At 37.6% G+C, this 242976-nt stretch overlaps 9 protein-coding genes across 21 annotated transcripts; 3 read left to right on the top strand and 6 right to left on the bottom strand.

Annotated features, from left to right (window-relative positions):
• Window positions 1-3309: 3309 nt before the first annotated feature.
• LOC134309864 (zinc finger protein 707-like) lies at window positions 3310-11367 on the bottom strand. Its single transcript, XM_062991259.1, has 6 exons — window positions 10824-11367; window positions 8753-8797; window positions 8125-8166; window positions 5493-5551; window positions 5041-5089; window positions 3310-4420 (listed from the first exon to the last, which is right to left on the bottom strand). Exons 1-6 carry the CDS (start codon window positions 11248-11250, stop codon window positions 3618-3620), a joined length of 1425 nt encoding a protein of 474 aa, XP_062847329.1. The 5' UTR covers window positions 11251-11367; the 3' UTR covers window positions 3310-3617.
• A 5297-nt stretch (window positions 11368-16664) lies between these two features.
• Window positions 16665-25081, top strand: ssr1 (signal sequence receptor, alpha). The gene is made up of 8 exons (XM_062991260.1): window positions 16665-16786; window positions 17422-17549; window positions 17633-17732; window positions 19658-19920; window positions 20121-20197; window positions 20332-20410; window positions 21996-22089; window positions 23824-25081. Exons 1-8 carry the CDS (start codon window positions 16717-16719, stop codon window positions 23889-23891), a joined length of 879 nt encoding a protein of 292 aa, XP_062847330.1. The 5' UTR covers window positions 16665-16716; the 3' UTR covers window positions 23892-25081.
• Window positions 25082-29314: 4233 nt separating this feature from the next.
• LOC134310481 (twisted gastrulation protein homolog 1-A-like) lies at window positions 29315-40501 on the top strand. The gene is made up of 5 exons (XM_062992081.1): window positions 29315-29376; window positions 32527-32678; window positions 33994-34093; window positions 34431-34694; window positions 38829-40501. Exons 2-5 carry the CDS (start codon window positions 32532-32534, stop codon window positions 39008-39010), a joined length of 693 nt encoding a protein of 230 aa, XP_062848151.1. The 5' UTR covers window positions 29315-29376; window positions 32527-32531; the 3' UTR covers window positions 39011-40501.
• Window positions 40502-44050: 3549 nt separating this feature from the next.
• On the bottom strand, window positions 44051-63474 carry ppp4r1 (protein phosphatase 4, regulatory subunit 1). Of its 2 annotated transcripts, none has more exons than XM_062991257.1 (20): window positions 63367-63474; window positions 63096-63140; window positions 61175-61310; window positions 60791-60897; window positions 60098-60240; window positions 58965-59111; window positions 58750-58857; window positions 58542-58607; window positions 58277-58435; window positions 57214-57344; window positions 56415-57121; window positions 51081-51223; window positions 50822-50914; window positions 50204-50389; window positions 49839-50000; window positions 48663-48763; window positions 48052-48172; window positions 47770-47898; window positions 47322-47463; window positions 44051-45143 (listed from the first exon to the last, which is right to left on the bottom strand). In XM_062991257.1, the coding sequence occupies exons 1-20, from the start codon at window positions 63371-63373 to the stop codon at window positions 44980-44982; spliced, it is 2997 nt and encodes a 998-aa protein (XP_062847327.1). In that variant the 5' UTR covers window positions 63374-63474; the 3' UTR covers window positions 44051-44979. The 2 variants fall into 2 exon arrangements, with proteins under 2 accessions (XP_062847327.1, XP_062847328.1); XM_062991258.1 differs by having other exon boundaries at window positions 61175-61259.
• Window positions 63475-72529: 9055 nt separating this feature from the next.
• On the top strand, window positions 72530-86088 carry vapa (VAMP (vesicle-associated membrane protein)-associated protein A). Of its 2 annotated transcripts, XM_062991255.1 has the most exons (7): window positions 72530-72720; window positions 77163-77315; window positions 78860-78963; window positions 79481-79561; window positions 81678-81869; window positions 85161-85340; window positions 85507-86088. In XM_062991255.1, the coding sequence occupies exons 1-7, from the start codon at window positions 72663-72665 to the stop codon at window positions 85666-85668; spliced, it is 930 nt and encodes a 309-aa protein (XP_062847325.1). In that variant the 5' UTR covers window positions 72530-72662; the 3' UTR covers window positions 85669-86088. The 2 variants fall into 2 exon arrangements, with proteins under 2 accessions (XP_062847325.1, XP_062847326.1); XM_062991256.1 differs by lacking the exon at window positions 81678-81869 and having other exon boundaries at window positions 72537-72720.
• A 776-nt stretch (window positions 86089-86864) lies between these two features.
• LOC134310668 (protein APCDD1-like) lies at window positions 86865-104650 on the bottom strand. The gene is made up of 5 exons (XM_062992296.1): window positions 104596-104650; window positions 101019-101175; window positions 95207-95726; window positions 88998-89319; window positions 86865-87304 (listed from the first exon to the last, which is right to left on the bottom strand). Exons 1-5 carry the CDS (start codon window positions 104648-104650, stop codon window positions 86865-86867), a joined length of 1494 nt encoding a protein of 497 aa, XP_062848366.1.
• A 16430-nt stretch (window positions 104651-121080) lies between these two features.
• Window positions 121081-140927, bottom strand: top1mt (DNA topoisomerase I mitochondrial). Its single transcript, XM_062992080.1, has 14 exons — window positions 140743-140927; window positions 139025-139140; window positions 138825-138946; window positions 138460-138582; window positions 137740-137927; window positions 137388-137532; window positions 135706-135849; window positions 135422-135604; window positions 133974-134042; window positions 133768-133882; window positions 132415-132542; window positions 128648-128742; window positions 124370-124519; window positions 121081-121291 (listed from the first exon to the last, which is right to left on the bottom strand). Exons 1-14 carry the CDS (start codon window positions 140865-140867, stop codon window positions 121189-121191), a joined length of 1806 nt encoding a protein of 601 aa, XP_062848150.1. The 5' UTR covers window positions 140868-140927; the 3' UTR covers window positions 121081-121188.
• Window positions 140928-150822: 9895 nt separating this feature from the next.
• Window positions 150823-157434, bottom strand: zbtb14 (zinc finger and BTB domain containing 14). Of its 2 annotated transcripts, none has more exons than XM_062992078.1 (2): window positions 157400-157434; window positions 150823-154333 (listed from the first exon to the last, which is right to left on the bottom strand). In XM_062992078.1, exon 2 carries the CDS (start codon window positions 154317-154319, stop codon window positions 153003-153005), a length of 1317 nt encoding a protein of 438 aa, XP_062848148.1. In that variant the 5' UTR covers window positions 154320-154333; window positions 157400-157434; the 3' UTR covers window positions 150823-153002. The 2 variants fall into 2 exon arrangements, with proteins under 2 accessions (XP_062848148.1, XP_062848149.1); XM_062992079.1 differs by lacking the exon at window positions 157400-157434 and adding an exon at window positions 155226-155366.
• Window positions 157435-161262: 3828 nt separating this feature from the next.
• On the bottom strand, window positions 161263-242605 carry epb41l3a (erythrocyte membrane protein band 4.1-like 3a). 10 transcript variants are annotated; one of them, XM_062991245.1, is made up of 26 exons: window positions 242519-242605; window positions 226725-226876; window positions 222692-222883; window positions 211300-211404; window positions 211162-211204; window positions 209204-209279; window positions 207048-207266; window positions 205304-205391; window positions 198385-198429; window positions 193902-194054; window positions 193724-193821; window positions 193037-193212; window positions 186961-187172; window positions 185390-185437; window positions 182356-182391; window positions 182035-182100; window positions 179934-180122; window positions 179209-179301; window positions 176500-177177; window positions 174917-175045; window positions 172910-173044; window positions 171396-171518; window positions 168247-168345; window positions 166236-166316; window positions 165191-165303; window positions 161263-162319 (listed from the first exon to the last, which is right to left on the bottom strand). In XM_062991245.1, exons 2-25 carry the CDS (start codon window positions 226863-226865, stop codon window positions 165196-165198), a joined length of 3333 nt encoding a protein of 1110 aa, XP_062847315.1. In that variant the 5' UTR covers window positions 226866-226876; window positions 242519-242605; the 3' UTR covers window positions 161263-162319; window positions 165191-165195. The 10 variants fall into 10 exon arrangements, with proteins under 10 accessions (XP_062847315.1, XP_062847314.1, XP_062847323.1 ...); XM_062991244.1 differs by lacking the exon at window positions 198385-198429 and adding an exon at window positions 188957-189040; XM_062991253.1 differs by lacking the exon at window positions 176500-177177.
• Between the last annotated feature and the right edge of the window lie 371 nt (window positions 242606-242976).

Genomic DNA, 242976 nt, shown 5'->3' with positions numbered 1-242976 from the left:
ACTGTTATTAATTACACATTTTGATTATGTTTCAGTGCATGATTATATTTATATAACATATATGTGATATACATCTTTATTTACTGGTACAGGAATTCTTATTCCAGACGTAGCGCCTAACTTATCATACCAAATCTGGCTTTTTTTCTTATGACTGTGGCTCACTTTTAACCAGGCTACATTACCAAGATAACTTACACTGCATGGCTCAGGATCACAAATCATAAACATCATGTTGAACCATTCGTTTATTGTTCGTTTTGCTACCTCTTTATCCTGGTCAGGGTCGCTGTGGGTCTGATTTATTGGACAAAAGGCAAGAAACACCCAGACAGGTCACCAGTTAATCATAGAGCAGACTGCAAACATATTCTCTCTGTCTCTCTTTGGACCTGTCTGGGAGGAAACCAGAGCACCCAGAATAAACCCATGAGGACACTGGGATAACATGCAAACTCCACACAATAAGAACCCTGGCCGCTGGTCAGGGAATCAAACCCAGGTCCTTCTTGCTGTGATACTTGCTGTGTTACTTCAAATTGCTGTGGATTTTGGGAGCACAAAACTTGAAATGAGCACTTCACAAGAAGAGATCATTTAGCAACCTTAGTGGATTTTCACACACTGGTACAGTACCTTACCCACTAAGCCACCACTGAGCCTTATTTTGCATATTCCAGTTTGTTTTTTATATAATACAATGCCCCAGTAGCAGAGAAGGTCATGCTCAAGGGCCCATTAGTGTCAACCTTTTTGACTGATAGCCCAGAGCCCTAATCACTGTGTTATAACTTTTTTGGTCATATAGTGTATATTTGCCAGATACTTTGGTGGTTTTGTTTTTTAAATTACATTAAGATGCTTGGCTTACTTTGTCTCACACGATTGTTATAACAAATTTACTTTGTACTCACTGAAAATCTAAACCACTAACTATGATTTGAAGTTTTCATGTTATATAGCCATCAGATGGTCAGTGCTTTTGATCCTGGTCTCCAGTTACTGTCTGGTTGACAGAACTTTTCTGCATGGGTTTAATTTTGGGTATTCGGGTTAGTTTACATCTTCCAAAGACCTGGTAGGTGAATTGAGTACTCTAACTTGACCCCAGGTGTGTGGTACTGTGTAATAATCTATGGTAAATTAGCGTCCTGTCCTGGGTGTATTTGTCTGGCACCAAATAAAAAATAAATCAATTAACCTTTACTTCAGAAAGCTGTAACAGACCTATATGTAATTGGGCAGACTTTGGTTGAGTAATTATTTTAGTAATAAACTATGCATTAAAAGTTGAGGATTCTACAATAGTTTTTAAGGCCTTCAAAGTGTTACCCACATTTCTTTTGCACTTTGCCTCTGTTCATTTATATTTTACTTATCTTCTAAGCATTATGCAAGCTTTTTTGATAAGTCACTGTAGAATTACCTGCATGCAAACATACGCTTAAGAGATTTTATCAGAATACACCAGAGTATGAATACAAACTTCAGCCTGCGACAGAATCACAGATGGGCATGTACTAACATGAACTACTACATAGCTTAATAATATGCATTTTGTTTATTTATATCATTAATTTTAGTATTATATATTTGCTACATTATGCAGGAATCATAGATTTATTGTTGTTATTGTGGATTTCCTTGTACCAGTTGGGAGTAAAGTATTAAATGTGTTTTAATTACCTGAATAATTTAAGTATTAATAGCATGATTAAAAAGTATTTATTGTGATGTAATTACCTCAAGACATTAGACACCAACCCTGTTAATTCCGAAGAGTATTTTGTACTGGCAGCTCATAGAAAAACATAATTGTGATTTTTATTTAATTTAACATTATTTATATGTCATGATTAGCTTTTGATAGCATAAAAACATTGTAGTGTTCTGTATCATGCAGTAAGACTAAAACATGTTGACGTTGGTTAGATTTTTGTTTTCATTGTTGTTAAAAGTACAATGCTGTAAAAAATCCTCTGGTACGTCTCTAAAAATTGAATTGAAAATTGAATTGAAAATTGATCAGTAATAATAAAGGTAATATTAAAGTAGTATTTGTTGTAAGAAATCTTGTATTTAAAATCTGATTTTTACATTTTATTTTGTTTCATGTATTTAATTGAAAACATCATTGGCTTAATTTTTTTGTAAATACACACACATCTCAAAAACAATGGGGAGTCTGTTTACCCTCATCTGTTTTGCATTACCTCTTTTTAAATAACACAATTAATTGAGGACCCAACTGACCCAAATAAGAGTGCAAGAGCCCAAGTAAGTCATCAGCTTTTCTGAATGTTACTGACAAGGTTTTTTTAAAAATCCATGTAAAAGACGATTCACAAATCACTGTTTTCTGTTTTTATTTGTATTTTATCTCCTGTCCCTACTTTTGGTGATTGGGTTATAACAAATGCCAAAATAATCAGTTCTTTTCTTTATATACAAATTAATGAAACTACATTATTAAGTTTATTTTTGTCTTTTTTGTACTGTCTTTATGATAAATATAAAATGGACTACACAATTTATGACCAGAATACACAAGATGAGTGATTTATATGAAATGCAGAACAATTAAACGCACATTCTTATGTTCTCCTGCATCTGTGTAATGTAATTGTTCTCAATAAATAGTGTTTATAAACATGAAGTGGTGTAAAATAATTATTACAATGGCTATTACGTTTATTGGAAAAAAAAGTTTCTAGAATTATGCTACAGAAAAAAATTCTGTGTAGATTTTTTTTTTTTTGCATTTTCTGTTTTTATGTCTTTTGCCAGCTTTTTTTTTTTTTTTTTTTTATATATAAAGATGTGGGGTAGTGTGGGTGTCGCACAGCTCCATGGTCATTGGTTCAACACTTACCTTTATTCACCTTCTGTGATGAGCTTCGTTTTTCCCGGCATGCAAATGGGTTTCCTCATGTGTTCCATCAAAATGTGTCCTTAATCCCCCAAAAATATGCTGGGAGGTAGATTGTATATAGCCTCACATAATTACATGATTCATTTAATTACATTTAACTAAAATAGTTGGACAAAAACAGTGTATGGTTTTAATGTATCAATAACTTGCAATAAAGTACCTTTATTCTAGTGTGAGACTCCCCTAAATATTTAGCACAAGGTGACGACATAATTGTTTTTTTGTTTTTTGCTTAGAAACAACTTCCTTTTAACATTAAAATGATATTATAGTGGTTAATAAATTTCAAAAAAGAGAACAGTGCTCAGTATGTAGTATTGCTTGTAATACAATGTTACTTGCAGGCAGTTATTCTATAACTTGTTTAAGTGCAGAAAAATGAGTTTTAATGCGTTAATGCAAGGGGGAAATTAATATAGAATAAAACAGTCTACAAAATAATTAAAAACAAGAAATACATGTGTAAGAAGATACAGTATGTTGACAATAGTAATGTTTGAGTACTGCTTTAAAATACTATTCAGTAAATCATGTTGTATTCAAGACAAAGCTGCTCTGCTTTCTGTGTGCTTCGACAATCCAGTGAGTTGTGAATATTACACCATTACCTGCCTAAGTGTTGTCGACTGGAAAAACAGGTCTGAAATTACCCAAGTGAATAATAAGGCACCATGCCACCATCAGGTTAACTCTTGAGGGTACTGTAGTGTAGCTTTCTAAACAAAACCTTTTGAGCACCGAGTCGCTTTTCAGCAGTGTGCATCTGAACATGTGCAGCAAGTAAGGATTTAGACAGAAAACATTTACCACATATGTAACAACTCAATCTGGTTTTAGTGTTACTGGTGCTTTGTTGTGATTTCTGTTTGTGTATCCATTTGTGTCTTCTAAAAGCACTTGGATCAGCAAAAGACTTGGGGCAGAGAGGGCAGATGTATGGTTTGGCTCCAGTGTGAATATTGTAGTGAATGTCGAGGTTAAATTTCTTGGCGAATGTCTTTCCACAGTGAGTGCATGAGAAAGGCTTTTCTCCTGTGTGCAGTCTGTAGTGAGAGGTAAGTGAATTTTTTGTTGAAAGATTTTTCCCACAAATATGACAAATAAATGTACACTCTCTCTGTGTTTCTGACGTTTCTGACATATCAAAATGGTTCACATTTGGTGCAACTGCTGATGGATTCAAATCTTTGCTCAAACTTAAAGATGTTTCACAGTCTGGGGTTGTGAATGCTGAATGATTCTCTCTGAGCAAATGTTTAGATCTGTTCTGTAGATCAGGTGTCAGTAAAAAGACGTCAAACTGCTCCTCTTCTGTTTTGTGTTTTAGGCCCTCAGTCCCGCAGCCTTCATCCAGCACTGTACAATCGTCGTTCTCAGTCATATAATCTGCACTGACCTCTTTGCTGCGTTCTAAACTATGTAGAGCAGGTAGAGTTTTCTCTGATCCTTTCTTGAGTTTAGGACTGCCATAAAGTCGACTGTGCATTCCTGTATATAGACAAACAAACCATAAACTAAATCAACAAACATTGCTAAGCATTTTTAATTACCCAGAAATACATGTTTATGACCTTTCTTAACCCTCTATACTTGAGTGTCAATAAATCTGACTGTACTCCAACTTACAGTAAAAGGGTGTCCATCATTAATATTGTGGTATGGATAAATCATTAGAGCTAAACTGTAAACTATTAAACAGTGCTGTTTATCTAAATCTGACTGTGTAAAACTTTTCATCATACTCAAATGAAAGAGACATGGAAGCATGACAGATGAGAGACTTCATACAGCACTCTGAGAACAGTTGAAGTTTGGAATTAAAAGGCACAGCAAATCAGTCAGATGGTTCTTTTTTTAATGTGACATTAAGCAAGAAACAAATAAACCTACAGGTAGCATTACATTCTGATAAAACTATGGGTATTTATAGACAGAATCATTCTACAGTGTCTCTAAACAAACACCCTTCAACACTAAACCCTGGCAGATTATTATCTGCATTATGATATACACTGTTACTGTTATAAATAAACTATATATACAGGATTTGGGCCATATTTATTGGTAATGCCATTTAATAAATGATAATTTTACTGCTGTTCACTTACCATCTAGTCCTTTGTCTGCTTTTGCTTCTACTTGTATGTGGTTCCATCTCTGCAGCATGACAAAGTAGGGAAATATAAAGAAGAGTGAAAAACATCAAAATCAGCTCCAGAGTCCAAATGCCTGTTTGAAATCTTTTAAATGTAGTCTATTCCTATGTCGAAAAGTTCAGTAGTGAAGCTACTGACTTTTAACAGACTTCTCGTTTTTATCATTTGATTTGTAAACAGATGATTTTCCACTTATTATTAGTGTAGTTACAAACTACACTAATAGAAAAAAAATCTAACCAATATAACAGAGAAAATAAGGAAAACTGCCAAAACAATCTGTTTAGCGTCTTAATATATTACATTTTAACTTAAGATTATAATGTTTTAATATGTGATAGGTATATTTTATTACTGTAATATATAGTATATCTGTTTTCCACCCAGGTACCTAAATTGCTTACCGTGTGCCCTCTTTTGGATGTTGCAGATTCGGTCTCCGAATGGATTCTTTTCTTAGCGACTGCGGAACAGACACACAGTTAAATAATGAATATATTTAACTATTGATTTGTGGAGGGGAAACAAAACACTTTTCAAAAAGAGCTTAACACATTTTAATGGAATTTATAACGTGTTGTGTTGTGGTAGTGTTGACTAACTTGTTCTTTCTCTGACACAAAAACCCTGCCCAGCATTTTTACAATGTTACTCTAAAATCTGTCTTGGTGTTTTGACAACAAAGACATTTTAACAATAACTGATCTGGATTTATTAAACTAATTTATTTTGTGTGTCATGTATTTCTGTGGTATATTTACATAGATGGCAATATGTTCAAAAACTAAAGCAAACAGTATGCTATGAGGAATGCCCCCTTTTAAATTGAAATAAGTATGTACATATGTTTTTATGTACCATATATGTATGTGCCAAAAACTGGATTTAGTAAAAGCACTTTTTAAATGACTTCCATTTCATTTATAGGGATTTGGATTTGAGACCAAAGTTCTCATGTTCCCTGTCCTAGAAAGATTTTCATACATTTCTACTGAGGCACCACAATTCATTTTTATTCACTGTTACCTTTTGTTGTAAATGAACGTATGAACATGTTGCAATTCACCAACACCTAATGCAAACATTTCTTATTTAACCTGGGTTCAATATAGTCGGTCAATCTCTGCAAATGTTTGTACACCCCTAGCCAAATTACATAGATTTTTGATGTCAAAATACTCCTAAAACATTTTTTTTTTTAATTAAAATACCACATGTGGCGACTTGTTTGGGTGTTTCATGAACATGTGTTGCTAACAACCTGTTAAAAGTAATTATATAATTACAATTATATTCTTACAGCAACTTACATCATTTCATAAATTTGGTGTGAAGAAACTCCAGTGACCTGCACAGCCCTGACTCAATCCTAGTGAGCATCTTTGGGATAAATTGACAGGAAAGCCTGGCTTGTGACTGACACTTCGAACATTAGTGCCTAACCTCAAAATAGCTCTTTTAAATAAATAGGCACAAATTCCCCACAGACACTCCAGAATCATGTGGGAAGAGAGTAGAAGCTGCAATCTTATCAGAAAAGTATGCAAAAGAACAACCAAATAGTGCTATGAGGTGATAAGATAACAATAAAGCTCCAGACACAATCACCAAATGTGTGTTTTGAGAAAAAAATAGCAGTTTACTTTTAAAGTGAATTTATTATGTTTGGTGGAATATTTAATAAAATTCATTAATACATTTAATCCACACAGTCAAATTTTGGAAGCAAATGTGACATATTTAGTCAAAAAACTGAAGCAAAAAAGAGCTGAACTATATGGCCCTAACAATCCTAACAGTACATTAATAAAAGGGCCTAAACTTTCTGTGCACATAAATACAGCTTATCTTAAAAACTAAATCTTTTTGATTGAAAGAGTGAGTAAAAATCTCTAAAATAAAAACCCAGCTAGTTGCAAAAAAAATTTTGTCTAACCTTTCCCAATAAATTATCGAAAATCCCAATAAATTATCGAAAAGCAGTCTATAAATAGATACAAGGAGGACACACTTCCTAATAATTATAAGTATGGGCCAGCAGTGTAGGGAGTTCCCCCTACGGCCAGCCGTGCTGGTCGAAAGATTGAAACAACATTCTGGCTGTAAGAATGAATTTTCCAAATTCATTTAATGTAGGACATTCTACTGTGCATTCACATTTGCAAAACAGTTTGATGCAGATATTTGTTACTTCATTCACTTTAAAATTCAATAGTATAAACTGGCCAGGGTGTCCAAAATGATCTAATATTGTAATTAAGCTTTAGCATGGAACACACACTGTTATGTCATGCTTTCCTAAAACAGAGTCTTTTGTGGCCAATAATAGAAGAAGAACAACAAAACAGTTTTGGGTCAAAAGATCATTTGAATGGCATTATGAAGCGTTATCATGGCACTAATGTTAATAGGATTATATCAAAAAATGTAAACAATAATTAGTTATTTATCTGTCTGTCTATTAAAGGGGGAAAAAAATCACAGCCAGCGATAGCATCATAGAATAAATATGAAAAGATTTCTTCATATGCTCATATCAAGACTGAACAGCTCTGTGTGTCTGCAGGTGCTTCTTAAGATTGCTGTTGCAGGAGAAGGTAAGATGGCAAAAAAAACACTTTTTTGGCACTGCATGTGCCTTTTCCCTGTGTGAATACATTGTCCTCTTGGTAGGAAACTCCTGCCCACAGTCCTTGCACTTCTCCCAGTCTCTACTGTGGTGACTTTTGTGTTTGAGCAGACCACTTTTGCTTCCAAAAGTCTTCCTGCACACATCACAAACATGCTTAGTGCCAGTGTGCATGCTGAGATGCCTTGTGAAGTCAACACTGTTATAAAACATCTTGTGACACACATGGCACTTGAATTTTTGATTATGCCTTTCCATATGGCTTTTGATGCATTCCACTTCTTTAGCACATATGTGACAAAATGAGGTCTTCTCTCTCTGTTCTGAAAAAAGCAGGACAAATTAACTGCTCTGCGTAATTTCACTGTAGAACTAAAACTTAAAATTCCAAAAGAGAATTAGTTTACCTTCAGGAGCAGAAGGCCATTTTTGAGAGTTGGTTGCAAAATCTAGAAAAGGAAAAAAAAACACACACGTGAGTTCAAAGAGGACAACAATTTTTCACAGGTATATATATCTATAAATAACAAAGTGTACTTATATTATTACACATGTGACAGTTTCTGAGCAGAATACACTGTAAATGTCCCTGACAAGACTTAAGAGGGTTCTTCAAAAGGTTTCCGCACTTTTTAAACTCTATTTATTAAGAATTTCAAAAACAAATTACATCACTTTTCTACATAGTCACCTCCCTTTGCGATAAATTTTTCCCAGCATTGTACCTTTTTTATGCCATCAGCAAAAATGTTTTTGACTGAGCATGTAGACACTGATACACCGCTGCTTTTACATCATTATCATATGAAAATATTCTTCCCCCTTAAAGCTTCTTTGTGCAGTCCAAAATAGTGGAAATCAGATAGCGCTAAATCCAGACTATAAGCTCTCTCTCAGTCTCACAGACATGACCAATTACTACTCCTCCCACCCTCACCGTTTCCAACCAAAATATGAAAATGCGGAAACATTTTAAAGACCCCTTGTAATATAAAAAGTTGTGTCAGTAAAATTATTTTTCACTGTCCTGATTACCTTCTGTTGGGGATCCCACAAACAATGTGCAGCCAGCATTAGCATCTAGAAGTCAAAAGCACATAATTAGTTGGTACCACGATATACTGTTGTAACATGCACATGTAAGGTTCAGTTTTTCACATGCAAGCAAGTAACAGAAGATAACTGAAGTAACTGGATGTCATTAGCAAGTCACATAACCTGATATACTGTATTTCTTATCACACCACTGTAACAAATTACCTATAATAACCACTACATATTTTGGTTGTATTACTAGTACTGCTAATGATTAACTGATTAACCAATAACATGACTTCCACATTCATTATATTTCATTAAATAAAACATAAAGACTTGTTAATATGAAAGTTGATGAAGTTTTATATTTGAAGGGGAGCTTGTCAGTTAACTGTTGACTAATGATAGTTGCTGTTGGCTATAAGAAACTGGCATCCCTAATTATTACTATAAAAACATAATATTTGTTTATTTATTAGTATTTTAATGGCATGTTTTATACTTTGGTTACATTCATGACAGGTTACAGGTTACACATATTTCATCAGTTCAATTCAATGACAAACACCGTCAAGGGCAACTGAACATTTCCAATTCACCTAACTTACATGTTTTTGGACTGTGGAAGGAAACCGGAGCTCCCAGAAGAAATGCACGCAGACAAGAAAAGAACATGCAAACTTCACACAGAAGGACCCAGACTGCTCCACCAGGGAATGACACCTAGGACCTTCTCGCTGTGAGGCAACAGTGCTACCCACCGAGCCAAAACATAAAGATAAGCAACAAGACACATATCTATACAAATTATTTCTCTCCAATTTTTTATGACTTGAGGACTTTTAAATACAGAAATAGGCCAGTCACAACAAAATCCTACAATTTAACTAGGAATATGACAAACCAACTTTTACATTTTAAAAAACCTTTTAAATGCTATTTATTCGAGCTTGGGATCTGCACTAATGGTGCACTGATATGTGTCCCCCCCAACGACTAACTTCCCGTAACACCATGCACCTTTTGTATTTTGGAGCCCAGCCCAGGATTCAAACCCCCAGAACTCGGGCACTGCTGTTACCAACTGTGTGGCTCCTACCATTGCACCACACAAGCTCACAAATGGTCTGGACGATGCAATGGTTAATATGTATCAATGGTAAAGCTTATATTTGTACTACAGGGAGTCCTCGCCTTGAAAAATAGAGTATTCGTTGATTCGGTTTTCCTTAACAGTTTTAAAATCAACAGTAAATCTAGGAATTACACATTCTGGGAAGTAGACATTCACCTTCCACCAGTCATGATCTCTGAATTTAGGCCCCATACACCAAAGCTGTTTGTATGCATCTGATTGGTCATAAATTCTAGGTGAAGAAACTGTGTATTTTGTCTCCCCTATCAATCCTGCAACAGCAGTTAGTACTACTACAACAGTAATCCTAGGTTACTGTGAGCCTGAGCCATGGCTAGTCGTCAAGAAGCAATTTTGTCCATGCTAACTGCCAAATGACTGTGCTGAGCCCCCACCCTGCCAGACCTGTCCTCATACTTAAAGCTATGTAAGCAAGTGAGAATTCGCAATGTTTGAATGAGGCGAACATACACAAAACGTATACTAATTCTATATTGTATAGGTAATTTAATTGTATTCAGACAGTAAACAGTCGAGAGCGACTTGGGATTTGGCCTTCCTTGGGAGACGCATGCGCTGTCGCCAAAACATCCTCAAATGCTTCAAAGTATTTTTGTAATTCGGAGCCAAACTGTTGATATAAATGTAGAAGGCTACATTTTAAATGCATTAAAATGTTAGTTTACAGTCATGTTGTTATAGGTCTTTTCCCATTACTGTAAAAAAAAATGGTCTAAGCGTAAATTATCTCCCTAATGTGATAGCTAGTTGAATCTGATTTTTTTCCTATTACCACAATTATTGTGAATAAATTTTATAACCAAGTACAACACTTAAGTAAAGCAGTAAGTTTTTTTATATATTCGGTCACCCACGTGTACTTTTGTTTAAAGAAATTAAACAAAGCACAAGCTCACAAGTGTAAGCACTCACCTTCTGTAACTTTCAATTCACTGTCAACTTCTTCAACCTTAGTGATTTTAATATCAGTTTCAGGTGCAGCTTGCTGTGGTAGGTTGTTGTTGTTGTTGTTGTGATGAGGCTGTTGGTGGTTGTGCTGTTGTTTTTGTTGTAGCTGCTGGTGGTCCTGTAGCTTTTGTTGTTGGTGTTGTAGTCGTTGCTGCTGGTGATGTAGTAATTGTTTTTGTTGTTGTAGTTGCTGTAGTTGTTCCTCCTGTTGTTGCTGCATGGTGTGCAGCTTTTGTTTTAAATCTTCGTTCTCCTTTTTGTTTCTGGTTATTTCCATGTGAAGAGATTTAAACCAGCTTTCAGCGAGCGAACATATATCTGTTACTGCGCTTTTCATTAATACATCCAGAACAACTGTGAGCTGAACCTGAAAATGAGATTCCTCCATCATTGTTTATTCCACTGTTCTGTAAACTACACGTTCGTTAACATGAACACAAGCATCAGTTAAAGAGAACTGTAAGGTTAGCTTTCCGAATCCGCTTCAGTCAGAAACACTAGAAGAGGAAACCACCTTCTCGGGCTGTGTCCCAAACCAGGTACTCCAGTACTAGATAGTCTGACAGAACTGTTCTAAGCCGTGTGAAAAATGCTACGAAAGTTTATTATGTTGTTACAGGTAGCCCAATACTAAATTCAGCACAGCCATTTATTAAGTATATAATGACTGACTGCACTATACAAAGCCCGAAAGTTAGTTTTCATGTCATACGTAGTGCACATATATAGGTCGAATAAAGCCATTTCGGATTCGTCCTTAGTGCTTGTCGAATTTTCTTCGAGCTGTATTTCTCTTTGACTCAGTGTATAAAGACTACCGCCGTCTGCTGGACATCAGGAAAATATTTAATGTCTTTGTAGGTCAAGAATTCTAAAATTTCTGTTTGTTGTTTAAGCACTTTTATACATTTTGTCTTTTTTTATTTTTTATTGCGATGACATAAACGCGCCTCTGATATATATACATGCAGGCACGTGCACAGACATTTTTGGGGGCAGGTGCTCAAGCCAAAAAAAGGGCACCCATCGCCAAAATTATTAATAAAATAAAATAAAAAAAATCTCCTCAGGCAACACTGTTTCTGTTGCTGCCCCTGAACATGACTCAGTCCTACACTCTGCCTGTCCATCCTCATCTGTAATAGGCTCATCTGGATCATGTAGTGATACTGATACATCTCCCTCATTTGCTTTACTGGTAGATGGCCTAATCCAGGATAAAAGAGAGCTGCTACCCTGAGCTGTAGTTCCTTTTCTTCCTGCTTTTGTAACCTTTCTTTTCTTGGCATTATGCTGCAAAATTTGTATATGAGATAAATCAATGTTGTGCATAATAATCAAGAGTGACTCACTGAATCTCCATAAAGGGGAGAACACAGTATACATAATTTTACTGTTTTCTGACAGAGTTGAAGCATTACACTAATAATATACCATTACTAGTATCAATTTACCTCACCACACTTGTCATGTAGCTCAACTTAAGAACTACCTTTGATTTCAAATCAGAAACCCACTTTGGGTAGTTAATGTTAACAATGGGTCTATTATTATGCCAATAAAATCAAATAAACAGCTAAATAACATTTTCCTATTTATTCATCATTTTTTGTATGCTGTTCGATATCATAGAGCATTATATTTAGCCTTCCGCATATATTAGTTTGTAATGTTAATTACCTAGCAAAATTATTCCTCATTTGTAAACCTCAACTGTTGAAGTATAAATGCTTGCATGAAAATAACTCCTTGACTAAAGGTGACTTTTCCTACACAGCGTTTTGGCCAGGATGCTGTAATTATAAAATAGTGTATGTTTGTATCTACTTTCAACACTTTACTGTGCTACTTGATATTTTCCTGGAAATTGTTTGTGCTCATGCTTTTTTTCTTATATCAAACAAGTAAGATTTTAAATGAAACAAAACTAGTGAACTTGTCTAATTTGTATAACAGTAAAACCTTCTTTAAATTCTCTATCTGTCTGTCTATCTCTGTCTGTCTGTCTGTCTGTCTGCTGCAGTTTGTCCCCCTCCCCCTTCATTAAACATGACAAACGTCAGTAAACAGCTGGACAAGGCTTTAAAATCACATATTTCATGACTTATGAGTACAGAACATGTAGGCTATGTGTTATACATGGATGCTCTTTGTATGAAACACTGTCATTACCTGTCTGTCTGATGCTGCGAGTCAGAGGAGAAGTGTGTAGCAGCGGTTTGGCCTGGCGCTCAGCACTGCATGAGTGCTAACCGGTGGAGGAGGAGGGAGGGGCAGGGTGGGGATCAGATTGGGGCAGAATTCTCACAAGAACTCAAAAAAATGCCCGTCAGATATCAAAACACTTTTGGGGGGAATTGATGACAGAGAGGGTAATTTTTATTTTTAAATATTGATAATTGTAGAAAAAATTGGGCTCCAGCAGATAGGGCACTTTCCTCATCCAGGGCAAAAGGGCAGGTGCTTGAGCACCACTAGGGGTCTATCTGTGCACGTGCCTGTATACATGTGTAGTGTATATGACAATTAAGCATTCCTAATACCCTGCTTTGTGGCATATATTACAATGCTAAACCAGTCAAATGAACTTAAATTACGCTTCAAGATGAATTAAAATTAAGCGACCCTTAAGGAAGTTCACCATCGGGGCATTAGTCACAAAGACTGCTCAACTGGTTAGTGAATGAGTAAGAATGGTAAGAATTAAGTTATAATACAAAAAACAATGGTAAATAAACAGGGTTGGATATTATGGTAAAATGGAAATAGTATGGATAGCAATTATAGTTTATAATGGACTTTCTTTTACTGACTTTATGAGTTACAAGTAATCAAATGGTAATATTTATTTTAGATAATTGGTTGGGTGTCAAAGAGTTTTCCAGGTAATGATGGGCATAACACATTTTCAACAAAGGATTAGACCTGTTTTGTCTTTTGTTTTTAGATCAAATGTTGCAATATCTGCTGTACCAAAACACTGATAACTAGCGGGATTATTAAAAAAATAGAAAAGACAGCAAATTATATTTGGATTTTCGCAGAAGTTTGTTTGAACATGTTTAACATTATTACAGTCCTGAAACATGCTGCGCTCGAGTGGCACAGCAAGCCCACAATTTCTGAGACCCCTGGATCATGGATTTGAATCTCACTGATCGGTTGGCGGTCTGGATAAAAACAGGAGGGTTGCAACAGGAAGGGCATCTAATGTAAAAACAAGAGCTCCCTAAATACGGGAGCAACCAAAAGAAATACTTAATTTGCAATAATTTGCAAGCATGTCTAAATATAAATCGCGGATTTTTCGCTGGTTCGCGGATTTCTGCAGACAATGGGTGTGTTCGAAAAGCACGTCATCCTGTGCGCGCTTTCGATAAGGAGGCTGTTCCAAATCCTAGATGCCTTAATATCCTCACTTCTTAACATTTCAACGTTATTTTCACTCAAAAACGAGGGAGCATCCGACGCTGCCTTAGTGATCAAAGCAATCCCAGAATTCATTGCGTGTCGGGCGCTCTTCTCTCACAGAAAAATAAACATGGCTGACGGTGCGGACAAACGAATGAAGTTCTTTTCAAACGTAAATAAAATATTACTGATTTTTAACCTGTATAAACTTGTACCGAGTGTTTTTATTTGCAAGTTCGGGCTTGTCAGGAAATGTAACCGTTATCATTACATGAAGGGAAATGTTATATTGACGTTAGCGTTTTTTGTTTTTTTTTACCCCTTTTTCTCCCCTTTTTAGCACATCCAATTGTTCAATTAGCATCGTGCTTCCTCTCTGTCTATGCCGAACCCTGCCCTGACGGAGGTGATTGAAGCTAACCCGTATCCCTCCGAAACACGAGCAGCAGCCAGATGCATCTTTGCCACCCACACATTGACGAGTTTTGGCGCCACCCAGCGTTGCATGCGGAGAGACACACCCTAAGGGCACCCCCTCCCATCTCTGTGTAAGCGCCTCCAATCAGCCGGCAGAGAACGCAATCGCATTCTGACAGAGAGAGACCCACATCCGGTTCTTTGTCCCACCCCCCACATGAGCAACCGGCCAATCGTTGCTCATATAGCCACTCAGCTTCGAACCGGTAAAGCAAGGCTGGATTCGATACCACGCTTCTCAGAATCCAGCCCTGGTTGCAGCGCGTTTCTTTTTACCGCTGCGCCACCTGAGCGGCGTCAATCCATTGGTTTTAATGACAAGATGCTAAATGCTAAAGCCAATGGAATCGGGTTATAAAAATAACCATATAAACACATGGTTTTTACTTCGCGGATTTTTACCTTTCGCAGAGGGTTCTGGAACGCAACCCCCGCGATCGAGGAGGGATTACTGTAGTAATTATTATTCCCTGCTCAATCAGCTAAAAACAAGAGTTGAAAATGTCAACCAGAGAAACTGGGAAGATCGTTTGGTTGCATCATACAACTGTCCCACCTCTAAATTTACCATACTCAAATTGTGTTTTAAGTAAATTAAATCTATTTACTTTTTACTAAGATGTTTAAAATGTGAAGAAATTTATTTTAAAAGCAAAAAATCAAATTGAGTAGTTTTCAATTATTTTATAATTTTAGCAGCTAATAAAACCGGTCCTGGTGACTTTCCCTTTTGTAAATTCTTAAAAGATTATAAAAATGTCAAACACTATAAAGTCTTTTTAACAGCGCTTGTTAAGTTGTTATGTTGTTTTTGGTGCAATGTTTTTGGTTGCAATGTGGAACAGTAGATGTAACAATGGATAAAATACATGGATCAAACACTCTTTCTTGGATTATAATAGCAATCTAAAGCATTTTCTTAATTTAAGGCCACCTACTGGGTGTGTGTTTTTTATCCCTTGACCCCCCCCCACCCCCACCCCCACCCCCACCCGTTTGCACAGTACTCTAAAAAACATCCCCACCTCCTTACATTTGCAACACTGCTTCTTTCAAAACAAAGCCTGAAATAGAAGGTTAAGAAATGTATACCCATAGTGCCACAAAGACAGCTTCAGTCTAATAAAATAAAATATATAAAATAGTATTTAAAAAAAAAAATGTATTAAGTACAGTATAAAATAGCTTTAAAAAACATACATGTGATATGTCCCTAAGTGAAGGTAAGTTATTTTAGACAGATTTTGCCATGCTATAACCAGCTGTAAGTGGTGGGGCATCAACCTGCATCCTTCTGATCAGTAATCCAGGACTTTAACCACTAAGCTACCACTGGGCACAAGCTGGCTGATGGGTACCAAAAGCAAATGGTGTAAATATAGCTAATTTATTTTTTTATTGTTTAATTTTAGACTGAAAGGCAAAACTTGACTATTGCAAATGGATATCATAAATTTCTTAAAACACTATATACACACAATACAGCACTTAGCAGATGCTTTTATCCAAAGCAACTAACAGAACTGTGACAGTATAACCAATTGAGGGTTAAGGGCCTTGCTCAAGAGCCCAACAGTGGCAACCTGACAGTGGCTTGGTTTGAGCCAGCAACCTTTTAATTACTAGTCCAGTACCTTAACCACTAGGCTACAACTTCCACAACTCTAACATATATAATACTATAAATATTACCTGATTTTACCTGACATTTGTAATGTTTGGTTAGTTTGGGATTACTATTCCGCGTGGTATGACTCTCATTTTACACATTTTGTATTTGCAGTAACAGCTTTAATTTCACAACTTCAACTGCATCGAGGACTGATATTTACGTCATTATCGTCAAGCCCCCGTTTTTATCACACTGCGCATGCGCGTTTAGCTGAACTCTAAGGCAGTATCAGGTATAGAGATTTAGCTACGTACGTTTTAGCTGTTAGTGTCGGCTTTACAGCGTACACTGGATACAATGTTCAAGTTTCTCTCCAAATTACTACTGCTGGTTTTACTAGCTTTTCCTGCAACAGTTTTCATCAAGGGTAAGTTTATCGTCTTTATCGCGTGGTATTAAATTGAAAGCGTGCCTACCTATGTCTTTTAGCCTGAAGCTAACAGCACAGACTGCTCGTGCTTATTGAATCTTATACAAATTCAGTGTTGTGAATTCAGAGTGACTTTAATGATCATTTCTGTAAAGGTACATGGACACGCGTTTCTATAGTACACTTTATTTTAGAGTAAATATGATTAGTTGGTCATTTTAATCTCGAATGTGTTTTAACTGACGTGTCCTTAACTGCTAATGCAGCTAGTGCTAACATGAGAGCTGCTATCAATGGCCAAAAAGACAACGTTCCTTAATTTATCAGGAGCAGCGTTAACACACTATTTACTCCCTGTATCTATAGTGTATGCGCGATTACTCTGCATAATTATTCCTTAATATTTCCCCTTTATTCCTTTATATTTTCCTCTGTTATAAAATAAACTAAAAATAAGCATATACCCACAAAACCGATTTTAAACGAATCCAAAATAATCTTGATGGTTATGTTGAATAGGCATTTCTACAGGAGTATCTAAGTGGCAGTGGTCTCGTTAGTTACCTTTGATAACGCAGTCACTTGTGTAAAGGTTTGTAATGTCACTGAGCTTTATATGCTTTCCTTTTAAGACCCACTAGTGGCTGCACAAGATGCTACTGAAGATGAGGAGGTAACTGATGAAGACACTACTGAAGATCTGATTGCTGAAGATGAGGATGATGAAGCAGAGGTGGAAGATGATGACAACACAGAATTAGTAAGAGCATGTTATTATCTTAGTTGTATGCTTGATAATGAAATTATTTAGAATGTAAATATAATTGTATTGCTTTTGATTAGACTGAAGAAAAAGAGGAGCAGGAAGAAGAGGAATCTTCAGCTGGGGAGATAAAGCCTTCACCCAATGCTGATACAACAATTCTGTTTGTCAAAGGAGAGGGTAAGCTGTTTCCTTATTCACAGGTATAAGTTGTAGAATCTTTATTTTTTGTTACATTTGAACACAAATAATATGGCTTTAGTTTTAAATATTCACCCTTGTTTTTCTTAACTCCCAGCAACATTCCAATATGTTAGTTATTTTAAAATGTTCCTAGTATTGAGTAAATAGGTGAGTATATGTGATGACCTGTGATGCATTAGCACTCTGTCTAGGGTCTTGCTTAGTAGGGGTGGACGATATGGCCTTTAAATAATATCACGTTATTTTGGGAGATTTTTGCGATAACGGTTTTCACTAGCGATATTTAAGAGCACTTCTTTAAAAAGTTTATTTTAAAAACACTTTTGTTTTGCAGACAGTCAGGAAATCTATGGTACAAATGTTACTAAATGTACATTAAATTAAGCATCACTTCCAGTACAGTAACCTTCAAATAAAATAGAATATTCCCTGATAAACAAAGCCTTATAACATCAATGCCAAAACTAAATACTATGTGTACATTGAGTGCAAATGAAAATGTAGCCTTTAAATGTGGAGTGGAAACGAAATTGAGTCAATATTTATACAAGTAAACACTTTATTTCTTTGTCTAATCAACAAATCTTCAATAACAGTCAACAGGAAAATATTTTTACCTTCAAAACTGTAACTTAAAATTAAATAGAATATTCACTTATCTGTCAATTATACAGCAACCAATAAAGTGAGAGAGAGATTCCACCCAAAATCTGAATTTGAAGCTGTGATTGGTTTATACATCTGAATCTCTTGAACCGGAGTTGTTTTGCCCACAGAGAGAGCAAAACGAATAAATCTTTACCATGGATAAGAGCACAGTTTACTGATTCGATTCAAATGAATAATTCTTCTGAAAAGAGTCGTTTCTGACTCATTGACTCAGTGATTCAGTTTCCATGCTCATACGCGAAGGAAAGCGTTCCGCTTAGCGCTTTAGTGTTTTAAATGTTCTTAGATGGTAACCTGTGTGGTAACCTGAATAATTCTATGTTCGTTTACTGACACAGTTTTTAGCCTCACATCATTCTCGGACTCACGCAGTGACTGACCCTCCTCGTACTCACGCGGGTGCTTTTGCTTTAGGTGGTGAAATAAATTTGGTGTTGCCACTTTTTGTTTGTCATCACAGTATTTTTGCACGTTTTGCAAATTACAGTCATTTGTTTGGAGTCTGACTTTCTGTATCCGAAAAACTTCCACGCTAGTGATGTAGCTCCGCTTTTAGGGACTAGTTCGTCCTCAGCGCTAACTCTGGTACTACTCTCTCTATTGGTCACCATTATTTCACTGTTACTGAGTGACGTGCGTTTGCTAACAATATCGCGATATGGCAAAAATCATATAGAATTTACAACTATACCGATATTATATCGCCCACCCCTATTGCTTAGTACTTAGTATTTCTGGGTAGGATTGAGTGGTCACTTGAATTGAATAAATTATTTATTACAAATCCCTACTAGGTAACCCAAAATTAATGTTTATTGTTTAACCAGCTGTAATAGTAATATTACAGTTTCTATTTAACAGCCATCTGCATAATACGTAACTTGAACATTTACAAAACGAATAAAAAAATATTGGTTGCATTTTCATTACATTTTCTGAATATTTCTTATTGCAACTGTACACTCTACAGGCTTTTGCTATATCCTTTTATTTAAGGTCAGTGCCCTGCATTAGTTTTTAGTGTTCTCTTACTGAGAACACCAACCTCTGTCAAGTGTGGTGGTGACATGCTGTGGGAATGTTAGCACTGGGAAACATTTATGTGAGGAACTCTAAACATTGTAAAGCACTAGGGTTTAATAAAATGTCAGAAACAGTGCAGATTGCTTATATTCGACTATCCTCACTCTTTCCTATTTTCTTTCTAATCTTAAACCTATTTTTGATTCCAGACTTTCCAGCCAACAACATTGTGAAATTCCTCCTGGGCTTTACTAACAAAGGCAGTGAAGATTTTGTGGTCGACTCTTTGGATGCTTCCTTTCGCTACCCCCAGGACTTTCAGTTTTATATCCAGAATTTCACTGCACTGCAGCTGAACACAGTGGTGCCCCCTCAGCGCCAGGCCACATTTGAGTACTCCTTCATCCCTGCTGAACCCATGGGTGGTCGTCCCTTTGGCCTGGTCATCAATCTCAACTACAAAGACGGCAATGTGAGTGTGACTGAGATTATTGGGAGTGGTTGATTCAAACATTGTGATTATTTATAAGAATTTGTGTAACGTAAGCATACAAGCTATTTAAGAAAGCTAACTGACATTTAAAATAGGAAAAAATTGCTATAGTTTTTTTGGGATGCTGTAAAATTATGTCTCCAGTAGATACTCATGTTTGTTTTCCTTTTGATTTGCAGGGCAATGTCTTCCAGGATGCAGTGTTTAATCAGACAGTCACCATCACTGAGATAGAGGATGGATTAGATGGAGAGACGTATGTGAACTTTTTAAAATAATTTTTGTTTGGTTGTTTCCCTTATATAAATATAACTATATAATCTATAATAGTTTGCTCAAACTATTTTAATAGCTTGTTCAGTAAGTACTGCTTTTATCCACTGGTTACAGGATCTTTTTGTACGTGTTTCTCTCTGGGCTTGGATTGCTTGTGATTATTGGCTTGCATCAACTTCTAGAATCGAGAAAGGTAAAATTCTAGGAATTAAGTATGTAAAATTTTTCTGTATAACCAAACAAACACCAAACAAGCAAGGTCCTGGAAATATTAAAAAGTCATGCTGGTTACAATCTGGAGGGTGTATATTTGGTGCTTTAGGCAACATTTACATAGGTGACCGCCAGCACTCCATCTGCCAAGGTATGACTGACTGACAGTTACTTTTAATTGTTTTATCCTGTTCATGTATATACTTCAACAATGGGCTCTAAATCCATTGCAACATGATAACACTTGTTGAAAGTGTTAACAGTGCTGTTAAAGTAATGTTACTAGAAAAATCTTGGGGGCCATCTAGGTGTTTTTGGCAAGTGTGAAATGAGTCTTCGTGTTCTTTTTGGTCAGGAGTGGTTTGCATCTTGCAACTTTCCCATGGGTGCCATTTTTGCTCAGTGTTCTTATTGTGGAATTGGGTTCATTAACTTGAACTGAGGCAAGTGAGGTTTTGGTAGACCAGCCTCTCCTGAAAGGGTTTACCACTGTTCCAAGTTTTCGTCATTTGTGGATAATGGCTCTTATTGTGATTTGCTATAGTCTTAAAGCCTTAACGATGGCTTATTAATCATTTCTAGACTGGTAGATCTCAATGGCATTTTATTCCACATTTATATTTGAATTTCTTTATATTACCAGACAGGTTCTATTTAAATGATGTATAGATTTAACAGGTCTGGCAGTAATTATGTTGTGGGCATGGTTAGTGCAATTGAACCCAACTGTCAGTTAAATTTGTTTAAATAGTTGATTTAGTAGTAAGGTGAGCAATTACTTTTCTCATGTAGAGCTAAACAGCATTTTCCTTTAATTCATAAAAATCATTTTGTGTTCACCTGGGTTATCAAATATGCAAAAATAGAAATGAGGGGGGTTTTAATTAAATGTGGTTCCTTACAATACATTTTCAACCTTTTTGAAATTAGTCCTACGTTTTGTGCAGTTGATATCTTGACTAGGGATGCTAATTATTTAACTGATAACTAGCAAACATAGCATCCCATCAAAATCCAAATGCGAAACACATCACTGAGCTTCATATCAACAAGTCACACACATGCTTTATGGATTTGTAAAAAATATTAAGCATGTATGTGAAAAACTCAAAGCAGTAGCGAACATGGCAGTAATGTAGAACAGAAAGATAAACACTGATTGCTACTGACACTACATTTCAATCTGCTCACTGTGTTTATTACAAGCTCTAACTAAACAATCTAATCAACAAATGGAGGTGCAGGCAGTATATTAAAGCTTTTCTTGACAACATTTGTAGATATAAGTTCATGAACGAGTTTTACCTTTATACTGGAGCATGGTGCAAAATATTTACATCATTTTAGTTTTAAAAAAATGTTACACATGGATCAGTGTGTGCAGAGTTTAACATGTAGACTTCATAGTTCCACCAATTTATTATTAAAATGATATAAATGCATGAAAACATGGTTTTCCTTGAGTGTTTGAATGTAAGATGGAATGTACAGAGTAGGTGATTTGAAAAAGTATAAATGCTCAGTATAAATGTGTAATTTGTTTTTTGCTGTTTGAATTTCTGTAGAGGAGGAGACCTGTGGCTAAGGTAGAAATGGGAACCTCCAACCACAATGATGTGGATATGAGTTGGATTCCTCAGGAGACACTTAATCAGATCAGTAAGTTACACTCAACTTGTTTTTTGGAGCCTCCTAGACTACACATTTAGGCGTGTACCCTAGGAGCATAGTTTTAAGTATTGTGAAATAATGGATGTGTGGTACATAGTATGCCAGTCCTGTGCACAAAAGGCTGCATTCACTGCTGCTGAAACCTACCAGCCAGAAGTACGACTAACAAATAGTGGTTTTATAAGTAAAAGTAAATGTAGCTAGGTTGCACTGCGGCCACTGTGGTGCTTTGTGGTTTACCCTGTATTATTGCTGTCACTGTATGTTTTACATTTGTCAGGCTTAAACATGAGCTGAACTACTGTCTCCTCTGTTTCTTAAAAAACGTTTCACCTTTATATTATACATAACTACTGGCTTTGCTGTATTTTTCCTTCTTTGTGTTGTATTATCTTGGTGGTGCTTTTGTTTGCTCTCTGGATCGTTCAATTTCCATCTTTTTCTTTTCTTGCATCCTCAGTGCAGAGTCGAAGAGGTGAGACATCCTTTTATCTATCAATAAACTTGATAGACAAGCAATGTAGATAGACATATTTTATTACAGATACGCCTTTAAAAAACATTAGTAGTTTTCCACAATGAATAGACCAGTGGTGTACTCAAGATTATATATACATGTATGTGAAGTATACTCATGTACACTAGTTTGCACCCCTGGCTGAGACATGCACATTGTAAGCATTTTAAAGCCTTGGGAGCTAAGACATTCAAATCTTTTCTGTTTGGACCAGTGCATCATAAAATTCTATTATTCTAAGGCAGGGTTTTTCAACCTTTTTGGACATGCGCCCCCCCTTCGTGTGCCAACCGCGAACTTGCCCCCCGGACTTGCGCCTCAACCACCCCACCTTCGTCCATTGCGAAACCATTGCGAAAGCTCTTGACATAATAAAATATCATAATTAACGTTGTTTCACATCATGCATATGATGCAATTTTGCTGATTGAAAATATTACTTCAAAAGATACTACAACCCGATCCCATCTGAGCCTATTCTATGAGCACATTATATAAATTCGTGGTTCACTTTTGTAAATCGTAAGTGGTTCTTGCTTTTGATGTAGATGAGAGCAAAAAACGTTACTTAATAACAGTAAAAATGGAGAGACGTCTGAGAAAAGAAACTAATGCTTTGCTTTATATGAATCGACTCCTGAATCACTTATTTTGATACCGTGAACAGAGCATCTCTCTTAAAGACACACACGCATGTCCTAACGGCAGCCGTTGCTTTTGTCACCGATTTATCTTCGCTGTTCGCCCTATTTTTAAAGGGTTTATTTCAGATTGAGCTTGGATAACATTAAACGTGCATGTGTGCGTGGTCAGCAAGACTAATCAAATGTGTCTCCTGTGCGTGAAGAAAAATGAATTGCTTTAGTTTTAGAAGTAAAAAATAATCTCGTAATGCCACGCCCCCGGTCAGGCACTCGCACCCCCCTCGAACAGGTAGGGCGTGCCCCACAGGTTGAAAACCCCTGTTCTAAGGTATGATGCGCTCTTTTGTAAGATAAGTGGTTTGTGTCTGATTTAGATTTTATGTCATTTTAAAAAGTAACTTTTAAAGGTCTTCATTTAATCAATTAAAAATTTAGCTAAAATTGTATTTGCTGCTGATCAGGTGATTAAAAAAGAAATAAGTCAATTTAATATAAGTAAATCAGTAAGTAGATTTGATAAGTAAGTGATAGTAATGGCTTCTGATTTCTTCCTTCCACCAGATAAGGCTTCCCCCAGGAGATCGCCTCGTAAGAGGACACAGAAACGTTCAGCTGGATCGGATGAGTGAAGCGGCAGTGTGACACTGAGGCTCTTGGCTGTTCAAAGCATGCTGTACAGAGCTTTGTCTGAGTTCAGCAGCCCCGCCCACCACACAACACTCTTAGAGACTGGTCCAAATACACATACATCCTAGCTACTTATCAATATGGTCATATTTTTATAGTTAACAAATGAGCAAAAATCGTCACTTGGCAATGAAAAAAAGCTACTCCAGTCACTGTAATAGTGTGTTGTGGGTTTTTTGTTGTCATTTGTTTTTTTTTTGGGTTTTTTTTGTTGTTTTTTTTTACTTTGGAGGATATTTTGACACCTTTTTAGCCTGTGCTTTGACACGGGTTTTTTTGGGGTTTTTTTTTTGGTTTGTTTGGGTTTTTTTTTTTTTTTTGCATTGATTGACTTTATGTACACGTTTGTGTATACTTCAGAGTGTTGTGTCTTGCTAGACTGATTGTCACTTGATTGTCACTCATGACTGTGAGTCTGCCATATTTGGAATTGCACTGCATTTTAAGGCTATTACATTCTTAGAATGGGCTTGATTCTCCTCTGCATATTATTTCTATTTTATTTCACCTCTCGGAATTTTCAGGCTTTGTTTTTTCATTTTGCATTTAGGATTTTAAAGTCTTATTATTTGCAAAGGCATCACTAGTACATGCTGGGTAGTACTTGGGATAGGGAATCTGCAAACTAATTTATTTCTTGTTTTTGCCACTTCTGATTTTTTATACTGTATCATATGACAAATTTGGATGCTCATGTTTTCAGTGTACTTTGAGTGTAGTACACTACAGCATCCAAATAAGCCTTTATAGCTAAAATATTGTGGACTTTGTCAACCTATGATAAATCAAAAATTTGTAGGTTTTTAGTAGGTGTTTGTTTTTTGACAATTTTCCTACTGATTTTTTTTAAAAGATTGACTGCTATGTGAGAAGCCTTGACTGGGACAGTAGTCAACATAAATTAACTTGATTTGATGCTTGATGTAATGTGTGATTTAAAACAAAACTGTTCAGAATGTTTGCTTTATAATGGTTTCTTTATTAATAGACTTTTTTCCTTCAAAAAAGTTACTGTTGCTCCCATTTTTATCAAAAGCAATGACATGTTTGAATTAAGATTTCACTCTAAGGTATTAAGAATTACATTGTGGGTTTCTCTTGGGAAAAGTACAAAATAAAGATACATAAATAATGTTTTCATTCATTTACTATTTATTGTGTTGTGGGTTTGATTTTAAATTGCCATTTTACCCATCATTTTTCACTTAGTCACCCATATAGACAGTGGGAGTTTTTTGACAATTTAAAATAAAATCCTGAAATATTTTATGTATAGAACTATTCGGACCCTTTGTTGTGGCACCCAAAATTACGATCAGGTCAATTATGTTTCCTGTATTTATCCTTGATATGTGTCTAGAACTCAGCTGCAGTCTAACTGTTGCCATAATTTAATTCATTGGACTTAGTTTAAAAATGCACCAACCTGGATCTGAAAGGGCCCACAATTTACACTATATCAATTCACACAATCCATGAAGGAACTGTGAGGATCGGTGGAACTGTTGGTGCAAGGCATAAAGCAGGGCAAGGATATAAAACCAAATCTTGGGCTTTGGTTGTTCCCAGGACCACAGTGGTCCCAATAATTTGGAAATTAAGGAATTTTGAGACAACCTTAACTCTTGGTAGAGTTGGCTGTCTGGCCAAATTAGATATGAAACAATAAGGGCCATGGGCATGAAGGTAAAAAAAAAAACACTGATCACTATAAAGGAGCTCATCTCTTTTACCATTTCTGCAGCAATTCATATATGTTGCAATATGATAGTCTGTTAAGTAAAAGGTATATGACCCACTTGCACTTGGCCGAATGGTGTGTAAAGGACTGTGACGAGGGAAAAGATTCTCTGGTGTGATAAGACAACAATGTAACCCTTTGGACAAAACAGCAAGCGTTTTGCAGAAAAATGGACACCGCGTATAATCTAATACCATCCCTACATTAAAGTCTGGTAAGAAATAAAGGACATCTTTTGAGGAAAATCTCCTCCAGAGTGCCTGCAATCTAATGACCCTGAATGGCAGTTTATAATTGATATACTTTAGGAAATAGAGGGTCTGAATACATTTGTAAATAAAAAAAATAATAAATAAAAAAAGAGTCTGACTAAGTTTTGTTGAATTTACCTCTGGCAAAATGCATGTCCCAGCACTAAAATTCTGTTTTTATTACCACACTGCTTTTGTGTCACTATGTAGTACAGTGTACTGTGTTTGGGGTATTTTTTGTGTGTCTTTTGAATACTGCATGTTGTGGCTACAAGTCTTTCATTTTAACAAACCCCATAGGTGCTCAGTTGGATTCAGTTCTGGTGACTGATGCAATTTAAGTAAACTCATTACTGACTGGTTGGATCTAACAGGTTACTTGAGTGCAAAAAACATTTTGAGTGTTTTTACTGACAAACTTAAGAGTCTTACGTATAGAAAGTATAGTACGTATAGAAAACAATAGGATGTGATGCATGCAACACTTTATGAAAGTTAATAAAAGACAGTGGCAACAAAAAAAGATTGTACAAGAAACATTGTTCTGGAATGTTCCACAGTTAGCAATTTGACTGGTAACAGGTGAGGTCATCAAGACTGAGTATAAGAAGAGCATCCACCAAAGACTTAATATTTGCAAGTAAGGATGGGTCGTGGTTTACCACTTTGTGCAAATGTTATGTGACCGTGTGGTAAACATGTCTCTGTCCCAGCTAAATTTTTAGCAAATAGATAATAATGTTACATTTAGCAAATAGAATTGCAGGTTTGTCACTGAAAACACTAAAACTCAAAGTTTTAAGTAGGTTAACAAATAAGTTAGTTCAGTTTTATTGCATTTTCAGAAAGTGCAATGAAACAAATGAGGTTTGTATCTAAGGTGTATGACTAACTGTAAATGCAGCAATAAACTTTGTTAACTAACAGTAATGTGGGTTTTTTTTTTTATTACAGACTCATGTTTTAAGCAGTTCTATCTAAGGAATCAAATGTCACAAGGATTCAATTTGGATCTTTGGCCTTGCCATTTATGCACAGTTTTTTTTTACTTAATTTTTTTTAAATAATGAAATTTAGATGGTTCACTCATGCAGGTTTTGCATAGTGTCAAACCTCGACCTATCCTTGCTTGTGACAATATTTTGCACTTAGAGTAGATCTGCTACTTGCAGGCTGGGCATCTGTAAAGACAATGGTTGACTTTTCAGAGGGAGGGAATGCCGGAGGGGATACCTCATAACCGCTGCATTTACAATTATAACCTTTGCTGGCTGATTGATGGCACCCACACAAAGACAGGGAATTCGTGCATGACTCTCCATACTTGATACAGAACTCCATATAAACCCACCTTGTGAAGGTGAAAAGAAGCTGTAGGCTAAAGCACACGTTACGAAGTTGGCATGTGTTAGTCATGGCGCTCTTCGGTCAGGAGTGGAGGTGAGCGGCAGTAGGGGAAGCGAAATACTATCAGATTACTGAGTACTACTACAGTAGATTGGGTGGAAAATTAGCAAAAAAATTTATTTTGATTTGATGAGTGGTGAACTAGCCACTTTATTGTTGCTTTGGCTGTATGTTACATTTTTATGCTGAAGGGTGAACATTTGTCTCAGTCTAAGTTTGCATGCACTCTGGAGTAGGTTTACTTTAAGACTGTTGCTGTATTTGGGTGCATTCATTTATTAGTGAATTCTTACCAGCAGGCACGTGCACAGACATTTTTGGGGGCACGTGCTCAAGCCAAAAAAAAGGGCACCCATCGTCAAAATTATTAATAAAATTAAAAAAAAAACACAGTAGGATAAACTTATATGTTTATTTTTGTTAACACAATCAATACACATCTAATCAAATAACTCAAATTATCAAATTGAATAAATAAAAAAACAGGCAAAAACAAGGCCATATTGTGTGCTTTTTAATTACCAAACAATATATTAAATAATCATAAAAAATTAGCTCAACTTCAGAACTACCTTTGAAACCCACTTTGGGTATTTATTGTTAACAATGGGCCTATTATTATGCCAATAAAATCAAATAGACAGCTAAATAACATATTCCTATTTATTCATCATTTTTTGTATGTTGTTCTATATCATAGAGCATTATAATTAGCCTTCTACATATATTAGTTTGTAATGTTAATTATTCCTCATTTGTAAACCTCAACTGTTGAAGTATAAATGCTTGCATGAAAATAAAAGGTGACTTTTCCTACACAGCGTTTTGACCATGATGCTTTAATTAAAAAACATTGTATGTTTGTATCTATTTTCAACAAATTACTGTGAGAGCTACTTGACATTTTCCTGCAGAATGTTTGTGCTCATGTTTTTTTTTTTTTCAGGCTTTCACATCAAAATAAGTAAGATTTTAAATAAAACAAAACTAGTGAAACACTTTTGGGGGAATTGATGACAGAGAGGGTAATATTTATTTTTAAATATTAATGAATGTAGACAAAAATTGGGCTTCAGCAGAAAGGGCACTTTTCTCATCCAGGGCAAAAGGGCAGGTGCTTGAGCACCACTAGGGGTCTATCTGTGCACGTGCCTGCTTACCAGTTTTCCTGTCCCAGAAAAGCAGCCCCATTGCATGATGCTGCCACCATTATGTAGGAACTGAATTTGCTAAATTATGTAGTGGGTTTGAATGCTTTTGTGAATGAGAAATTTTTATTAATGACTTTTAATTCATTTTTGAAAATCTTAAAAATACACTTTTAACATTATGAATTAGTGTAGATTGTTGGGTAAATATAACAATTATATGAATTCAAAATGCAAATTCACAACTTAAAGTGTGCAAAAAGTTAAGGGGTCTAAATCCATTGTGGTTTTACCTTTTTTGGAATGTGTTGTAGGTATTATATTTACAAAAAGGAACACTTTAGAACATTTTTGCACCTTGACTTATTGATAACTATTAATTTCCATACAGTCATGTATACACTACATTGTATGTAACTATAGGGGGCAGTGATAGCTCAGTGGTTAAGGTACTGGACTAGTAAGCAAAAGGTTGCTGGTTCAAGCCCCACCACCACCAAGTTGCCACTGTTGGGTCCCTGAGCAAGACCCTTAACCCTCAATAGCTCATTGTGACAGTCACTTTGGATAAAAGCGTCTGGTAAATGTAAATATCAAAATATATAGTTTTAATTGTTCTGAACAGAGTGTGTGTGTGTGTGCAGAGTGGGGTGAGTGAGTGGGTGAGGGTAGCAGGACAGCAGGTCAGGGTCTCTCACCTGCAGTTCAGTTGACTGTCTCTTTAAGGCGCTGTGTCTTACTTCTCCTGCTTTGTGTGGAGAGGAGAGAGAGACGCCGTCGACACAGAACATGTCTTAATTCTATTTCTAAAAAGTGAAGTAAACAAAAGGGGAACACTTTATAACATTTCTGTATCCGAACGGAACTTAATTTTAAGACGGTAAGTTATTTGTTGTTGTTTTTTCTTGGCCGAGCTGTTCTGAAACTGTAGCGACCATGGCAGTATTCTTTTCTTAACTTTAGACAAATGAAGATGGACTTGTGTTGTTTTTTTCTATAATCGAGGTACAAAGCCGGAAAATGAGTAATATGCTATACAATAAAACCGCTATAATCTAAATGTTACACACTGTTGCTCTTTTGTGAGCTTGTAGGAACAGTTCTGCTGTGGATAAGCATAATAACCTACTTTTGGTAGACTAAGTTTAACTCGAGGGTGTTCCTCAGACATAAGGAATGGATTACTGGGATTTAATTAGTTTACATCATGCCTTTGAAAGTTTGCATAAGTTTCTCAAAAGTAAGAAAAACTAAGCAACTGTTACTTTTATTGTTACATTTTGTAACCACAGCGGGTTAGAGCGCGTTTTTCTTCTGGTGTGAGCATTTCTCGCTTATACAAGGGTCATTCCTAAATGGCTTCTCCTATCCTATCCTGTCCTATCCTATCCAATTACCTCTGTGGAATAATGGCTTCCACACCCCATGTTGTGCATTGCATTTACAGTTGGAAGCTATTTAGTATACCGTTTATAGCCGTTTTATCACCTGGCTTTGCGCAGTTAAGGCTGCTTTGATGTTACCGCCCATTTTATCATAACAATAGGTAGTGAGGAAAGTGCAGCCTGTTGTCTGTGTGCGCATGTGTGTATTGTTTTCTGATGGGTTTGTCAGCTCTGCTGTACTGCAACACTCCTGCAGTTGATTTAAGGCTCCTTAGAGAAAACAACATGGAAATAAGGTAATAGAAAAATAAAGTTTACCTACTTTACCTGTGTGGCAGTTTTATCAAAATGAATAATAATAATATTAATAATAATATTAACATAATAATATAAGCTGCATAATAATAATAACGGTAATGATGATAATTAAAGCTAATAATAATTATAAAGCTGCAAAACATTTTGTGAGGTATATTAAAGAATTATAAGAATGAGCTACATAACATTATATACCATCTGATGATAGCAACGTGTATCGCTTTTGCTCCTCCCTTTATACCACAAAAGGATATATCAATAAATCTGTATGATTGATTGGCAAAGTACATTAACATTTACGTTTTTGGCATTTAGCAGACGCTTTTAATCCAAACCAACTTACAGTACTGTGACAGTATATTGTCTATGCAATTGATGGTTGAGGGCCTTGCTTAAGGGCCCAACAGTGGCAACCTGGCAGTGGTGGGACTTGAACAAGTGACCTTTTGATACTAGTCCAGTCCCCTAACCACTAGGCTACAACTGCCCTTTAACCCAAAGTAGTGCTGCTAATCCTAAACTGACTGTCCATAACTGTTCATTGAAATAAAAGAAAGAAGAAAGAGAGATAATTCATACAGGACCCAAACTAAACATGAAGTTTCTATTAAAAAGGCACATTAGATTTGCAGTGTATATGCTTTTTTAAATCTAACATTAAAGAAGAATATTGTACTATATTATTCGAAATGTACAGTCTTACACAAAAGTCTGGATATCCTGGGTTAAATGACGACCAAGTGAAGCCAAGTTAACATCCACTACAGGCATAGCAATACTTCTTCACTCTTTAAAACACAATTACTGGGTTTGTCCTTTCTTAATTTCACGTTTGTATGAAATAATAGCAAAATGTGTTGTGTAAAAGTTATGAAATATTTTAAATATGATACATTTTACCAAGTATTTATGTAAATACGAAAATGCACTAATATTTGCAGAAAATACCACATTTAAGTTTGTTGTCTGTAGAGGACATGCTCATTTTGTTTTACTTAGAAAATTAACAAAATATGGAATTTGAAGCTAAGGTGTTAACCTGGGGTGATAAAAGTTTTGGAAAACACTGTAAAGTTAGTTATAGAAATCCATTGTTTACATTTTTTCACATTCTGCCAAAGTATTTTCTCCATGTCTAAAATTGCAAGATGCAATTTAAAAATATATAAAAATGTAAAATATTATGTATGTATTATTTGCACTCTCTGATCATATTGATCTCTTTCTTTTATTTTCATCAACCACTTTATACTGGTCAGGGTCATGACAAGTCTGGTTTTAGCTGGAAACACTGGGTGCAAGGCAGGAATACCATGGACAGGGTGCCAATCCACTGGCCATCACCCCAGACCTAACCAGTAATGTCTGTGTAGATGCCTGGTTGGCACAGCTGAGATTCATATAACGATCTCAGAGGCAGTGTGGTAGCTTAATACAGAGTTTCTCAAACTTTTTTCAGTCATGGCACCCTTTAAAAGTATTCAAAATCTCAAGTCACCCCAGTCTAAAATGTGTTAAAAAACGTACACTCTGCATCCCTCGGACTGCTAACACACAAAAACACTACAGGGAAGAGACGTGCTGTGGTTGCATTGCATTAAGTTTCAGAAAAATCCTCTCTTGTGCAGAGATGTGCCTGTGCTTGTTTCTGCTTTAAAACATGCACCATGAACCAATCAGATTTAATATCATTAAACAAGTTTATAGTTTATTTCTCAATTATTTGTCATTATAGCACTAGCACTGCTCATTGTCTGCATGGTTTCTCTGAAGCGGAATGGTTGAATTACAGCCGATAAGAACTGCACAGAAATATAAATATGTATTATAACGGCTCCCAGTGGCGCGACTCGGTTCCTTTTGTTCATTTTAAAGAGCCATTCAATAGAATCGGATCGTTCGCGAACGAGCCATCACTATAGGCAACGCATGCAACCCGCGTTGACGTTGTAGCATGGGGAAAGGGGCATGTGAGACCATTTTTGATGTTTGAGGCGGCTAATGGTCTACATTTTCAAGATAAGTTGACTTTTTTGTATTTTGAATTTATTTCATTTTCAATATCAGTAACGTCAGAATATTTTTGACGGCACCCCTGACGAAGCCAGACGGCACCCCGGTTGAGAAAGGCTGGCTTAATAGACCACTGTGGCAATATTGTATAAGTAAATTTCTAAAAATAACAAAATGTAGAAATTAAAGGAAATCTGAAGGTTAAAAACTAATTACAACTTTCAGAACTACAATTTAAACTAAATTTCAAAAGAAAAAGATAATTTGAAACTGCATTTAGTAAGTCAGAATTTAATAATAATCTGTAAATGCAGGTTGGATGAAATTTGATGACGGCGAGATGCAGTCGGCTTGGGGGCGAACATCCCTGTTGGCAGTTTTTCTTGTCTTTTTGTCAGCACTCTCCCTTTCCAGTGCTTGCAATAAAGCCCTGTGTGCCAGTGATGTCAGCAAGTGTCTAATACAGGTAAAATAGCTTGTTATAACATTTTCTCATGTCTTATATAACATGATTGTGTGTTCCCATTGACTGTCGTCAGAAAAAATCGAAATAATTAACACACTGCATAAATCACATTTTGGTTATTGCTACAAGTTTTCTGACTTTTAACAAGGAAACTCATTCTTTCACCAAATTCATTCCATTAGGTTTGGCTAACAAGTAGAAAAATTTTGAGGTTAGGAATCTGAACACAAACCATTCAGTTAAAGTCACTAAAAGCCTAATTGTGTTGTAAGAAGAGACAGACCATCCATGTTTTACATTGGGACTGGTGGAGGTTAGCCTGTTTTTTCCATGTCATTATGCACATCTGGAATGTGCCCTCCACTTTTTAGCTCCTCCTGCTCCTTCACAGACAGCTTGAGGTTGCACAGAGCACTTGAAGAGAACAACACTCACACTTAATTACTATCAACCACATGCACTGCACTACAAAATACGATTTGCAAAATGCTTAATCTGTCAGCCATGTGCTTTTTTACTAATAAAGCTAACATGCACTTACATTCATTAAATAACAAACAGTGCAGAAAAACAGCATTTGCCATTTGGACAACTATAAAAAAAATATTAAAAGAAATAAATCAATTAACTAGATTTGATTAATTACTGGCATTAGTTAGACATGCCACACCAAGGCCAATGGTCTGAGCAATGCAGTTTGTGCAGTATGCAGCAATCACAGGAAAAGTTCTTTAGTCTGGAATAGGGGATAATTACTTGCTCAGGCTCAGTTACTCCACTGAATCACAGTAAGAACAAATGTCTCCAAATGAAGAAAACTTGTAACAGTAGTGTCATATCAGATCTGATCAACCTTTCAGTATTTCTCCAAGAGTGCGCTGACAATTTACCCAGGAAGGCGATAAAACAACAAGACAGTCCAGATTTAATGGTTCAAACTAAACAGAATTAAGGTTTTGGAGTGGCCTAGTCACTGGCCTATGTCCTGGCTTTAACCCCACTGAGTTGATGTGGCAGGGCCTAAAATGTACATATCATGCTGGAAAGCACTTTAATCGAAATAGATTAAAGCAACTCTGGTGGGCCAAAATTTCTCCACAGTGATGAGAATGTCTGATCTCCTTGGCTGAATTTATTTGAAAGCCAGTTAAATAAGATTAAGGTAAGATATTTTAGAATGTGCGGATATTTAACATACATATTTGGAACTTTTGACACAGTTTTTTCTTTTCTTTTACTGTTTTAAAGTAAACTAGTCTTGTTTAGTCCTGATAAAACTTCAGTCTAATGATCTGTGTTTATGCTACGTTTTTAGGAGCTGTGTCAGTGCAGGCCATCGGATGGCAACTGCTCATGTTGTAAGGAGTGCATGTTATGCCTGGGCACACTGTGGGAGGAGTGCTGTGACTGCGTGGGTAAGTTAGAATCAGACGGTTAAAAAAATAAATTCCATTCTCTAGTCCGTTCAGCTGCCTTTGGATGTAATGTACAATTTTTCTTTTTGTTTTTCTACTGTGTGTTTATGGGACTTGGTCAGAGCATAGTCATTTAGAACTAGTAATTTTCGAAAGAATGTCTTTTCTCTAAAAGCTCAATGTTTACCAGAAGTATACTGCAGTATGGGATAACTTTTTGTGGGTGTCTCAGATTTTTTCACTTGTCTTCCCTTTTGTGAGTAGAGGGAGCTGAACTCCTCTGCCTTCCTGTGAGTTCTGATCACAGCTCTGTTGATTTTGTCCAACTCTCTTTTAGGCATGTGCAACCCAAGAAACTACAGTGACACACCAGCCACCTCTAAGAGCACAGTGGAGGACCTGTACAGGCCTATCCCTTCACTGTTCAGAGCACTCACAGAGGGAGAAGCTCCCATTAACATGATGGTGGTCTCCTTTCCTGTGGCTGAGGAACTCTCTTACCATGAAAGTCTGGTGTCTTTTCTAGAGACAGTAGAGGACCAACATCAGAATGTTTCACTGCCTGGAAACAGCATCCATTCCAGCTACGATAACACACAAGGTTTGAAATCTTAACACATTTTTAACAATAAGCTGTGATGATGCAGTCGTAATGAAAACAGGATTGTTTTCCTGTGTGTATGCATGTTGTTTGTGTAAACTGAAAAATAAAAACGGTATCCTATAAGCAGTAATTCAGGACCAAAACCATATTACTGAGTTAATTTGCTCTGCCCTAAAATGAAAACTGCCATGCTCTACTGTAAGCCAAATAGTGCATCACCAAAAATATAATTATTTTGACACCCTATTTAGTGCAGTTTAGGGTGTCCCCTATATGTATTAAATGGATTGTAACAGCATGAAAATGCATCTGTTTTAAAAATATTTTTTTCTAAATAAGTACATAAAACAATACGTTTTTAGATTATTTAAAATAAACATTAACCTACATTTGTTGCAGAGATCAAACACTCAAAATGCATTTACCGTAACACAGAAGTGTTCAGTGATTTGAGACACCTGGGTTTAGTTTACACTTACGCCATGTTATACTGCTTTTACTGTTGTGTGGGTTGCAGTACACAGATATGTAATGTTTATAAATGCCTGTATGAGTAGTACTTGTATAACCTTTACCAGTTACTCAAAGTTTTAAAAACAGCTTATGCTGCAGCAATATGCTATTACACTTTTTGTGAGACAACAATGCATAATTTATATTTTGTTGTCTGTTTTGAATTATTGCAAAACAGGACTGGTCCTGCTGCTATAGTAGTTGAGCCCTTGTCAATTTTTGGAATTCATTTATGTTTGTTTTTTTTGTGCTGAAAAACCTTTATAAACACCATTTTAGTTACTGATGGTTTTTTAATGTTAAACCCATGTCTGTTGGGCTACATGAAATTAAGACAATTATTATATTATATATATTCTATTCATATACACCGATCAGCCATAACATTAAAACCACCTTGTTTCTACACTTACTACACTTACATTTTATTGGCTTCACTTACCATATAGAAGCACTTTGTAGTTCCACAATTACTGACTGTAGTCCATCTGTTTCTCTGCATGTTTTGTTAGCCCCCTTTCATGCTCTTCTTCATTGGTCAGGACTCTCCCAGGACCACTACAGAGCAGGTATTATTTGGGTGGTGGGTCATTCTCAGCACTGCAGTGACACTGACATGGTGGTGGTGTGTTAGTGTGTGTTGTGCTGGTATGAGTGGATAAGACCCAGCAGTGCTGATGGAGTTTTTAAACACCTTACTGTCACTGCTGGACTGAGAATAGTCCACCAACCAAAAATATATCAGCCAACAGCGCCCCGTAGGCAGTGTCCTGTGACCACTGATGAAGGTCTAGAAAATGATCAACTCAAACAGCAGCAATAGATGAGTGATCGTCTCTGACTTTACATTTACAAGGTGGACCAACAAGGTAGGAGTGTCTAATAGAGTGGACAGTGAGTGGACACAGTAATTAAAAACTCCAGCAGCGCTGCTGTGTCTGATCCACTCATACCAGCACAACACACACTAAGAGAATGATCCACCACCTAAATAATACCTACTCTGTGGTGGTCCTTTCGGGGTCCTGACCATTGAAGAACTGGGTGAAAGCGGGCTAAAAAATTATGTAGAGAAATGGATGGACTACAGTCAGTAATTGCAGAACTACAAAGTGCTTCTATATGGTAAGTGGGGCTGATAAAATGGACAGTTAGTGTAGAAACAAAGAGGGGGTTTTAATGGTATGGTTGATTAGTGTATACAGTATATCATTATATGAATTGCTCGATACTAATGAGAAGCTTAAATTTACCTCAAACATAGTACTGCCTATCAGAACAGTGCTGTAAAAATAAATCAACACTTCTTGACCAGTCAAATAAAAAAAAAAACTTAATTAAGATTTTCCTAATGTGGCACTACTTGTTTTGCCGTTTACCTTTAATTTATAACAACGTTTCAATGGATTTTCCTTTTACCCATCATGAAACAGTTCAGAATGGACTTACAGTGGTGTTCAAAATAATAGCAGTCCAACACCATTAACCTGATAAATCACTGTTTTTAGTAGAAATGCTATTTCTACATAGCAAATAATTTACTTGAAAGTGTAGTAGAGTAATGAAAACAAAACAAACCCAACAATTAGGACATGCATGCCACTCATTCTGAGTAATTGAAGCATTGATTGAAAGGGGGTTGTTCAAAATAATAGCAGTGAGGAGTTCAATTGGTGAAATCATTCATTCTGCAGAAGAACGGGTGTCAGTTTTGGCCCTTATTTAAGGTAGGAGGGTGGCAAATGTTGCACAGGTTGGTCATAGCACATTTCCTTCTGAAATACTGGGGAAAATGGGTTGTTCCAGACATTGTTCTGATGAACAGCATACTTTGATTAAAAAGTTGATAGTAGAGGGAAAAACATACAGAGAAGTGCAGCATATTATTGGGTGCTCAGCTAAAATGATCTCAAATGCCTTGAAGTGACAACCAACACCTGAAAGACGCAGAAGGAAGTGTGGAACTACTGTTCAAATGGATCGAAGAATAGCCAAAATGGCAAATACTCAGCCAATGATCACCTCCAGAAAGATCAAGGAACATCTGAAGTTCCCAGTGAGTACAGAAGATGATTAAGTGAAGCCAATTTACCAGCAAGAACTCCTTGCAAAGTCCCGTTGTTAAGAAAAAGACAAGTCCTGAATTGGTTAACATTTGCCAAGAACACATTGACTGGTCCAAAGAGAAATGGCTCAACATTTTGTGGACTGGTGAAAGCAAAATTGTTCTTTTTGGGTCTAGTGGCTGTAGACAGTATGTCAGACGACCATCGAGCACTGAATTCAAGCCAAAGTACACTGTGAAGACAGTAAAGCATGGTGGTACAAAATGATGATATGGGGATGTTTCTCATACCATGGTGTTACGCCTATTTATCACATACGCGGGATCATGGATCAATTTAAATATATCAGAATACTTGAGGAGATCATGTTGCCCTATGTCGAAGAAGAAATGTCCTTAAAACGGGTGTTTCAACATGACAATGACCCAAAACATCTTGGTTACAGACAAACAACATTGAGGTAATAGAGTGACCAGCCCAATCCCCTGACCTCAATCCCATAGAGAACTTGTGGGCTGAAATCTGAAACACGTTTTTTGAGGCAAAACCCAAAATTGCAGAAGAACTGTGGAATGTAGTCTAATCATCCTGGACTGGAATACCTGTTCAGAGGTGCCAGAAGTTGATCGACTCCATGCAACACAGATCTCGGAAACAATTGTTTTGCCACTAAATATTAGTTCAGTAATTTGAAGTAAAGTGAAACCTCAAACATTTTTTCATGTTATAGATACATTTTTTTGAGTTTTTAATGAAAAATGCTGGCACTGCTATTTTTTTGAACAGCCTAATATTCATTTTTCTCAACTTTCTGTAAAGGATGAACACAAACTGGCAAAATTTTGTTAATGTTTTGATTTAGAATTGAAAGTGTAGTATTTTCAGTGCATTTTCATTTATGGAAATAAAAGTTATTATAATGATTTTGTGCTTTATTCACTTTTTTAAAATCACTGCTTTTTTTTTAACACTACTGTACATGGTTCACTAGCTCAGTCATGCTGCTTTATTGATCCTTACTTAATCAGATGTAAATCTCTTGGCAGTAAGAGAGCTTTATCCTGGTAATCATTAAGACTGGGAAACCCTGGGCACAAGGCAGGTATATCCTAGACAGGGTGTCAGTCTGTTGCAGGGCTTCAGCTGTCACAGCCCCAGACAAAGCCAGTTATTTCTGTGTGGAACTCCAGCTGGCCAGTATCATTAGATCTTAGCAGTGGTGGGCTATTATAATAGATTGCTGTACCACTCCAGCAGCAACATGTGTTTTATGCTTTCAAATGTATATAATGTTGACTGACAACAGGGAACATGCGAACATATAATGCTTACAGTCATTAAGCAAGCAAGTTATGGAAGAACTTGTCTGGTTACTGATAGAATGACTGTTTTCAAACTTAATATCATGTTAATATCATAAACAATAGAAAATACATTTCTCTGTTTAGTTTATAGATAGATTAAACAAAAATGGTGTTTATTTGAAAATTATTTTAAATTTACAATTGTAACAAATGTGAATGAATTTTTATGATCTGTTTATTTTTTCTAGACAACATGTGCACAGTGGTGTATTTTGACGACTGCGTGTCCATTCGTCAGTGCAAGCAGTACTGTGAGTCGATGGGAGGCTCAAAATATCGTTGGTTTCACAATGCCTGCTGTGAATGCATTGGACCTGAGTGTATCGACTACGGGAGCAAAGCAGTCAAGTGTATGAACTGCCTCTTCTAAGCCTCATATGGCTTTAAGAGTGCTGTGGGTGGTGCCACTCCTTCCACTAGGGGGCACAACAACAGGACAGCTGGCTGAACTGATAGTGGGGACAACGGTGACAATCATGTAAACTACAAGCCCTTCATTTATTTCTTCCTTTGTGTTAGTCTTTTATGCTTTGTTTTATAAATCTCTAGCAAAGATATATGTATATATGAACTGTCATTTTAATCTTCAGTTTAGGTAATTCAATAGCAAGTTACTCTGAGGTACAGTCTCTTCTGAAATGTAATCATTTTAATAGGAAAGAGGGAACCATGTAATGTAAAACTTGTTTACAACATTAGTACTACATTCATGTTTACTAATATTACCTAATTATCAACTTTTTCACATTAAACATAATAGGAAAATAGGAGCAGGTGAAATTAGTAGAAATTTCAGTTAGCAAAGTAGCTTTCATCTTTCAAGTAATAATTTTATTTCCCAGTATAGGTAAAAAATATTGCAGATTGTCCTTCAGTACAAGTTGGTGGACATCCACACAGCATCTACATTGTAGGGCTGTTTCAAGAAGCAAGATGAGTAGAAAAGTAGAGGAGGAATAGGGGACAAAAGATCAGTTCTAATTGTCATATCTTTATAGGCTATATGAATATGATATTTTTGTACTCCAAGGTAAAAGGAACATCAGTCATTCTGAAAGTGCTTTTTATTTTTGGCATCTTTAGAAAATGCATTGATGTGCATTGCTGGTGTATGTCTGCAGTTTGTTTACCCACATCACTGGGATATTAACTTCTTATACCACATACAATGTACTACACTAATGTTTGTCTACTAATGTGTCATGTATTTAGTATGGATCGATGCTGATTGGGACACAGCAATAGATGCTTATAAGCATCCTCCTGGCTTCTTTGTAAACCGGATATGAGAAAATAATACATTTAAATCAGTAAAAATGTGTAACTATATCCAAAAATAAAAAAAGCATATGCTAACCTGTTACATTATTTAAGTGTTAGTTTAACATCAAGAAAATCTACTATGTTTTTTTGTTTGTTTTACTTTCTTTTCCTGATTGGCTGACACTTGCTGACAATGGTGCATTCATGGATGACAGGAAGATGTTTTGATGCATGCCCATGTCTTGGTGTGTATAAATTGTCAGTGCAACATCAGTGATGGATGCCACTAATGGCCATGCAGCCTTAGTTTAAATGCTGATGCAAACTCATTAAGGACAGGCAATTAAAATGCTTCTGTGTGCTGAGTTTAATCTTTGGTTACATTTTTCCTCTGTTATTATTTTGCTTGTAATTACTAAGCCTGAAGATGTATCTTAGTGATAATTTTTAAAATATAAGGAGAATTTTGTTAAATAACTTCAAAAAATGGAACATTTTCACCGCCCCTTTGATGGTACTTAACACATGTGGACTAAGAATGCTGTGTGCGGAAAACCTGCATGTTCATTTTCTGTCTTCCATTAATCCTCATTAAAAGACAAGAAACATTTGGTTCTTGTTATGTTTATAGAGCAACATTGTAACATTTGCCTGAGAGAAAGAGCAGATGGTCACTAATCAAGGCAGGACTTCTACTACATTATGCTTAACAAGGGCAAAGCCAGAAACCACTGTTGAATGGGTATGGCCTTTGAGCTCTTAAATAGCATTGCATGAGAGACTGTCATGCTACTGTAATAATCCTCAGAAGTACTTTAGAAAACCATTGTCACTTAACACACTCCATTGCTGCATTAAGTAATGCAATCTGAAACTCCATTACACAAAGGAGGAGACGTTTCTGCATAAAATTGATGTCTGGCTTTAAGTTCCCGGGGCATAAACTTATCTTAGATTATCTGAAAGACAATGGAAACATGTGCAGTGGTCAGACAAGTCCATGGTTCAGCTCGTTTTTGGGAATAACAGACTTTAAGTTCTCTGTGCCAAAGATGAAAAGGAAAGTCCATGCGATTATCAGTGAATTGTACAAAAGCCAACATCTGTTATGGTATGGGGGTGCATCCGTGCCCGTGACATGAGTGGCTTGGATATATGTGACAGTTCCACTGATGGGGAGGCGTATATTTGGAAATTTAGAGCGTCATGTGCTTCTATCAAGGCAACATCTCTTCCACCTCAAGACATCTTAAGACTACCATGACCCAAGTGTTTATCTGTATATAAATGTGTAGTAGTGTTACAATATGGTTAACTTCCATACAATATTAGAACTTGAATTCTTATTCTTAATGCATAATGGGCATCTAGCTGACCCACACATCTGTGCAAGTCTCATCACAGTTATGACTAAACTCAGTGGTTTGATTCTCCATGTATAAATGCTTTCAGTACGCAGGTGCACTAATTAGGACCCAGATGAATAGAGGAGGAAGCTGAGCACTTGTTTTTTTATGATTGATAGTGAATTCTGGGTCAGATAGCAGATGGCTGGGCCCATGTGGAGGGTGGTAAGGCTCCTGAACCCTCCTCCTGTCACTAACACATTAAAAGTCAAACAAAGAAGTCTTTCTCTCCTGAGAGGAGATGGGGTGTACTCACATGACCAGTTGGTCTTGGCACTAGCACAGGTGGGTGTTTCACATGGCTCAATTGCTTGTCAGCATACTAAATGTTTCTAGAATGTTTTGATTATCCATTAAACAATTACCATATCATTAACTACCCAATAGGTCAGAATTTTTTTCACACCTATCAATCAAGTCTGTAGTTTAATTATGTATTTATTTATTTTTCCTTTTATTTTTGTTATGTTTTTACCTCCGCTTTAGCCAGGCCAGCATCGCAATGGATCCAGTTTCCCCAGAATCACTGGGTGCAATGCAGCGACGCAGTCCTGACAGGACGCCAGTCCATCGTGGGGCTTCGGCCATCCCTCGTCAGACATAGTCAATTCTGTTTGTATGTAGATGCCTAACCAACTAATAGCACAGCTTGTGATTCGAGGTAATTCGGGCTTGCATATAGTACCACTATAGCACCTGAGCCATATCCATAGAGTTTTTATTTAACTTGAACAGAACTGACTACATTTCCCTTATCTAAAAATATACAGTATAAGAAATCTGGAGAAATCTCAGTCTGTGCAGGGCGAGGCAGGAAAGAACTATTTAATGTGTGTGACCTTTGAGACAGAAAGGTTTTCTAGGTTAATATCACGTTAATATTAAGTCTAAGGTATGGTTACAGCAGGGAGTAGGTAAAGTGATACATAAAGTATCTTCGAAAAGACTCCAAAGTGTGTTCTTGATTGTGTTTATTTTCAAAGCAAATATTAAAGTTTCTAACAATAAAGCCTTATCAGTTAATAGTCCTAATTTGACATTCACCATTAAAAAGACAATCACCAAATTCTTCAAGACACTCAGAATAAGGACCTGGGGCTCAGTAAATAGTAATTAGCTTAAACATACTGGGTTTTTATCTGGTGAAGTTGGATTAGTTACTTGGCAACAAGCATTTCAAATGATTAAGCCAATGACAAAAATTTTACAGTTAGGCCTACAACAATGCACTGAATTATTAGGACCACCCATCACATATGATCTCAAAACAGCTTTTACCCACCGAGACTCCAAAAAAGAAGTACCTGGAAACCTATGCTAACATTGTGTGAAAATGTAAACTCCACACAGAAAGTACCCGGACCACTCCATCTTGGAATCGAACCCAGGTCCTTCTTGCTAGATCTGATGCCTACGTGACCATTGTAGGTGATTGTGATGGTGTACATTAGTTCGCATGAGGCTCCAAAGCCCCATATGCAGATTCATTTGATGCACTGTGTTCTAACACTCACCTCATCACCAGTATTAAAATGACCTGCACATTAACCTACATTAGCCCTGCTGTGACCCTTCTGCCCATTTAACATGTGTACTACAAGTAAATACCAGTAGCCCTGCATTTAATATAACCCTGACTGTGTCATGCATATTTTTCTGAGGTGGTTCTAATCTTTGGGCTCATACAATGTAACTACTTCTCAACAACCATTTAGATGTGACTTACATGCACCTCTTCTAACTAACTATGATTTTCTATCTAAAATTACGTCTTAATTTTACTGCAAGTGATCCAATGGTTAGCAATTCTGACTTTAATGTGAGTTAAAAAAAATTTACCAGGATCATTTAGGTTAGTACTAATGAGGTTAGTAAAACATGCTTTTTAAAATACTTTTGTTTACAAACCACACAGGTAGAAGACTTAAAGAGATTAGGACCTAAATGGTTAAGTGACGTCTCAGGGCAACTGGTCTCAGCTTTAGGTAGTAATAGTAAGGAGGGCAATCATTCCATAAAATCAGTAATTGTAGTAACAGTGGCCTCTTATTCTTACAGAAATAAATAAAAAGGTTGTACAATGCATAGTCATAACTAAACAAACTGACAAAGGTTAGTTTACATATGCTAGTACAGTATGGCTTCCAGCTTTGCACCAACGATTTGAATCGTCCAAGTGCACCTCTGACTAGGTTATATAGGGGGAGTAAAATAGACCTCATTTCCTTCTCACCCCTGCCTACAAATTCAATTTAAAGTTTGATTTTTAAAAAATAAATATTCCATGTTCATTAAATGCTGCATTCCATGAATAAAAACCAGTATTACAATAAATGTGCATATATTTAAATAAATCTGTAAGTAAACCCACCTTACAAAAGAAACCTGCACAATAAATTCTACCATAACCTGAGGATTAGCCAAATTACAGCTGTAAACATGCAACTGCATGACACACGCTGGCCAGATTTATTTGGAGGGAGGAATTATGCAGGCATACATCAGCTTGGTTCTTATTGTTTTTAAAAAATAGTGCAAGATTCACTCAAAATACAAACATCAAGGAATATCACATGACTTAACGACAACAGTCATATTCAAAAAAATTACTGAGCATAGAGCTTAATGCTGTCAATTCATGAGCTTCTTTATTCTGGCAGCTAATATTAAAGCATTAAAAACATAAGCCAAATTACACTAATTTCCTAAGAAGAGTCAGCGGTAAAATTAAAGCACCACAATTAGTAAGCAACTGTTTCTGAACTTTTATTTCGGACAGGTTAAGAGAACATATCACAATTCTATTCATGATCATTGATCAAAATGGAAAATAAGGATATGTACAGTACATGGAGGCATGAATCATAGTGAAGCTTTTGATTTTCAGGTTAAAATACCCCAGGGGTGAAGTGCAACAACAACACCGATTTAATGGTGAATTACTACATACTCTGCAAAATGGACCACTTGTGATTTTGGTTTAAAAAAATACAACAGTTCTTTTTAGCTGGACACATGGCCCCTACGTGTCAGGGGGAACCTGTGACCACAGGTACAACAATGTGTTGCACTAGACATTAAAACACTGGCGGCTCAAGCCCTTGCCTGGAATCAGCCGGCAGCTCCCCGACTGTGCTGGAAGGAAAGGCTGTGGCGGTTGTACTTTCTCCAAGTTGAATATATCTGCAGCATAGGAGTTACTCACATAGTACAGAATCAAATCAGAAAAACGAAATAAAATAAGAGAAATACTTGGCGCTACAGTCTTTCCTGCTAACATGGTTTTGTGTAACAGAGTTACTAGCTTCCTGTTATAACCAAGAGAGACAACAGAGGTCCATCAACCTAAGAGAAGACAAATAAGAGAGAAGGAATAGCAAAGTCACCCACTCCCGGCATGTCTGATATTCCGATAATGGTTCTGTGTAGTTCCTAAATGATTTGAAAGCTCCAGATATTCAAGTATTCTCTGGTTTTAAGGAAGACACGGTTAAGGCTCCTGTGGCAAAAAAAATCTCAGAAAAACTCTGTCGTAGTGAGTTGCTCTGGAAAGGGAGACTTGGTTTCCCCAAGCAAACACTTTCCAGTCTTTGTGCCCATGATAGAGGCCAATTTGAGCCCCTTGACCATTATCCATGCTGGGGTGGTGTGTGTATGTGCATGTGAATGCTTAATAGGTGGAGGACGTGGTGCTCATGGCATCCTCGTTGATGCGTGTGCTTCCTGGGTGTACGCTGGCAAAGTACTTAACATCCTTGTCCATGTCCATCTGCAGTGCCACCAATGTCTGCTCCAAAGCCTCCTGGTGCGAGTTGGCCGAGTGCAGGAAATATTCTAGATAGGAAAGAAAAGAAACATGAAGGCTAGTCATAGGGATGCTCAGGTAGCACAGCAGTCTAAAACAGTAACCCACAGACTTAAACTGGAGGACCCTGCGATGCAGGCTACTATATTAGACCGTCTGGCCAGGTGCTCAGCATAGGAAGGGGGAAATAACCTACTTATTTGACCTACGGCCAAGGTGTTTATCAGGCAAGGATTAAGCCTACTCCTATATGAAGAACTTGGAAATCACTCTTTTCTACAAGGATGGTAAAAAAATGTATCTAAATATGCTTCTAATAGATCTTACCTGACCAATGCTAAACTAGCACGTATTTTTCCAGGCAGAAGTGATGCATGTGAGAGGTGTAAGCAATCACCTGCTAATCATATACATATGTTCTGGGCATGTCCTAAACTTTTAAATTTCTGATCCAAAAGGCTCTGGGAAAGCGAGCTGGACCCCAACCCTTTTCTACGTTATTGGCAAGACGCACAATAAAGCAATAAGCCACGGGAGGCGTACGTTACTGTGATTTTAGCACGGGGATGAAGTTTTTGGCACGACGCGAAGCGGAGTGCTTAAAACTTCTTTCCCCGTGCTAAAATCTTAACAGTAATGCACGGTCTTGAGTGGCTTATTGCTTTTATAAAACGGCGGTCAACATAAAATATAATAAATACAACAATGTTTAATTCATAAATGTATTTATTGTGTATAAACTTACAATAAAGCATTCTTCCGCGACGCAAAATAGTTCGATTAACAGTGTTGCTAGGCAACATGAGGGCGAAAATAACATTAACTTTTCTATTCAGTGGCGTATTAATATGGAATGATGTGAGGTGGTCCTAGGTGTGAGTTTATCGGGGATTTTACAACGGCTTCGAACGCGGCTCAGCCAATCAGATTTTAGGACCGGAACTATCCGTTTTATAATACTACTTAAGTGGAAACACGCCTCGCCCCCGAAGTTTGATAAATGGGAATCAGGAACTTCTAACTTGTGTCAAGCTCAAGAAGCTAAGATTTTCCCTGGAAGGGTCTTTGGACCTTTTTTATAAAACGTGGGGTCCCATCCTTATTTTTATTGAAGAAATAAGACAAATTAGTTCCTGACATGTAATGAATAGAGTGGGTTTTTTAAAGTTAATTAATTAATTAATACACATATGTATGTGATATATTTTTTTATATGTATGGTGTCTTTCCCATCCCTAGATCTGTTTTCTCTGACTTTTTTTTTATTTTTATTGCTGTATCACCTTATTATATAACCTAATAAAAAGATAAAAACTAAATATGCTTCTACTTGTATGATGGAGAATATAAAAGTGAAAATAGTTAAATATTTAAATAATCAAAAACTTAAATACATGTTGTGCTTGTGTTCTAGCCTAGCCTAAAAAAGCTGGACACCAATAATCCAATGCCCTTAACCCTCTCAGCTCAAGGGGTGCTGTACAGTGGCTGACCTTGCACTCTGACCCAGCTTACAAAGAATCTTGAATATGCAGAAAAACTGTACGTGTATATGTATACATGACAAAGCTATTCCATCTGCCATAGATTATTATTATTATTATGAGGGTTTTTTAAACTCTTGAACATATTACTGTCTAATGGCACAAATGTTTCTAAACTTTCCACTCACTTATTTACATTGTTACATTTTGAGAAGAGGTAAGAAGCAAAATAATTTAAAAAATAATTTTACCAGTTAAGTGCACTTAAATAACTGGAAAAAAAAAAACCTAATAGAGGTTAAAAATGCTGGGCACATGAAAACTTTACATTGTTGCATTCTGTTTACATAAACTCAATTTCAAAATCAATCGCAATAATCTAGTAATGCACCTTGATTCACCAAAATAGGCAAAATCTTAACAAAAGGAATCAAGTTTTCCAGCACCAAAATGCCTGTGAAAAACTAATTGCCATTAATGTTTAAAATTGTGATGTTCCATGGAAATGTGCACATTTAGTAACAATTTAACATAAACGCCATAAAGGAGGGGTTATATGTGTGTAAAAACTACTAGACTTAAGTCTTCTCCACTAAGACTTTCTAGTCCAGCAGAAAGCTTTATCTGTGGCCAGTATTATAGCAGTAATCAATTTCAGATATGTTCACATTTTGCAACATCTAGCGTTTAACTAGCAGAGTAAAAAAAAAAAACATCACTCACCTCGCTCAATCAGGCTCTGGCGCAGTGTTTTTGCCAGCAGTACACGAACGTTGGGCACCGGGTCGGATGCCAGCTGCAGCAGAGGAGCCAGCAGGTGCTCAGCGAACTGATCCAATGCAACACAGTCATCCTCTATAGCAAGCTAGAAAATAGAAATGAAACGAATACTTAGATTAATGACAGCAGCTTTAATTATCTAAGCCTTGGACAGGTGGTTAATAGAGGAGACAACAGTCCCTGCACATATGTGGGGAGAGAGGCTGGAGTGACACACAGCAATGATTCAGTCTTTTTAATGAATGCTGGATGTTTTTCCTACTAATGTTGCAATTTGAGGAGATCAGTATGGGCCACAATGGAAAACCAGCATGGCACAGTGAAATAGTAACACACGTTCTATGTGACTGAGAATTCACTGGGGAGTGGTATTGAATACATTTGGCTTTACCTGGCAAACAAAGGCAAAGGCTTGTCGCCCAGACCATTTGTGAGAATGGCAGAATTTATCTACCAGCTCAGCAAGGAAATCCACCAATAGCGCTGGGCATGTTGAAACCTTCCTGATAATCTCACTGACCTAAACAGAGAGAAAAAAAATCAAATAGCACATTTACAGCTCTAATCAATATAAAACTACATCAGCTTTACACAAAGGGAGTAAAAAAAAAAACGACCACACACACAGATGGAAAGAAGAATGGGTTGTGCTATTGTATATAGCTACACATACCAGTCTATAAGAAGTCCACCGTACAGAGGAGACTCTGTCTGTGCAAAGGCAGAAAGCCAGAGGTCTCAAGTAATCAAAAACATCCTGAGCGTTATACAGCTCCAACAGCAGAATCAGCTGCCTGTTAGACACAGCCAACAAGAAGACAGTTTGTTATACACTGAATCTGACCAAATATAGAAAGAGTAACAAACACATCCACACAAAAAATGCTCAACTTCCAGAAGTGCCACTGGCCTGGCAGGGCTCTAATGTGACACAATTGACCATGTCTGAAAGAAGAAGGGCCGGAGTTATTTATTCATTTCAGATTTAACACTGTCATTTATGGCAGGGCTGGTGTTCTAGTTCTGTATGTTTGTTTTCTGTACGGTATTTATATTTTAAATCCATTTCATATGTAGGGAGGGCCAGATAGAACAGATTCATTTTCAAATAATACAGATTAAACAGTGTGGTCATGCTGCAGGCTCTCTGTAAGAATCCACAGCATACTGGTGTAAAAGTGCTTCACACATTTCTGAGCCATGTGCAACCCACAGAGATTGCTAGAGCAAACTGAGTACATCCAAATTAGAACACTGAAAAATACTTATAATTATAGATCATACTCTGCCAGTTCTGATCTAAATCTCCAGTTGCGGCTGTTGTCTGTGACCAGGAACTCCTGCAACTGGTACAGATACTTCCGTCTAGTATCCTGATGCAGCAACTGAAGGTGAAACAGAACAAGCATGCCAAGGTTAAAACCGGTGTTCTCCATGTGTCTGTTTGACTGATAAGCTGACTATGTACTTTGAACAGTTTAAGAGAACTGAAAGAAAAAGCAGCAGCAAAAAAAGACAGTATTAGGTATACTCCAAAAGAAGTATGTCTTTTTCTAGGCAACTCTGTCCCACTATAGGCACTGATTGTGTTAATAGAGGCTGCAAGTCAAACTTGTACCATACAAAAAAAAAAACCTCTTTCAAATCTAACAATATTGTCAACTATGTTTACCGCACAACTAATAGAAATATAACTGGATGTGTAGTGTAGTAAGCAAATTAAAAGAACAAGTCGATTCTGACTCCTGGTCAGCATATGTATATTGTCACTCAAAAACGTCTTCTTCTGAGTCTTGTTCATTGTTCCTTTAATTGTATCAAACCATCTTGTTGCTGGCCGTCCTCCTCCTCTTCCTTCAACTTTCTTTAAGAATAACTGTCTTTTCCAATTGGTTTTTCTCATGATGTGTTCAAAATGAGAGACCTTCAGTTTAGTTATCTGGGCTTTAAGTGAAAGGTTAGATTTGACTGGGTCAAGGATTCAATCGTTTGTCTTTTTTGCTTTCCAAGGTACTCTCAAAAGTCCTCACCAGTGTTTAAAAGCATCAATATTCTTCCTGTCCTGCTTTTTCCAGTCTGGCTTTTACAGGCAAAAAGAAACCAAACTGAGTATTGGTTTAAAGGTTCAGGAGTGTGTCTTTTTAAAATTGCACTACTATTAATGTTCTGACACTATAATATTGATAAACTTGTTTGAAATAAATACTAATCACAATGATGTGTAATATGACTATAAGGTAAAATTACATGAAGCCGAATCAGCGTCCTTATGCGGTGGCACAGGAAGTCAATAAACTTTGTGCAGAGCATGTCTGATTCAGAGCCTATAAACACCCCCCTCTTTTGTTTTGACAAATTACATCACTTTGCCCTGAAGCATCTTTTTTGTATAAAGTATACCGCCAGCTTAAGAAAAGAAATACAAAGGTAAAAAGTCGCTTTCCCATTTTTGTGACTAACCTTGAGGAAGTCATAGAGGTGTCTGAGGACTCCTATGCGCACCTCATCCAGGTCTTTCAAAAAGCCATTGAAGATGGGTACCAGGTCTTCAGCAGTTAGCTGGTCACCCAAAATTAATGCCAATTCATGAATGGAGAAAGCCAGAGTCCGCCGTACCTTCCACTTTAAACAATAAATTAAAACAAACAAAAATAGAGGTCACATGATCATATAAAACAGAATGAGTAATATGTTCATACAAACAACTATTTCAGACTTATTTCTTTAGTGATGTCTTGATCACTATAGCTGTAATTTTCAATGCAGTTACAGCCCTGGTAGATATGATATTTATAGGTATTGCATGGTGTGCAGCCTTAAGGCACCTGCATGTCAGAAGCCAGCGTCTCAAAGGTGTCTCGGAGGCAGTGCCAGTTCTGGCGGCCCAGTGTAAGTGCCACACCGGGCAGACTGTAAGCGCAGTGCTTCGCAATTTCCATATCCACTGTCTGCGCCCGCGATGGGTCAGTCATAGAAAGATACTGATCCAACAACGCCTGAGGAACCACATCCTACAGCATACCACAAAAACAAAAAGCATGTTTTAACTAGCCTGCTATTCACAATTGTTTCCATCATATGAGAATCAACACAATTATGAAACTGCATATTGCGGCTGTGGTTTAAAAAAAAACAAAAAAAAAAAAACACATGGCTTCTTTAGTCATCATAAATATGCTAAACAAATGCTGATGAAACTGAGATTTGTTGTTTACAGCAGAAATCAGGATAATGTGGCAACTACAATAGAATACATTAACAAGGAAATTTTTTATTAATCAATGGTGTACAAAACTCAGTGTGACTGGTCCCAAAGCATAGAAAAATGATAACAGTGCAGTTTTATGTTAATGACAGTGAAGAAGTGGCAAGCCTGATAGTGAAAACAAGTTTAAAATGTACTAAAGTCTGGATAAACATGTAAATTCTTTTAAAAGTTGCACCTGTTGTTTGGATTTTTTCTCCTCGTCTGGGCTGCTCCCATCACTTAACTCAGAATCGTCACCATGAATCATTGGTAATATGTTGTCTCGCCTCTAAAACACAAAAACACCTTGTAGTCAGTAATCTATGACCTCAACACACAGGTATGCCACCCTGCAGTATCTCATAGGGGTGTACACAACCACTGAATCTAAACATATTTTTTATTAAAAGAAGAGAAAGCAAATACTGATCCTTGATCCTTAAGTCTCTGTTTACCTCTACATCACAGGAATCAATGAGTGGGACATGGTGAGAATTAAAGGGGTTATCATGGGCCTGCCGAGGTTCCAGAAATGCCTCCTCAATGTGAGTGTCCAATGAAGTAGCTCTCAGAGCAGCAGTCAACACATCTACTTGCGCTGTAAAACCAAAAAATATATATACACAGCTACTATATATACACAGCTATATTGTACACAGCTACTCCAATTTTATTTAAGGTGTGTTCAGAAAAACCCATTTGATACTAAACAGTGCAGGATAATCTGCCTGAATGGCCAGACTACTAAAAAGAAGAGATTGAAAACCCATCTGCTGCATGCGTATAGCCTGACCTGAAAAAGCAAGTTTCAACATGAGCATTCCAGAAACTCAAGCTACTCTACTAACATATGTACGTACACACACTATATGGCCGAAACCAACAACCTAATGACTGAATTTACTTTGTGTTTTTTTTATTTAATTTTGCCACATCCATTGCTTACATATGTATAAAAAATAAATAAGGTAAATGGCATACTTTTAACCTTGTGGCAACAGTTTGGGGATGTCCCCTTTTTCTATCAGCATTATTATGCCCCTGAGCACAAAGCAAGGTCTATAAAGACATGGTCTGACTAGTTTTGTGCAAATGAGCTCTAGCTGCCTACACAGAGCTCTGGTCTCAAGCCAACTGAACACTTTTAGGATAAATTAAACTTTGATTGGAAGCCAGGCCCAGGCACAAATTCTCACAGACACAAACCAAAGTTGTGTAAAATGGCTTCCAAGAATAATGGATGATATAAAGGCTACAAGAAAAAAAAGAGAAATGTAAATGGTCTTGAAATTGGAAGTCCAACAAGCTAAAAACAATTGTACAATTCGATGCCTGCAACACACACAAAAAGTTGGGACAGAGGCATGTATTAATTAAATTTTTTTAAACCGTTTACTACAGCTGTCCATGTCTGCCAATGTCTGATGCTCCTCTTATATTGCATATTTAACACGGTGTTATAAATAAAATCTACAATATTGTAACATGTTTGGCTTCCTGGCATGACATTTGTTTTAAAGTCGAAAAACATTCATCAGGTAGAATAGTTATTTATATGCAGGCGTGCTTGGTGATGATTCAAGTAGAGGGAACACTGAATGATACTGTAAAACAACACAATTCAAATGACATCCACAGACATAATAGACCAAAACAAACAGCTGCTAATTAACATTATTATACCTGTTACAGGTGTTGAATAATTAAACTCCCATGTCCTACCTGGACTTTTTTATGTTCTGCTTTGTTAAGCTCACACAGAGAGAGGTTATATTCAATTTGCCTCTGTGTTTACCATGGAGACACAACACAGCAAGGTGAGGATCATGGTGCTTTACAACCAAGTTTTAAGTTGCCGTCTGAAGCTCTGTAAACAGAGCAGCAAGGTCTGGGTTGTGAATACAACACTCAGAAATTTGGCAAGCTGTTGGGTGATTTAAGGATGACTGTCCCTGATTGGTCAGTCTACTGTTTAAATAATATGCTTTGCTTTCCTAACAAATCATCAATCAATTCAACATCCTGGGAGAACAAGTGACAAAGACACTACAGGGATTTAAAATCACTGGAAAGACCATTAATAATTCCAGGTATGCTGATGATATTGTATTATTGTTCACCAAGTAATATAACATGCTGATAAATGCAGCAAAAACAAAAATGTTGATCACTGAAAAAGAACTTGAGATTATGGTGGAAAGTAGAAAACTAGAACAAGTATACTCCTTATATTTGGGAAGTAGAGTATCAAATACTGAAGAATGTGCTGGTTAAGTCAAGAAGGTCAATGGGCATGGTGGTGATGGTCAAACTGACAAGGATATGGAAAAACAAGTCATTTAGCACCATCACCAAGCTATGATTAAGAAAAGCCTTGGCCTGGCTAGTAGTCACATCTGGATGTAAAGCCTGGACATGGAGGAAAGAAGACGACAGATGCATTCAGGCTTTTGGGAACAAGTGCATCAGAAAATTGCTGAAAATCTCATGGAGAAAGAGGATGACCACTGAGCACATTTACAAGATTGTCAGAACAGAAAAGGAGCTATTGAACCACGTAAATGCAACTAAATCAGGATGTACAAGAGATGTGGGGAAGAGGATATACTCACATATACGAACAAAAGTACTTGGACACTCGACCATAAGCTTGTTGGACATTCCATTTAGAAAACAAATGGTATTAAAATAGTGAACTCTATGTGATCTTTTCAGCTATATTAACAGCCACTTTTCCGAAAAGGCTTCTCACAAGAATTTGAAGTATGTCTGTGAGAATTTGTGCTCATTCACCCAAAATATTTTGTATGACTGGGCACTGACGTTGGTCAAGAAAAGCCTCAATTGATTTTCCAGTTAATTCCGAAGCTCTTCAGTGGGGCTGAGGTCAAGGCCACTGGAGTTTCTTCAAACCAAGCTTTTCTTCAGGTGTTTATAGATTTTTGCTTTGTGCACAGGGGCACAGTCATGCCGAAATATGAAGGGGCATTTCCTAAACTTGCTGCAAAGTTGGAAGCAAACATTTTCCTTTATATAATTGATTTATAACACCTGTTAGCAATTGCTGTGTAAAAAAAAATGCATATATTTGGGGGCTTGGGGTTAAGGACTGTTTTACATGGTGCATAAAATGATAACAATATTTGGCTCTGTGTGAGTTCAAAACTGCTGTATTGGGCTGCAGTTTGTTTAAATCAGCACACAATATACTACACAGCAAGCTCTAAATAGTAGCCTCCCAACTGCGCAATATTAGTTTAACCACTATTTAGTATACAGGATGATATTTAGGATACAATAGCTCTCTTCCGCTCTGTGAACCTCCATTCTCTTTTATTGCCTTGCTTGCTCTATGTACTTTAATTTTAGCCAGTTTAGCCAAAATAGGTTGTCATATTATTTCATGTTACTATGGCATAAACCATAGACTGAATAATCAATAAAAATGACGTTGCATCTAAATCGTAATACTTCTGAATCCAAGTTTACGTTTTTCTGCAGTGGAGGAACTAATTAAATAAAATGTAGAAAAAAAATGCTGCAATTCTTAGAATGTCAGGTCTGTATAGCTGTACCCAATAATCAAGCAACAGCCATTTGTTTCTGGTTAAAATGTTACATGCAGAGTAAAGAAAAGGAGGCAATGTGAAAACCCAGAAAATGGACCAAAAATACCACATATACGTAATACTCAACAGCCAGGAAAAATGTATAGAAAAGGTGGGATAAGCACTGTACTAGTAACGGCAACGCATTATTAGCCAAGATCCACCATCAAGCTGATGATCCTGTGGAGCGGGTGATGTGTCATATCAGGTGATAAAGCAGTAATGAAAGAAGAGCATGTCTGCTCCGTCATGAGGTTGACACTATTATTTAGACAGCACTAGAGAAAGAATTGAGGTGGAAAAGATGACACCTCCTAAAGAGACACTTCTAATCTTAACAGAACAATATATAATCGTGTTGTGTTCTACCATGTTACGCAGGTAAGGCATGTCTCTCAACTTGGAGATGGAATGTTAATAACAGTAGCTAGCTTACGAAAAAGGAAATGAAATTCCGTTTGTATAAAGAATGCATTGCTAGGGCATACACCCTTTTCTTTTTACGGCTTGACCAATTTCCCAAACTCATTTCCTTCCACCAGAAACTGAAGCAAAAAAAAAAAAAAAAAAAAACACAATCCCCGGCCATTTTAAGTGCCTGATTAGGAACTTCCTGAAAGCTGCGTCAGAACATACCATCATTTAACACTTTGTCATGGTTCTTACTTTGAGCATTTAATTGTTAAATAGAAATTTGAAAATTGTATTTAATAGGAACAGAAATAGTAGTGGGGTGTGTGTGTGTGTGTGTGGGGGGGGGGGGGTGGTTTGGCAGATTTCCAGACACGTTGCTTCTTAAAACCATGCTACATCAGTGAACAGAACAAAAGGCTGGATAGAAGATGCATTAAGATTTCTGAATATCAGTTTTGTGGCACCCCTTCTGTCAAGACTAAATAAACAGGTAAAGGGACTGCCTTAATCTAAATGCCACAAAATCATTAAAAAGCAATTACCAAAGTACTGAATAGGCATACTCTTTATTGCTACAGTACACTATTGAAAACACAGCAAATGTTTTACCACCTTCAGATACAAATAAGGCAAATAGGCTTTGTTACTGTTTTTTCTTAGTATTACAAAAGAGGGGGAAAAACTTTTTTCTTCCTCTTTATGTATTTTTTACATAGTGTTCTTTCACTGCACTTTCCAGTTCTTACTAATCTTTCCACACTTCCCTGTCCTGCAACATCCTAAATTCATTGTATGGCAAGTGCTATTGTTTACTAGATTACTGCAGGAAATGAGCAGATAAAACAACTGATCAGTAAATCTACTCGAGAGTAAAGTGCTGCAGTGATTTGAATCTGTACACCACGCGCAGACATGTTAAACATGAGGATTAGAAGACAGCATATATACAAATAAAAACAATATTGCAGTGGCTACCAAAACTGCCTGTTTACAACTCGTGCATTAAGCAGCGACTACTTACATACACAAGATTTGGTGCATTTAGAAAACCAGTCATGTATATAAAATCATGTGTAGAACATCCTAGAAACAAATAAATACAATACCATGTCTCTAGCTAAACAACAAAACCCATGTTATGTATATTTACTGTAATGATGATTTGACATTTACTATAGAATGCACTTAGAAGGCAGGCGATTCAAAACAGGTACAACAGGAGGAAAAGCCTCAAGTCAAAGAATTTAATAATGCTGGCCATTTGCCATAAGAATGTAATTCTATGTACAACAAATGGCATAGTAAAGAACACGTTTATTAATAATCCTAAGCACATTCCAAAACTGCTTAAGTATAAAGAAAACACATAATAAATTTGGGTCTCTGACATTAAAACAAGTGATATGAATCAGATTCCTTTTATCTAATGTCAGTCAAATCCTTTTGCAATTTGTATTTACAACAAATGCATAGATTACAGTAAAAAGAAACATTCCCAACATTTCATTTTTATGAATCGCTTTATTCTGGTTAAAGTCACAGGCCATTCCTCATCTCAGACAAAGCCGATCGTGTCTGAATGGACGCCTGTCTATAGCACTGCTGCGATTCAAACCCATCTCAGCAGTGGTGGGCTAGAGCACTGTACTACCACTCACAAGATGTTAATACTACATATTACCACCGAGAGCTGATTACATTAGGTATTTGCCCAGTGAATTGTTGGCAGTACAGGTAAAGTCTACAAAAAAAGGCAACAATATTTACCTTTGACATCGGGGTCATCAATGTGGGGCTCCAGGTTCTCAATGAGCTCTTCCAGCTGCTTCCTGTCCAGAGTGGGTGCGTAGACCTGAGCAGAGGGGCTGTTCGTGAAAACCTTACTGTTGCTGTTGCACTTCTCCTCTAAAAGCTCCAAGTCAAGGTCTATCTGTGGGATGGGCGTCCTCCAGTAGTAAAATGAGTTGTACAGCTCCTGCTCTGGAATTTTCCCTTTCTCTGATACTAAGCATGATTGTGGATGTGAGGTATTCTCTAAACTGGCAGAGGAATTCTGGCTCGAGTGTGGGGCATCCTCGGTCATGGGGCTTGAGTTGCCATCCTCTGATGTGGGGGTTGCAGTTGGCAAACACTGAGGTTCCTCGGACACTGGAGCTGCATCCTCCAGCTCTGAAAGGCACGTTAAACTGGGCTTCTCCGTGTCAGATTGACAACAGGACTCGTCCAAAGGTAAAGCTTCAGCCGCCTGCTCCCCTCCGCCCTCCACTGCTATATTCACACATTCCTGATCAAGTGACTTGCATAGCCGACTATCACAATGCTCCTGAGGGCATGATGGATTTAGGGAAACACAGTCCTGCTGAGCTTTGACTGCACTTTCCTCAGATGGAATGCTCTGATCACCGTCCTCTGTGGAAGGGGACGAGGAGCAGTGTGGGGCATCTGTTTTCGTGCTTGTGGATTTCTCACCAGCCCTGGAAGAAGGGGTAAGAAGTTAGACTGTATAGTTCAAACTAATTTAACAGTGAGGCAATGTAAACAGTAACAGACAAAAGACAATGCTTACCGATTGTGCAAATTTTGATCACTCCAGCCTGCTTCTTCTGTTCCGTCTTTAAAGTACTGGCCCACGTTAGTGTTGGGGCTGGCAAACGTGGAGATAAACTGGCCCAAAGACTGGAATGCTGCCTGGCGCACCTGATGGGCATACAGCACAGAATAATTAGGTACTCATTAAATGCAAGAACGCCTCTGCCATTCTGCTACCTCTGTGATCAAAAAATTACACACATAATCTTGAAAACAGGCACTCAGGTGGTTTAGCGATCTATTATGCTACCCCACCACCACTGAGATGCAGGTTCGAATCTCAGCAGTAGCATCAGTTGAAGAGGTGATTGGGTATGTCTGAGGAAGGTCTGGGATGGGGGGTGGCCGAAGCCCTTCGATGGACTGGTGCCCTGTCCAGGGTGTTTCTGCTTAGCACCCAGTGTTTTAAGGTGGAACCACACCTGCCACGACCCTGACCATAATAAAGCAGTTGAGGGAAATTAATTTTGATAATGTTAAATAGCAGTGCATGGGGGTCAAGGAACAATGCAACAGGACAAAACAGCATAACTTTAAACGAGGCTTGGTTTTAGAGGAAGTCCTGGAAGATTCTGGAGTGGCCGTCACCGTCACCTAACTTAAACCCCATAGAAAATATTTATTGGGATTTGAAGAAGGCAGTCGCAGCACACAAACCCAAGAATATAAGTGAACTGGAGGCCACTGCCTATGATGAATGGAATAAGATTCTTCATGAATGCTGTCTGGCTATGCATCACATTTTTAGCTGGTCATAACAGCATAAGGGTGCTCTACTAAGTACTAAAGACGCTCATCATGAAGGGGTTGAATAATTTTGAGACCGCAGTATTCATTAAAAGTGGCCTGTTCTGTTGAATTTAAAGAAACCACTTATTAAATAAGCTGTATTAGCTATTTAATAGACTGCTTTATTGCAAACAGCTGATAATTTTGCTAGTAAACCTAATTTGAAATGGGGTTTGAATAATTCTGATTACAACTGTACATTAAACAAACACCGTTAGCGGAAACGTTCAGTAAAGTGAGAAGTTACACACCCAGCGAGAGGGGTCACTGATGAGGTTGATGAAAAGAGATGATAGTTTGGTACTGCGCACTTCCTGAGAGGTTGCCGAGGACACAATCATGAAGCATTCGGCACAGGCCTTCCGCACTCCCCAGACATTATCTGAGCAGAGTTGGAAAAAACGTGGCAGCTGCACAGAAAAGAAAAGACAAACAACTTGAGTTACACTTGGACAGTTGGGCCTAGCACTTTTTAAAACAAATATTTCAAAGATAAAAAAGAAAGCCCATACATACCAATAATTCCTCTGTTGTTTTTCTGCCAACAACAGTACAAATATCTCCAAAATTGGCTGCACACACCTATCAAAAGAACAATTCAACAGCTTTTACACATTTACTCTGTACAATGCGGCCGCTAATCTATTCATGAGCATTTTTAAATAGCAAACAAAATTCTTCTGTTCCACGCATAAAGCATTCAAATAAAAGCAGAGGCACCTACCTTGCGCACATGGAACATCCTGCAGTCACAACACATCTCACAAAAACGTGGAAGGAAAAGGTGCTCTGTAATATCCTTCCCCACCATAGGTGCCATTTTACAAATGATCTGTTTTCAAACAGTGTTCCAAATTAAAACTGAGACCAACATTTACAAGCTAAAGTTTTACAGTGACAATAAGCAATGGACCAAAATGGACAAACTGAAAAACCCACCGCCATAGCCTCAGTCTTCACATCATCATTGCTGTCTGGTGCGGTGAGGTCCACAAGGACAGGACAGACAAGATTTTCAATGTCTGAGCGCTCTATCAGTTCTTGCTCCAAAAGCATTAAAAGGGCCGCCTGACTGGTCTTTCTAACCTGCCGGACGTCACATGTCAAAATAAGTAGTTAGAACTGATGTGAAAAACAATACATATTTGTAAGTAAAAATACCTAAGCTTCTTATAGGCTATGTTTTTTTTTTTCATACCTACATTTAAGGCATTAGGCAGCCTCTTATTACAAATGTCGCTGAATACAATCGGAGCAACTGAGGAGCTATCACTACCCTTTATATTTAAAGCTAAATAATGCAATTAACTTTAACAAAACAGCTAAATAAAAACAAGAAAAGCTTTTATTAATGCTGATTTTCTTAGTCCATTAATAAAAAACAATTACAGCTGTTAGAGGATTCAATTCATCAGTTTTATCTGGCTTAAACATATGGTGCTCGAGTGGTACAGCGGTAAAAGTGGACTGGCCCACTACTGCTGAAATTCAAACTCTGATATCGGCTGGACGGTGTCTGCACAGGTATAACTGGCTAATTTCCAAGAAGAGGTGGCCAAAACTAGCCATTGGGAGGAGCACTTGTCAATGCACTCTCAGTGCTGGTTGCAAGCCCTAATAAAATAAGGAGAGTTAGGTCAGGAAGGACTTCCAATGTTAAATCCGTGCCAAGCCTGGCATGTGTAACAGATCCACTGTAGTTACCCATATGATTCCAGACAAACACTTTCCCTGCACTGCAGGCAACCAAAAAACAATAAGAGTAAGGAACAGACAAAGCCAATTAGGAGCATTTATTTTCTGGTGAATTGGAAATAGGAAAAAATAGTGCGAGTTAGATGATATAAATAAGCAAAGCTATAAAAAGCTAAAGCTTTAACTAAGGCAAAGAATGAAACTAAAAAAAGCTCTTTTGTTTTTAAACAATTTGTTACAAGAGAAACTACACAGTATTTTATATGAGTATTGGTTTATTAACTATTGGCAGAACACTAGTAAATAATTTTAAAATGTAGGTCAAACAATCATTTTATTAAATAATAAGAGATGTCTTTATATTAGTAAGGACTTACCAGGTTGTTTTGATCAGCTAAGTATCTCACTACAATAGGAAGCAAATACTTTGAAAATGCGTAAGGAATTGAAGGCCTGTTCTCTTGGCAGAAAATGGCGATATGAGGAATTTGTTCCATAAGCTCTGCACGAACTGTGGGCTCTAAAAAGACAAAAGCATTTTAATTTAAAAAAGAGAAAGTGTCACGTTTTACTTTTAGGGATTCTGATTATAGTAAATTGAAATATGGCATTTTTACACTGACAAACTAGAACATTCCAAGCAGTGAAATGGGGTGTGCACAACAAAAGCATAACATGTACCATCACGCAAGATATTTTAACTAGACACTTAAATGAACTTGCTTAACTTTTCTGCACTGCAGGAAGCATAGACATCCTGCTATGTTCGGAGAGATCTCACAGAGGTAAGAACTGACAAACAGGCAATATGTGGAAGTGCATAAAAGATAAGCCTGGAGACTCTGCTTTGTTAAGCTAACACTATTGCCATCAAACAATAATGACGGTCAAAAAAACTAATTCCTAACAATGAACCTGAGACTCAGGTCTGGCATAAAATATGCTGGATAAAATATCACTTTACATAGGACAGAGTACACTAGTGCAAGCACAGGATTGCAGGCAAAAAATGAGTTCGTTTTAAATGCTGTAAAAAAAAAAGTTGCGTCAGCAATTAAGTTGCAGCTTACCTGAGTCATCAGAAAGTATGCTGACTCTCTCCAGAACTGCAATACAATCCCTATCATCCTCGCTAACCGCTTTTAGCGTATCCAGCAAACTGCGGGCCACCATCTGTCTGTAAATCAAATATTAATCAATGTTGTATTATTAGGCAAACATTTAAATATAAAACTTAAATATGACATGTATAACATATTTCAAACTGCCAAATGTTATGTAATTAAAATGTTCATTTTGTTTTCACATAATTACTATAACACTGGAGGAAAAATACAGATCCTGAATGACTGAAGCAAAGTTTACAAATGTAAAGAGACAGAACGTGTCTACATGATTAGATGACTGACCCAGAAAACGTAAACATAATAAATAAGAGCAAACATTATGATCACCTGTTAAATATGTTTTCACTAGTGACGTATTTATCCAGTCTTCCCAAGGGTGTCAGCATCTCATCTTGCGATATAAAATCCAAGGCTGAGGGTATAATAATGACGTCAGACTCTGAGCTGTAGTCATCCACACCAACTATTAGAGACATTGGAAATATAATAAGCAAGACCCACCACCCAGCACACACTATGCAAGTGAAGACCTTTAAGCACAGATGAAGCGTGACAATGTACACAGAACCAAATGGAAAAAGAACGCTAAAATATAAGATATGGCACTAACATATTTATACATTTTGAGAACACAATGATCACACAGTCTGTTAAAGTGTGTTCTTAAATTCTGTTTATAAGCAAAATTTTAAGTAAACAGTCAAAGAGTTGGATCAAACTTGACTGTTTAACCCTCTGATAAATACTTCAAAGTGCAAAGTCAACAGCCAATAATCAATGTGACCTACGGGTGCATTATGTATCCTGAAAAAGCAGTCTGAAAAGGTAGATGAGTGCCTTTCCTGCTTGACAAAGACATGGAATTGGTTCAGTTTTCAGGCTTTTAGTTAAAATTAATTGTAAAGAATATACTGCATAAAAACGTTCTATTAAGCTATATTATACAGCCAAATTCAGGTTGTTTTTTTAGAAATACACAGAAATGCTTACACTTTATATCATTTGCACAATTCACTGGAGGATCATGCAAAATTAACAAGTGTGTTTACAAAATTACAAACCCAGCCAGGTGTGATTTTAATGAAGCACAACTTTGCAAATGTCCTGTTTTTTATCTGCATTCAATTTTTTTTTTTTTTTTTTACTTTTTGGCCATATTATAAACATGTATTGCTGCTTGGATGAAAGTCTGATGTGCGAGTGTCATTTACAACGTCTGTAATATTTGTACAATTTACTAGTTTCAATAATTAAAAAACAAAAAACAAAGTTGAAAGCTGTGAATAGTATTAATGTCAGTGATTAAACAGTCTGTAAAATTTAACTAAAAACCTAATATTTCACTCTATAGTCTGGAGTTTATCTTGTTACTGCATTAATGGGTAGACTGTGGCATTCAGGAATACAACAATCATTTTCTAACATTAAATTTACATTGAAACTAAATGTTTTTTCTTTTTTTAAAATGACTAGAAGGGTAACCAGAGGAAGTGAGCCTGTGCACGTAGCAGCCAGACAGGGACAGAAGGACCTTCACATTCCCAAGCCTACATAAATGTTAAATCCAATCAAACTTTAATCCAGACTTTTTTTATTTGGGTAGAGATGCTTAAATGGATTGAGAGCTCCCGAGTTCAAAGAATTTCATATAAACATGGGGGAAGTAATCATGTAAAAAGTTTTTAATAACCAAAAGGAAACTTGTTACTGAAATGATAAGGACTAAGGACTTCCAATAGCCCAGAAAGAGTTTTGTGACAGTTTAATCAATAGTAACGTAATATTGTCCTTATTTAACATTTAACAAGATGAGCTATTACGTGAAATAAGCTGAACGAGTTTAAATTTAAACTGTTTTTAAAAGATCTGTAACATTAAAGACTCAAAGTTAGAATCCAATTTGTGAAAAGGTTATCACGAATAAAATAACTAGTTTCTATATTGAAGACGTTGCGTAAGGGATCAGAAAGTGAATCCTGGCATAGTCGATAATGTGTCGTCTCACAGACCATCTCAACAGTCCGGCAGTGTAGAAAGACAGTGGTAAGACAGTAATGTCAAAGTAGGCCTGCATTAGAAGTGAAGCAGCAAAGTTTGCACTGTGTAGCTTGTAGCTAACAGGCGAGTTAATGAGGCAAGAGCAGCAGCAGGATTTCACGACCGATAAACCGAATCACAAGCAGCGACAAACAATACCAGAACTAGTCAGAAATATCGATCCCCAATAAAAACATAGCAGAACACTTACATCCGTCTATCTCCTCCTGAGAGTCGTCCTGAAGCAACGAGATATCTGCGATAAACATATAAAAGCAGATCAGTGCTCACTATCACACAGCTACTCCTTAACTCAGCTAGCGCTAACGTTAGCCAAGCTAGCTGCTATTTTCTTTCGAATAGAGTGACTCAGGCAGTGAACTGGCTAACGATACGCTAGTTTAAATCAACAAGAGAAGAGCTCATGTAGAACACCAACTTTGTAGGTTAGCTTTTTTTAACTGAAGTGGACTCAAACCTACCCGCCATCTTGTCCTGGTCCTACATTTAAAAGTGGTGAGTGCCGACGAGGCAACAACAACTGAAGGGTGGAAGCTAAGCTAGGCTAAACTCTACAGCAGAACTCAACTGTAAAACGAGCTGGATAACACTGAGCCCTGTCACTACCCGTATCTTCACCGCGCATGTGCATAATCCTGAACAGCCTGCTCCGATGTTAGAAATCACACCCTAATCACTACATAGTGTACTACTTTGGGATTCCTGACTTTGTAGTCACGTCTGTAACTTGTTTTTAAATAAAAGTACCAAGGCAAAACCCAGTACACAATTATTATATTCAAATACACCAAATAAATGAACATTGCTCTTCATTTTTTGATTAATAGTTATTTGCATTAAAACATTTTACACAAACAATTAATGGAAATTAAATGTAATTAAGTAATGTAATGTATTTAAAAATATAGGTATGTGATAACCATTTTCTTATTTAAATTGTATCATATTTGCTTTAGCCTTTGATATTAACATTTGTATATTATTATATTATAATATGTTATATTACATTATATTATATTAAATTAGCAGTGGTACCCAACTGACCTCTTGAACAGTTGTTCTAATTTACTTTCGTTTCTGTTATCTACATTTCTGTCAGTAGGAATGTCAGTGAACTTTTAGAAAGACTTATTTTTATTGAAATTCTTTATCAAAGCAGATTTCACATGTTGGAGGAAATTATTATTGTTTAACTTTATAATAACAATATTATTAATAATAATAATAATAATAATAATAATAATTATTATTATTATTATTGTTATTATTATTACAGAAACAACATCAACGCTTTTAGCTTCTACAGTATTTCTGTAATATGAGATAGGCCATGTTAAGTGCACTAATGTCCTACTAATCTGCTGTCTTACATGTTAAACATTTAAAAAGACCCACATAGGATTTACTATTTTATAGTCTAATACATACTGTACGTACTTGTATATTGTAAATGAAACCTTAAGCATGTGGTTATACTGTGCAGCATGCAGTTATGCTTTTATTTGGGAAAAAAAGTACAAAATAAATACATAAATAAAAGCCAATGCGAAAGAAATTAAGTCAAACTAATGTCATTTATTTGCCCTATCTTCATATACGGAATAGGGAGCAAAGTGCTATTTCGGACGCAAGGTGCGTCCTGCAGGACATGCATTGCGCATGCGCACTACACCACCCATGCGGGACAGTTCCTGATTGTGTTGTCATTGGAGGAATTGTATTTTAATATGTAGTAGTTCCTGTATAATTGTATCGCATTACAGCATGTTAATTATTACAGCATGTTAATTATTACACAAAACATGGCGACTTATTATTATATCTATTAATATTGTTGTTGTTGTTGTTATTATTATAATTAGTAGTAGAAGTAGTATTAATAAAGTAGTAGTTATCATCATAATTACAACAACGCAGACAACAAATGACAGTGGAAGAAAAAAAGAAACCGTGTTGTTATATAGTAAAATTATATATATATACAGTGTATCACAAAAGTGAGTACACCCCTCACATTTCTGCAGATATTTAAGTATATCTTTTCATGGGACAACACTGACAAAATGACACTTTGACACAATGAAAAGTAGTCTGTGTGCAGCTTATATAACAGTGTAAATTTATTCTTCCCTCAAAATAACTCAATATACAGCCATTAATGTCTAAACCACCGACAACAAAAGTGAGTACACCCCTTAGTGAAAGTTCTTGAAGTGTCAATATTTTGTGTGGCCACCATTATTTCCCAGAACTGCCTTAACTCTCCTGGGCAAGGAGTTTACCAGAGCTTCACAGGTTGCCACTGGAATGCTTTTCCACTCCTCCATGACGACATCACGGAGCTGGCGGATATTCGAGACTTTGCGCTCCTCCACCTTCCGCTTGAGGATGCCCCAAAGATGTTCTATTGGGTTTAGGTCTGGAGACATGCTTGGCCAGTCCATCACCTTTACCCTCAGCCTCTTCAATAAAGCAGTGGTCGTCTTAGAGGTGTGTTTGGGGTCATTATCATGCTGGAACACTGCCCTGCAACCCAGTTTCCGGAGGGAGGGGATCATGCTCTGCTTCAGTATTTCACAGTACATATTGGAGTTCATGTGTCCCTCAATGAAATGTAACTCCCCAACACCTGCTGCACTCATGCAGCCCCAGACCATGGCATTCCCACCACCATGCTTGACTGTAGGCATGACACACTTATCTTTGTACTCCTCACCTGATTGCTGCCACACATGCTTGAGACCATCTGAACCAAACAAATTAATCTTGGTCTCGTCAGACCATAGGACATGGTTCCAGTAATCCATGTCCTTTGTTGACATGTCTTCAGCAAACTGTTTGCGGGCTTTCTTGTGTAGAGACTTCAGAAGAGGCTTCCTTCTGGGGTGACAGCCATGCAGACCAATTTGATGTAGTGTGCGGCGTATGGTCTGAGCACTGACAGGCTGACCCCCCACCTTTTCAATCTCTGCAGCAATGCTGACAGCACTCCTGCGCCTATCTTTCAAAGACAGCAGTTGGATGTGATGCTGAGCACGTGCACTCAGCTTCTTTGGACGACCAACGCGAGGTCTGTTCTGAGTGGACCCTGCTCTTTTAAAACGCTGGATGATCTTGGCCACTGTGCTGCAGCTCAGTTTCAGGGTGTTGGCAATCTTCTTGTAGCCTTGGCCATCTTCATGTAGCGCAACAATTCGTCTTTTAAGATCCTCAGAGAGTTCTTTGCCATGAGGTGCCATGTTGGAACTTTCAGTGACCAGTATGAGAGAGTGTGAGAGCTGTACTACTAAATTGAACACACCTGCTCCCTATGCACACCTGAGACCTAGTAACACTAACGAGTCACATGACATTTTGGAGGGAAAATGACAAGCAGTGCTCAATTTGGACATTTAGGGGTGTAGTCTCTTAGGGGTGTACTCACTTTTGTTGCCGGTGGTTTAGACATTAATGGCTGTATATTGAGTTATTTTGAGGGAAGAATAAATTTACACTGTTATATAAGCTGCACACAGACTACTTTTCATTGTGTCAAAGTGTCATTTTGTCAGTGTTGTCCCATGAAAAGATATACTTAAATATCTGCAGAAATGTGAGGGGTGTACTCACTTTTGTGATACACTGTATATACAGTGTATCACAAAAGTGAGTACACCCCTCACATTTCTGCAAATATTTTATTATATCTTTTCTTGGGACAACACTATAGAAATAAAACTTGGATATAACTTAGAGTAGTCAATGTACAACTTGTATAGCAGTGTAGATTTACTGTCTTCTGAAAATAACTCTACACACAGCCATTAATGTCTAAATGGCTGGCAACATAAGTGAGTACACCCCACAGTGAACATGTCCAAATTGTGCCCAAAGTGTCAATATTTTGTGTGACCACCATTATTATCCAGCACTGCCTTAACCCTCCTGGGCATGGAATTCACCAGAGCTGCACAGGTTGCTACTGAATCCTCTTCCACTCCTCCATGATGACATCACGGAGCTGGTGGATGTTAGACACCTTGAACTCCTCCACCTTCCACTTGAGGATGCGCCACAGGTGCTCAATTGGGTTTAGTCCATCACCTTTACCTTCAGCTTCCTCAGCAAGGCAGTTGTCATCTTATAGGTTGTGTTTGGGGTCGTTATCCTGTTGGAAAACTGCCATGAGGCCCAGTTTTCGAAAGGAGGGGATCATGCTCTGTTTCAGAATGTCACAGTACATGTTGGAATTCATGTTTCCCTCAATGAACTGCAGCTCCCCAGTGCCAGCAACACTCATGCAGCCCAAGACCATGATGCTACCACCACCATGCTTGACTGTAGGCAAGATACAGTTGTCTTGGTACTTCTCACCAGGGCGCCGCCACACATGCTGGACACCATCTGAGCCAAACAAGTTTATCTTGGTCTCGTCAGACCACAGGGCATTCCAGTAATCCATGTTCTTGGACTGCTTGTCTTCAGCAAACTGTTTGCGGGCTTTCTTGTGCGTCAGCTTCCTTCTGGGATGACGACCATGCAGACCGAGTTGATGCAGTGTGCGGCGTATGGTCTGAGCACTGACAGGCTGACCTCCCACGTCTTCAACCTCTGCAGCAATGCTGGCAGCACTCATGTGTCTATTTTTTAAAGCCAACCTCTGGATATGACGCCGAACACGTGGACTCAACTTCTTTGGTCGACCCTGGCGAAGCCTGTTCCGAGTGGAACCTGTCCTGGAAAACCGCTGTATGACCTTGGCCACCATGCTGTAGCTCAGTTTCAGGGTGTTAGCAATCTTCTTATAGCCCGGGCCATCTTTGTGGAGAGCAACAATTCTATTTCTCACATCCTCAGAGAGTTCTTTGCCATGAGGTGCCATGTTGAATATCCAGTGGCCAGTATGAGAGAATTGTACCCAAAACACCAAATTTAACAGCCCTGCTCCCCATTTACACCTGGAACCTTGACACATGACACCAGGAAGGGACAACGACACATTTGGGCACAATTTGGACATGTTCACTGTGGGGTGTACTCACTTATGTTGCCAGCTATTTAGACGTTAATGGCTGTGTGTTGAGTTATTTTCAGAAGACAGTAAATCTACACTGCTATACAAGTTGTACACTGACTACCCTAAGTTATATCCAAGTTTCATGTATATAGTGTTGTCCCATGAAAAGATATAATGAAATATTTGCAGAAATGTGAGGGGTGTACTCACTTTTGTGATACACTGTATATATACACACACACATATATACTGTATATATATATATATATATATATATATATATATATATATATATATACAGTGTATCACAAAAGTGAGTACACCCCTCACATTTCTGCAGATATTTAAGTGTATCTTTTCATGGGACAACACAGACTACTTTTCATTGTGTCAAAGTGTCATTTTGTCAGTGTGCAGCTTATATAACAGTGTAAATTTATTCTTCCCTCAAAATAACTCAATATACAGCCATTAATGTCTAAACCACCGGCAACAAAAGTGAGTACACCCCTTAGTGAAAGTTCCTGAAGTGTCAATATTTTGTGTGGCCACCATTATTTCCCAGAACTGCCTTAACTCTCCTGGGCATGGAGTTTACCAGAGCTTCACAGGTTGCCACTGGAATGCTTTTCCACTCCTCCATGACGACATCACGGAGCTGGCGGATATTCGAGACTTTGCGCTCCTCCACCTTCCGCTTGAGGATGCCCCAAAGATGTTCTATTGGGTTTAGGTCTGGAGACATGCTTGGCCAGTCCATCACCTTTACCCTCAGCCTCTTCAATAAAGCAGTGGTCGTCTTAGAGGTGTGTTTGGGGTCATTATCATGCTGGAACACTGCCCTGCGACCCAGTTTCCGGAGGGAGGGGATCATGCTCTGCTTCAGTATTTCACAGTACATATTGGAGTTCATGTGTCCCTCAATGAAATGTAACTCCCCAACACCTGCTGCACTCATGCAGCCCCAGACCATGGCATTCCCACCACCATGCTTGACTGTAGGCATGACACACTTATCTTTGTACTCCTCACCTGATTGCCGCCACACATGCTTGAGACCATCTGAACCAAACAAAATAATCTTGGTCTCATCAGATCATAGGACATGGTTCCAGTAATCCATGTCCTTTGTTGACATGTCTTCAGCAAACTGTTTGCGGGCTTTCTTGTGTAGAGACTTCAGAAGAGGCTTCCTTCTGGGGTGACAGCCATGCAGACCAATTTGATGTAGTGTGCGGCGTATGGTCTGAGCACTGACAGGCTGACCCCCCACCTTTTCAATCTCTGCAGCAATGCTGACAGCACTCCTGTGCCTATCTTTCAAAGACAGCAGTTGGATGTCACGCTGAGCACGTGCACTCAGCTTCTTTGGACGACCAACGCGAGGTCTGTTCTGAGTGGTTCCTGCTCTTTTAAAACGCTGGATGATCTTGGCCACTGTGCTGCAGCTCAGTTTCAGGGTGTTGGCAATCTTCTTGTAGCCTTGGCCATCTTCATGTAGCGCAACAATTCGTCTTTTAAGATCCTCAGAGAGTTCTTTGCCATGAGGTGCCATGTTGGAACTTTCAGTGACCAGTATGAGAGAGTGTAAGAGCTGTACTACTAAATTGAACACACCTGCTCCCTATGCACACCCGAGACCTAGTAACACTAGCGAGTCACATGGCATTTTGGAGGGAAAATGACAAGCAGTGCTCAATTTGGACATTTAGGGGTGTAGTCTATACTCACTTTTGTTGCCGGTGGTTTAGACATTAATGGCTGTATATTGAGTTATTTTGAGGGAAGAATAAATTTACACTGTTATGTAAGCTGCACACAGACTACTTTTCATTGTGTCAAAGTGTCATTTTGTCAGTGTTGTCCCATGAAAAGATATACTTAAATATCTGCAGAAATGTGAGGGGTGTACTCACTTTTGTGATACACTGTATATATATATTTACCATGTAGAAGCACTTTGTAGTTCTACAATTACTGACTGTAGTCCATCTGTTTCTCCGCATGCTTTGTTAGCCCCCTTTCACCCTGTTCTTCAATTGTCAAGACCTCTACAAGACCACTACAGAGTGGGTATTATTTGGGTGGTGTCATTCTCAGCACTGACACTGACATGGTGGTGGTGTGTTAGTGTGTGTTGTGCTGGTATGAGTGGATAAGACACAGCAACGCTGCTGGAGTTTTTAAACACATCACTGTCACTGCTGGACTGAAAATAGTCCACCGACCAAAAATATCCAGCCAACAGCATACAGCAAACAGTGGGCAGCATCCTGTGACCACTTAGGAAGTTCTAGAAGATGACCGACTCAAACAACAGCAATAGATTAGCGATCGTCTCTGAATTTACATCTACAAGGTGGACCAATTGGTAGGAGTGTCTAATAGAGTGGACAGTGAGTGGACACTGTATTTAAAAACTCCAGCAGCGCTGCTGTGTCTGATCCACTCATACTAGCACAACACACACTAACATACCACCACCATGTCAGTGTCACTGCAGTGCTGAGAATGACCCACCACCCAAATAATACCTGATCTGTGGTGGTCTTGTGGGGGTCCTGACCATTGAAGAACAGGGTAAAAGCAGGCTAAAAAGTATGTAGAGAAACAGATGGACTACAGTCAGTAATTGTTGAGTAATTGAGGTGGTTTTAATGTTATGCCTAATCGGTGTATATATATACAGTATATACAGTGTATCACAAAAGTGAGTACACCCCTCACATTTCTGCAAACATTTTATTATATCTTTTCATGGGACGACACTATAGAAATAAAACTTGGATATAACTTAGAGTAGTCAGTGTACAACTTGTATAGCAGTGTAGATTTACTGTCTTCTGAAAATAACTCAACACACAGCCATTAATGTCTAAATGGCTGGCAACATAAGTGAGTACACCCCACAGTGAACATGTCCAAATTGTGCCCAAAGTGTCAATATTTTGTGTGACCACCATTATTATCCAGCACTGCCTTAACCCTCCTGGGCATGGAATTCACCAGAGCTGCACAGGTTGCTACTGGAATCCTCTTCCACTCCTCCATGATGACATCACGGAGCTGGTGGATGTTAGACACCTTGAACTCCTCCACCTTCCACTTGAGGATGCGCCACAGGTGCTCAATTGGGTTTAGTCCATCACCTTTACCTTCAGCTTCCTCAGCAAGGCAGTTGTCATCTTGGAGGTTGTGTTTGGGGTCGTTATCCTGTTGGAAAACTGCCATGAGGCCCAGTTTTCGAAGGGAGGGGATCATGCTCTGTTTCAGAATGTCACAGTACATGTTGGAATTCATGTTTCCCTCAATGAACTGCAGCTCCCCAGTGCCAGCAACACTCATGCAGCCCAAGACCATGATGCTACCACCACCATGCTTGACTGTAGGCAAGATACAGTTGTCTTGGTACTTCTCACCAGGGCGCCGCCACACATGCTGGACACCATCTGAGCCAAACAAGTTTATCTTGGTCTCGTCAGACCATATAATGATATAATGAAATATTTGCAGAAATGTGAGGGGTGTACTCACTTTTGTGATACACTGTATATACGTATATACACAATATACTGTATATATACATTACATTTTTTTTATTTTTTTTTTGTCTAATCCTTATTTTATATTTATATATTTTATCATCTTCCTCATTTGAAGTATGTTATTTTTTTATAGACAATTTATTTATTTTCATTCTTAAGTCTAAAAGAGGTAAAAAGAAGTAAAAAGAAATATCACAGGAACATCACTTACCAGATAATATTAAGATGGTGGACTACTTGCACAGAATTTACAATGACATGATAGAGTGTGTTGTGCAGGTATTGGTGTGTTTAAGTTGTTGGGCAGTTGTAGCCTAGTGGTTAAGGAATTTGACTAGTAATCGAAAGGTCACTGATTCAAGCCCCACCACTGCCAGGCTGCCACTGTTGGGCCCTTAAGCAAGGCCCTTAACCTTCAATTGCTTAGACAGTATACTGTCACAGTACTGTAAGTCGCTTTGGATAAAAGCGTCTGCTAAATGCTGAAAATGTAAATGCGTATAAAGTACAGCACATGCAAAAGTATATGTGAATCAGCTGTTTTTAATTATTTTTTGTGAGGTCTGTCGGTATGGTAAATACTATCCAAATGATAAATCATACTAAAAAAAGCAATAAAACAAGAAATGGATCTAATCATAAAGGCACAGCTTTAGAGAGCATTACAATACAAATAATACCCTGGTGCTTGTTACAGTCCATTAAACAAGTGGAGCAAATCTAAATCTAAAATCTTATTTAAAAAAGGCAGAAAGTCTTGTTTAATAAGACTACTCAAGATTAATAAAGTATCTATCTATCCATCCATCCATCCATCCATGTCTAATGAAGATATTGTATAGTGACATGGTGGCAGTAATATAACAAGGTAAATTATTCAGATAACAATTCTCACTAAAAATATAAATTAAAATTAATTCATTAAATTAATGCAAAAATTAAAATATTATGGGGATGCCTTAGCTTAGCTTTTACTAGTTTAGTCAGGACTTATGGAATTACAATACCTGTAAACCTAAGCAGAACGGCGTGACGGTGACGAGCAGCGCAATGCGCGTTGCCGGCGTTCGTTCTCGTGAGCGCGCTCCCCGACTCTGTGTGACTCAGTGAGATTGAGTGTTGAATAGGTGAATATTCTGTTAGCTTAGCTCAGTTAGCTCACCCTAATCCACACCAGCTTTTAAAACGGGACAAATTTACTGTTCTTACAGCAAAAATGTCCAAACAAGAGCAAGTATTAATCCTCGACCCTGCGTCTGATCTGAAATTTAAAGGTAAACACTTTTGAAATTTTTTCTATGATGCACCCGACTGCTTGTCAGGGGATTATTTAGCTAGTTAGCTAACGTCATTCAGGTTTGTAGCTAACCGTAGCTAGCTAACTAGCAAAGGTCTGGTTCAGAGCGGGGAAATAAATGCAGCAACACCCGCTTTAGCGGCTTTCTCGTGCCGCCATTTTGAATGACGGGGCGAGGATTTAATGGCCTATGATAAATAAACCAGCATCAGTTTAAGTTTATAATAGCTAGAACAATACTGTCAGTACGACTGTCAGCTTAGCCCAGTTTAACACAGTTCATTCAATTACGAGCTAACGCAGCGGCTACGTTACTTACTGTTTCTCGTTATTCCTATTAAATGTCACTTACAATTTTACATTGACTGATTATCAAGCTTGGCTAACTGACAAGAAAGGAAATTGTAAAGGACTGATTACAGTCGTTTACACTTACTACGTTAGCAAACGGGATTCGCTAGCTGCTAAATACTCGTTCACATTACATAGCAAGCACGTAAACGCAGCTAGCTTGTTAGCTACTTACGTTTCATTCTATAGCTTTGGTGTCCGTTGGTGATGTGTATAATTTGGGAATTGGACTATCACATTATATGCTAATTAACAATCGTGCTTTTGGGTTTGGTTATTACATACTTAGCTAGTCATGGGCATTTTGCTTACCATGTTTTACACTTTATCCCAAGTAAGCGTTCAGTGACTTGTCTATTTCGTAACCAGAGCTGACTCAACTCAGCACTGATTACCATTGTGATATAATGTTGGATCGGTAAACGAAGGAGTTTGACGTTTTTCCCTAATCTGATGTACTTACACTTTGCATGTGGTAAATGCGTGTAAATTTACACCAATGCTCTTGATGGCGCATCAGTATCTGTAGGTGTGATGTTCAGATATGGGAATACAATGGATAAAATGGCTCAATACAGCCTGAATTATGTTTTAAAGGTGCAGTTGGTAGTAGGATTTTGGCTGAGGTGAACTACATCATCATATTGTGTTAAGGTTTTTTTTTTGGCCCACCCACAACCACAGTGTTATAAGATGCTAGGGATTAGCAAAAAGCCAGCCAAAGATATGGGTTGATTACAAAGCTTTTTGGTGCATGTCTGCAACACAACTAGCAAATGAAATGCAAAAAGGTAACTCAGTCTTGTGATGAACTGCATTTGATCACAATTTTGTGTACAATATCTGTTGGATAATGTTTTCCAAATATTTCCAATTTGTTTGTAAAAGTAAGAAATATTTAAAATTGACCTGAACAGCATTAATTAAAAACAGAGTCAGTAATAGTACACGTAGTTGTGGTTTGGTTACTACACTCCCATGTAGTTATTTTTTAATATTGCTTGTCACTGTTTTGCACTTTACCGCTAGAACTAGTTGGTGTCTTATGAACATTTACTTTTTTTAACATTTAGCAGACACTCTTATCTAGAGCTACTTACAGAAGTGCTTCCACAGTAAACATCATCTTACTCTAGTTTAAGAAGACAGTCCAAGAGGCCGCTCAGGTTGCGCAGTGGTAAAAACACATGCTGGGATCTCGAATACTTACTTATCTCTGCCTAGGCTGAGTGGCCACATGAACAACGATTGGCCTGTTGTTCAGATATGGGTGAGATTAAGCCGGGTAGGGTCTCTCTCCCATAGCTAATGCAATTACGACCTCTGCTGGCTGATTGATGGCACCTGCACAGAGATAAGAAAAGAGTGCTCTCAGGGTGTGTCTCTCCGTACACAGTGCTAAGCTGCACTGCACTCGTCAAAGTGTAAGTGATAAGATGCATACGGCATGCTGCCCACGTGTCGGAGGGGGCGTGGGTTAGCTTCGTTCTCCTCAATCAGAGCAGGGATCGCATTGGTGGTGAGGAAGGGGAGAAATGCATAAATAAAATAAAAAAAATAATAATAAAAAAAAAATATATATATATATATCAAGAATACAAATCAAAGGAATAGGTAGATTTTTAGGAGGCTATAGAGTAGACAATTAGTCAGTGCATGTAAGTTCTTAGCTTAACCCTTTGATGCACAAGCTAAGCAAACCCCTTCTAATGCACAACATGGGTCAAAAATGACCCATATTCATCCATTCAAGAATATTTTCATATGCACATTTGTCAGTTATTCATGTATTTGCTGTCTTAGCTAATAAAAGCTATCTATACTAGAATATGTAAACAGCTAGCAAGCAAATAGTATTGGACATATTCAAGATTCAAGAGCCGAATCTTTGGCTGTCTTTCAAAAGATCAGTAAATATGTTTTTGACTACAAACACTTACAAATGTCAGTAGTTCCTGTCAAATTCTATAGTAAATACATAAGGGTCATTTTTGACCCATGTTGTGCATTAGAAGGGTAGTGATACAAAAATGATTTTTATTAAAAAAGCAAAAAATATAACACTGAAATAAGGATTTGTGATGATCAAAAACAAGTTAATTGAAAAATTCATGGAAGCTTGAATGACGAAATTAATTTATTGCAAAGATATAGAAAATAAAAACTAAGTTGGGTCACTTTTGACCCAGGTTGTGCATCAAAGGGTTAAATGCATAAGCAAAAAGGTGGGTCTTTAATTATCTATTGAAGATGGTAAGAGACTCAGATGTTCGAACAAACAGAGGAAGTTCGTTCCACCACTTGGGTGCTGGAACAGAGAACAGCTTTGATGCGTGTCTTCCTCAAGTCCTGGGTGGAGGAACAAGGCCAGCAAGACTTGTGGCTGTGTGGTACAGAGCAGGGTTTTATGAGTTCTCAAAGGTAGCTTGGGGTTAGTCCATCTTGGCTTTGTAGGCAAGCTTCATTGTTTTAAAACTAAATGCGGACAGCTACAGGAAGCCAGTGAAGAGAATGCAACAGTGTGTAAACAGCTACTTTTCCATCACCACTTTTACATATTAATTAATAATGTGGAACACTAGAACAGTAACATTTCATTTGCTCTTAATCTGTACAGCTGAGATAATCAAATAAGAGATCCAGTCTACAAGTTTTTTCAACCTATCAATTACCATGTTTTCTCTGTTACATTAAAATGATGTAGAACTTGGATACTTGGCTGGCGCAGTGGTAATAACAAGCTAGCATACCAGTGCTGACATCTCAAATTTAAATGTTAACTCGGATTTTGGTAGGCTGGACACCTATATGGACAATGATTGGATAATCCGAGGGTGAAAATGCTGGAGGGGATTCCTCATGACTGCAGCAATTGTGACCTTTGCCGGCTGTTTGATGGTGCCTGCACAGGGACGAGGGATAATGGAGATCAATGTGTGATCCTCTATGCATGATACAGATCTCCATATGAACCTGCCTTGTGCAGTTAATTCTCGACATTCTCAAATGTAGCTAAATTAAAACAGCTCTGCTGTCAAAAAAAGAGTGGGCCAAAATACATTCACTGCAATGTAAAAGACTCATAGCAAATTATCACAAAAGTTTGATTGCAGTTCTTGCTGCCAAGGGTGGCACGGCCAAATTTAAGGTTTACGTTTAGTGGGGCAGTTACTTTTTTCATGGGTGATATAGGTTTTGAAAAAATCTGTATCTTTAAGAAATTAAATGATAATTTAAAAGCTGCATTTTGTGTTCACTTGTGTTCTCTACCCAAAACAAGGTCACGTTTACGCACTAAACCATAAAATAAATGAACCTCTAGACCTGCAAAAAAGCCTCAAATCATCAACTATCCTAAATATACCAAAGTCCTGTTCCTCTGTGACCTGTATACCTTCCTAAAGGTACTGCCAAGGACTGGAGAGTATACCTTGCTAAAGGGAGATTATGTCCCAACTTGCCCCCTCTGTGGACCATGAACCTCTTTTAAACACATCCTCTATACATGCCAAAAGATGAACGCCACCTGAAAAAATCCTACAGAACAAACAAGTTCCCTATAAGACTGAACCTATTGTTCAGCCATAATAATAGCTATAGCAGCTGACATGATGTTAAGAATCAAACAAACAAATCTCTTGTTCTCTTTATCTTGTATTAAAATTAGCTGGAATGGTGAAAACAACTGAATGTGTCATTAGCAAAAACAAAAGGAATATGGTGAGGGTAAATACTTTTTCCTCAGTATTGTAGGTCCACTGTAAATTAAGGTTAGGTGACGTAAAAAAGAGCTTTTAATGCTATTAGATGTGTCTAATGATAATTATGACAAAATAGCAATATAACAAATGTACACAAAACAGGATAGACAAATGTAGAAATAATGCTGTCTTAAAATAGACAACTTAAACTCAGCAAAAACCTGATATGCCTTAATGTTTTATGTGTGACAGTTTGGAGGCTGTTCACCCATTGTTTACAACCATTAATGTTATAAAGCCCATTAGGTGACTAAATATTTTGTTAACTATAGTCGCTGAATTAAATATGTACTATATTTGCTTACAGGCCCTTTCACAGATGTGGTGACCACCAACCTCAAGCTCCTGAACCCATCCGATAAAAAAGTGTGCTTCAAAGTGAAGACAACTGCTCCACGGCGCTACTGTGTAAGACCCAACAGTGGCTCCATTGATCCTGGATCTTCAATCATTATCTCTGGTAAGATGTATACAAGTATCATACACATCCTGATTAGTTTTATTCCCATCAATTCCAACAGCTTAATAACCTCACCTGGACAGATTGGACAGTATTCTTTCAGGTTGAAAAGAAATGCAATTGCACAGGCCAAATAATCTCCAAAACTTTTCTTCGTTGGCTTTATGAAAGTGTTGTGTTGCTGAATCAGCTTTAAACCAAAGCGTATGTTCACCAATAAAAGTATATGAAACAAACGTAAATTTACTATGATGAATTATCATGATTTGTGCAGTTGTAGTGGTAGCCATAAAAGCAATAAAATACATTTGAGATGGCATTTTAGAGGCTCCTGTTTTGAAAGATATGAGAAAAAAATATATAAATATGCACACCCATAAACTAATACTTTGTTGAAGCACCTTTTGATTTTATGATAGCATTCAGTCTTTTGGGTAAATATGGATAAATCTGTATCATTTATCAGCATGGAACATCTTGACTTGGCAGTTTTACCACTCTTCCTTGCAAAAGCCCTCCAGATCTGTCAGATTGCAAGGGAATGTTCAGTTTTTGGTAATGTCACTGTTGTTTCGTATTGGATTCATTTGTTGATGACTTTCATGGTAAATGTAATGCCGTGGAATGTTCTCCTACACAGAAGTCTGGTCTTGAATAGCTGGAAATACGTGCTGGGCGTTTTGCAAAGATGAGCTGCAAGTGAACTGATTGTTACTATGATTGCAGTTTCATTTTCTTTTGGATTCCACAGCTTTCCTTATGCCTTTGTGTCAAAAAGAGCATAATTGACCTGGTCCTCTGGAATGGATGATTATTTTTTCTCAAGCTTTACATGTCTCTGAGGTAGTTGTGCGGTAATTTCGTTGGCGACATGTTCGTTTATGCATCCAAATCCCAATAGGTTAACTGATTGGCATCCTGCATTTTTCTCCCATAATTTAGTCATGTCCAATTACCCTGATTGTGTCCTCTATACTGATTCAACCTCTCACCGCTGACTGAGGACGCCTCTCAACTGACATACGCCCCCTCCGGCACGTAGTCAGTACAGACTGCATTTTTCACCTGCACGAGTCGAGTTCATACACTTGACGGGCACTGTGTATGGAGGGCCACACCCCCATCAGCATTATTCCTCAGCCCTGTGCAGGCGCCAGCAGGGGCCGCAGTTGCACCAGTTGGACCTATGATCCGACTTTTTTACCCTCCAGCCAATCGTTGTTCATGCTGCCGCCCAGCACAGTCGGAAAGGCAGAGCTGAGTTTCGATACGATGTATTCGAAACCCCAACTTTGGTGCACTAGCGTACTTTACCGCTGCGCCACCTGAGCGGCTTTCAAAATGTATTCTTGTTCTGCACCCAGTAATTCCGGATCAGTATTAACCTGTTACTAAGGCTAAATGAATAAATTAAATATTAAATGTTGATGATTATTAAGTTTACCATTAGGTAGTGCTACGAGTTGCTCTAACTGTTATAGAATCCTATTACCTATTATAGAATCATGTCATTGAGTGTAAGCTTTGTTTGTTTCTTCTTTTAGTAATGCTGCAGCCTTTTGACTATGACCCAAATGAGAAAAGTAAACACAAATTCATGGTGCAGACCATTTTTGCACCATCCAACGTAACTGATTTGGAAGCAGTGGTAAGTATTTTGTTCATTTTCTGACTGTATATTATGACATCTTTTTGTTTGGCTGTATCACAGTAATGAGTTTACAGTTTTGTCACCTGTTTGTATACGGTGATATATTGCGAGGCTTTCCTAAACTGATACATGTAAAGTTACCACCAGAGGGCAGTACGGGTTTGTATGGTTTTCGCCTGCTGCAAAGGCCAGCCCACTGCTGCATTGTTGATATTCTGACTTGTACTGTACTATCAAAAAAGTACATTTTAATCATTGTTCTTCGTGTTTCTCTCTTTCTCTTATCCTGCATTTCTTATTTTCCCTTATTTCAAAATAAATATTTTGTCCAGGATCAATGCCAGTGCTTATTGATCTAAATAAAAGATAAAATTTTTGAACTTTCGACCTTACTTGGTGTACAAACCAGCATTTGCAAAGACTGTGTAAAACCTTCTGAGATTTAGACTATATTGATGCACAATCAGCATACATTAGATTTACATACCTGTTCACTTTTCTTTACACGTTTCAGTGGAAAGATGCAAAGCCAGAGGACCTTATGGACTCGAAACTGAGATGTGTTTTTGAACTGCCTTCGGAAAACGATAAAATGGTGAGTGGTGCCTTACTCATTTCTTCTTTACCTGCTTACCTAAATAATTAGCATGGAGAGATGACATTTAGAATAGCAAAAGAGCAGGGGGAGCCTGTCTTGAGCTGCCCTGCTTACATCTTCAGTCTTAAAGTCTTAAATTTAACCATGTAGTTCTGTTTTCACTTTTATCTGTGCATTATCCTGGTCAAGGTTGTGGGAAGTCTGGTTTCACCGTGAAACACTGGGTGCAGGTCAGGAAAACAACCCGAACATGGCACCAATACATCTCAGGGCTTCGACCATTCCCCCACACAACGACATTAGCTAATCATGTATCATGTCTATGTAGGCGGCCGGCGGGCTGGCTAATAGCATGTGGTGGGCTAGCATAATAAACCGCTCCACCACCTAAGTGCCCTGCAGTACTTCTCTTAAAACTGATCTCTGGGGGTGGGGGGTTGCATCTTTGTTGCATCTCCTGTTTGAGACATTATTTTTCAGTATCTAATTGGATTAACCTTTAACAATTCAACTGTTCACTTATTTTTTTACTGTTGCATATTCAAGCTCTTAATATAATTTAACGGCACATCCCTGGCACAAATTACCCTGACCAAAAACCCTTTTGCTGTTTAGACTTGACTGGCACCTGAGCTGCTGGGTTGTGCATCTCAGTCTTCATTTCTTTTTTAATGCATTTTTCTATCTAGTTGTGTCCAAATACCCAATCACATTTTGCTTCCTCTACTGCTGCAGACCTCCACTCCTGACCGAGGAGAGTGGTGACTATCACATGCCCCCTCAGTCATGTGTGCATTAGCCTACTGCTTCTTTTTTCACCTGCACAAGGTGGGTTCAAGATGGAATCCGTATCCCACAAGTAGAGTCACGCCCTGATCTCCATTATTCCCCATCCCAGTGCAGGCATCATCTATTAGCCACCAAAGATCGTAATTGATTCCCACCCGCGAACGAGCCAATCATTATCCGTACAGGCACCCTGCCTGCCGGTAGCAGAGCTTAGATTGGAACTTGCGAGTTGCAGATGTCTGCTCTGGTGTGCTAGCATGTTTTACCGCTGTGACACTTGAGCTTCCCCTCTGTCTTCATTTCTGAAAGGATTGATTATGCTGATTTATCCATTTTTATTTTTCAATTAGTTTCTGAGGAGAAGATGTTAGTTACTGATGTGATAAACTCAAACACTACAGATGTGGTAGATATAAGGTCAAAAATGCTGCAGTTTTTTTTTCTAGAGGTGAATTAACAGTGCATGGTGTTGCATCCCATGGCTTTTGAATGAGTAAATGTATATTTATCTGACTATTTCTCAGCAAATATGAAATTGTATATATTTTTAGGAAATGGGAAGATTGTCAATATGATAAAGCCCTGAGGAGAAATTCAATACATTTGGCATATTTGGAACCGTTATGGTAAAAGTTTGGAAGGAGTTTTAAATGCACAGTGTTTCATACAAGTTAGTACAGAATATCTATCATATTCACAAAGAAGATGATAGAATTTTCCACTGTTAAGATATTAACATACACTTCTAAACCATTTTTGGCGACACGGTGGCTCAGTGGGTAGCATTGTCGCCTCACAGCAAGAAGGTCCTGGGTTAGATCCCCAGGTGGGACGGTCGGGGTCCTTTCTGTGTGGAGTTTGCATGTTCTCCCCGTGTCTGCTTGGGTTTTCTCCGAGAGCTCCGGTTTCCTCCCACAGTCCAAAGACATGCAAATTGTTTGTGACTGTGTTTGACATTAAACTTGTGAATTGATGAATCCTGTGTAACGATTAACTACTGTTTCTGTCATGAATGTAACCAAGGTGTGTAAAACATGTTAAATCCTAATAAATAACTGAACCGTTTTTGATACTTAATGATAATGATAATAATAATAACAATAGTAATAATAGTATTAGAAGACCATTACAAAAGCCAAACTCACTAAATGTCTTCCTGTTTTTTTAGTATTTTTTCTTGGTTCATTTTAAGCACATGCAAAACATGCACTCAACTCTATGCTTTAGAAGCCTGTAGGCTGACTGCAGGCAAAGAGCCCTTTACCTATGTAAAAACACTTGTATGATAAAAGCATAGCTCCTGTTTCTCTACTGTCATTTAAAGTTAGGCATCAGCACCCAGGCAGCTGGGCTCAGCACCCCCTGGTTGCGGAAGTATTCTGGCAGCTGGGTGGCCCCCACTCTTGGAGCATACAGCAAACCTATAGACAGCCGAAATTTGACTGGCGAACAGAAAGTGGTTGAGTTTCTGAATTTCAGGCCAGGCCAGAGATCAGGATGGAACAGTCAGAGTCAGGTTTGTGAGAGGTAGTCATGGTAACTTCATTAGCATGAGGTACCGATAAGGAATGTTTAAACATCTTAGTGGTGTTATCACCTTTTAGCAACGTTTGAGATGATAAACAGTGCTATTTGCTTACTCTTAGTCAGAGATGTATGAATAACAACATTCTGTGATTTTTAACTTGGAGCTGACTTGCAGGAGCTTCAAAAAGTATCAAAAGCAGAATCTACAGCAGAATCATCTTATGAAATGTTGGAAACATCAATTATTTAAAAGCTCAATCTTAACAGAATTCACAGACAGTTTATTATATCACAAAGTAACCTGAGGCTGTATTGAGAATAAAAATCTAATTCTACCACAAAGAGTTTTTCTAAGTGACACAAAATTTTCTTAGCTAAGAGTTCCTTTTAAAAATGTATGAACAAAACTGCTGAGTGGACTTTTTCCTTAAGTCTCTCACTTCTCTCATATGTAAACTAAAATATGATTGTTTTGGTCCAGTTTCAACATAGTATCATGATTTATGATACTGTGTTGACTGTAATCATGCAAATAATTTTATATAAATAAAAAAATTTATATTTTTGTGTATTTGTCTCAACTTAACAATACAGATCGGTACTGGAATGTGTGACATTGTAAATTAATAAGAGCTTAGTATTTATTGACAGGATGTATTTATACAACCGTCTTGGTTTGTAAGCATCTGAAATAACAATGAGGGATTTGTTGGACAATGTCAGGACTGCATGGATGTCAAGTGTTTGATGTATAGTGCAACAGACAGATATTCTAAAATCATCATCGCTGCATAACCATGTTTTTACTGTGTTCAAATAGCAGCGAGTTGCCAAAACCCAATGCATTTCCTCTAAGGTGTAGCTGAGGCAACGGCATTCCTGATTGCTTTTTAATCACTGCAATAGTCTTACTGTTAAAGTGATACTTCTTAAATGCTCATTAGCATTAGATTTTTAAAATATAGTTGAATATCTTAATTGTAGCTGTTTTTAGACTAATGAAAATAAAATCCAACCTTTGTAAATTCAATCTTTGTAAAACAATTTAATATATGCCACAATTACTGATATCCGTAGAAATTCTTAGAAACTAATATTTTACTTTTTAAGTTGATCAGAGCATCAAGGAAATTCCAAGCAGTATTTCATGATTTCCTGCTTCACTGACTTATATAAAGATGATGTGACACAGAGGTCAGATTCTCCTAGTCAGTCTTTAACGTGGGAAAGACGAGAGAGAACACAATTTAAAATAGAGAAAAGTGTGTTGACCTTTTTAAGTCAGGGAATGACCTTTTAAAAATGACTGCTGGCCTGAAAATGCATATCTCAAGTTAAGACAATTTTAATAGTTCAGAACAATTGGTATTTTAAAAAAAACTTGCCTGGATGAGGATCTATGTTTATTTTTTCTCTGACCACTGTGCAAAGGATGGTAACAGAGGCAGAAATCTCCAAGGATCACTGTTTACATTTACATTTACATTTTCAGCATTTAGCAGACGCTTTTATCCAAAGCGACTTACACAATGAGCTGAACACGATGAGCAATTGAGGGTTAAGGGCCTTGCTCAGGGACCCAACAGTGGCAACTTTGTGGTGGTGGTGGGGCTTGAACCGGCAACCTTCTGTTTACTAGTCCAGTACCTTAACCACTGAGCTATCACTGGCCCCACTGTTGGAGATTTACAGAAAATTAACATCTTGATGTCACCATGTCTCCAAAACTTTTATCAGTTATCACCTCCAGGTCAACAGACTCTTTGGAAGGACTGGCAGAAAAAGTCTTTTATTTCAGTTAATCACAAGACATTAGCACCTGGAGGTTATTATCAATGCTACTGGGACTTTGATTCAAACCATACTCGGTGGTCAGATGAAACAGATTTTGCTTAAACGAAAACAGGTGAACAGGTTTTTCTTCCAAAGGCAGTAGCACCTTGTTAGAGTACATGGCATTATGGACACTGTTGTATAACAGAACATTTTAAATAAATTCCCCTGTATTCTAATGTTATGTAATAGGAGATGACTAGGTGCTGTTTTGTTAGCAAAGGCAGGTTGTACCAAGTTGATGAGAAATTTACTTCAGCAGTTAGATTTTTTTTCACAGCAAATTTCTTATAATTACCTTTACCAGAGGTGCCAACAATTGTGGAGGGGGCAGTACAGTCTTAAATTTAAGACTTAAATCTTTGGCTATAAGCAATTCTATTGTAAACTCACATTATTCAGTAGAACTAAACTGGATTCAATGTGGATATACACTGATCAGAGATAACATTATGACCACCTTCTTAATATTGTGTTGGTCCCTTTTGCTGCCAAAACAGCCCTGCAACTGCGATGCACCTTTCTATCAGAATTAGCATAAACTTCTTCAGCAATTTGAGCTCCCCACGTGCATCAATGAGCCTTGGGAGCCCATGACCCTGTTGCCGGTTTACCACTACTACTACCTTGGATCACTTTTGATAGATACTGACCACTGCAGACCGGGAACACCCCACAAGAGCTGCAGTTTTGGAGATGCTCTGACCCAGTCTAGCCATCACAATTTGGCCCTTGTCAAACTCACTCAAATCCTTACGCTTGTCTATTTTTCCTGCTTCTAACACATCAACTTTGAAGATAAAATGTTCACTTGCTGCCTAATATATCCCACCCACTAACAGGTGCCGTGATGATGAGATCAGTGTTATCAGTGATTAGAGTAATCAGTGTTATTCACTTCACTTCATAATGTTATGCCTGGTCGGTATAAAGTGTTTACATTTTACATTCAGAGCAAAAGGCACAACAGCTGTGCAATACTTTAATACTCTATCCTTATCAATCCTATAAAAAAATGATGGTCATTATCATAACCATTAGACATTAGTTTTTAGTTTGTGTCTAGCTCTTGAAGCAGAGTTCATTCTTGTGTAGGGAACAGTGAGTACCTACCTATTATACTAAAGCAGTTGAAGTAAAGTAGATGAGATGAGGGAGGATTAGCTTTATACAGGTTAAGAATAAAATGTCTAATGTGAACAAGACCTTAAATTATTACGTTTTTGCTCCTTCTGTAAAATAGAAAAACATGCAAAAATACAAAACCATGCTTTAACTTCTGATATCTGTGGTAATCTGACTATTTGCAGTTGTATTTCAACATCTTAAGAATCAAGCTCAACTCCATTATACCCAGATATTAAACTATTTGATCAAACTTACATTGTTCTGATCATTTTCTCCTGCATGAATTGCTCATCTGTTTTATTATCTTTGTTCTGAACAGAATGATGTTGAGCCGATCAAAGCTGCCCCCACCCATAGCGCCTCTAAAACAGAGAGTACATCAGGATCCAAGCCCAGCAGTGTGTCCCTGGATGACACAGAAATGAGAAAACTGTTGGAGGACTGCAAAAGGCTGCAATCAGAGATGAGCAAACTGGCAGATGAAAACCGACAACTGAAGGTACAAAAAAGCACCAGTCTAGTTTAATACACTACACAGAACAAAACATTTATTATACCTACAACAGACATCTCGGATATGTTTTTCACAAACACAAAAGTGGTCTACAGCAGAGTTTTTACTCCTTGTTTTGGAGGTGTAATTTTTCTTTCTCATCGTTTGTTAGGATGAGGGTGTGCGAATGAGGAAGGCTCAACGATCAGAAAACATGGTCTCGAATACAGCAGCCATGATGAGGAAGGAAACCAGTTCCAAATCACTTCCCTCACTGCTTGTTGTTATTGCAGCCATCTTCATTGGATTCTTCTTGGGAAAGTTTGTGTTGTAGAATAAACATGTCTATTTAGCCCAGCTCCTTCCAGTCTGTCCTGGGCTCGGGGGCGAAGCGTGTGTTCTTGTCGTTCAGCGTCGCATCAGTGCTAGTGTGGCCTAAGGCGGCGGGGAAAAAGCGTTTGTGTACAGAATCATTCAAACAGGCCTTGCCTTTTTGCAATCTCACATGGTTAGTACACATACACACTCAGAAAAGAGAAGAACAAAAAAGTCTCTTCCTTTTTTCCCCCATCTTCTGTTCTTTTGTTGTGGTGAGGGGTGGGGTTTTTTTTTTCCTCCTTCCAAAATTGAGATGAGCCTGTACATTCATCATTGTCAATTGCAGTCAAATTGCCGGCACTGTGTAGAGACCTTAATGAAAATTAAAAAAAAAGAAATCTATAATGAATAAATAAAAAGAATTGTTCTCTCTTTCTCTCTGTGGTTTTAATAAGTGTTGAACTGTTTTAAGTGTCTTGTACATGTCATTTTGATCCTTTTAAGAAAATGGAAAACTCAAAAGGAAAAAAGACTGCTACGTATTGCTGGTTGGCCTCTTCACAGTCAAACTAATCTTGAGATTTAATATCTTGTTTTCTTGAATGTGAAGAATTCAGCTAGGAAAATATGTGCCTCCTTCCATATATGTTATTTTCTCTTAGTTACCTGACACACATCATACAGTTATATAAAATCTAAGAATTTACTTTATGCAAATGATATACTTAATGTGAGGCAACTGTTAACTAAATAAAGATGAACACTCTTGACTGTCTATGGTATTTAACATTGAGCCAGTGGGAAATAAGAAAAATGAAATAAAATATCTTTAACATTATTGTTTCAGTGTCTTTGGCATTTCTGTACACTAATGCACATTTTGTATGGTAGTCTGAAAGGCAACCACTTTCAGAAAATGCATGCAGTGAATGGTGAAATGTAAATTACTGTATGTAATCAACATGCATCTTTGCGTTTAGACTAACCCCAGCAAATAGCAGATAATGGTGCCTTTTGTGAAAGCTCTTTTCAATGTACAGTCCATGTACAAGCTGCCTCTATTGTTACAATCAATTAGTAGCATAAATATTTTTCCAGCCGTGTTTAAATACAAAAAAAATCTACATTCTCTTCCAAAAAGTATTTCCACAATGGGTACTTTTTCCACAAATAAGCAAAATACGTACACCACAAAGAAACTCTTACACCATACTAAATGACAGAGAAGACAAGTGTGACTAAAAGAAAAACATATCGCAGATACTGGCGGTGTGCGGTGCAACTATTTCCAAGCATGTAGTGATGGTCTCCCTCTTTTCCGATGCCTGAGGTCCCCCTGTGGCTGGCCGTGCAGTAGATGAGTGGGGGCTGATAGGATGTGGCCCGCTTGTGAGGCCGGTTTGGGCTTGAGCCGTTGGTAGGTCTTTGACCATTAAAAAGGAGACGATGTCCAGCGGAATCTTGTCCCATGTAGAACAGCTCGTATTCGGTGTGAGGCAGACGGATGCCGAGGGCCGCACAGCCTGAGGTCGGAGTCACGTCTTGCTGGACCCCTAGCTTCCAGGAGCCATGTTTGCCGCACTCATCGCCACTGAAGATATTCAGAAGTGAGGTAGTGGCCACGTCCATTGGAGTGACTTTCATCTGGGTCACTGTGTCGAGGTAGAAATGATTATTAAGCTAAAAACTAAGGATAATTCTAATATTGCTTTTATTCAACAACAGATCTTATAGTGGTCTAACCTCACCACCTCCGAAATAAAATGTACCTTTAATTTCAGCTGCCTTAGTAAAATCTGAGCAATGTGACATTTTCAGTTACATCATATTTAACACACTTTTAGAACAAGCTCAATTTTGCTAGCTTATAATTATTTTCATGCAAACTATTAATTTTATTAGCAGTACAATAATTAAAATAATAAAACTGTTTTTCTATAAAGTTGTATAATACTGGAGGGCACATAGGAAAGGATCTAAGACTATTTATCCATACAAAATCTCTCTAGGTCCATTAAATCCCACAGCTTTTCTATCAGGGGACTAGGAAGTAAATCTTCATTGTGAGTGTTCTTTAATTGTGTTGCTGGAAGATCCAACCCTTGCACAGTAAGCTTCCTGTATTAGCTGTATTCCTGTACTGGTGTTTGTTGCCAAAAAGCTCTACTTTGGTCTTATCTGATCCTAGAACATGGACTCAATGAAAGTTTTTAGTAACGCCACGCAAACTGTGGGCTCTTAAGTTTTTTTGGTCCTTAACAGCAGGGGCTCTCGCTTGGCAAACCTCCCAAACAACTTCTGTTTATGTAGGTAGCAGACTTAACTAATATCTGCAGTTTTTAGCTGGGATCCTTAGAGATGCTTTGTCCTGTTAAATCGTCCTCCTGAATTTGCACTTAGTACAAATGTACAAAGTTGTACATTTGAATGCAATAAGGCAGTACATTTAATCACATTGCATTTTTAAAAAACGATATTTTTCTATATAACATGATAATGGTTTTAAAAAAGTTATGAAGTAATGAATTAAAAGTGCAGAAGTGCAAAGCAATGCTATTTTACAGTCTCTCATGGTTTCTTTTTTTTTAAAATTATTTTCATGCATTTCCTCCCCTTTTTCTCCGTTTTAGCACGTCCAAGTGCCCGATTGCGTCATACTTCCTCTCCACCAATGCTGATCCCTGCTCTGAGGAGAACAAAGCTAACTCACGGCCCCTCTGACACGTGGGCAGCATGCCCTATGCATCTTATCACCTACACTTTGACGAGTGCAGTGCAGTGCAGTTCAGCACTGTGTACGAAGAGACACACCCTGACAGCACTCTTTTCTCATCTCTGTGCAGGCGCCATCAGTCAGCCATCAGAGGTCGTAATTGCATTAGTTATGACAGAGAGACCCTATCCGGCTTAATCTCACCCATATCTGAACAACAGGCCAATCGTTGTTCATGTGGCCGCTCAACCTAGAGCTGAGATTCGATACAATGTATTCAAGATCCAAGCTCTGGTTCCAGCATGTGTTTTTACCGCTGCGCCACCTGAGCGGCCCTCTCTCATGGTTTCTAATTTAGGATTAAGGGCACTCAGGTGGTGTAGTGAATTCTCAGTATTAAGAATCAAGGAATTAATTCACCTTCCTATAATTCACAAACCTCTGAACTTCACCTAATTTGATAAAAGCAGTTTTAAACCAAAATTTTAAAACATTAGCTGGGTTAATTCTAGAGTTAGAGGAAATAAATTTTATGTAGTGAAAGTACAAAGTAAAAAGCATTAAGGTAAGTAAATATTAAAGTTCAAATACTTTAAACATAATTTTAGTACAGTAACAAAGTACTTGTTTACCTGTGAAAGTGTACTCATTGCCTCCCATGACTGTAGTAGATGGAACCCCTGCACTGTAACGTCCTTTAGCAGAGATGCTAAAAGTGGGGCGTCTGCAGAGTGGGTCTGAGAAGTGGTAATAGTGCCCCTCCCAAATGTTACTGTCCTCGTGAAAGAAAAAATGGCGGGTGAGGAAGAGCACCCCAGGGCGGACCTCACAGCGTGTACTAACCCAGTTGCCATAGAAATGCAGGGGGTGGTAATTCTGGGATGGCAGGATTGGTGGATGTGGAAATTTTGACTCTAGGATGATCTGACACACGACACAGCTTTCATCATAGGTCTGAAAAAGTACAGAAGGTTTTTTAGATGTTAAGTAACCTAGGATTAAAAAATGATTTAAAACAATGACAATATTTTATTTCAAATGAGAAAAATCCCGATCATATAAATGCCTAAATGTGTGTAGACGCTTCGGCTGAGCTAATACATCACTAATACATTACTTTAACTGACAGGGCAGAGAAAGAAACCCTGTTGTCTTTCCCAGCCAATAAAGCCATTGTACTTTAGGTGTAGTTGACAGATAAAAAGACACGGCTTATAAGTTATTAGTGGTTATAAGTCAAGGCTCTGCAACACAAAGCTGCTCACAAGTAATGACAGCAATAAAACAATTATGAGAAACCAAGGCAATACCAAGTTTGGCAGTTTGAAAGGGTCTTTCATCACTTCTTTTAAGACTCAGCCAAAGGCAAGACTTAAAGAAAGTGGTCTTGGCTTCAGATACTTATTAAGTTTTATGATCACTTGCCTAGACACTAGTAGAAGATACAAACCCCATTTCCAGAAAAGTTGGGACACTTTATAAAAACTACAAACTGTTGGTAAATCGCTTGTACTTTTATTTAACTGTACATAGAAAACATTTTCAGTGTTTTTACTGACATACCAATTTTTCTTTTGTAAGTAACAAAACAATAGAATGTGATGCCTGCAACACACTAAAAAAGTTGGGACAGAAGCTAAATAAAACTAAGGTTATACAAACCCTTATTTCAAGAAAAGTTGGGATATTTTAGTAAAATGCAATAAAAAGACTAAGTGGGTAGCACTGTCGCCTCACAGCAAGAAGGTCCTGGGTTTGATCCCCAGGTGGGGCGGTCCGGGTCCTTTCTGTGTGGAGTTTGCATGTTCTCTCCGTGTCTGCGTGGGTTTCCTCTGGGTGCTAAGGTTTCCTCCCACATTCCAAAGACATGCAAGTGAAGTGAATTGGAGACACTAAATTGTCCTCGACTGTGTTCGATATAACCTTGTGAACTAATGAACCTTGTGTAATGAGTAACTACCGTTCCTGTCATAAATGTATCCAAAGTGTAAAACATGACGTTAAAATCCTAATAAACAAACAAACAAACAATAAAAAGAAGAATCTGTGATTTGTTAATTTTCTGGAATCTTTATTTAATGGACAGTAGAAAGTAGAAAAAAAAGACTTCCAATGTTTTCTAATGTTAACTTTTGTAAATATAAACACATTTAGAATTTGTTGCCTGCAACACATTCAAAAAAGTTAATACAGGGGTGTGTTTAGCACTGTGTTTCATCATCTGTCCTTTTAATAATACTTTTTATTTGTTTGGAACCTAAGGACACTAATTGTTGCAGTTGGATTTTTTCTCTATTCTTGCTTGATACGAGGTGGTCTGTGGTCACCTTTGTCTAATTCTCCTCTTTATGATGCTCCATGCATTTTCAATAGGAGACAGACCTGGACTGCACATCTCTGGCCTTCTCTTTGTCTAGTATGAATGTTTCGCTGTATTTACTGTAAATAATATAGGTTTAGATCATGTGTGAAAGGGTGCATCTTGGTAAAATAACAAGCCTGTAAGTTTAAAGGTTACTAGGTAACTACACAGATTTTGAATATTTGCCAAGGAGTGAAGACTGTGGGAAGTGGGAAGATTGTGAGAAGTCTGTTAACTCACATTGTATACAGAATTATACAGCTGGTACTTGACATATAATGCTGCATGTCTAGTTTTAGGTTGCATTTCATTTTAGACTGTGTTAAGTAACAGTGGTTTTGCGAAGTATACTCCAGAGCCCTTGTAGCTATACTGTATCTAGCACATTAAATACATGCTGGTTTCTCATGCAATGTCATCTAAGTGTTCAAAGGTCACACACTTTCAACAGTGGTTTCCGGTCTGGCCCTACACAGACAGTTTGTAGCAGACATTTACAAAATGATGAATAAAATGATCAGTGATTAAAAAAAACAACACTGGAAATCATTTCTTTCTACTAGAGAATTAACTAATCACAGATTCTTCTTTTTATTGCTTTTCACAAAATGTCCCAACTTTTACAGAAATGGGGATTGTAACACTGTTCTGGAAGGTGATGTGACCCAGTGGTAAACATACCTCTGTCCCAGGTTTTTTTTTAGAATGTTGCAGGCTTCAATTTCTAAATTGCTTTATATTTAACAAACACGCTGCATGTTTTCTTTGTTTACTTGTCTGTTAAATAAAGATTCAAGTGAATTAACAAATTACAGCTCTTCCCGCGGCCCTGATTAGGATAAGCGGCCTAGAAAGTGATTAAGTGAGTGAGAGCTTTCAGATTTACTGCATTTTTAGAAAGTGTTCCAACTTTTCTGGAAATGGGATTTGTTGGAAACCAACATTAAAATAATAAATCTTCATAAAGAGATTCTGTAGAAAAAACCCATGTGATTCCTAGTATCTAAACAAAAGATAATAAATGACCTAAACGAAATAAACAATAACTTCCACAGCTCCGTAGCAAAACTTAATTTCAGTTCGGCCATGCAAAAAATGTTCCAATTACTAACAAACATGTTTAGTAAGGTTAAGGTTAGGGCTCTGTGCAGGTCACTGGAATTCCTTAGCACTAAACTCATCAAACTGTCTTTATAGACCTTATTTTTTGCACAAGGGCACAGTCATGCTGCAACAAGAGAGGGCCTTCCCTAAACTGTTGCCACTAAGTTTCTTTAAACCAAGCTTTTCTTTTTGTTTTTAAAGACCCTGCTTTGTGCACAGGGGCACAATCATGCTGAAACAGAAAAGGACCTTTGTTTAACTGTTGGAGACATAATTTCCTTTACATAATTGATTTATTACACCTGTCAGCAATTGTTGTGGCCGAAACATTAATTTAATAATTAGTTATTAAATATTCTGTTTATTCTGTTTTAATAAAATTAAATGAAATATTCCCTTATTCTGTTTGTTTAGTCTAAACCTACCATTTACAGGAAAGGCTAACATGTGTACACTGAGAATATTTATTAGAAGCAAGAGCTTGAATTTTGATCAGTTGCTATTGCTTGACTGCCATGACTCAACATGTTCCCAATAAATTATTCAGTTTCAAACTAGAATTCATTAACTACATCTATGCTGCATGTTTTATACTGCCTTTTTGTACGCATCAGAATGAAGAACAGCCAGTGTGAGTATATGGTGGGAGAGCGCAGACATGAAAGACATTAATCCAGCTGAAAGCCTCCGATCCACCTCCTAAGTCTGGCTGCAGTTTTTGCTTAGCCTTGCCACAGTGCTTTAGGCACGCACCAGCTCAGAGCTGGAATTCAGAATGATGCCCTTTGCAGCTCTATTTCCCCATTCCCTTTGAAGTAGACAGGGGATAGAAGTGGATCAGGAGCCTGGGTATGCTCTGACACCAGCTGAAATCACACTAAAATGGCAGGGGAAATGCCGATATTTGTTCTGTATCAGTCTTGTTTGAAATAGTTGAGTGGCTGACGTCAGATCATGGTAAAGCTGCATGACTGGAGGAAAGAAGCTAGCCAGCGATTACATAGTGCACTCAGCGTGTACAACGTAACTACCTTAAGAATATACAGGAAGATAATACAACCTAGCTGACCTGAATGAATTATTGTATAATGTCAAATCTGATCTTATACATATAATATTACAGTCACCTACTTTAAAATACACTGCTGCACTTTATGAATTAAACATGCTTCTGTGTAACAGTTCATCCATCTTTTATCTTATGTGTGGATTTTCTATTGACTGCACACCCAATGGGACAGAATTCTACAGTGTAATGCCATGACTACCAACTTTGCTCCAGCTGCAAGAAGAATATTTATATAAAAAGGCTTTTGTATTATATGGTTTATAGTGCTCCCACTGCTTCTCAGTTGGATTTTTTTACTTACTTGGGATAGTGAGTCAGACATAAAAATGCCAGGATAAGTCAGTGCCTATGCCTAAGAGAGCTAGATCCCACTGCTGTTCTGTGATGTTGCTTATCAGCATCTCTGTGTTGTACGGTCTGCTTGGAATGCTGAAGTATGCTAATGTTGTGCAGTTAGCTGGGGCTAAAAAAGCTTTTAATTAACCTCAGTCAATAAAAGACTATGTGAAGCTACTTTTTTGGACACAAATTAAAAGTAATCCTTTTTGCTTGGACGAGCAAATACTCCACACAAATAAGCAACATATGTCTGATGAAAAGAAGGCAAAATGGCTTTTTCCCCCTACTATTTTTAATCAGCTGCAGAGTTTTCCATGTCACATAACATCTGAGGGTTAAACATGCTTTTTTCTTAAGCAAATGAACCTCTTTTTAAAAAATGCTGCTCATGCAGCATTATATGTCAAGTCCCAGCTGCTTAATTGTGTATTCAATGTGCCCTAACAGACTTCTAACAATCTTCCCACTTCCCACTGTCTCCATTCCTTGGCAAATACTCAAAATCTGTGTAGTTACCTAGAAACCTTTTTGTCGTAATGTCATGGCTTGTAGTCTTTTAAATTTTCAGGCTTGTTATTTTACCAAGATGCACCACGAATTTCTATGATGTGCTCAGCCGTCGCATTGAATAAAGTGTTATTAAATATCGCAGAAAGAACCTAGCTGTATTACCAAAAAAATTAACCTCACCAGGTTTAAAACACTGAATAAAGACATGGACATTTAAAAAAGAGCACTTCATTTAGTTTGGGGCTGGGCAAATCCATTTACCCCATGCCAAGCAGATTATGTAATCATTGTATTAAATTGGATTTGTCTACCCCTGCTGTTAGAAAGGCACCATTCATACATTTGTATGACTGATTCTAATTCTGACTTGCACAGTTCTTAAACCCAAACATGACTGCGGTTGACGGTTGTAGAGCCCAAGAAGCACATCACTTTCATGTTTTTTTCATAGTTTACCTAGTAACCACTAAATTAAGACTTTAAATAAGTTCTTTATATGTAGAGTTTATATCTGGACCAAGACCTTTAAATAGGATCTTTTTATGTAGAATTTAACTCTGGACCACAAGTTGAACTGCTTTGCTTTGCTCAGTGGACCTCTAACGGAGTAGTGCTTGATGTTGCAAAATATTAGATCCATATGTGCCTATCCGGGTAAATATGCATTTATAAAAGAGGTTTCACACTGCCGTGCCACCGCAGAACTGTGGTTCTTGAAATCACAGAAAAAAATTCTAATTATTAAACTTATTGAATAAAGTTAAAAAATGCTTCTTTTGGAACAGGTTTTTAATTGCTAAGATCTGGGTTTAAATCTCAGTGGTGCTATCGACCCGCTGGGCATCTACACAGACATGGCCAGTGATGGATTGGCGCCATGTCCAGGTATGCCAGCCTTGCACTTATTGTTTTCTGATAAATTCTGATAAAAATGTAATGAAGTGAAAATCCTTTGTAAGTGCATTATCCTGATCATGGTCACAGGGCTTGTATCAGCACAACAAGGCACTAGTCTATTGTAGGGCATCATTCTCTTACTCACTCACTTCAACATAAATCTTGGGTCAACTTACATTAGTTCATTAGAGAGGTTAGGATGAATTGGAATGGATAAAATAGGAATAACATACCCCACTCCACAAAGTAATTGGAGACAGGTTTTGAACCCAGGACACTGGAGCTATGTATCATTAAAACTACCTACTGCACAAAGATGCCACCCTAAGAATGATTAGAATCTTTTTAATATATAATAATCATTTTTACTGTGCAATTAACAATACAAATAAAGGAAATATGTGCCATCCTCTTAGAATTTTTAAGCAGCCCTAATCATTCTTCAGTGTGAACCACGCTTCAAGGTGTGTTCTCTGTGGTCAGGATTTCAATTTCAGAAAATACAGTGTATTCACAAGAGATCTTGTCTATCTGTGAATTTGCTGCTAAGAGGCACTGACCTTGACATTCTGTAGTGGGGGCTGGTAGCCTAAGGGGCTGTGGATTCTCCTCTGAGCACGCTCTGTGTGCACGTCCCCCACAAACAACTCCTCTGCTTGTCTGCCGGGCTCACTGTGTTGAATGTGTCTCTCCATGCGGAGCAACGTCAGTTCTTGCATGCTGAAGTCTAAGCTGTGGGTGCAGTCATGACCAGAGCTCTCTTCCCACAGCTCATAGGTGAGTCCCAGCTGCAGGTGCTTTGTTAGACCACAAGTCTTTTCCAGTTTTACCTGGAGCTCCTTAGTCACAGCTGGGCTGTGGGTCACCAGCAGCACACGGCTCAGTTTGTAGTCTGCCTCTGTGCCTCCACGAACAAGCCAGGATGCCTGACGGAGGTGCAGGCTGCCTTCGATCAGTAGAGTGTAGCTGGGCTTTGTGCAGTGGTTGTCATCATAATAGAACTGAAGTGCATGGAAGGTGTGGTTTGAATAGAAGTGGTAGGATCGGGTGAGGAATTCAGGCCCAGGTCTCACCTCACAGCTTTAAAGGAGATAAAAAAAAATATTTTCAAGTATTTACCAATTATGTAGTTAATAAGCACATTTTTAATGTTTATTAAAAACCAGCATTTCAGAATTGTGCTTATGCATTACCAAAAAAAGGTTTTATTCAGCATTGGCAACCTTAGTTACAACTTATAAACTACATTTCTGGACAAGTTGGGACATTTAGCGAAATACAATAAAAACAAGAATCTGTGGTTACATAATTCTCCTGAAACATTATTTAACTGACAAACGTACAAAGAAAAGATTTCCAATGCTTTTTCACTGACCAACTTAATTGTAAATATAAACAAATGTAGAATTTGATGCCTGTGACATACTCAAATAAGTTGGAACAGAGGCATGTTTACATGTTACAGCATCTTTTCTAATAATCTATTTCTATTAATTATACTTAATCATTTTTCCTTTGTGTAACTTTTCGTTCATGAGGTTTAATTTTCAGCCTATAAATGGCCAACAGAAATTATGAAGTGATAAAATAAACATAATGGGTTAAATACACTAAGTCTTTATGCAGGGCCATTATGCTACTGACAGCACAAAGCAAGCATAAAGCAGGACTGCCAAAGATTGATAGATTTATTTATTAATAATATCATATTTATGTGAAGTGAGTTTCCAATATTTATAGTATGTATTTATTTATTTATTTCCGTCAAACTGAATTCTGAAGTCCACCAGCAAACTACCTTAAATATTTAATAATTTAGACCTGAATAATTTTAAAGATTGCTGTTTTGTCAGCCATAGCGTGGCATGCTTAAGCAGTAAATAATTTAATATAAACAGCTTGTCTTGGGTACCTAATAAAAACAGACATTTTTGTATTAAACTTGATACTTGATTTGAATAGCAGATTAAAGAAACAAATATCATGATCATTTCTGATATTTGTTTATTCAAATGAACTCACGGAATTTCACGGTAAAATATTGTGAATACCACACATTATCAGACAGTGACATGAAACTGCTTATGAATTGTAATAGGTAAGTTCATTTGAATAAACAAATATCAGAAATGATCATGATATTTGTTTCTTTAATCTGCTATTCAAATGTTAGCCTTCTATTTGAATAAAGACACAAATAATTTAAATATATGGCCTCCGCTTTGTGTAATATAGGGTTCTTTCTTCTGGTATGGTGCCTTGCCCGAGTGCATCAGAGAAACAGAAAGCTTTAATGCCAGGAGATTTCCTGTCAGGGTCTCCCATGGCAGAAAGATCTTAGCAAAGAAACCAGACTAAACTTGGCACCTTTACAGTGCAGCTGCTATACAAAACGGCATCAGAGGTTAATGATTAGAAAGATGACAACAGCAATGACAATGTGGAAGAAGGCAATGGTAAACCACTTTTGGACTCTACTCAGAAAGCCAAATATAGAGGAACAGAGTGACTGTCGGTAGTGCCAAAAGATGAGAGGTTGGAAGCAAAAGTACATCTTGCATGCATAACAGGGCTAAGTCAAAGCCTTCTGGACGTCTGGTTGCTGAGAGTGAGAAAAGACAATTTAAAGCTGCAAAAATAAAATCTCAATCAAAATTTGCAATGTTCAAAGAATGAATCATGTCAAGCTAGAAGTTGTGAAGATGCCTAATGGCTGTGGTGCCTCCTAGTTATTTCTATTCTCTGCACAACTGACATCTTATTAATGATTTTGTTCATATTACATTTTAACTACATCTTCTGTGTTTACCCTGAGGTGGTTCTGATGTGAACCTTTTTTACCCCCCCCCTTAAGGCTAAACCCTGCAGGTTTTAGGTTGCCATGTCAACAATGCTGGACAATACTAGATATGATGGGAATCTGCTGTGTCTGCACTCACAGCATCCAGAACTCATCAAATGACTTTATTCTTTATTCTACCACAAACTGAACTGAAAGTTGATGAACTCAAATTAAATTCTCTATGCGTTTCACTTGTTATAATCTTTGCTAGAAATAATTGTAATTTTTTATGGCTGGTTTATTAATCTAACTTTTCTTTAGGACTATTTATCCTCTAAGCCACCCAAAAAGGATGGTCCCCTGTTGAGTCTTGTTTTTCTTAAGGCTTTTCTTTGTAATATTTGGAAAGCCACCATTGCCCTCTGCTTCCTTTACAAGAGGTTTTGGTCCTGGATTCTGTAAAGTTGCATTGACACAAAGTCTATTTAAAAAAAAAGCACTATACAAATACATTTGACTTGACTTGACTAGATTGAAATGTATTTTCTACACATCAATATCCTTTAGATCAGTAAACTTAAATGGACAGGATTAGAATGCTTTCAATCATGTCAACAATTAGTTGTATTTCTTGTATTCTTGTCTTCATACTGCTGTAACAAGTTAATTTCCCTAAGGGGATCAATAAAGTCTTATCTTATCTTATCTTATCTTATCTTATCTTATCTTATCTTATCTTATCAGGAGAACACACTATCTACTACACAAGAATGTCAACAAAACCATTATTTGATTCAATGCTGTGAGTAATCAAGTGACAAGTGTCTATCCAATTTCATGTGCAACCATTCAACATTAAAGTCATCCAGATTTATGGCCCAACTGCAGGTGCTAGCAAAGAAGAAATAAAAAACATTTATGATTAGGTTTAAACTAAAATTAACAAGACATGCAAACAACATGCAAACAAGATGTCCTACTGGCTATGAGAGACCAAAGTCTGAAATTGAAAGAAAGAAAATACAACACAGAAGTGGAAACATGAATGAAGCCTGAAAAGAAATATTTAACTTTTGCAAGTACATCACAGAAACAACAAATCTACATTCTGTGCACCCAGAGACTCAATTTTAATGAGTCAATTTTAAAAACTCAATTTTAATGGCAAAGCTGATTAAGGAACAGATCATGAACTTCTAATGTGCAGGCTCCAAGTGAAGTTGAGAAAAATAATCACACCATCAGGCTTCCAAAATATCTAGAGAACGTACCACCTGTTATCAAGAAAAACATTAGAAATCAACTTCAGATTCTAGACATAATTGACACAGAACCAGGAGAGATATGGATAGAACTCAAAAAGGTCAACAAAGAAGAATCAGCTCTAAGTCTTTAGATCACTAGCAAAGAAGAAACCCACAGGGATCAATTCCATCGCAACAGAAATATTTCATGATTCTGAAGAAGATTCCATAATAGTGCAGAAATAATATGCCAACAAATATGGAAAACCACTCAATGGCCAGCAAATTGGAAGCTGTGGGTTTATATCCCACACCAAAGAAAGAAGACAAGAAGGACTTTGCAAACTATTGTACAGGTTCCCTCATATCAAACACCAGTAAATTTATGTTAAAGATTATTCAACGCAGACTAGAGCTTGACATTTAAAGAGAACTAAGATTAAAGGCAGGATTTAGAAAAGGCAGAGGAACAAAATATATCATTGCAAGTGTATACCGGATTATAGAAGAAGCAGAGGAAGAAGGAAGTCAACATGTGCTACATTTATGACAGCAAAGCTTTTGACCCTGTTGACCACACAAAATTATGGATCGTCCTCAGGAAAATGGGATTATCCAAGTATTATTTATCATTCTGATAAAGAATCTCTACACTGATCAACAAGCCAAAAGCATGACAGAAATGGATCCACAGCTCTGGATCCACATTGCAAAAAAATGTTAAACAAAGCTGCATTTAGTCACAGATTCCTGTTCAACCTGTACTCTGAACATATAATGAGAAAAGTAGAACTGGAGAAAGATGATTAAGAATTGAAGATTGGTGGAAGAAACATCAATAACATTTACTATGTGAATGACAACATAGAAAATCAGGAAGACCCAAAGGCCCTTATAAGAAAATTAAAAAGATGGGACTTCAGCTCAACATGAAGAAGTCGAAATCATGACAAGAGCAAAAAACACTAACTTTACCACTGAAGGAGCAAATGTCATCTTGTCAAAAAGGTGATTAGTTTTTGTCTACTTGGATCAATTATTGAAGTCAAAAGCAGTCAGCAAATACGACAGACTTGCACTTAGCAGAAGAAGAATGAAGAAACTGGAAAAGATCTACAAATTTAACAATTTGTCACTCCAAACAAAGTTTGGAATTGTTCTTGTGGTTTTGTGGTTCTTTATGAATGTGAAAGCTGGACAATAAAACAATGTTCTGAATGTTTAATAACATCATGCACTATAGATGGAAGAAAAATCCATCTCTCATAAATCCTCAACTGTTTGCAAAAGACTGAGAATTTTGTTTAAGCTCCTTTTATACCCCAACTAGAGGGGCATCCATCTGCTATAATAATAGGTGTGATTATTCCAAAAACGTCCCAGTCTTACATTGCCTCTGTTTCAATCTTTCTAGAATGTTTTGCAGACATGCTAATTAAAATTACCATATATTTACATAAATTAGTGAATAAGCTAATAAGATAAAACATTAAATGTATCATCTTTGTGCTATTTTCAATTAAATACATGTGAAAAACAAAAAATAATTTGTATTTAGCCAACATCAACAAAGCCACTGACTAGTCAGGTCTCAAAGGTGACATGGGTTTTTATCGACTATCTGATTTTTGATAATACTTCGCAACTGTGTTGTTAATGAGGAACTAGCACTAAGATTTGTTTAGCGTTTTTACCCCATACATGGTTGTGTAAGAAACTGTTACTTTTATTTATGCATTTTCTCCTGTTTTCTTCCAATACAGCATCGCCAATTAGTCTTCCGCTGCCTGGGACCCCAATCGCATCCAAGGAGTGTATATTTGCCTGACACACACTCCCTCGGACGTGTGCGCAGTCCACCGACCCCTTCTTATTCGCTCATACTTTAGTGGATTTGCAGCATGAGGCCAGTCCCACGCACAGAGAGTTATGTGCTGATCTCTGCGTTTCTCCACTTCTGTACAGGTGCATCTGGTTACTAACCAGTGCCCTTTCACAGTGTCGAAGACCCCACCCCTATTTAAACTTTGACAGTTCAGAATCCCAGCACTGGTGTGCTAGTGGAATATCCCACTGTGCAACTTGGGCACCTGATAACTGGTACTATTAACTGGCACTTAAATACCTAAAACTTGCTAGTAATACTTTGATTTATAGCGAAGAGAGTTTGAAGTGTTTTGTTAGTTTATTCCCACTGTAGGGAAATTCTTACACAATTATTAATGGTAATACCTCATACAATACAGATGACACTTTGTAAAAACACGTTGGCAAGATGTGAAATGAAAGGGATCTTAAAAAGAAAAAAAAAATCAACCAAAACATAATAAATTTAATGGATTCTACCTTTTAGACACCCAGTGACCCTCAATCTCAGGAGGCATGTGCACGCTGATCCTGCCTTCGTCTCGTAGATGTTTGAGCATGTAGTGGCACTGATTGTGTTTGGAGTACCTTCCATGGCCCTTGTCCATCTGTAATGAGGTGGACCTCTCGCACCAACCTGTAGTCATGGGGCAAAGTGGGGTTGCAAAGCCTCAGGAAATATTTGTAACTACATACACAGTTTACATTGAAAAACCTTGTATTAAACCACTTTGCTCTTGTTTCAGGGGCAGCAATATTTTTGGATATGTTGTTATTAAATATTCAGGTAAGGTACATATAAGAAGATTTTAGAAAGGATTTTGATAATCAGTTTTCTAACATTTCCTAATATGAGGCACATCACAAATGTGTCTAAACTACATGCAAATCTTCACACTGACAGAAAATAAGGTCATGTTATGGTCCCAAAGATACAAACAATCAGTTTTTAATGTATGCTATACAGTATATTTTAGGCAGGGGAGCGGTATGGAGGAACGTTTTAATGATTCTAAATAAAATTGAATATTTTATTTAAAACTGACCTTTTGTTTTTAATTTTTTGTTTCTTGTTTGCCAAAATGTACACATTAACAGACCCTCTGTATCTACACCCGCTCCCCCCGATTTATATAAACTGGTTTGGACTGCACTCAAACCAGGCGAGAACGATACTTGCTAGTAAATTGTGAGTAAGGCGTGCAGAATCATGTCTCATTTTAAAGAAAAATCTTGTCAAATGTGACAGGAGATAAAAAAGAAAGGGAAGACACCTTAAGCCCTTTTCCATTAGTCTTATATCAAAAACTGAATTTCACTGTATGCACAATGTTGCATTCTTGTCTGCACAGTGTTATATTTTCAAAGTTGGCATAGTCTGAGTTGGTGGGGCCCAATGTGAAACCCAAAATCCCTGACAGCTCTTTCAAAAAATATAATAAAGATATATCCTTGAGGATAGCACCCAAGTTACAAGCAAACCCCAAAATTATAAATTATTTTGTATAAGCTAATCAGAAGAACTTTGCAGGATTAAAAAATTAGATACCTGCTTCACAATCTGTACAAAGAAACTTCCAAAAATGTAAATTGAAGTTTAAATCTAATGTTTGAATTGGAACTAGGCATCATCATGGTGTACCAGTATGAAACTATTATAACCACAGAGTACAAGAAAGAGTGTGTTCACTATAAAGTGCACCTGGTACCATTATGTATCCCCCACTATAATTACAAGATAGCAGCAGACACTGTGGGTTAAAACACACTGTGGTTTCCTTTAAACATAAATAATTAAAATTGTAGCAAATACGGTGAAAGTTGGATCATCAGACCATATTACTCTCAGGGGTCAGGTTTTGTGCTCCTTACACCAAGATATTGACTTAACTGATCAACTTTTGATACATAAAATGATTTCCAAACAGCAGTCCTTCCATTAAAATCAGCTTTGCTAAATCTAGCACATACATAAAAAAAAAATTCCCATTAACTACATAAAACTTAATTACCAAATATTTAATAAATAATTATTAAATAAACTGCACCATACACTGTTAGATATTTATTAACTACAAACTACTTTGACCAAACTCTGCTTTACATTATCCCCTTAATTGTATAGCTGAAATACACTTTATTTAGTTGAGGTTAAAAATTTACATTTACTTGTAACATATGTCATGGCAGCCTTGGTATTTCAATAATTTTTGCAAGCTTGTTTTTCACTGACTGAATGTCCAAATTTGGGTTTTTTTACAATTTATTGAAGGTTTTCTAAAAATATGCTCGACCAAAAATATCCATACATTAAATTACATTAATAATTTGCTGGCATAGAAAGTATAATGCGTAATGTAATTTACCTGTATGCTGTGTTATTTACCTTTAAGTGATAATGATTCTCTACAGCTGGTGACTTCTCTATGCCTGTATAAATGGACCTACTTTAATTAGAATGTTACTTAAAGCTATTTCTAAGCAAATTTAGATTCCAAGATCATCTGTACAAACAACACTATGTATGTATAAATGACACTAAGTACTGGTCATAAATTGAACTAATGCACTGTATCAAGTCAGAATATTGAAGCACAAAGTGTATTTTAAAATTCTTTAGCACAACCTCCAACCACCAAAATGATAAAAAACACTATCAATACTATTTTTGGAATACCTTAATCCTGCTTTTGCAGAGGCCTGATCTTAACCTTTTCCAGAATAAGTTTTCTGTAAAGCTGCAATCAGAAATATTAACCTCCCAAAGAAAATGAGGATTTATAACTACAGAGATAGATTTTTCCTTGAAAAAAAGTCTTTATCAGTGGCAAATGAACAAAGAACATGAATAATGTAGTATTTTAGTGATGCAGAATATTGTGTTAGTACTGCCATGTCATAAATATTCAACCTTTACGTAATACTCCTGATATTAAAACATACTGCTAGTCTGCATGGCGTTAAGTTGGGTTACAACATGATTAAACCTTTGGGAACTCAATAATGGCCCTTAATGTGTTTAGCTGTGATGTGTTATATAAACACCACAATGGAGATGTGTTTAAGGTGTGTTGCAACCATGGTGAAAACTAAAGAACTGTCACACAAGCTAAGAGAGGAGATCATTTCATTGCACCACAAAAGGCAATTGGTTTAAGTTTACTATAGGTTGACTAAATCCCATAGAAATGTTGGTGGGATTTAAAGAAAGCAAATTCAGCTTAACGCGATCAATAAACTGCAACCTTTTGCATGAGAAGAATGGGTGATGATTCCACAAGAGAGGTGTCAGAGGCTTGTTAGCACTTATGGAAATCACTTATAAGAGGATATCAAGTCAAAAAGATGTTCCAAAAAGAAACTGAGGCTGGGGGCTGAATAATATTACACATGTACATTCATTAAGAATACTAAATGTTTTTGATTAAAGCTATGTCAACAAATGTTATTAAAATTACTTGTATAATAATAAATATTCCTTCTCTATTTAGTGAGTCAATGTTTAGATAATATAATGCAATATATTTTCATTAAATGCATTACTATAATACCATGTAAGGTGATGAGGGTTAAAATTGTTTAATTGAAACTGTACAAAATGTCAAGTACATGCCAGAAACAACTTTTGCTAATTCTGCCAAGTGGTCAGTTACAATAGGCCCAATAATAAACTCTCATTCGTGCAATTTTAGGACAAAAAATTACGTGTTCTAACAAACAGCTGCAAAAATGATTAAAACACATACATGTCTCACAAATCTATGTCGACATTTAAATTAAAGGCTGCTTATTAATGGAGTTTAAAAATCAAATTACCAGATCTAATTTCCGTATGGTTGTATAATTGAGGTACAGATTACAGGGTACAGACTTGACAGCATGTTGGATTTTAAAGCAGCTACAATCGCTTATAGAGTTCAGTCTAATGAGGGCGAATGAAAGTGAATTAGTTTCAGCTAATTAGAGTTTAATGACACAGGCTCGGCTCTTAAATACGAGTCCTGTATAGGAGAGCTGTATCACCGCATTAAAGATATAGGCTTTAAAGCATACTCACCAGCACACAGAAGGAAAATGATGGTAGAGCTCGTTGTACATAAAGAAAAAAACATCCTTCCAACTTCCATAGTGAAAAAAATCTAACTAACAAACACGCTTTCAAAGTTTCGATTAAAGTATTGTAACGGTTTGCAACCTTGCGACCTTCTCACCGAGCTGGTGTACAACAGGAGTGAAGCAGTTACTCACTTGACAGATTTTCCCCGCTTAAATGTTTTAATTCACATAATGACCTTAAATTACGTTCTGTATCCACACACGGGACAATGACCTATCTGTGTTCCGCTCATACATCCCAAACTGTGGTCTGGTGCTGGAAAAACAGACTCCTGAGCTGAGCTGCTGCTGCTCCTGTTAGAACTGCGAGAATGAGACCGACTCTAACACAGACTATTTAAACCGCACGCGCTTCTCTCTCTAGTATCCAGGAGCGCGCGCTTAGCTCTCAGGGTTGCCAGGTTGTAAACGGGTTCAGCAGAGACCTTTTTTTGTTCTCACTTTCTGGAAGCTCATAAAATGTTTGACAATGTATTGTTTATTTGAATTCTCTTGGTTCTTAAAACAAGGAAAAATGCAACAGTTAACGGATCAGCACAATTAAATGTTTTATTGCCGCTACTTTCTGAGCATTCACAGCACATGCTGGGAAGTAGCTGGACATAACGTGGTAATTATGTGATCAGTTCGATGAAATGAACTCCACAAGAATCCCATCATTACTACACTGAACTCTGGCTTGATTTTATGAGTTGGGTTCGTGTCTTTAAACAGTGAATAAATCACACATTTAGATAAGTTGTTTCGTAAAATGATTCGTACGAAAGAATGGGTAGCCTTTATACATTATAAGGCCACTTAAAGGTATCAGACGCGTGGGATGTAACTCTGGAACAAAACAGCTACTGGAGGTTGTGAAGTTGTTTGATGTTTTACTTTTAGTTGAAGCTAACAATAAAAAAACAAAAACAGTGATATACCCTTAAGAGTAAATTTGCTGTTTGATTTTTTGGCAAAGCCAAGGCATTATTTAAACAAAATTACCATGCCTCCCACCTAAACATACAGGGGTTGGACAAAATAACTGAAACACCTGGTTTTAGACCACAATAATTTATTAGTATGGTGTAGGGCCTCCTTTTGCGGCCAATACAGCGTCAATTCGTCTTGGAAATGACATATACAAGTCCTGCACAGTGGTCAGAGGGATTTTAAGCCATTCTTCTTGCAGGATAGTGGCCAGGTCACTACGTGATGCTGGTGGAGGAAAACGTTTCCTGACTCGCTTCTCCAAAACACCCCAAAGTGGCTCAATAATATTTAGATCTGGTGACTGTGCAGAGATGTTCAACTTCACTTTCATGTTCATCAAACCAATCTTTCACCAGTCTTGCTGTGTGTATTGGTGCATTGTCATCCTGATACACGGCACCGCCATTGGATGCACATGGTCCTCCAGAATGGTTCGGTAGTCCTTGGCAGTGACGCGCCCATCTAGCACAAGTATTGGGCCAAGGGAATGCCATGATATGGCAGCCCAAACCATCACTGATCCACCCCCATGCTTCACTCTTGGCATGCAACAGTCTGGGTGGTACGCTTCTTTGGGGCTTCTCCACACCGTAACTCTCCCGGATGTGGGGAAAACAGTAAAGGTGGACTCATCAGAGAACAATACATGTTTCACATTGTCCACAGCCCAAGATTTGCGCTCCTTGCACCATTGAAACCGACGTTTGGCATTGGCACGAGTGACCAAAGGTTTGGCTATAGCAGCCCGGTCGTGTATATTGACCCTGTGGAGCTCCCGACGGACTGCCGTGATTCTGCCGTGATTTGGGCAGCCGTGGTTTTATGTTTTTTGGATACAATCCGGGTTAGCACCCGAACATCCCTTTCAGACAGCTTCCTCTTGCGTCCACAGTTAATCCTATTGGATGTGGTTTGTCCTTCTTGGTGGTATGCTGACATTACCCTGGATACCGTGGCTCTTGATACATCACAAAGACTTGCTGTCTTGGTCACAGACGCGCCAGCAAGACGTGCACCAACAATTTGTCCTCTTTTGAACTCTGGTATGTCACCCATAATGTTGTGTGTATTGCAATATTTTGAGCAAAACTGTGCTCTTACCCTGCTAATTGAACCTTCACACTCTGCTCTTACTGGTGCAATGTGCAATTAATGAAGATTGGCCACCAGACTGGTCCAATTTAGCCATGAAACCTCCCACACTAAAATGACAGGTGTTTCAGTTATTTTGTCCAACCCCTGTACATACTCGTATTAAAGGTTGTGTGGTAAATTTCAAATAGTACATGTCAAATAAAATCATTACAAAAGTCGTCACAGTTGTGTGTTTATTTGTCCACGCTACTAACCAAACGCCAGCATTAAAAACATGACATTTTAAATGTTAGAAATACTGGGGTATGTATTATTAGATGTGTCACTACTGGAACCTGACAAGGTTAAATGTATACTTTTAGCTACCAGAAAATTACCCAAAAAGTTTGATAAGGTTAGGGTTGTTGTCATAAAAATGTGTGCAGAATTATTCTAAACATGTATTTTTAAAAGAAATCTTTCATGATATTTATAAAAAGTTAATACACATAACCATCTTTCTAAACCATTCTAAACCAATGCCAGCTCATAAACTGCAAATTACATGCACATTAATGTCTTGGTTGGTTTTACCAAGCATGTGAATGTCTTGGTTGGCTTTACCAAAAGAGCACCCTCACACATTCTTAGATGGTAAAACAAACGCAATATTAAAAAATTTTATGTTTTTATTTAAGTGACAGCAATTTCAGGAGCCCAGAAAGTCCACTGTTTATACGACTTACAAATCACAATAGAAAGATAGATAGATAGACAGACAGAAACATTTTAATATTTAATTAAATATAACTTTTTTCATGGCACATATTTACATTTTCGGCATTTAGCAGACGCCTTTATCCAAAGCAACTTACATTACAGTTACAGTATACAGTCTGAGCAACTGAGGGTTAAGGGCCTTGCTCAAGGACCCAACAGCAGCAACCTGGCAGTGGTAGGACTTGAACCAGCAACCTTCTGGTTACTAGTCCAGTACCTTAACCACTAGGCTACGGCTTTCCTAAATATAATGTGCACATATAATGTGTTGCTTATTCTTATTCAATATTGATTAAAAGTTTTCTTAAAAAAGTGAGCTTGTACAAATGCACCTAGGCGTGAGCGCATATATGTGTTTGTAAATCAGTGTTTTATTGTATTGGAATAAAAAAGGAGTTGCATCCAACACTAACTACAAAATAATTTGCTGATTTTGACACATTGACACATTGAACATTGCAGCCAATTAGACTACTTTCTTAAAAATAAAAAAGCAACAACGTAACAATGTAACATCCCCTTCCACAACACACTACAATGTTAGAAATTTAAACCTCATGGTTTCGGCCATCCCCACCCTCAGGCATATCCAATCATGTATGTGTAGGTCCCCGGTCGGCCGATAACACCTGCTGAGATTCAAACCTGGATTTCAGCAATAGTACGCTAGTGACATAGATCTCCCTCTCGCCTATGCCACCTGAGTGCCTTTATTGAGAAAAAAACAAAAAAAAGGTTTAATAATCAGAAAAAGAAGTAAACAGCATAAAAGGAGAGACCAAACCAATCTGGCAACAGTGTGCCCAGCCTACTCAAGCTTCTTAGCACCCAGGGACCTTACAACTGATAGATTGATGGAGCATATAGAAGTGGGTAAGTAATGACTCAGGATTAATTAACTACAAATACATATTCAAGTCTTTTACCATGGCCTTGTTATTTATACCATTTTGCCTAAAGCTGCTTTGCAAAGGAAATGCCAGTGCATTTTTTACACATGACAAATTATAGGGCAATTTACAAACTAAATGACGTGCCAAGAATGAATACCATAAATTCATGATTTGGAACAAGAAAGCTTTCACTGTGCGTCCCTATTGTCCTCTCCAGATTAATTGTAACTTTTAAAGAGCAAGTGAAAGGGGCAATAATCTGGCAAGATGCAGTTAGCTCCAGGGTATTTATTATATCTGTGATCTGTCAGGTTATTATCAAATATACAGCACAGATAAAATATTAGTGATCCATCTTCTTATTGTACTTCAGTATAAATAGATGTTACCTCAATAATTACAAGCACTGCTCTTTCATTAATATCAAATTAGCCAAATGAGAGTGTTCATTTATGGGCTGCCAGGTTCATATTTTATTCATATCAAAGTTCCTTCCAAAGTCACTCGAAAATGTTGAGGTTTTGTTTTAATATGCTGAAATGAAAAATGTGTAAAGCAACTCCAGTGTGAAAAGAAAGTATATTATCACAGAATACTAAAATTTTCTCACAATTCAAACACCTTTTCCACATAACTAAATAAACCAAGATTTATATCTCTACGTCACAAACACTGTAGCCTGTGTTTGCCTGGTATCAAAACACATAATTTTCTAACATCCTTCAATTCACTCATAAGACAAAAATAACTTTTTTTTTATCAAGTGCTTTATATTGAGAAAAGCCCGAATACATATTTACCTCTGGTTTGATTTTGGCTTCAATATTTTATCTGAAAGCAACTCTGTAATGAAAATGTCATTGTTACTTACTAGACATGAACAATTTACCACATTGCACTATACTAGGTGCTCCCATGTGCCTACAGTATTCTGTCTTTATATCTTTCAACTTTTCATCTAACATGGCTCCTTAGCACCTTGCCAAAGAAGATCTCACTGAAGCTGGTTTCTCACAAATGCTTCTCAGTGATGGTAACTCTCACCTGGGTGAGCACGTTTACAGTGCACAGACAGACATTCCCCCGCATTGCCTGGGTGGCTGCCAACCTTTCTGCAAAGCCTAGCACTCGCCCGCCATCCCATCTGGAAACCAAAGCATATTTAGCAAGACCAAAATATGCTTCCTGAGAACATTTGGAATGGGTAAGGAAAACATGCACGCTTACAGAAGCTCAGAGAAGCTGGAAAATAATCATTTAAAAATGCAAATAAACAGACCTGACTATAAAGTGTTAACGCCTGTTATTTTTATTTTATTTTTGCACCTCTACATAACCTGTAAAAATAATAAATGGCCGGTTTACACTAACTTGCACTAATATTGACCTACCTTTATTTAAATTTCATAAGTTTGGAACATTTCTTTAATATGCCATATTAGAATGTGTAGATGTCATCCTGACTTAAATTGTTCACAAAAAAAGGGGTAAAAGGCAGGGAGTGAGCAAAAAGGACATGAAAAGACCAGGAATCTTTTTTTTTCCTTAGTGGGGTCCCACTCACACAGAGGGGATGTGTTGGTGGATTAAGTGTAAAATCTGTGGTCCTTTGTCACTAAAGATGGTTAGGTGGGGTTAAAGGTTATATGGCCCCATTAAGATGACTCAGCTGCACCCCCATGTCACAGAATACCAAAGGATAAAAGACAAAAAAAGTGAACCGATACTACTAAACTCTGCAGGGTTTTATTAGGGGAGACTAAGAAGATTCAACAACTTTCTAAAAATGATTTTTTTTTTTTAAATAGAGAGAACTTGAGGAAGATCTTTTGAGAAATAATGAATAAATGTATGAGGCAAAACTACAGACCACATCTGCTATTAAGGCAGAATGGATAATTAGCTTAAGCTTCAACAAGTGAGAGCCCACTTGGCTACAATATTATGGAAAATGCAGTAAAAAAAATCAGGGACAGGGCCAAAATTGGGGAACTTCATTAAAAAACCATGCATACTCTATAACGATACAAACACTCCTCTCATATTACTAATCACATATTTGTAAAACTCTCTCTATTAAAGGTAGAGGCCTTAATCTATGTGCTTTTTTAGATTTCAAAAGCCTGTCACATCAAGCTGATTTTTATGCAGAGCAAATTCTCTCACTATTTTATTTTTTCCTTTTCTGCTAAACTGAATCTGGGAGAAGCTGATGAACATGTCTGTCAGATCACACTTGCTGAAACATCTGCAAGTGTGCAGAGCACATGTTCCGCTGACAGTGACAATGGAAAACTTGAAGATGTGAACAGACGCCGAGCTGTGCAAAACGTCACTCCAGCTGTTGGCTTTACAAAAATGGAATACAGCCAAGCCAGAGCAAATACTTACAATACAGATAAGTGCAAATGAATTTCAGTAGCCGTGTTTAGCTCGTGGCATCATTGGAAACTAACTTGCAAGCTGCAAGGCAAGTTTTTTTTAGTAATGTTATTTTTGGAGACAAACTGAGGCCCTTTTTTATAAACTCCATTAGGAATTTTTTTTTAATGCAATTAAAACAAGAATATTGATGTGTTCATTCTCTTGAAACTTTATTTTCAGTGGTGAACTGTCAAGTGACAATGATTTTCCAAAGTAGATTATGAGAGCACTGTCTAACCCTGTCTAAGAATTTAAAGGCCATAGTATATTTATTATATCATTTTCAAATTTGACAAACCTTCATACACACAGAAGGATATCAAGTCACCAGTAAGAATATCTTTATATTCACTTAAACCTCTTCTCTAAGGAGTACAAATAAATCGAAACCATAACAGCAAAATGGTTCCCAAAGCACTGTTTTTCTCTATTTTGTCACACACTGGAACAGAAATGGATCACACAACTATGCCCATTTACTTATGTTATCTTAAATTTATAAAGTTTATTGCTTATAGTTTTAACTAGGCTTTTGTAAATGAAAACTAATGAGACTTCCTTGTAAACTTACTTCCTAAAACACTCCACTGTATGTTGAATTCCAACACAGACACACCACTTTACTTATGCTTCTTTTCCCCTGGATGGTACCCTATGGTACAGTATATTTTTAAATCCGAGTAAAACTCGGTTACCCTTTCTGACTAGAAACCAAGTGTACTGTACGAGTGAAAAACAATGCACACTGTAAATTTGTCAAATAAAACCACCCAGCTGCAACACATTTATTAAAAGCAGTGCAGAAACAACAATAAAAAGCTTAAACAAAGCTAAAAAAAAATTGAATACCTCAACAACTGCAGCAGGGTTAGCTGAAAATTAGATTCTTGTTGCCATTGCTATTGTTTACAGTTACAATGGCTTGGTTACCCATTTACCCTTGTGCAATTAGAAATGAACAATGGCACATTATGTACAGTTACCTGGGATTTTTGGCAGTTCTGGAATTAGATGTGTACCATGTTGTACTGTAGGATGCTATGCAATAAAAAAGGGGCAACATTGACATACTGATTACATTATGTGAACCGATTCTTGTTTAACAAGTAAAAGTATAAATGCTGTGGTCATAACTGTCCTCTTGCCCTCCTAAGCCCTCCTAGTCTAATTTTCAGCTTGGCTCAACACCCGGTCATCTAATCACTAGACATAGTAATTAAGTCCTACAAGCCACAGGGTCTCGCACCCACTGTAATATTTGGTGGAGGATTGGTAATGATCTGGAGGTGCAAGGCTGAAATGGAGCAGATTTGTCTTTGTTATGGACATATGAATCACGCCACATACAAGGTCATCCTGGAAGAAAACTTGCTTTCTTCTGGTCTGACAATGTTCCCCAACACTGAGGACTGTTTTTCCAAGAAGGACAATGCTTCATGCAACAGTGCTCCAACCCGGTCAATAAAGATGTGGATGGAGGACCACCAGATCAAGATCTTGTCATGGCCAGCCCAATTTCCACACCTGAACCCCACTAAATACCTGTGAATGTGATCAAGAGGAAGATGGATGGTCACAATCCATTAAACAAAGCGTAGCTGCTTTTTATGCCAGAAATGTGAAAGACTGGTGGAGAGCATGTGAAGACACATGAAAGCAGTTAATGAAGTTAAAGGAAGTCTTTTTTTGGATATGGTATGAATTTGAATTGGTATGTACAGTGTATCACAAAAGTGAGTACACCCCTCACATTTCTGCAGATATTTAAGTATATCTTTTCATGGGACAACACTGACAAAATGACACTTTGACACAATGAAAAGTAGTCTGTGTGCAGCTTATATAACAGTGTAAATTTATTCTTCCCTCAAAATAACTCAATATACAGCCATTAATGTCTAAACCACCAGCAACAAAAGTGAGTACACCCCTTAGTAAAAGTTCCTGAAGTGTCAATATTTTGTGTGGCCACCATTATTTCCCAGAACTGCCTTAACTCTCCTGGGCATGGAGTTTACCAGAGCTTCACAGGTTGCCACTGGAATGCTTTTCCACTCCTCCATGACGACATCACGGAGCTGGCGGATATTCGAGACTTTGCGCTCCTCCACCTTCCGCTTGACGATGCCCCAAAGATGTTCTATTGAGTTTAGGTCTGGAGACATGCTTGGCCAGTCCATCACCTTTACCCTCAGCCTCTTCAATAAAGCAGTGGTCGTCTTAGAGGTGTGTTTGGGGTCATTATCATGCTGGAACACTGTCCTGCGACCCAGTTTCCGGAGTGAGGGGATCATGCTCTGCTTCAGTATTTCACAGTACATATTGGAGTTCATGTGTCCCTCAATGAAATGTAACTCCCCAACACCTGCTCCACTCATGCAGCCCCAGACCATGGCATTCCCACCACCATGCTTGACTGTAGGCATGACACACTTATCTTGGTACTCCTCAGCTGATTGCCGCCACACATGCTTGAGACCATCTGAACCAAACAAATTAATCTTGGTCTCATCAGACCATAGGACATGGTTCCAGTAATCCATGTCCTTTGTTGACATGTCTTCAGCAAACTGTTTGCGGGCTTTCAGAAGAGGCTTCCTTCTGGGGTGACAGCCATGCAGACCAATTTGATGTAGTGTGCGGCGTATGGTCTGAGCACTGACAGGCTGACCCCCCACCTTTTCAATCTCTGCAGCAATGCTGACAGCACTCCTGCGCCTATCTTTCAAAGACAGCAGTTGGATGTGACGCTGAGCACGTGCACTCAGCTTCTTTGGACGACCAACGCGAGGTCTGTTCTGAGTGGACCCTGCTCTTTTAAAACGCTGGATGATCTTGGCCACTGTGCTGCAGCTCAGTTTCAGGGTGTTGTGTTGGCAATCTTCTTGTAGCCTTGGCCATCTTCATGTAGCGCAACAATTCGTCTTTTAAGATCCTCAGAGAGTTCTTTGCCATGAGGTGCCATGTTGGAACTTTCAGTGACCAGTATGAGAGAGTGTGAGAGCTGTACTACTAAATTGAACACACCTGCTCCCTATGCACACCTGAGACCTAGTAACACTAACAAATCACATGACATTTTGGAGGGAAAATGACAAGCAGTGCTCAATTTGGACATTTAGGGGTGTAGTCTCTTAGGGGTGTACTCCCTTTTGTTGCCGGTGGTTTAGACATTAATGGCTGTATATTGAGTTATTTTGAGGGAAGAATAAATTTACACTGTTATATAAGCTGCACACAGACTACTTTTCATTGTGTCAAAGTGTCATTTTGTCAGTGTTGTCCCATGAAAAGATATACTTAAATATCTGCAGAAATGTGAGGGGTGTACTCACTTTTGTGATACACTGTATGTAAGCAAACATAGTTGTCCCAGTGGTGTTAGCAAACTGTGATTTTCCTTCCTGCAAATTCAAAACAGCGCTATCAAACAACAATGGTCATGCTGCTAGTTTTTTTTTTCTTTTTAGAAGCTGAGGACAGTTATTGGACGAGCTATTTTTCATCTTATGAATACTGGCTGTCTTGTTAGCAAGCAGCATTGAGGAATTTCCTTCAAAACAAAGCCAGCAAGCAAGAAAATGCTTTGATTAAAGTAAAACGGAGAAAAGTCCGCATCAAGCCTCAGTCCTCCAAGGACATATCTCTAATTTACACAATGACACATGCACAATGGAGGACAACATAATACAAAATGTATCATTTCTGTTTTAAGGCATCAGATTTAGATCTTAGGTGTAAGCTGGTCGTATCAGCGTTAACGTCAGTTTCTAATCCTCAGGGCAAACAGAAGGGAAAAAAATCCTTGTTAAAAAACCTGTGGAGCAACTGAGACTACTGATTAGGATCAAACTGACTTTGTAAGCACGAGAAATATAACAGTAAGGATGAAGGGCTTTACTAGGCTGGAGAATTGGACCAGCAGAAATCTGATATGTGATATGAAATGCAGATTTGATATTACATGCAAGGTCTTCCTATATACATATGTATGGCAAGGTGAATCTTATAACTATCTACATTTTTGTTCTTTCCAGCATTAACAATAGATAGAATAAAACTTCAGCTTTGATTTCAAATCAATTATGCATATTATTAGGTGCTGAAAATCATTCAGACTCTGAGAACATCTCCAATATAATATGTGCATCCAATACTGCTGTTTGATATCCCACAGGGAGTAAAACCAAGTGTTGTATATTAATGAGTTTTTCTGTAGCCAGGACTCATATAACATCAAACAGGAGAGTGCAAGTGGTTGCAGATGTCAAAGAATGTGATGTCTGTGGATTCATGAAATGAGACCTTCAAAATTCTATCACACACCCAGTCCCAATTGATTATTTTGTGCACCATTTTTTGTGACCAGGGTCAGGCAAAACCTAAATAAACACTTTCTTTAAATTAATATTAGACTTTAACACTAGTGTGGGAAAAATGCAGCCTGCTCTTTTTTTTACAGTACTGCTTTAAATTAGAGGTTACATGTTCAAGTTATCAGATATCATTCCAGGTTTGGCCACAACATCTTTATTAGATTAAAGTCAATTATATCAAAGCCTTTCTAAAACGTTAATTTGGGATATTTTATGTGTACTTTTGTGTTACTTATCTGCTGCATAATCCTATTGCACTTCAGCTTTATTTTATATACAGATGACCTTATATTCTTGTCAGGAGTTTTTTTTAATAGGTCCAGCAGCACAGCACAACACCATTAGAATACCACAGCAATATTTCGTCCACTTTTGTATTGTCTGTCCAAGTTCCAGTTTAGCGTATTGTCAATAGAGTGGCTCATCTAGATGCTACAGTGGAAAGACAAGCACTGGTGTTTTTTCTAACAACCTTCCACAGACAGTGGTAGCCTAGCAGGTAGAGCTTTGGGCTATCAATCGAAAGGTTGGTAGTTTGAATCCCGGCTCTGCAATGCTGCCACTGTTAGGCCCCTAAGCAAGGCCGTTAACCCTGTCTGCTCCAGGGGTGCCGTACAATGGTTGACCCTGTGCTTTGACCCCAGTTTCCTAACAAGCTGGGAGATGTGAAGAAAAAATGTTGTTGTACTGTTCACCTTTATATGTATACACCGATCAGCCATAACATTAAAACCACCTCCTTGTTTCTACACTCACTGTCCATTTTATCAGCTCCATATAGAAGCACCTTGTAGTTCTACAATTACTGACGGTAGTCCATCTGTTTCTCTGCATGCTTTGTAAGCTCCTTTCATGCTGTTCTTCAATGGTCAGGACCCCCACAGGACCACCACAGAGTAAGTATTATTTGGGTGGTGGGTCATTCTCAGCACTGCAGTGACACTGACATGGTGGTGGTGTATTAGCGTGTGTTGTGCTGGTATGAGTGGATAAGACACAGCAATGCTGATGGAGTTTTTAAACACATCACTGGCACTGCTGGACTGAGAATAGTCCACCAACCAAAAATATATCCAGCCAACAGCGCCCCGTGGACAGCGTCCTGTGACCACTGATGGTCTAGAAGATGATCAACTCAAACAGCAGCAATAGATGAGCGATCGCCTCTGACTTCTACATCTACAAGGTGGACCAACTAGGTAGGAGTGTCTAATTGAGTGGACAGTGAGTGGTCATGGTATTTAAAAATGCCAGCAGCGCTGCTGTGTCTGATCCACTCATACCAGCACAACACACACTAACACACCACCACCATGTCAGTGTCACTGCAGTGCTGAGAATGATCCACCACCTAAATAAAACCTGCTCTGTGGTGGTCCTGCCCATTAACAAACAGGGTGAAAGCAAGCTAAAAAGGTATGTAAAGAAATAGATGGACTACAGTCAGTCATTGTAGAACTACAAAGTGCTCCTAATATGGTAAGTTGAGCTGATAAAATGGACAGTGAGTGTAGAAACAAGGAGGTGGTTTTAATGTTATGGCTGATCAGTGTACATGACAAATAAAGGCATTCTTCTACTCTAATTCTAACCTAGCCGGGTCTATTTTGTACAGTGGAATTCCAATAACCTTAGCTTGGAAAAGTCACATGGCTTTGTAGCCAATTATTTTTTTTAGGTTCATCAAGCTTATGTTCTGTACATTTAAAGGCCATTCTATGAGCTATGTCCACCTAATACATCATTATACAATTAATGACTGTAGGCCTTCTTTTGCTCAGTCACCCCTGTTTACCTGACCCATCCCAGACTGGCCTCAAAAATACAGAAGGCGCTTGGTAGTACATGTGTGAGGAGAACACATATCCGTGCATCTTTAGTGCATGTCCCAAGCCCAGGTAAATAGGAGGGTTGCATCAGGAAGGGCATCCAGCGTAAAAACTGTGCAGATTATTTACTTATGCAGTTAAATGTTCTGCTGTGGCAACCTGCAATGGGAGCAGCCGAAAGGAATTAAAGGCAGCATTCTGTTCATGCTAATTGGCCTCTATATTAGGCGTATACACAAGATGTTAGCATATGCTGTAGATGTACAGTTATTTTTTTGTGTCAGTCCTCATCTAGCCTTTTATCAGTGGGCAGTAATTGATTACAGAGTGCTGTTAGCGATTTTTGGTTGAAGCACTAATCTTTAATAACCACTTCATCCTGTTCAGTAGCCTTTTATGTATGGTAACACAAACATATTTAGGACAATGTATTCAGCATTCTGCCAGTAATATTTTGCCCAACAGTGCATGTGTCTCAGTCAATGCATTTGACATGTAGCAGATTTAAAATGCAGAAACCACATAAAAAGGAGATATACCACAACCTAACCCACAGTCCTTCAGTCACTGTATAAATGTAAAACAAAATAGCACTCACTCTGTGCATCTGGGCTGTGAAGGGAAGTGGACTTTGTTGCACATTTCCTCTTTTTTTATCAGGAAAGGCTGCATGGGCTTTGATGTGGTGATGGGTAGCGCACTAAACAGAGAACGTCCAGATGGAGCTTTGCTTCATTGGTGCTGGAGGAATATTTATAAATATTTAAGTCATTTGCGAATGCAGCACTGTTGCACAGTTCTTGCACAGTGCTTTTAATAAGTCCAAGCAATTCGAGACAAAACTAAAGGATTGAAATACGGTGCTCCTGAAAGATTTAATTATTTATCTTTGTTAGCTGTAATAAAACACTGCAGTAAAAAATATTGAACATGTACAAGGTCAAATACAAACTAGATTTTTTTGATGGTTGAATTGTGCAATTTCACCATTCTTAGTTCTCGTTACTTCTGTTGTACCTTTGCCTTTAAATTGACCAGTGTGGCCTTCACCAGGGTGCTGTTCCTAATTCAATTATTTTAATTGTTGGGGGGACAATAAAAGGACACTGAAAAAGAGGGTCATTACACAGACATTTTAAGTTCCTCCAAAAAAAAACTAAAATATAACTGCAATAACAAACTGGATTTCAAGCCATGGCTGCAAAACACAACCACTATAAAGAATAGATAGCCAGCTGTGATGGCAGACATGATTATAGTTTAAATAGACAGAATATTTTTTGTTAAGAGTACTTGCTCTTTTGTAATTCAAATCAGAGGATCGGAAAAATACCACAAACGTAGCAGACATTTCCAAACAACAAAACCCGAAAGATGAATCTGGTCTATTTGTCAGGCTGCAGGCATATAACCAAAACAACATTATTATTTCCACATTTCTATCCAAAAACAGCTATACCGCTCAGCCTCATTCTCCCTCGCTCAGGTCACTCTCCTGTGCACTCTTCTCTTTAGCTTACCCTACAGCTTCCCTATGGGGTTTAGATCAGGGATCTTAAGATGGCCATGGTAGAAGCTTGACTTTTGTTCAGTAAACAATTTTTGTGTTGATCTGGACGTATGTTTTAAATCATCACCCCCCTCTAAGAACCTATGAAGGCCCATTTTTGGTTTCTTGGCTGAGGTTTCCAGGGCCTTTAGAAAAACATCACAATCACACATACCTCCCACTATATTACAGATAAATTAATTAAGCTCAATTTTCATTTTATCTGACCATAGAACATGGTTCAATACAAAGTTAATAATTGCATAGGGGACTATATACCTGTGACATGCACAACTGTCACAAAATAATTACCAATTGTCAAGCACATCGTCAGTGGGTGATCCTAATGTTTCGCTATAAGCTTCCATGCTTAAGTATAGATATTTGTTGTGCTAAAAAGTACGACAAAAGCAAAAGCCAATTTACAACAAAATCCAGTTAAAAAGCAAAAATTGTGGCTGCAGTTCCCTTATTTAATACAGTATTGACACAGAAGCTTTAAGTATCAACCAATACACAATACTAATCCAATTTAGACTTCCTCATAATAACAAAGTCAACAGTGTATGTAAGATCTGTCAATCAGACATGTGCAGGCAGGGTGAATTAGGATAAATGGTTACTTACATAACTAAACATCAACATATTGCACCTTCATGGCATAAAGTTCAGAAATACAGTCAAATCTGATTCCCATATCAATCTATTGTTTTTAACCCATGTATTAAATACTTGTTATTGGAGCAATGCATCCATGACTAAAACCTTTCACACACATTATTCCAACAGAGACAAAAGCAGCATCAATTACTGATTCAGTCTTCCATCAAAGCTGCACCCCTAATCTTAGGCTTTGGATGTCTTTTCAAAAACTTTTTGACTGAATTTAAAAAGCTGCCTGATCTGTTAAGTCACACCAACGTCTTATTTCTGATCCACAGTCTTTAATAATAACTGCCTAATTGACCAAGTTCAGGAACAGAGATTTGGTGCAGTTCTGGACTAAAAAAATAAATAAATCACAATCTAAGCCATTAAAAAACCCCAATAAGCTGGTGAGGGAAGAGCATCTAAAAAACACCTCACTTAACCTTCAGTAGTATATCAAAAATGTTAAATCCTGTTTTCAATGATTTTTATGAAGCGACTATGTTTATTAGAATTAGAATGTCATGTTTACTTTGGTTGCATTCCTGACAGGACGGGTAGTTATAGGTTACACATGATTCATCAGATCAAGATCAATGTTAAACACTGTTAAAAACAATTTTGTGTCTGTATTTCATCTAACTTACATGTCTTTAGTTTCCTCTGGGAGCATTGGTTTATTTCCACAGTTCAGACATGAGAAGAATGTGCAAAGCCCACACAGAAAAGACCGGGAACCCTCCGCCTGGAAATCAAACCCTGGATCTTCTTGCTGTATGGCAACAGTGCTACCCACTGAGCCACCAATTACCATGTTTAAAAAAGTACAATAAATAATTGTGACCCATTTAGTTACCTTTTTTAAACGTAATTTTTTTTTTTATTGCCTGTAAAAATGTGTTCTCACATTTTTTTTAAATGTAATAACAGTTTTTAAACAATGGTAAACTGAAACAAGTGTGTTGATCACTCATTTGTATTTAGGGTGAAAAAATATATAAAACCCCTAACAAACACATTGTAACAGCATCTTAGGCAGAGTAAAGTTTTGGACTCCTAACTTGGCTACTCCAAATCACAAACTCTGTTTCCTATAAATCCTGGTGGACTTGTGCCGTCATTGTATTATCCAAATTCTTTTATAACTTAGTGATCGAGTACTACCCTAACATTTTTTGTGAAAATTTCTCAACACTGTATGGCCTTCAAGGTTAGAAGAATGGTGTGCAGTTTACTCCTTTAATGCAAGGGTTTGCTTTAACAGAGCTTTCTTGAAAAACAGAGAGTAGTTCAAAGGTTGATAGTTTCTTCCCGAAAAAAACCCCCTAAACATTTAAAGGCATGAGTACACTGTGCATCTACTTAGACTAAGAAAAAGTTTAGACTACATTCTCTATGATGCATTTAATTTCAGGCATTCCTAGAGGTTTACAACTGTTTTGAGGTAACTGGTTCTTTCAAGCAGTAAAAAACTAGCATAATGGTAATTAATAAGATTTCATTTCCTAAGCTTAACTGCAGTAACATATTACCCATCTTGTGACGAGTCTTCAATCACTGAATACATTTCTGTATCACCTTCTACTGTAGCAGAGTGAATAATTCTGAGGCAGTTTCAGCAGACATCCTCACAGAGTAGTTCTAATAAGGTTGACTAAGCTTGTGCATGTAGGTTCACCTATAAATAGAAGTTCTTTCTTTACAAACCACTTAAAAGGTTAGGTGTTATGTTCCACTATTTTGGTAGCAGTTTATTGTAGTCACTGTACCACAGTGTAAGCTTTTCATCCTCAAAAGAGAGGCTCTGTGCTACTAAAAACACATGAATCATAGGGCACACATTTCACTTCAATGAAAGGCACAGAAACCAAGGCATGACCTGCAGCTTTATATTCACAAATAAATCCAACACAAGATACATATTAATTTTTTTCTTTAACCAAGTCAAACATTACATAAAAATGAAAGGAGGGTGGAAAAAAGCATCTTTTAGAACTGGAAGTTTTCATCAGCCATGTCGATAGCCCAGGCAAACTTGTCTCTTTGGGTCTTGTTGTAAATCTTCTCTACAGGAATGCTGTGTTTTTTACACCTGCCATTGGAAAAAAAATCTGATCAGCTAAATACCCAAGCATGACGAACATTTAAAAATGCTAGGCTATTCTTCAAGTCATCTCATTGGCACAGGTGCTGTATTTTCCTTTAATTTGAAGACATGCATCACATTTGGAGACGTAGAATACAGATTAATACAGATTAACTGATTTATAGTTCTAAAATAAATTAATTTAGTGTTCAAAAAACAAAAAATGTATTCTCAGTAAATGCTTTCTATTGATCAGAGTCATGGTGGTTTTAAAGCCTACCTAAAAACTAGTGCAGGTGCAGGTAAAAAAATACACCCCGAACAAGGCAGTAATTAATTACCCATTTACTAACTAACTTGCATATAGCGGCAAGTATTTTTCATTGGTGGCATGTATTTAGGAAGTGGGTGGAAGCCAGAGTTCATAAACAAAAGCCACAGACAAAGAGAGCACAAACTCTACAGCCAGCGACTGCAGGAGGGTTTCAAAACACGGACCTGGTCAACACCCACACAACCCGCTGAACAACGATGCCGCAGTGAAATTGATTATCCCATTTAAAAATGTTAAATAATACATTGAATACATTAGCATCTCCATCCTTTTTCAATCGTAAAATATTGTCATTGACGTGCAAATAAAAGCCAGAATGGTAAGTCACAATGGTATATAGCTCAAAATGACATGTTTTGGTTTTTTCGTTCACAATGACAATAAAACATGATGGAATTAGAGGCAGAGAGAACAAAAGAAAAGCAATGACTTCTTTAAACACAGTCTGAGATTACCAGTCCAGTATGAATTTAAAGTGGACAGCCTGTCGCCATTGCTTGCTTCTAATTTGTACCAGATGTGGCATGGCCACCACTGTGATGTTCTAAAATCAGGGGCCTTCAGGGTTCTGGTGATGTAAATAGCATAAAGTTTAGATTTTAGATGCTTTTGTTCCAACACTATAAATACTCCAGCCATTGCTAAAAAATAAATCACCAAAAAACATTAGCATTACAATTAAATCCCACCTTTTTTTTTTTTTAAAAAGAGGGGTAAGTAGCTTTGGGCAGAATATACCAAACTAACTAACTAACATGACAGTAAACCCTTAGTTTTAGAGTGATGGATTCAATTACATTCCCAGTGCATAAGAGGATCTGTATTATTTTCCTTTTTAAATTACAGCTGTCATTTTTGCCGTTTCTAATCATTCTAGCTTTATAGTAACCATGAGGTCATCATTTATCCTGTAGCTGGTTAGTTTAAAGATCTAAACTATTTTTACTGGAGAAAGTGTCACTTAGCACTACAAAATGAATTAACAAGCCTTAGGCAGCGAGTGTAATGTAAATATTGCATCAATGCTGGTACAAAGTTTTGTTAAATTATGCTTGTATTGTGCAAGTTTTATTATATAATTATTTTAGTTCATTTAAAAAAACTGGGTCATTTTGCAAAATGCAAAAAAACCCAACAAAAACAAAACAAAAAACAAGAACAAGCAGAAAAGAAGAAAAAGCAACTTGGCTGAACAACTTTCTAAATATTTTCTAAATATAGACAGATTTTGAATTTGATGTTTAACACTAAAAAAAAAACAGGGTCAGGGGCTATATGAGAGAAACATTTACAGAATATTCAAGTTACACCTTTTTGGATGCTCAAGTCGCACAATGGTAGAACACACTAACCCATCAATCTTAACATTTCAAACTCACAAGTGAAGGCAGGGCCAGAGGGATTCCTCATAACTACTGCAAAACTACGACCTCTGCTGGCTAGTCAGTGTCGCCTGCACAAAGATGTGCAGATCGGTGTGTGATTCTCGTTATGCAACATGGTTCTCCAAATTAATCTGCATGGAGCAAGTGAAAAGAAGCGGTCGTCTACTGCATGTATTAGAGGGTGTGTGCGTTAGTATGGCCCTCCTCAGTCAGGAGTGGAGGTCTGCTGCAGTAAAGGTGAAGTACGTTCAGGGAATTGGATATGACTAAATTGGAAGAAAAGTTAGGGAAGTATGCAAAAAAATATTACACCATTTACAAACTTTCCAACATAAACAGGTGAATTGGAAAGAGGTAAAGAAAACATGACTGGGTACATAAAAAAAATCCACCATCAAAGGCTTAGTCTTTGACAAAGTAATGAGCCATGACTGTTTGCAATAATTTAAAATAAATATAGCAAGGTGATGTAACCGTGGCAAACATGCCTAACTTTTAAGCATGTTGCAGGTACCAATTTCTAAATCTGTATATATTTACAAAATACAAAAAAACTGATCAGTGAAAATAATGAAATTTCCTTCTGTATTTTTGTCTGTTAAATTAAAGTGATTTAGCAAATCCCAAATTCTTGTTTTTATTGCATCTTACCAAATGTCCAAACCTTTTGGGAAACTGTGTTTGTAACTCTACAAGCCCCATAAAGGTTAAAATGCTATCAAAGCATTTACAAAAAAACAAAACAAGCAAAAATGTGTTGAATTCTAAAAAGTTAAAGATTTAAAGGATGTAACTTGAGAGAATATTCAATTGAATACAATTTACTACATATGGTGTGTGACAGATAAATTGGTCAAACCGTATCCTGGATAAAGTTGGGGTAAGGCATGGGGAAAATGTTTAAAATGAAATTTTTAATGTTAATCATGTTCTTCTCTGGGTGCTCGGGTGGGGCAGTGGTAGAACACGCTAGCACACCAGAGCTGACATTTAGATCTAGCAAGTTCGAATATCAGCTCTGCTACTGGCAGGTCAGGCACCTTTAAAGACAATGATTGGCTTGTCCAAAAGGTGGGGATTCCTCATAACTGCTGGCTGGTCAATGTCACCTGCCCAGAGACTGGGGATGATTGAGATTGGTACGGGCACCATACAAATCTCCATATGGAAACGCTCGGCTGCAGCATGGTGTCTAAGGATTGGATAATATCAGGAGTGTCACCTTCACTGTATACAGCTAGAGAACACTTGGGACAAGGCAAAAAAGCATACTTCTTTGTTTCAATAAATTTTTTACATCTGTCAGTGTGGTCACATTAGTCAGCTGTCAAGCAGAAGTATGAAAATAATAATAAGCGTAGTTACCAGGCCACAGTGATGCGGGGGTCGAGGTAGTTAAGCTTGGAGGTGCCCAGAGCAATGACCTTGTTCTCCTCTCGGTCAGTTTCCTTTAGCTTGAGATTCTTTAGCTGCCCTGTCAGCCTCTTCAAAGTTTTTTCTTTCTTCTCCAACAGCCTCAGTAAGGAAATGAGAGAGAGAGAGAGAGAGATAGAGAGAGAGAGAGAGAGAGAGAAATGTGTATTTAGAAAAAGAACATGCTGCAGGAAATATATGCAGATGAGCAATGACTGCTGTGAAATTCTGCTAAAAAGCAGTGGGCTTCCTTATGTTAACAGAATATACTCAGCTTAAAAGATTTTTACACACTGATGGGTGTATTATTTACAGAATCTACAATAAATTGATATACAGTAAACACATATGCACAAAAATGACTATACAGGTTCTGGACTGAGTCACTGGTACCCCTTTTCCACTGACGCGGCACGGAGCCCGTTCCGGTTCCCAAACTTGATTTTGAACCGGTTCCGCATGTTTCCACCGAAAAAAAAAGGTTCCAGACAGTTGGCCGCTTATATTTTCAAAGCGCCTTTAAAAAGGTGAATTGTGTGATATTACGAGATAAAAGTGACCCGGACAGAAGGGGAAAATGCTTAACGTGAAAAATAAAGCGTGAAGCCCCGAGCTGCATAAACACCACACATGAAGTGAATCCAGTTAAACACAGATACATGTTGTATTTTAGAGTGGATTTAATGTTTATTTCACACAGATGGATGTTTGTGTTGTGGAACTTTAATGATGTTTCAAGTCGAGCGCTGAGCTAATCGGCTATTTGCGCCGAGAGTCGCGGTGAAACCGAAGCGCAAAACTCCTCTCACGTCAATAAACTAAAGAAAACAACAACTGAGACAAACACATCACGTCTTCTTATCACAGATAGTTAGATTGATGCTTTTGACATAAAAACAAACATCTGTAACAGCAGCACAAATGCTCGCACATAATCCACACACTCCACCATGTTATTACTTCTCTTAACTCTTAGTATGTAACGCCCACCGATGATGACGCTGCTTGGTTCTCAAAAACTGGTGGAAACGCGCGTCGGTTCTCTACAGAGCACCAAGGTTCAGAGAAACCCGAACAGAACCGGTTCAAGAACCATGTTTTTTTTTGGTGGAAAAGGGGTAGTGGATCCTTAATCAGAATGTTAAAAGAATATATGTAAGAAACACATACATTTTTCATTTACATTACATTTTAAAATACATTTAAAATAATTTTTGGAAACCAAAACATCATTTGATGATAAAATAATGTTCTGAAAAACTTTATTATGAGGGAAAGTGCCATTTGCTAAAGTAGACTAACCAAACTTCAGCTAATTACTCCAGCTGCATTGACCATACACCGTAAAGGTATGTGTAGTATCCCTTATAAAATAATACAAACCTGTATTTCTGATTTTGTTCTGAAGATTTTGTTAAATGTACTAAAACTATGAGCACATATTTGTAATTATGAACAGAAGTACTAAAGCAAGTAATTGAAATCATTATTTTGAGAAACGTTCATGCAGGCTGTAGTGAATTCAACGATTAAAAGGTGTGTCCCAATACTTTTACCCATTTAGTGCATCTCACACACAGCGCCTATAGAAAATCCCCTTTGACTAGGTGCTCCAGGTTTCTGGTTTCAAGATTTGATCATTCAGATTTTTTAAGCATCACTTTTCCTCTGTAGCACACAGTTTAATCCAGCAGTCAGAGTGGCATACAGTAATTCCATCCAGTTGACTAGTTTTGATTCATTAGTCAGATACTTGTTTGATACTGTTTGGTTAATCCAGTTGCATCAATAAATGGTTCACTTCTGACAACTTTCATTTTAGAACTTAACAGGTTTGTCCTTTGTAACAAACTTGTTAATGAGCTGATATAAAAATGTAACTGAAGCTAAAGAGAGATCTATCAGCTATATTTTAAAGTTGTCAACAAAGGTGTTTAAGAGGTGGGAGGAAACAGAGATGCACAAAGGAAAACCTCAGACATCAGTAACAGGCATGGTTTAATTAAGCAATAGAACACGAGAGGGAGTGTGTTATCGCCTTCGGCTCGTGCCTGCGACCGAATCACAGCCGTGATGTTATTCGCGATAACACACAACCTCAAGTGTTCTATTGCTTTTATACAACAGTTTTTACAAAATAAAGAAAGAAAATAAATCAAAGAAGTCCTGAATTTCATAATAAATATGCTTTAATATTGACAATACCTTCCGCCAAAAAAGTAGTTCCACAACGAATATATAGTTTAACACTACAAAGCAAACATCCCAAGTTGCAAAAACTCATTTCAAGAAGAAGAAGAAGAGGGCGAGAACCTCCGAAGGGAAAAAAAAGAAATAAAAAACCTCTCGCACACACCAAAGGATATGGGTGATAACAGAACTTTTATGAGCTGCTAACTGGGCTATTAAGCTAACTGTTCATGTCACAAACACATTAATGTTCCCTACATAGCACACTAGATTGTGTATCAGATCATGGATTTATGTTTCCTACATAGTGCACTAGATAGTGAATTAGACAATTGGTTATATTCCCTACACAGTGCGCTAGATTGTATATCAGATAACGAATCTAAAACGCGATCTGGAAAAAAGGCTGTGTCGCCTGCGTGCGCGTTTATGTGCATGAAGCTTGTCATTAATGGCAACGCGGCAGCGGAGTAATACAGTTATGGTGTGAAAAGGCCGTGCTGTTATCACGAATATCAGCACGGTTAGAACGCTTCTCAACCAATCAGATTGTAAGGTCGGAACTAACTGTTGTATAAACACAGATACCCCGCACCCACACCAACATAATATAAGTATGACAAAGCATTTAAAACATGCACTACATTTCAAATAATAAAAAAGACCTATAAATATTGCAACACCACTACTCCAATTAAGAACAGAAGAATCTATAAAAAAAATCTTATTTACAAACCTGCCTGTATCATTCTGCCTGTGTAATTTATTTTGTAATTTATTAAGCATTGGTTTTTCAGAGTTGGACTCCTAAATTACATTAAATTCTTAAGAAAATATGTTTATTAGTTTCCACCTATGTTCAAGTACACCATAATGACCACAATGAGTAAATAACTAACATACACCGATCAGCCATAACATTAAAACCACCTCCTTGTTTCTACACTCACTGTCCATCTCATCAGCTCCACTTACCATATAGAAGCACTTTGTAATTCTACAATTACTAACTGTAGTCCATCTGTTTCTCTGCAAGCTTTGTTAGCCCCCTTTCATGCTGTTCTTCAATGGTCAGGACTCTCCCAGAACCATTACAGAGTAGGTATTATTTAGGTGGTGGATCATTCTCAGCACTGCAGTGACACTGACATGGTGGTGGTGTGTTAGTGTGTGTTGTGCTGGTATGAGTGGATCAGACACAGCAGTGCTGCTGGAGTTTTTAAATACTGTGTCCACTCACTGTCCACTCTATTAGACACTCCTACCTAGTTGGTCCACCTTGTAGATGTAAATTCAGAGACGATCGCTCATCTATTGCTGCTGTTTGAGTTGGTCATCTTCTAGACCTTCATTAGCGGTCACAGGCTGCTGCCCAGAAGGCACTGTTGGCTGGATTTTTGGTTGGTGGACTATTCTCAGTCCAGCAGGGACAGTGATGTGTTTAAAAACTATCAGCATTGCTGTGTCTTATCCACTCATATCAGCACAACACACACTAACACACCACCACCATGTCAGTGTCACTGCAGTGCTGAGAATGATCCACCATGCAAATAATACCTGCTCTGTAGTGGTCCTGGGAGAGTCCTGATCATTGAAGAACAGCATGAAAGGGGGATAACAAAGCTTGCAGAGAAACAGATGGACTACAGTCAGTAATTGTAGAACTACAAAATGCTTCTCTATGGTAAGTGGAGCTGATAAAATGGACAATGCGTTCTCTAATAATTAGATTTAATGCAAGTGGTTAAATGTTAAGAAGCATGAAAAATATTTTAAATACACAAGTTAACCATTTAAAGATTTTGCTGATTTATTTCTTGAGCACGTTAAGACGTAATGCAAAGCTACAAGCACGACGCAGATTTTTTTTATTATTGCTTTTTTTTTTTATAACAACCTCTAAGCCTTTGACATGTCTTAAAAAAAGGTTTTTAAAACATGTCCAAAGACTTCATGTCAACATTTAGCAGAACAACCTTGAAACAGGTCCAAAAATCACAAAAGCCAGAAACATACACAATGCTAGCCATTACTTACTTCATTGACTTTGCCGTAGGAAGATCTTTGTGTGATTTTTTGGCTTGTTTCAGTTCCTTTTTGGCATTGTCCACTTCCTCCTTTTTCTTTTTGATCTATTAAAAAAACATTCCTTCTTAATGAATGACTTCACATGGGTACAAAAAGAAAACACAGAAAAGCCTGTGACCACTATGCTAGCAATTACAAACTATACCGCACTACATTGACTGTGATTAAAAGCTCAGACAGTACTACTGCAAAACACAGATACACAATTAGTGCCTGAAGATTAGAGATTATATTTAACAAATTTGAAACTGCAGTCTAGTTACTGTGTAGAGAGGAAATCAAACCAATACGATAATAGCTAATGCTCTGCGATATCTGAGAAAAGTGATTATTGAGATATCACTGTCTTTCAGCTCCAATTTTGATTTGTTAATCTACAACTCTGCAGGCCCATCCAAATTCCTTCTGGTGTATTCCAGTCGACACTTCCAGTGCTTCGTGTTCAAAATTGAGTTATGGAGAGCAGCCATGAGGTCTTTGGTTGGTAAGTGATTTGTCCCAAGCTTCATCAGGTCATCCTGCAAAGCTTTTGCAGTTAACATGGATTTTTTTTCTTTATTGTCCTGATGAGATTGCTTGTATGAAATTTTGGCCTTACTCCTATGACCAGGCAGGTTTGCTGTTGCACCAATAATTAGAAACTTCTGAACAATGCTCCCAATGGCGTCTCAGGGAATGTTCAATGTCTTGGAAATCTTAATTTATTGCATCAAAATGGCAATGGGTTTCTTTTCTCTAAGCTTTTGTGAGAGCTTCTTAATTTTCACCATGGCTACAGGTTTATAAAGCATTTTTTTGCAATTGTATTTATGCATTTTCTCCCCTTTTTCCTCCCAGTTTAGCGTAGCCAATTATTTTTCCACTGCTGGGGACTCTGATTGCGTCCGAGGAGGGTATGTTTGCCTCACACATGCTCCCTCTGATGTGTGCACGGTCCACTGACCTCTCCTTATTCACCCATACTTTAGTGGATTCGTGCATGAAGCCAGTCTGTGACGAGAGTCACAAACTGATTTCCATGTTCCTCCACTTCTGTACAGGCGGCTTGGGCTACTAACCAGGGTCTTAACGCAGCGTCGAAGACCCCATCCCCTATTTAGTTTAGTCTTTTCCACCCAGCAGCCAATTTTGTCTGCTGAACGCACTGCCAATTCTGCCTGTGGGTGGCGCCCAGCTGACTGGTAACAGAGCTGAGATTCTAACTCAGATTCGAGTTAGTAATCGCAGCGCTGGTGTGTTAGCAAAATATCCCGCCACCTAGGTGCAGCTGAAGCAAATCAAGGGTGGTTATTGAGTCCTTAATGGTTTCATTATGTTAAAATCTGATGCAAGGCCGCTCAGGTGGCGCAGCGGTAAAAAGACATGCTGCAACCAGAGCTGGATTCTCAGTACCTCGTATCGAATCCAGCTCTACTTCACCGGTTCGAAGCTGAGTGGCTGTATGAGCAATGATTGGCCGGTTGCTCAGTTGGGGGGTCTCTCTCTGTCAGAATGCGATTATGATCTCTGCCGGCTGATTAGAGGCGCCTGCACAAGAGATGAGGAAGAGTGCCCTTAGGGTGTGTCTCTCCGCATGCAGCGCTAGGTGGCGCCAAACTCATAAGTTTCGGAGGGGATGTGGGTTAGCTTCGATCTCCTCAGTCAGGGCAGGGTTCAGCATAGACCGAGGGGAAGCACGATGCAAACTGAACAATTGAATGCGCTAAAGGGGGAGAAAAAGGGGGGGGGGGGGAATCTGATGCTAGTCTGTATGACCAAAAAGTTGGGTAACAAAATTAGCAGTATTATGTAGGTGTGAGTAATTGTGACATGACTGCATTAACAAAATATCCTGCTTTGCTAAAATACTAACTGCTAAACTAATTATTTACTTTGTTTGATTTATCATTCAACTGATATAGACTTTAAAACCATATCTAGCTCTGCAGCAAAGTTTCGAGTTATTACAGAAGCCTATCTCACACATAGAATACTGACAGTATTCATTTACTTTGACTTTTTGCTCTTTGTTGTGGATTTACCCATTACTCTGCACTTAATCACCCATGATGACCAACTGAAAACATTTTTTAGTCTCACGAAATAAAAAAACCCTTATTCACGAGTATAAAATTTCAAAACCTATTCAAATACTTTGTAGAAACCCTGTTGGCAGCAATTACAGCTTTGTAAACCTGGATTTAAAAAGTATATCCCATTCTTTATAGCAGACTTTCAAGCACCGTCAAGACTGCCATCTTCAGGTCACTCCACAGATCTGGGCTTTAGATGGGCCACTTATAGACATTCAGAGTCCAAAGCCACCCCAGTGTTGTTTTGGTTGTATGCTATGGGTCATTGTCGGGTTTAAAGTGAACAATCACCCAAATCTGAGATTGTGTGCACTTTGGATGAGTTTTTACATTTACAGCATTTATATTTTGTAAATAAATATAATCCAAGTACTTAAAGTTTAATGCCCTTGCTTAACAGCCCAACAGTGGTGTGACGTAAACCAGCTCCAACTGCTCACCACTATTTTCTTCAGAGAAGTTTCTGTATTTGGCTGAGGTTCTCCCTTTCCTAATTCTTATTGGTCTCCATGTTCTCACCTCTGAGTAGTACCCCTATAGCATGATGCTGCCACTACCATGTTTTACTGTAGGGATGGTATTGGTCAGATGATGTGCAGTGCCCCTTTTCCACCAAATGGTTTACCCAAAAAGTTAAATTTTTCTCTCATAAGACCACAGAATCTTTTTTGCTTTACATGGAAATTTCAAGTGGGCTGTCTTATGCCTTTTTCTCAATGGCAGCTTCCATCTTCCTTGGGATTAAGAAACAGGATATGGATGCAAGATTTTTAAAGAAAGTAATTTTTTTTTTTTCAAAACACACCCATACATAACTAATTTGATATGCTGAATATACAATGTCCCATATATTTCAGTTTTTTTCTGCAACCAAAACACATAGCTGCTGGACAATGTTTACTTTCGTGGTGCTTAGGAGCTAGTTAAGGAACTGAGGATTTGTCCGCCCCCACTGGCAGCCCACACAAGTGCACTTTTGAGGATAAACAAGACAAACACTGATCCAAGATAAGTGCAGACGTTTGCAAATAGCTTTTAAGAGTTGATACTAACAAAAAGCAATACTGCTTCATAAATAATGTAAACATAAATGCCACATGCCATCTATGGCTTTAGAGCATCGAAAAGTAGAATATACACATTAAAACAAATCTAGATATGCTACCAACAATACTACAAGCAGGTGCACTTTTTCTGGTTTGTTTGTTTTATTAGGATTTTAACATCATGTTTTTACACTTTGGTTACATTCATGACAGGACAGGTAGTTACTCATTACACAAAGTTTATCAGTTCACAAGGTTATATCAAACACAGTCTTGGACAATTTAGTATCTCCAATTCACCTCACTTGCATGTCTTTGGACTGTGGGAGGAAACCGGAGCACCCGGAGTAAACCCACGCAGACACGGGGAGAACATGCAAACTCCACACAGAAAGGACCCGGACCGCCCCACCTGGGGTTCGAACCCAGGACCTTCTTGCTGTGAGGCGACAGTGCTACCCACTAAGCCACCGTGCTGCCCCACTTTTTCTGGAGACTGGCACTGATGAAACTTTAACTGAATTTGCTTACGTCACCAATAACTGCCATTACAGGGTTATTTCTTTAAACTGGAATTGCACAGCTGGTACATGCTTACCTTCTCCTGTAGAGCCAGCATTGACTTCTCAAACGTTTTGGGCGCTGCCCTCTGGTGGTTGCAGAGTATAGCCACAGCTCGATTTGCACGATTATAAGCCAGGATCTTTTCCTCTGGTGTCATATCATCTAACATTTATACACACAAATTTATGTAAGTGCCAGTGGTAGTTGTGGAAAATTAAGGTCAATATGAAACTGTGTAAAATATCCTTTCATACGGCATCTCAAACACTATTGCAGGATCAGTTTCGCTCGTCCCACAGACTTGAATAGAATTGATAAATGGGGCTCATCAGAAAAATGATTCATCAGAAGTATAAGACCCAGCCACATACATATATGACTTAGACTTTCTGCAGTATTCAAAACAAGCAACTGATGGTTATGTTGTCTTAAATGACTGGATTCAAGAATATGTTTCCAGCAGTGGTCATTTCTATTTGTGCTGAATTTACCTTGGTGAATTTTTTAACCATGTACTTCTTAATTGAGCCTTTACATCAAAAGCTGGTATGGCTTTTTTTTGGCTGATTAACAGACAACATGTAGTATTTCTATAATTAATAAAAAAATGTCCTAATTAGTTCTCTCTATGTATTTAAATAATATTAACAAAGTACAATTAGGTTTGTCAGTAAAACATTGTACATCTTTTCTTTATACTTCTGTCCATCAAACAAAGGTTTTGAATGACCAAATCACAGTTTTTTTTTTTCCCTTTTTCTCCCCCTTTAGCGCATCCAATTGTTCAATTTGCATCGTGCTTCCTCTCTGTCTATGCCGAACTCTGCCCTGACCGAGGAGATAGAAGCTAACCCACATCCCCTCCGAAACATGAGCGGAGGCCGGATGCATTTTTGCCACCCACACATTGTTATGAGTTTGGCGCCACCTAGCGTTGCATGCGGAGAGACACACTCTAAGGGCACTCCCTCATCTCTTGTGCAAGCGCCTCTAATCAGCCAGCAGAGGTCGTAATCGCATTCCGACAGAGAGAGACCCACATCCGGTTCTTTGTCCCACCCCCCAACTGAGCAACCGGCCAATCGTTGAACATACAGCCACTCAGCTTCGAACCGGTGAAGCAGAGCTGGATTCGATACTACATACTCAGAATCCAGTCCTGGTTGCAGCGTGTCTTTTTACCGCTGCGCCACCTGAGCGGCCAAATCACAGATTCTTGTATTTACTGCATTTTACAATAGTCCCAACTTTTCTTGTAATAGGTTTTGCAAAATTACCAGTTGAAGTACTTAACCTCTTTTGGCACATACCCATTTTTATACCATTTTAAAAGCCATTTCTACATCTCATTTAAGAATATAAATAGTACTGTACAGCATGTACTGACCAGACGTGAGGTTTTTCAGCTGCTCCTGCAGAGTGGTGGAAGCATTAAAAGTTCGAAACACTTTGGCCGTCAGTCCTGGCATCGCTTCATTCAGTTTTTTATTGAGGTAGGTAGTCTGCCAAGACACACCTTCCCAATTATAATTCATAAAGTCATACAGGTCTTTAAATTAATATTAAATTTGTAGTGAGAAGAAATGTGCTTACACAGATTCTGTCAAAAAGATCATCTTCTGGATCCTTGGATTCCAAGAAAAGCTTCAGGTTTTTAAAAACCTAAATGCATGTTTTACAAACTTTAGATCACAGCATTAGCTACAAAAATTATCTATTGGCTTAGGTCTGTCAACTCAGAAATAAAAAAAAACCCATTATAATAGTATTAATCATAACTAAAAAGTCAGAACTGATTAAGTGACAGAGAGGGTTTTAATAATTATTAGAAAAACACATTAAATCCAAGTGTCCTAGAGCCAAAGCAATATACACTATATGATCAAATGTATGTGGACACCCTGCCTTATTCAGTTGCTTACCCACACCTATTGTTAAAAGGTGTATGAAATTAATAATGACCTTAAAATACACTTGAGAAAGGGCCTTTAACTGCTGCAACATGAATGTGCTACAGGCTAATATGTTCTGTGGTTATTAAATGTCTCTCTCCCAACTGTGTAGGTCAGCGATTAAAATACTGGCCTAGCCACACAGGTGCCACAGTGGGATATTCCTTGGTTCAAAGCTCGGCATTGCCACTGGTTGGCTGGGCGCCATCTAGCAGGCATAATTGGCAGTGCCTGCAGCAGACACAGTTCTGCTATGACGGGATGATCGGACTATGTGGGTGGGGTCCTCAAACGCTGTGTAAGGACCCCAATTGGCAGAGAGGCGCCTGTGCAGAGTGCATAGGTGAAAAAGGGCTCCACCAAGGGCTGCATGTGGGTCGGAGGAGGTGTGAGCAGCAATATACCCACCTTGACAACAATCAGGGATCCTCCAGCAGTGGAAGACAAACTGACTATGCTAAATTGCGAGAAAATGCATAAGTAAAAAAAAATAAAAAATAATAATAATAAAAATAAAATACTGGCCTAGTAATCTGAAGGTTGCCCCACCACCACCAAGTTGCCACTGTTGGGCCCCTTTACACTCAATTGCCTGCACTGCATTCAGTCACAATTGTATGTTCAAAAATTGTGGATTAAACTTTTCCAAAATAATAGGGATGTAATGATACACTCTACCCACGATGCAATGCGATTCACGATACTGGATTCACAATATGATTTTGTCTCGATTTTTTTGAATACAAATGATGACAAAGTTTTTTTTATTATTTCTCTTAAAAAAATAAAATAAAATACTGTATTTGTGATTATCTTTTATTTATCTAAATAATGAATGCCCTTTTATTTCTGAGGTAGGTACAAACTATGCAAAACAATTTTGAATTAAGCCCAATTTGGCTGAAAAAACACTAATCTGGCAACCAGGCGTATAGCGCCAGTAATGTCAACCAGGCGCCAGTATAGCGCCAGTGCCCAGAAACAACTTTTGTTTTACTCTCCTATGATCTTTTTTGTCACATTTCAAGGAGCATTTTCTGTCATAATAAACAAATAAATATGTAACTTAAATAAAAAAGCAGTGCTTACTTGTTTCTCTACAGGCACTTTGTTGTAGTAGCGGATTGAGTCTTTGCCCAGAAAGTCAAACTCCACCACATATTCCTGACTATCCAGCTCCCGGTGAAGGGTTATGTGCTCTACACGAAGAGAGCAGCAGCCCACTGTGTCGGCAGTGTCATCATCCTTCTCATTGCCAGCTCTTAAAGCTAGCTACACACACATGCACACACACACACACACACACACAAAACACAGTATTTAAAATTAGGAAACAGAGAAAGTGTTCTAGAAGTCTCGTAAAGATAATATACCTTATCAATGAAGTACAAAGCCACTCCTCGCTGTCTTTGTTTCATCTCACGAGAAGTCCAGGCCCTTTGGTATTCACTTCTGATCGCATCCACTCTCTCTTTCAGTTTACGAGCAGTTTCATACTTCTCCCAGTCCTTCTCACCCTTGTAACATTAAAAAGGCAATATAGTACATGTTATAAAAAATTATTATTATTATTATACAAGGGATCTTTTATATTTTGGTTGGAAATGGTGAGGGCAGGAGTAGTAATTGGTTGTGTCTGAAAGACAGAGAGAGCTTATAGTCTGGACTTAGTGCCATCTAATTTCCACATTTCTGGACCGCTCAAAGAAGCTTTAAGGGGGAAAAAAATTTGTGATGATGTTAAAGCATCGGTGCACCAATGGCTACATGCTCAAAGCTGATGGCATTAAAAAGTTGGTATGACGCTGGAAAAAAAAGCTCCGGATGGTGATGACTATGTAGAAAAGTGATGTCATCTGTTTTTGAAATTCTTAATAAACATAATTTTTTCTTAAAGTGCGGAAACTTTTTGAAGAACTCCCGTATAATCACCAGCCATTGGGTGAGTGTTTCTGGGATCTTTACAAATAACAGACATTAAAATCTACAAAAATGATGCAAAAACAAACACTGGCAGTTCTGTGAACACAAACACTTCAATTAGAAAGGCTGGAGAAAAATGACCAGACTGACTGAAGGGGAGAGCAAGGCTATTAAACTCAAATAACCTCTCTGTCAAAACACACAGCACTTCAAACACTGAACAGAAAAGGCTACAACAGCAGAAGAGCACAATGGGCTCCACTCCAGTCCACCAAAAACAGGAAACCGTGGGTACAGGCTCACTAAACCTGGACAGTTTTGTCATGCAGAGCCTAGGAAAATGTTCAAAATAAGCAGGATAAATCCATGGGCCCAACCGGTCTTGTAAAAACAGTTTAGGCTTGGTGTTGGTGGAGTAATGATGTGGGCAATGTTTTGTTTTTTTAGCACAATTAAGCCTATAAATGGATCAAGCATTGGCAAATGCCATAGGCTATATGATTATTGTTGCTGACTACACACATCTCTTAATATCCTTAATTTATTAATTTACAACAACTACTGACCATGCACCATGCAAGAAAGCAAAGGTCATCTCAAAATGGTTTTGGGAACATGACATAGATTCAAATCTGGCAACTGGGGGCACCATTGAAAACACTCAGCTCCAATGGTGCACCTTTAGGATGTGGTATAGTGGATGGTTCATAGCATAAATGCTATGATTATTTGTGTGGTCAGACACTGATGTCGGACAAAAAGGCCTGGCTCATCAACAATCCATTTAATACAAGTTGAGGTCAGTGCTCAATGCATGCCACTGGAGTGCCACCACACCAAACGTATGAAACCATGACTTTATGGCCCTTGCTTTGTGCATAAGGGCATTAGCAAACTGAAACAGGAAAGAGAGTTCCTTAAACTTTGGCTACAAAGTCAGAAACATAATAATTTTCCAATATGAATACCTTTACTGTCATTGTACAAGTACAACGAGATTCAGTTGTACACTCACTGTGTAAAATCAGTTGTATTCAAATCACCCAAGTTCAGTTATTATGAGGGGTGTTCACTTACTTTAGGCCATATAGTGTAGGTCCAAAGTAAACCAACACAAGGAAAAATGTTTTACCTTAAGTTTGGAGCTGGGGTTAAGCATGATGTACTTGATGTGTCCATGGATGTTTTCCACCCAGGAAGCCAACCAGGTGACTGTGTTATCATGTTGTACTCTCTTCCACTGGTGACCTGCCGGTGGCTCTGGGATCTTTGCATCTCTGACAATAACAAAAAAATAAAACAACTTCACTTAAAATTCTGTCTTTGATGTACAAATCAGAATTTCTAATATGAAAAAATTCCATAAAATATTCATATATTCAGCACACTGAAAAATATGCCTAAAAACATCTGTGACAGGACTTCATAATACCCTTAGGGGGCTACACATGTCTGAGCTTGCCTTTTTTCAGGCATTTACTTACGTGCTGCAGTTAATTATTACATCCTCAGGCTGGACACGTTTTTTCAGTTTGCCCATTTTGGGATGCTCACCTCGTCCTCTAAACAACCCTGGGGGCTCCACGCGGAAGTTACCTATTTTTTCTTTATGTCCATCCAGCAGACAAAAACCATATTCCTCAGTAAGCCTATTGGCTTCATCCTTTAAAACCTAAGTGACAGGGTTAATAAATTATTTGGTTTATTAAGACACAAGCTATCCACTGCATAAAAAACTGACATGAACTGTGGGTGGTTAATATGGCTATTACAATAATTAAACTTTTAGTGCATAATACATAAATATGGTTTATAGTTTAAACACTGGTTTCAAATGGTTCAAAATGGTAAACTAGTATTTACACCACAAATAAATTAGTACTTAAGATGTGCATAGTATAAAATCATTGCTTTTTGGGGCATTGTGGTTCAATAGACAGACATTACGTATAAGTTTGAGAGCATGTTGTGAAGCCTTTAAGGGGGTCCGGTGTAAAAACAGTGGTTTCGTGAACTTGCATATTATCCAACCCATAGCACTCAAAAGAAACCCCCACCATACTATTTTTGTTCAAATATGGGTCAAAGTAAATTTACAAATCTCTATTTTCTGTTTTATTGCATTTTACATATTATCCAAATTGACGTTTACTAAGGATTTAAACCAAAATCAAAAGTGTATAATACTCGTTTCCCTAATGTACCTGCTTTTCTCCTTTGGTCATGTTCTTCTTTTCCAATGATTTTTCCTCAAAGTATTTATGGATGTTGGTGAAGTCACACTTGGAAAGCTTCTTGATCAGCTTCTTTTCATCCACTGTCATTACCTTATGAGAAAACAGCATATTTACTCTAAAGAAGAAAAAGTTGCTGCAGGTTTTATACAAATCAACTTACAACTAAATACAACCCACATAACCGATGGTTAGGGGTCTCACTCAAGGGTCCAACAGTCGCAGTAGTGTGGCCTAAACCCTCATCCTTTCAATTTATAGCCTAGTACAATAACTGCTTGGCCACCACTGTTTCACAATGCAGTACCAGGAAACTTAAAGGCAACACATCTTACCTCTTTCCAATCTGTAAAGAAGTTATTTTGAAAAATCTCCTTGCTTGTGTAATCATGCTCTAGCATCTTGGCATAGAAAGTTGCTACCTCCTCAGTAGCCAAGCTAAGCTTCACAGGCTTTCCTAAAGTCAAAAAGATCACTGTATTTAGCTTTAAACATAAAATGAAAAAATAATTAACCAGTCAGTAAACACACTTACCGTCATATACAAATGATACATCGCTTGGTAAAGGTTCATATTCTGGTGGAAAAAGTAGTCCCTTATGCTCCAGACTCTTCCACTTCTGACCATCAGCATGCTTTCCTTCCTCCCACCTGCACAACAATTATAATTAAGGTATGACAACTGAAAGCTGTCCATTAGGCTAATGTGAAGTAAAATATTACTTAAAACATTAAGCTGGGACAATCTGATGAGAATGCAGAATAACACTACTAGAAATACAAAATCCATTTCCAGAAAAATTAGGGCATTTTGTAAAAAGTAATAGAAGCATGAATCTATGATTTGGTAATTCTTTTTAACCTTTACTTAAATGACAAAAATACAAAGTTGTATCAAGTTACATTTGACAACTGCAATGCACTCAAAAAGTTGCTCAGGGGCAAAATAAGAAAAAGAAAAAAAAGAAACTATTTATGCTACATCAAAACACAACAAAGCAAGTAAATCAATAACAGCATATCACCAAAACAGCTCTGACCCATGGAGACATGGGCTCCACAAGATCTCTGAAAGTGTTCTGTGGTATCTGGCACCAATAAGTTTGTAGCAGGTCTTTTAAGTCCTGTAAATTGCAATGTGGGGACTCCACAGATCAGACTTATTTGTCCAGCACAACCAATAATTAACATTTGTGAAATTTAAACGCCAAGTCACCAATCCAAACTTTCTGTAATGCTCCCAAATAATTTTTAGTGTGCCATATTTTCCTGCTGAAAGAAGGCAGTGCCATTAGGGAATACCGCTGCCATGAAGGGGTGTACTTGGTCTGCATCAATAGAAAAACACAGATCTGCATTTGAAGTTTGCACATAAGCATTTATATCTCACATTAATTCAGCTTATCATGAGAGGAAAAAAAATAGCATGTTCGAACACCAGACCGCCAAACCCACAATGTAAGTAAAGTAAAATCGTTGGAATACTATGATATGGGGTTTCTTCTCTTTAATCTTTTACACTGCTTTGCAATTACCTAAATTGCTCTGGATACTTTTCCCCTTACACATTTTTATGCATATAAATACTTTGTAGTTAACTTCATCGTTTTTAGTCTTTGGTATGGCCATATTTACAAAAGGTGGAACAACTGCTACAATGTCATTGTCTGAATGTGCTTTAATGGAAAGGATAACTTTCAATGGAATCTGATGTTCAGGAATTGACACTGCCAATTTACCAAATGAGTTTGCTTGCTTTTCAGCAGAACCAAATACTAAGAACTAAGAAAGATTTTACATCTTACCCAGACTGTGAAAACGCATAGCTAATCCATTAATTTAAGGAAGCAGTTATAGACCACTTTCTAATTTAATCTATATCTGCACACCCTGTTACTCATATCAGCCTTAGATATTTGGTAAAACTACACTAAAACATAAGGTATTAGTCCAATGTGTTTGTTTTCTGTGACATTACAAAAGCAAGTACAGCAATGACTATAGAACACGTGTACTGTGGTAAGACAAATGCGTTTATAGCCAATTCATGGGCTATAGTTAATGTCCGAGCAAAGATTTAAATACTGAAGCAAACCTATAAAGGTTAATGTAGCAATTTAACCAAGACTGAAACTAAAATGAAACTCTACAGAATCAGAGCAGTAACTGATGCTGTACAAGCCTGATAAACTGCCGCAAAACCCTGATATAATCAGCAGATATCTCAATTAAACAACTAATTAAACAACTAACCTTGACACGAGCACCTTTTCAGCTGCGCGCGCATATTGTCTGATACAGTAACCTGCACGTGCATGTCTATTAACTCTTCCAGAAAAGTGAATGAACAGAGTCAAAGCATTGTAAAACGTTTTCATTCCACACCTACAAGTACCATCAAGAGAACATAAACACTACTAATACTGTCACGTCCCCAAACAAACTGTAACCACTGAGGATCTAATACTAACACGAAAGAACGTGAGCAACTCTTATGTTTTTGTCCTACCAGAAACAAGTCACAGTCCCCAGTTCCGCGCTATATCATTAATCCATTACGGTTCGCGTTGTCCGCCTAAAACTGTGTAAACAAATCCCAAGCTCAAGAGAGAGAAAAAATAACGTACATTCAAACACTGTATTAATGCTCAAGTCATAAAACTAACTTTTAGGTGCTTTTATAAATGTTATAAACCTTATATTTCAGTAAGTTCAGGCAACTGAGTGCCTGAGCTCAGCCGCTTTTGTACATTATTAATTCGTACTACAATTTCATTAAACCAGAAATAATTTGGAGCTGATACCCATTTCAAGTAACTGTAGCTGATCTTGATCACTCCCCTTCCCCCCTCACACCCAAAACTGTCAAAACAACAAAATCAACAAAAATATACTATATATGTACATGTACAATGTATGTTCTTCACATCTGACGTAGGCATAGGAATTTGGTTGACATTGCACAAACCATTAGCTTATAAGAAATCCAGTTTCAAAATGAGATCATTTGTAAAACCCATTTAATTAATTTTTCTTGCGTTATCTCCCCCCCCCCCCCCCTCCCTATTTGGATACAGCTAATTTTCCAAAGCTTTCTGGCGACCTCTACCACTGACCTGACACAACACCTTGCTGGCTATGGATGGCCACAATATGTATTTAAGAATAAATAATAAACTAATGTATTTTAGGAAAATGTATTTTAATAAAACTTGTCATACCACGGTATTTTAATACTGAAATATTCGTAACTAAATAACTTTGGGCACTTGGGTGGAGCAGCTGTAAATTATGCAAATTATCACACAGCCACTGAGATGCAGAGCCCTAGTTATCAGCTGGTCAGGCATCACATACAGACATGACTGACTATGTTTGAGGGAGGGGATGACCAAGGCCCCAAGAAGGATCGACCTTCTGGGGAAACAAATGAAATACCCTTGGTTCTAAACTGCAGATACATGTACTCCACAGACATGTAAAGGAGTCCTGTGGTATCTATACCAGGACATTACCAGCATTGTCTGTGCATTGTGAGGCGACCTGGTGCCATCTCTTCCACAGAAAAGCAATACACGTGCCCGAACATCCATTTAATCTTGGAAAAAACAGGATTCTTCAGAACAGTAGACCTTATTAATATTTTTACTTCGATGTCTAGCTCTGATGCCTTTGACGACAGTGGACAGAAGTTAGCAGGAACCCTGACTGGTCTAAAACTACACAGGTGGTCCTAATAAACTGGCTTATCAGTGTCTATGGATGCTTATGCTTAATTTCATGGCTGTAACAGGTTACAAAACAATTGACTGTGAAATGTTTACCACTGTCTTACATTACCTGTCCTGTTTTTCCCAGTTTTTGCTTTATATAACAAAGTGGGGTCTTAGTTGTAATATATTGCGCTTTATAACAACTACCAAGCCACCTTGGTATAACAAGTAGGTAAGAACAGTGGTTTTCTGAAGTATTCTTGCACTTCATTACAGAAGCATGGTGTTTTTTAATGCAGTAATGTAATGGATCATAGGACATAAGCATTCAATATTGTTTTTAGTCCTGCTCTATTTTGTTTATAATAGTATGGACTGCACATGGTTTAAAAAAAATTGTCCATGGACTGTTGGACTATTTATACGGGTATGAGCCATTAATACCCTTTTTGTAACTGAACATGACAGCATCACCTTTTATCTATTAACTTGTGGTAGGTTTCAAAACAAGTGTATGTTATCATTCCACAAACATGTCTTACAATGCACCTGTCTCTGCTTTTTTGGAAGGTCTCACATGCATTGAATTAGGAATTAACAGAAATAAATGTTTGATAAGGTAAAACATTTAATTCAATTAAATACATTTAAAGACAAAATTTTAAACATTTTTTAAACATTATACATAGTCTCAAAATTTTACCTATTGTACCAAACTTAAAAAAATAATGTTATGGTATTAATGTTATTAATCAGTTTTATATTCAACATATCTTTTTGATTAACCTTAAGCAATTGAGTAATTCTGATCAGGTCTGGGGGCTTATTGTACTGGCTACCTACAGAAGGAAGACTAAGCTGACCTCTATTGTATCATCTCCTACTAAGTCCTGAAAATATAGGAGCTAGGATTTTAGCATAAATAACAGTAATGATTTCATAAAACAAAACCAAATATAATTAAGATCTTACCACTTCCATTTTGCACCACCTTCATCTTCATTTTCACTCTGTTTTTTCTTTGTCTCAACTTTCTTGGCCTTTTTATTTTTCACTGGTTCATGTTCTGCACTGTCTGAGTTTCTTGTCTTCTTCTGGCTTTGTGTTTTATCTTTTTTATTTTTAACAGCAGGCTTTTTGTCAGCCTTTTTTTTAGACTTGGGTTTTTCTACTTTAATAGTTGTATCATTCTCATCAGGCTGACCTAGTTCTATGGATGCAGAGACCGGATCAAAGATTTTCTCTTCATTGTCTTCCTCTTTTAAATCTGGCTGAGACTTGTGGACAGATTCAGACCGTTTCTTTTTTGCCTGTTCAAAACAGTTGAATATAAACAGAAAATTAATAAGTCTCAGAAAATTAATAAGTATTGGTGTTTAAGTTTCTGTAATGGTCTGATTACACTGATGAGTCAAAACATGACTACCCCAAAATGTAAATGTCAGTGCCTATTCCAGATCAATCATGCATGTCACAGTCAGTGTTACTTGAAAAAGACATTAAATGAGGTAGATATGGACACACACAAAGTACATTTGATAATAGCCAAGGGCCAAACGATTGGGCCCAGCAATAGTGGTCTGAGAAGGGATAACCACTAACCGCCAACATTGTGTAATGTGGCCAGCAGGCAACAAAAGTTATTGTGGCTGGTGCGGACCAACAAAAATGCTATTGTGGCTTAAATTGCAGATAATTTTACTAGTGTTGAAGCTTAAGGACCTGCTGGTAACATTCCCATATCAAATGTCACAGAACACCTTTAGAAGTCTTGTAAAGTTCATGCATTGGCAGGTCAGAGCTGTTTTGACAGCATATTAGGTGGGTGGTCATATTTTGGCTCATCAGTGTAGAACATTTCTTTAACCCATATCAAATTGTTAGACCTAAAACAGCATTACTACAATACATTGTAGTACATGAATTTTCATCCAGGGACAACATGAGCTATAATGAACAAGATGGTTTTATAAAATGCATTAATTTTACAAATACTTACACAAGGTTTATTACTCTCATCATTAGATAAAATGTTTTTTAGATCCTTTTCAAATCTAAAAAAAATAAGGAAAAAATTGCTTCAATTTCCACACAATTAGTGTTTAAAAAAAGTTGTAAAACAAGTTATTTTATCTTTGGCACTAAGTAGGAGGTGAAGATTGTTAAACTTCAAAATTAATGCAAACATGTTTCTAACTTACTCTTGTTCAGTTATCACATTATGTTCCACTACTGTCAAGTTGTTGTTTCCATCCAGTGACTCCACTCTGAGAACACAAATCAGATTATTGAAAGTGTTGTGCGCTGAACTCTCACTGACTGAGGAACCATGTCTCAGGTAAGACCTAATCAAACAGCTGATTAATGACTTGCCTCTTTTCAGAGTCTTCTTTCACATCCTAAAGTAAGACATACATAACAGAGAGGATCATGAGCAAAACAATGGTAAGTGCCATCACATGGCCAATATTTCAAATGAAATGTAAACATCGTACAGTCACAGTGCCATCAGCTTCAGATCCACTGCCACCAGAATTAGCTTTTTCAGAGCTGTACAAATATACAGTGGGTACAACCAGTCATGAGTAAACATACAATAAAAAAATGTTGTTTTAAAAGTTAACTTTTAAATTAGAACCTTAAACCAACCTTGTGACTTTGGGCTCCTGCAGAGGTTTCCGTGAAGATCTCTTGTTTGAGTGCTTTAGGAGGAGTACAGAAATAAATACTTTTTTTGTCTTGTATCTTGTACACGTTTGATTAAAAGACTAATAGTTTTACAATAAACATACCTTTGGAGATGATCTGCATTGCTTTCTGTTGACTTCAGATCCTTTGTCTTTATCCTTGGATTCAGACTTTACCTTCTTAGGAGTTCTAACATTAAAATTCATTAAAATTTAAATATTTTCACATCAGTCCTTAGCTACCTACAATAGTCATCATCTGTTGAATGACTAAAGGCATTATCTTACATTTGTTTTAAGTCATTTGATAGTTTGTCAGCTTTAGTGTTATGTTAATTACATTTAAAAAAATCTCATATCTATACAATGCATCTTTAGAATGTATAATTTATTTATTAGGATTTTAATGTCATGTTTTACACACTTTTTACTCATTACACAAGGTAATTAGGAAATTACTCATTACATAAGACTCATTAGTTCAAGTTTTTAATGTCGAACAAAGTCATGGACAATTTTGTATCTCCAATTCACCCCACTTGCATGTCTTTGGACTGTGGGAGGAAACCGGAGCACCTGGAGGAAACCCACGCAGACACAGGGAGAACATGCAAACTCCACACAAAAAGGACCTGGACCCATCCATTTGGGAATTAAACCAAAGATCTTCTTGCTGTGAGGTGACTAATTAATTTGAAGAAGTTTCATACACTGGCAACTAAATTCAAAAACAGATTAGTAAATAAATCAGCAAGTAATGTGTCAGCAGCAAAATACATAAAATTAAACAGACAAGAGTTTTAGTTGATGTTCAAACATCAGAATGGGGAAAAAGTGATCTGAATGGCTTTGGCTGTGGTATGGTGTTTGGTGCCTAATTTTCACACGCATGTTAAGACTACACCTGATGGTGCAAAAAAATAAAACTACCCAGTGAGGGCAAAAACCCTTGCCATTAGATGATGTCTGGGGAGAATGGCTTTTTGGCATAACGTTCTATTGACAAAAACAATCAATATGAAAGAGTTGTTTTAAATTACATTTTGCTTTTAGCTTCAGCCAGTTGTCAAATAACTGCTCCTTTGATTATAAAAAAAAGTGTTAAAATAATTTAGTTATTACATAATACAATATGAACATAATAGTTATTAGTTTGATTCATATAAAATGTGTTACTTGACCTGTGCTCTTCATTCTCAGCTGATCTTTTCCTGGTGCATAAACGATCTTCTGTAGCTTTTTTCTCCTTATCCTTCTTTCTTAGCTTCATTTTAAACTGAATTTAATTAAACAGGAACTTTCGAAAAGCAAACAAATAAAGCAAATAAAACTTAATTTGTCATTTTGTACCAGATATCACATCAGCATTGTTCAGTAAAGGCCAATCTCATATTTGGTTGATTTTCAGCAAGCAAACATAAATAACTCTGCAGCTCATGCAGTTATTTAATACTTGATAAAACAAACAGTAATAATCAACTTGTTGGTGTTAACGTAAGGCCTTAATTGATCATTATTAGGAATTGTCAGCAGATGACAATTACAGCATGTAATAAGATTTTTGGTTTGATGACTGACTATATTAAGGCACATCTATTTTACCATTTGCTTTGTTGGAATATATTTAAGAAACAGCTCTTAAGGGCAATAGTGGAAAATCTAGAAGAGCAAGAAAACTGTCAGATAAAAGACAGAAAAACAAAGCTAAACTTTTAAATAACAGCAAAGGATCTACAACAAATGTAAACTTCAACCAGCAAGCTTTTCAACACTAGTCCAGCACCTTAACTGTTGATCTTCCATTGCCCCAATCCACCATGAACTACTTTTACTACATTTAGAAATGTTGGGGGGGTCTCACAGTCACCCAATTTAGGTCATTAAACATACATCTGTGAGTAGATCTTCAACAAGCTGTACATGGAAGACAACCAAAGAATATTGTAAAAATCACAAGCGTCCAGCAAGGATGAGTTGGGGAACATTCTTAAACTGAGAGTAGACTTCTACAACCCCAAATCAGAAAAAGTTGGGACAGCATGGAACATGAAAATAATAATAATTTAAAAAAACAATTTCTTACATTTACTTTGACTTTTATTTAATTGCAGACAGGATGAACTGGAGATATTTCATGTTTTGTCAACTTCATTTCATTTATTAATAAACATCCCTTCCTAAATTTCAGGCGTGCAACACATTCCAAAAAAGATTGGGGCAGTAAAGCTTTTACCACTTTGTAATGTTGCCATTCCTTTTCACCACACTTAAAAGATGTTATGCCACCAAGGATACCAAGCAATTTAGTGTTTCAGGTTTTATTTTGTCCCATTCTTCCTGCAAACATGTCTTAAGATGTGCAACAATACAGGGTCGTTGTCGCATTTTTTGTTTCAGAAATTCTTCACACATTCTCTATTGGGGACAGGTCAGAACTGCAGGCAGGTCAGACCAGTACCCATACCCTCTTTTTCTGCAGCCATGCCTTTGTAATGTGTGCAGCATGTGGATTTGCACGGACGTCCCTGGAAAAAATGACATCTTGAAGGAAGCATATGTTGCTCTATGATCTCAATGTACTTTTCTGCATTAATGGTGCCATCACAGAAGTGTAAACTACCTTTGCCAAGGGCACCGACACAGCCCCATACCATGACAGACCCTGGCACTGACACAGCCCCATAAAATGACAGACCCTGTCTTTTGGACTTGTTGCTGATAACAGTCTGGATGGTCCTTTTCGTCTTTGGTCCGAAGCACACGGCGTCCATTTTTTTCAAAAAAAGACCTGGAATGCTGATTCATCTGTCCACAATACACATTTCCACTGAGTGATGGTTCATCCTAGATGCCTCTGAGCCCAGAGAAGTCGACGCCGCTTATGGACATGGTTAACATAAGGCTTCTTTTTTGCACAGTAAAGTTTTAAGTGCCATTAGTGCGTGTAACTCTGTATTGTAGTGCTTGACAAAGGTTTGCCAAAGTAATCCCTCACCCATGTGGTTATATCAGCTATTGTTGAGTAGCGGTTCTTGATGCAGTGCCGTCTAAGGGATCAAAAATCACAGGCGTTCAGCTCAAGCTGGCGCCCTTGGCCCTTACACACTGAAATTCATTTAAAAACCATTTAATGATATTATGCACTGTAGAGGTACATTGCTTTTTAACATTTCAAAAACTCTCATGCATTTGTTGACAAACTGGAGATCCTCTGATCATCTTTGCTCATACAGCCTTTCCTGGATGCTGCTTCTGTACCAAACCATGATTACAATCACCTGTTGACGTCACCTGTTTGGAATCACGTCATTATTTAGTTTTTTTTACCTTATTAATAGCCCTAAATTGCCCCCGTCCCAACTTTTTTTGGAATGTGTTGCACTGAAATGCAGGAATGTATGTTTATTAATAAATGAAATTAAGTTTTAACATTAACAAACAAAACATGAAATAAAAGTCAACGTAAATGTAAGAAACTGTGTTTTTTTTATTATTATTTGCATTTTCTATGCTGTTCCAGCCATTTCAGCAAGTGTTAAAACTCTATTAATTTAATAAGTTCAAAATAAATAGCACCGTTAACCGAGAGACATTTTCAATTGAATAAATTTTCAATTTTCAATAATTATTATTGACATTAAAAAACGTATTTAACTTTGTGTAAAGTACTGAACACCAAGACCTGACTCACTTTGACCAGTATCATACGAATGGTCAATTCAGGCTAAATCTAACTTTACCACACCTAAAGAAGTGAACTTGACAATTATAGGTGAATTCGCATAGTTTTATGCAATAAATCAGCTAAACTAGTGGTTTTTAAGACCACAGAAACGGAGTACTGTTCAGTTTGCATTTTATGATATTTACTTAATGATCTACTTAGTTTAACAACAAAAACGCAACAACCACTGACGCCGTTCCTGTACGAAACGCTGATACCGCTAACAGAAATACAAACAATATTTTCTGTAGGGCACTTATATATCTACCATTAAAATGTAATTCATTATAAATGAATACATTGTGATTTATCTAAACGTTTCATGACAAGGGTGAACTGTATGGCTACGATAACCGGTCAGTCCACACACGCGTAGAGTAAAAAAAATAGCAAACACATGGTAAAGTAAAGCCTCAGGTTTTCACTGGGATGAACTTTCGCTAAATCTGTACATTAACCTTAAAAATGTTGGCAAACAATTAAGCACGATAAATGTTCACTTACACAATAAATTGGTCGTTTTCAAAGGTTTATCTATAAGCTATGTCAGGTACAAATGCGTAGACAGAAAAAACAGCGTAGCTAGGTGAAATAAATATAGAAGCACCATATTTCATGAAAGAACTTAACCTGATTCACACCTGAAAGATTTAACTTCACCGTGTGCTTAATTGCGCATGCTCACTAGTCGCTAAGAAGCTACCTTCAAGTGCACCACGAAAGCTACCCCTGCTAACATGTTTTCTACAACTGTTTGGATTGTTTTCGATTGTCAGCTAAGGAAGTGAGACAACAGAAGCACTATGTGGTTGACACTTAAACAACTACCAAACACTGCTAATGCATTTATTATAATGACTTTTATGGTTCTGCAAATGTTTTACACGTCCAAAATGTGGAATTTAAGACAAAACTTTAGTCTGTTTACGAACAAAGTGATGTAGGGATTTTCTGCTTATAAAATAATTAAAATATAATAACCAATTAAATTGGGAATGGGCCTAATAATCTGCTTAAATTACATACAGTTCATTCTACGAGGGTTCTTCAAAATGTTTCTGCACTTTCATATTTTGGTTGTAAACAGTGAGGGTGGGAGGAGTAGTAACTGGTCGTGTCTGAGAGACTGAGAGAGAGCTTACAGTCCGGATTTACGGCCATCTCATTTCCATCTTTTTGGACCGCTCAGAAGCTTTAAGGGGAAGAAGATTTTCATGTGGTGATGATGTGAAAGCTGCAGTGCATCAATGTGTTCAAGCAAAAAATATTTTTTGCTGATGGCATTAAAAACTTAAAAAATGCATCGGAAGGTGACTAGAAAAGTCATGTAATTTCTTTTTTTTTTAATACTTAATAAAGAGTTAAAAAAAGTGCAGAAACTTTTTGAAGAACCCTGCAGTGGTCATATGAATATTCAAAATTCTTCCCTTTCAAGAATTAAAACGTTGATGCTGGTCGAGGCCCCACAATGGAGCGGTGTCCTGTCTTGGGTGTGTTACTGCACTGCACCTAAAGATTCGGCTGAAACCAATCCCACTGCAATCCTGACCCAGACAAAGTGATAGTAAAAGTTCAGCTAGATGTTCACTACAACCAGACACTTACTCCCCTTTTTTGTACCACATCGCTTACATTTGATGTTAGCATGTTACGAGTCATCACAGCTTTTTAGAGCTGGTTATGCTACCAACATACTACAGTCAGTTTCTGCCTAGTCATGTATGGATGTCACAAAAGCATATAGGGGTCACCACAGTGGATCTGTGGTCCGCAGACCAGACATGGCACCGTATTTACACCGGTTCCCCTGGCTGACACAATCCTACTTTTTCTATCCAGGCTTGGGACCAGCACTGAGACCACACTGACAAATGTTCCTCCCAACAGCAACAGGTAGGCTGTTATAGCCACCCTTCTTCAGACATTAGCCAATCACGTTTATGCAGACACCCAACCGATTAATAGCACCACTGAGATTTGAATACTGGATGCCCAGATCTTTACCAGTGTACTTCATCACTGTGCCACCTGAGCATGAGGTAGATAACACTCTAGATTTAGATTAACCAGCTGACCACAATGCATATTATTTACACTGGGCTGTAAATCCATTTGTCTCACTAGTTAATAATGCCATTAGAAACCAAAAGTATTGTTATTAAACCACTAAACAATTGACTAAACAAGTTATTACAAATGATGACCATACTAGTGGAAATAGCTTTTATTACAGCAAAAATATCAGACTAAATCTTTTGTTTCATTTTACAAGAAACTTGATGTAATGATTGACCATCAAGATGTAATTGTTCTGGTTTTCATTAAAAAAAAACAAAAAACTTTTCTTTTCAGCAAGACTGGCACTTTTCAACAACGTGTGTACTGTATCAACAAGTGTAAAGCTGCGGTCACACCAGGTACTTGCCAATTGCATCAGCTTGCAAAATGACTGTGGACAGGCAAGCCAGTTGTTTCAAGGGATGTTTAAGATCATTTGAATGAATGAACATCCTAATAAATCTTAGAATCCTTTTGTTTACTTAATCTGGTATTCAAATATCATTAATTCATTCATACAAGGCAACTTATCCTAATTAGGGTTTGAGTTATTTGCTTAAGGCAAAGGTGGCACAATAATTGCTCATTGAAAACAGGGTAGATTACATAAAATCAAACTGAAGTTTAAATAACACATAAACCCTTGTTAAAATCTTTTTTTTTAGCTCCAATAACAAAAATGAACCAACCTCCTGTTTATGCCAATATATAACATAAAACACCAGTACTGCTTTTAAACTTGCAATTGCACCTAAATATAGCCACATAAAAAAAACAAATGTGCATGTGTGCAAAACGCTGTTTTATATAACGGCGAGATCCATATGATCAAAACCCAATGCAGAAGAGGTAGACAGTTATTTTAAAACTGAGAACATCAACATTTTCATAGCGACCATATATTAATAATACATGCACACTAGACAGTACAAATACTGCCTTGGCTTGATTTGCACATTACATACACCACTCGGTGCCGGAGGGGCATGTCAGCTGGAATGTTTGCCCACAGATCACAGATCTTTGTTTAAGAAAAAACAAAACAAAATTCATACAAGCAAAAGCATTTTTTTTTTTATTTGTCAGCAGCACTAAAGTGGCCTGTGGTTTATAAAGCACCTTTACTTCATTCACAGCTACTAATATGGCAAAATAGGGCATTAACATAGCTTAAACAGTAACTCTAAAATAAATGCCTAAAGAACTGAATAATTATCCTTGCAACAAAAATGCAAATTTGCTCATGTGTACTTATAAATGTATCTTTCTGAATGTTTAATTACCAATTAAAAATGCTAAAATAATGTTAAAATCACCATAGGCCTTTCCTCAAAATAAAGCACTGTTTTCAGGTTGTGACTGATGCACAAATAGATAGACACACACATGCAGTGAAAGATTCACTTCAACTGCCTGAGTTTAAAAGACACAAATTAATGACAATAATTTTTTTCAGTGTAAATACACCTCTAGGCAGTTTTATGATGTTTATTTATCTAAAATTAAATTTTGTTTCTCTATTTCTGCATGTTCCTAAACATGCTTCTATTCCTTTAGTTCTTTTATAGGAGCACATTAGCTCTTTCAAAGGAGTGTTATTCTGTGTATATTTTTAATTTTGTAAATCTGGTTTTAGCAGTTTATTACAGTTTATGAAAAATGTAAGAACAGACAAGCTTTTTACCATCTTGCATTCATTTTTTCAAGTACACAGTCTCTATTCAGACCATCTCTGGTTGGGTTGTAAGTCCTCGTAAATAGTACATAAAAATTTCAGCCTCCTGAGAATGAGCACAACTCTTTTTTTTAAGTATTAAATAATTTATAGTTAGTTTTGGTGTTTAAAATATTAATAAATTTCATATATATTTTACTACATCCTAAATCTATAAAGGACAGCTCAGTTGATGGTTGCTCAGTTGTATTCATTTGCAGGCCAAAGTTTAAGAACTTTGACTTTACATTAGGATTTTACTTGCAAATGTAGTTGTAGTAATGAAATCAAGCTTTACATAAAAAAAACCTGGTGTGACCGGAGCTTAAGGCAGAACACATTGTCCAACGCACTGCCACAAATACTCAAGTACATTTGAAATAAACTTTACAGTAAGAAAGATGCTTGCACCATTTACATCAATGTTAAAATAAAAAAAAATAACAGTGTTAATTGTCTAAAATTAATAATTATCTAACAATATCTGATATTCTAACAGTTCAAAAATGAACTAAATGACAACAAAAACAGTAAGACAGCATCTAAATACTATTACCAAGGGAATAGAAAAAAATTGTTCTACAGTGCACTGATGAAAGTGTATTACACACACAATGTTATGAACAAGCTATTGATTCCAGATGTTGATCAGCCTCCGCTGCCATGGCAGCAGCTTGCAGCTGTTCAGTCTCACTTAAGCTGCCGGTAGATAGCTGCTTCCGCTCACTATGCATGTTGTTCTCATGTCTTTTCAAATCTGATGCTTTGGCAAAGGCCTTGGTACAGGCGCCACACCTAAAAGGCTTTTCGCCTCTGTGTCGCCGTTCATGGTCCTTCAGGTGGGATTTGTGTTTAAATGCTTTCTCACACATGTGGCAGTTGAATGGCCGCTCATTGCTGTGCACTCTTTCATGTTTCTTCAAATCAGGGGCGCGAATAAAGGACTTGCCGCAGTCTTCGCACCTGTAGGGCTTGAAGCCAGTGTGGATTTTTAGATGCTCCTTCAAATGTGCCTGTGTTGTGAATGCTTTGGTGCATATGTCACATATAAATGGTCTTTCGGCTGAATGTAGCTTTTCATGTTTCCTTAGACGATTCTCATCCATGAAAGTCTTGCCGCAAACCTGACAGGCAAACTGATCCCGATGGCCATACAACAGATATTCAAGCTTCATGTCTGCAGTAGCTGTGGTCCATCCAGGTGCATGTTCGTCCTTAACATCTCCCATACTATCAGCAAATGCAAGTGTTTGAGTGTGAGCAGTAGGTGTTGGCTCAGCATCCATCGCCTCCACATCTTGATCATAACAGCCAACCTTATGTACTTCTTCCTGGGTTAGCTCTTTAAGAATGGCTTCCTCTACTCGCAGGGCACTGTTCGGTAATTTGTCTAAGTCATGATTGCCTTGGGGTTCCTCCACAATGTCATCAGACGGTGGGTCATCGTGGTCCCCAATTACCTGAACATCATTGTCTTGATTTAAGTGAGGTTCCTCAGTTTGAAACCCGATTTTCACAATATCGCAGGGAAATTTTTTATTGTCATTTTTCTCCTCAGTGGACATATCCCGTTTTTGTGAGCAGAGCTTGTCCAAAAACCGTATTCCAAGGATCTGTCCAGATGACATCATTAAATTGACATCTTTCTTTTTAACAGAAATTTTGGCCGTGTACATGTAGTTTAGCACCTCTTCAAAGATGTCCGAGCGGATGAAGTCGATTTCTATAACAGAGGAGCTGTCTACTTCATGCTTCTTAAAAAGCTTTTTGAAGTAATTGCTGCAAGCTGCTAACACACACCTATGCGCTCTGAATTTAACATCTTCAACAACGACAGCAATATCACAGTGTTCGCCCTCTAGTCTTTGCTCATTTAGAATCTTCAGAAAAATTGTTTTGTGTTCATCGTCCACATATTTCAAAGTTTCTGACATGCTGGAACTGGGTTCTGATGAAAGAAGAAAACAGATGTTAAATACATATTGTGCTGCATAATAAGCAAATATTATAATAATAAATTATGTCACAACACTTAAGTCTGGTAGTATTTCACCTCTGATAGTATAAATTACCAGTACTATTTTAAGGTGACCAGTTCTATTGTACAGTGACACAATTTAACTAAATTGGCAGACAGACCATATAAAAATCAGTATAATCAGTATCAGTTTTTGAAAAAGTGGTCTGGTAACACTAATTCAACATGCTAGCACACCACTGCAGAGAGCTTAGTGCATGACTTAATGAGAATATGTCAGTGGCAGGTGGAGAGGAGCCGCCGGCAACTGCACACGTTGAATGGGATGCGACTAATGCCAAGTTCACACTACGTGACTTTCCAAGTCGTCAGGTCGCTGTACAGTTCACACTACACAACTGGATCTCTGTAATCGGGAGTCTTTCAAGTCGGGGTGGATTTCACACTACACGACTAATCGGCGATAGGGGGTTTCACACTACACAATCTATCACCAACTGGAACTGCAGGCGAGCTTCTCTGGTCTTCCAAACTACGTTTTGTCGCGAAAACAAACGTGAGAAGTGACGAAAGGTTTCATGATACCATGTCCAAAAATGCACGTCAACAAGTAGCGAGCAATCAAAGTTGTTTGTGCGCTAATGTGCAGCATACAATCAAAGAGAAAAATAAATGAATCCGAGTGGATTTAGCAACACAACCAGCAGGGATTGTTTTGTTCTGTAGTGAGTTAGAGGTTAATAAATATTTTTTGCAATGCAGTGTTGGTATTATGGTTTGGCGTGTACGATAAGTTTACAAATATTGTAAAGCTTGTCTGTGTGCCGATGTGTTCTGATAGAAACTATATTATCCTCCTCACCACACTCATTGCCAGTCGCAACTGACTGATCCAGATATTCAACATGCTAGATATCTCTCCTCGGTCGGCAAGTGCTTGGTGAGCACTTGGCGAGCCGCTCGATCGAGTTGTTGAGTAGTTCACACATAGCGACTGAGAGCCGAGTTTCGATTGCCAAGCGAACTCCGAGTTGCTCCCGAGCGGTCACATCTAGCGGCGACCAGTCGGCGAGCGAAAATGAGGGCAAAAATCGTGTAGTGTGAACTAGGCATTATCTGCGGCCCTTTACGGTCAGCCAGGGGTGGTGCAGTTGGTAGGAAAATTGCAACTGGGAATTGGAAATGATTGGACTAGATTAGAAAAAAAAAGTTTTAAAAAGTACATAAAATGACAGTTTACAAATAAGAGCAGTGAACGTTTTAGTAATTTTTAAATTCAACAGTGCTGACAGTAACCAAGTCTGGGCGTTTGTAGTGTAATTAAACTCATTTATCAATAAAATTGGGTTTGATGGTTTATTTGGTAACTAAGAGGGCAATTAATTTAGTTATTGTTATTTTTAACACAAACAGTTCATGTTGGATGACTGGTGTTTTTGCTTTTTAAAGTTTTTTTCCCCACCAAACCATCTATAACAAAAGTAACAAACATTAAAATGCAAGTTTAAAAATGAGTAAACATTATGTATGTATGTATGTTTTCCTATCCTATCCAGTATTTGTACGATGTAAAAGAGTGAATATAACAACATATCCAAGTTCAGTCGGAGTCCTGTAGATGAAATCTTCAATACACTATAATTCTTTATGTGGAAATGAAATAGAAATGATATACATCAGTTCTGCATTGGACTGTTGAACTAAGATCTGTAGCTTTGTTTTGGGACACTGGTACAGACCTAATTCGGTGAGTTTTCAGCCTGTGGCTGAGAAACTGCAGTAACCCTAATGTATTTGAAAGTAAAAATAATCATTGTATTGTCTATTGATCTTTAATACCAATCCCAAATGCATAGCCCAGTTTTCTTTTTTGCTTCACACTAATATAAAATATACTTGAATATTATTACAGAATACATCTGCCAAACTAATGTTTGCAAAGCTTTTTGTGTCAGAGCATCTATTTAGTTGTAGGGTTACTTTCCGGACACTTTTTAGGCTGGAGGAAAACCATTTTTTAATGTTGCAGGAGAAGCCCTTGCATTGCAGTAACAGACCTGGGTTATATCAGAACGTTTAGTGATTTTTAGAGAATTCTTGCCATTTTCTTTTGCTTTTTGTTGAATAGGCACATCCTGACTAGATAAATCAGTTAAGCTGATGAGGCTAGATGAATGAAAATATTTTTTAAACTAACTGTCCCGTGAAAACTTTCATTTAATTCTTGTGCTTACACAATGTCTAAACATTTGGGTCAGCTTAATCTTGTATTCTGACAATGTTTGTAGACATTAGCAAGTCGGTTTAGCTAGCTTAACAGCTATTGTTAAGCTGTAAGGAAAGCTAATCACTAGCTTAACTACCCAGATTTATAAATTATCGCTGTCCAAACCACACTATTTTAAACAAACGTTCAAAGCAGTGTTTAAAAATGTGCAGAGACAATCTAGTGCAGAATTAACTTTAGGTTGAAGTTAAAACGACAGTACGTGATTTAGACACAGCCTTAGTCCATACTGCTAGGTTGCTAGCTAGGCACTTTCTAAGGCCGCGTCCTAAATCGCAACAATGTACTTGGTCGTGAATCAAAATAATTCACCACAAAACCTGACCATATTAAAGATTAAAATCAGTACGATTTGATTGGTGTCGCGACTATCTTACACACTACTCGGTAAAGCTACGCTGTTTTGGCAGCTATCGTCAACAAACAGCGTACGTGTTGTTTTGTCGTTAAAATAAATGGTTTCCCCGGTAAAATAACCCTCACAAAAATACAACATTGCCTTTTATCTAGTATATTAATCGCAAAAGAATGTGTAAATATATGCATTTAATGAGCAGTGATGCAGCTCTCCTCGCTGTAGCTGTGTTTAGTAATGGCCGCCGTTCCCGACAGACACAGGAACGCCAGGCGGGCGCCCGAGCAGCCATGAACACTCCTGACATGACCGTGAGCGCGCAGGCATCTTCCTCAAACAGCAGGCAATAATTCCACAAAACTGCAACAATGAGTGAAAACGCCGCATTTCTCACCCGTGTGTAGCGTGCTGATCCTCTGGATGAGAGTATATTGACTGTCACACAGCTTGTTGAGAATAATGCACTTTGAGTGTTGTTGGTCTGAGGACGAGCACACATGCAGGAGGACGCGCTGCGCCAGCACGGAACTGCAGACACACTGAGCGCGTACGTAGCCCTGCTGCCAGCGGAGGCACTTACGCAAACTGCGCAGCGCTGAAATACACACAGAGCAATCAGCGGCGGAGAGTTCAGCCTGTTTGCGTACATTACTGAATCCAAATCTCAGGAGCGCGGAGAGCCACTGTCACGAGCGGGAAAAGCGAGTGCACGTTGTTTGCGCGCTACTGTGGCCGGGAACGCTGCACTAAACGGGGAGTCTTTAATGTGTTAACGATCATTTGCTAAATGTACTCACAGAATAAAAAATAAATATATGTTTTATCATTCCATAAAATAAATCTATTACATAAAGCTGCAGTATGTAACTTCAATGTGATTTAAAAAAAAACATCTGTAACTTTAAATCAAATAAATAAAAGTGCACCATGCTGTTTTTAAATGTCATATTTTAAAGCTGCAGTATTTAACTATTATTAAATACAACACAACCTGTCATAAATGTTATTTCTAAGCCTCATGGAGTCGTTTTTACCTTTAATAATGTCACGGGGCAGCGGGTAGCACTGTCGGCTCACAGCAAGAAGGTCGTGGGTTTGATCCCCACGTGGGGCAGTCCTGGTCGTTTATGTGTGGAGTTTGCATGTTCTCCCCGTGTCTGCGTGGGTTTGCTCCGGTTTCCTCCACAGTCCGAAGACATGCAAGTGATGTGAATTTGACTGTGTTTGACGTTGAACTGGTGAACTGATGAACCGTGAGTGGCTGCCGTTTCTGTCATGAATGTGGCCAAAGAATGTAGAACATGACGTTAAAATTCTAATAAATAAATAATAATCGTCCTGATCAGAATTATGGTGGATCTAGTGCCACCTCGCAACACACTAGGCACAAGGCAGGAATACAAAATAAAGAGGATGCCAGTCCATTAGAGGGCACCAATGATTCACCTTTTCACTGAAATGTAAGGGCACTTTAATGCAGCCAGTCCACCTTTGGCATGTTTTCAGAAGATTGGAGGAAACAGAGAGACCCTGGAGAGAACAGTTACTGTGGGCTCACCTTACCAGCCCGCTGCCCAATGTTGGTCCTGCTTGGATAGATTTGGCACGTTTTACAAACGCAGAAATTGGCATTTACTACCTAAATGGAATGCATTGACAGATATACAATATGCAAATTATCTATGATTTTCTGTCATCTATTTATACAATGATTCATTTATTTAGTCATTATGTTCTTGGTCTGGGTTGCAGCCAGTCATGCACCACTTAGAAACAGAGTGCAAGGCAAAAATACTCTCTGGTAGGGTTACTATATCATAGGGTTATTTAGAATAGCCATTGGCATTGATATACAGTAGAATAGAATAGGCATTGATAGGCAGCACACTCAGATGCTGCTTGAATACTAAAATGTTCATAGACCTGCCACTAAAAGTTCATAGACCTGTTTTTCTACAATGTAAAAAAAACAATCTAATTTATTCACAGTGCTGCAGAGATGGTTGTCCATCCAATATGTGCTCCCTTCTGTGCACAGACTTTTCAAATTTTTTTGAATGACCATTGGATTCTTTTTTATTTCCCTAAACATTGCTCTTTTTGTCTAGATGCACAATTTGGCCCAACAGCTAACTCTGGGAATGGAAGTTTGTGCAAACGTCTTCCATTTCAAACTTATTGAGGCCAGTGTGGTCCCGGGAAAGCTTTAGATAATGTTTTATATCCTTGTTCTTATCTAAGAAATCAGTTTGATCACAGTTTCTTGGACTTTATGACTTGGTATTTGTCCTGTCAATACACTGTTCAAAGTAAAAGTGTAAGTCCTTATAGAACCCAGGTGTGTGTCTTTCCGAACTCTGTCCAATCATATCATATTGCAAAAGGTGGACTCAGATTGATTTATGGACACATCTCAAAGATAATTATAGCAACAAGGTTGCACCTGACCACAATATTTTGTATAACAACATAGGATCAGGATACTTTTTTGTGAATAAAAGAGGCTCATTTTTGAAATTTAAATAAATATTAAAAGCTACAAAAATCATTATGGATGATTAGGTAAAAACTGATGGGCAAAATGGCTGTTACATTCTTTCAAAATTAAATCACCTACGCAAAAAAGAATCACATCAGTCAAGAGAGCTGAATACTTTCTGAAGTCATTGTACTTAATTGTCTAATAACCTTTCCCCAAAACAATTTTTTATGGTTAACGTGAAGTATGTCTGCAGACAATCATATTGAAATTCTGACTTAGTTAAGCCATAACTAACGTTATCTCCTACATGCTAAATTTTACTCACAAAATGTCAAGGCATTTTTAAGATTTAAAGAGTTGTTTAAGTTGCCATTAAATAATTAACCTCAATTAAAATACTTTTTTATAACTTTACTGCAAAGCTAGATTTTGCTTTGAATCAAGTCTTTATCACTTGAATGATGCAGCAAATAAAATAAAATAAAAATGATGTAGCAGGATTCTAAGTTTATACTGCCATTCCAAAATTTTTCAACCCATACATAATAGTACTGATCTTAATACCTACTGTATGTTTTTATTTATTAAAGCAATAAGCCACGAGAGGCCGTGCGTTACTGCGATTTTATCATGGGGAAGGATGTTTTGGCATGACACAAAGCGGAGTGCATAAAACGTGTTTCCCCGTGATAAAATCAGAACAGTAACGCACGGTCTCGAGTGGCTTATTGCTTTTATAAAACGGCGGTCAACATAAAATATAATAAAATAAAACAATGTTCAATTTATAAATGTTTTTATTTACAAAAACACTTACAAAAAGCATTCTTCCGCGAAATCAGGTAGTCCGTTAACAGTGTTGCTAGGCAACATGAGGGCGAACATAACATTCGCAATAAACATTCCTCCACAAACACTATTACACTATTTCTTAGACGAAACACCCGCTTAATAATTAGGATTACTGTTAATATTAATCTGGACATTTCCATGTATAGTACATGACTTCATATAGTGTTCAACCAAGTTTGTACTTTTTCTTTTCACTGGCGTATTAATATGGAATGATGTGAGGTGGTCATAGGTGTGCGTATATCGGGGATTTTAATATTAAATGCAGAAATGTAAATGTAAATTTTACAACGGCTTCGAACGCGGCTCAGCCAGTCAGATTTTAGGACCAGAACTATCCGTTTTATAATAAGATTTTAATGCCATGTTTTACACACTATGTTTACATTCATGACAGGACAGGTTACATAAGATTATTGTCAAACACAGCCATGGACAGTTTTGTATCTCCAATTCACCTCACTTGCATGTCTTTGGACTGTGGGAGGCGCTCCCAGAGGAAACCCACAAAACATGCAAACTCCTCACAGAAAGGACTCGGACCACTCCACCTTGGGATCGAACCCAGGACCTTCTTGCTGTGAGGTGACAGTGCTACCCACTGAGCCACCGAAAACCTACTGTATGACCTAAAGTTGTGTTACAACATCATTAAAGAATTAGCAACTCATAACTATCCTTACTTCGCTTAAACTAAGATGTGCTGTTTAAACCACTGTTGGGCCTGTGAGCACAGCCCTTAACCATTAATTGCTGGCATTGTACTCAGTTAAAATTTTAAGTTGCTTTGGATAAAAGCATCAACTAAGGCCATAAATGTAATATTGGACAAACTTTACTATCAACTTACTAATTTGTAAAATATGCAGTTATTGACATGAGAGATAATTTCCTTGTGAAAAAATGACAGCCAGAGGTTCTCTTTCATTCTGTGTTCTTTTTATTTGAGCTTATGTGACAAACACATTCAACATGGACTGCAGCATATGACAGTATAATGATTTCAAACAGACAGGATAATGACAACAACACTAAACTATAGGGAAAAAAAACATGGGCTCAAACACATGACTAAAGATGTTTGTTTTATTATAGTTTGTACAACTTAAGGCTCAGATATGCCACCCCGGGCATTTTGTAAAATGACTTTCACATGTGAAATTGGGGCATCAGTAACCTTGTAAAGACATCATTTCAACAAAAATGCAATGACAAAAAAGTAAATGATTTACAGTGGATTTTCGTTTGAAAATGTAGAATAATATAAACCACATCTGAATTTATGTGTGTAAAATTAGGACAAACAAAATTCATTTAGTAATTTTGAGTAAAACATGTTTTTCAGCTCATATGTATAATTTAAAAAACAAATATACATAATTCATATTCTCACTCAGACACATGTACGTGAACATAATAGAAGCGAAGTGGATAATAGTAACAGGACACAGTGACTAGAGTCATGAATGGCACACCTATTGCGTGGTTAAATACTGAATGCTCATACAGATGCAGTCGATTATTATTACTATCATTCTTTATTTGTATAGAGCAGTTCTTATATAAATGAAATGTAGGTATTTTTCATCTGTACTACTCATCAGTACTAATTTTAAAATACTAGCCACATTTCTCTTGCTTTTGGAAGGAAGAGTATGCAGTGTACACTGAAATGTACACTGTTGTTACAGTGCATTTTCTACGATGTATATATCTCTTTACAAAAAAAGTTGTTGTTCCCTTGTCATGCAGTACAAGTGATCCAGTGGTGTACCAGTCTAACCGGTAGTTCAGGAAGCAAGTGATGGACAGTGGGAGGATGTTGTTGAGAGTGTTGGTTAGAGGCTATTTCAGCAGTGCTCAGATGAAGTTAGATCCATTTATTGGTGGAGCTGTTTCCCTTGGCAGCTGCTCCAAAGCGTCCTTCATTCCGCATGGTGTAGGTTAGATTGCTCCAGAAAATATAAAGTCACACTAATCCTACAAATGTATAGAAAAAAAATTAGTATAACATTAATAATACACGTTGTTATTTCCTAGACAGTCCTAGACAAAATGTTTGTTCTTGTAAGATGATTCAAAGGTTGTACTTCAAGGTTCATAACATTTCTTTTCTTGTAAATATTCCACGATCACCTGGGAGTGGTATTACTGTAAAGTGGAAGCTTTTAGGAACCACAGTAACTCAGCCATGACATTACTGCTGCGTTTCAAACCTCCTCTGGCATTAACATCAGTACATAAACTGTGTGCCGAGAGCTTCATGGAATGGGTTTCCATGGCCAAGCTGCTGCATAGAAGACTTACAGCACCAAGCACAATGCCAAGCATGGAATGGAGTGTTGTAAAGCACACCACCACTGGACTCTGAAGCATTGGAAACATGTTCTGTGTAGCAACAAATTACACTTCTCTATGTTCTGTGTAGTGCCAAATTATGCTGCACTATCTGGAAATCTGATGGATGAGTTGGGGTTTGGTGAATGCTATTGGAACATGACCTGCCTGACCGTATTGTGCCAACTGTAAAGTTTGGTGAAGGAGGGATACTACTATGGGGATGCTTTTTTATGGGTTGGCCTACATACAGTGTATGGAAATCTTAATGCTTCAGGATACCAAGACATTTTGGTCGATTGTATGACAATTTATAGTCTTTGTTTTTTGATCAAAGCCTATCCAAACAAGTTACAAAACGTGCATTCAAAAATACTAAACATTTAAACTGCCATGCAGAATTACCGTATCTTTGCATTAATTGTCTGCAAAGTACAAACCCAATTCTAAAAAAAATGAAACAGCAGGGAAAATGTACATGAACACAAGCAGCAGTTATTTAAATTATATGAAAATCATATGAACAGGACAAGAACACTACATTACATTCTATAACTTATGTTTGAACAGTAAATTTAATAATTAAACTTTATTTTTTAACCTTCCAGAACAGTGTAACTTTAGTCTTATTTTGCATTTGTTCCAACTTTTTAAAGTTTTTTGCAGGTGTCACATCATATTTCTGAACAGTTTGGAGGTAAATACCTGTAAAGACAATGTTTACAATCCAGAGATGGGGACTCGATGGGGTCTGCGACTCGAGTCCAAGTCGCATGTAAGACGCACACACGGCGACTTCTGACTCAACTCAGACTCGTTTCAAATGACTCGGACTCAACTCGTGACTCGCAACAAATTACTCCCTAAGAGTCCCTAGCGTCAGCATGTGTTAACATTAGTTATAAATTATATATTATATTCTGATCGTGTCATTTTCTGCTCTCTAATAAAGCTCCAGCCGTTTTAACCTGCAACGCACGCAATGGGTAAATGTTCCAGCCAGCTTCTGGCGTAGCAATGAAGCGTCGCTCCCTACCTTTGGAATCTCACTTAAAATGGTGGAATACCCTACGTAATTTTTAGTAAGAAATTGCTGTTATTTGTATTTATTTACTTTGCAGCATCACACTGCACACTTTAACAGGTTCGTGTTTTACTTCACAACCGGGAAAAGTTTGGAGGTTTTTAATTATAAGCACATTTACAAACTAACGAATTATATTTCTAATGGGATAACACATGGTTATAAATTTAATAGCATCTGGAAGAACATAAGCTAAGGTAAGCATTGGTTATGGATTTTTTGCTGTGTTTTGGATTTTGGCCGCTGTGCCTGATTTATTGCGCACTTTTGTTTTGTAATGAAAACAAAATGTATCAGTTTAAGCTTTTAACCGGTACCTAGGATAGTAAAGGCACTAAGTAAAATGGCAAAATACAGTCGCTAATTTGTTGTTGTTTTTTATCTAAACTTACATATTATTTGTTTCTACGCTACATTTCCAATATGTTTTGTGTATATTATATTGACTTGTGACTTGATTCGGACTCCAGCCTAAAGACTCGTGACTTGATTCGGACTCTAGCCTAAAGACTCGTGACTTGACTCGGACTCTAGCCTAAAGACTTGTGACTTGATTCGGACTCTAGCCTAAAGACTCGTGACTTGACTCGGACTCTAGCCTAAAGACTTGTGACTTGACTCAGACTCGTATTTTGTGACTTGTGAACATCTCTGTTACAATCTTACTTCACGTCCCAACTTTTTCTGAATTGGATTTGTACAAATGACAAAACATGCTTTATAGGGGCCGCACAATATTTTGACAAAAATAAATATACCACGCTATTTCTATTGATAATAATACTACTACTTTCATTTATTAATTTATTTATTCATCCTTATTCATTCCTTCATCTTTATCAGGGTTGCAATTAATCCAGTAACACCAGAAAGACTGGGTACAAGGCAGAAATGCACCCTGAAAAAAGCAGGCATCACACACGAAAGGGAAATTTCAAGTATTCACTTCACCCTCTGCTTGTTTTGGAAGGCAAAATAACTAAAGTTATTGATGGAAACCCACATGGACACAGAAAGAACATACCAAAACCATCACAGATAGTGACCAATGACCATGTTTGATCCCAGGTCCCCATGTCCTGCTGCTGTTTGGCATTCACTCTCTTCTGTGCTTCCAGTACGAATCAAAGGTAACCAACCAAAGCATTACCTTGCATACATATAAATATATTACTATTTACGCCCAGCAGAGTGCACTATGGTCTAATAACGTTTATTTCCCTTTAGTGCACATTGAAGCAACACAAAGCAAGCCCAAACAAAAGAATAAAGGTTAGTGTATTCTAAAACATCACTGAATGGGTTACAAAAATCGTAAGTGCAGCCTTGAGGTTAGTTTGCCAGGCAATATCAGTGCCTAAAGCTTTGTACAATCAGCAAAGCAGCGGGTCAGTTTGCAGTTGGCTGAGAGTAACTGGCTCTTCTCTTACCTGGATCACTCACCATCTTCTGGTGTGATTTCAGTCTCTTTGTGAACCACTACTTTGGTCACTGACATGTCAGGGTGCTGCTCTTTGGCTTCTTTAATGGCCTGAGCTAGGGCCTGACCCCCACAGCACCCCATAACAACAACACAAATACGACAGTGATTAAAAATAATCACTTTACAAAATGTTAGCAAATTATAAATAAAAAAAATACTAAAAAGTATATGTGAGGGTGTTAAGAGTATTTCTGGTAATTACAAGCATGTGTGATTTTAAGGGTCTTATATGAGTGGCAGTGGTAGCTCAGCGATTAAGGTACAGGACTAGTAATAAAGTCGCTGGTTCAAGCTCCATATCCGCCAGGCTGCCATTGATGAACCCTTGAGCAAGACCCTTAACCTCTTAACTGCTTGCAATGTATATGGTCACATCTGATTTAAATAAAAGTGTCTGCTAAAAGCTGAAAATGTAAATAACATGGTGCCAAAAAAACATTTTATAATGGTAGGTGTACAATGCACCATCAATCAGCACATTCTGTTTTAACTGAGCTTGTTGTAATAATATATTTGTTTATTGTCTGTTTAACAGCTTAAAAGCAAAAGCTTATTGTAGGTAAATAAAGGCTGATGTATTTAGGCTGTTTAATAAATTATAAAAGTCCGTATAATAAATTATCAGTTAATTATTCACAAACAAGAGTAATCCCATTCCATTAAAGGCAATCATACAAGCATCATAACAGCCCCAACACTGCTGGTGTTTTAACCAAAATTTCCAACACTCTTAGAGCTTTCTTTTTGCCTTTTCTGGTTGTAACTGTAACCTGTCACCGACACCAGAATCAGCCTACATATTTCACAGTGTGAATCCAAATCAACACAGTCAATGTGGTAACTAAATAATTCAAAGAAATACAGCAATGCTGTAGACTTAGTCAGAATGCAGTCCTTAGAATTCTGCGCACTGGTAACCTTGATACAGTAATGTAACAGTGTATTAACAACTACAGCAGCTGTTTAGAGTGAACTAATGATGTGATTCTCACCTCATCATGGTCGATATCTGCATCTCCTGAAATAACAATTCTCTTCTCAACCCTAGTTTCTGAGATACCTCCCTTCACAGTCTGATAAAAAGAGAGACAAAACACAATATAATATTTTAGATCAAGACAACACAAAGGTAGATTACTTATTTTAACAGCACAGCAGAAACTGCAGTATTTTATCACTGTAAGTATATTTTGATTTGTTTTGGTGAAACGTTTACAGGCATATTGGCATACTGGCATATGATCTATTATTACTTCAAGTTTCTGGCCACATCCTTAATTTTAACTCATCTTTATCATTCACAGTATTCTTAAGAACAACCCCAAATTTTCTTAATTTAAACACTGAAACTGCACCAGTTTGGTCTTCCCATGACATATAGCAGCAACTACCAGTTTTCCATACAAATATGTAGGTGTCTTTTGAAATACTGATTTAAGTGTCTGGAAAACTGCTTGTACTGGCCAAGATCCAAAGCGTCTGTGAGAAGGACTGGAGAAAAGGTGAAATAACAAGCCATCTGTTGCTAGCAGCAAACAGAGCTTAAAAGGACAGTTGCACCATTCAAGTTTGGTTTTAACTAGGGCTGTCGAAGTTAACGCGATAATAACGCATTAACGCAATCTCAATTTAACGCGATTATAAAAATTAGTGCCGTTAACGCAAATTCTAGTTCATGTTGAGACTTGACTGGTAGAACAAACGTTTTAATGTCGGACTTGCCACCGTTTTTTATTTGCGGTTTGTTAACATAATGTTACCGAGCGTGGTAGTGTCGTAGTAATGCACTTGCATAATAAAGAAGCTGCCAGTCCTCCATTCACGTAACGCTAGGACGGACACTTAAAAATCCTCCTTTTGGAGTGAACTGGTTTCATTTTTGATCAATATTATTTACCATTGGCTCAGGTACATGTCGAAACAAATGCTTTGTATTTCATTGGTTTAACAGCCTCATTTCACTGCTTACAGCGCTACCACTGGCCAATCGGAGAAGGTCCGCCCTCTAAATGCTAGTCTGTGATTGGGTGGTTGAATTTCGCCCGCCCTCTCTGTTTTGTAAACACCGCGCTACCTGAGTCAATCACTCAGCTCTCATGATCAGGAACGCGGTGAAAATGCCAAAAAGTAAACTTTTGAGGCAGCGATGAACGGACCTAAATATGAAAAGACACAACATTTAGTGAGTAAAACAGTCATTTGTTATATAATTCTTGCTTAAATTGGTCAAAAACTGTTATATGGGTTCTGGATTCATTCTGTGTGTTGCAGTAGCATGTCCCCCTGTTCCTAATAAGATGTCCGGCTTTTTGGGGTGTAATGTCCTCCTTTTTGTTACTATGAATCTGGCCACCCTAGTCTAAACACACTCAGTTCGTGTAGAAACGTCCATTAAACCACTGGATAGTATTACTGCCTAGTATGTGAGTGAATAAAACTCCCTTACAGTTTTCTCTTGTCCCAGCAGTTTTTAACATTAGTACATTTAGCATAAAATGTGTTCACCATTGTAATTGTAACATTTCACTTAAAAATCCTTGTTTTCTATAACATTTACACAGATTTTTTTTTATGCGATTAATCGCGATTAACTATATGAAATTCTGAGATTAATCGCGATTAAAAATTTTAATCGTTTGACAGCCCTAGTTTTAACCATTGTTTAGTTTTTAAACACACTTGCCTATTTCTAAAATGTACATTGTTAACACAGAGGTGAAGGATACATAAATAATTGCTTTAATGGTAAATGTTTAGTGTTAGTCCTTCTGTAAAACCCTAGACAAACAAGTGATCCTCAATTTATTATAAGCTAGGGTCTGCTGTATAACAGCTGTCCAGTTTTAGGCTGTATGACCCATTAGGGTGATACTTTCATTGAAACAAAAGGAATGGAAAGCTGACATTGCTACATATTTACATTCATATTTTATATTTCATTTCTACACAATTACAAACTAAAAATAAAATCTATATGGACATAAACTGTCCAGCCCGCTGTACCTTAGTGATATGTGTAGTTGTGGTTGTACTGGAGGTTTCAGATGTAATGGTCTGGGCACTCATGAGAATTCCTGGCTCCTTTTCACCATCTGTATCCCCCTGTCACCAAGAAAAACATTGGTTAGACTGCACTGAACATTACCCTGCATTGCCTTCTCACATACTGTACACACACAAAGTGCTTTTATATGGTAAGTGAAGTCGATAAAATGGACAGTTTGTGTAGAAATGTTATGGCTGATCGATGTATATATATATATATATATATATATATATACACACATATATATATATATATATATATACAGTGTATCACAAAAGTGAGTACACCCCTCACATTTCTGCAAATATTTTATTATATCTTTTCATGGGACAACACTATAGAAATGAGACTTGGATATAACTTAGTGTAGTCAGTGTACAACTTGTATAGCAGTGTAGATATACTGTCTTCTGAAAATAACTCAACACACAGCCATTAATGTCTAAATGGCTGGCAACATAAGTGAGTACACCCCACAGTGAACATGTCCAAATTGTGCCCAAAGTGTCAATATTTTGTGTGACCACCATTATTATCCAGCACTGCCTTAACCCTCCTGGGCATGGAATTCACCAGAGCTGCACAGGTTGCTACTGGAATCCTCTTCCACTCCTCCATGATGACATCACAGAGCTGGTGGATGTTAGACACCTTGAACTCCTCCACCTTCCACTTGAGGATGCGCCACAGGTGCTCAATTGGGTTTAGTCCATCACCTTTACCTTCAGCTTCCTCAGCAAGGCAGTTGTCATCTTGGAGGTTGTGTTTGGGGTCATTATCCTGTTGGAAAACTGCCATGAGGCCCAGTTTTCGAAGGGAGGGGATCATGCTCTGTTTCAGAATGTCACAGTACATGTTGGAATTCATGTTTCCCTCAATGAACTGCAGCTCCCCAGTGCCAGCAACACTCATGCAGCCCAAGACCATGATGCTACCACCACCATGCTTGACTGTAGGCAAGATACAGTTGTCTTGGTACTTCTCACCAGGGCGCCGCCACACATGCTGGACACCATCTGAGCCAAACAAGTTTATCTTGGTCTCGTCAGACCACAGCTTCCTTCTGGGTTGACGACCATGCAGACCGAGTTGATGCAGTGTGCGGCGTATGGTCTGAGCACTGACAGGCTGACCTCCCACGTCTTCAACCTCTGCAGCAATGCTGGCAGCACTCATGTGTCTATTTTTTAAAGCCAACCTCTGGATATGACGCCGAACACGTGGACTCAACTTCTTTGGTCGACCCTGGCGAAGCCTGTTCCGAGTGGAACCTGTCCTGGAAAACCGCTGTATGACCTTGGCCACCATGCTGTAGCTCAGTTTCAGGGTGTTAGCAATCTTCTTATAGCCCAGGCCATCTTTGTGGAGAGCAACAATTCTATTTCTCACATCCTCAGAGAGTTCTTTGCCATGAGGTGCCATGTTGAATATCCAGTGGCCAGTAAGAGAGAATTGTACCCAAAACACCAAATTTAACAGCCCTGCTCCCCATTTACACCTGGGACCTTGACACATGACACCAGGGAGGGACAACGACACATTTGGGCACAATTTGGACATGTTCACTGTGGGGTGTACTCACTTATGTTGCCAGCTATTTAGACATTAATGGCTGTGTGTTGAGTTATTTTCAGAAGACAGTAAATCTACACTGCTATACAAGCTGTACACTGACTACTCTAAGTTATATCCAAGTGTCATGTCTATAGTGTTGTCCCATGAAAAGATATAATGAAATATTTGCAGAAATTTGAGGGGTGTACTCACTTTTGTGATACACTGTATATGTATATATATTGTAGTTCTACAATTACTGACTGTTTCTCTGCATGCTTTGTTAGCCCCCTTTCATGATGCCGTTCTTCAATGGTCAGGACTCTCCCAGGACCAGGTAGGTATTATTTGGGTGGTGGATCATTCTCAGCAGTGAAGTGACACTGACATGGTGGTGGTGTGTTAGTGTGTGTTGTGCTGGTATGAGTGGATAAGACACAGCAGCGCCGATGGAGTTTTTAAACACCTCACTGTCACGGCTGGACTGAGAATAGTCCACCAACTAAAAATATAGCCAACAGCGCCCCGTAGGCAGGATCCTGTGACCATTGATGAAGGTCTAGAAGATGACCAACTCAAACAGCAGCAATAGATGAGCGATCGTCTCTGACTTTACATTTACAAGGTGGACCGACTAGGTAGGAGTGTCTAATAGAGTGGACAGTGATAGGACACGGTATTTAAAAACTCCAGCAGTGTCTGATCCACTCATACCAGCACAACACACACTAACACACCACCACCATGTCATTGTCACTGCAGTGCTGAGAATGATCCACCACCTAAATAATACCTGCTCTGTAGTGGTCCTGTGGGGGTCCTGACCATTGAAGGACAGGGTGAAAGCAGGTTAAAAAAGTATGTAGAGAAACAGAGGGACTACAGTCAGTAATTAAAGCACTACAAAGTGCTAAGTGGAGCAGATAAAATGGACAGTGAGTGTAGAAACAAGGAGGTGGTTTTAATGTTATGGTTGATCAGTGTATATATATATATAATGTTTGGGACATCCATATTACAGCAGCTACTAGTAATTATATATTACATTACAACAGCGCTCACACAGCCAAGCGGCCTTTAGCATAAGAAAAAGACTGAAATAAATCTTCACATTACACAGTGTCAGTGGCGCCCACTATATTGGTCAATCTTACTGTCATTTGAAACTGGTCTCTCATTACATTAATATTGCTTGGTCCTTAATAAATTTATAGCTGGACCACCAATCACCAACATTTTTTTCCAGCGACAGCAGAGACAGTTAAGTTCTGATAGGGAGAAAACTGGGCTTCATTAATTTAACCCTTCACATTCTAGCACAATTTGAACAGGCAGGTATAAAGGATTTATTTGCTTAGGTTTTTATTTATTTAAATGCTGATTGTCAAACTAAGAGTAGATAAAATAAACTGGAACAAATCACTTTTATTATTTAATAATAATTTTAGGCCCTCTCAGGGTATAGGTGTATAGAGCCATGACCGTTACCCTCTCCGGTGCTGCATGATAACAGTAAGTGTATTTCAGAAGTTTCAGAAAAGTGACTTTGTACCTGCAGGGCCTCATATGTGATTGTTTTCATTTCCGTGTGGATCACTGGCATCTTCTGTACCTCAATTTTCTCCCTCTCTTTCAATAACACACCACTGCGTGTTGTCTTTAGTACAGAAGATGACTGGAGAAGCAAAGCAGAAATGGCAAATTCTTAAAATGTTCATCTCTCTCTTTCTCTCACATACACACACCTCACATATTATTTAACAATTTATTTCAATTTGTGACACAACATACTGAGTAGAATCTGACTGTTTAATGCATGTTTCTGTTTTTGTACACATAAAGGTGCCAACTGAAACATTTTAGAAGCAAGAAAGTTTTTTAAAGAATCAATTAGGTTGGTCCTACAAACCGTTTTTGGTTCCTAAAAAATATATTTAAAAGGTTCTTAAAATGCTTGGTTCTTTTAAATTCTATACACATTATCACACACACCTCTTAGGGTGAGGGTTGAATGTTTCAGATTGCAACTGATCCCTCCTGACAGTTGTAGTTGGGGTTGAAAAATTGCTTCAGATGGCCAAAGGTATGTGGACACATCCTAATTATTGAGTTTAAGTGTTTCAGCGTTTCAGCCACAACCATTGCTAACAGCTGTATAAAATCTATTATATAAAAAAATGTGTTGTAGCAACAGTTTGATGAAAGTCCTTACCTGTTTTTACATGACTGTGGCCCTGTACATTAAGCAGGATTCATAAAGACATGCTTTAGGAACTGCAACTTAACCACATGAAACCTCTTTGGAATGAATTAGAGCATCAATTCAAAGCTTGTCAATTAACATCAATAATGGTATGAGATGTTAAACAAGCTCATGGTCAGATGTCAACATACTTTTAGTCATACAGCGTATCAACATACACTACGCTGTTTTGGGTTGCTCTGTAATGTATAACACAATATTTAGTTTTGCTAATGCTGGCAACCAAACTGCAGTGCCCCATGTCCATTACATATAACTTTCAGATCACAGATACACATCAGCTCTGTCTCACTACTGAACACATTTGTGATGCTAATAGCTCATATGAAGGACAAAGAAGATGTTTGGGGTTAAACAAGGGAGTTGTGGACTAAGGAGAAGCCTGGGAACTAGATTTGGAATGATTTAGGGATAGTTTTTAGGGCCAAAGAATGGGGAGGGTCACTTAAAGCCAGAGTTCTGGGTTCTACCTTCTTGCTGTGGCCATCAGCATCTCCCCTCTGTTCTGCCAAGATTGCAAGAGTGCAAGGCGGCATATTGGGTGAATAGTCTTCTAACCCTGTATCGTCATCATCGCTGGACAGAGAAAAACTCTCCCCCCCAGATTCGCTGTTGCTGCTGGGTGAGATGGGCCGAGCAGTCGTGGAGGAGAGGCACCTGTCAAAGCTAGCAGTGGCTATGCTGACCTCATCTAAGTTGCAGTGTGATTTAGACTGGTCTGAGACATGCACAGAGCTACAAGGCTCATCATGAGCAATTTTAGATACACTGGACTCTTCGGCTGGAGGAGTGGGTGCCTCTACCTTTGACTCTTCCAGTACTGTATATTGATGCTTATCCTCTTGCTGCTGCTGTTCCTCTGTTAATGGCTTGTCTTTGTCTGGAAGTTTTGGTGTATCTCCTGGCTGCAAAAAGCTCCTCTCTGAACTGTTAGGTGTCTACAATGAAACATATAGCATAAAGATTGCAAGATTACAATTACAGAGTAAATTAAACTTAAATAATACAGCAAACTAAACCTAAACCCTGTTATTTGAAATGTAATCCAGTATATTTAATTCAATTTTGAAAACAGTGAGTCTGTTTCCCAGTATTAAAAAATTAACCCATTTAGACAACAACTTTCTAAAAAATTACCAAATACTATTTAATACATTCATTTATTTTCAGAATCCTACTCAGAATTACTTAATGAGTGACAGGAAATCCACAAACAAGGGTGCCACTGCAGGGCTTCACATTAATTTACTCACACTTAGGGAGGAATTAATAGCAGCTAATCTACATACTGGCATATTTGTTTAAAGGTGGGGGAAACTGAAGTAATGCCATTGATATTTCTTTAATGAATTCCCTAAATTCCCCAACAACAGAATTTTGTGTAGTTCAATGTCATTACGTTGCACAGCTGGACTAATGTAGCAAACAATAAGATTGTCAGTTTGCCAGACTATAAGAGAAGACGGGGTGTTCTATTGTTGCCATGAGTCTGAATAAACTTTACAGCACTTAATAGTAATAATCAAAATAATAATAATAATGGTTGCAATGGTTGGTTCAACAGGTTTTTAAATGTTGGTCAGCATTTAAATTGAACTGCTTATTTCCAGGCCTCACAGCTCTATTTTAAACTGTGGCTGGGAACTGATTCCAAAACAGGCATGAATTACTGCAAGCAGTTAATAATTGTTTACTTTTTAATGTTTTTTTTTTTTTATAGATGCAGTCTGAAGTGAAGGTGTCCAGAAGAAACCTTTATAAACATCTGCATCTAAAACTACTGAGATACAGCAGGGTCAGTGCTGACTTATAACTGAAAACCATTACATGGTCTGATGAGTTGCAGGATTTGCATCTGCTTTAGATTTGCTTTAGGCTTGGGCTTGTCTGGATGTTTTCTTTCTTCCATATGGTGTGCATCACATGTTTATTATGTCTGGGAATCCTAACTTTTCATTTATAACAAAAATGGCAATTACAAATTGATTAATGAACTGATGGACCACCTATATGTTGTTATACTGAGTAACATTAACTATTAACAATAGCTTTTCTAGAAAGCAACTTTTGTGTGGTGTGGTGATACTAAGGGTGTGTTCGAAAAGCTAGGGAGCATTTTACGTCATCCTACGCACGCTCCCGAGAAGTGAGCATCGGAAGCGTCCTTAGTGATCAAGGCAATCCCAGCCTTCAGTGAGGCAGCTCTTCTCTCACAGAAAAAAAACAAAAAAAAAACATGGCTGACAGTGCGGAGAAACGAATGGAGTTATTTTTTAATGTAAATAAATGACTATTGATTTTTAGGCAGCTGCCTATGTAGGCAGCAAGACAGCTCCCTAGGTTTTCGAACAGATCCTAATTAAGACCTTCTATTATGCCAAATTTAACAGTTGCTCAGTGGGCAATAAGTACTAAAAATGTCAAGGTATGGGTGCAAAAAACTTAATATTTCTACATGTAGAGAAAATTCATTATAAAGGTTGGTGATTTATAATCAACTTGGCAAAAAAGTAATCATAACTGATAGATTGAATTTGAATTTGAAAGGTCACACTGCCCCTGCTTGTACTCCAAGCAATTAATCCTTATGAATCTATCTTCTGCTAATAAAAGGATAATAAGAGATGGATCAGGACATGAAGAGACACAAATCACAATAAGGACATAAGGACACAAGTCTTTAAGTAATCTTAAATACAAAATAACAGATCAATCCTAGCTAGTATGTAAGTAATGTTTCCCTTTTGAAAATGTATAAAATTGTTGTTGTCTTAAGTACATAACAGAATGCTGTCCCAAGTGTATTCCACCTTAGCTAGAGCTTGAGTTTGCCCAGAAGTTGGTAAGGAGGGTGCCACGGAGCGCGTAGTGATCTGATCACGAGCAGACTTTAACAAAGCTGTGAGCTCCGGAGACATCTCATCAAATGTGGGCTTAGGCTAAACACACCCACCCACACACACATAGCCACACAAAACCAACACACACACAGATAAAGTGACACACACACATACACACAGAAAGAGACACAAGACACAGACATGTGTCACTACAGAGAATGGAAACCGAATGTAGACTGAATGACTGGAATGTTGTAGTGAATGAAGCTGAGGCAGTGGCAAAAATGTCTAAAATAAGGCTTAATCATAAGAGAGGCAATTAGTCACTTGTAACATACTAAAATGGAATATGTTGATGTGAGGTATGATATACAGAGGTTGTGGGAAAAGCTGCAACTGGTACCTAATTAGCAGTATTAACTAACACATTACCACATTTACATATTTAATTTTTTGGCATTTTGCAGACACCTTTATCCAAAGTGACTTACAATACTGTGGCACAGTCTAAGCAATTGAGGGCTAAGGGCCTTGCTCAAGGGCCAAAAAGCAGCAACCTTGCAGTGGTGGGGCTTGAACCAGCAACGTTCTGATTACTAGTCCAGTACCTTAATCGCTAGACTACAACTGCCCTACAACCACATGTACCATTATGTAAGGCATGTGTTAATATACCTAAGTGTAAATCATTGTGTCTATTTTTAGACAGATATTTTGATTTAATTTAGTACAGTACAAAACATACAGTACTTAAGAACATCTTACACAAAATACTTTCTTACTGCATGACCTTTAAAATTATAACATTTGTCTAAAAAGCTTTGGTCTGTGGTCATTACTGACAGCTACAGATAAATATAAATTAGATTTAAAATATTATTTTAAAATGCTTCTTTTCAAGATTAATAGCACAAAATGTCCAGAGTTTACGGTTGATTAGGAACTGACATTTCAGAGACAATCAGACAGCCTTAAATGAGATTCCACTGTGTTCCCTATCATCATCTATAAATTCCAAATCAAACAGACAACAAAAATAGTGGAGTTGCATCATATGGTAAGTTTTCTGTACTCTCTCTTATGAATAAACCCTAATCATTCCACATCAATCATCACAAACATCAGAGGAAACTGACAAAAAAGTTCTCTCTTCTGTGACTGAAGCGAAAGACATTCCATGTGTAACTGGCAGCATGATGCCTAGTTAAAAGAAAGAAGTGAAATAAAAAAAACAAAAAAACAAACATAAACAAGCTGCTCATTTGTGCGCCAAATGAAGCGGGTCAAAGCTAGCCTAAAGCAACAGGCCTGGGTTTATAAGCAGGACTGACATCAAATTCCATGGTTAGGGATTTGAGTCTGTAATTGAAAAAAATACAAAAGAGAGGAAAACGAAAGAACATCCAGAGCATTCAGAATTGTATAATGAGGCTGCAAAGCACTGGCTTTTAAAAACAATTCATTCCTTTTAAATATTTTCAAAAAGCCAGACTTGGGTAGATAGTGGGCACTGAAAGGGAGGTGGAGGGCTGGGATAATTGGTGTTATACTACCACTCTGGCTGTTGGAGAAGTTTTGGATAGATGTGGGCTTGTGCCAGGGCTCAGACCCAATTCCACTGGAGACTTAGCTGGAGATCGGAGTGGAGATCTAAGCGGAGACATGAGGAAAGGTCTGGGTGAAGTAGAGCTTGCATCCTTTAGTGAAGGGTCTGTAAGGATTGTCAGCTCGCTCCTCGTTGCCTTCTCGGTTTCCTCAGTGGACTGGATGTCCACTGTCTTTATGATGCCTGTAGGCTCTGCTGCAGGTTCGGAGGGAGATGGGGTTCTCGCCTCTTTGATGGGTTCCCCTGGTGCTCCTGAGATGTCTTTGCCAGTCAGGCCTGGGGCATCAAACTCAGGAGAAACTGGAATAACCTTAACAGTCATGATGATGCTCTGATCTGGGAGCTTCTCTGCAGCGAAGGGTGGGGAAGGGATGTCTTCCTTTTCAGTGATCTTTCCAGTTCTGGTGTCATATGACTTGCCAAGTCTGTAAGCCTTTTCCTCTTCCTCTTCTTCTGTGTCTGCTGTCTTTTCCATGTCGTCATCTTGTTGTTTGAGAGTTATGTCTCCCAATGCCTCGTCAGCAGTAAAAGTGCTAGTAATGACAGCTAGTTTGTTTTTCACTATGTTTTTCTTTTCAGGTACTTTGGGAGGAACCTTGTTAATAATTACCCAACCATCAGACTCCTACATACAAGATACAAAAACGCATGTTAGGAAGGCTAAATCATTCCAATTTGCAGACAATTCTGTTCAAGATTAGTTGTACACAATGAGCACAAGTAATGTAGTAACTGCCAAAGTATTTTTTTTTTGATTTTTTCGATCTTTTACCTGTTTGCTCCCTGATTTACTGGAAGGGTAAAGGTCAGCATGAGTTTTCTCTTTGAGACTGCAGCTAGTCAATAGCATCTTTGCAAACTGTTGCCTGTATGTTGTCATTGGGCACATAACATGCATGGAGGCTCCCTGCCCACCTCCAACAGCACATTTTTGTTTCTATCTATCTAACACGTATTTAATGTATAAATCACAGATAAGCAATGCTTTTTTGTAATCTATTGTATTTCATTCTCTAAATTATTATAGCTGTTAAGGGTGAGCGATATGGCCTGTAAATAATATTACGATATTTTGCGATAACGATATTTACTCGCGATATATAAGAACACTTCTTTTTTTTTTTAAAGTTTATTTTAAAAACACCTTTGTTTTGCAGACACGCAGGAAATCTAAGGTACAAATGTTACTAAATGTACATTAAATTAAGCATCACTTCCAGTAGGGCTGGGCAATATGGCTAAAAAACTCATATCTCTCCATATGCTTTTGAGAAGTGGTGATATACGATACGATATAATGTAAACTTAAAGTACAATGGCAGGCCACTGCCCATATTTTACCTTACATTGTTTATAAGTTCTCTTAAAAACACAAAACACTGTAGTTCTGATACATTCTGACTAATTACAGGGTTTATATTTTGTATTATTATAAGGCTGTATTTGTTATTCATATTGACAATATTTATATTAAACAAACCAGCAGAATCTCACAATCACATTTATACTGTCCGTTTTACTTCAAATAAATGAGCATCAAAAAAATCCCGAAAACGTTTAATATTTGATAATGCTTTGCTATCATTGCATAATGAAAGCGTGTCTGTCAATTATACAACAACCAATGAAGAGAGAGCTTGAAATTCCGCCCAAAGTCTAAATTCGAAGCTCTGACTGGTTCATACATCTGAATCTTCTGAATTGGAGTTGTTTGCCCACAGAGTCAGCAACACGAATGAATCTTTACCACAGATGAGAGCACAGTTTTCCGATTCGATTCCAATGAATAATTCGTCTGAAAAGAGTTTATTCTGACTCATTGACTCAGTGATTCAGTTTCCATGCTCATACGCAAAGGAAAGCGTTCCGCTTAGCGCTTTTGTGTTTTAAACGTTCTCAGATGGTAACCTGTGTGGTAACCTGTGTGGTAACCTGTGTATTATATGTTCATTCACTGACAGAGTTTTTTGATTCACATCATTCTCGGACTCCTGCAGTGACTGACCCTCCTCGTACTCACGCGGGTGCTTTTGCTATAGGTGCTGAAATAAAGTTGATGTGTTGCTACCTTTTGTTGTTACAGTATTTTTGCACGTTTTGTCCGACTTTGTTTATATGAAAACCTTCCACACTAGTGAGGTAGCTCGGCTTTTAGGGACTAGTTCGTCCTCAGTGCTAACTCCAGTACTACTCTCTGTCCAGTATTTCACTGTTACGTGCTTTAGAGTGAGTGACGCGCGTTTGCTAACAATATCGCGATATGGCAAAAACCATATCGAGTTTACAACTATACCGGTATTATTGTGAACGATATTATATCGCCCACCCCTAATAGCTATTATTAAATATAATATATAATCAGTACCCATAACATATAATAATATCCTAACAGATGTTATGTAACTTGTCCATAAAGAAAATGACCTGAAGCTGACTTCTGTTGTGCTGTTTTAAATCAGTTGCCTGGGTATTACTGTGTCTTACTGAGAATCCGATTTGTTTTACTCAAGGCAATAATTGTACTAGGTCTTGTAGCTGGCACTTTAACTCTAAGTTTGTTCATAAGAGTGACATAACAAGCCTCATTCAGGTCCATTTAAGTGTTCAGCAGCAATTTTAAAGTTAATAGAATCCAAAGAGTTGTGAGTACACCTACCAGATCAGCTTTTTTGTCCTCCAAACTGCCCTGTGCCTCTGTACCTCCAGCAGCCTCCTCCTTCTCATCCTTTGCTTCAGACTCCTTTTTGGACTGCATATATGAGAGTAATAAGATTGATGAACAGTAATGACTTGGATGGCTGGAGCTGTAATGCACAACACACTGTTACACTACCTGCTGTGCCATCCTACTTTTGTATTTAATTGTAATACAACCATTCTGCAAAAACATATTACATCATTTAAAGCATAAGCTGTGGGACCTACTATGTATCTTTTGGCACCAGCCTTTTAGACATAACAAGGTGAAATATTTTGTTTCTGAAATGTGTAGTGCAGCCAAAACAAGACTGTCTGAGACTACCGTCTCTGATCTCAGTATTTGTATGTGAACATTTGCTGTGCAGTTGTTCACAGCTGTGCCGCAGAAATCAATCTTACTGTCTCCAGTAAAATCAGTAAATAATTCAGTACTCTTATCAAAGCCCAAATCTTCTTTCATTTCGTTTCCTCATTTTTTAAACAAGCCTCAATTATTTCGCCAGTTAAATGATGCAGTAATAACCATAATGTCTCAGACTAGAAATTATAGTTTTTTACTAGGCACATTCAGTAACCTACATATCATTCTGAAAATGTGTGTAGGGCACAGGCTGAGAGTGGTTTAACATAAAAGAACTTCACATCAGGCAGCATAGATTGTAATTCTAGCGCTGTGTTTACTTCCTCAGGCTCCAGAGGTTCGATCATAGGAGCTTCGTCCAGCCGGCTGGATCGCAGCGGGGATGAGGAGAGGCGCTTCTCCCACTCCGTCAATCCTGATTTATTAGTGCCTCCCTCCAGGAAAGTCCTCTTCAGCTCACTAATATTGGTGTGGTGTTTCAGCAGCTCATCAGGAGATTTATCCACCTCCTTTGGACACAAGCAATAATACCAATTGACAGCAAATAATAAAAACACATAAAAAAGGTATATTTACAAATTCTAACCTGATTCTGATCTCTGTTTACCACATGTGGAAACCACCAATGTGGGTAAATAAAACAAATAAAAATAAATTACTGTTCATATGTGGCGTGTTATTAACTTGGTGCCAACACCAGATCCTTTTCAATTGCACCTAAGATCAATATCAGAGCTGAAACCTGGGCCAAACCTAACAAACTTAGGATCCAAACAGATTTAGGTTTATAGTCTGAAGGCACTAGTTAGACATTATGTAAAATGTGTGCCTATGTGTACATGAACATTTAAAAAATAGACTAAAAAAATAAATACAATTTGTTTTAAAAAATCATAAAATATCATAATCTAAATCACTTATAGTATATTTTGCCATAGTGTTGGTGCTTATGCTGAGCAAATATACACCGACCAGGCATAACATTATGACCACTGACAGGTGAAGTGAATAACACTGATTATCTCTTCATCACGGCACCTGTTAGTGGGTGGGATATATTAGGCAGCAAGTGAACATTTTATCCTCAAAGTTGATGTGTTAGAAGCACGAAAAAATGGATTTGAGCGAGTTTGACAAGAGCCAAATTGTGATGGCTAGACTGGGTCAGAGCATCTTCAAAACTGCAGCTCTTGTGTGTCCCTGTCTGCAGTGGTCAGTATCTATCAAAAGTGGTCCAAGGAAGAAACAGTGGTAAACCGGCGACAGGGTCATGGGCGGACAAGGCTCATTGATGCACGTGGGGAGCAAAAGCTGGCCCACGTGGACCGATCCAACAGACGAGCTACTGTAGCTCAAATTGCTGAAGAAGTTAATGCTGGTTCTGATAGAAAGGTGTCAGAATACACAGTGCATCACAGTTGCAGGGCTGTTTTGGCAGCAAAAGGGGGACCAACACAATATTAGGAAGGTGGTTATAATGTTATGCCTCATCGGTGTATACTTGAGAAGTAAATTGATTCCCACCCAAATGTCATTACTACTGTTGTAATCTGTAATATGTAAACATATTTTGTGCATTTTATAAAAACAGCAAAAACTACAGCAGGTTTTTTAGGCTTCTTACATTACTTAACACGATTAGCTATCAGATTTGACTTTTTCAGCTTTTTTGTGTTGCTCCAATGCAAAGAAAAAAAGAAAACAAAACAATAAAACCAGAGCAATTGTAATTACAGCTATTATCTGAAAGAAGTGGTACATTTACTGAATGAAGTGCATGCCATTAATGTAATTTCATACACCTGTAATCATGAGGGGTGTCCACATACATTTACAAAATGTACTTTATATTACCTTTGAAGCTGCAAGCAAGGCAGTGAAGAAACAAACACTGGATTTTATTTGGCAAAGAGGGGGAACTGTTATTTCTCTATGAGAACCATTTTAGTCTATTACTAATTTTAAAACTGGTAAATGAAGAATTTAAAAATGACTATAACATTAAGCTATGTAGTATCTATGACCCAAACTCAAAAAATCCTGTTTCCTTTCCTGTTAGTGCGATTGCTTTATAATACAGCTGGTATGGAAAAGACAAAGTCAAACATCTAACTACATTAACATGCAGAAACAATCACAACACAGCAAAGAATCTTGAGGTCTAACACACTAAGGCACAAAACTACATATCACTTTCACATCCTACAGTGCTATAATCACGAGTGCAAGCATTAGAAAACAACACAAATACTAAAGACTTTACAAGTAGTAACAAATAAAACTATTAAGTACTAATTTGTTATTTTGACAGGGTTATCAGTACACGACTACTGCACTAATGCTACACACACATTTATTACAAGGTTAAGTGTTTTATTTAGTGTCACAATCACATGCACTACTGTCCTATTCCTTACAAACCTCCAGCATCAGTCTACTATGTCTGATAAACATATTCTCTCCTTTAATCCTCCCTACACAATTGGGCTGGAGAGAGAAAGACACATCAGTCCATCAACCAAAGAGCTTCCTGCAGTCATAAATAATGAATTATATGAAGAAATGGCTGCTATCACCACACTAATGGCATAATGCTGTTGGAAATGTAGACGCTATATACACCGCATCCACTTCAATCTCACATCAGTGTCATAGAACAACTCCACTGATCACATAACAGCATAAACATGATATATTACTTTAGACATTTAGAAACATTTGGCATGCAAAGAGCTTTCTTACCAGGTTCTTTATTTCGGACTCTTCTTCCTGGTCCGACTGCAGACAAGGGACACAAAATTTGATGTCATTAAAAAAACACAATATAAACAGACAGCAAATGTGAAAATGAGGATAAAAGTGATTACTGAAAAATTACATACAAATGTAATTTATCCATGCATCAAGAATTAATGTAATAGCTTAACTGATAACAGATTACATTTCAAACTAATAAATGCCAGTTAAATTTCTGTTTAACTTGCCTACCTGCTATGTACAGATAACTGGCTGTACAATCACCAGCATCGGGTTCAAATACAGTAAGCAAAAAAGATGGAATTCTGATTCTCATTAATTTTATACTTTGCAATTGTATTGTTAAGTATAGTTAAGTATAACATGTTTGGATTATTTTTATCCTTTGCTGCACAAGCATTATTGATAAAAATGCATATTGAAAAAGGTCTTATACATTTCCTGACTAAAACTGACAGGACAAAAAAGGCTGTTCCTTTTTGACAAATATTCTAAATAAAAAGCCTTGTGATGACATTATAAACACATTTAAAAAGCAAAAACATACCTTATGTGAGACAGAACTGTAAAATATCTAACCTATCATTAGGAAATAATTCCTGACAATGCCATAGTCGTTCATGGCTGGGAGTCCAACACACCCAAACTGGTCCTGCTCATTCTTTTTCATTCTTCATTAATCAGTGTCCTAATTACAGGGGTTGGACAATGAAACTGAAACACCTGGTTTTAGACCACAATAATTTATTAGTATGGTGTAGGGCCTCCTTTTGCGGCCAATACAGCGTCAATTCGTCTTGGAAATGACATATACAAGTCCTGCACAGTGGTCAGAGGGATTTTAAGCCATTCTTCTTGCAGGATAGTGGCCAGGTCACTACGTGATGCTGGTGGAGGAAAACGTTTCCTGACTCGCTTCTCCAAAACACCCAAAAGTGGCTCAACAATATTTAGATCTGGTGACTGTGCAGGCCATGGGAGATGTTCAACTTCACTTTCATGTTCATCAAACCAATCTTTCACCAGTCTTGCTGTGTGTATTGGTGCATTGTCATCCTGATACACGGCACCGCCTTCAGGATACAATGTTTGAACCATTGGATGCACATGGTCCTCCAGAATGGTTCGGTAGTCCTTGGCAGTGACGCGCCCATCTAGCACAAGTATTGGGCCAAGGGAATGCCATGATATGGCTGCCCAAACCATCACTGATCCACCCCCATGCTTCACTCTGGGCATGCAACAGTCTGGGTGGTACGCTTCTTTGGGGCTTCTCCACACCGTAACTCTCCCGGATGTGGGGAAAACAGTAAAGGTGGACTCATCAGAGAACAATACATGTTTCACATTGTCCACAGCCCAAGATTTGCGCTCCTTGCACTATTGAAACCGACGTTTGGCATTGGCACGAGTGACCAAAGGTTTGGCTATAGCAGCCCGGCCGTGTATATTGACCCTGTGGAGCTCCCGACGGACAGTTCTGGTGGAAACAGGAGAGTTGAGGTGCACATTTAATTCTGCCGTGATTTGGGCAGCCGTGGTTTTATGTTTTTTGGATACAATCCGGGTTAGCACCCGAACATCCCTTTCAGACAGCTTCCTCTTGCGTCCACAGTTAATCCTGTTGGATGTGGTTTGTCCTTCTTGGTGGTATGCTGACATTACCCTGGATACCGTGGCTCTTGATACATCACAAAGACCTGCTGTCTTGGTCACAGATGCGCCAGCAACACGTGCACCAACAATTTGTCCTCTTTTGAACTCTGGTATGTCACCCATAATGTTGTGTGCATTGCAATATTTTGAGCAAAACTGTGCTCTTACCCTGCTAATTGAACCTTCACACTCTGCTCTTACTGGTGCAATGTGCAATTAATGAAGATTGGCCACCAGACTGGTCCAATTTAGCCATGAAACCTCCCACACTAAAATGACAGGTGTTTCAGTTTCATTGTCCAACCCCTGTAGTGTCCTGTGTGTCTCTGTTGGTTTATGTAAATTAAAAGGAGCAGTTAGCTCTTTCGACCTAGGTAGACGAAAACATCTGGTGGCTAGCTTCATGCATCTCTTAATTTCAGCCCCATGCTCCTACAAGTCTTGTAGTTTTTAAGTAATAGAGAAGACCCTGTTATAAATGGGTTGAACTAAGAATAACAAAACTGAGAAAAAGTGTGTAAATGGAGAAAGAATTTTTTTGTGCTTTTGTTACTTTTAATAGCACAGCACTACCAAACCATACCATGTTGTGTTATTTAATTCTCTTTGTTACTATGGAGATACACACTGTGTGCGCAGTACACAGCATCAATCATCCACAAATGAGAGTGCTGCTGACCCTGTCTTAGGTAACAAATAGGTCACTGTGGTATCAGACCTGAATACCTAACTAACACACTTAAACAGAACATTTTAATAAAAGACTGCTAACCAACACAAAGCACATACATTCTTTTTAGTTTCTGTGCAATGGAAAGGGATCTGAAAGCTGTTTCCTACACTGCCAGGCCTGTAATGACTGTAACAAAAAGAGAAAACAGATATTAAAGTGTCTTCTCTAATGTTTGTCACAGTGACGGTGTAAAACTGCTATAAAAATATTTTTCTTTAGAACCAGCAGAGAAAGGCACACAGATAGTCATATTTAACACAGATTTATCACAGCAGGAGAGCCATCCATACAAACAAAGCCAGATTAAAAGGAATCAATTTGATCATTTTAGATTACACGAATTTCCCTCTTTATTGTAGTAGATGCTTAAAAACCAAATAATCTGTTAAGAGGTAGATAATCCTGAGATACTGAAGATTTAATTGAATCTTTCTTCAACCCAAGCGGGCATTGCATCTGTTAAAACACCAAACTGTAGAAATGCTGGTATGTTTTTGGTAGACATAATAATAAAATCATATTAATATGAAAAAGCAATTGACTAAATAAATATTTAGAATAAATCTAAATCAGATGAACAGAGAAAGTACAGAAAAAGAGAAGCTTGAACCATAGATCTGTGTTACAAACCTCAGTAGCTGTCAGTTCACCATCAATAGCAGTGTCTGTTAAATCAGTCTGCAATGTGCAAATCCATTTGAAAGCATGAACAAAGAAAAGCAAAACTTTGAGCTCTCTGGTAAATGTACAAACAGCAGTTTTTTCAGATTCATCAAGAGATATAGTAATTACAGTAATATAGTAATTACAGTAATATAGTAATTAGATATTGTTTGAAATTTGAGCTACAAGACATTACTTCTTTACATTAAGTTGATTAATAAATTATAAAAGCACAATAAAAGATTCATACACTAGCTGTGCTGGATCCTTGCCTTGTAATTACTTTAACATTTTATAGTAATATTTTTCCCCATTCAATAGCACTAATAAACAGATCTGGTCCACTGCAGATAACTGATGGTTGGTTGGTTGGTTGAATGGATTGATGCATGGATGGATGGTTGTAGCCGTGTATAAACTACTCGGGTGGCACAACAATAACATATGCTAGCCCACCACAGGGGTTTGAATGTCAGTAATGCTGTTGGCTGGCTTTGCATCTACACAGACATAAGTGGCTGTGTCTGAGGGGTGAGAAATGGCCAAAGCCCTGCGATGGATTGGCACCCTTCCCAGAATATTATTGTTTTGCGCTTTGTGTTTTTTCCAGCGTGTTGCAGTTAATTTACTAAGGTAATTTTGCAAAATGTGTAAAGTAAATTATTGTTGATAACAACTGTAATTCAAAACCTGAAAAAATTAGTTCTTTTGTAAGCATGGCTATGGAAAAATCTCACATTAATAAAATACATTATTACAAAATGACACATAATTTAGTACACATTTTAGCAAGCTTTTCTCTTCTCATTAAAATGGTTATATTTGAATTTAACACAGTATCTGCAGCTATCATGAAAACTGTATTAAAAAAAAAAAAAAAAAAAAAAAAAAAAAAAAAAAAAGTGCTGATGAAATCTGCTGTTGTATGTATGGGCACAGGCTGGTCATAATTATTATATAAATCACCTAATACCTGAGCTTGCTGTGACTGAGATAATAACATTTTATGTATTGGTGGAATTTACTATAAAATAATAATACTATTAATGTATTATTGTAATTTAAAATCATGATTATAAAAAAATAATCACAATTATCTTAATAACTGTCAGCTATTTTTCTGTAGGGAAAACAGTGTAGCTGTTACCCAAAAATACACAAATACTGACATCCTCACAGTAAGCTCTGCAAGCTTCATAAAGCTTTTATTCACAAGCATGCCAAAAGTTGCTTTAGGAGTGTTTGCTTTTAATGTTACCAGCGCACAACATCAAATACATCAGTGGATAGCATTAGAAATTGTCAAAAGCAATCAAACATAGATTCAGTATTTTTGACTAGTTTCAGATTGATCAGTACTTAGTACAATAATTGTTTAGTCCAGATAAGACTAATTATGTTGTAAGAAAAGTTTTACTAGATGAATTTACAGTGCCACTGATATATAGTATAGACTTTATGTAGTATAAAAAAAATAAACATGGAGCTTTGAATTTAGTACAGTTTTGAGAAAGCTGTGACTGTAAGGTTTATCATACCCGTGTATCTTGATGAACAGGAGTCATTGGACTTGGCTGTGACACTTCTGTAACTTTGGTTGTTTCATCCTCCTCCTCCACAACTATATTTTCTACAAGTACCACTTCCTCCTCTGATTTCTTTTCCTCTGTCTTCTTCTCTGGTGTAACTGTGGTGATAAGGTCACTCACTGCAATGCCTTTTGCTGCCCCGTACAATGCTGTGCCCATCTCTGCAACACGCGTACACACACACACACAGAGAGAGAGAGAGACATAGTGTGTTGGGTGTTTTTCAAATCATTACATAACTATTACAATATGTTTAAAACTTGATTGCTGATGCCACTACATTGCAATCTAATTAGCACAGCCATAATGTATGCATTTTTACATTTACATGAATTATGGGAACAGCATTAAAGCAAATAATAAATTAGCATACAAACACATAAGTTACAGCTCTTATTTTCTGAGCCCTGATCTTAAAGTAGAAATAAAAGAAGGGAGATTTATGGTCAGATGAAACAAAGATTGTTTGTTTTTCCAAAAGTTCCAAAAGTTAACATTAAAATTAGAACATTTCAAATGATCAAAAAAATCAAAAGATGAAGTTTTGTAGGTCAAGTGCTACTCGGTCAAGTGCTACTCAACTGGTACAGCAGTCTAGCATACCACTGCTGAGACCTGTGGGCCTAGTCCGCATGCTGTGCAGGCAGGGGATTACATCTTGGATGCAGCTTCGTCCAGCTGGCCAGTGGCCCAAAACACAACTGATGTGGAAATATCATAATCAGCTAAAAATTAAGCTATTGAGTTCTGACCTTAACCCAGGGCGGCACGGTGGCTAAGTGGGTAGCACTGTCGCCTCACAGCAAGAAGGCCCTGGGTTCGATCCCCAGGTGGGGCGGTCCAGGTCCTTTCTGTGTGGAGTTTGCATGTTCTCCCCGTGTCTGTGTGGGTTTTCTCCGGGTGCTCCGGTTTCCTTCCACAGTCCAAAGACATGCAAGTGAGGTGAATTGGAGATACAAAATTGTCCATGACTGTGTTGAATATAACCTTGTGAACTGATGAATCTTGTGTAACGAGTAACTATCGTTCCTGTCATGAATGTAACCAAAGTGTAAAACATGACGTTAAAATCCTAATAAACAAACAAACAAAAACCTTAACCCAATTTAGATCATTTCAAATGTACTAAAAGTCAAATCCAAGCCAGAATCTCAAGAAATTTATATAAATTCTTTCAATGCCAAGTTGTCAAGAATTCAACCAGAGCTGTCTCAGAAAGTTGCTGATGCCGTATTATCTGTCGATGCATTATCCCTCCAACTTTCACCCAATCTAGTCGTATTAATTTATTCGATCGTAATTCACCTCTACTGCTGCAGACTTCCACTCCTGACAAAGGAGGGTTGCAACTGTCACACACCCTTTCCGACAAGTGTGCAGTGCTGACCGCATCTCTTTACCTGCACGAGGCAGGATCACATGAGCATCCGTTTTATAAACTCGAGAGCCCGACATCTCAGCACTGATTGGCTAGCGTATTTACCACTGCGCCACCTAAGCGCTTTAAAACAATCTGTTTTGAGTTGATAAGAGGTAAAACACAAAGGCTGATGTTAGATACATAGTAGAAAAAAACAGTTTTTGTACAAAGAAGCAGGTGCTTCAATCATTAAGTCACAGGAAAAGAAAATCTAACATCTGAGTACCAGAGAGCACTTGTTGAATGTGCTTTTCTTGTGGTCTGTTACTAAACTTAAGAAGTTGCCCATGGCATATGAAACTAAGATTAAGCACATTTATAAATGAAGGAAAAAACTCCAAAGCTAGGCATGGGAAGACCACAGCTAGCAGTGAGCTGGCACATGCTAAGCTAGCAGAGCATGCAGAGCTGGCTGGATGATTACTGCAGACATGTTGCAGATAGATGATAAGGCATTACTTGCACCTACAACAGTCCAATCTAACAAGCTGTTGAGCTTAGAAGAGTGCAGATCCATGTATCTACCTGTTGGTCTAGTGGGATGCATAGGAGTAAGAGGTTTAGATCCAGAGACTACAGTCAGTGTGTTATGAGAGAGGCTTCGTTGAGCTGAGGAGAAAGTCAACACCACAACAAGTCTTGCTGCGTGGTCAACTCATAAGACAACATGTCTGTCTATAAAGTGAAGTACATCCTTTTTATGTAGCTCTGTTAACCTACGTAGCACTTTATTATGAAATCTATCTGGTATGTACATTCATTCATTTTACAAGCTACACCTAACAAACAATTTAAATGGTTGGTATCCAATTACTGACTGTAGCCCATTTATTCCTCTGTACACTTTATCACCACCTGTACTTTATTTATTAATCCAAATGGACCCCCACTGTCGTAAATGGTGATGTGTAGATGATGTTACACACTGTTTACTTATTGTATGTGTGCAGTTAGAGACCAGAGCTATATTTTCTTCTTTTCCATGCACGATGTGTGTTAATGTTCCCCTAGTCTTTAAAAAGTAGACACTTTCTCATTACAGGATGCCGTTGGTTTTATGTTTTTGGCTAAAGCCCTAGTTTTCTCCCAGCACTGACACGGGTGCTAAAAAATCCTAACAACACTACTGCACCTGATTCACTCATAACAGTACAACATATACAATATTTTTTTCTGCATTATAGTGTCATTTTAGAGCTTAGAAGAGTCCAACACATAAACATTATCTGGTCAGTGGGGATCCTATGAGGGTCGCCTTTAACTGATAAATGGGTATGGAAGGGTGACAAAGAATACAGAGTAACATATGTGCTACAGTCAGTAGTTGTATAACCAAAAAGTTCATCTCTATGGTGGATGTAGCTTAGAAAATAATCAGTGACTGTATGTATCAGATAGGTATAACCTAATAAAATGCTTGTTGAGTCTATACTTATAACTGTTTCAAATTTTTTCACTTCTTGAGCAGGGCTCATGCATAGTAGCACATAATCATAATACACAATATAAGCTGCTTAATTAAGTGTTCATTTAGGAAAATATGTAGTAATAATTAATGTTATGCTTGTATTGTCTGCATTTAAAATATTGTCTGTTTTTTTTTTCCAAGAACTAATTGCAAAAATATATACAAAAATAACTACTCATGTGAAAAATTGTTTTTCACAGAATCCAAGTGCCACAGTGAGGAAATTAGCATTTAAGAGTGACAAGATTATGAGACAGCTAAAACGCACAGAAAACCCCAAAAAACAACTATTTAATCAATGCTTTTTGGAACAAAAATTACAAGTCCTATAGTGGTCAATCCCCTCATTCATGTACAAAAAAGTACAAACTAAAGCTGAGGTACATCAGAGGAGCCTCCCCAGCACAGCAAGTGGAAAAACTACAAAGCAGACTGCACCATTTGGGACATTAATGAAGGTCTGGAACCAGCTGATAAAACTGCTGGTGAAGAGATTTCAGGCCATGCTGGATGAAAAAGGCAATGCAAACATAATAGGTAACAAAGACACAAATTCCAAGGAGACTGACTGACATACATGCTGCCATTAGCAAAGGCACAAAACGCTTTGGCAAACTTTAACCCCTTATGTATGTTAGCTCTTGGCCAGTACAGCAGAGGATTTCTATTGATAAATGCAAAGAGTACGATTCTAATAGTCAAGATAATACCTTACTAAGAGCTGGATTGGTTTCAACCATTACTTTAAGCCTCTTTCATTAGGGGAAATTTATAAATTTAATTAATTGTTAATCAGCTCTGAACACATTTTACCTGACTAATGCTGGAAATGATTAGTGCTAATGCAATATGCTAATTTTAAAACATAGTAAATTATGTATTCTGTTTAGGCTTTGTAAAATGCCTGCTGCATCCAAACACATTTTCAAATTTTCAATGGTTAAAAGTAATTTTTGATAAACAGTGTTTTAATGATCAACTTCTGTTAGTGTTGTCAGCTCTGATGTTCTTTTTAAATCTCATACAAAAACTAATAAGATTAATTTATAATATACTGAAAATACACAATCTGTGGTATTCATTACCAATAAAAATCAATATCATACAATCATTTTCATACAGGAACTGGTAAGCTTTACCTTGAATATAATTAACATATAGTGTGCATTTATACAAAATTAAATTCCAGTCAGGAAAATGCTAGTTAAAACAGAAAGCAGTGATTTGTAAATACAATTTGATCTGTGTTTAAATGAAAATCATAAACAGGCAAGATACACTGATCAGCCAAAACATTAAAACCACCTCGTTTCTACACTCACTGTCCATTTTATCAGCTCCACTTACCATATAGAAGCACTTTGTAGTTCTACAATTACTGACTGTAGTCCATCTGTTTCTCTGCATGTTTTGTTAGCCCCCTTTCATGCTGTTCTTCAACTCTCCTAGGACCACTACAGAGTGGGTATTATTTGGGTGGTGGATCATTCTCAGCACTGCAGTGACACTGACATGGTGGTGGTGTGTTAGTGTGTGTTGTGCTGGTATGAGTGGATAAGACACAGCAATGCTGATGGAGTTTTTAAACACCTCACTGTCACTGCTGGACTGAGAATAGTCCACCAACCTAAAAAATACCCAGCCAAAAGTGCCCCGTGGGCAGCGTCCAACTCAAACAGCAGCAATAGATGAGCGATCGTCTCTGACTTCACATCTACAAGGTGGACCAACTAGGTAGGAGTGTCTATTAGAGTGGACAGTGAGAGGAGTCAGTATTTAAAAACTCCAGCAGTGCTGCTGTGTCTGATCCACTCATACCAGCACAACACACACTAACACACCACCACCATGTCAGTGTCACTGCAGTGCTGAGAATGATCCACCACCCAAATAATACCTGCTCTGTAGTGGTCCTCTGGGGGTCCTGACCATTAAAGAACAGGGTGAAAGCAGGCTAAAAAAGTATGTAGAGAAACAGATGGACTACAGTCAGTAATTGTAGAACTACAAAGTGCTTCTATATGGTAAGTGGAGCTAATAAAATGGACAGTGAGTGTAGAAACAAAGAGGTAGTTTTAATGTTATGGCTGATCTGTGTATTTAATGATTAAACTTTTGTTTAAAAATCTGATGCCTGCAAAACATTTTTAAAAAGTTGGGACATTTTAAAATGAGAAATGTTGTAAAATGATTAAAACATTATAAACCACCGTCCTTTACAGTGCATCATTTAATTAAAACACTCAATGAAGTCTTAAAGAAATGAACAAGGCCATAAATCACCATTAAAAATCATGCTGATGGCACTGCAATTAAAAACCAGCATGCTTATGATTAATATTGCTACATGTTTGAAATTCTTTTAACACATTGTTGTTGGTAAACACTGCAGCTGCATCAACAAAACTATTCACACTGAAAGTTGTACGTCAGCAATCGTCCACAATTTCTGCCATCTTGTCTTCACTCAGACTTAAAATTTACTCATGCAAGGTAAAATTGTGTATCAAGGTCTGATGAGTCAACATTGCTTATCTGTTAAGAGACTATTAACAGCCATAGATATATGCACATTTGGAAATATTCTGCTTTATAAATATGTATACAACTTTTTCATGGCATTCATGTTTATTCCAAACTACCAACACCAGGCCACATTCTGCACGTGTTGCAACAGGTTGGCAGCATGATCACAAGAGTGCAGATGCTAGATTAGCCAGTCTGCAGTCAGGACTTGTCTTTCACTTGTCTTTCAAGTGCCAGACACCATTTGCACGACAAACCCTAAAAGTTTATCTTTTAAAACTGGATAAACTAGCCACTTAAGTCCACTTAAAGGAAAGTAATGATGTAACATAGTGCCAAACATGCTTTATGCATATATTACAAATCAATTTATGCATATATTTACAAAACATCCCACCAACATACAGTGGGTGAAACATTAAATAATTGTCTTTTAATTTAACACAGGCCAAAATGAATGTACAAATGACTGCTTTCAGTTTTATTAGCATTTTGCATACTGCCCCAACTTTTTTTTTAAATAAAGTCTTGTAACAGTTCTACATTAATTCAAGCTTTAATAATGAAACACTCTGTGAAGAGAGTGAAACTGTAAAAAAAACGGTACCAACCTCCATCAAGACTGCGAGACATTATGTTGCGTTTGCTGGTAGAGCGCTCAAAGTAGGGAGCTGGACGAACTATCTGTGAACTTGCTCGTCTTGTTTGGACCTGGGTTCGGCCACTGTAGCGGAACTTGGAACCGAGAGTCAGGAACTTCTTGGGTGGAGTTTCTGGAGATACCAACCTGAGGGGCAATATATCAGTTATGGTATAAAGCATCCATAAATTAATGAAATAATTATATTGTGAGGCTATTCTGTACCACTACTATACTATAAAGTACTATATCTTCCCCATCTGACATGCTTAGTCTGGTCTGACCAGAAATTATTTTACTGATTTTTAAGCCAGTTTTGTTCCGCCTTGAAATTGAATTTCTGCAGAAATGTAATTTGTAATTAATTAATTAATTAATTATATTAACTTGAATTATCCCCTGCAACTGGGTTCACCCCATAAACATTGCAGGTTTGGGGTTCCACCTGGTACCTCTGTTACAGACATTAAACAATTTTTTGTTTTTATGAAACATTAAATCTTAATTAATATTTGTAAGCATTTTTCTATGTACTGCTATGTTATTTGTAAATCTTTTTACTTTATTATTTAGTCAGCATTATTTAAAAAGTGATATTGTGCATTTTGCCACTTCAACATGGCAAGAACACTACACACACTACACTCACAGTGCTCACCTGAAAAAAGTGTGATGCTCCACGCAAACCTTCCAGAGTCTCTTTGCTGCTCGGTGATTAGGAAGTTTAAAACCGATCGTACTTTCAAACTGCTCAAACTACAAATTGACAGCACACACAAGATATACATTACTACACAATGCTGCATTATCCAAAAACAGCTTTACACAGTACTTACCTCTCCGGGTCGAATTTTGATGTAAAAGTTATTCCTCTTGTAGGAGATCTTAAGAACTTTGGGCCAGGCGAACCTGTTGATGCGCAGTCGGTCACGGTAAATGAGGAGGCCAGATGAACACACTCCTAACATAATCTCCACCCCCTCAGAATCCTGAGAAATGATTGGATATGCAAATTTGAGATGTTATAACTAAATAAATGCAAACACCAGACAAACAGCTTTAAGTTTTCTGACTGGCTTCATGGTAATTGTTTTTAAAGAAATCCTCCAGTTAAAACTAGTGGTATTCAAAAATCTGTTAATGCATCAAGCCTGTCAGAAAAGTTTGTATCAATGACTGGTTGAGATGCAAAATGGCAAATTTTCAACAAGATGAAAACAGTGTAAACTGTAACATTGTTAAGAATGAAGAAAAAGTAAAACCAATGGGGAGCGGCCAATGAGGTGACACCCCTAAGCAAGAGAAATGCACTCAACTTAAAGGCTAATCTGCTTTTTCTGGGCTATGGAAATGTTGTTAGTCAGTCCTACATGTCTAAACTTTTATTGTGTGCTTTACAAGCACAGCACATAACCTCTGAAAAGTCCATTTCGAATCACTGCACATAAACAAAAGCAAATGTGGTTGTCTTCTGTATGACTGGTTATCGTAATGCATTTAGAGTCTGACAATAAATTATGGGTAATTAAATGTAGTCACCCATAATAATTTTTTTTTTTTTAGTTTTTCAAAAAATAAATAGAAAAATCAAAAACTGCAATCTCTAATTCACAAAAGGCTCTTTCAGATCCTTTATTCAATGTTTTTCTAGATGCTCCTTTAGCAGCAACTACATCTGTATTCTTTATAACATATCCTCTTCAGCTTTATCAAACTGGGTGGTGAGCATCTATGAACTGTCGTCTTCAGGTGCTTCACATCTGGGTTTTTGCTGGGCCACTTGAGACCATTTAGAGACATACCTTGAAGCCATTCCAATATTGTCTGTGCTGTATGCTTTGTTACACTGCCATGTTGTAGAGTGAAACATTACCCCAGTCTGAGTTGGTTGCACTCTGAAGGAGGCTTTCTTTAAGAACGTTCCTGTATTTGGCTACATTCATGCATCCCTTAATTCTCACAAGTCCTCTTCTTCCTGCCACTGAGATGCACACCTATGGCATGATGCTGCCACCACCATGTTTCACAGTAGGGATGGTATTAACCATTTATTGTGCAGTGCATTTCGCACTTAATATTCTGCCTAAAGAGTCCTTTATTGTCTGTCAAATTCCTTTTACTCAACAGAGGCTTTCATCTTGCCACAATATCATAAATCCCTGATTTTAAGTGCTGCACAGATAGTTGTTTATCTAACATGTTTTTCTATCTCAGCAAAAGATTACATTTACATTTTCAGCATTTAGCAGACGCTTTTATCCAAAGCGACTTACACAATGAGCAGAACTGTTGAGTTCTTCACCCCGACCAAGACCTTTCTAACTCTAGAAAGGTTCAAGGTTAACCCTAGATTCTTCCATTTTTAAATCTTGAGGTCCATTTCCATTGTGATCCTGGAAACACCTGAAAGCCTTTTATATAGGTTCATATTTCTGCCACAATTTCATCACAGATATCCACAGAGAGTTCTTTGTACTTTAAAGCTTGGTTTACACTGTAACACAGAGTGCCTTTCTAAACCGCGTCGAATCAATTTCAACTGCACCAGGTGGACTCCAATTAAATTCTAGATGCATCTTCAGAATAATCAAAGCAAACAGAATAAACCTGATTACAATTTGGAGTGCCACAGCAAAGAGTCTAAATACTTTTGTGAATAAAAGATTGTAGTTTTTGATTTTTATTAATTTTCAAAAAAAATCTAACAATGTTTTCACTTTCTTTTACTGAGGGATTATAATCTGTCTCCAAGTGTCAGCAGTTAAGCGTTTCAATCCAGTTCCTCTGTTAATAACAAATTATGCACTGACTAAGTGCTATATTAACACTCACATTTGAAGGTTTTACTACTCAAAATATAAAATAATACCTAAGTTAATAATTAATTTATTGTATTTAGATAACAATACATAAATAATTGTAACTACTGCATCCATAAAAGTAATCTACTAGAGGCAAACTTACAGTCTTATTGAATATAGAGTCATGCTACACCCTCTGTGAATCCTCCACTACTTGTGCAGATGCCTTAACCAGTCAGCAGAGGATACATTTACAATGGTTTGATGTCCAGCCAACACTGCTGGTATTTGAAGCCCAGCTCTCAAGCTCTCTGCAAGGGTGGGCTAGAGCATTAGAACGCTGCACAAAGCGACTACCACCTTACCACCTCATTAACAGTGGATTACAATATTTTTTTACCTTACAATAGTGTTCCTAATCCTTGTGAAAGACACAGTAACATTGGTCCATATCTAACAACTAGATATCACCAATTTATTCGGTAGTTCTAGTAATAGTGAGGTATGAAATAAACACAGCAACATATTGCCAGCTCAGGAATCAACACCTTTGGTAAAGATGGGTTAAAAAGTGTTATAAAATTGTAATTAGTAAGCTTAATCTAATACTATTAGAGAAATATTGTTAAATAGAGAAACATTTTAAATAAAGTATATCAAAATATTGTTTGATTTACTTTTAACAACATCAAAACGAGTTACTGCCACCTAGAATCTACAAGAAATCATGAAACTAAATTGTTTCCATTTACAGTCTCCATTTTAAGGTTCACTCACCTAAGTGTATCACATGAAAATACAGCCATGACAATAATTTAAAATATTTATATGGGTCACTGAATCTCTAAATGTTTCATTAGACAGTGCATTCATAACTGATTTGGAAGTCAATGCCTGCTTAAAGACATCAGGCGTAATAAATCTGTTAATGATCTGGTGTAGCAGGTGTGTTGGAGCACAGAAATAATCAAACTGTGCTGAATTCCAGCCCACCAGAACGGCAATTCGGGAGCCATACTGTGGTGTTTTACAGTCCTAAAAGTGTCAGCTAGAAGATGGTACATTTTATTTAATACAATTCATTTAAATATCACAACTCGAAAAAGGCTCAATTACACATAGTCTTTCTGTGTACAGGTATGAGTAGTACACATGTTTCTATAAGATTACATGTAGGTGGTTTAAAGGTTTTGGTTTAATTACGGGTATTACTTACATTTACATTTTTGGCATTTAGTGGACACTTTTATCCAAAGCGACTTACAGTTGTGTATACAATCTAAACAATTGAGGGTTAAGGGCCTTGCTCAAGGGCCCAACAGTCCTGGGGCTTGAACCGGCAACCTTCTGATTACTGGACCAGTACCTTGAAAACTAGGCTACAGCTGCCCTTTGTCTGCTACTTGGTCTGATAGCCACTTGAGAGCCACATCAATGTTGACGTGATCACTGATTGTTTAGAAGTGAAGGTGCCATAACTAATCATCTCTACAGGAGAGATTAAATTAATAATAATAGAAAATAATAATTATTGTGTTGCAAATAGTGACCTAGGACAGCATCGTGAGACAGCTGGTAGAATAAATGTCAAAGGGTATATTATTACCTCACCACAATCCCGACCTATATAAATGCCCAGTCAAAAATTAATAGATGAATAATACTTCCACAATAACTCCTTAATTTGTATTGTAATTTATTAACCAGTACTGATTGGTAGTTAATAGTGTAAGTTTCAGTGTGAAATTAGGGGGTGCTCAAGTGGTGCAGCAGTCCAATATATTAGTTCACCACCACCTAGACACTAATCTACATTGTGGGTGTTCTAGCCTATGGGCCTCCTCGGTCATCACAATTGTTGTGCTGCTGGCAGAGATCACCAAAGAGCAAAGGAAAATTGGGTGTATCCAAATGGTGCAATGCAAAAAGTGAAAAAAAGTTCTTTGGAACTTTAACATTCTACATCATTAACTAAGAACTGGTAGTGACGAACTCTTATTGAAAATGTAAAAATCAATGAGCATTTAAACAATATTTACACATTAAAACAATATTTCAAAGGTTTTTTTTTTTGAAAAGTTAAATAGTGTGTTTTCTCTACAAGTAGGTATCTGACACATTCTGATGTGATAACCACTACTGATTCATGTGGTGTTAAAATGAAAATGATAAAGCATTTAAAAAACATATTTTTCCTCTAATGAGTGGTTTACAAAGCTGATGGAAATGGAAGCATATACTTTGTTTTCCTGGGACTGAATAATGCATTTCTGTAGTAACGTGTGACAGGAAACAATGATGGGATCTACCACTTGGGAATGTAACTCCACATACGAGCAGAATGACAGTAGACAGTGAGCCACAACATGTATTGAGGGGCAGTACATGTATTGCGGCTAAATCAGCCGTAGCTCAGACAATGGACTCTTCACTCCATGGTCATGCACGAAGACTAGGATAAGACGGAGAAACATATACACAAATACAAGGACAAACAGATGCACAAATGCAGTCTTACCTCTCCTTTAGCTGAAGACAAGCACTCAAAGAAGCTTCCTATCAACTAGGCCATTCAATAAAAAAAGAAAAAAAGGCTGGCTGATCTAACCGAATTAAGGGACAGTTCCCATGCTAATCATTAGTGGTCTCTTTATTCCAGAAAAAAGAAGTAAACAATATGTGTGATGATTTATAGTTACTGTAGATATCATGCACATTAATAACTAAGCACATTAATAATAAGTTAAGTACTATTCAAGTTCACAGTGTAATTATAGTTGCTAAAGATTTTTATAACTTTGTGGCCAGTGTTTATTGATCTTATCTTCTACATCAATGTAAATTTAACTGATAGTTCCATAAGCTATTTTAAAAAATAGAATATAAGCAGGTAATATAAATAAGAACAAAATAAAAAAATAAGAACAAAGAAGACAATGTAGTTTAAAATAATGCTGATGATATTTGAAGATGATTTACATTAAATTGTTGACTGATATTGTGAATTGTTTCCAATATTAATAACGTTTAGTTTAATGACTGCTGTGTACCGAGAGCTGTATTTGAAAACCAATTTATCTGTTCATACTGGATCATAAAAGTGTTATTGACCAAACAGAAGCCTTCTTACAAAACAAAAATGGAATTAAGGGGAAAAAGTGTCAAAAATGAAATGTCTTAGTTTGACTCATCAGCTCAGATTGAAGAAGTCATATCTCTATAACAAACTTTGTGTCCAGATGAACTGATTCAACTTTGTGGAATAGTGCACACAGACATAATTTCTTTTAGTCTCCTAATATGGTTAGATGCATAGTCATTTGCACAATTATCACTGAATCACCTGCAACTCAGGTTGCAAATGCGTTCATTAGACAAATGCAAATTACAAATGCAAATTAGTACTGAATATATGGGAACCTAAAAATTAAGGGCCTAATAATGTAAACACATTATTTTTTGTTTTTACTAAATAGCCCAGTTGGAACTAAAATAGGTTTGGATTGCTTAGATGCATACCCCAGCTGTCATGTGTCATGTGATTGCCAAATTGTGTCTTTGCTCAGCTAGGTAAATTACATGTGCTTATTTTTTAGGCATAAGCTACTGCAAAGCTCACAGAACAACCAAGTAAAACACAAACAAAACACAGACAAAAATCAACACTTAATAGACATTGAATAAAGTGAAGTGTAAGTATCATACTGAATGTGGGGGTTTGAGGGCATAAATACATTATGTAGAGACACTTAGTGAAATGATCAATGACTATTTGGAGATAATGACTTTGGCTGTGGTTTGCTTCTCATAATAACATACAGTACTGTACTTCAACTTTCTTTCTCATCTCTTTCTGATTTTCTTTTTTAAATGGTCTGTTTATTGTGTTTTTACATTTGTGGCATTATATGCCACTTGTTGTGACCTTTTAACAAACACTTTTATCCAAAGAAACTTACAAAGCAATTGATGGTTAGAAGCCTTGCTCAAGGGCTCAACAGCAATCATCTGATCAATAGTATATATCTGAGCTATCACTGCCTACACCACATTTGTGGGTTTAAATCCCGAACTGGACTCAGAAATAGAGAGGACGCATGACGTAACCTGAACCTAACCGTTGGGGGTATATATGTGGGAATGATCCCCTGTGGCGCCCCCTAATGGGTGAGGTGGAAAGAAATCATTCAAAAGGAATAAAGCTATCAGTAATTAAGCCTGGGTTAGTATAGTCTACTAATTATAGTTGATTGAAAGTCTTTTTCCTCTTTTTCTCCCCTAATCTAGTCATATCCAATTACCCTGGTTGCGTTACGCTTCACCTCTACCGATACAACCATTCACTGCTGCCTCCACTGCACGAGGCAAGTTCATATGCAGATCAGCTATGTGCACGGAGAGCCACACCCTGATCAGCATTATTCCCCAACTTTGTGCCATCAATCAGCCAGCAGAGGTCGTAATTACACCAGTTATGAGGAACCCTGATCCGGCTTTCCCATCCCAGAACAACAGCCAATCGTTGTTCATATAGTCGCCCAGCCCAGCCGGATGGCAGAGCTGAGATTTGATACGATGTATTTGAGATCCGAGCTCTGGTGTGCTAGCGTATTTTACCACTGCGCCACCTGAGCGGCAGTTGATTTAAAGTTTGATTGAAAATATCTTTCAGAGGTCCTGGTGGAGAGCTTTGTATCTTGTGTTTACTTGTGTCTTGTGTTTTCTTTGTTTTATATTAAATTTAGCTTGAAGATAAATTAAAGTGCATACTTTTATATGATATAATTTTTATAATTAAAATCATATATACATGTTCTACTGTAGGTGTTAATGCAACAAATATATTTATTTTTAATTGTTGTGAAAATTGCAACCAGTTTAATTTACAATATTGCCACTAATAAGAAAGATTTTACACATTTAATAGTAATCACGGGAAAAACAAAGAAAGTCCTCAAGGACAAAATTACTAAACAGCACTTAAATAGAAAAAGCTACAGTACCAAAGACCTTAAACAGCCCTGTCAGTACAACTGGTTTCAAAAGTTCAACCACAAGTAATTGCCACCGGACAGCTGCACCACAAGATTTCATGGGATGTTTTTATAGAAGTAATAAGAAATGGAAGAAAAACGCCAGCAGTTACTCAAAAAGAGGCAGAGAACATATAGAAAACTACAGTTTAAAACAATAAACAATACACTACAACACAATCATCTCCCTTCCTACAACCTCTGGCAAAAATTATGGAGTCACCATTATTAACTTTGTAGCATAAAGCTTTGTTAAACAGCTGCACACTGTGTCTTTATGACATTTTCTTAAAAACAGAAAATGCACAAGAAAAACAAATGAGCAGAAACAGGAGTTGATGTTTGCAACAGAACTGTAACAAATCGGCTGGATGAAATAGGATTCACAGATTTACAGAAAAGACAAATGAAAACCAGCACCAACACCTTAAGATAAGAATACAGGTTGCAGTGGGCTGAGGAGAAGCAATCATGGAGTGTGGATGATTGGATGAAAGCAATATTCAGTGATGAATCATGAATCTGCATTGGCCAAGGACAATGCTGAAACTTTTGTCTGAAGTATATAATGAAAAATATAAAGATGAGAGGTTGCATGTCATTTAAAGCTCCATGGGAGTAGGTAATGATTACCTCAACAGTCACATTCTTATTAAATCGATAAAAATAGGATTGGTCATTTTCAGGTCTATTTTTTTCAGGATGATAATGCATTACATTTAAGTTTATGGCATTCAGCAGATGCTTTTATCCAAAGCCACTTAGTCATTACTGAAAACAACGCAAGCAATTGAGGGTTACGGGCCTTGACCAGGAATCCAACAGGGACAACTTGGCAGTACAAAGCTGATTTGTCAAATGCTATTCGAGATAGATGGAACCAGCTTGATGTAGAATTAGGGCTGGACGATATGGCTAAAATTTATATCATTCATATTCATATTTATATCTCCTAATTTCAGTCGATACGATATAATTCCGATATCGATATGAATAATACAAATGTCAGAAAAACTGCCAAGAACACCAAAATTGGATGGCGGTACCTGCAAACCTCTTTTCTGGTTTCTGGCAAGAAATACAAGCTGAATACACCACTGAATTAGTCCTTCCTCTCTTATCAGCTATTTCGTCTGCTTCTTTTTCTACTGTGGACAGTGGCGGAGCCAGACAATTTTCATAGTGGTGGCCAGACTGAGACCATTGCTCACACAGGGGTGGCACAGAAACTGTCTGATACCTTATTTTTTTATGTGGCAAGTTGCTGTGGATCTAGTAGTGTTTTGGTCACTCACTCATTTACCTATACAGGCAGTGAGTGCCATGTAGAATTACATCAAGCCTAGCATAATAAGCTTTTTATTTTTTCTCATTTTCCCTGAAAAGTAAAATAACTAAAATATAGCCTATAACCTTAACATTATGAGGAAGAATTTCAAAGATATTCCATTGCAATACTTGATCATTTGACTGCAAACTTGTGTGTACTGATAAGACTCAACCCCAGAACATGCTAGCGAGAATGCATGGAAAACTAATTTTAATTTTCTTTCAAGAATATGACACATTCTGACCAACACTATTAAGCCAAATCAGCATTGAAAATTGACTTTACTTTTAATAGCCTTCTACAATGCTGGGGCTTCTTAAAACTGAATATTTCTGTTAAATAGAAGTGTTATTTAAATACTATTAAATAGTTTTTCAAAAAAAAAACCCGCCCAATTTAGATTGAAACCGCCCAATCTGGCAACACTGGAACGCGCAGAGCCAGTTGGTGCCTTTACTCGTAGCTAGGGCTGTCGCGCTAACCGCAATTTTGAAATATCGCGGTATAGACCAGCCAACCGCAGGGCATGCCAAGCAACCGCATCACCGCGATATTCACGTTTTTTCTTTCTTCCTTCTCTGTTTTTTTTTTTTTTTGCAGGGTCCATTTTGTTTTATACGCTTACATTCAGGCGTAATAAATGTTAAATAAATTCATAATGAAAATGAGCTAAGAGCGTCATTTTCCCGCAACCTGTTCTCATGCGTTGCTGCTGAGTGTCAGGCTTTGTGTTTTAAAATGTTAACAATGGCAACAGGAATTATAGGCAAGTATTATTATTATTAATGATTAAATTGAGTTCACACTCAATAAATACTTGTAATTTAGACTATATTCAAACAGCCTTGGTGAACTAAAACACTTAATGACGGTTAATATGGCATTGCAGACTGCAAATATTCTCTTGCTGGCTTGCTGGAATGATTTAAATGTATTTTTTCGTTGAATAAAAATGTATTGAAACGAATAATAACTTAAAATGTAGTATATATTATGTTAATTATACCTACTAAATAGATGGTTAATAGTGGCGCGATAACCAGGCTAGATTTGCTCTGCTCTGTGTATTACTGCAACATCGGTAACGTCGGAAACATCGCTACCCCACTCAGATCCTCTCTAAACCACGTTTCACAGTGTATATCTAGCCTAGGCTAGAAGCTAAATTTAAACCTTTTTTTAATAGAGAAAAGACACGCATCCCTGCTCTGTTCTGTATTTAACAATAAACACGCATTTCATTGGTCTTAAAGCTGTCTCATCTTTGTCATTATAAAGCAATAATATACTGAATCATAGCCTAATAATAAAGCTTGTTTATGTAGCTCTAAAATCCAGATAAATTAAGTAATTTTCAAAAACAAAAAAATGGCGATATTACCGCATACCGCGATATTGAGAGGGGCTGAATATCGCAAGGGGAAATTCTTTCACCGCGACAGCCCTACTCGTAGCGCGCCACAACTACTAAGCAGTACTCGGTAGTATTAGTACTCAGAAGTAGTACTTCTTCTGTAATAGTGTTGGTGGTTGACATTTATGTTAAATGTGTTACGGCACTGTTTTGGTGGAGAACTACATGCTTAAGCTGCGCTGTTGAATTGCGTCCCTGTGGGAACACCTGCGTGCAAAAATGCTTCCGCAAAAAAGTAACATTGGCAAAGCGGCCACCCCCTGGCTCCGCCCCTGACTGTGGATGCTCGTTCACTCACAGCTGTTGAACTCATTTTGCAGCTAATCCACCGTGTTGTAGCGTGGTGTAATCAGAGCGGTAACGCTGAGCACTGGCTTCGTGCCTGTGGCGTACGTCATCACGCACTGACGTAATGTATATCGATCGAATTTGTTTAAAAATCATATCACCGTTATTGAAACATTTTCTATCGCAACATACTGTATATCGATATTGAATTATTGTCCAGCACTATGTAGAATACTGTTTTTATTAGTGCCTCAAAGAATTCAGACCGTAAAGCCAGAGGAGCAGCAACAAGGTAATAATTATGCTTTTTTTCTCAACATTAACACCATTTTTTCTACTTGATCTAGAAAGAAATGTTTGATTAATTAAAATAATTGTATTTAATTAGCTATTTCATAAAGACAGAAGTTTTAGCTGTTAAACAAAAAACAGTTTTGTGTCAAAACTGTATTTTGTTTATTTGCTATGAAGCGAAAAATTTGGGTGAAAGCATGAACTCCATGCTTGGTGATTCAATCATTTTTACCAGGGGTTGTACACCACTTGCAAAACTTCCCTGCTTAAAAACAAATAAAAACAATGGAAAAAAGCTAATTTAATTGGTCATGTGTGGAGAAATGGTTGTGTGTGATACAAATTCCAAACCGTCAGTGCAGTTTGAAGGTGGGATCATCATAATATGGGACTGCTTCTTTTTTTATCTTAATGGCCTATAAATTAACTCTGGAGAGAATATGGGCATAGTCTAAAGTGAATGACCCCACACGTGCAGCCAAAGTAACTTAAGACTAGTATCTTTAAATAAAGCTAAACTTTGCTTGAATGGCCAAAACAATATGTTTACATATACATTTAATGATGTAATTGCCAACAATGGTGTGCAAATATTTTTCTTTTTCTTATTTTCCTCTTTGTAAACATTTATTTGTTTTTGCTTATAAATCAATTATTTCTGCTCATATATTTTAGTACAAAGTCATAACACATGGTAAGAAAAAAGTGCATTTACATATACTTAATGTGCATTTAAGTATATTAAATAATAATATCAAATAAATCTAAAGATGTTAGACAACTTCCCTCACTTATTCCTGTTTATATTCTATTTCTTCTTTCTTTAGTATATTATTTCAAAGAAAGGTAAATTAATTAAAAACCAAGCCCTGTCAAGACTGAGCAGCAGGGGTAGCTTTGAAGTATTATATTTATATGATGTGAAATTTATTGTAAAGGTGAAGTGGGACAGCAAAAACAAAGATGTTGAGGACAAATGAAACGTCTTGTTGTAAGCTACTAAATGACTCCTGCTAAGCCTGCCTTAGGGAGCTGAGTGATGTGTAGCAGTCTAGAAATATGGTCATTGGTTCTTTACCTTGGCGTGATGGAGGTCCACTCCATACATAGACAATTTTTTCACATTCTCCAAAAAGTGCATTTCAGCCTCAGCCGGCGTCATCCCTCTGATGAAAGACAACATTGCACAGATTACAAATGCTGCACAGTAATAACTGCCTCAAGGGCATAAGATAGAAAAGTGCTATATTAACAATAAATGATCAAAAAGCTCAAATTTGGTTAAAAATGCTTTATTTCCAAACTCATTTCCAACAGCTTATTTTAATGCTGAATTTTGCAATCTATGCTGACATAAGCATCATCTCTCAAGTTAAACAGGGTCAAGATTACACAACTAAATTATAAACCGCAAATCATTTATGCATCAGTACAGCACTACTGGTAAACAAAATCATCATAGCCAAAAGTATGCAAACATCAGACCATGATAAGTTGGACCCATCCCACTGACCCACCCATTCTAACAGCCTGGTATTTAGAGTTGATTCTCTTTGTGGTTACAAGAGTATTTACTCTTCTGGGAAGGATTTCCACATGGTCGATCAGTTTTTTATTTATTTATTAAAAACATAAAGCATGTCTGTAATGTGTAGAATATGTTGATGGGTCACTATAAGCTTGTCAGTTAATGGTTATCTATAAACTAATGGCACATGGTCATCAGTAAACAGTATTTTAACCAATAAATTATAATAACTACGAATGTTATTGATTAACCAGTTAACCATTAACAGACAAACAAGTTAATAATGTTGAGAGGACAAGGATGGGCTAGAGACAGACCAAAAATCTGTTGTCACAAAGGTGCCAGCTACTCGATCCCCCAACGTGTGACAAACCAAAAAACCATAAATAAGTGGACAGCAGCTATAAAAGGTGCGGAGATAGAGGAACAGGCACCCCTTTTGTCCAGCATGGATTTCTACGAGAGTCAACTAATAGGGGTGCCGTGCAGCACAAGCTGAGCTTATAATCATACTATTTATACTTGCACAGCTTTGTTCAAGATGCGCCATCTAGTGATCTTTATGTGTCAGTAACAGAATCTTAGTGGACTTGGCAGTATTTTGACTTATAAGACTGTGGTGTTTTGGTCTATAGGTAGGCAAAAACAGCGCAGCATTCAAAGTAGGTGGTCAGAGCAGTCAAATGACCGGTGCTCAGAGTTTTTAGGTATAAGAAGCCGGTGTGGCGCTTCTAGTGTTACTGAGGCGCAGAGACTACAGATTAAGAGAACTGGCAATGTCAGTTATCTGGGCCTTCATGCCCCAATGCCAGTCATTAGTCGCATGGCAGGTGGGCATGATACTGTATTCCACACCACCCTGAAATATAGGTCTGTAAAAAATGATGTGGATATTTTGCATCATGTCCCCGTATGATGGTAAAACTCTGCTTATGATCACTAATAACGTCAGGAAGAGCTTACTATCCAACTACATCTCTATTAATGCTTATTAGCATGCTTAATTTGTGCTTGTTATGAAGTGTTTGCTACAGATGTTTAAAATGTACATTCCGAATGTTGAACTTGTTTTGCTCACTGCGTTTGTTCTACATTACTGCAATTTTCACTTTGTTAGGCTTTTAATTTAGTTAAACATAAAGACTTTTTGATATGAAAATGAGATGCTATAAGCGCGTCCGTTAACGGTTAACCTTTGACTTTTTATTTTCATGGTAATTTTTGGGCAAAAATCACACACATATTAATAACACAATTATGTCAATATTCTTGAAAAAGAGTATGTGTAGCTCACTTGTAGGTCTTGTGAAGATCCATGATTTTCTCTTCAAGCTCCTTGGTTTGGTTGGGAGCAAAGCGAAACTCACTGACATAGTCCGCGCTGTATTCATCTGGATCATAGTCTCCCAGTTCTGACTGGACTGTATATGAACCAAGCACTGTGTGAGTGGCAAAAGAGCAGGGCAGACGACCCGAAACCACATCGTCTCTTAACTGCAGACACAGATAATACCTAAGACAGACAGACAGAAAAAAGATGAGGAAAAAGGAGGCAGAAGAAACAATATGTAAGAAATTAGCCTCCATATGGAGTGCTGAGAGAAAATAATTCCTATGGTGTGGTATGAGGCTTTTAAACAGACCAAAATTGATTATTTTTTAATAACAGCACCCTCAGCAGTGCTTCATTTTGCTTATAACCCAACAACGACATACCAACAATGTTCTTCATCAAAGAACATCCTATTTTGTAACATCATTTGTGCAGAACTAAGAAAACTGATGTTTTTAAGTGACACATTTATGAAATAGTAATTGCCTTACGTATAGACATAACTTTTAAATGCCCTATGAGATCAGAAAATGGATATCCCCAATAGAGAATGTGTGCAGAATGTTTTAATAAAAATGCGACAATGACAACCCTGTACTGTTGCACGTCTTAAGTATATATATCCCCAAATCAAAAAAAGTGTATATATATTAACCAACAACTGAAGCTTTCTAAAGCAACTAACATCTTAGTGTTTTAATTAGGGATGTCCCGATCACGTTTTTTTGTTCCCGATACCGATCATTAATTTTGATCCCGATCCGATACCGATTCTCAAACCGATACTTGTATTTTCTAGATATTGTCTAGATAAGAACTAGATAATACTGTTCACACAGTGCACACTTCAAGTACATTACAACTATTCAAATTAATCCAGTGTATATGTTTAACAACTAAATAGCTCTGCAGTGCTGTAGGGAAAAATGCTGCATCCAAGCTATTGGCTTAATGTTTTGTATTTTTACAAAATCAATCAAAATGAGTGAGATAATTAGTTTTACTTTAAACTTTACATTCAAAGAAAAACATTTTTTAATGCAGTGATACACTAAAAATTAACAGAAATCTGTGTAGCAGCTTAACTTGAATATAAGAAAAAAAGTTACTTAAAAGCATTACAGTAAAACCTGAATACCAAAATAAAATGGAAAGGCTCTTTTGTTATGAAGGAAAGCCAGTTCTTAAAGTGCTTGTATTGTGACAAAGGTTTGATGGATGTTTGTACACGAAGTGAGTGTGTTTTGACCCTTTAGGCCTTCCATAGAACATGAAATAGCGTGCTTGACTCAACTGTCGGCTATTCGGTACCGTAACAGAAGAAGTTAATAAAGTGTTCTGCTCCCGACAATATGTGAATATACTGTGCATTTATTTCTTTATTAAACGAGTGCATCGCTACGTTGTTTTGTGAAACGGTGTGATCCTTAACTCACACACACTCTCACACATGAACGCAGCTCTGCTCCCACCGCCTCGTGAAACGCTCACACTGCAGACGTTACACTTCACTGTTGGACTTGTTTTACTTTTCAATTTAAAGTATTTCCACACAGCGGACATGCTGACGTAACACAAAAGATTTTCGGGTTTAGTAAAGCCGATTCCGATCAATTAAAAAATGCCTTGATCGGCCCCGATCCCGATCTTTGAGATCGGATCGGGACATCCCTAGTTTTAATTAAAACAGTTATATAATGCAAATCATTAGAAGCACCTAAATAACAAGGTTTAGTAAATTAGCAGTTACTAATAAAACAATTAATTACTGATGTATTAAAAGGAGCACAATATATGCTGCACATTTACCTTGCAGCTGCACAACTTTTCCATTCCTACAAATCATGATGCAATAGAAAATTATTTAAAACCTTTTACTAAATCTGAAAACAGAATTTAACAATGCTATGCTATATAATCCCTGCTGTATACAGTAACAGCAAAATTGTAAACTGTTTTAATTATTAAGTACCACTTTTATCAAGTTTTAGATTAGATTGCTGTAATAGATTAAAACCAAAATAAAATAACACTGGGAGAGGGTTAACAGCTCCTAAACTAATTCCGCTTATTAGATTAAGTTTTCTTAGAATTGCATTGCGCACTGCAGCTCTGACCTCGTGATATCCTCAGAGAGCTGAGCAGGGTCTGGAGGATAAAACTTCACATTGAAGGAGAAATTCCAGGCAACACCTAAAACACAAAGAGAAAAAAGAATCAAGCTGTGTAGTTACTAGCTGCATCAGTAACCTTGACAGAGTTGAATGTTTATTCAAATGATTTTAGTTTGCATTATCTGTTTTTTTTAATTGATTAGAGTAAAAACACAGAATTTAAACAATGAAGGGCCGCTCAGGTGGCGCAGCGGTAAAACACACGCTGTTCACCTGAGCTGAGATCTCGAATACATCGTATCGAATCTCGGCTCTGCCTTGCCGGCTGAGGCTGAGTGGCTACATGAACAACAATTGGTCTATTGTTCAGATAAGGGGCGGGACTAAGCCGGATGGGGACTCTCTCTCAGACTAGTGCGATTACGACCTTTGGAGATGGGGAAGGTAGAGGGTGTGGCTCTCCGGGCATAGCGCTGTAACACACTGCACTCGTCAAGTGTAGGTGATAAGATGTTTGATTGCTGTGCACATGTCGGAGGGGGCGTGGAGCAGCCTCGTCCTCCCCAATCAGGAGCAGGGACCAGCATTAGTGAGAGGATGATTGACGGGGAGAAATTGGATGCGTAAATGAATGTAAATGAATCACAAAACTGCACCATCACAGTGTACTACTAACAGGTTAAACCAGTTAGCATGGTATAAACTGTGAGATTATGTTTCAGTTCCTTTTAATCCAAAAACACTAATACTCAATGGCTAACTCCTCTTGGATGGCAGATGGCTATATATAAGTGAAGTCTATATAAAAGTCTATATATACCAGGGGTTGACCTGTAAAAAATTGTAATCAAGCAAAATTGATCAAGCTAAATTAAACAAACCTATTTCAACTTATCAGCTAATATTCATAATTTGTAGGTGTGATAGAGTAAGAGTAGTCTTTAGGGTTCCGATTAGTTGTTAAAGGTCAGATGTTCATTATTCATTGAACACTTTTTTTGTCTTAACAGCAGTTATACTTTTTAAATTAAGTAAGCCAATCAAATCAGATTTTTAGAAATTATTAGTATATTCTGAGATCGGTAAAGTAAACAGGAGGTCATAATATTTTGGCTCACTGGTGTAAATGTAAGCTAACACGGCTTGTTAGCAGTAAGCTAGCTGGCCTGCCATTATATGATGGCTGGAAGTCATGGGAGTGTTTTCAAATGTTTACATACAGATCTACAGTACAGTTGAAGAGATGGTACTATGCCATTGAAAAATAATAAACATTATTTTACAAAAACAATAATAATTCAATTAAACAACCAAATTGCTTGACCAAAAATGTCTTTTGAGTAAATTGAGTAAAGCAAATGTTTAAACATGAACCTAGTTATTACCAAAAAGCACAATTTCTAACAGTCAAGACTTCAAGCAAAAAGTGGAGAGGAAAAAAAATTAGGCATATGTAATTTGTACAGTTAGATTTTAACAAGAAGCAAAGCTTTGAACCTGGAGCTGGCGAAGACTTTTGAAAGACGGCAACAAAGACAAACAAATGGATCTTTAACCAAATCTAACTTCTCAATCAAAGCCCAGACAACCAAACTGAAGCTCTCTTATTTTGGACACATTATGAGAAGAACCAATTCTTTGGAAAAGACAATAGTGCTTGAAAGAGTTGAAGGTAAAAGAAAAAGGGACAAGATGGATAGATTACAGAAGTACTGAATGACCCATTAAGAAGCTTGAAGACCTAAAATAAGACCGGATGTTTTGGAGAAACACTTTCCAAATGGTCGCCAAGAATCAAACTGATGGTACAATAATAATATTGTTCAAATCACTTCAAATGTCAAAATTAATTTTAAACACTGCTATGGTTTTAATTTGTTAAACGTTAAGTCATTTTTCACTAGAGCAATGTTGCGGAATGCAAAATAAATCTTTAAAAGAATTACAGTGTAAGCACTCACCTCTAGTCTGCTTTTTCATCTCTTTGGATGGATCTAGCCAGTTCTGTAAACACAAATAATACAGTTAAACGTTTTTTTTTTTCTTGAAAAAGTTTAAAACATTTGTTTTTACATCTTAAAACAAAAATACATTTCTACCTTTTGATTTTCTACATCTCTGAATGTAACACCAAAGTAGTCCCTTTCCAGAAGGTTCAGATGCTCACAGACTTTGTCGAAAAGCACCTGGCCCTTGTCCCGTTTCTGCAGACAGTGAAAGCCTGGGTTAAATTCATCCATGGCATTATGTACTTGTCATTTTTTTGACTAAAGTTAGCAATGTAACTTGTCATGTACAGTAGTGGATGGGATGTTCAACAAGCTTGACCATTGAGTATAGAAGTCTGAATAGGGTTACAAGGCCAATTCTAGAGCTTTAAGACTTCAACGAACCACAGTGAGCCATATATTATGCATAAACATTTATACATATATTTTGTAAAATGCAAAAAAACAGGAATCCGTTATTTTTAATTTACTATAACGTTTCATTAAATGATAAAAGTACAAATTAAATATTTTAAATCTTTTCACTGATCAACCTAACTGAATTTCGTACATATAACCACATTTTGGATTTGCTGCCACAACCTCAAAACAATTGGGACAGAGGCAAATTTACCACTGTGATAAATAAACTTTTCTATTAATTAAACTTTTTAATCATTTGGGAACTGAGGACAATAATTGTTGTAAATTTGCAAGTAAAAGTTTTGCCCAGTCTTTTAGATGCTCAACAATCCAAGGTCAATGCTGTCTGATTCTCCTCTTCATGATGCGACCTACATTTTCAATAGGATTTGGACTGCAGGCATTTTAATCAAGCACACACAGTATCTACGAAGCCACATTGTTGTAGCATGCACACAATGAGGCCTGACCTTTTTTTTTTTTTATGCAATAACCATGGACTTTAATAGTGGTTGTGGTAGCTTAGTGGTTACTAAAGTAATCAGAATGTTGCTGGTTTAAGCCCTACTATCACCAGGTTGCCACTGTTGGGCTCCTGAGCAAGGCCCTTAAGCCTCAATTGCTTGCACTGTATAATGTCACAATATTAAGCTGCTTTGAATAAAGGTGTCTGCTAAATGCCATAAATGTAAATGATTGTGATCTTGCCCTACACAGACTGAGGTTGCTTTGGATTCTCTTAAACTTTGACAATATTATGAACTGCAGATAGTGAAACACCCAAATTATTTGCAATCTTACATTGAGGCATGTTTTTTAAAGAACTGACAATTCTCTCACAAAGTTCGATACAAAATGATGAGCCACAACACATCTTTTGCTTGCTTTGCTCCTCTTTTTTTATACCAAATCATGTCTTTGCCCGTTACCAAATCATCTGCTTGTTGCTAAAAATTAAAAAAAAGTGTAACTTTTGATAATTTATAAACTGTTTGTTCTTATTCTGTGCCAACATTTTCGAGTGTGGAGGCATTACATTCATAATTTGTTTATATTTACAAAATACAATCAAACATGTCAGCCAAAACATTTTGACAGTTAAATTAATGTTCAGAAAATTACGAATTCCCAGACCCTTGTTTTTATTGCATTTTACAAAATATCTCAACTTTTTTTCCGAAATAGGGTTTAGCACTACATTGCTTCAAGCAAAATTACTTAACAATAAACAAGGTTTACAACAGAGGTCTTATTTATTATATATTTGCAGAATACAATTTCATTATTTAAAAATAAGCACAACACATTCCCCCAAGAACTGTTCTTATGAATCTGATTAAATAAGGCTTTTCAATCTGGGTAGAACTACTTGCTCTAATACAATGCATTAACTAAAGTATTACATTACACAATATTAAAATGCACAGTAGTACTGCAGTGTATAATGTTGCAGTTTAATAAAGATAATCTTAATTTTTTTTTTTTATTTCACTTGATTCCATTTCCCATAGCCATGAAATATTCAAGCATCCATATCCAATTTGACAAAGACTGCTCACAGAGAAATAGGGATGTCCCGATCACGTTTTTTTGTTCCCAATCCAGATCCAGATTATTAATTTTGATCCCGATCCGATACCGAGTCTCAAACCGATACTTGTATTTTCTAGATATTGTCTAGATAAGAACTAGATAATACTGTTCACACAGTGCACTAGGGGTGGGTTTATAAAATCGATTTTTCGATTCGAATCGATCTTTATTTGAACGATCCGATATCGATTCATATAAACGCGAGATCGATCTTTTAAATACGCCCCTTTTTACGGTGCACACGGAAATCTGTTACCCCCTTTAATTTCTCGTGACCAGCCAGTGTTTTTTCATGCAACGAGATCTGACCTGCACATCAGTTTAGCATGGCAGAAGCTCAAGTTATGACCACTACACAACTTTTTGCACTGATTTTCGCTCAGCGACGGGTCGGTGCTGGATTTGGGAGGAACTCGGTGTTCGCTCTGCGATCAAAACTCGGCTCTCAATCAATGTGAGAAACAGCGAGGGGAAACACAGGGGAGAGGTTGTAAACAGGTGGTGGAGCGCAATATAGTTTCTATCAGAATACATCAGCACACGAGTTTTACAGTATTTCTGACCTGATCGTTCTCTACAAAACAAAATATTTATTAACCTCCAACTCACTATAGAACAAGCCATGCTGCTCGTGTTGCCAAATCCACTCAAATTCATTTATTTCATCAGCGCACAAACTTAGATCTCTCGCTACTTGTTGATGTGCATGTTTGGACATGGTATCATTAAACCTTTCATCACTTCTCACGTGTTTTCGTGACAAAACATAGTTTTGGAGACCAGAGAAGCTCGCCTGTGATTCCCCCTGGTGATAGATGGTGTAGTGTAAAACCCCCCATCGCCGATCAGTCGTGTAGTGTGAACATTACAGCGACCAGGTGTTAATCAGAGTGTCGTGTAGTGTAAACTTGGCATAAGCTGTTCAACAGCCAGGTGTACAGGTCCTTCTCAAAAAATTAGCATATTGTGATAAAGTTCATTATTTTCCATAATGTAATGATAAAAATTAAACTTTCATATATTTTAGATTCATTGCACACCAACTGAAATATTTCAGGTCTTTTATTGTTTTAATACTGATGATTTTGGCATACAGCTCATGAAAACCCAAAATTCCTATCTCAAAAAATTAGCATATCATGAAAAGGTTCTCTAAACGAGCTATTAACCTAATCATCTGAATCAACGAATTAACTCTAAACACCTGCAAAAGATTCCTGAGGCTTTTAAAAACTCCCAGCCTGGTTCATTACTCAAAACTGCAATCATGGGTAAGACTGCCGACCTGACTGCTGTCCAGAAGGCCATCATTGACACCCTCAAGCAAGAGGGTAAGACACAGAAAGAAATTTCTGAACGAATAGGCTGTTCCCAAAGTGCTGTATCAAGGCACCTCAGTGGGAAGTCTGTGGGAAGGAAAAAGTGTGGCAGAAAACGCTGCACAACGAGAAGAGGTGACCGGACCCTGAGGAAGATTGTGGAGAAGGGCCGATTCCAGACCTTGGGGGACCTGCGGAAGCAGTGGACTGAGTCTGGAGTAGAAACATCCAGAGCCACCGTGCACAGGCGTGTGCAGGAAATGGGATACAGGTGCCGCATTCCCCAGGTCAAGCCACTTTTGAACCAAAAACAGCAGCACTGGACTGTTGCTCAGTGGTCCAAAGTACTGTTTTCGGATTAAAGCAAATTTTGCATGTCATTCGGAAATCAAGGTGCCAGAGTCTGGAGGAAGACTGGGGAGAAGGAAATGCCAAAATGCCTGAAGTCCAGTGTCAAGTACCCACAGTCAGTGATGGTCTGGGGTGCCATGTCAGCTGCTGGTGTTGGTCCACTGTGTTTTATCAAGGGCAGGGTCAATGCAGCTAGCTATCAGGAGATTTTGGAGCACTTCATGCTTCCATCTGCTGAAAAGCTTTATGGAGATGAAGATTTCATTTTTCAGCACGACCTGGCACCTGCTCACAGTGCCAAAACCACTGGTGAATGGTTTACTGACCATGGTATTACTGTGCTCAATTGGCCTGCCAACTCTCCTGACCTGAACCCCATAGAGAATCTGTGGGATATTGTGAAGAGAAAGTTGAGAGACACAAGACCCAACACTCTGGATGAGCTTAAGGCCGCTATCGAAGCATCCTGGGCCTCCATAACACCTCAGCAGTGCCACAGGCTGATTGCCTCCATGCCACGCCGCATTGAAGCAGTCATTTCTGCAAAAGGATTCCCGACCAAGTATTGAGTGCATAACTGAACATAATTATTTGAAGGTTGACTTTTTTTGTATTAAAAACACTTTTCTTTTATTGGTCGGATGAAATATGCTAATTTTTTGAGATAGGAATTTTGGGTTTTCATGAGCTGTATGCCAAAATCATCAGTATTAAAACAATAAAAGACCTGAAATATTTCAGTTGGTGTGCAATGAGTCTAAAATATATGAAAGTTTAATTTTTATCATTACATTATGGAAAATAATGAACTTTATCACAATATGCTAATTTTTTGAGAAGGACCTGTATGTTTACATTACATTTACAATGTTGTAGCGTGTCAGACATAAAATAATAATAAAAAATGAATGTTACTGTTTTCTGTTTTGGATTAATTATTTATGTAAACAAAATACAAATATTTTTAATAATGAGTGTTCTTTGTACAATTATCACATTCGTTCTCTGAACATCTGTACATATTTAAACAAAACCTGTTAATGTAACTCAAATATGCCTAAATGTGTTGAATCGAAATCGAATCGAAAATCGAAGATCAAATCGAATCGGGACCTTGTGAATCGGAATCGAATCGATCCAGGAAATTAGTGGCGATACCCAGCCCTACAGTGCACACTTCAAGTACATTACAGTTATTCAAATTAATCCAATGTATATGTTTAACAACTGAATAGCTCTGCAGTGCTGAAGGGAAAAATGCTGCATCCAAGCTATTGGCTTAATGTTTTGTATTTTTACAAAATCAATCAAAATGAGTGAGATAATTAAAGTTTTACTTTAAACTTTACATTAGAAGAAAAAAAAATCTGTTTAATGCAGTGATACACTAAAGATTAACAGAAATCTGTGTAGCAGCTTAACTTGAATATAAGAAAAAAAGTTACTTAAAAGCATTACAGTAAAACCTGAATACCAAAATAAAATGGAAAGGCTCTTTTGTTATGAAGGAAAGCCAGTTTTTAAAGTGCTTGTATTGTGACAAAGGTTTGATGGACGTTTCTATGCGAAGTGAGTGTGTTTCGACCCTGTGGGGCTTCCATAGTGCATGAACTAGCGTGCTTGACTCCAGCTGTCGGCTATTCGGTACCGTAACAGAAGAAGTTAATAAAGTGTTCTGCTCCCGACAATATGTGACTATACCGTGTATTTATTTCTTTATTAAGCAAGTGCATCACTACGTTGTTTTGTAAACCGGAGTGATCCTTGACTCACACACCATATAAACAGTAAAATCATACAGTAATGAACGCAGCTCGTGAAACGCTCGCATCGCAGACATTACACTTCACTGCTGGACTTGTTTCACTTTTCAATTTAAAGTATTTCCACACAGCGGACATGCTGATGTAAAACAAAAGATCGGGATTAGGATCGGGTTTAGTAAAGCCGATTCCGATCAGTTAAAAAATGCCTTGATCGGACATCCCTACAGAGAAAGCTTTTGTAAAAGTGAGAAGTATTCACCTGGCTATTTATGAAAGCTGTAGTTCAGAAATGTGTGGCACAGGTTACAGAACAGCATTAAAGGTCCTTAGTTCCTCCAGAGACTGATGCACAGAGGAAAAAGCTGCTGCTCTCTCGCCATAACCCCTACTAATGTTCACAGTTCCCAACCAACATCATAATGCCATCAGTGACATGTGCTAAAAGCTAGAAGAATTTAGATTCTACAAGACACCAGAATCAGCTTTAACTGGATATTAAAAACAGGCATTAGCACCTGGCCCTACTGGACATTTTTAACAAAGGGATTACAGATTAAAAAAAGCAGCAACTGCACAGCATGTAACAGACATAAAGTATTATAAGGTAGAAAAACAATGTGGCACATCATGTCACACAAATCACCATATGCTAGTAGCTAGTGGGTTTTTCTAGACAGTTTGCTGCTGGTTGAGGTCATAAAGCGAGGAGAATTACAATATAAAATCTATATATTACTAAAAAAAGCTGGTGATCACAATTAGATCAAATATATTACAGGCCACTGTGATACACATGTTCTGTTATTCAAATGACCAGTGTCCTAAACCTAAACCACCTACTATTATATATCATAGTATGTCAGCACTGGAATGACCCCATTAGTGGTGTATCCTTTTTAGTGCTGTAGTTTGTCTGTGTTTATGACCACAGCCACAATGATTTTGAGAACCCGTCTGTTTAAATTCACAGTCCTTTACTGGCTGTTTATGTGCTAAACAAGAACAAGTGAGATCTACACAAGTAACAAGTCAGTTTCTTTTGTTCCTCAACTAAAACAATCTGAAAGAATTGATAAAAAAATAAAGCTCCATGGTGCTTTACTTCTGCTGGTTATCACAGCATCTCTTTCCTTATTTAAATGAAGGTTAACTTTCTGTGTCACTTGTTGCTTTCCCATCTTTCACTAATTTGGCAGCCTGTACAAACAATAATAGATTTTGGTACTTTTGTTGCAAGTCACTGCTGATGTCTTTTATGAACATTTAGTCAAACTATGTGTAAATTAATCTCAAAATGTAAGTTATATTTTTAAAGAAAATACTTTTAGAAAATGGACTACTTGATAAGAATCAAGTCATTTGTGGTTGTAGAAAAATACAATGATATAAGCTAAAACAAGTAAATTGAATTCTTGGCAGAGGTCACTAATCACTCAGCATGGCTCAGACAGCCACAACAAGGCAGTAAACACTTTCAGCCTGACAGATTTTTATCCCTGACAAATGGGGCTTAATGCTATAAAAAGTGGGCTGTCCAAAAACTCTGCTGGGTCATTTTTGCTTATGAAGGATAAGTACATTAGGTGAAAAAGGGTAATTGGGAAATATCTTAAAGTGAAAAAAGTGCTAAATGAATTATGGCATTATCAAGAGTAATGTTTCAGATCTTTCAAACTGTACTTTAGGTCCAGGTCTAAAGTTTAACCACACTTGAGAAATTGACTTCATTTCTGTAAATGTCATTTTCCTGTGACTGAATGATATGCACGTTCCAAATGCAGAATTTCTGGAAATATATTTTCGATCCTTGCTTGATTGAATCTGTGGATGCGGAACCCTCAGATATGCCTTCAATAAACCATCAATAAACTCAAAGGGCAGTTGCAAGCACCTTTCCTTCTGCTGTTTTTTTCTTTTCTGACAAATCCACCCTCCTGCTTTAGATTTAGAATTGTTAATTGTTTTATATTTTATTCTGTACTGAGGACAGTGGAATCATATCAATCATACATCTCTGTATATCTGTATGACTTATGGAAAACACTGTCTATTCTGCATGGAACTGATACCAGCAAATCTTTAGAAGTTAACAGAATTCAGGTGAAAAATAGAATACATATGTTTATCTATTTACAATGAGCTTAAATCTGGGCCGACAGTGGCACTTTATTAACAGACTGCAGATAGAGGTGAGTTAGCTAGGAGTGGGTTCTTTCATGTAGATGTAAATGCATTAACATCAGCAGTAACATACCTAAATAACAAGCCCATCAGAGTTTTTCTTTAGGCTGCTGTTATTGATCTGCTGTGAACACTTTAGGTACAGCATGTTTATGTCCTGAACACTACTGCCTAATTAATGCGATGAGGAAAAACATCTCTGTTACAGATATTTTGTGCATACATAGGCAGCTCATTTAAAGGAAGGTTATAAATGAACAGAAAATTAAGCAACAGTAAGGAAGCATGATGCTTGAAAATGTAGAGGATTGCCAACATATCTAACAAATTTTATGCTATAGGACATTCAAAAATTTAGAATCTTTGTAATGTAATCACCTTTTGGTAGTCATAGAATAGCATACAATACATTTTAAAGAGTTCTGCATGTTCTCTTTACAACTGTGTTTTCTCCAGAGTTTCCAGATGGCGCCAAACCTGCCCCTACACCAACCAGGATGACACAATGGCTGAGAATTTAAATCTCTTTGCTTTGCTGCTTGACAGGTAATTATTTTTGCCTTACTGAATCAATGGTACCTGCTTAAATGTACAAGTTTATTAAGTGTAACGATTTTAAGTTGTAACTGTTCCAGAATTGAGGTTTTAACCTGCATGAAACAACACCCAACATGACACCTGCACCTTGTGGATCATAATGCCTCTTCCTCATAAATCAGTGCACTTAGTTTTTTTGCGAAAGGGTATTGGATTTTTCTGCCAAATTTCAGAATAGCTGAAATGTCATTACCAACATTTGGTATTTTACTGGATGGTCAAATAGATAGATTTGGTCTGTTTAGTGGGATTTTGTTTATATGTGATATATATTTACTGTGTATATATAGTTGTTTGTGGGTTGGTAGAGAATTATCCATATGAGGTCATAAAAAATAAAAGCAGAAATAAACTGATGTGACTTTTATATTTAACAAGGCTGTCAAGAAGATCACTATTGGAAAAATTGCTGTGAATGCCCTGCTGGTTATGGATAACAGGAATGCAAAAGTCGAAACCCAAAAAATACAGTTGGAATGAAGGAATGAAGCCAGAGAACAACTTCTGCAAGTACTATGACTATTCATTACTATTAAATTTTTCTAGCAACGAAAACATCATCTTTATTTGAATTGCAAAGACATGGCCTGAAGCTGATTATAGAACAAACCATGAACTTTTAATGTGCAAGCTTCAAGTGATGCTATTTAAAACAAGTTACATAGGACACATACTTGCACTCAGCAGAACAAGTATGAAGAAACATTTACATTTTCAGCATTTAGCAGACGCTTTTATCCAAAGCGACTTACACAATGAGCAGAACACGATGAGCAATTGAGGGTTAAGGGCCTTGCTCAGGGACCCAACAGTGGCAACTTGGTGGTGGCGGGGCTTGAACCGGCAACCTTCTGTTTACTAGTCCAGTACCTTAACCACTGAGCTATCACTGGCCCTATAACTGAGAAACTGTTAAATATAAACAAACAAAGACCAGAACAGTCCAGACTATGGTCTTCTCCATGATTCCTTATGGAAGTAAAAGCTGGACAATAAAAAGCCATGTTGGAGAGGTATTAATGCCTTTGAACTTTGGTGCTGGTAACAGCTTTCATAAGTACGGCAAAGAAAACAAACAAATGGATCTTTCACTAAATCAAACGTAACCTCTAGTTTAAAGCCTAGATAACCATTATAATTAGTGATAAATCCAAAATTGAATTGCCATCATAAAATTAAAGACTGGCCTAGCCTTTAGTGGTTTAGCCTGAAGAAACAAAAAATGCCATACAACTGCATTAAAACAATATGATGTTTGAAAACAAGTAAATTTATAATTTTATTGGGTTTTATTGTTAAATGTTATTGCTATAAAATAACAAATATGTCAATTAAATACACATACTACACTACACTATAATAACTATAATAACTGTTAAGTTCACCTATTGCTATCAGGGATCAATTGAATATCATTTCTGAGCCAGTTCTTCTCATCCGACATTAATGTCTAAGCTCATAAGTACTCTTTCAACTGAACAGGCACAAATTTCTACATACACTTCTAAATCTTGTAAAGAGTGGAGGCCGCCATAGCCACTAAGGGGGTCAAGTCCATATTAATGCCCATAGTTTTTAAAACACGTCATCAGAGTTAAATGCCTTAGAATGATGTTGGTATACAGGTCCTTCTCAAAAAATTAGCATATTGTGATAAAGTTCATTATTTTCCATAATGTAATGATAAAAATTAAACTTTCATATATTTTAGATTCATTGCACACCAACTGAAATATTTCAGGTCTTTTATTGTTTTAATACTGATGATTTTGGCATACAGCTCATGAAAACCCAAAATTCCTATCTCAAAAAATTAGCATATTTCATCCGACCAATAAAAGAAAAGTGTTTTTAATACAAAAAAAGTCAACCTTCAAATAATTATGTTCAGTTATGCACTCAATACTTGGTCGGGAATCCTTTTGCAGAAATGACTGCTTCAATGCGGCGTGGCATGGAGGCAATCAGCCTGTGGCACTGCTGAGGTGTTATGGAGGCCCAGGATGCTTCGATAGCGGCCTTAAGCTCATCCAGAGTGTTGGGTCTTGTGTCTCTCAACTTTCTCTTCACAATATCCCACAGATTCTCTATGGGGTTCAGGTCAGGAGAGTTGGCAGGCCAATTGAGCACAGTAATACCATGGTCAGTAAACCATTCACCAGTGGTTTTGGCACTGTGAGCAGGTGCCAGGTCGTGCTGAAAAATGAAATCTTCATCTCCATAAAGCTTTTCAGCAGATGGAAGCATGAAGTGCTCCAAAATCTCCTGATAGCTAGCTGCATTGACCCTGCCCTTGATAAAACACAGTGGACCAACACCAGCAGCTGACATGGCACCCCAGACCATCACTGACTGTGGGTACTTGACACTGGACTTCAGGCATTTTGGCATTTCCTTCTCCCCAGTCTTCCTCCAGACTCTGGCACCTTGATTTCCGAAAACAGTACTTTGGACCACTGAGCAACAGTCCAGTGCTGCTTCTCTGTAGCCCAGGTCAGGCGCTTCTGCCGCTGTTTCTGGTTCAAAAGTGGCTTGACCTGGGGAATGCGGCACCTGTAGCCCATTTCCTGCACACGCCTGTGCACGGTGGCTCTGGATGTTTCTACTCCAGACTCAGTCCACTGCTTCCGCAGGTCCCCCAAGGTCTGGAATCGGCCCTTCTCCACAATCTTCCTCAGGGTCCGGTCACCTCTTCTCGTTGTGCAGCGTTTTCTGCCACACTTTTTCCTTCCCACAGACTTCCCACTGAGGTGCCTTGATACAGCACTCTGGGAACAGCCTATTCGTTCAGAAATTTCTTTCTGTGTCTTACCCTCTTGCTTGAGGGTGTCAATGATGGCCTTCTGGACAGCAGTCAGGTCGGCAGTCTTACCCATGATTGCAGTTTTGAGTAATGAACCAGGCTGGGAGTTTTTAAAAGCCTCAGGAATCTTTTGCAGGTGTTTAGAGTTAATTCGTTGATTCAGATGATTAGGTTAATAGCTCGTTTAGAGAACCTTTTCATGATATGCTAATTTTTTGAGATAGGAATTTTGGGTTTTCATGAGCTGTATGCCAAAATCATCAGTATTAAAACAATAAAAGACCTGAAATATTTCAGTTGGTGTGCAATGAATCTAAAATATATGAAAGTTTAATTTTTATCATTACATTATGGAAAATAATGAACTTTATCACAATATGCTAATTTTTTGAGAAGGACCTGTATATGAAAACAAAAAAGGTCAAGATTTTTTAAAAATGAAGTGATTATAAACAGGAGCTTTAACTTACTTCCACCACACAGGTGTAGTCCGAGCCATCCAGCAGTGAGACTTTGCACTGCATGTTTTTTGGCTTCTTGGTCACTTTAATGGGAGACCTGGACAGTTTGCTGGAAGACGACTTGGGAGTGGCAGTACCGTCCTCGGCCGCCTGCTGATCACTTTTGCCCCAGGCAAAACCTCCTGGGTCCTTTGCTCCGTTCTGCTCATTAGAAGGAAAAAAAACAAAGACCAAAAAGTAATCATTCAGAAATACTGGCAGCTTACTTTACCTATACATGCTAAGGTAGTCTAGTCTTATTTGAAAGATATACCTGAACTTATTGACTGATTGAGGTGATGCGTGCAAGGACGCTAAAATAACTACAACATACAATCTACGGGTAGTGCAGTAATATTTGGCAGTGGTGGCTCAGCATGTAAGTTGTTGAACTATCGATTAGAATGTCACTGGTTTAAGCCACACCAATGACAGTTGAGTTCTTAAGCAAGACCGTTAACCTTCATTTGCCTGCATTGTATCCAGTCTCAATTGTAAGTCATTTTGCATCAGTCAAATGCATGTACATGTAAATAACCAAAGGGTTCATTTCAAACAAAATAATATAGAAGGTACACTGTATTATTAACAAAACTGAGCTACATTATAGGATTGTTTTGCCTAGTAGTTTATTGTTCCCCAAATTTCTATTAATTTCAATAAACAGTAAGTCCAAAAAATCCAATATACTAGAATTACTAGGAATACTAGTCACAGCCTCTTACTAAACTGCAGCATCTGGAACAACCGTGTAGAGGGTGACCTATTCAGATTATTCAAATTTACTGTGTGTAGTTTTGAAGATTTTTTCATCTAATGATAAAATCTAATGAAGTGTATTTAATGACTAAAACATACAGCACCTTGTTATGCACACAGTAGCCTACTGGTATGTATTATATTATTATTATATTATTAATTGCTTTCCCAAACTTTTGCCACAAAATTGTAAACATATATTTTTATTTGAAATATCAGTGTAGCAAATCCAGGCCCTTCTTGCTGTGAGGTGACAGCACTATCCACTGCTTCACCACTGTTAAAACACATAAACTTAAATATTAGGAGGGATGTCCACATAAGTCTTGAAACTTCAATGGTTTAACACTTTTAGTTTGTATTGTGACTTAAAGATGTAATGTGAAGATTTTATGTGATATGACCAAACACTATATTGCTATATTACTATCTACATGCATATTTTCTTTTAGAATTCTCGGAATTGTTGTCATCCATTGTACTTGACTTTGATAAGATTTTATTGTTAGGGGATTTTAACATGCACGTAGATGACAGTGCAAGTGGATGGTCCAAAGAATTCTTAGATACTGCTGAATCTTTTAATTTTGTGCAACATGTGTCAGGCCCAACCCATGTTCGTGGACATACTTTGGATTTGGTTTTTACTTTAGGGCTTAGTCTAAATTCTCTGTGGTCGGAAGATTTGGGAATTTCTGACCACAAATGCATTTGCTTTGAGTCTATCTTTCAGTCTAAAGCTGCAAATTCCAAACACATTAGATGCTCTCGGCTTTTTAATGAAGACACAGCGGCAAAATTTTCAGCTATATTTAATGATTTATCTGCACCATTGTTGCAGTCTGCAGATCTTACTGTTATGGCTGATTCTTTTAATGATTTATGTTTAACAGTTTTAGATGAGGTAGCTCCATTTAAGACCAGATCTAAATTAACAACTCTATCTCCTTGGTTAAACAGTGAAATTCTGGATCTCAAAAGGAAACGTAGACAGGCGGAGCGTAAATGGAAACAGTCCCAGCTTCAGGTGCACTACCTGTATATGAGGGATTTGATGGTGGTGTACAACAGTAAAGTTAAGGATGCAAGAGCTGCATATTTTAATAACTTAATTACTGTTAATAGGCATAGGCCAAGGTTCCTGTTTTCTACCATTGATTCTCTCATTAATGGTGTTGAGTTGAACAGGCAAGATTCAGACATTGGATGTGAACAGTTTTTAGAGTACTTTTTAAACAGAATCACTGAAATTAGAGCCAATATTTTTCCTCCTCCGGATTGTGTGGAAATTTGTCCTGTCAGCTATAACAGTGATATTTTAAATTGTTTTACCCCTATTTCTATGGATGAGCTAATGGGAATCGTGCAGTACCTGCAACCATCTTCTAGTTCATTTGATGTGATTCCTCCTAACTTTCTTAAAAAAGTTTTGAAATCAGTGGGTCCTCTTTTGCTAGCCATTGTGAACCTTTCTCTTAGTTCGGGCATTGTACCAACCTGTTTTAAAGTGGCAAGTGTACAGCCTCTTTTGAAGAAGCCAGGCCTTGACCCAAATGATTGTGCTAGCTTTAGACCCATTTCAAAACTTCCTTTTCTATCAAAAATCTTGGAGAAGGTTGTGTCTGATCAACTTCTGCACGCACTGGAAGAAAATAATGTCTTTGAAAAATTTCAGTCTGGTTTTCGAAAAAAGCACAGCACAGAAACTGCACTGGTGAGAATCTTAAATGATATTTTAATGCACTAGATTCAGGGGAAATAACAGTGTTGGTTTTACTTGATCTTAGTGCAGCCTTTGATACAGTAGATCATGATATCCTAATAAACAGGCTCAGTGAATGGATTGGCATATCAGGATCAGCACTGGATTGGTTTCGGTCATTTTTATCCAATAGGAAATTTTCTGTTTCCATTGGAGATAAGATGTCCTTGAAGGCTGATTTTACCTGTGGGGTACCTCAGGGTTCTATTCTTGGCCCTGTTTTATTCTTATTATATATGCTCCCCCTGGGTAATTTAATTAGAAGTTTTAATATTTCTTTTCATTTTTATGCAGACGATATGCAACTGTACCTCTCTGTTAAACGAAATGAATTCAGTGGATTAGGCAATCTAACTGAGTGCATTGCAGCTATCAAGAATTGGATGAATTATAATTTTCTTAAATTAAATGAGGACAAAACCGAAGTTCTAGTTGTTGGTCTAGACAACATACCCAGAGATTTGGAGATGGCCCTTGGTTCTCTCGTTTCAAGAATTAACACTTCCCCAAGAAATTTGGGTGTTGTGTTTGATTCTCACTTGCAATTTTCTGGCCATATAAATAAGCTTGTTCAGTCTTGCTTCCTTCAGCTAAGAAATATTGCAAAGCTTAGACAGGTTTTGTCTTTTCAAGACTTGGAGAAAATCATCCATGCTTTTATTTCATCTCGACTGGATTACTGCAATGCTTTGTATACTTGCCTCAGTCAAGGAGCTGTGTCAAGACTCCAGATGGTTCAGAATGCAGCTGCTCGGCTTTTAACAAAAACTAGACGTAGAGACCACATCAGTCCAGTGCTGGCCTCACTTCATTGGTTGCCAGTAAAATTTAGGATAGATTTTAAAATTTTAGTTCTTACCTTTAAGGCTCTACATGGGGAAGCACCTGATTATATTTGTGAATTGCTGGTTCCTCACAAAAGTTGTAGGTCTTTGAGGTCATCTAATAAAGAGCTTCTGGTTGTGCCCCGTACCAAACAGAGGCGGAAAGGGGACTGTGCTTTTTCTGTCCAGGCTCCTAAATTATGGAATAGTCTCCCACTCGATATCAGACTCTCTGAGTCTACATTAACCTTTAAGAAATGTCTTAAGACACATTTTTATTCATTAGCATTTCAGAGTAGTGATCTTAAGCAATGGGGCTGACGTTCTTTGGTAAAGTGTTTGTGTATGTATATGTGTGTATATATATGTATGTATGTGTAGTTAAAGTGCATTTAAAAATTTTATTTGTGCTATTGTATTAATGTTTTTATGTCACTGTGTAGCTTTTATGATTATTAATTTTTGTGTTTTTATTGTATTATACTTGACCGCATTGTAAAGCACTTTGTGGCTTGGTCCTAGAAAAGCGCTATATAAATAAACTTTACTTACTTACTTACTTACTAAATGAAAAAACACTAAAAAGCTGTAAATAGCAAAAACATTATTCTAAATCTACTATTACATAAAAAGACTGCATTTAGAAACTAAATGTTACCTGTTCTTTTCTAACCGGTGTACTATGACCGGCTGCAGGAGGAAGCTGGCCGTCAAAATGCGGGGCTGTGTGGGGCGGAGCCGCACTGGCACCCTGCTGCTCCGGCTGGCCTTCTAACTCTGAATTCGGTTCTGTTGTCATGGTGATTCAAACTAAAACAAAACCAGCAAGAGTGTAAATATATCATTGTTATTTGTATGTATATACAAAATGCTATGAACATCATTATGTCATATACTGTATATTTGGTAAAGTAAAACCTTTTACTTACAGTGGGGGAAATAAGTATTTGATCCCCTGCTGATTTTGTAAGTTTACCCCCTTACAAAGACTTGAACAGTCTATAATTTTTATGGAAGGTTTATTTTACCAGAGAGAGACAGAATATCAACAAAAAATACAGAAAAAAAAACATTAAATAAAGGTTATAAATTAATTTGTATTTAATTAAGGGAAAAAAGTATTTGATCCCCTACCAACCAGCAAGAATTCTGACCCCCACAGACCGGTTATGTGCCCATGAGGCACACAAATTAGTCCTGTCCCTGTATAAAAGACTCCTGTCACAGAATCAGTTTCTTCCGTTCAAATCTCTCGACCACCATGGGCAAGACCAAAGAGCTATCAAAGGACGTCAGGGACAAGATTGTAGACCTGCACAAGGCTGGAATGGGCTACAAGACCATCAGCAAGAAGCTTGGTGAGAAAGAGACCACTGTTGGTGCGATAATTCGAAAATGGAAGAAATACAAGATCACAGTCAATCACCCTCGCTCTGGAGCTCCATGCAAGATCTCACCTGGTGGGGTAAGAATGATTCTGAGAAAGGTGAGGTCAGTCCAGAATTACATGGGAGGAGCTTGTCAATGATCTCAAGGGAGCTGGGAGCAGAGAAATGCTGGATATGACCCCAAGAACACCATCCCCACTGGGCATTTCTTTGCCTCCAAACACGGCGAGTGGAGTTGATGCCAAAGAGCTCAATTTTGGTCTCATCTGACCATATCACATTCTCCCAAGCTTTCTCTGAATCATTCAGGTGTTCATTGGCAAACTTCAGACGGGCCTGTACATGAGCCGTCTTGAGCAAAGGGACTTTGCGGGCACTGCAGGATCTCAATCCATTACGGCGAAGTGTGTTACTAATGGTTTTCTTGGTGACTGTGCTCCCAGCTCCCTTGAGATCATTGACAAGCTCCTCCCGTGTAATTCTGGGCTGACCTCACCTTTCTCAGAATCATTCTTACCCCACCAGGTGAGATCTTGCATGGAGCTCCAGAGCGAGGGTGATTGACTGTGATCTTGTATTTCTTCCATTTTCGAATTATCGCACCAACAGTGGTCTCTTTCTCACCAAGCTTCTTGCTGATGGTCTTGTAGCCCATTCCAAGATTCTACAATCTTGTCCCTGACGTCCTTTGATAGCTCTTTGGTCTTGCCCATGGTGGTCGAGAGATTTGAACGGAAGAAACTGATTCTGTGACAGGAGTCTTTTATACAGGGACAGGACTAATTTGTGTGCCTCATGGGCACATAACCGGTCTGTGGGGGTCAGAATTCTTGCTGGTTGGTAGGGGATCAAATACTTATTTCCCTTAATTAAATACAAATTAATTTATAACTTTTATTTAATGTTTTTTTTCTGGATTTTTTGTTGATATTCTGTCTCTCTCTGTTAAAATAAACCTTCCATAAAAATTATAGACTGTTCAAGTCTTTGTAAGGGGGTAAACTTACAAAATCAGCAGGGGATCAAATACTTATTTCCCCCACTGTATGTTAAAGGTCAAGATTAGAGATGAAAAAGCAAAATAAAGCAACTGCACAAATGACTTTTTTTTTTACCCCGAGGTGGTTCTGACCTGTATTTTTTCACCCATCTGAGGCTGAAGCCTGTAGGTTTAAGGCTGCCAGGCAAATAATGCTATTTCTGCTCAATTGCTGGATGTGATAAGAATGGGCAATGACTGCATCTACAATGTCCAGAAACAAACTGACTTTATTCTACCAGAGACTAAACTGCAGGGTTATGAACTTTTAATTATTATGTTATAAATATTTTCTTTTTGTGTATTTAGTATCTGTTGACTTAATCTAATATGAATTTATCCAAATGTCCTCTCAACTGCCCAAGGTAAATGGTGATCCATGTTAAGTCTGGTTACTCTCAAGGATTCTTCATTAAAATATATAGGGAGTTCTTTTATGCCACTGTTTCCTCCAACTTGGTGAAATAAAGACCTTGGCATACCAGCTTCAACAGGTCTAAATGTTATCAAGAAGTTAGCTACTTGTGTAACAGTCAAGAACATGACAGGGTGAAAACTGATGAGAGAACACTATGAAAAGAGGTTCAAAATGTTGCAAAGAAAGCACATAAAACATCCAAAAACTTCAAGCTGAGCTGAAGACATGAGACAGGAGTGAAGTTTCAACCAGTGCCATACACTGCACACTGAACAAAACAGGGCTCTATGGGCCTAGGAGGAAGCCACTGCCTAAACAAAGGTATAAAAAGAGCCACAGAACTTAACACACACAATAAAGTTTTTTTTTAAATAGTGCACCCTACCTACAGTGAAATATGGTAAAGGATCCATAATGTTCAGGGGCTGCTTTTACTGCCTCGGGGACTGGAGGCCTTGAACATGTTACATGAACAATGTTAAAGGATTGGCCACCTGCCCATGAGCTTGTTGGACATCCTTACCAAAATCATGGGCAATAACAAGCGTTGCATCCCCTTGCAACTATAACAAACTGTACTATTCTGGAAAAGTCTTCTACAAGATTATGGAGTTTTTCTTTTGGGGGTAATTGTGCCCATTTAGCAAAAGAGCATTAGCAAGGTGAACCATGTAAACTGTATTTAAACTTAATAACATAGTAATAAAAATAACATTGCACTTCTGTAGAAAATGGTATAATCTATGTATATTCCAGCATTAATAGCTAATCATAGTTGATATAGTCAAATTCTTAAATGATTTAAGTGTCACTCTAATGAATAAGTGACATTCCTGTTGGATTGTGTGGTATCCCTGAATGTGCGTCGCAGCAACCCACTTTGGGAACCAGTTGTATAAAGTACTTATGTAGTATCACATTCTCTTTAGTGGAATATCCTGTAAAATAACACCAACCCAGTGAACAAACAGTAAAGTCTTAACTGTGATATTCTAACCAGGGGGTCTGATCTCAGTAATAATCAAATTGGAAACTATGCAGAATAACCGTAATGCTAACAAAATGAATGAATTGTTTTAAAAATGTTTAGGGATGGAGCTGTTGGAAAAAAAAGGAATTGACAGGAACAGTATCTGTTTGTTGGTGGATCAAGCTCTTAGTAAAATCTCATCAGAGATAAATGTGGGCATTGCTGTAACACACTGTGCGTGGCAGAATTACAGCTGCTATGAGCAGCAGTTGAAAAAGGGCATGCTAGACGTTCCGTGTTACTCAACCTCTGTGAACAGTGGGCTAAAAATAGACCTTGAGAATATGCCAGTACACAAGACTTATTGAGCTGAGCCAGAACAGCTGGGTAGGCAAGAGTGGGCGGTACGGGTGTGTGTTACAGGTTTAGTCGGCCATGCTCAGTCCATCAGTGTGACACGGCTATCTCATCTGTCAGTAACATGGCGTAATCCACCCCCACCCACAATGACCTTCAGTGACCCATTGCCTAAAGTACACCACCCGCTCAAAATATTGTGTAGCTATTCATTTCTGTCTATGAATTTGTTTGGTAAACACAGTATGTGTGTAGTTTACATACACAGCAAAAAACATAACTAGGTCAGAATTGAGTATATTTTATATGTATATTTTAATCAAAGTCCCACATTATTTCAAAACAGGACTAACTGAATATATAATTATAATAACAGTATTATTACAGCTACTACATGCAGGTCTGCATCCAGTTTCTCTACTTACAATTTTAAGAGATGACTTTTTTTTCTTTTTTTTTTTACCTTATAACAGATCTTTCTACTGTATTCTCTTCTAATGACTGCTGGCCTCTTTCTGTCATTTCTTAGCATAAAGCTGAGAGCATGATGTGACATCTTGTGTAGTGCACCTGTCCAAGAAGGAACTGTTTCCTGATCCTTGAACTTGTGGATGTATGAACTAATTGTATTGACAGGGATGTTTAAGGTGTTTAACCTTTATCATAAATGTTAGTAATTGCATTAAATGTTCATGAGTAGCAACATCATTTATAATGAGGATTATAATATAATCTGTAAAGTTATCCACTTTTATACTCTATACTCCCACTCTTTAATCACACATCTGGTTGACTCAGATTCAGTGTGTAAATGAATCTATAACAACAGAGACACCAGAGTTAATTGCATTGCTAATTTTAGCAGCTCAGTGACATGTCAAAGCATGCTCCACATGAGATTCAATGTTACCAGCAATGACAGGACTAATAATGTCGAAATAAAATAGGATAGACTGTCAATACAATTTGGACACAGTTGTAAAATATTGAGCTCTGAAATGGCTATAATATGGCAGGTGGACATGAATCCTTGTCAGACTTAAGTCAGATTTAAGTTTTTTTGTCATCTTCGACTTGGTCTATATATACAGGGGTTGGACAATGAAACTGAAACACCTGGTTTTAGACCACAATAATTTATTAGTATGGTGTAGGGCCTCCTTTTGCGGCCAATACAGCTTCAATTCGTCTTGGAAATGACATATACAAGTCCTGCACAGTGGTCAGAGGGATTTTAAGCCATTCTTCTTGCAGGATAGTGGCCAGGTCACTACGTGATGCTGGTGGAGGAAAACATTTCCTGACTCGCTTCTCCAAAACACCCCAAAGTGGCTCAATAATATTTAGATCTGGTGACTGTGCAGGCCATGGGAGATGTTCAACTTCACTTTCATGTTCATCAAACCAATCTTTCACCAGTCTTGCTGTGTGTATTGGTGCATTGTCATCCTGATACACGGCACCGCCATTGGATGCACATGGTCCTCCAGAATGGTTCGGTAGTCCTTGGCAGTGACGCGCCCATCTAGCACAAGTATTGGGCCAAGGGAATGCCATGATATGGCAGCCCAAACCATCACTGATCCACCCCCATGCTTCACTCTGGGCATGCAACAGTCTGGGTGGTACGCTTCTTTGGGGCTTCTCCACACCGTAACTCTCCCGGATGTGGGGAAAACAGTAAAGGTGGACTCATCAGAGAACAATACATGTTTCACATTGTCCACAGCCCAAGATTTGCGCTCCTTGCAAAGAGGGGAAGCTCATTGTCGGCTTACATCATAAAATTTGTCAATTTATTTACACATAAATTGTGCCCTCTGTTCCTTTTACAAGAAATGAAATGGGTTGCAGTTTGTCTTTCGACTTCACTCGCAAAATCCGTGATGGGACTGAAGCTCCCAGTGATTAAGTGACTAATGAAGTGTATTGCTTTGGCAATACGAATGTCCCTATTTGTCATGCCAATAAAGCTTCTTTTGAGTTTGAGAAGTGACGGTGTAGTGCTCAAACGAGCTGTTAATCAAAACGGGATTCAGCCTTTCCACTGATCCTCCAATCATCTTGCAGAAGCTCAGCGTCCATACAAGCGTTGTTGGAGATACAAAAATGTCCATTAAAGTCTTGAACTGATGCAAGTGATGTGAATTGGAGATACAAAATTGTCCATTAAAGTCTTGAACTGATGCAAGTGATGTGAATTGGAGATACAAAATTGTCTTATTTGTATTTTAATGTTGTTAACTGTTAAAAAAAAGAGCAACAATATACTACAAAAATATTGAAAAATGTTGATGCTAATGTTTGATAGTGATAAATTAGTTGCCTAAATCAAGGTAAGCTGTAACAATGCTGATTACTTATACTGACATGTTTATATTTAAAATGATTTATAAATACATTTGACTTTTTGGTTTTCTAGTACAGAGCATTTATAGTTTACCATATTCACTAGTTCACAGCAGCTTTTCAAATCTGTGCCTTAAGCAAAGCACAAATAGTAATCAGTTCAGCTGCAATGTGCTTGATAAGCTAGTGCTTTAGTAAACTGAAGGGCAATATCAGACTTTATATAAGTGCAGATTGTGGAAACTGACATTGTGCCTTGCCCCTTTGTACATGTACCCCTCAATGATGTCATACTGCCAAAGGTAGCTTACTACTTAAGTACTAATACTTTGTTTGCTAGGGTTGACCAGTGCATTTTTCACTTTTCATTTTTAATGCAAAAGGATCTTAGCATGATTAAAAACCTATAACAGATTTCAACATTTCACACAGAGCTCGTCACCACTATCATAAAAACACTTTTGTTTTGGAAGAATGGTGTTTGCATACAATTTTGAAGACATAATGAATCTACATCATGGTGCAAATTGTTAGGTGGTTTGTAGTGGCCCAACAGTTTTACTTTCCTAAATTATGCTTGCTAAATAACTGCATTTTACAAACCAATTTCTCCTTAGTGTTCCACATATCCCAATTAAAGGTCCTAATTACTAATTTACTAGATCCTTCTTGAGTAACTAGTGTTTGCTAATCAATGCATACTAATGAAAAAACTTCCACTGTAAACTACAGATCTAGCCTTACAGGTTTAGGCTTTTTAATGAAAAAGATCATAATATTGTTTTTGTTTTATTCCTGTTTTGTAAGCACATAGATAAAATGATTGACCTGCTCTTCATATCTAAATTTACACCCATGATTAGTAACACCCTCTTTAACAGATATCACAGCTTTCATCTAGTCAGCTAGAAGTCTTTCTATTCTTGTTTTCTCCTCCCTCTGGCAAAATGTCATTAATTCGTAGATATTTCGGGTCATCTTGCAAGCACAGCATATGTACGATCTACCCAGAGATGAGGACAGTCAGGGGTCTGTAAAAGACAGTCATTTACATGTGTAATATTTTATGTGCAGACCTTGAATCATATTAGATCCATGGACATGCTTTACAGTTGGCAAGGTGTTGATTTCATCAAACACACCATTCTTTATTGTGGTAAAATGTTCACCCCATTAGTCCACAGCACAAATATACTGTATATATAGCCATATTATTTCACTGAAAATGTGTCTTTCCTAATGCCAAGTTCACACTACACGACTTTCTGATTTGTCGGGTCGCTGTACAGTTCACACTACACGACTGAATCTTTTGCACTCAGGAGTCTTTCAGTCAGTGTGTATTTCACACTACATGACTGATCGGCGATAGGGGGTTTCACACTACACGATCTATCACCAACTGGAATCGCAGGCAAGCTTCTCTGGTCTCCCTTTTTTTAATGATAACACGTCCAAAAATGCACGTCAACAAGTGGTGAGAGATCAGAGTGTTTGTGCGCTGATGTGCAGCGTAAAATCAAGGAGTAAAAAGAAATGAATCTGAGTGGATTTGGAAACACGAACAGTATGGATTGTGCAGGTTATTAATACTTTTGCAATGCAGCGTGGGTATCATGTTTTGTAGAGGATGATCAAATCAGAAATACTGTAAAACGTGTGTGTGCCGGTGTATTCTGATATAAACTATATTAATTAAGCCTTTGTCCCACCTGTTTACACTTCTCTCCTGCGTTTCCTGTATCTCATTGGCTGTTCGACATGTCACTCATTCCCAGTTGGACATCTCGGATCAGATATCTGACCTGCTAGAAAACTGAATCCAGTCGCCGAGCGATCGGCGAGCCGGTCGGGTCGAGTTGTTGGATAGTTCACACATAGCGATTAAGAGCCGAGTTGTGATCGCCGAGCGAACGCCGAGTTGCTCCCGAGCCGGAAAATCTAGCGCCAACCAGTCGCCGAGCCAAATCTGGGCAAAAATCGTGTAGTGTGAACCAGGCGTAAGCCATATTACCCTTTCTTTTCTCAAAAGTAGAGAAACATAGCCATCCATCACTCTAAGTTCATCTCTTCTTACCTCAGTCTAGACACACTCTAACCAGACTGGGTCTAGAAGTGTTTCAGTCAATTACTCATCAAAGCATTATGAATCACTTCTACTTAAACTGTGCCCTATCTGTGCCTTTAGTACACAAATTAGATGAATTAAGGTGTACATCTGGTGAATCAAGAAAAAATAAAACTCACACAAATGTACACCATTATGGACAGCTGGACACATAACATAACACAACCAAAGGATCTTATGCTACAGCTTAATGCAGCAAAATCAGAATTGGTTATCTAATTGGTTGAAATTAATACTTTAAGGAGTACAATATATAGCATAATTCAGCCTGCTTTAAATACTTCTGATCTGCAATTTTCTTCCAAGGCAGAAAAAATCCCTAAACGATCCCTAAAGGATTCCTACTGTCCACATTTAGGAATTACATAGGGTAAAACTTGCTATGAAATGTTGAGCAATACAAATGTCAACTTTAAAATGAACTGCTATGCCATTTATATTTCAACTAGTGATCTGTCTCTTATTACACATAGTGATAAAGCAAAAATAAAATCAAATGTAAATTCCTGTAGCTTTCTGTTGTAAATGACTACAGTTTAGGAGAGTGCCCAAAATTAAAGAAAAAAGAAGCCCATAGAGCTGAAATGTTATGGACAAACGTATAACATATTAATTGAATTAATCAGTGCCAGTATGGAGAAGTGACTGCTGGTACAATTTATTCTGCATGACAACTACATAATTTATTATTAGTCAAAACAAGTCTAACAAAAAATAAGAAATTACCTGCATATGCACCTAAATTATCATTTTCATCACTTTCATTTAGCCTGATTTGGCCAATTATCATAATTTTGGTCATTATTATTCATCATTGCTAATAACCACATGGAATTAGTGAGCAGCTTAATAATGAACAGTAAACATTTACATACCTTAGGGACAAAACTTTAAAAAAAAAAATGTAATTGACACCAGTATGTAAATTTAATTTCATGTTTTTGAAATTCATTTTCATGTTATAAAACTGCTTTATCCTGTCACGGTGGGTCTGGTTTCCAGGAATCACTGGGCGCAATGCAGTAACACACCCCCGACTGGGCATCAGTTAATCACATGACATCAGCCACACACACACCCCTCCCCCCATAGACACAGTCAATCATGTATTTTAATAAAGTTGAATAAATCTGTGTATCAAGCATTTATTGGTTTTTCTAAAGCTGAGAAACACCATTTACAGATTTTCACCAGCCAATAATTAAAGAAGTGGCAGTTAATTCAGACACATTTTCTTGTAGAAGCATTTTACCTGGACAGTAGGGATGTCCCGATCACGTTTTTTTGTTCCCGATCCAGATCCCGATCATTAATTTTGATGTATTTTCTAGATATTGTCTAGATAAGAACTAGATAATACTGTTCACACAGTGCACACTTCAAGTACATTACAGTTATTCAAATTAATCCAAAGTATATGTTCAACAACTGAATAGCTCTGCAGTGCTGTAGGAAAAAAATTGCCTGCATCCAAGCTATTGCTTAATGTTCTTTTATTTTTACAAGTAGTGCTTAGTAGTTAAAATAGAACACTCAAAATGAGTGAGATAATTACAGTTTCACTTTAAACTTTACATTCAAAGAACACAAAAGTGGTGTAGCAGCTTAACTTGAATATAAAAAAACCCAAATAAGTTACTTAACAGCATTACAGTAAAACCTGAATACCAAAATAAAATGGAAAGTCACTCTTTTGTTATGAAGGAAAGCCAGTTCTTAAAGTGCTTGTATTGTGACAAAGGTTTAATGGACGTTTCTACGTGTCTACGTGTTTTGACCCTTTGGGGCTTCCATAGTGCATGGAATAGTGTGCTTGGCTCTAGCTGTCCGCTACTCAGTACCATAACAGAAGTTAATAAAGTGTTATGCTCCCGACAATTTGTGAATATACCGTGTATTTATTTCTTTATTAAGCAAGTGCATCACTACGACGCTCGCATTGCAGACATTACACTTCACTGTTGGACTTGTTTCACTTTTCAATTTAAAGTATTTCCACACAGCGGACATGCTACCGTAAAACAAAGGATCGGGATTAGGATCTGCCTTTTAAAGCCGATACCGGTCAGTTAAAAAATGCCTTGATCGGCCCCGATTCCGATCTTTGAGATCGGATCGGGACATCCCTACTGGACAGCTTAACACTGATCATCCAAAGCATTAACTTATTTATCTATCCAAAGACTACTATAAGGCGTACTTATGTCCGGCTTGCTTTTGACACCTTTCTCACTTCAACAGCATGCCTGACCAGGGACAGATATTCCTTCTGTCAATGTACTTAAAGGACTTTATTGATTTTAGCAACAAGCTAAATTCTTCTCATTACCAAGTCCTTCAAGGAACAGGTGCAAGCACAAGCTGCATACTACTTACAGGGGTTGGACAAAATAACTGAAACACCTGTCATTTTAGTGTGGGAGGTTTCATGGCTAAATTGGACCAGTCTGGTGGCCAATCTTCATTAATTGCACATTGCACCAGTAAGAGCAGAGTGTGAAGGTTCAATTAGCAGGGTAAGAGCACAGTTTTGCTCAAAATATTGCAATGCACACAACATTATGGGTGACATACCAGAGTTCAAAAGAGGACAAATTGTTGGTGCACGTCTTGCTGGCGCATCTGTGACCAAGACAGCAAGTCTTTGTGATGTATCAAGAGCCACGGTATCCAGGGTAATGTCAGCATACCACCAAGAAGGACAAACCACATCCAACAGGATTAACTGTGGACGCAAGAGGAAGCTGTCTGAAAGGGATGTTCGGGAGCTAACCCGGATTGTATCCAAAAAACATAAAACCATGGCTGCCCAAATCACGGCAGAATTAAATGTGCACCTCAACTCTCCTGTTTCCACCAGAACTGTCCGTCGGGAGCTCCACAGGGTCAATATACACGGCCGGGCTGCTATAGCCAAACCTTTGGTCACTCGTGCCAATGCCAAACGTCGGTTTCAATGGTGCAAGGAGCGCAAATCTTGGGCTGTGGACAATGTGAAACATGTATTGTTCTCTGATGAGTCCACCTTTACTGTTTTCCCCACATCCGGGAGAGTTACGGTGTGGAGAAGCCCCAAAGAAGCGTACCACCCAGACTGTTGCATGCCCAGAGTGAAGCATGGGGGTGGATCAGTGATGGTTTGGGCTGCCATATCATGGTATTCCCTTGGCCCAATACTTGTGCTAGATGGGCGCGTCACTGCCAAGGACTACCGAACCATTCTGGAGGACCATGTGCATCCAATGGCGGTGCCGTGTATCAAGATGACAATGCACCAATACACACAGCAAGACTGGTGAAAGATTGGTTTGATGAACATGAAAGTGAAGTTGAACATCTCCCATGGCCTGCACAGTCACCAGATCTAAATATTATTGAGCCACTTTGGGGTGTTTTGGAGAAGCGAGTCAGGAAATGTTTTCCTCCACCAGCATCACGTAGTGACCTGGCCACTATCCTGCAAGAAGAATGGCTTAAAATCCCTCTGACCACTGTGCAGGACTTGTATATGTCATTTCCAAGACGAATTGATGCTGTATTGGCCGCAAAAGGAGGCCCTACACCATACTAATAAATTATTGTGGTCTAAAACCAGGTGTTTCAGTTATTTTGTCCAACCCCTGTACTTTGTAATACTATTACAAATGCTTAGTGCTTATACAACTAAAATATATTTTTACAGTTAGAGTTTCACAGCCAAAATTACCTAAATATTTCATTTTTATTCATGTAGGCTTTAAAATAATATTAAATAAAATGCTGGTAGTACTAATATAGGTGAATACCACAAGTTTCAAATGCGTTTTGTATATTTAAATTGTGTATTGGCCAATGTATGTAATGCAATGTGTAAATGGCATATGACACTAAAGATAATGAATAGTTATTAAGCATAAAACTGTAGCTTTTTTCAGGTCTGCTGCCTGAGTTGCTATATGCTAACAAACACTATAGCTTGTCTTTGTTTACGCTACTACTCAAATAAAAAGAATTATAACACACAACTGGTTTCTCCATATTAATCAATACAATCATCAGTAAAGTTATCTGTACTGATGTACTTTAGGAACGAAATCATTCAATTTAAATTTATTCATGTTAAACGCAACTGGTTTTACCACTGACCATTAACCAATGCCTAATTCGTTGATTCTGAAGTTTGTATTACGCTCAGCAGGCGCATGTAATCTTACATTTAAAAAATAAAAGCTGACATGTATTACCATAATACAACTATTAATAAATATCAGTCTGTATGTGGGTCAAAGGATGATGTTTTGGTTGCAAAAAGTAATAATATGTATCTTATATATATGAGTGTAAAGACTATTGTAAAAACAGTGCTATGCAGTTAGTTAGTAGAGGAGAATAATGGTACTGGATTTTAAAAAATAGGAGCTATGAACTGGTGCTATGAGGAAATCTGGGTCAAGCTGATCACCTGATGGGTGACATGATTCACTGGTGAGATGTCACTCCATTAGAGATTTAGCAACAGAAATAGTAATTCTTCCTACACTGCTCGGTTTATTCATATACCTTCCCACACAAAAACGAAGATATTTACAGCTTGGATAGGGTTTACAATAGGCTAGATTTTTGTGACCAACAGCCTCATGTAGGTAGGAGGCAGAATTTGTCTGTATCTGTAAAAAACTGTCACATTTACTGACATGTTTTATGGTAAATACTAGAGGTGTTTATGATTAATTGATCAACCAATAACTGATGAACAGTTATAAAGGTTTGTTGTCAGATAAAAAGGTTTTTCAAATTCATTTTAACAGCTTCAGGTTGATTTCAATTGTTAGTTAAGCTACAGATCTATCATATACAGCACACAAGCGCTACAGAGAATGCATCCTGTTTAAAGATGTATCCCATTCCGAAGGAGCATGCTGCAGTTGCAACTCAAAGAGGGAGGCTTTTATACATTTATATCATATCTATTACAGATTAAATTTATAAATTATTTGCTTTAAACTCAAAACAAACTATAAGCTGTTTTGTGTCAGTTTAGGGGTCTGACAGCATCTTAAACTCTGAGCATTTGTATCTGTGTGTACCTTTTTTTACAAAACAATTTGGATACTTTGCATCATGTCCCAGTGAAAAAGTAGAAGTCGTTATCATCTAATGATAACTAATAAAAAAAATAAAACCACCTGAATTACTACTGTTTGATTAGCATGTTTAATCAGATGTGACTTGAAATAAACTGTTAATACTGAATATTTCTGGTCATCATGTTACTGTTTATTTTGCTGTTTAATATTACTGCCATGTAAACCATTTGCAGATAATAGTTTGTTAATCATTTAAAAAATCTGACAAAATCTGCATTCCCTCCACATACAGAGGACAATCACATTATTATAAGTTAACAAAATGTCTTACAACATGCAACCACTATGTTGCTGTTGTATGAAATCATTTGATTTTACAAAGTCAGCTTAGTTGCTATGTCAGTATTTAATAATAAGGAGGTACATCAGTGCCCAAGGCATGAGTGACTTGAATCAGTGTGAAAGGAGACATTTCCCAGGAAGTCCATGGTTATTTTAGTAAGAAAATCCCAGGCCACATTCTACTTGTGCTCCAAGTGTGGCTTTGTAGACAAAAAGGACATATGCTCGAGAGGCCTGCAGTCCAGATCTGTCTCTATTAATAATTTATGCAGCATCCTGAGGAGGAGAATCAGACAATGGCGACTGCTGACTGTTTAGCAGCTGAAGTCATGCATCAAGCAAAAATTGGCAAAAATTTTAAAAGCCTAATTTTCAGGATAGGTGGTGTAACACAACAAAAAAAACACGCCTCTGTCCCAACTGTTTTGGGTGTGTTGCAGGTTTTAAATTCTAAATTTGTTTACATTTACAATACCTTCAAAAGAATTGACAAATCACAGATTGTTGTTTTATTGCATTGTACAAAATGCTTTATAAACTAAACTAAACAAAACCTAAAAAATTTTACAACTTTTTGCAAGTGAAGCCACACGTTACAGCCCTGGACAGGATTGCACAACATCTCTCAGATTAAAAAAGATGAATATGTGGAAAGCAGATTAGATTGTTTGGTCATATGGATCAGCAATTTGCCTGTTACAAGAAAGGCAAGGTTTATGACCAAATGTTCCAAAAGTCAAGCATAAAGGTGGGTAATGATGTGGGGATGTTGTTCTGCTGCTGGAACTGGCCATTATGGCAGTTTGAGTAAAATCATGGATTCAATGAAATACCAGGGCATGTAAAGTTGGAATGTTATGCCTTCTGTGGTAAAATTAAACCTTGATGATAATTGGACTTTCCAGCAAGACAATGATCCCAAGATTAAATCCTATAAAAAAGGCGGTTGCAACACAAAAGCCATCAAACCTCAATGAGCTGGAAGCTTCTGCATGAGAACAATGGGCGAGGCTTCAACAAAAGGGGTGTTAGAATCCTAATAGAGGTTATCAAGGTAAACTGGTGTTTTATTTATTTCTATACACATTAAACTAATATCTTTTTAAGATGAGGGGGTTGAATACATACATATAGGATCAGTAAAAAGTCAATGAGCAGAAAAATACCTATTTCTTTTCTTAAAAATTACTATATTTTGATATATACAGGTACAGTGATAGAATTACATGAAGGTGATGGGGGACTTTCTATGTAACAACTGGTGCTAAACCATTGATAACTGTACTGCATCAAAACATTGGGGAAAATTTAAATATGATAACTGGGGGCGGCACGGTAGCTAAGTGGGTAGCACTGTCGCCTCACAGCAAGAAGATTGTGTAATGAGTAACTACCATTCTTGTCATGAATGTAACCAAAGTTTAAAACATGATGTTAAAATCCTAATAAAACAAACAAATACGATAACTGTAGCTTACCTACAGTATTATAAAGGTAAAGCTTAGTCAAACTGATATGTAAGAGTACATTTCAATGACACTTTTTTTTGCACTGACAAATTAAACATCAATCTATTGTTAAAAGAATTGTAATTATCAAGGTATAGGAAGACATGATGGTAAAGACATGTATTTTGCTTAGTTAGCAGTTTTTTTGGCTCTGTTCCTGACAACAGAACTGCACAGTCAGTAGCTGCTCTTGGCCTCCATGCTGATAAATCCACACCTGGTTTGCTCAGAGCTACTGAAGATGTCTGTGGTAGCATTACACCGTATTACAGGTCAATACTGTCTATTATCACTCTTATGAACATAAGGGTAAATGCAGCCGTTATCAGATTGTTTAGGGGTGACTGCGAGTGAATTATAGTTTACAACAAGTCTATAAACCACACCCGCCGCATTGCAGAAGCAATAGGAAGCAGGCCGGCAACTTAAAGCAAGTCATCAATGTCCCACGATTCTACATCACTGTTAAATACAATGAAACGCCTAAAAGCGACCCAGTACATCAGCTAACCCAAACATCACATCATTCTACATCACATCTCTGCAAACCGATCTGACACATTATGTCTGAAAACGCCTCTGATAAAAATAGATATGACTAATTTAATCATGCCGGTGACATGGCAAATCTATCGGTTCTGCTTTTTCGTGTCATGTGCGTATTTATTACATCCATGCTGTTACACCGGCTTCTCCAATAGATTACTCCGCCTGCAGTTATAAAAGGACATCCATGTCATGTACATCCACTGTAAGCAGTGATGCTAAGATCGCACTTTTTACTTTATATCCGCGTACATCTGTAAATCTAAACAAAAACGCATACACTTACACCTGATTATTACATTGCATAAACAAAATAACGAAATAAATCGCAAAATATTTACCGTTTTTTCACTACACAGCGTGGTGATGCGGTTTCGCGGTGTTCGGTCTCCTCGTGCGTGCACCCAGCCTGCAGGAGCAACCCAGCTTTCTGACCACACGCGCACGCGCAACGCAGCATGCCGGGAAAGCTCAGACTGATCCTTTCACTGACCAAGCTATGCTTTCCAAAAATACAACACAGGCTACTAATACAATACAACTGAATCCCAAAGTTTGTTCAGTTCGTTTTTTAAACAGCAGTCGGTAGTTTGTGGTAACCTTCAGCCTGGCAATATTAAAGATAAATCAATTGACTACATCATCATAACCCCACAGCCATGTGCTTCACATCAACCGCCTAATGTTAGCCAGTGGTTAAGCTACTGGGCAATTAACTGAAAGGTCTAGTGTTCAAACCTAAATACTATTATTCTGCCAATGTTCTCTCGACTGTGTAACCTTCAGTTCCTTTGATTAA

The sequence above is a fragment of the Trichomycterus rosablanca genome, chromosome 3 (assembly GCF_030014385.1).
Source record: "Trichomycterus rosablanca isolate fTriRos1 chromosome 3, fTriRos1.hap1, whole genome shotgun sequence".
Taxonomy (NCBI): Eukaryota; Metazoa; Chordata; class Actinopteri; order Siluriformes; family Trichomycteridae; genus Trichomycterus; species Trichomycterus rosablanca.
Note: the sequence above shows the minus strand (reverse complement) of the source record. Positions and strands in the feature narration are given on the sequence as shown.

Coding starts and splice junctions, on each gene's coding strand:
- LOC134309864 (XM_062991259.1), bottom strand. CDS start 11,250: ATGATGGAGGAATCTCATTTTCAGGTTCAGCTCACAGTTGTTCTGGAT. Junction 5,090..5,492: donor CATCCAAAAGAGGGCACACG/GTAAGCAATTTA, acceptor GTCATGCTGCAG/AGATGGAACCACATACAAGT. Junction 4,421..5,040: donor AGCAGACAAAGGACTAGATG/GTAAGTGAACAG, acceptor GTCTATATACAG/GAATGCACAGTCGACTTTAT.
- ssr1 (XM_062991260.1), top strand. CDS start 16,717: ATGTTCAAGTTTCTCTCCAAATTACTACTGCTGGTTTTACTAGCTTTT. Junction 17,733..19,657: donor TCTGTTTGTCAAAGGAGAGG/GTAAGCTGTTTC, acceptor TTTTGATTCCAG/ACTTTCCAGCCAACAACATT. Junction 19,921..20,120: donor TCAACTACAAAGACGGCAAT/GTGAGTGTGACT, acceptor TTTGATTTGCAG/GGCAATGTCTTCCAGGATGC.
- LOC134310481 (XM_062992081.1), top strand. CDS start 32,532: ATGAAATTTGATGACGGCGAGATGCAGTCGGCTTGGGGGCGAACATCC. Junction 34,094..34,430: donor GGAGTGCTGTGACTGCGTGG/GTAAGTTAGAAT, acceptor ACTCTCTTTTAG/GCATGTGCAACCCAAGAAAC. Junction 34,695..38,828: donor CAGCTACGATAACACACAAG/GTTTGAAATCTT, acceptor TATTTTTTCTAG/ACAACATGTGCACAGTGGTG.
- ppp4r1 (XM_062991257.1), bottom strand. Junction 57,122..57,213: donor GATCAAAATTTGCACAATCG/GTAAGCATTGTC, acceptor CCCTTCTTCCAG/GGCTGGTGAGAAATCCACAA. Junction 50,915..51,080: donor TTGATTCCTGTGATGTAGAG/GTAAACAGAGAC, acceptor TTTGTGTTTTAG/AGGCGAGACAACATATTACC.
- vapa (XM_062991255.1), top strand. CDS start 72,663: ATGTCCAAACAAGAGCAAGTATTAATCCTCGACCCTGCGTCTGATCTG. Junction 81,870..85,160: donor GATGGAACAGTCAGAGTCAG/GTTTGTGAGAGG, acceptor TGTTCTGAACAG/AATGATGTTGAGCCGATCAA. Junction 85,341..85,506: donor ATGAAAACCGACAACTGAAG/GTACAAAAAAGC, acceptor ATCGTTTGTTAG/GATGAGGGTGTGCGAATGAG.
- LOC134310668 (XM_062992296.1), bottom strand. CDS start 104,650: ATGTTTTTTTCTTTATGTACAACGAGCTCTACCATCATTTTCCTTCTG. Junction 101,176..104,595: donor CATTTTCCTTCTGTGTGCTG/GTGAGTATGCTT, acceptor CCATGACTACAG/GTTGGTGCGAGAGGTCCACC. Junction 89,320..95,206: donor CCCCACTACAGAATGTCAAG/GTCAGTGCCTCT, acceptor GTACTTTTTCAG/ACCTATGATGAAAGCTGTGT.
- top1mt (XM_062992080.1), bottom strand. CDS start 140,867: ATGAAAACGTTTTACAATGCTTTGACTCTGTTCATTCACTTTTCTGGA. Junction 138,583..138,824: donor TCTTTACAGATTGGAAAGAG/GTAAGATGTGTT, acceptor TTTTCTCATAAG/GTAATGACAGTGGATGAAAA. Junction 135,605..135,705: donor CTTTGTACTTCATTGATAAG/GTATATTATCTT, acceptor ATGTGTGTGTAG/CTAGCTTTAAGAGCTGGCAA.
- zbtb14 (XM_062992078.1), bottom strand. CDS start 154,319: ATGTCAGAAACTTTGAAATATGTGGACGATGAACACAAAACAATTTTT.
- epb41l3a (XM_062991244.1), bottom strand. CDS start 226,865: ATGACAACAGAACCGAATTCAGAGTTAGAAGGCCAGCCGGAGCAGCAG. Junction 211,205..211,299: donor GAGATGTAGAAAATCAAAAG/GTAGAAATGTAT, acceptor TTGTGTTTACAG/AACTGGCTAGATCCATCCAA. Junction 187,173..188,956: donor GCATCCCACTAGACCAACAG/GTAGATACATGG, acceptor CGCGTGTTGCAG/AGATGGGCACAGCATTGTAC.